This window comes from Hordeum vulgare, chromosome 6H, assembly GCF_904849725.1.
Source record: "Hordeum vulgare subsp. vulgare chromosome 6H, MorexV3_pseudomolecules_assembly, whole genome shotgun sequence".
Classification (NCBI taxonomy): domain Eukaryota; kingdom Viridiplantae; phylum Streptophyta; class Magnoliopsida; order Poales; family Poaceae; genus Hordeum; species Hordeum vulgare.
This window is the reverse complement of record NC_058523.1, coordinates 343,307,960-343,596,317: the sequence shown is the minus strand read 5'-3', so window position 1 is coordinate 343,596,317 and position 288,358 is coordinate 343,307,960. Positions and strand designations below refer to the sequence as shown.

General features: G+C 45.5%; 1 protein-coding gene across 1 annotated transcript; it reads right to left on the bottom strand.

Moving 5' to 3' along the window:
* Positions 1–32,762: 32,762 nt before the first annotated feature.
* LOC123403051 lies at positions 32,763–35,505 on the bottom strand. The gene is made up of 4 exons (XM_045097022.1): positions 35,291–35,505; positions 35,143–35,215; positions 33,151–33,240; positions 32,763–33,027 (listed from the first exon to the last, which is right to left on the bottom strand). Exons 1-4 carry the CDS (start codon positions 35,450–35,452, stop codon positions 32,963–32,965), a joined length of 390 nt encoding a protein of 129 aa, XP_044952957.1. The 5' UTR covers positions 35,453–35,505; the 3' UTR covers positions 32,763–32,962.
* Positions 35,506–288,358: the final 252,853 nt, after the last annotated feature.

Below are 288,358 nucleotides of genomic sequence, written 5' to 3'. Positions count from 1 at the left end.
TGGTGAATGGGAAAAGAATCAAGCATTATATTTCAGGTACACCCATTTAATGAGGAAACTAATGTCATGCAAGTCATGACACCGGAGGAGCCCATAAAGGAAGTCTACCGGAACACTCTAGAAACCTGAAAAAGGGGTAGGTACATTGTACGGTAAGTAAACCGACTCCAAAAATTCCAAAAAAATATATTTTACTCGTTTTGGTATTTTATAAAAAATATAAAAATAAAATGGAGTTGAGGGGACCCACGAGGGAGGAACAAGCTAACATGGCGCCCCCTAAGTCGCGCCATGATGGCTTGTGGTGCCCTCGTGCGCCTCCCAGACTCCAAATTCTTCGTGAGCACGTATTCTTACCTCGAAAAAATCATTATATATACTCCCATGTGTTTTGACCACCGCATCGTGAGATTTTCCTATGTTCTTGTTTCGAGCTGTTTTTCTGGCAGGCGTGAGAATATGTCGTCTCAAGATTCAGATGGAGAGAGCTATGTCTCCCACTATATTTCGGACCCAAAGATCTTTGGGGATATCTATCCCTACCTTTGATCCACAAACGAGGAGCGGGACAATGATTTGGAGGAAATAAAGGAGGCCATCTCAGATGAGGATGAAGTTCCACTACCCCAGCCTAAAGATATGCATGTGGAATTAAAGAAATCAAGTCTTCCAAAGAGGGAAAATAAATCTAACGATCAGTTTATCCCGTCACATTTTCTGCAGGAAAGCAAGATGGGATTATGCAAAAGGATATTGAAGATTAAGCAAGAAAATGATGCCTTGAGGGAGGAGAATTTTATCCTCCGGCGTAAGTTGGAGAAGAAGAACACCCCTACTACACCACCACTATCAACTTAGGAGAACGCTTGAGTACATGGGTATGGGCACCACCCTTGGCTTGTCCCAAGCTTGGGGGAGGTTCCCCGTTATTGTATCACCATCACTTCCATCATTACTATCTATCTTAGTTTGATCCTTAGTTGTTTCATGATTTAGAGAAATAAATTTCAGATTTGCTTTGCTTAGAATTTTTGCTTTGAGTTCCATCTATCCTTGTAATTGAGTATCTGATCTATATAATAAAGATCAGTTGAGTTTTTTTGGTTTACCTGTGGGCACCCATCATTTTAGCATGGCAATAAAAAGAAAGACAAAGATCATATGCTCATCCCATGAGAATTAATGACTTCACACAAAAAGGGTATAAATGATAAAGTTGTTGATAGTAAACAAACATAGTATTGGTCATTGTTGCAATCTAAGCAAGATTATGAGAGAGGAGAGGAGACTCACATACAAATACACTATCTTGGACATCTTTTAGAGCCTTCATAAAATATTATATAATGATCAAGTGTTGATGTTGGACATGGAAGACAACGTAATGATCATGGTAATTTATATTTGGATCCTTCAACATGCGATGCTTGCTTTAGATCCTTTGCTAGCCAAAAAATTCCACACTAAGTAGAGATACTACATGTGCATCCATAACCCTGAAACCCAGTTTCTTGCCATGAGAGTCCACAATAGCTACCTATGGATTGAGTAAGATCCTTCAAGTAAGTTGTCATCGGTGCATCAAGCAATAAAAATTGCTCCTAAATATGTATGATCTTTTATTGCAATGGAAATTAAGCTTTGTACGATCTTGTGATGGCAAAGAAATAAAAGCGACTGAGTGCATAAGAAAGTTTGCTATCATAAGGGGCAATATAAAGTGATGTTCCTTTGCATTAAGACTTCACACCTTTGCTTCCCTCAGTGAAGGGCCTATCTTTTACTTTCAGGAGTTCAACCCTATGCTTCAGTCAATAAAGTTTATCCCTCTTCCAACTTATTAACCCTATAATGGCGCACCATGTGTTGAGGAATGATTCAGATTTATATATCCAAGTGGATGTGAATGATCATGACGTATTATTGTTGATGTTATCCTTGAGGTAAATAAGTTGGGTGGCAAATCATTTAAGCCCCTATCTTCCTATGTGTCCTATGGAAACATGAGCTCCAAAAATATGCCTTGAGCATGAAAAATCATAGAATATTAAATGATACTTGAGTATGTGAACTTGTCAAAAAGAAAGCTCTTACATAGACTCTTGATACGTCTACAACGTATCTATAATTTTTGATTGTTGCATGCTATTATATTATCTGTTTTGGATGTTTTATATGCATTAATATGTTGTTTTATATTATTTTTGGGACTAACCTATTAATCTAGAGCCTAGTTCCAATTTCTGTTTTTCCCACATTTTTGAGTATTGCAGATAAGGAATATTAAACAGAGTCCAAACGGAACAAAATCTCCGGAAAGATTTTTCTTGGACCAGAAGACACCGAGCAGACTTGGAGTAGGGGGGAGGGCATCTGCCGGGAGGCCACAAGCCTGCAAGGCGCGCCCTAGGGGGGTGGCCAAGCCCCTGGCTTGTGGCCCCCCTGCAGGTTCCCTAACCCTATTCTTTGGCCTATAAATTCCCAAATATTCCCGTATCGCCAAAAAGAGCCACGCAAATACTTTTCCGCCATCGGGAGCCTCTGTTCCCGTGAGATCCAATCTGGGAGCCTTTTCCAGCAATCTGTCGGAGAGGGAATTGATTATGGAGGGCATCTACAACAACTCCATTGCCCCTCCGATGAAGCGTGAGTAGTTCACCACAGACCTATGGGTCCATAGCTAGTAGCTAGATGGCTTTTTCTCTCTCTTTGATCTTCAATACCATGTTCTTCATGATCTTCGTGGAGATCTATCTGATGTAATACTCTTTTGCGGTGTGTTTGTCGAGATCCGATGAATTGTGAGTTTATGTTTAGATTATCTATGAATATTACTTGAGTCTCTTCTGAATTTGTATATGCATAATTTCATATCTTAGCAAGTCTCTTCGAGTTATTGGTTTGGTTTGGCCAACTAGATTGGTAATTCTTGCAATGGGAGAAGTGCTTAGTTTTGGGTTCAATCTTGCGGTGTCCTCACCCAGTGACAAAGTAGGGGTAGCAAGGCACGTATTTTATTGTTGCCATCGAGGATAAAAAGATGGGGTTTTCATCATATTGCTTGATTTTATCCCTCGCCATCGATAAATTTACTTGAGACTATATTTTTATTCACCACATGATATGCGCTTGGAGCGTCCTGTATGATATGAGTCTTTAATTTTTAGTTTGGCACAATCATTCTTGCTCGACACATCTTTTGAGAGAAAGACACGTTGAATCGTGAATTTATTAGAATACTCTTTGTGCTTCACTTATATCTTTTGAGATAGGCAATGTTGCTCTAGTACTTCACTTATATCTTTTAGAGCACGGTGTTGTTGTGTTTTATAGAAATTATTAAACTCTCGTACCTCACTTATATTATTTTGAGAGTTATTTAAACGACATGGTAATTGGTTTAGGTTATGAATTTAGTCCTAATATAATAAGCATCCAAGAGGGATATAATAAAAACTTTCATATTAAGTGCACTCAATATGATGAGAAGTTTGATTCCTTGCATGTAGTTCTGAGATGTGAAGATAGTAATATGAGAGTCATGCTAGTAAGTAATTGTGAATTAGAAGAAATACTTGTGCTAAAGCTTGTGATTCCCGTAGCATGCATGATGGTGAACCATTATATGATGAAGTCGGAGCATGATTTGTTTAATGATTGTCAACCTTTGTGTGGAGGTCGGGATTGCGCGATGGTTAACTCGTAGCAACCCTTTCCCTAGGAGCATGTGTCTAATACTTTGCTTCGATAACTAATAGGATTTTGCAATAAGTATGTGAGTTCTTTATGACTAATGTTGAGTTCATGGATTATACGCACTCTCACGCTTCCACCTTTGCTAGCCTCTCTAGTACCGCGCAACTTTCTTTGATACATTAAACCCACCTTCTTCAAAACAGCCACCATATATTTTCCTCAAAACAGCCACCATATCTACCTATTATGGCATTTTCATAGCCATTCCGAGATATATTTCCATGCAACACCATCGTTTTGTTTTTATGAAACACACCATCACTTCCATATTGCTTATAGAGTCATACTTTGTTCTAGATATCGAGTTGTAAGTAAATAAAAGTGTGATGATTTTGCATTATTAGAGCATTGTCCCGAGTGATAAAAGGATGATGGAAGCTATGATTCCCTCAGAAGTTGGGATGAGTCTCCGGACTTTACAAAAAAATAAAAGAGGCCAGCGAAGCCCATAAAATATAAATAGGCCAAATAAGCCCACCAAAAAAAGAAAAAGAAATAAAAGAATGAGAGAAAGAGAGAAGGGACAATGCTACTATCTCTTTTCACACTTGTGCTTCACTTCTTCATAGAGAGTCTCATATTTTGTCACTTTCATATAACTAGTGGAATTACATCTTCTGCACAACCACTTAGTTTCCTTTTTGAGCTTTCATACACTTATAGATCTAGTGCATTTGTTGCATGGCAATCCCTACTCACTCACATTGCTATCTATTGATGGGCATCTCCATAGCCCGTTGATATGCCTAATTGATGTGAGACTATCTTCTCCCTTTTTTTTGCAACCCCCGTCATACTCTATTACACCTATGGTGTTATATCCATGGCTCACGTTCATGTATTGCGTGAGAGTTGAAAAGGTTTGAGAACATAAAAAGTGTGAAACAATTGCTTGATTTTCATCGGGGTTGTGCATGATTTAGATACTTTGTGTGGTGAAGATGGAGCATAGCCATACTATATGATTTTGTAGGGATAACTTTCTAAGACCATGTTATTTTTGAAAGGAAGCAATTGCCTTATTAGTATGCTTGAAATATTATTGTTTTTATGTCAATATTAGACTTTTGTTTTGAGTCTTATGGATCTGAATATTCATGCCACAATAAAGAATATTACATGGATAAATATGTTAGGTAGCATTCCACATCAAAAATTCTGTTTTTATCATTTACCTACTCGAGGACGAGCAGGAATTAAGCTTAGGGATGCTGATACGTCTCCAACATATCTATAATTTTTTTATTGTTCCATGCTATTATATTATCTATTTTGGATGTTTTATATGCATTAATATGTTGTTTTATATTATTTTTGGGACTAACCTATTAATCTAGATCCTAGTGCCAGTTTCTGTTTTTTCCATGTTTTTTAGTATTGCAGATAAGGAATATTAAACGGAGTCCAAACGGAACAAAATCTTCGGAAAGATTTTTCTTGGACCAGCAGACACCGAGCAGACTTGGAGTAGGGGGCAGGGCATCTGCCGGGAGGCCACAAGCCTGCACGGCGCGCCCTAGGGGGGTGGTCGCACACCCTGGCTTGTGGGCCCCCTGCAGGTCTCCTGACCCTATTCTTTGGCCTATAAATTCCCAAATATTCTCGTATCGCCAAAAAGAGCCACGCAAATACTTTTCCGCCACCGGGAGCCTCTATTCCCGTGAGATCCAATCTGGGAGCCTTTTCTGGTAATTTGCCGAAGGGGGAATTGATCACGGAGGGCATCTACAGCAACTCCATTGCTCCTGCGATGAAGCGTGAGTAGTTCACCATAGACCTACGGGCCCATAGCTAGTAGCTAGATGGCTTTTTCTCTCTCTTTGATCTTCAATACCATGTTCTTCGTGATCTTCATGGAGATCTATCTGATGTAATACTCTTTTGCGGTGTGTTTGTCGAGATCCGATGAATTGTGAGTTTATGTTCAGATTATCTATGAATATTATTTGAGTCTCTTCTGAATTCTGATATGCATGATTTCATATCTTAGCAAGTCTCTTAGAGTTATTGCTTTGGTTTGGCCAACTAGATTGGTAATTCTTGCAATGGAAGAAGTGCTTAGTTTTGGGTTCAATCTTGCGGTGTCCTCACCCAATGACAAAGTAGGGGTAGCGAGGTGTTGCCTCTTGAGCTTGCGTTGGTTTTTCCCTTGAAGACGAAAGGGTGATGCAGCACAGGAGTAGTAAGTATTTCCCTCAGTTTGAGAACCGAGGTATCAATCCAGTAGGAGAATCGCGTCAAGTCCAGAGTACCTGCGCAAACACAAAACAGATTGCACGCAACGCTATAAAGGGCTTGTCAATCCCTTCAAGATTGATTGCAAACTGAGATTTGAAGGCGGAAAGTGCAACGAAGTAAAAGAGTAAGGCTAAAAATATGGTGTGAAGTAGACCTAGGGGCCATAGTGTTCACTAGAGGCTTCTCTCAAAATAGCAAATATTATGGTGGGTGAACAAATTACTATCGAGCAATTGATAGAACCGCGCAAAGTCATGACGATATCTAAGGCAATGATCATACATATAGGCATCACGTCCGAGACAAGTAGATCGATACTTTCTGCATCCACTACTATTACTCCACACATCGACCGCTATCCAGCATGCATCTAGTGTATTGAGTTCATGACGAACAGAGTAACGCCTTAAGCAAGATGACATGGTGTAGAGGGATAAACTCAAACCAATGATGAAAACCCCATCTTTTTACAGTTGATGGTAACAACACGATGCGTGCCTCGCTACCCCTTCTGTCACTGGGTGAGGTCACCGCACGGTATAAACCCAAAACAACGCACTTCTCCCACTGCAAGAATCATAGATCAAGTTGGCCAAACAAAACCCACAACTCGAAGATAATTACAAGGATATGAAATCATGCATATAAGAAATCAGAATAAACTCAAATAAGATTCATAGATAATCTAATCATAAATCCATAATTCATCGGATCTCGACAAACACACCGCAAAAGAAGATTACATCGGATAGATCTCCATGAAGATCATGGAGAACTTTGTATTGAAGATCCAAGAGAGAGAAGAAGCCATATAGCTACTAGCTATGGACCCGAAGCTCTATGGTGAACTACTCACGCATCATCAGAGAGGTCATGGTGTTGATGAAGAAGCCATCCGTATCTGAATCCCCCCTCCGGCAGGGCACCCGAACGTGCCCCAGATGGGATCTTGCGGAGACAGAAGCTTGCGGCGGCGGAAAAGTATTTTTGTTGATCTATCGCGCAGTTTTGGAATTTTTCTGGATTTATAGGCGGAAGAGGTAGGACAGACGTGCCACATGGGGCCCACAAGCCTGCTAGGCGCCCCCCTTGGTCGCGCCTAGGGAGCTTGCGGGGTCCCCTGCTGGCCCCTCCCTTGGTTCTCAAGTCATGCGCGTATCTTCTGTTCCGGAAAAAATCTTTTCGGAAGTTTTATTCCGTTTGTACACCGTTTAAAATCCTCCTCTAAAAAGGGTCAAAAACACGGAAAAAACAGGAAGTAGCACTTGGCACTAAGTTAATAAGTTAGTCCCAAAAAGATATAAAAGGCATACAAAACATCCAAAGTTGGACAAGATAATAGCATGGAACCATCAAAAATTATAGATACGTTGGAGACGTATCAAGCATCCCCAAGCTTAACTCCTGCTCGTCCTCGAGTAGGAAAGTGATAAAGACTAAAAAAATTATGTGGAATGCTACCTAGTATAGTTGTCCTTTATAACTTCTTTCATGTGACATGAATGTTTAGATCTGTAAGATCCAAAACAATAGTTTGCTATTAACATGAAAACAATAATACTTCAAGCAAACTATGAAGGTAATCATGAACTTTCGAAATAACAAGGCCAAAGAAAGTTATCCCTACAAAATCATTAGTCTGGCTATGCTCCCTCATCCCCACACAACTAATTTAAATCATGCACAACCCCGGTATTGGCCAAGTAATTGTTTTTGCACCCTTACTTTCTCAAACCTTTTTCAACTCTAATGCAATACATGAGCGTGAGCCATGGATATAACACTATGGTGGAATAGAGTGTGGTGGAGGTTGTGAGACAAAAAGGAGGAGATGGTCACATCGACTCGGCGTATAAAAGGGCTTGGAGATGCCCATTAATAGATATCAATGTGAATGGGTAGGGATTGCCATACAAAGGATGCACTAGAGCTATAAGTATGTGAAAGCTCAAAAGGAGAACTAGTGGGTGTGCATCCAACTTGCTTGCTCACGAAGACCTAGGGAAACTTGAGGAAGCCCATCCTTGGAATATACAAGCCAAGTTATATAATGAAATTTCCCACTAGTATATGGTGGTGACAAAACAAGAGGCTCTCAATCATGAAGAACATGGTGCTATTATGAAGCACAAGTGTGGAAGAAGATAATAGCATTGTCCCTTCTCCCTTTTTCTCTCTTTTTTTATTTGGGCTCTTTGGCCTCTCTTTTTTTCTCTTCTCTTCTTTTTTATTTGGGTTCTTTGGCCTCTCTTTTTTTATTTACTCACATGGGACAATGCTCTAATAATGACGATCATCAGACTTTTATTTACTCACAGCTCAAAGCTTAGAATGATGATGACTCTATAGGAAATGCCTCCGGCAGTGTACCGGGATGTGCAACGATCTAGCTTGGCGTATGACGTTGAAACATCTCGCTAGCTATCTTACGATCATGTGATGGCAATATGAGAGTGACGGCACAAGTCATGAGACGGAATGGTGGGAGTTGCATGGCAATATGAGAGTGACAGCACAAGTCATGAGACGGAACGATGGGAATTGCATGGCAATATATCTCGGAATGGCTATGAAAATACCATAGTAGGTAGGTATGGTGGCTGTTTTGAGGAAGGCATATGGTGGGTTTGTGTACCGGCGAAAATTGCAGGGCACTAGAGAGGCTAGCAATGGTGGAAGGTGAAAGTGCGTCTATACCATGGACTCACATTAGTCATGAAGAACTCACATACTTGTTCCGAAAGTTTTTATTAGTAATCAAAACAAAGTGCTAAACGCATACTCCTAGGGGAAGGGTTGATAGGTGTTAACCATCGCGCGATCCCGACCGCAACACAAAGGATGACAATCAATAGATCAATTATGCTCCGACTTCCTAACATAGCGGTTCACCATACGTGCATGTTACGGGAATCACTAACTTCAACACAAGTATTTCTAGATTCACAACACCCTACTAACATAACTCTTAATATTACCAAATCCACGTCTCAAAACTAATTGAGAGGAATCAAACTTTTCTTTCTACTCAATGCACAAGAAGATGGAAGTTTGTGTATCCTATTTAGGTGCCTATCTCCTTTGGGACTACTTTCATAGCACAAACCAACTACCAAGTCACGCACCGCCGTGCTCTAAAAGATCTAAGTGAAGCACATAGAGCAAAAATTATCTAGCTCAAAAGATATAAGTGAAGCACGATGAGCATTCTAGCAAATCCATGATGAGTGCATGTGTCTCTCAAAAGGTGTGCAGCAAGGATGATTGTGACACAACAAAAAGAAAATACTCCTACGATACAAGACGCTCCAAGCAAAGCACATATCATGTGGTGAATAAAAATATAGCTCCAAGTAATGTTACCGATGGATTGAAGACGAAAGAGGGGATGCCTTCCCGGGGCATCCCCAAGCTTAGGCTTTTTGGTGTCCATGAATTTGGCTTGGGATGCCTTGGGCATACCCAAGCTTGAGCTCTTTCCACTCTTTTTCCATTTGTCCATGAGAACATCACCCAAAACTTGAAAACTTCACAACACAAAACTTAAACAGAACCTCGTGATATCATTAGCACAAGAAAACAAACTACCACCTCTTTAGGTACTGTAGCAATCTTGATTTCTATTAATATTGGTGTTAGATTACTATATTCTCACTTTTCCATGGCTAGTACCCCCCCCCCCCCCCGATACTATCCATAGTTTCATCAAAACAAGCAACCAACTCAACAAAAACAGAATCTGTCAAAAACAGACCAGTCTGTAGCAATCTGTATACTTCGTATACTTCTAGTACCTCAAGAATTCTGAAAAATTACGACTGCCTGGGAAAAGGCATATAAACCAGAAGCAAAAATAATCAACTCAACAGCTCTTTCTCAATAAAAATGAAAAATAATCTCGTGAGCGAAAAGTTTCTCTCTTTTTCCAGCAGGATCAAACAACCATCACCAAGACTAGTCATAAAGGTTTTGCTTGGCTCAAACACAAAAAGAAACACAAAAGACACTATCATAATAGAATTATGATGGCGTGTACGCAACAAAACAGAAAGAAAAATATAAATTCATTGGGTTGCCTCCCAACAAGCGCTATTGTTTAGCGCCCTTAGCTAGGCATAAAGCGATAGAATCACGTATCGTCGTCTTTGGTGCTCAAACCATAAGTAGCCCTCATCATAGATTCATAAGGCAATCTTATTTTATTTCTAGGAAAATGCTCCATGCCCTTATTTAAAGGAAATTGAAATCTAACATTCCCTTCCTTCATATCGATGATAGCACCGATGTTCCTTAGGAAAGGTCTACCAAGAATGATAGGGCATGTAGGATTGCAATCAATGTCAAGTACAATGAAATCCACGGGTACATAGTTCCTATTTGCAATAATAAGAACATCATTGATCCTTTCCATGGTTTTCTTGATAGTAGAATCCGCAAGATGCAAATTAAGAGAACACTCCTCAATCTCATTAAAACCGAGAACATCACATAAACACTTTGGAATCGCGGAAACACTAGCACCCAAATCACACAAAGCATTTCATTCATAGTTTTTGATTTTGATTTTGATAGTAGGTTCCCACTCATCATGAAGCTTTCTAGGGATAGAAACTTCCAATTCAAGTTTCTCTTCAAGGGATTTTATCATAGCTTCGACGATATGATCGATAAAGGCCTTGTTTTGGCTATAGGCGTGTGGAGAGTTTAGCATGGATTGCATCAAGGAAATGCATTCAATCAAGGAGAAAAACTATCATAATTGAATTCTTGAAATCCAAAGTAGTAATTTCATTACTACTCAAGGTTCTAATATCTTCTACTCCACTTTCAATGCTTTTAGCATCAAGATAGATGGACTCCGAATCATTGGGGCGTTTTTCAACCAAAGTGGATTCATATACAGCCCCATCATGATTAGGTTTGACACAAGAAAACAAAGATTCAATGGGAGTCACACCAAGCACTTTAAGATCTTCGTGACTCTTATCACGAGAACACGCCCTTTTAAGCCATTCATGTCTAGCACGAATTTGGGCGGTTCTTTCTTTGCTCTCACTCATGGAAACACGCATAGCTTTCAAGGTTTCATCCATATTAATCTTGGCAGGAGCACATCTAACTTTCGAAGCATCAATATCACTAGACATTCTATCAACGCTCCTAGCCATATCGTCAATTTTGAGTAGATTTTCCTCTGTGGACGCATTGAAAATCTTTTGCGAGTTGATAAACTCTTTGATATTACTCTCTAGATCAGAGGGTAATCTATTGTAATTTTCATGAGTATTGTTGTAGGAGTTGCCAAAGTTATTAGAGTGGTTACTAGGAAAAGGCCTAGGAACATAGTTTCCTCTAAAAGCATTGTTGTTGCCAAAATTATTCCTAGCAATAAAATTAACATCCAAGCTAGCGTTGCTACTCTCAATCAAGGAAGACAAGGGCATGTAATTAGGATCTAAAGGAGCACTTCTACTAGCAACCACATTCATTAACTCATCCATCTTAGCACTTAACGAGTTAATTTCTTCTATAGTGTGTACCTTTTTACTAGTAGGTGACCTTTCAGTGTGCCACTGAGAGTAGTTCGTCATGATATTGTCTAGGAGTTTTGTGGCTTCTCCTAACGTGATTTCCATGAACGTTCCACCTGAGGCGGAGTCCAAGATATTTCTAGAAGCAAAATTCAAGCCAGCGTAGAAGATTTGTATAATCATCCAAAGATTCAAGCCATGAGCGGGACAATTTCTAATCATCAATTTCATTCTCTCCCAAGATTGTGCAACATGTTCATGATCAAGTTCCCTAATATTCATGATATCATTACGGAGAGAGATAATCTTAGCCGGCGGAAAATATTTGGATATATAAGCATCTTTGCACTTGTTCCAAGAATCAATACTATTTTTGGGCAAAGACGAAAACCAAGTTTTTGCTCGATCTCGCAACGAGAACGGAAAAAGATTCAATTTAATCACATCATTATCCACATCTTTCTTCTTTTGCATACCGCAAAGCTCAATGAAGGTATTAAGATGGGATGCGGCATCTTCACTAGGAAGGCCGGAGAATTGCTCTTTCATAACAAGATTCAGCAAAGCAGCATTGATTTCGTATGACTCCACACTAATGGCGGGAGCAATCGGAGTACTAATAAAATCATTATTATTAGTATTCAATAAGTCACAAAGTTTGGTGTTTTCACTCATGGTGACTTCAGCAAGCAAGCAAGCACACAAGCGAACAAAAAGCAACGAGAGAAAAGGGCGAACGAAAAAGACAAAAAAAATGTAAATTTTTTTTTTTCAGAAGTGGGGGAGAGGAAAACGAGAGTCAAAAAAGGTAAATGCAAGAGATGAGTTTGCGACACTTACTTGGATGAGTCCTTGACTTGATCCTCCCCGGCAACGGCGCCAGAAATCCTTCTGCTGCCTCTTGAGCTTGCGTTGGTTTTTCCCTTGAAGAGGAAAGGGTGATGCAGCACAGGAGCAGTAAGTATTTCCCTCAGTTTGAGAACCAAGGTATCAATCCAGTAGGAGAATCGCGTCAAGTCCAGAGTACCTGCACAAACACAAAAGAGCTTGCACCCAACGCTATAAAGGGGTTGTCAATCCCTTCAAGATTGATTGCAAAGTTAGATCTGAAGGCGGAAAGTGCAACGAAGTAAAAGAGTAAGGCTAAAAATATGGTGTGAAGTAGACCGGGGGGGCATAGTGTTCACTAGAGGCTTCTCTCAAAATAGCAAATATTATGGTGGGTGAACAAATTATTGTCGAGCAATTGATAGAACCGCGCAAAGTCATCACGATATCTAAGGCAATGATCATACATATAGGCATCACGTCCGAGACAAGTAGACCGATACTTTCTGCATCTACTACTATTACTCCACACATCAACCGCTATCCAACATGCATCTAGTGTATTGAGTTCATGACGAACAGAGTAACGCCTTAAGAAAGATGACATGATGTAGAGGGATAAACTCAAACCAATGATGAAAACCCCATCTTTTTACCCTTGATGGCAACAACATGATGCGTGCCTCGCTACCCCTTTTGTCACAGGGTTAGGTCACCGCACGGTATGAACCCAAAACCAAGCACTTCTCCCATTGCAAGAATCACAGATCAAGTTGGCCAAACAAAACCCACAACTCGAAGAAAATTACAAGGATATGCAATCATGCATATAAGAGATCAGAAGAAACTCAAATAAGATTCATAGATAATCTGATCATAAATCCACAATTCATCCGATCTCCACAAACACACCGCAAAACAAGATTACATCGGATAGATCTCCATGAAGATCATGGAAAACTTTGTATTGAAGATCCAAAAGAGAGAGAAGAAGCCATCTAGCTACTAGCTATGGACCCGAAGGTCTATGGTGAACTACTCACGCATCATCGGAGAGGTCATGGTGTTGATGAAGAAGCCCTCCGTATCTGAATCCCCCCTCCGGCAGGGCACCAGAACGTGCCCCAGATGGGATCTTGCGAAGACAAAAGCTTGCGGTGGCGGAAAAGTATTTTCGTTGATCTCTCGCGTAGTTTTGGAATTTTTCTGTATTTATAGGCGGAAGATGTAGGGCAGACGTGCCACAGGGGCCCACAAGCCTGCTAGGCGCGGGGCCCCCTGGCCGCGCCTAGGGGGCTTGTGGGGTCCCCTGCTGGCCCCTGGCTTGGTTCTCAAGTCTGGCGCGTATCTTCTGTTCCGAAAAAAATCTTTTCGGAAGTTTTATTCTGTTTGGACACCGTTTAAAATCCTCCTCTGAAAAGGGTCAAAAACACGGAAAAAAAATAGGAACTGGCACTTGGCATTGAGTTAATAAGTTAGTCCCAAAAAATATATAAAAGGCATACAAAACGTCCAAAGTTTGACAAGATAATAGCATGGAACCATCAAAAATTATAGATACGTTGGAGACGTATCACGAGGCACATATTGTATTGTTGCCATCGAGGATAAAAAGATGGGGTTTTCATCATATTTCTTGAGTTTATCCCTCTACATCATGTAATCTTACTTAATGTGGTACTCTGTTCTTCATGAACTTAATACTCTACATGCAGGAAGGAGTTGGTCGATGTGTGGAGTAATAGTAGTAGATGTAGAATCGTTTCGGTCTACTTGTCACGGACGTGATGCCTATATGCATAATCATTGCCTTAGATATCTTCAAATTATTCGCTTTTCTATCAATTGCTCGACAGTAATTTGTTCACCCACCATGTTATTTTCCTTCATGAGAGAACCCTCTAGTGAAACCTATGGCCCTCGGGTCTATTTTCCATATTATACTTTCAGATCTATAAACCAAAAATACCAAAAAATACTTTGTTGAAATTTATTTAATTTTGTTTCCGCAATATTTATATATATCTTTATCAGATCACATCCTAGCAAATAACTCTGAAGGGATTGACACCCCCTTTATAGCGTTGCGTGCAAGTGTTTGATTATTGCGTAGGTACTACTATTAGGGCCTTGCTTGTTCCTCCTACTCGATTGATACCTTGGTTCTCAACAAACTGAGGGAAATACTTATCTACTTTGCTGAATCACACTTTCCTCTTCAAGGGAAAACCAATGCAAGCTCAAGAGGTAGCAACTCTCCTCTAAATTATGATGAATTGTGATTGCCCCAATGGCATATAACATAGTTTGTTGATTATCAACAAGGTTTATGCTTCATACTCCAATAGTTGTGAATGGATTGTTACTTGTTTATGAAAAGATATATGATAAAACACTTGTTGTTATGATAATATTCATGATGCTCTCATGCTCATATTATGTTTTTTAGCGACACCTCTCTCTCAAATCATGTGGTCATCATTTTTGAGCTCGGCTTCCGCTTGACAACAAGCGGGGTCTAAGCTTGGGGGAGTTGATTTGCTCATTTTGCATCATGAATTACTAATGATATTTGTGTTGATCTTGCCCATTATCCCTTATTATCATATAATTCTTATGCTCTTTCTCTCAGAATATGCAAGGTACATCACTGAGAGGGAAATATCTGGAATTCTGGACCTGGAAACCAAGAAAAAGGAAGAAAAAACAACTTGCTCCAAATGACCTGAAACTTTACGGAGAATTTTTATGGAATATTTAAGAATTTCTAGGCCAAAAATATGTCGGAGAGGGGCCACCAGCTGGGCACAAGCCAACAAGGCGCCCCCCTGGTTGCGCCCTCATGGCTTGTGGGCCCCAACTAGCCCTCTGGCAACCATCTTCTCCTATATGGTGTGTTTTACCCTAGAAAAAAATCATAAGTCATAGTTCGGGATGAAGTGTCGCCGTCTCGAGGCGGAAACCTGGGAAGAGGCCCTTTTGGTCTCCAACGGAGAGATTGTGCCGAGGAAACTTCCCTCCGGGAGGGGGAAATCGGAGCCATCATCATCACCAATGCTTCCTCCTACGTGGGAGGACCAATCTTCATCAACATCTTCACCAGCACCATCTCATCTCCAATCCTAGTTCATCTCTTGTACTCAATCTTTGTCTCAAAACCTCATATTGGTAGCTCTGGGTTACTAGTTGTTTGATTATATCTTGTAGTTGATGCTCGTTGGATTACTTGGTGGAAGATATTATGTACAGATCCTTAATTATTATTATTACACATGTGATCTTGAACACGTTGATGATGCGTGAGTAGTAATTATTGTCCCTGAGGACATGGGAGAAGTCTTGTTATAAGTAATCATATAAAGTTGGTATTTCTTCGATATTTTGATGATATGTATGTTGTTACTTATCTTAGTGGTGTCATGTGAACGTCGATTACATTACACTTCACCATACTATGGGCCTAAGGGAAGTCATTGTGGAGTAACAAATGGATGATGGTTGATGGGTTGGGGCAATGATAGAAGCTTAAACCCTAGTTTATGTGTTGCTTCATAAGGGGATGATTTGGATCCACATGTTTCATGCTATGGTTAGATTTATCTTAATTCTTATTTCATAGTTGTGGATGCTTGCGAGAGGGGGTAATCATATGTAGGTTGTTAGTTCAAGTAAGAGCAACACATTAGCACCGGTCTACCCACACATCAAATCATCAAAGTAGCGGACGTGAATTAACTTAATATGATGAACATGACTAGACAGAAATTGCCATGTGTCCTCGGGAGCACTTGCTTTATATAAGAGAACTTTTAGGCCTGTCCTTTTCTATAAAAAGGATTGGGCTACCTTGTTGTACCTTTTCTACTATTGTAACATGTCACTTGTTATGAATAATCTTGCTACAAAACTATCTATCACTGTTACTTACATCACTTGGAGAGAATTCCTTGCTAAAAATTGCTTATCGTTTCCTTCTGCTCCTTGTTGGGTTCGACACTCTTACTTATTAAAAGGACTATAATTGATCCCCTATGCTTGTGGGTCATCAGCGAGCAAATACAACCCCGGAGGCAGTTCCAACGAACTACCCCGGGCATAGGTCAGTCACAGTACCTGTTAGACTATTGCTTGGTTCTCAAGTTACCTAGTCCTAGTCGTATTGTAATAGGTCTAGTTGGCTTGTAACCTATTATATATACAGTTCTATGCAGCTATCAATAATCAATAACAATAGTTTTATCCAATCTTACATGGTATCAGTTTTTCGGTCCTAGGGTATGGATCCGCCGCCCACCCCACCGCCGCTGCCGCCGCCCGGCTACTTTGAGCGTCGTGCCACTACCATCGTACGCGCCGTCGCGGATCCCTCTTTGTCTACCCTTGATCTACCACCACCTATGCCTCCCATGATCTCCTTCATCGATACAATCTCCGATATTAGCCCATATATCCCCATCACCCTCGATCTCAACTCCCACAACTACTACCATTCGCGCCACCTCTTCGTAGTTCACCTCGGGCATTGTAGTCTTCGTTCCCACGTCGACGCCACCGTCGTACCACAGCCCCATGATCCCTAATGGGTCAAGGATGACTTCACCATCATTCAATGGATCTACATGCATGTTTCCACCAAGATCTTTAATCTCCTCTTCCGAGATGCTGCCACCGTCGTAGGACTCTGGGTGGCTCTCCGGCAGCTGTTCCAGGACAACGTCGATGCTCGCACCAACCTCCTCCACACTGACCTCAGGAATACAATGCAAGGCAATTATTTTCTCGCTATCCACTGCCAATGCCTCAAGTCTATCGCCAACGAACTCCATGAACTTGGTGATCCCGTCGTCGACCGGCAGCTCATCAACATCCTCCTCATCAGGCTCAGTGAACAGTTTGACAAGCAGGCCTCCTTCATATCGATGATGCGCCCCCGCCAACTTTTGTCGAGGTGCGATCCATCCCCCAGTGTGACGACTGTGCTCAATCGAATAAGGCGCTCACCCTCAGCTCTTCGCCACCGTTCCACATGCTCCGTCACCCACAGCGCCACCAGCGGCGCCTCCCTCCCCGACAGCGCCCACTCCATAGCCGGGCTGGCGTCCCAACCGTAATTATCGTGGCAAGAACCCTATCTACAGGCCGCCTACGCCGTGCTCGGCGCCACCTCCTCCGCCTTCACCGGCCCGAAGTGCGCCACCAGCAGCTCCGACTTGGTGTCCTCCACATAATCCCTGGACACGGATCGTCCAAGCTTCGCCCATGCCTTGGTCCGCTCCGGCTCCCCACGGCGCTCCACCGGCGTATAACGGTGCCTGGCAGCCCGGCGTTTGGCCCCATACTGGTGCTCCAGGATTACTCACATTTTGACAGCCGACACATGCCTACCATGCTGCTCTAACATATGGCACTCCCTCCTACGCTAACGGAGGCCACTACTACACCCCATCGTCGACTCTACTACCCTGGTCATCATATCTGCCAACTCTCCTGCCGGCGCCATCACCGGCTCTACTGACATCGCCATTGTATCCGTCGGCTCTACTGCCTACACCGACCTCTCCTGCACCGCTGAGATGGGACCAAGCCACCTTCATCGAGGCCATGAACAATTTTGCCTCCCAAGGCAACACACATACGGATTGGATTTTCATTCCGGTGCTTCTAGTCATATGTATGCATCTAGTACGTTTCTCCCCTCTTGCACCCCATCTTCCTTTAAATCCATCACCCTTGGTGATGGTTCTTCTATCCCCATCTATTCTATTGGTCAGGCTCAACTTCCCTCCACCACTACACCCCTTCTTCTTCGTGATGTACTTGTTGATCCTGCTCTCATCATAAATTTAATCTCTGTTCGTCAATTCACATGTGATAATCTTGTTTCTGTTGAGTTTGACCCCTTTGGCTTATCTGTGAAGGATTACCAGACAAAGGTCGAGATCACGCGATTCAATAGCTCCGGCGACTTGTACTCTCTCAATGGTGTTCCTCCCACCGCTTCTCCAACCTCCGTGATGGCATCTACTGATCTCTCGCACCGGCATTTAGGGCACCCCAGCCCTGCAGTTTTAGCACCTGTTCTTAGTGAATTTACCATACCTTGTAGCAGAGATTCCCACGATTCCTCCTTTTGTGAGTCATGTCAATTAGGCAAGCATGTGCATCTTCCTTTTAGTTCGTCTAGTTCTTCTAGCACTTATCCGTTTGAATTAATACATTGTGATCTCTGGACGTCCCCAATTGCTAGTGTCTCTGGTTTTAAATACTTTCTTGTCATATTAGATGATTTTACACACTTTGTCTGCACCTTTCCTCTACGCAAAAGTCCTGTGTTCACGCCCTATTTCTCAATTTTCAATGATATGTTTTTGTCCACTTCTTTCTCCCTATTCGCTGTTGGAAATATGCCCTATAGGCAATAATAAATTAGTTATTATTATATTTCTTTGTTCATGATAATCGTTTATTATCCATGCTATAATTATATTGAATGGAAACATAAATACATGTGCGGATACATAGACAAAACACTGTCCCTAGTAAGCCTCTAGTTGACTAGCTCGTTGATCAAAGATGGTCAAGGTTTCCTGGCCATAAACAAGTGTTGTCACTTGATAACGGGATCACATCATTTGGAGAATCATGTGATGGACAAGACCCAAATTATAAACGTAGCATGTGATCGTGTTATTTTGTTGCTATTGTTTTCTGCGTGTCAAGTCTTCATTCCTATGACCACGAGATCATGTAACTCACTGACACCGGAGGAATGCCTTGTGTCTATCAAACGTCACAACGTTACTGGGTGACTATAAAGGTGCTCTAAAGGTATCTCCGACGGTGTCCGTTGAGTTAGCATGGATCAAGACTGGGATTTGTCACTCCGTGTGACGGAGAGGTATCCCGGGGCCCACTCGGTAATACAACATCACACACAAGCCTCGCAAGCAATGTGACTCGAGTGTGAGTCACGGGATCTTGTATTACGAAACGAGTAAAGAGACTTTCCGGTAACGAGATTGAAATAGGTATAGGGATACCGACGATCAAATCTCGGGCAAGTAACATACCGAAGGACAAAGGGAATGTTATACGGGATTATATGAATCCTTGGCATATAGGTTCAACCGATAAGATCTTCTAGAATATGTAGGATCCAATATGGGCATCCAGGTCCCACTATTGGATATTGACCGAGAAGTGTCTCGGGTCATGTATGCATAGTTCTCGAACCCGCAGGGTCTGCACACTTAAGGTTCGATGATGTTTTAGTATAGTTGAGTTACATGTGTTGGTGACCGAAGGTTGTTCGGAGTCCAGATGAGATCACGGACGTCACGAGGGTTTCCGGAATGGTCCGGAAACAAAGATTGATATATAGAAAGTTGGTGTTTGGATTCCGGAAAGTTTTCGGGCATTACCGGCACTGTACCGGGAGTGACGAATGGGTTCCGGGGGGCCACTGTGTGGGCCCACCACGCCCCAAGGGGTCCACGTGGGTTTATTGGATGTACAATCTCTCCCTAATAATAAAGCAAATACGGTTTCTGGTCGTCCGTCATGAAAATTACCCCTAAAGTTTGCATAAATTACCCACCATGCCACCGGTAAGTAATAGAAAACGTTTCGCAAATCCAAAAATCCTGGACTGGGTCGGCCCATGTAAAAACCTCCTATATTACGCTCTGCATGCTGGAAGAATATCCAGCACACCGTATGGGCCGGTCCATGCACACGCGCCTGCTTTTAGTTCCGTTTATTTATTTATTTTCAGTTCCGTTTTATTTTTTTATTTTACATAATTTAGAACTTCAAATAATCTTTAAATTTTTAATAAACTGAAAATTATAAATCAACATATTTAAAAAATAAAATGTTTGTGACTTCAAAAACTCCTTGGGGTTTTGTAAAAAATGCTCGCATATACAATAAAATGTTTGCAATTTTAGAAAAATGTTTGTACAATAATAAAAGTCCATAATTTCAAATAAAATTCCATGTATTAAAAATTATTAAAGGCATCACAAAATGCTTTCTAATTCAAAATATGTTAATGCATTTAAAAAATGTCCTAAAATTTTAAAAATAACTAATGCCTGTTTTGATAGTTTCTATTTTTTTATTTAAAATTTTCCATTCCATTTTATATTATTTCTAATTTAAATAATTTATAATTACAAAAACTTTCGCATATTAATAAATAGGAATTTTGAATTAAAATGCTCATGAAAACATAAAATGTTTGTGGATTCAAAAAAAGCGCCGGTTTTTTTTTTGCGCAAATTCCAAAACAATGTCCATGAATTTGATAAATATATTACTGATTTATGGCGGTTTTTTATATTTTTTTTGCAAATTTCAAAACAATGTCCATGAATTTAATAAATATATTACTGATTTATAAAAATGTTTGTTTATTTGGAAAAACTTCATGCATTTCAAAAAATGTTTGTGAATTTAAAATAAATCCTCCAATATAAAAAATTATGTTCTTCTTTTCTTTAATTGGTGGCCAATTCAAAATAAATATTTAAACCCGTTCGAAATATAAAAAATATTCACGATTTTTAGTAAATGTTTGTAAATTGTAAAAAATGTTCTCGATTTTAAAATCGTTCCCATATTTGTAAAATTGTTCACGAAAGATCTAATGTATGTAGTTAAACATTAATGCTTCTAAGTCTTTGTGACAATATACCTATGTGAATTTTGAAGAATTAACTGTTGGATGGATCGGATTATTATTTTATGTTTTCTAAAAAAAATTCTTGATATTCTGAATAAATCTTTGAGTTACCAAGATTTTTGACAACCATGATATATATTTTTTGAAAATGTAAAGATTGCTTCAACTTGTGAATAAATTTAAAAGAAGAAACATTTTCTTGCGTTTGTGCACAAAATTTTTAAATCAAGCGATGATATATGAACATAATGTGGTCACCATTATTGGAGATTATGTTTTTTTTCTTCCGTGGCAACGCACGGGCCATTTTGCTAGTAAGGTATAATGGGCTGACAAAGTCATCCAAGGAAAGACCATGAGAAAAAAGTGGAAAATCCAAAAGAGGTGGGAAAATAAGGAAGGAGTCCTAATCCAAGTGGGATTGGAGAAGGACTCCTCCCTCCCACTTCGGCCGACCCAAGGAGGGCCACCTTTGGCCGGTGCCCTAGGGCTTTGCCCCACCCCTTGGCTCCTCCTATATATACTAGAGGTTTAGGGCTATTTGAGACACAACTTTTGCCACGTGCAACTCAAACCTACACCTCTTAGCTCTTCCTCTAGATTAGATTTCTACGGAGCTCGGGAGGAGCACTGCAAGAATAGATCATCACCAACATCGGCGCGCCGTCATGCTGCCGGAGAACTCATCTACTTCTCTGTCTCTCTTGCTGAATCAAGAAGGCCGAGATCGTCATCGAGTTGTACGTGCGCTGAACGCGGAGGTGCCGTCCGTTCGGCGCTAGATCGGAACGGATCGTGGGACGGATCGCGAGACGGTCCGTGGGACGGTTTGAGGGACGGATTGTGAAGACGTACCACTACATCAACCACGTTTATTCACGCTTCTGCTTAGCGATCTACAAGGGTATGTGGACCCTATCTCCCTCTCGTAGATGAACATCCCCATGATAGGTCTTCGTGTGCGTAGGAAAATTTTTGTTTCCCATGCAACGTTCCTCAACATTCGCTTTATACAATGTGATAATGGTCGTGAATTTGATAATATTAAAAATTGCACCTTCTTCCTGCAACATGGCATTCTTCTACATTTTTCTTGTCCCTATACCTCTCCTCATAATGGCAAAGCTCAACGTTCTCTTCGTACTATAAATGATATTATTCTTACCCTTCTTCTTCAATCCTTCATGCCACCCCAGTACTGGGCAGAAGCTCTCCACACCGCTACATATCTTCTCAATATCCGCACTTCCAAAGCCAATCCCAATACAACCCCCTATTTCTCTCTTTTTTTGTGCCATCCAAACTACTCCGATATTCGTGTTCTCGGTTGTCTCTGTTTCCCTAACACTTCCGCTACCACCACTCATAAACTCTCTTCTCGCTCTCTCCCGTGTATTCTCCTCGGTTTTTCGGATGAGCATAAAGGCAATCATTGCCTTGACTTATACACCGGTCGGGTTCTTGTGTCTCGACACGTCACCTTTGTTGAACACATATTTCCATTCGCTCAATGCACTACTCCATCAAATACCACTCCACCCACACCTCGCCGCCCTACTACCCGTTTCCTCCTCTATGGTCCTCTCATGCCATCCCCCTCTACAAGCACTTCTTCTCCACCAACTCAACCCAACGCCACTACTCTTCCTAATACCCCGCCGCCACCCACCCACAACCCAACTCCTTCAACACATGTACCATCGCCCAATACCCAGCCGCCATCCAACCACAACCCGACTCCTTCAACACATGCGCCATCGCCACCCACACCCGCCGATCCGCCACCATCCCCTCCATTGTTTGTATCATCCGCTGCGCCGGACACCAATACCTCTCCTATCCTAATTCATGTTGTTTCCACTATCCCAGCTGCCAATGATCATCCTATGTGCACTCTCTCTAAATCAGGTTTCCGTCAACCAATCAACCGCCTCAACCTTCATGCCACCCGGTCTCTCTCTCTCAAGTTCCCAAATCATACGAAACCGCGCTTCTTGATCCTAATTGGGTTGCTCCTATGCAAGAAGAATATACGGCTCTTACCGAAAATAATACCTAGCAGTTTGTTCCTTGCCCTTCCAACACCAACATTGCCTCTGGCAAGTGGGTTTTTCACCAGAAGTTTCACTCTGATGGTACTCTTTCCCGCTACAAAGTACGTTGGGTATGTCGCGGCTATTCTCAGCAGCATGGCATTGATTACAATGAAACTTTTTCCCCTGTAGTTAAACCCAGTACCATTCGCACCGTTCTCAGCCTTGTTGTCTCCTCCACCTGGCCTATTCACCAATTAGACGTCAAAAATGCCTTTCTTCATGGTTCCCTTCAGGAGACTGTGCATTGTCAACAACCTTTCTGTTTTGAAAACCCTTCTTATCCTAACCATGTTTGTCTTCTTCAAAAATCTCTCTACGGTCTTAAACAAGCTCCAGGTGTGTGGTTTCAACGCTTCTCTTCCTTTATTCCAACCATAGGCTTTATTCCCTCTCTTTCTGACGCCTCTCTCTTCGTCTATCATCACAATTGTGGAATTGCATACTTACTTATTAATGTCGACGATATCATTCTCACTGCTTCTTCTCAATCTTTTCTGGACCGCATCATTACTCATCTACACTCTGAGTTTTCTATGACAGATCTTGGTCTTCATCATTTTTTGGGTATTGCAGTGCTTCGTGATTCTTCAACTGTGTTTCTTTCCCAATGCCAATACATCCTTGACCTTCTCAATCATGTTGGTATGCGAGACTGTCATCCTTCCCATACTCCTGTCGACACTAGTTTCAAACTATCTCCTTATGGTGATCCTTTCTTTGATCCTACTCTTTATCGTAGTTTAGTCGGTGCTCTCCAATATCTTACCATTACTTGTCCTGAAAACTCCTTTCTTGTCCAACAAGACTGTCTCTATATGCATGATCCTCGTATTCCTCACTGTAATCACATCAAACGCATTCTTAGGTATTTGAAAGGTACTCTCAATCATGGTCTCCGCATAAACAATTCTTCTCTCACCGTGTATTCTGATGCAGACTGGGCTGGTTGTCCCAACACTCGATGATCTACATCCAGTTTCTGTTTTTTCTTGGTAACAATTTGATTTCTTGGTCCTCGAAAAGGCAGGTAACAGTCTCTCGCTCGTCTGCTGAAGCTCAGTATTGTGTCGTTGCACATGTTGTTGCTGATACGATTTGTCTCTGTCAGTTGCTCTCGGAGTTGCATCGCCCACTTGACCAGGCTACCATTGTTTATTGTGATAACATTTAAAATGTCTACATGTCTGGGAATCCTGTTCAACATTGTCGGACTAAACATATTGAGATTGACATCCACTTTGTTCGCGAGAAGGTGGCTCTTGGTCAAGTTTGGGTGCTAGATGTTCCTTCTATGGCTCAATTCATCGATATACTTACCAAAGTACTGGCATCTACACCATCTCATAATATTTGATTCAGTCTCAACGTTGTCGAGCCTCTCGTTGATACTGCGGGGGGATGTCAGACTATTGCTTGGTTCTCAAGTTATCTAGTCCTAGTTGTATTGTAATAGGTCTAGTTGGCCTATAACCTCTTATATATACCATTGTATGCAGCTAGCTATTAATAATTAATAACAATAGTTTTATCCAATCTCACAGCACCCGTCTGAGCCCCCTCATATTCCTGTCGCACCATCTTCCCGGTTCCCTTTCACCAGCCCAGTGTCGGGTGATTTCCCCTTGGTGTCCATCAGAGGGGGCAGTGGCCACTCCTTCCCTCCCTTGGTGTTTCCCCAGTTCGATGGGGAAAAATTGATAAATTTGACCCAGGAGTCAAAGTATTTCACAAACTGAACTATGTTTGAAAAAAATTCACCCAACTAACCCTTTTGTGTGGCGCCCGACAGTCAGGCGCCACACTACACTGTGTGACGCCTTTGTCTTAGGCGCCACATAGTGTAGTGTGGCGCCTATGTCTTAGGCGCCACACTAGGTCTCAGGCGTCACACAATGTAGCGTCGCCACATAGTGTAGTGTGACGCCTAAGACAAAGGTGTCACATAAAAGGGTCAGTTGGGTGAAAAAAAATTCAAACGTAGTTTGGTTTGTGAATTAATTTAGTTTTTAGGTCAAATTTGTCAATTTTGCTGTTCGATTGTGAAAACACACGGCTATGGAAAGTTTTGTGTGAGCAGTATTTTGCTATGTATGGGGTGGACCAGTCCTTATGGTTACCCATGGCCACCCTGAACTTTTCCACCACCACCACGATTTGGTTGCAGTCTTTGCAGCACAAAGTGTACGGACTGGATTGGGAGGGTTTCTGTGATTTTTATGTGGGAAATTGGGGAGAGATCAACACTGGCAACTAATTCAACAGTTTTATCACTCTAAGAAAAATGGATCAGTAGGAGAGTACATTGAGCAATTTGATACTTTGATGAATCATTTGTTTTCATATTCAGAAGCAATTCACCCTTTGTACTTTTTGATGAGGTTTGTGGAGGGCTTATGGGACGACATCCGGACGGTGGTGCTCATAAAGCGGCTGACAGACGTGGAAGCGACTGGTTTCTTGGCACTCCTTCAAGAGGAACTGGTCGTGGGTTCTGATGACCCACAAGTATAGGGGATCAATCGTAGTCCTTTCGATAAGTAAGAGTGTCGAACCCAACGAGGAGCAGAAAGCTCTGATAAGCGGATTTCAGCAAGGTAATAACTGCAAGCACTGAAAGTAGCGGTAACAAGTGATGGTGTAGTGAGGTGAAACGTAGCGAGCAAAAAGTAACAAGTAACAAATAGTAGCAATGGTGCAGCAGGTGGCCCAATCCCTTTTGTAGCAAGGTACAAGCCTTAACAAAGTCTTATAGGAGGAAAAACGCTCCTGAGGACACACGGGAATTTCTGTCATGCTAGTTTCATCATGTTCATATGATTCGCATTCGTTACTTTGATAGTTTCATATGTGGGTGGACCGGCGCTTGGGTACTACCCTTACTTGGACAAGCATCCCGCTTATGATTAACCTCTCTCGCAAGCATCCGCAACTACAAAAGAAGAATTAAGACAAAGTCTAACCATAGCATTAAACTAGTGGATCCAAATCAGCCCCTCACGAAGCAACGCATAGACTCGGGTTTAAGCTTCTGTCACTCCAGTAACCCATCATCTACTTACTACTTTCCAATGCCTTCCTCTAGGCCCAAATATGTGAAGTGTTATGTAGTTGACGTTCACATAACACCACTAGAGGAAAAACAACATACATCATATCAAAATACCGAACGAATATCAAATTCACATGACTATTATTAACATGAGTTATCCCATGTCCTCAGTAACAAAAGTAACTACTCACAAAACATAATCATAATCATGATCAGAGGTGTAATGAATAGCATCAAGGATCTGAACATAAACTCTTCCACCAAGTAATCCAACTAGCATCAACTACAAAGAGTAATCAACACTACTAGCAAACTTACAAGTACCAATCGGAGTTGTGAGACGAAGATTGGTTACAAGAGATGAACTAGGGTTTGGATAGGAGATGGTGTTGATGAATATGTTGATGAAGATGCCTCCTCTCCGACGAGAGGAGTGTTGGTGATGACGATGGCGACGATTCCCCCCTCCGAGAGGGAAGTTTCCCCGGTAGGATCGTCCTGCCGGAGCTCTAGATTGGATCTGCTCAAGTTCCGCCTCGTGGCGGCGGCGAAACCACGAAAAAGCTCCCTAGTGATTTTTTATGGACCAAAACCTTCATATAGCAAAAGGGGGGAGCTAGTGGGCCGTCAGGCAGCCCACAAGCTTGCCATGCGCCACCAGGGGGTGGTGGCGGTGGGATGGCTTGTGGAGCCCTGGTGGCCCCCCTCCAGTAGTTCTTTCGCCCAATATTTTTTATATAATCCAGAAAAAATCCACGTAACTTTTCATGGCATTTGGAGATGTGCAGAATAATGGACTAGGATTTGCTCCTTTTCCAGTCCAGAATTCCAGCTGCCTGAATTCTTCCTCTTCAAATAAACCTTGCAAAATAAGAGAGAAAAGGCATAAATATGGTACCACAAGTAATATAACAACCCAAAAAGAAATAAATATCAACATGAAAGCATGATGCAAAATGGACGTATCAGGTTCCCAAAGGGAGCGACCGCATCGTCCGGATCCGCTAGCGACTCGGCCTATCATCAGATGTGCGGCAACCTTGCCAATGGCGGAGTACTTGCCACACGGAGGTGGCATGGAAGGAGGGGAGGACCGTCGTGTATTGGATGTTGCAAGGCCAACGCACAACTCTGACAAAATAGCAGCCCGCGTGCCTACCACCGCGTGAACGGGTTGTGCTTCACATGTGGGGAACATTGGGGGCGACCATTGTTGCCCTGCCTCCGTTCCTCTGCAAGCCATTGAGGAACTACCACATATGTTGGACACGAAGGACAGTTAGACAATCATGGAAGACGAGCGATAGGGCGTCGATGCCGCGAACTGCCCAGCCATCTCTTGCCCCCCTCTGGATGTGATAGAGGCAAAGTTGTCCCTGTGTTTTAATGAGATGGTGGTTATTGTTTTGGTGGAGTAGACTTTGACGACCCGACTACGAATGTGTGAGAACGTCGCGCCTTAGCAATCGCTAAACCAACTCCGAGATGTTATTGATCACGCCAGAGCACGATGAACCTGACCATGAGGGTCTGTTTCGTGCACGCAAGCGAAGAACAAGCAATAAACTAAGATTGCAATCTGGATATTGCGAATATAAGAGGAAAACCTGTTACGCCTTTGTCTGGTCGTGGAACACAAATGAAGAACGCGAAGTTGCAGCTATGGCGAATTTGTAATCTAAACAAAACCCAAGTCTAAATGGCACCCTAAGGGCTGCATATATGGGGGGAAGCGAAGGAATTTCGTGACCACTTGGAGGAGGGGTCCGAAACCGACCCTAACTCGGTTTCCCCACACATATCGACTCGAAAAATAGCCTATAATGTGGTATTTCGAAATTACATGGGTCTGGCCCAAAAATAAGGTGGCGCAGCACCTATAATAGCATATGGACGAAATTTATAAAGTGGTGTCTTGAATATTTCGTTCAAGCCTTCATGCTCTCCTTATGGTGGCTTTGAAGTACGAAAATCACGAGTGGAAGCTCCATTGTTCTTTCTCGCGCGTGCACCTTCTACTTCACGCTTGATCCCGCTCCAACGGATATCCTTCTTGTCCATGCTAGGTCCTTCATTCATAAGCACAACAAAAGTATCTAACTTAGGCAGCATCATATGTTCATGAACATTAGAAGGATTTCCAAGAAACGAAAGTATCTCGTAATTCAATTGGCGTGCGCGAGCTCTAGTAACTGGTCAAGTATGTATAGCAGCTGGGGTTGTGGGTGTAACAATAATGTTGATGTCCTCATTAGGATGGGAGGGCATCACCAAAGGCGCTTCAGTTGTTGCAGGGCTGGGCGGTGAGTACTAGAGTCTTCATGCTCCTCGACTCTAGCACTTCTGTGTCGTTCATCAAGCAAGAACTGATCAAGGGGGGACTCCGGGCATTTCCTCGCGCGCACCGCCTTCGCATGCACGTGGCTTATGGGGCTGAACTAGCTTGTACTCATGAGGTGCCAAATTGTCAATGGTGGGGTCAAGGCCAACAGTTTTCATGTAACGTGAAAATCCTTCCCTTGCACAGCTAAGATATCATTTTGGGAATGGACTCGCGTGAGAGCCACACCCCATGCAAGTTGACTGGGAACGGAAGCAGACCGATTTCCAACACCAGGGCAGCAAGATAAAGCTGCAGGGTCTGCCAAATGGAGAATCCCAATGTTCCTTGGTATGTTCCCTACAACTTCAAGCACTTTGCAAGGACAATGCTAGCCTGCTCATCCTCCAGCTGTATCAAGTGGATCAGCAGTCGTTACAAGAGCATCTACCGAAACTGGCAGCGTTTCTTAGCCAATACAAGAGCCTCTTCGAGGAGCCCACAGGATTTCCACTGGAACGTGCTTGCGATCACCGCATACTGCTGTTGCCTGGTGCCCAGCCGTTCGCCATCAGGCCATACCGATACCCACCAGCTCTAAAAACGAAGATTGAAAAACATGTGGTTGAACTGTTGTAGAAGGGAATTATCCAGCTAAGTCATAGTCCCTTCTTGTCGCCCATGGTGCTGGTGCGTAAGAAGGATCTCACCTAGAGATTGTGTGTGGATTACTGACATCACAATGCACTCACCTGCAAGTCCAAGTTTCCCTTGCCGACCATTGATGAACTTCTCAACGAGCTGTCGGGTGCATGCTGGTTCTCCAAGTTGGACCTCTGTGCGGGCTACCATCAAATCAGATTGGCCGATGGGGAAGCTCCCAAAACTGCTTTCCAGACACACAGTGGACAATATGAGTATAAGGTGATGCCCTTTGGACTTGCGGAAGCACCACACACTTTCCAGGGCGCAATGAACTCCACTCTAGCTCCGATACTGAGGGTGTGTGCTCTCGTTTTCTTTGACGACATTCTGCTCTTCAATACCACATTGGAAGACCACGTGAGAGATTTGGAACACTTGCTTGGACTGTTGAAGAAGGATGAGTGGCAAGTGAAGGAATCAAAGTGCTTGTTTGCACAGCATCATCAACTATCTTACTTGGGGCACCGTATTAGTGCACCACGGGTTGCTACCAAGAAGATAAGATTGATGCAGTTAAGAATTGGCCGACTCCAGGATCAGTCAATGAACTCCGCGGATTTCTTGGGCTTGCGGGGTACTATCACAAATTTGTGCACCACTTCGGCCTGATCTGCCGACTGCTAACTCAGTTATTGCGCAAAGGGACTCTCTTCCTATGGACCGAGGGACATCAGTCCTTGTTCGATGCACTAAAGGAGGCGTTGGTTACGACATCGGTCCTCACTCTGCCCAACTTTGCGAAGACCTTTATGGTGGAGAAGGACGCTGGTGACAAAGGAATAGGGGCAGTGTTGCAACAAGAAGGACATCCAATTGCCTATTTGACCAAGGTTGTGGGTCCCAAGTCTGCCAGATTATCAACCTATGAAAAAGAATGCATGTCAATTTTACAAGTTGTTGACAAATAGCATCTGTATGTGCAGATGGTTGAGTTTGTCATCAAAATAGATCAGAAAAGTCTCATTCACTTGGAGGAACAACGACTTCCAACGGTGTGGCAGCACAAGGCTCTTACCAAGTTGTTGGGCTGCGGTATCGTATCTGCTACAAAAGGGGAGAAGAGAACAAGGTTGCCGATGCCTTGTCCCGCTGTAGCCATGAGAAACCCGAAGAGGTCGCATCCATTAGTGAATGCAGGTGAGCTTGGCTCGAAGAACTACATAAGGGATACACGAACGATGTCCAATGCCAGAAGTTGCTTTCCAGCCTGAGCATGGCCCCACATCCTGGCCCCTTCTCATTACGGCAGGGTCTGTTGCACTACAAGGACCGGGTATGATTGGGACAGAATCACAACCTCCAGCACAAGGTAATGGCAGCTCTGTATGATGCAGCAGCACGACGGCACTCAGGCTACCCCTGTCATCTTTGCTCGCATCAAAAAGTACTTTTGCATGGCCGGGCATGTGTCAAACCATCAAGGAGTTCGTTCGCACTTGTTCAGCGTGTCAGCAAGCGAAGCCGGACCGCGCTCGTTACCCAAGATTGCTTCAGCCTATCCCCATTCCTAGCGAGCCATTAGAATTGGCGACTATGGATTTTATCGACGGATTGCCACCATCCGCTTGATACAATTGCATCATGGTGGTCGTTGATAAGTTGCAAAGTATGCTCACTTCATCCCTCTCGTACATCCCTTCACAACCCACGTGATGGTGCAGCAGTTCATGGACCACGTCTAAAAACATCATGGGATGGCAAGGTACATCATACTAGACCGGGATCCCATCCGCACCAGCCATTTTTGGCAGCATCTCTTCAAGTTGACAGGGAATGATATGTTCCTGAGCACACCAAGACACCCCTAAACGGATGGCCAAACCGAGAGGGTCAATCAGTGCCTCGAGACATTTCTGCGCTACTACTCCGAGGCCTCCCTGAAGCAATGGTCAAAATAGTTGTCTTTAGCCGAGTTCTAGTACAACACGAGCACCCATTTCAGCATGGGTAAGTCCCCATTTTCGGTAATCTATGGCAGGGAACCAAGAGCCCTAGGCTTGGTTACAAATGATGATGATCAACCCCTGGATGTTCGGGCCTCGCTAGAAGAAAGGCAACTCATATTGGAGTTGGTCAAGCAACACCTCCACCGAGCTCAGGAGAGGATGGAAGAGCAAGCAGAAAAAAAGAGATCAGAGCGGTCCTTCGAGACGGGAGACCAAGTATACCTAAAACTGCATTCGTATGTGCAGACGTCAATCGCTCAGCGGGCATGTCATAAGCTAGCGTTCAAGTTCTTCAGCCCTTACCTAACGATGGCCAAGATCGGGGCAGTAGCGTACAAACTGCAGCTGCGAGAAGGGTCTCAGGTGCACCTAGTCTTTCATGTATCGCAGCTCAAGGCAGCCAACCTTCGGCTGGAACGTATTGTCGGTACACTTCCTATTAACATGTGTGACTTTCAGGTTCCATTGGAGGTGCTCGCGTACTGATGGCGCAAGGCTCCCAACAAGATGGTCCGGCAAGGCAAAATTCGTTGGACCGGGGCCTCAAGCGACGCTACTACATGGGAATATTTGGATGATCTCCATCGTCGGTTCCCACGTGCCCCGACGTGGGTGCCCCTCCGCATCCTCAACAAACGCGACAAGCACTTCGGGTGCAAGACCGTCCAACAAGGTCTCCTCCATTGGTCGTTCTCTTCCATGTACAAGGCCAAGTGGGAGGACCTCTTCCATGTACAAGGCCAAGTGGGAGGACCTCGAGCGTCTTCGCCAATCCTTTCCACATGCTCCGGCTTGGAGGGCCTCGACACTCACAAGCAAGCAGTCGAAGGGACAAGCGACCAGCATGAACCAGGACCAGAAGAGGGAATGAGGACCAGGCCCAACCGTGAGAAGAAACCCAACCCATGGGTCACAGGCACAGAGTGGATGGCAGGCCCAGGCGAGCGGGGCTCTTCTACCCCAACCATCCAGGAAGGATCACGCGACGGCGACAGCTCAAGATCTCCCTTCCACATTCATCTTTTCTAGACTTGGCTCACTGAGTCAGTGTGTTTGAGTGAGAGATACTAAGTAGTTCCTATCAACCCGCCACAACATTGTCCTATCAACCCGCCACAACCATGCATGGCTGCATCCGCCATCGATCATGGCGCCGCCGGAGAAGGTCTCAGCCACCACCCCGACGCAGGTCCGCCACCGATCACGCCATCGCCAGAGAAGGTCTCAACCACCACCCCGACGCAAGTTCGCCGCCCAGGCAACAGATCGGCAACGCGCCAACTCTCACCGCCCTAGCAGCTCCAACAGCAGACTCTGTCTTCCACCACCCCAAGTTACCTTCAGCAGTGAGGAGAGCCGCCACCACCGCGACGAGAGCCATGCGGCAGTGGCAGCTAAGGAGGGCCGAGGGCCGGCATCTGACACCTCCTTGGAGAGAGACAAGAGGAGAGGACACTGTCTATTAGCCATATCTGAAATATAGAGTAGAGTATGCAACATTGATCTCCAATTCAGTTGGATTCAACAAACCACAGCAAACACAACCAGGTACGCAACTGAGCTGAGCCAAATTCAAACCAACCCAAACAAGAATCTCGACAAAATGGTACCAGGATGAAAACCTTGCATTCAACTACTTAAAAAAGATTTTCTGAATTCCATACACCCACTCAAAAGGCAGCAGTGACTTGTCCGGACTGAATGTTAAGGCCGCGGAGCAGGAAGTTAATGCGCAAGCTCTAGTACTGCTAGCCCTTGCTTGTGCCCTATAAACGTTCATATTGCGATACTGCTTCACTCTTAACAGTCACTCTACCATGGCATCAGCTTTTGCCTTCGTTGGCTGCTTCACACTTTTGGCTTTCTTTCTACCTGTGGAATGAAAGCTGGAGTGAATCTTTCAACCGGACAAAGCAGAATAGAAGTAAACTTCTCAGTCAATTCAAAGATAGAAAACGGGAGCAACATGTCGGTGCTAACATCAGAATAACTAACCTTTGCCTTTCAATCTTTTGATCTGTATTCTTGAGTTTTTCTTCACATTAAACTTCATCTGAGACTTGTCCTTCGCAGTTTCCGAAGATGCTGTATGTTAAAGTACAAAGGTAAGCAATAGCACTACAATGATGAACAAACACACACGTCGTTTCAGCTTTCTAAAGTATAAAAATAAGTGATAGCAGCACACAGAGGAAAGAAGTGGCAAAATAAATATATGCAGAAATGACATCAAACAACACACTGAAACATTTAACCAGAAATAAATAAATGGAAGACAACGTAGTTCCCTCCATAAGCAGCAGAGCGAATTAGGTCCATCAGATTCATGCTTGGTCATGAACGCGTCCCAGTGCAAAACAAATACATCATTATGTTGCAAAATCAAGGACATAATACAAAATAATAAGGAACACGCCTCTCCTAGCTATTTTCTCAAACTGTACACTGTTTTTTGCTTTTACGGTCATTTATCATAATATACTAGAAACACAACTACACATGTAAATGAAATACTACTGCAGGAATAGCAATACTGGATGTTTTATTACTATTTTTTTCATCTCATGATAATCCCCGGCAATGTCATGGCCTTAGTTTGGTATGGCAATTTTCTAAACACGACTGTTTTTGTTTAAACTACCTCAATGGGTACCAAGCATAGATGCCACCTCTCAAATGGTTACCATGGCTTGGTAACCATAGCATTCAACAGTATAGAGTTATGACACTGATTCTCGTTTCTTGGAGTAGGTAGAGTTATCACTAGACAAACTAGCTAGCTGGACTAAACTAGTTGGAACTTACGTGAGAAGGTTATGCAGCCCTACCATCACAAAAATCTATCAAGAGCAAAATACCAGTCTTTCTTCACAAATGAAGAATACAATCTTTAGCAGAGAAAAGGTACCTAGGAACTACTCCCTCCGTTCCTAAATATAGGTCTTTTTAGAGATTTCACTACGGACTGCATACGGATGTATATAGATATACTTTAGAGTGTAGATTCATTCATTTTGTTCCGTATGTAGTCCATAATGGAATCTCTTTAAAGACTTATATTTAGGAACGGAGGGAGTAGAATAAAGTACAGGATGCCATTGAAGCAGTAAAGAAGAGAGGAAAATGACACTATATAATTACATATTAACTTTATAGCTACCATCTGGGCACCAGCGTAATTGCCTAAATTCAATTAGTATAAACATAGATGGGTGCCATCAATCATCACTAGGTCTTTTTTTGTGGCACTCCACCACTAATTCAGACATCTTCATACTGAAGCATACCTTGCTTTGCTTATAGCTCAGAGAATCAGAACAGATATGCATATATAACGAGCATAAGTCAAGAAGCTGGATATATCAATGTGGCTTGGAAACATATTTCATCATGATAAAATAGAATGCAACCAAGAAAGAAACATTTCAATACCAAGCAAACCTAGGAAGCAAACTCAGAATGTGTTACCCTAAGTCTTAGCATCCTATCTGCAACGCCAAATTTAACTGGTAACTAAATGTTCAACCTACGTGTACCATTAATCACGCTACTAGTAGACTGATAACTAATAGAATCATTTTAGTTATGCTTCGGCCACCATTATATCAGTCCAATCAGTAATCAGAGCTTAAAAATATCAAGATGAACATTACAAACAACATCAAAGCAAGCATCAGCAACATCACGAATATTACGATTAGCATGAATGGTCCAACTGAACCTAACAGAAACGCACAAACACAAGGCTCACCAACAAATTACATATATACGTATAACTTAAATAATGGACGACCATGTGGCAACGCAATGAAAAAGCACTACGGCCAAGGCAATGGAACACATCTAGAGCAAATGGGCAACCTTTCCGAATCACTAGTAAACTAAACTCTGGTGCAAATTACGCAAGTACCTGCCCACAGACAAATAAACAAGCTGTCTAATCTTCTCCATTCGGCTCGAAATACTCAAGCAAACCGAGAGCTGTACCTTCAGCAGACACCATATCGACGTCGCCCATGTTGTTCTCCAGCGCCTTAACCATCGCAGCCTCCTTCTGATCCTGAACCAAACAAGCATCATCAGAGAGCCACCAGGGAAATCAGTAGGAGGGGAGGCGGAAGGAGATAGAACCTACCCGGTTGAGGCGGCGCAGAAGCTTGCGCTTGCGCTTGCCAGATATGGCGATAGGCGCGTTGTGGTGCTTGAGCTTGCCGGAGTTTGGATCCCCATGGGCGCGGCGCTTGCGGTCATGGCTGGACTCGCGCTTGCTCTTCTGCACCACGTTGTACTTGGCCATGGCGGCGGGTGGGTTTCGGCCGCCGCGGAAGAGGAGGAGAGGAGAGGAGAGGAAACTGACGGAACCCTTCCGCCCCGGCCTTTAACCCTTCTCTACTACCTGGAGATTCGTGCAGGCACACGTGTCTGCTCGGCCACTTCAAGATTCGTGCCACTAGGACATGCCTGCCGAGAGCTACTTGTGACATTTTTCTAAGTAAAGTCTATTTTAAACCCTATATTTGTAAACATGGTCGAAATTAAACCCTGGACTCCAAATCCCTAAATTCGACACCCTGTATTTAATGATCCCAGCCATTTTCGACCTTAGGCCTATTTATCGCACTGGAAAATTGACAATCTCGACTTGGATACCTAGCTTATCTCACAAACTATTCAGACCCATATGTCATATTCGTCTTCTTCCCTTTCCTTTCCCCTATCTCAACTGGCAAGATTTATCTAAAAATCTTCCTACATCAGGAACAACGTGTGCTGCCTGCACGCGTGCTCGGGTGTGACACACGCACAATAGCTAGAGAGGTGTGGCTGAGTGAGAGCCGGTGTGCGGCTGTGGCCTTAGAGGAGCGCTGATGGTGTGCGGTTGTGGCTGGAGAGGAAAGACTGGGTGCCGATGAGGTGAGGTTGTGGCCAGAGAGGAACATTGAGATGTATGCCTCGGCCTTTATGGTCAGCATGACGAGGGCACGGGGGGAGCAATGGGCGGACACATGTGTTTGGGTTGACCGTCGGCATCGATGTTGGCACAAGCCCGACCACGACGCTACAAAGTTCAGCTGAGAGACAAACAGACGATACGGCGATACGCACGTACTCTCGCCGCCTTCGCGCACGCACACGCTACGCTAGTGCCTGTAAGCAGCTCGATGAATTTCCTAGCTACGCAACACAGGCACACGTATGTAGCTACCTTTTCACTAGCCAATTACGCATATAAATGTGCACATCAATTGATCACATCGGACATGCGACACATGCTACAGAGTACAGACTACACTGTTGCTACTGAGTACACGACACAGGCTGGACCGCTGATGGGAGAAGATAGGTGACTAGGGGATAACCCCGGGTAGGCCAAAAACAATGACTTCTTCATTCCCCTTTTAAAAATACTAGCTGAACGCACATGTGTGTTGCCAGATAGCATGACAATCTATAAATAAAGGTAATAAAAACAACTTTAACGCGTCGACCCAAACGGACGACGCTTTTGTCTGCTCTTTATCTGTTTGATCGGCCGCCCGTTCGACGTCCGTCCTGATGAGGACATGACTATCTTTGATATTATCACAATCATTGCATATACGTATTTATTTAAGGTAATTTTTGATAAAACTCATGTAATTATTTATTTATGTTATCTAGAACAAAAATAGTTCACATATTTTTATTTTATGACTAAATGCAGAATGACCGAACACTTGTATGAATCACGTGTGATGACAAGGGAAGAGGAAATGGTTGGATATATTCAAGAGGTCCTCACATGTCAAATGAAATAATTAGTCGCAGTTCAAGAAGTTCTCTCACGTCACTTTTAGCCCAAGAGAAGATAGAGTCCAAGTCTTTCACGTTCTGGACTCATATTCGGACCGCACAGACATACCTGTACCAAAACGCCTTCAACTTTTTCATCCGGACTCCGAATTGCGTGATTCGTTTTGGGCTGCAAAGTAGATTTTACTAGCTTTCAGGCCCAATTGGAATCACCTTCAAATTCGTCCGGGGCATGGAGATATCGACCAAACAAAATGATGTTGCACGAGAATCCGAGTCAAACAACAAGTCCAAAGGTGTTGCACCACCTCTACTTGGGCCCATAGGCCTCGTACGACCTAGGGTTAGTTTTAGGCTGCCTTGGGATGTCCTCCCACCTCCTTGGCCGCCACCCCTTGTTCCTATATAAGTAGATCAACCTAGTAGCTTTTTGGTTGGGTTTTGTTTAGATTACAAGTTCGTCATAGTTGCAACTTCGCGTTCTTCGTTTGTGTTCTACGACCAGACAAAGGCGTCACAGAACCCCACCTTCATCAATAAAGCTCTCCTCTTATATTCGCAATATCTTGATTGCATCTTAGTTTCTTGCTTGTTCTTCATTTGCGTGCAGGAAACAGACCTTCGTGGTCAGGTTAATCGTGCTCCGGCGTGATCAATAACCTCTCGGATTGGTTTAGCGATTGCTAAGGCACGACGTCCTCACACGTTCGTAGTTGAATCATCAAAGTCGACTCTACCAAAACGATACCCACGTGTCGGGGGGATAACCCCGGGGTAGGCTCATCGAGCCTGCTCCTTCATCTCGTGCCCAAAAGGAATGACCAAGTATAATTCTCCAAGGCCCAAGTCCTCTGGCCGGCTAGGCTGCACCTACCGGCTGGAGGACGAGACGACCAACTCTTTGGCCGGCCAGGCAACACCTGCCGGCTAGAGGCAAGACGGCTACCTCTTCCTGACCACCTAGGCCAAGCCAGCCGGCTAGGAACGAGGCGGACGTGCCCAAGCCGGCTAGCCAAGCGGGCTAGCCGGACGGGGATCTCAAGTCACATCAGATCGTAGGTCATGACGAGACCCTACGATTAAAGGTGGCTACGCGTCAGCAAAGGTACTGGATTGGAGTGCACGGCTGGTACCGGCGTCGGTGGCCACGCCGCTGACCTACCCCTGCTCTGATCCATCACCCAGCATAGTGTCGGTCGTCAAACTCCCACTCCATTACTACACTCGGCGTGGGAACAGTGGAGGCGACCGTACCGTCTGCCCATGACGAATCTCGCTGGACGAGCCGGACGTACCGCGCATGTCCTGCGTCAACCTTACGTGAGAGCTCCATTGGCTAGCCGGCGGGTCCCACAGCCAGACGGGACCTCGCAGCCGGCGGGCCCCTCAAGCGGCAAGACAAGCCCCTCGTGGGCCCCCTGGTCAGCCGGCGAGGCTGCTAGCCGAGTCCCACTCTTGTACCCTTTATCCATATTGTAGGTCGGTGGGTCCATTTATAAAACCCCTCGGCCCCCCTCCATGCAGAGGGTCAGTCAACAGATTGCACACACACTCACCAACCACATAGGAGAGGAAGTGACAAGCCGGTTGCTCCCCTCTTCCTCCTCCGCAATACAGCTCCAGGAGCAACCTTGTAATCCATCCATATACATCATACACTCCGGCAGGACTAGGGGTATTATCTCTCCGGAGAGCCCTGAACCTGGGTACATCGTGTGTTCCATGCTTGTGCCAACCTCGCCCCCAGCGCCCTCCGTTGTCCCTTCGGTTCTCACTGACTTTAGCCTATCTATGGCATATGTTGTGAGTATTCACCGACATTTGGCGCCCACCGTGGGGCCGATCGCGGCATCGGTTGGCTTTACGCACTGGGCGGGGCCTTGCACCTACATCACCGGATGCATCGCGTCCGGATCGATCTGCATGCCCGTGGAGCCCGCCTTCGATGAGGCAACGCCGATGATGATCGACGTCCCGGTCCGCCATGCGGATTCGGACGAAGATTCCGATGACGAGGCGCCTCCTAGTGTCGCCCTCGCTGCTATGGAGAACCTCAGTGTTCTCTTTAGCGACCTGCGTCTCAACGATGGTCCTCGCTACTTCGGCGAGGACTTCGATGTCGAGGCGCTGTGCACCAGCTTCAGTAGGCTCTCTATCGCTGAGATGCATGCACATGACGTGTACCCCAACAACGTACTCGTCTTCGACGGTCCTCCACCGCCGGTGGGGTTCTTCACCCCATACCATGTCGCCACCGTCTCCAACGTCGTGGAGGTGATGGTCATCGGCGTTGGCACCAGCACGGCTCATGGCAAGGCGTTAGCAGACGCTGGTGAGCCTGCTGCTGTCACCGCTGACACTCTTCAGGACGCACTCGCCGGCCTGAAGACGCCCATCGCCGCCTCCACAAACCCTAACGATGCCCCGAGCCTCGCTGGAGGAGGCTCGCAAGTAGATCTTGGAGGAGGGCATTGCCGTCGCCTCGGCAAAGTGCCGGATGGAGGCCACGCAGCGCGAGTATAACTCCGCATACGGCCTCACTCCAATTTCAGAGGCCCCTAGCCGACTTGGATCGGTCTGCGGCCACGGCCGGTTCATTGCTGAGATACTAGGCGGCAACCAACCCGTCTACGAGACCCCTGCAGCCAACTTGCGGGCGGCGCATGTGGCCATGGAAGAAATGCCGAGCTTGGAGGGCGAGGAGCGCGCCTTCCAGGAGAAGCGGGTCAAGGATCTCCTTGATGCCGCCAACGAGCAACAAACATGGCTTGACCCCGGTCATGCCCAATCAGAGTCTCCGGGACCCAACCCCGGAGCGCGCCGCAACCCTAGCGGTCGTCACCATGCGGAGGGATATTCCTCGCATCGCACCTCCGGCCGGAGGGGCGAGGGAAGTCAAGACATGTGCTCCCTGCGCCAGAGCGAGCATACTTCGAGCAGGCGTCGCGGAGGCGACGAAAGCGACTCGGTGTATGAGGTTCCTCGTTCGGGGAGGACCAATGCCACCGGTTCATAGGGTGCACTTCCGATTGCAACTCGGATCGGCGCTCGCGTTCCCCAGGGCAGCCAGGACGCCCGCAGGCGTCTCAACGCCCTGGCCAGTCAGCCCTCCTGAAGGAGGACGGTCTCATCGGTCCGGCCTGCTTCGGCCCCCGGATCCGAGGGGAGCCGTTTCCCCGAGGCTTCACCTTGCCTCGGGACACTCCCAAGTACAACGGCACCGCCAAGCCAGAGGACTGGCTGGTCGACTACACCATCGCCATTGGCATTGCTAGGGGCAACAAGCGCGTAGCAATCCGCTACGTGCCACTCATGTTGGTCGGCTCGGCTCGGACTTGGCTCAACAGCCTTCCAGCCGGTAGCATCAACTCATGGGTGGATTTCGAGGAGGCATTCGTCCGCAACTTCACCAGCACCTACAAGCGCCCTGGCCGGCCTCGCGAGTTGGCCATGTGCGTCCAGAGGCCCGACCAACCCCTTCGCGACTACGTCACTCATTGGACGGAGCTTCGCAACTCCTGCGAGGGGGTTCATGAGGTACATGCCATCCAGTACTTCATCGACGGTTGCCGAGACGGCATCCTCCTCAAGAACAAGCTCATGTGCTCCGAGCCCAACTCTCTGGCGGTGCTCATGGCCAAGGCGGACAAGTACGCCACGGCTGACTCGGAGATGCGGGTCAAGGTGACCACCTCGGACAAGGCTGTTCCCACGCCGGCTACTCCCAAGCCGGCTGGAGACAGTCGAGGCGGACAGAACAACAACAAGCGCAAGGCGGATCAGCTGGATTCGCGCTCCATCACAAGTTGGTAGCCAGCGTGGAGGGTGAGGCGTCGGCTTCTCAAGCCGGCTCTCAACGGAAGCGGCCCAACAGGGGCAACACGAATTGGTTGCCCAAGCAGACTTTCGAGCAGCTGCTTGACGCCCCCTGCAAGATACATTCTGGGGCATAGCCTTCTACCCACACCCTTCGACAGTGCAGTTTCGCACGACGACTGCCACAAGGGGAGGGCCTGCCGTCTGCCCCAGGTGCACAGGCTGCGCCTCAAGCCTTGGCTCCTGGTCCTGCTCCGGCTCCACCGCCATCGCCTCGTGACGACGACCGCCTCCACGATGACTACCCCCATCAAGACGGATCATTCATTGTCTTCACCAGTGAAGGCGATGACAAGCATAGCCCGCGCCAGTGACGGCGTGAGGTGAATTCCACGGTTCCCCCGGTTCCTCAATACATGCATTGGTCCGACAAACCAATCACATGGAACCGGGTAGACCATCCTGCGGTGATGCCCAACCTGGGCTCATACGCGCTAGTCCTCGACCCCACCTTCGCCTCCAAGAGGCTCACCTGCCGGTTCTCCTGGGTGCTGGTCGATGGCAGCAGCAACATCAACATTCGCTACCTCGACACTCTCCGCAAGCTCGGGCTCAAGGAGACGGATGTCCTGCCGACCAGCACTGTCTTCCACGGCATCGTGCCTGGGCAGTCCTGCTCGCCTATCGGCAAAATCCAGCTGGACGTCCTCTTCGGCGACAAGGCTCACTTCCGCCGCGAGTCCATATGGTTCAAGGTAGTGGACCTCAGCAGCCCGTATCACGCGCTGCTGGGCAGACCGGCTCTGGCCAAGTTCATGGCTATCCGGCACTACACCTACCTGAAGATGAAGATGTCGGGTCTGAAGGGCATCATCACCATTGCTGGCGACTACAAGAAGTCACTCGAGTGCACCCAAGACAGCAGCCGCCTGGGCGACGCCATGGTGATTGCTGAGGAGAATAGACAGATCGACCGGCTCGTGGCCCAGGCTACCGAGCAGCCGGCGATCCCTTCTCCTCCGTCCCAGTCGGCCGGCGAAGGCTCCTTCAAGCCGGCCAAAGAGACCAAGCAGGTGCCACTCGACCCTGCAAACCCCAAGCAGTGCGTCACTATCGGGGATGGCCTCAGCCCCAAATAGGAAGGCGAGCTCATCGACTTCCTCCGTGAGAATCGGGACATCTTCGCATGGTCCCCCAAAGACATGTCGGGTGCTCCGAGGAAGTACGCCGAGCCCAAACTTCATGTGCGACCGGATGCAAAGCCGGTAAAACAGCCTTTGCGCCGCTTCGCCGAGGGGAAGCGACGCACAATTGGAGAAGAGATTACCCGACTCCTTGCAGCCGGCTTCATCATGGAGGTTTTCCACCCGGACTGGTTAGCTAATCCAGTCCTGGTGCTGAAAAAGAACAATACCTGGCGAATGTGTATCGACTACACTAGCTTGAATAAGGCCTGTCCGAAAGACCCTTTCGCGTTGCCTAGGATAGATCAAGTGATCGACTCCATTGCAGGCTGCGAAATGCTGTCATTTCTGGATGCTTATTCAGGCAACCATCAAATCATGCTGGATCCAGCTGATCGCCTGAAGACCTCCTTCATCACGCCCTTCGGGGCCTACTACTACACCACCATGACGTTCGGTCTGAAGAACGCTCGTGCGACGTTCCAACGCTGCATGCAGCAGTGCCTACTGCCACAAATCGGTAGAAACATCCATGTCTATGTGGATGACATCGTCGTCAAGACGAAGCAACACTTCAGCCTCCTCGACGACTTGCGCGAGATGTTCGCCAACCTGCGCGAATACAAGATCCGGCTCAACCCGGAGAAGTTCATCTGTGGGGTTCCAGGCGGAAAACTTTTGGGTTCTTCGTGTCCACTCGTGGCATCGAGGCGAACCCCGAGAAAATCGGCACCATCGAGCGGATGGTGCGACCGGCTCGGATCCTAGACGTCCAGAAGTTCACCGGCTGCCTGGCATCCCTTAGCCGGTTCGTCAGCCGGCTCGGCGAGAAGGCCCTTCCACTCTACCAGCTCATGAAGAAGACGACGAAGTTCGAGTGGAACGACCGGGCGGACGAAGCCTTCTGCGACCTCAAGCGGGTCATCTCGAGCCTGCCAATCTTGGCAGCGCCGGCTGAAAGGGAACTCATACTCATATACATTGCAGCGACCACTCGCGTGGTTAGTGTAGTGCTGGTAGTTCAACACAAGGAGGAGGGCAAGGTACTGTTAGGGCAGCGCCCTGTCTACTACCTCAACGAGGTCTTGTCTGCCTCCAAGCAGAACTATCCCCACTACCAAAAAATGTGTTATGGTGTTTACCTTGCTGCAAAGAAGTTGAAGCAATACTTGCAAGAGCATGTTATCACCATGGTGAGCATTGCTCCGCTTTCAGAAATCATGGGCAACCGTGATGCAACTGGCAGGATCGCCAAGTGGTCCATCGCCATGGCGGACCATGATATCCGCTACGAGCCTCACACCGCCATCAAATCTCAGGTGGTGGCCGACCTCTTGGTCGACTGGGCCGAAACCCAGTTCGAGCCACCACCTCCAGACTCTACGCATTGGCGGATGCACTTCGACGGCTCAAAGATGTGAACTGGTGTGGGAGCCGACATCGTCTTGACTTCTCTGAAAGGAGACCAGCTCAAGTATGCTCTCCAGATCCACTTCACCGCCTCCAACAACGTCGCCGAGTACGAAGCGCTCGCTCATGGCCTCTGGCTCGCCAAGGAGATTGGCATCCGGCGGCTCATCTGCTTCGGCGACTCAGACCTGGTGGTGCAACAAGTTTTTGGCGAATGGGACGCTAGGGACGCCAACATGGCAAGCTACCGCTTCCTCATCCAGCAGCTCATCGGCCCCTTCGACGGTTGCGAGTTCCACCATGTTCCCAGGGCAAACAATGAGGCGGCTGATACACTGGCCAAGATTGGCTCCATGAGACACGCTATCCCAGCCGGCATCTCCCTCGAGCAGCTCCACAAGCCGTCTATCAGGCCGTCTCCAGAGTCGGCATGGATCTTCGTGCCGGCTGATTCTTTGGTGCAAGCGTTGTCGGCTCCACCAGCTACGTCGGTTATAGCTCCTGTGTCGGCTACGCTGGCTCTGCCGACTCCAATTGCGGCACCGGCTGAATCTTCGGTGCAAGCGTCGTCGGCTCCACCAGCTACACCGGCTACAACTCCTGTGCCGGCTACGCTAGCTCTGCCGACTCCAATTGCGGCACCGGTTGAATCTTCGGTGCAAGCGCCATCGGCTCCACCAGCTACGCCGGCTACAGCTCCTGTGCCGGCTACGCTGGCTCTGCCGACTCCAATTGCGGCACCGGCTACAACAACAACTCCGGCTCCGCCCTGCCTTGAATCCTGTCGTCTCGACACCCAGTGGGTGGACGTCATGGAGGTAGACGGTGAGCCAGCCGCCACGACAGCAACAGAAACACCTCGTCTCGAGCCCACGACTACTACTTCATCAAGCGCGGGGGCTGCAGAAGCCCCTGACAGTCAGGTCGAGACGGAGCCAGACCTTGTGTCGGCTCCGTCATGGGTTCAAACCATCTTGGCCTTCCTCCTTCGCGGCGAGCTTCCTCAAGACGAGGCGGAGGCGAGGCAGATCCAGCGCAGATCTGCGCCCTACGCCATCATCAATCGCGAGCTGGTTCGGCTTAGCGTGACTGGCGTGTTCCAGCGCTGCGTCGAATCAGAAAAGGGACAGGAGATCCTCAGAGACATTCAACATGGGGAGTGCGGGCATCATGCCGCCTCTAGAACCTTGGTGGCCAAGGCGTTCCGCCATGGATTCTACTGGCCCGCGGCCCTCGAGGAGGCCGTGGATCTCGTCAACAAATGTGAGGGCTGCCAATTCTTTGGCACACAGAGCCACATGCCGCCTTCGGCCCTCAAAACTATCCCCTTGTCATGGCCTTTCGCCGTCTGGGGGCTAGACATGGTGGGGCCTTTCAAGACGGCTCGTGGTGGCATGATTCACCTCTTGGTAGCCGTTGACAAATTCACCAAGTGGATCGAGGCTAGACCCATCAAGAAGCTTGATGTCCCCACGGCTGTCAAGTTCATCACAGACATCTCTGTTCGATATGGCGTCCCCCACAACATCATCACCAACAACGGCACTAACTTCGCCAAGGGCGCTCTGGCGCTCTACTGCTCCAAGGTATGTATCCGGCTCGACTTGGCGTCAGTGGCACATCCCCAGTCCAATGGCTAGGTGGAGAGGGCCAACGGCCTGATCCTGGCCGGCATCAAGCCAAGACTGGTGGCACCACTTGTCACGTCAGCCGGCTGCTGGATCGAAGAACTGTCGGCTGTACTGTGGAGTCTCCGCACCACACCCAACCGGTCAACCGGCTTCACTCCGTTCTTCCTTGTATACGGGTCCGAGGCCAGTATCCCTACGGATATCGAGTTCGACTCGCCTCGGGTCACCCTGTACACGGAAATGGAGGCAAAGGAGGCAAGTGAAGACGGTGTTGATCTCCTCGAGGAGGCAAGGGACTTGGCCTTAAGCCGGACGGCCATCTATCAACAGAAGCTGAGATACTACCACAACAAGAAGATCAAACCTTTCTCTTTCAGAGAGGGAGACTTGGTGCTCAGAAGAATCTAGCGCACCGCCGGCCATCACAAGCTCTCATCCCCATGGGAGGGACCCTTCATCATCAGTAGGGCATCGCACAACAATGCATACTACTTGATCAATGCCCATAAGCCAAGGAAACGCAAGAGGGACGACTCCGGCTAGGAGACGGAACGTCCATGGAACGCGGCGTTGCTTCGCCCGTTCTATTGCTAGAAGGCAAGTATCAAACATGGAAAGAGCATGCACATATGTATCTTTCTCCCTCTTCAGGGATTTCTAATGAATGCAATGAAAAGAGCATGCCTCATGCTTATTTTTAAGTTCATATCTAGAATGCTCACTCTGCGAAGCCCCTTGCTGGCTCTAATAAGCTCGAGGGCTCGCTAGCCGCCCGAACGCCTTCCGTATGTTGTAGAAAAACACATAGTGTATGCCGGACCGATCCCTGGTCACCTGGTAACAGCTACAGACCGGCTCCCGGCTGTCCGGCTAGCGAGGCGACGCTAGGTAAGGCCGGATGCATGCACAGTTTGACTACAAAAAGGTTGCCGGCTCGGGTTGTCTTGATCTATTTTACAATCTCATTCTAGCCGGCCTCTGCTGGTTTATGTCTGAATCTTTAAGTCTTGATGGCTTCAAAAAATCTAAGTCTTATATTCTCAAAGTCATAAACCTCGATCCAGTCACAGACCGGCTTCCGGCTGTCGGGCTGGCGGGGTGGAAACTTGGGGGGTACAGGAATTAGAGAAAAAGAAGTCAAACAGGAATCAAAAGATAAAGATATAAAACAGCACACATGGCAATACGAATATAATGCTGAATCCATACATTCAAAATGCATTGGCCCGTGGCCAAAGTTCATTACACCCCCAGTGGGTGGAACTGTTGGACTGACAAGACAATTGCACACAACAAAAAGAAAAAATAGGATCCGCTAAGGGGTTGCGGCCTCATCGGTCGCCCCAGCTGCTGCTCCTGAAGTGGTGGCTTCACCATCGCCGGCTGCTCCCGAGGCGGTGGCGCCGTCTCCTCCGTGAGGGCTCCCGGCTCCGTCCACACCGGAGTCGGCGTACGCCGCGCCGCTGGAGGCGGCAGCATTCTCCACCTCATGGGCCGCCTCGTCAGAGTTGCCATCGGCGTCATAGGGCTGAAGGCCATGCACATCCTCAGGGATCACATTGCCGCCTTCGCCCCGCTCCAAGTTGAGTTCATCCTAGGCGGCGTACGAGGCGATATCGCTGGCCCTCACGCACGGCGCCTCCTCCATGGCCTGCAGCTCCACCTCTGAGCCGTCACGCTGAGCGACGAGCTTGCCCAAGTCCAGGTTTCGATACCAGGACTTGGCCAACCGCACGGCCATGTAGGCTCCATCACGCGCAGCCGAAGCGCGCCAGGCGTCAAGACGGTCCTCGCCAGCCGCAAGCCAGTGGGAGAGCCGGCTCATCGACGCCGGCTCCACACCATCAGGCCACAAGGCCACCACCATCGACGAACCCGTGATCTGGAGCCGAGCCACGGACTCGCCTAGGACGCGTAGGCAGGCCCTGAGGCCCACCCCGATCTCCTCCACACTCCAGCCGGAGGTAGCGTCTGCCTCCTGCCCGGCCGCGCGGCGCTCCTCATGGCTCACCTCGACGGCCGTGTCGGCCCCGTCCTGTGTCTCAGGGAAGAGGCATGAGATAGGGGAGGGGGCGCGAAAAAGAGTAAGAAGAGGAGATGACAAAGAAAGTTCAAGACAAAGCAAAAAGAAGACTCACGGTTGAAGTCGCTATCACTCTCATGGGCGCTCTCCAAGGCCTCGAGCTCCCGCACCTTGCTCCCTTGAGTGAGGCGGGCGACTTCGTCCTGGAGGGCAGCCGCCGCGTCCAAGGCCTTGGCCAGCTGCGTCTGCTTCTGGACTAGGGCGTGCTCCTTCTCCTTCAAGCTAGCGCCCTTGAGCTTCATCTCGCCGAGATGAAGCGTCTCAAGACGTTCCACGTCGGCAGTATCGGAGGCGTCCTTCTCCTGTAGAGAGGCGCGCAACTGCTCTAGCTCAGCCCGGCTGGCCGCCTCGTGCTCCTTATTCTCCGTCTGGAGAAGAGTCAGCTGCTCCTGGAGCCGGCCGTCCACGTCATGCAGGGTGTCCCGCTCCATGATAGCCTCGCCCAGCCGGACTTGAAGCTCGGTAACCTGGCCATTAGCCGCCTGGTTCTGAGCCCGCAGCGTGTTGTAGGCTTGCACGTGGGCATCATAAAGATCCTACAAAGCAAGGAAAAAGCAGAAGTAAGATTCGGCCAGGTTAAATCATAACCAACCCGATTCTCGGGGGCTACACCCAGTGGGTGCGCTAGCGCACCCCCACTAAAGAAGCGAAGCAAGAAAAGAAGCTCAAAGAAATTTGGCCCGGCCGATGATCGGTCGACCCGACTCTCGGGGGCTACACCCAGTGGGTGTGCTGGCGCGCCCCCACTGATTCAAGCAGAAGAAAAAATAAACCAAAGACAAAGATAAGGCACTTACCCTGGTGCGCTCCTCCAAGCGCTCCAGATCGCTGCTCACCACGCGGGCTGCCTGGTCCACCTTGAACCGGCTGCTGGCAAACATCGACGCTAGCTCCAGGACACCGTGGAGCGCGGTGCCTGCAGGCAGCTTCGAGCGCTCCAGGTTAGCCGCTTGCCAGGCCTTCATGGGCCGGCTCCCGACTCTGGGACCAGCTCCTGGAGCAGCCGAATCGCGGTTGGAGACGACGATGGTGTCGTCCCCAAGCGCTGGCATGGCGGCCGGCTCCGCCGACGTCCCAGCCGGCGCTGCCTCCTCAGCAGGAGGTGGATGGGCTGCGTCCGGCGCATCCATGTTCACCCCTGGCGCATCTGGAGCCACGTCTGGCGCGTCCAAGATCAGGTCCGGCGCGTTGGGCGCCACTTCGGCCCTAGGTGAATGAGGGATCACCTCAAGATCCACCGGCGCAGAGGCGTCCGACTCGGAGGGATGGGCCTCCTTGGTCCTCGGGGCGCACCTCGGGGCCGCCTCGCTAGCTGGCTCCTCCATGCGAGCACGCGTGGAGGGGTCATGTCTAGCCTTCGTACGCTTCTCCGCCGGCTTCTCGGCCCGGCTGGGGCGAGACTGGCCCTCGGCCGTCTTCCCCGCGGCCGCATCCCACTGGCGTTTGGACTGCACCTCGAGCTCCTTTTGGGCAGCGTCAGCCGCTGTCCAGGCGGCTCGTTCGACTGCGGAGGCGGCATCTTCCTCCACGTCTTCCGCCTCCCTGACGGCCGATGTTTTGAGGAACGAAGCTTCACACAAGACAAAATAAAAAGAGGGGAGGGGAACCCTTACCCCGCGACGATGGGCACCTGCCTCCTACTGCCGCCACGGCGCTTCTTAGCGCCGCCTGCTCGTGATCCGGCTGGAGGACCCATCGTCGGGCGCTTAGGGGACGGCCTAGAAGCTGTGGAAACCTTTCCCTTCTTCCTGGCCGCCTCGTCAGGTCCGACCGCCTCGGACATACGACGTCGTCCGCGCATCAGAGGCGGGCTGGTGACCTCCTCCACCCCGTCGAAGTATTCCTCGAAGGCTGCATCAGATAGGGAGGAAGGAGTCTCGTCATCGTTCGTCCAATCTACGATAGAGGGCCACAGATGCTCACCAGACGGCTTCATCCTTTTCAACTCCAGCACATTCTCCGAGCCTTCAGAGGAGGCAAAGCGGTACTCGATCATGCCCTCGTCCTCGATCTCCAAGGCGTCAGACATCGCCACGTCACGGGCAGGCGGGTTGAGTGCTGCCTGCAGCTTCTCGAACACCTGCGCGAAGGAGTTGACAGGCGGCTCAGGGAGACGGCCGGTCGCGAAACAAACAACAAGAACAAGAGCCACAAAGAACGCTTACCACCGGAGGCAGACGGGACCTGCAGTAAGGGGTCGTCCCCCACGACCAGTTCCCACTGTCGTCCATGCGGGCGGTGGAAATCTGGTTTACCCCCCGCGCCATCGTGCTGGGGGTGAATCTCTTGGTGGATGTCCGGCAGGGGTCGTGTCGGCCGCTCATCTCGCAGACCAGATGGGGCCACCTCTGCAGCGGCAGAATCCTACGGGTAACCATGGTGGTAAGCAGGTCGCGGCCAAGGAGGCCGCGTTTCTCCAAAATGTCGAGGTGGGCGCCGATATGTGCCACCTCGGGAATCGTCTTCCAGAACTTCACCCCCCAGTTCAACTTCGTCGGAGGACTGATGTTGAATGGGGGCATGTTGAGGACGTCGTGTGCACGGTCGGCATTCTTCACGTAGAAGAAGCCCTTCTGCCACTGCTTGATGGACTCCTGCAGCGGCATCTGGGGGAAGAGCGATGATGCACCAGTGCGGCTCCGCACGGCATCATCGGGCATGTCCTGGTGTGCTTCTCCAGCTCGGCCTTGTCCATCACAATGGACTGCTGCTTGAAGAAAAACAGGCTTCGCCAGAGATCGAGGCGGGGCTCGATCCCCAGGAAGCCCTCGCACAAGACCACGAAGGCCGACAGCTGCAACATGGCATTCGGCACCAGGTGGTGCGGCTTGAGGCCGAAGAAGTGGAGCCACTCAGAGAAGAAGGGGCTCGCCGGGAGCCCAAAGCCTCTGTAGAAATGCTCGTCGAAAATGACAATCTCTCCCACTACCGGCGTGGGGGCTGCCTCGGTGCCAGGGATCCGCACCAGCACCTGGGAGGCCGGGGCCAACAGGCGGCGATGGCGGAGCACCTCGATGTGGCCTTCGCAGATCTCACTGCCCAACCAGGCTCCCTGCGACGAATTCTTCTTCGAGGAGGAGCCGCCGGCCATGACTGCGGGCGGCGAATGATCGGGAAGGCTGGTGGCGCAACGGTGTCGGAGAAGAAGAAGGCGAAAACGGACATGCTCTTTCTCTCTGGGCTCAGGGAGGAAGAGGGCGTCGATGCGGGGCGAGAAGGGGCGAGTGGCCTCCTCGGAACCCCCGCATCCCATTTAAACCCCACGAAGCATCGTGGGGAGGGGATCCAGTGCGTGCGGAGCCCCACTAACCCCGTGTATTACGGGCGGTAACGCTTCCCGAAACCCAACCGTCGCGGAGTAAATCCACAGAGGATCTTCCGTGCGGAGGCCGAGGGGGCGTCGTGGCGGGACCCAGGGCCCAGGCCCGGTCCTGTCACCAGTAATAACCATCATTACGTCATGCCGGGCTTGACGCGTGGTGCGTTCTGCGCGGCCTATGACGAAGCCGAGGCGTCGCTTCGAAGCCAGCCGGCTTCGGAGCCGGCGTTCCTTGCCGCAAATGGTGACACGAATACAATGACAAAAAATCAAGCCGGTGAGGCCACCCGCCCGCAGGCGGCGGGCCTCTCCAGCTTCGAGGACTACTGTCGGGGGGATAACCCCGGGGTAGGCTCATCGAGCCTGCTCCTTCATCTCGTGCCCAAAAGGAATGACCAAGTATAATTCTCCAAGGCCCAAGTCCTCTGGCCGTCTAGGCTGCACCTACCGGCTGGAGGACGAGACGACCAACTCTTTGGCCGGCCAGGCAACACCTGCCGGCTAGAGGCAAGACGGCTACCTCTTCCTGACCACCTAGGCCAAGCCAGCCGGCTAGGAACGAGGCAGACGTGCCCAGGCCGGCTAGCCAAGCGGGCTAGCCGGACGGGGATCTCAAGTCACATCAGATCGTAGGTCATGACGAGACCCTACGATTAAAGGTGGCTACGCGTCAGCAAAGGTACTGGATTGGAGTGCACGGCTGGTACCGGCGTCGGTGGCCACGCCGCTGACCTACCCCTGCTCTGATCCATCACCCAGCATAGTGTCGGTCGTCAAACTCCCACTCCATTACTACACTCGGCGTGGGAACAGTGGAGGCGGCCGTACCGTCTGCCCATGACGAACTTTGCTGGACGACGCTGGACGTACCGCGCTGATGACCCTCAAGTATAGGGGATCTATCATAGTCCTTTCGATAAGTAAGAGTGTCGAACCCAACGAGGAGCAGAAAGATCTGACAAGTGGTTTTGAGCAAGGTAATCTCTGCAAGCACTGAAATTATCGGTAACAAGTAGTTGTGTGACAAGAAGATTCGTAGCAAGTAGCAAGTAAGAATAGTAACAACGGTGCAGCAAGGTGGCCCAATCCATTTTGTAGCAAGGGACAAGCCTGGAAAAACTCTTGTAGGAGGTAAAGCGCTCCCGAGGACACATGGGAATTTCTGTCAAGCTAGTTTTCATCATGTTCATATGATTCACGTTCGCTACTTTGATAGTTTGATATGTGGGCGGACCGGTGCTTGGGTAATGCCCTTACTTGTACAAGCATCCCACTTAAGATTAACCCCTCTCGCAAGCATCCGCAACTACGAAAGAAGAATTAAGACAAATTCTAACCATAGCATTAAACTAGTGGATCCAAATCAGCCCCTTACGAAGCAACGCATAAACTAGGGTTTAAGCTTGTGTCACTCTAGCAACCCATCATCTACTTACTACTTCCCAATGCCTTCCTCTAGGCCCAAATAATGGTGAAGTGTTATGTAGTCGACGTTCACATAACACCACTAGAGGAAAAACAACATACAACACATCAAAATATCGAACGAATACCAAATTCACATGACTACTTATAGCATGACGTATCCCATGTCCTCAGGAACAAAAGTGACTACTCACAAAGGATAATCATATTCATGACCAAAGAGGTAATGAGTAGCATCAAAGATCTGAACATATAATCTTCTACCAAGTAATCCAACTAGCATGAACTTCAAAGAGTAATTAACACTACTAGCAACCTTAGAAGTACCAATCGGGGTAGCGAGATGGAGATTGGTTACAAGAGATGAACTAGGGTTTGGAGATGGGATGGTGCTGATGAATATGTTGATGGTGATGAGTCCCCTCCGATGAGAGGAGTGTTGGTGATGATGATGGCGACGATTTCCCCCTCCGGGAGGGAAGTTTCCCCGGCAGGACAACCGTGCCAGAGCTCTAGATTGGTTATGCTGAAGTTCCGCCTTGTGGCGGCGGAGATTCCTCCCGAAAGCCTCCTCTTGATTTTTTCGGAACGAAACCCTTCTTGTAGCAAAAGAGGAGGGCGAGAGGGCCACCATGGTGCCCATAAGCCCCCTAGGCGCGACTTGGGGGGGGGGGGGTAGCAGGCTTGTGGCCTCCTACTGGCTCCCTTCTGGTACTTCTTCAGCCCAGTATTTTTTATAAATTCCAAAATAAATCCTCGTTGATTTTCACGGCTTTTGGAGTTGCGCAGAATAGGTATCTCAAACTTGCTCCTTTTTCAGGCCAGAATTCCAGCTGCCGGCATTCTCCCTCTTCATGTAAACCTTGCAAAATAAGAGAGAAAAGGCATAAGTATTGTACCGTGAAGTGTAATAACAACCCAAAAAGAGATAAATATAAACATGAAAGCATTATGCAAAATGGACGTATCACGCGTGTGTCCTGCGTCAACCTTATGCGAGAGGTCCATTGGCTAGTCGGCGGGTCCCACAGCCAGACGGGACCTCGCAGCCGGCGAGCCCCTCAAGCAACAAGACAAGACCCTCGTGGGCCCCCCTCATCAGCCGACGAGGCTACCAGCCGGGTCCCACTCTTGTACCCTTTATCCATATTGTAGGCTGATACGTCTCCAACGTATCTATAATTTTTGATGGTTTTAATGCTATTATCTTGTCAAACTTTGGATGTTTTGCATGCCTTTTATATATTTTTTGGGACTAACTTATTAACTCAGTGCCAAGTGCCAGTTCCTGTTTTTTCCATGTTTTTGACCCCTTTCACAGGAGATTTTGAAAAGGAGTCCAAAAGGAAGAAAATCCCCGAAAAGATTTTTTCCATAACGGAAGAAGATCGGGAAGCTTGAGAGCCAAGGCAGGGGAGCCTTGATGACCCACAAGTATAGGGGATCAATCATAGTCCTTTCGATAAGTAAGAGTGTGGAACCCAACGAGGAGCAGAAGGCTCTGATAAACGGTTTTCAGCAAGGTAATAACTGCAAGCACTAAAAGTAGCGGTAACAGGTGATGGTGTAGTGAGGTGAAACATAGCAGGTGAAAAGTAACAAGTAACAAGCAGTAGCAATGGTGCAGCAAAGTGGCCCAATCCCTTTTGTAGAAAGGGACAAGCCTGAACAAAGTCTTATAGGAGGAAAAACGCTCCCGAGGACACACGGGAATTTTTGTCATGCTAGTTTTCATCATGTTCATATGATTCACGTTCGTTACTTTGATAGTTTGACATGTGTGTGGACCGGCTCTTGGGTACTGCCCTTACTTGGAAAAACATCCCACTTATGATTAACCGCTCTCGCAAGCATCCGCAACTACGAAAGAAGAATTAAGACAAATTCTAACCGTAGCATTAAACTAGTCGATCCAAATCGGCCCCTTACGAAGCAACGCATAGACTGGGGTTTAAGCTTCTGTCACTCTAGCAACCCATCATCTACTTACTACTCCCCAATGCCTTCCTCTAGGCCCAAATAATGGTGAAGTGTTATGTAGTCGATGTTCACATAACACCACTAGAGGAAAAACAACAAACAACATATCAAATTACCGAACGAATACCAAATTCACTTGACTACTATTAACATGACTTATCCCATGTCCTCAGGAACAAAAGTAACTACTCACAAAGCATAATCATATTCATGACCAGAGAGGTAATGAGTAGGATCAAGGATGTGAACATAAACTCTTCGACCAAGTAATCCAACTAGCATCAACTCCAAAGAGTAATCAACACTACTAGCAACCTTACAAGTACCAATAGGACTCGCGAGACGGATATTGGTTACAAGTGATGAAATAGGGTTTGGAGATAAGATGGTGCTGATGAAGATGTTGATGGAGATGAGTCCCCTCCAATGAGAGGAGTGTTGGTGATGACGATGGCGACGATTTCCCCCTCCGGGAGGGAAGTTTCCCCGGCAGGATCGTCCTGCCGGAGCTCTAGATTGGTTCTGCTCAAGTTCCGCCTCGTGGTGGCGGCGCCTCCTCGAAAAAGCTCTGCCTTGATTTTTTCCGGACGAAACCCTTCATATAGCAGAAGAGGGGGTCCAGTGGGCCACCAGGGTGCCCACAAGCCGTGTAGCCACAGCCAGGGGGGCAGGCCGCGGCTACTAGGCTTGTGGCCCCCTCGCAGCTCCCCTGTGGCACTTCTTTCACCCAGTATTTTTTATATATTCCCAGAAAATTCCACATTGATTTTCACGGCATTTGGAGTTGCGCAGAATAGAGGATTCAGACTTGCTCCTTTTCCAGTCCAAAATTCCAGCAGCCAGTATTCTCCCTCTTCAAATAAACCTTGCAAAATAAGAGAGAAAAGGCATAAGTATGGTACCACAAAGTATAATAACAGTCCATAAAGCGATAAATATCAACATGAAAGCATGATGCAAAATGGACGTATCAACTCCCCCAAGCTTAAACCTCGCTTGTCCTCAAGCGGAAACCAAGATCCATAAACATGTCCTCATGTTTAGGGATGAAGGTTTCGATAAAACATAATACGGACATGAGGGCATCATGATCACACATAGAACAACAATACATCATAAAGATTCTTATGAGAAAGTAACAATTCCTTCACAAAGCAAAGTATGAATCAAAAACCTTACCAAGAAGTAGCCAACAACAGTCCATAGTCATTGAAGATATTGCAATTTATCATAACATCAGAAAGAGTCAAATAAGAGCTTGTAAAGCAAATCCACATACTCAATCATCTTTTTTGTTTTCCACAATTGTTACAACTCACGTGGTACTCATGGTATGAAAGTTTCAGTTGGACACAAAGAAAGATAGGGGCTTATAATTTTGCCTCCCAACCATTTACCTGAAGGGTAAAGTCAACAATAATATAGCATAAGTACTCATCTCCAAGTTGATATATGAATATAGATCTTTCCCTAGCATATGAGTTCACCAAGATGAAGACGGAATAGGGAATTGGTGTTGATCACCATGACCTTCACAAGGACAAAAGTAAAGGTACAAGATAGGCCCTTCGCAGAGGGAAGCATAGGTTGTCATGCGCTTTTAAGGTTTGGATATACGACCTCTTAGTGTAAAGGAACGTCACTTTATATTACCCCGTGTGATAAAGAACTTTATTATGCAGTCTGTCGCTTTTATGTGTTCCTCATCACAGGTTTGTACAAAGCTTATTTTCCACACACTAATAAATCATACATACTTTAGAGAGCAACTTTTTATTGCTTGCACCGATGACAACTTACTTGAAGGATCTTACGCAATCCATAGGTAGGTATGGTGGACTCTCATGGCAAAACTGGGTTGAAGGTTTATGGATGCACAAGTAGTATTTCTACTTAGTACAGAAGTTTTGGCTAATATGAGGTGGAAGCAATCATCACATGCTAAGGGATCTCTAGACATATAACATTGTTTGGAACCAAGCAAACACAATTCATCATGTTGTCTTCCTTGTCCAACATCTACTTCTAAGCATGTAATAGTTTGGTGAGTGCTCACAATTATAGAAAGTGTCTAAGATGATATATTTATATGTGAACCTCTCTTTCCTTATTACTTCTTATTAATTGCAACAATGATTGGGGTCTATGTTGGTCTATTCTCAACAAGTTTCAATCATCATACTTGTTATATGTGAAGCTATCAGTTTCCATAAGATCATCTCATGATCTTTCATGCTATCGTTCTTTTCATACTTTTGTTCACGGCACAAAACATAGACCTTGACTAAGATACTCTTTATTATATAGCTCGCAAGCTCGAATACATCGGGGGAGACACAAGGCAAAAGACTCAAACTAAACACTAAAGACTTATCCCACTAAGAGAAGAAAGTAAAAACTGAAAAAGAAAGAACTAAAACAAAGGTAAAAGCAAAAGATATAAAGGTGATACGATACCACGGCAACTCCCCCAAGCTTGGCACAAGCCAAGGGAGTTGCCCATACCAATGCTTAGTTGTCTTCCTTTGGTGGTGATGGTGGTGGAGTTGCAACATGAGTTTGATCCTCCGTCTTCCAAGGCATAGGTGCTCCATCATGGTTGGATGAACGAGTCGTCGGAATCCTCAAATCTGCAGCCAACTGTATTGATTTAAATCTATACTCATACTCACAGTTTTGGTTCTGCACGTCACAGATCTGGCCCTGGAGTTGATCAACCTTGTCATAGAGCCTGGAGAGGTGCTTCCCAATGTCATTGGCATCCATCGTGTGCTTGTTGGTGAACTCCGTGATCATCATGTGGTTGGCGTTGAGTCCACGCTCAACCCTGTCATAGAGCCTGGAGAGGTGCTTCCCAATGTCATTGGCATCCATCTTGTGCTTGTTGGTGAACTCCGTGATCATCATGTGGTTGGCGTTGAGTCCACGCTCCACCATCCCTTAGCACTTGAAGACTTGTTGATCCATTGCTTCGAGCCTCGTCTCCATGCCTCCGGTCTTCTTAGGCCCCTCAACATCACGGATGTGCAACATCCCCTCACGCATCTCAATAGATTGAGGGTGTTGCAGCACTTCCGTGAGGTAGGGATTGATGACCTTCTCGAAGATCTTGTCCTTAGGAGCTTTTGGGGAAGTCATGACGATCTAGATCTGCAACAGAAACAGGCTCGAAATGAAAAACACAGGAAAACTACGCGATACGGAGATCAAAACCCTCGGGCATATATATAATGATTTTTTCTGGACCAGAAGGAGTGCTCCGCAAGAAAACGGAGTCCGGGAGGCACACGAGGTGCCCACAAGCCCTGTGGCCGCGGCCAGGGGGGAGGCCGCGGCTACCAAGCTTGTGGCCGCCTCGTGCGCTCTCCGGACTGCTTGTTATTTTTCTATTTTTCCATAAATTCCAAAACGGAGAAAATTTCCTACTGGAAAAGTTTTGGAGTCCAATTACTTACCGAAACACATACCTCTTTGTTTTCAGAGTCTGAAACAGGCTGATAAACATCCCTTATGTACTCCTCTAGAGTTATGATATTGATGATATTGCTCTCAACGTTTATGGGAGTACCAGAGAAATAATGCTTGATTCTTTGCCCATTTACCACTCTAGGAAAACTACCTTCCGTGTTATTGATTTTGATGACATCGGAACGATATACTTCCTCGACAACGTAGGGACCTTCCCATTTAGACAGAAGCTTGCCTGCGAAGAATCTTAAGCGAGAATTGTATAGCAGGACATAATCACCTACATTGAACTCACATTTTTGTATTCTTTTATCGTGCCATCTCTTAACCTTTTACTTGAACAACTTGGCATTCTCATATGCCTGGGCCCTCCATTCATCTAATGAGCTGATATCAAACAACCGCTTCTCACCGGCAAGTTTGAAATCGAAGTTGAGATCTTTGATTGCCCAATAAGCTTTGTGTTCTAGCTCAAGAGGTAAATGACATGCCTTACTGTAAACCATTTTATACGGCGACATGCCCATGGGATTCTTATAAGAAGTCCTATAAGCCCATAGTGCATCGTCAAGTTTGGTAGACCAATTCTTTCGAGATCTATTGACAGTCTTTTGTAAGATCAATTTGATCTCCCTATTACTCAACTCCACTTGACCACTAGACTGAGGATGATAAGGAGATGCAACTCTATGGTTGACATCATACTTAGCGAGCATCTTGCGGAAAACACCATGAATGAAGTGTGAACCGCCATCAGTCATCAGATATCTAGGGACTCCAAATCTTGGGAAAATGACTTCTTTAAGCATCTTAATAGAGGTGTGGTGATCAACATTTCTAGTGGGGATAGCTTCTACCGACTTAGTGACATAATCAACAACAACTAAGATGTGAGTATACCCATTGGAACTCGGGAAGGGTCCCATATAATCAAATCCCCAGACATCAAATGGTTCAATGACAAGTGAATAGTTCATAGGCATTTCCTGACGTTTACTGATGTTCCCTATTCTTTGGCATTCGTCACAAGACAAGACAAACTTACATGCATCCTTGAAGAGAGTGGGTCAATAGAAACCTGATTGCAATACCTTATGAGTAGTTCTATCTCCAGCATGGTGTCCTCGGTAGGCTTCAGAATGACACTTCTGCAGGATCTGTCCCTGTTCATGTTCAGGCACACAACATCTAATAACACCATCTAATCCTTCCTTATAAAGGTGAGGATCATCCCAAAAGTAGTGTCTCAAATCAAAGAAGAATTTCTTCTTTTGCTGGTAGGTGAAACTGGGTGGTATGTATTTGGCTACGATATAGTTTGCGTAATCAGCATACCACGGTGCACTATGTAAAGTGCGGATGACATTCAATTGATCATCGGGAAAGCTGTCATCAATAGGTCGTGGGTTATCAAGGACATTCTCTAGCCTGGACAAGTTATCTGCTAGAGGGTTATCAGCACCCTTTCGGTCAAAAACGTGCAAATCAAATTCATGTAGCAGGAGAACCCATCTGATTAGCCTAGGCTTAGCGCCCTTCTTCTCCATAAGGTACTTAATAGCAGCATGATCAGAGTGAATAGTGACTTTGGAGTCAAAAATATAAGATCTGAACTTTTCACATGCAAACAAGACTGCTAAAAATTCCTTCTCTGTAGTGACATAATTTCTTTGGGCACTCTCTAGAGTTTTACTAGCGTAGTGAATGACATTCAACTTCTTGTCAACTCTTTGTCCTAGAACAACACCAACAACATAATCACTAGCAATGCACATGATTTCAAAGGGCAAGTTCCAATCATGTGGTTGAACAATAGGTGCGATTATTGAGGCCTTCTTAAGTATTTCGAAAGCTTCCTCACAATCCTCATCAAAAACAAAAGGAACATCCTTCTACAAGAGGTTGGTAAGAGGCCTAGAAATCTTAGAGAAGTCTTTAATGAACCTTCTATAGAAACCAACATGACCTAGGAAACTTCGTATACCTTTGATATCTGTGGGGCAAGGTATTTTCTCAATTGCATCAACCTTAGCCTTATCAACTTCAATGCCTTTCTCAGAGATTTTGTGTCCTAAGACGATGCCTTCATTAACCATGAAGTGGCACTTCTCCCAGTTCAAGACGAGGTTGGTATCTTTGCATCTCTGTAAGACTCGATCAAGGTTGCTGAGGAAATCGTCAAACGAAGAACCGTAAACGGAGAAATCATCCATGAAAACCTCAACAATCTTTTCACAAAAGTCAGAGAATATTGCCATCATACATCTTTGAAAGGTGGTAGGTGCATTGCATAAGCCAAAAAGCATACGTCTATAAGCAAAGGTACCGAAGGGGCAGGTGAAAGTGGTTTTGTCCTGATCAGATTGTGCAACAGGTATTTGCGAGAAACCTGAATAACCGTCTAGAAAGCAGAAGTGTGTGTGTTTAGATAGCCTTTCTAGCATTTGGTCGATAAAAGGCAAAGGATAATGGTCTTTCCTGGTTTCCTTGTTCAGTTTCCGGAAGTCTATCACCATCCTATAGCCAGTAATAATCCTCTGTGGGATTAGTTCATTCTTATCATTAGGAACGACGGTGATACCTCCCTTCTTAGGTACACAATGTACTGGACTTACCCAATCACTATGAGCAACAGGATAAATGATTCGTGCTTCCAGAAGCTTTAATATTTCTTTTCTCACGACCTCTTTCATCCTAGGATTTAACCTTCGTTGATGATCAGCGACTGGCTTAGAATCAGGATCGGTTTTAATCTTGTGCTAACATAGAGTGGGACTAATACCCTTAAGATCATCAAGAGTATATCCAATAGCAGCACGGTGCTTCCTCAAAGTTTTTAATAACTTCTTCTCTTCGTGATTCGAGAGGTGAGCACTAATAATAACAGGATATATCTCCGTCTCATCAAGATAGGCATACTTAAGTGTATCTAGTAACTGTTTAAGCTCGAACACAGGATCACCCTTTGGTGGGGGAGATCCCCAAGCAGTTAAACAGGCAGATTATTCTTAAGAATAGGATATTGTTCTAAAACAATTTTATCTATCTCATATCTTTCATCCATATGCATATCATTTTCATGCTGAAGCAGATATTGCTCTAAAGGATCCGTAGGAGGCACGACAATAGAGGCAAGAGCAATGATTTCATCCCTACCAGACGACTCTTTTTCATGGGGTTGTCTTCCAAACTTGGAGAGGTTAAATTCATGAGACACACCCTCGAAACTAACAGTGACAGTCTGTTTAATGGAATCAATATGAGCATTGACAGTGTTGAGAAAGGGTCTACCAAATATGATGGGACAAAAGCTATCTTGTGCAGTAGCAAGGACGAGGAAATAAGTAGGATACTTCGTCTCACCACACAGGACTTCTACGTCTCTCACAATTCCCACAGGGCAGATAGTGTCTCTATTAGCTATCGTAATAGTGACATCAATGGGTTCTAACTCAGCAAGTGCAATCTCATCTTTGATTTCATCATATAGGGACCGGGGTATTGCACTAACACTAGCACCCATATCACATAAACCATGATAACAGTGATCTCCTATCTTGACAGAAACAAAGGGAATGCCAACTACAGGTCCGTATTTGTCTTTCGCGTGAGGTTTAGCAATTCTAGCGGAGTCCTCACAGAATTTGATAACATGCTCGTCTATGTCTTCGACTAAGAGATCTTTGATAATAGCAACACTAGGTTCAACTCTAATTTCCTCAGGGGGTGCAAGTGGTCTAATATAACCCCTACGTATCACAGTTGGAGCTTTAGAATAATCCTTTTTCCTAGCAGGGTAAGGTGGTTTCTCAGTGTAGGCACAAGGAACAATAGGATCATTATAGGCAATGACTTTCTCTTCAACTAGATTGGGTTTAACTATGTTGACTTCTACAGGAGGATGATACTTAAACCACTTCTCTTTGGGAAGATCAATATGAGCAGCAAAATATTCACATAGAGAAGCTACTATCTCAGAGTCAAGTCCATACTTAGCGCTAAAATCTCTAGAAGTGTTTGTTTCAACAAAAGATTTAACACAATCAAACTGGAAATTCATACCTGACTCCTTACCTTCTTCAAGCTCCCAATCTTCAGAGTTACATTTGATTCTTTCCAATAAATTCCACTTGTGGTCAATATCCTTCTTCATAAAAGAGTCGGTACAAGAAGTGTCAAGCATGGTACGATCTTCATGAGAAATCCGAGCATAAAAGTTTTGAGTGATAATTTCTCTCGAGAGCTCAGGATTGGGGCATGAATATAGCATTGATTTAAGCCTCCCCAAGCTTGAGTTATGCTTTCCCTGTCACGAGGCCAAAAGTTATAAATATAATTCCGATCACGGTGTACTAAATGCATAGGATAAAACTTTTGATGAAATTCCAATTTCAACCGATTGTAGTCCCATGATCCAGTATCATCACATAGCCTATACCATGTCAACGCCTTATCCTTCAAAGATAAAGGAAATAATTTCTTCTTTACCTCATCCTCGGGCAAACCTGCAAGCTTAAATAAACCACAAACTTCATCTACATAGATTAGATGCAAATCTGGATGTGAAGATCCATCTCGTGTAAAAGGATTAGCCAGCAGTTTCTCAAGCATACCCAAAGGAATTCCATAAAAGATATTTTCAGTAGGTACCTTAGGTTGAGGAGCAACTCCTCGTGCTTCCGTTCGTGGTGAAGATACCTGAACAAATTCCTCAAAGGAACAGTTTCCATAGTGACAAGTGACAATAAATTTCAACACAGTATATAAATGTTTCCCTACCAAATTCCACTTATCAAAGGCGCTTCCCTCCCCGGCAGCGGCGCCAGAAAAGAGTCTTGATGACCCACAAGTATAGGGGATAAATCGTAGTCCTTTCGATAAGTAAGAGTGTCGAACCTAACGAGGAGCAGAAGGCTCTCATAAACGGTTTTCAGCAAGGTAATAACTGCAAGCACTGAAAGTAGCGGTAACAAGTGATGGTGTAGTGAGGTGAAACGTAGCAGGTGAAAAGTAACAAGTAACAAGTAGTAGCAACGGGGCAGCAAAGTGGCCCAATCCCTTTTGTAGCAAGGGACAAGCCTGAACAAAGTCTTATAGGAGGAAAAACGCTCCCGAGGACACACGGGAATTTTTGTCATGCTAGTTTTCATCATGTTCATATGATTCGCGTTCGTTACTTTGATAGTTTGACATGTGGGTGGACCGGCGCTTGGGTACTGCCCTTACTTGGAAAAGCATCCCACTTATGATTAACCCCTCTCACAAGCATCCGCAACTACGAAAGAAGAATTAAGACAAAGTCTAACCATATCATTAAACTAGTGGATCCAAATTAGCCCCTTACGAAGCAACGCATAGACTGGGGTTTAAGATTTCGTCACTCTAGCAACCCATCATCTACTTAGTACTCCCCAATGACTTCCTCTAGGCCCAAATAATGGTGAAGTGTTATGTAGTTGACGTTCACATAACACCACTAGAGGAAAAACAACATACAACATATCAAATTACCGAACGAATACCAAATTCACATGACTACTATTAGCATGACTTATCCCATGTCCCCGGGAACAAAGGAAACTACTCACAAAGCATAATCATATTCATGACCAGAGAGGTAATGAGTAGCATCAAGGATCTCAACATAAACTCTTCCACCAAGTAATCCAACTAGCATCAACTACAAAGAGTAATCAACACTACTAGCAACCTTACAAGTACCAATCGGAGTCACGAGACGGAGATTGGTTACAAGTGATGAACTAGGGTTTGGAGATGAGATGCTGCTGATGAAGATGTTGATGGAGACGAGTCCCCTCCAATGAGAGGAGTGTTGGTGATGACGATGGCGATGATTTCCCCCTCCGGGAGGGAAGTTTCCCCGTCAGGATCGTCCTGCCGGACCTCTAGATTGGTTCTGCTCAGGTTCCGCCTCGTGGCGGCGGCGCCTCCTCGAAAAAGCTCTACCTTGATTTTATTCTGGACGCAACCCTTCATATAGAAGAAGAGGGGGGCCAGTGGGTCACCAGGGTGCCCACAAGCCCTGTAGCCGCGGCCAGGGGGGCAGGTCGCGGCTACCAGGCTTGTGGGCCCCTGGCAGCTCCCCTCTAGCACTTCTTTCACCCAATATTTTTTATATATTCCCAAAAAATTCCACGTTGATTTTCAGGGCATTTGGAGTTGCGCAGAATAGAGTACTCAGACTTGGTCCTTTTCTAGTCCAGAATTCCAGCTCCCGGTATTCTCCCTCTTCAAATAAACCTTTCAAAATAAGAGAGAAAAGGCATAAGTATGGTACCACAAAGTATAATAACAGTCCATAAAGCGATAAATATCAACATGAAAGCATGATGCAAAATGGACGTATCAAGCCTCAGGGGCCCCACAAGCCCCCACCCTGCGGCCAGGGGGGGTAGGTCGCGGCCTACAGGCTTGTGGGCCCCCTGGGCGCCCTCTGCCCTAGGGGTTGCGCCTATATATTCCCTAAAAATCCCAAAAAAATCAGGAGATCATCGAAATCACTTTTCCGCCGCCGCAAGCTTCTGTCTCCGCAAGATCCCATCTGGGGCACGTTCTGGTGCCCTTCCGGAGGGGGGATTCGGACACGGAGGGCTTCTTCATCAACACCATGACCTCTCCGATGATGCGTGAGTAGTTCACCATAGACCTACGGGTCCATAGCTAGTAACTAGATGGCTTCTTCTATCTCTTGGATCTTCAATACAAAGTTCTCCATGATCTTCATGGAGATCTATCCGATGTAATCTTCTTTTGCGGTGTGTTTGTCGAGATCCGATGAATTGTGGATTTATGATCAGATTATCTATGAATCTTATTTGAGTTTCTTCTAATCTCTCTTATGCATGATTTCATATCCTTGTAATTCTCTTCGAGTTGTGGGTTTTGTTTGGCCAACTATATCTACGATTCTTTCAATGGGAGAAGTGTTTGGTTTTAGGTTCATACCGTGCGGTGACCTCACCCAGTGACAGAAGGGGTAGCGAGGCACGCATCATGTTGTTTCCATCAAGGGTAAAAATATGGGGTTTTCATCATTGGTTTGAGATTATCCCTCTACATCATGTCATCTTGCTTAAGGCGTTACTCCGTTCGTCATGAACTCAATACACTAGATGCATGTTGGATAGCGGTCGATGTGTGGAGTAATAGTAGTAGATGCAGAAAGTATCGGTCTACTTGTCTCGATCGTGATGCCTATATGTATGATCATTGCCTTAGATATCATAATATCTTTGCGCGGTTCTATCAATTGCTCGACAGTAATTTGTTCACCCACCGTGATATTTGCTATTTTGAGAGAAGCCTCTAGTGAACACTATGGCCATGGGGTCTACTCCACACCATATTTTCAGCCTTACACTTTTTACTTCGTTGCACTTTCCGCCTTCAGATCTCACTTTTGCAAACAATCTTGAAGGGATTGACAACCCCTTTGAAGCGTTGGGTGCAATCTTGTTTGTGTTTGCGCAGGTACTCTGGACTTGACGAGACCCTCCTTCTGGATCGATACCTTGCTTATCAAACTGAGGGAAATACTTACTGCTCCTGTGCTGCATCACCCTTTCCTCTTCAAGGGAAAAAACCAACGCAAGCCGAGTCTCCGTCAACGTGTCAATTTCCGGCGCTGTTGTTTGAGAAGTAGCAGAAGGATTTCTGGCGCCGTTGCCGGGGAGGAAGATCAAGTCAAGAACTCATCCAAGTAGGTGTCACAAACTCATATCTTGCACTTACTTTGTTTGCCATTTGCCTCTCGTTTTCCTCTCCCCCACTTCACCAATTTTCCTTTTTTGTTTGCTTTTTTCGTTCGCCCTTTTTCTCGCCTGCTCTTTGTTTGCTTGTGTGCGTGCTTGCTTGCTGAAGTCACCATGAACGAAAACACCAAACTTTGTGACTTCTCGAATACTAATAATAATGATTTTATTAGTACTCCGATTGCTCCCGCCACTAGTGTGGCGTCATACGAAATCAATGCCGCTTTGCTGAATCTTGTTATGAAAGAGCAATTCTCTAGCCTTCCTAGTGAAGATGCCGCATCCCATCTCAATACCTTCATTGAACTTTGCGATATGCAAAAGAAGAGAGATGTGGATAATGACGTGAATAAATTGAAACTTTTTTCCTTTCTCGTTGCGAGATCGCGCAAAAACTAGGTTTTCTTCTTTGCCCAAAAAATAGTATCGATTCTTGGGATAAGTGCAAAGATGCTTATATATCCAAGTATTTTCCGCCGGCTAAGATCATCTCTCTCCGTAATGATATCAGGAATTTCAAGCAACTTGATCATGAACATGTTGCACAATCTTGGGAGAGAATGAAATTAATGATTAGAAATTGTCCCGCTCATGGTTTGAGTCTTTGGATGATTATTCAAAACTTTTACGCTCGCTTGAATTTTGCTTCTAGAAATATCTTGGACTCCGCCTCAGGTGGAACGTTCATGGAAATCACGTTAGGAGAAGCCACAAAGCTCTTAGACAACATCATGACGAACTACTCTGAGTGTCACACTGAAAGGTCACCTACTAGTAAGAAGGTACACGCTATAAAGGAAATTAACTCGTTGAGTGCTAAGTTGGACGAGTTAATGAATTTGGTTGCTAGTAGAAGTGCTCCTTCGGATCCTAATGATATGCCTTTGTCTTCTTTGATTGAGAGTAGCAACGCTAGATTGGACGTTTATTTTGTTGGTAGGAATAACTTTGGCAACAACAATGCTTTTAAAGGAAACTATGTTCCTAGGCCTTTTCCTAGTAACTCCTCTAATAATTTTGGCAACTCCTACAACAATACCCATGGAAATTACAAGAGATTACCCTCTGATCTAGAGAGTAATATCAAAGAGTTCATCAACTCTCAAAAGATTTTCAATGCGTCCGTAGAGGAAAAGCTACTCAAAATTGACAATTTGGCTAAGAGCATGATAGAATGTCTAGTGATGTTGATGCTTTGAAAGTTAGATGTGCTCCTCCCAAAATCAACATGGATGAAACTTTGAAAGCTATGCGTGTTTCCATGATTGAAAGCCAAGAAAGAACCGCCCAAATTCGTCCTAGACATGAATGGCTTAAAAAGGCGTGTTCTCGTGATGAGAATCACGGAGATCTTAAAGTGCTTGGTGTGACTCCCATTGAATCTTTGTTTTCTTGTGTCAAACCTAATGATTATGGGGCTGGATATGAATCCACTTTGGTTGAAAAGTGCCCCAATGATTCGGAGTCCATCTATCTTGATGCTAAAATCATTGAAAGTGGAGTAGAAGATGTTAAAACTTTGAGTAGTAATGAAATTACTACCGTGGATTTCAAGGAATTCAATTATGATAGTTGCTCCTTGATTGAATGCATTTCTTTGATGCAATCCATGTTAAACTCTCCACACGCTTATAGCCAAAACAAGGCCTTTACCGATCATATCGTCGAAGCTATGATAAAATCTCTTGAAAAGAAACTTGAATTGGAAGTCTCTATCCCTAGAAAGCTTCATGATGAGTGGGAACCTACCATCAAAATCAAAATCAAAAACTATGAGTGCAATTATTTGTGTGATTTGGGTGCTAGTGTTTCTGCGATTCCAAAGTCTTTATGTGATGTTCTGGGTTTCAATGAGATTGAAGACTGTTCTCTTAATTTGCATCTTGCTGATTCTACTCTCAAGAAACCCATGGGAAGGATCAATGATGTCCTTATTATTGCAAATAGGAACTATGTACCCGTGGATTTCATTGTGCTTGACATTGATTGCAATCCTACATGCCCTATTATTCTTGGTAGACCTTTCCTAAGGACTGTCGGTGCTATCATCGATATGAAGGAATGGAATATTAGATTTCAATTTCCTTTAAGGAAGGGCATGGAACACTTTCCTAGAAAGAAAATAAGATTGCCTTATAATCCATGATGAGGGCCACTTATGGTTTGAGCACCAAAGACGACGATACGTGATTCTATCGCTTTTATGCCTAGCTAAGGGCGTTAAACAATAGAGCTTGTTGGGAGGCAACCCAATGAATTTATTTATTTTCTTTCTGTTTTGTTGCGTCCACACCATCACAATTCTGTCTCCGCAAGCTTTTTTCTCCGCAAGATCCCATCTGGGGCACGTTCTGGTGCCCTGCCGGAGGGGGGATTCGGACACGGAGGGCTTCTTCATCAACACCATTGCCTCTCCGATGATGCGTGAGTAGTTCACCATAGACCTTCGGGTCCATAGCTAGTAGCTAGATGGCTTCTTCTCTCTCTTGGATCTTCAATACAAAGTTCTCCATGATCTTCATGGAGACCTATCCGATGTAATCTTCTTTTGCGGTGTGTTTGTCGAGATCCGATGAATTGTGAATTTATGATCACATTATCTATGAATCTTATTTGAGTTTCTTCTGATCTCTTATATGCATGATTTCATATCCTTGTAATTCTCTTCGAGTTGTGGGTTTTGTTTGGCCAACTTGATCTATGATTCTTGCAATGGGAGAAGTGCTTGGTTTTGGGTTCATACCGTGCGGTGACCTCACCCAGTGACAGAAGGGGTAGCGAGGCACACATCATGTTCTTTCCATCAAGGGTAAACAGATGGGATTTATATCTATTGCATGAATTTATCCCTCTACATCATGTCATCTTGCTTAAGGCGTTACTCTGTTTGTCATGAACTCAATACACTAGATGCATGCTGGATAGCGGTCGATGTGTGGAGTAATGGTAGTAGATGCGGAAAGTATCGGTCTACTTGTCTCGGACGTGATGCCTATATGTATGATCATTGCCTTAGATATCGTCATGACTTTGCGCGGTTCTATCAATTGCTCGACAGTAATTCGTTCACCCACCATAATATTTGCTATCATGAGAGAAGCCTCTAGTGAACACTATGGCCCCTGGGTCTACTTCACATCATATTTGTAGCCTTACACTTTTACTTTGTTGCACTTTCCGCCTTCAGATCTCACTTTGCAATCAATCGTGAAGGGATTGACAACCCCTTTGTAGCGTTGGGTGCAAGTTTGTTGTTTTTGCGTAGGTACGGTGGAGAATTGGCTTGATACTCCTACTGGATTGATACCTTGGTTCTCAAAGTGAGGGAAATACTTACTGCTACTGTGTTACATCACCCTTTCCTTTTCAAGGGAAAAACCACCGCAAGCTCAAGAGGTAGCACTGCCATATACCACCACCACGCCGCCGTCATCCCTTTCGCTGTCGCCCACCACCATCCATCAATATTCACCACGTGCTTCAATTGTTCATTGTCATTATCATACTTGAGGTCATTCGCATGTGTGCTTGATCCAATCTGCATCTTAATTGGTTGGTCGAGAGAAGAGAAAAAAAGTGAGAGCAAAAAAAAGAGAAAAATTGAGAGAACAATAGAGAGAGAAAAATTGGGAGAAAAAAGAGAGAAGAGAAAAAAAAAATACAAATTTCGGATCTATCTACAGTTATCCCCGTATGTGAATTCGCATTGAAAACTCTTTTGTGCACTGTTCAGTAAAACAGGTGTATCTTCCTCATACGATGTCCGTTTTGGCGCCGCGAGTACTCAAATTCGAGATATCGACAAGCCGCATCTAAATAGTTGATCAAGAATGTTCATTATTGTCACCTCCAAATCGGCTTCTAAATAGAACTTTTTGCCCTACGAACGTTAGGAACACAGTTTTTCAATATTTTTCAGGTCCGTTCCCGAATTTTTTGAGTCCTCATACGATCTCGGAATTTAGTGATTCTTTTTGCATTCGAAAGCTTGAGTCAGTAGCATTCTTGAGAAAAAATATCAGAAATTTCACATAACATTTTCAAGAGGGAAGTTCTAGAGATAGTTTTGGTTTATCCTGCTTGGGGTCATTTTTCATCACTATCTTTACTGCCATTGTGATCTTCACTTATATCTTCCTATCGAGAGCTACTTCATATAATCCATTGCTGCTATTTGTGCTTTGACGTGACTCCATTAGTGTTCTAGGCTCGCGTCTCTAGTACGGTCTAGCCTAGGACCAGCATAGTACTGTCGTTGAGCATTTATTCAACATTGCATATCTGTATTGAATATTGGTAATCTTTTTCTACCATACATTAAGCCTTCCTAGCTCCACATATTTCTACACCGTGTATACATACGTTTGCCTAGTAATCGCTTTACTCAATCTTCGGAGATATTGACACCGTCGGTTGCCGGTCACCGCTTGGTGCATGGTATGAATTTGTAAGACGTTGATATTTGCTTTACTGTGAGCGTTTTAGCACGACATCCTCGTAGTTCATAGGAACAATATTCTTGGATTTTTGTTTCTTGTTTCTACTAGTCATGACAGGATCCAGAGTTGTCAGTTCATGGGCTTCTTCGATCGTCGGAGACATGCCACCACAACAACTGTTACGAGAGGTGCAGAAAGATACAAATGCACATCATGAGGTTAATGTTTTTATACCACCATTTAATGACCGTTTTAGACCTGCTTCATACATTGAATGGGAATTTGAAATAAATGATATATTTTCTTCCCATAGTTTTGCTGAACATAAAAAATTTACGGTCGCGGTTGGTTCTTTCACTGGCTATGCTTTAGTTTGGTGGAGTGGATATTGTCGGTTACACCGTGATTATATACCTACTACTTGGGATGGTTTGAAACTTGCCATGAGACATACATTCGTTCCTGCTTATTATACTCGTGATATGATTAAAAAGTTACAATATTTAAAACAAGGTAGTGACACCGTAGCAAAATATTATGATGATTTACAAACAACCTTGTCGCATTCCTCATTAGTAGAAAGTGAAGAATATTTTATGGATAGATTTTGGGGAGGATTAAACCATGATAATCAGGAGATACTAATTCATGAAAAGTGTTATCCTATGGATCGTTTGTTTCGTCTTGCTTGCAAAGCTGAACAGGAAATAAAACGACGTGTTGCCCACAAGGAGAAAGAGTGCAAGGTGTTTATTCAAAGGGTTGATGCGATTGTTCCTTCCACTACTAGGCATACTATGACATCCACATCAATTGTTGTGATGACTACATCACCTTCACCATGTGGCACATCACCATCGAGAGTGCCTACATCAACTGAGTTGATCATAACAGGAAATGACAAAGGTATTGATCTTCCATCTCCACATGAGTATGATGAATGTCTTCACAATTTGAATGCACCCTGTGATGAGCAACATATTACTTTGATCACACCACCTATTTTAGGGAACTACGTTGATGATTTGACTTTACCGTGTGGACAAACAACTATAATATCAACAATTTTGAGTGCACCCATTGAATTAACTATTGCTGAGAAAGAACCATGTGAAGAAGGGAATAAATCAAATTTGGATCAAATATGTTTGAAAATAATTGTGCCAATGTTTAATCATTTTGATATGACCTTCAATTTTGGTGGTGATTCTATGTCAAATGACATGTTGCATGTTTGCTTATTTCAGCCTATTGTAGCATGTAAATCTGAAACAATTCAAGTTTCTTCACCAATGTTGGGATGGTTTAGTGATGAGCATTGTCAACCTTTTGATATAAATAAGAGCTTCACTTATATGTGCAAACCGAGTTGCAATATTTTCATGCGTTCTACTTCTTGTGATAATATTTTGGCTTTATATTTCATAACATATGAAAGTTACTCATGTATACATGTGTAATATGTGCAAAAACCAAGGGAAGTAAAAATGGATGACATATACATATACAACATGTACACCTTGTCTCTTTTGTTAGCCAAATTTCAGATTATGCAGCGCCGAGGACGACTTTATTCGCAAAAAGGAGAGGATGATGAGGACATGACTACCTTTGATATTATCACAATCATTGCATATGCGTATTTATTTAAGGCGATTTCTCATAAAACTCATGCAATAATTTATTTATGTTATCCGGAACAAAAATACTTCACCTGTTTTTATTTTATGCCTAAATGCAGAATGGCCGAACACTTGTATGAATCACGTGTGATGACAAGGGAAGAGAAAATGGTTGGATGCTATTCAATAGGTCCTCTCATGTCAAAGGAAATAATTAGTTGATGTTCAAGAAGTAATCTCACGTCACTTTTAGCCCAAGAGAAGATAGAGTCCAAGTCTTTCACGTTCTGGACTCAGATTCGGACTGCACAGACATACTTGTACCAAAATACCTTCAACTTTTTCATCCGGAATCCGAATTGTGTGATTCGTTTTGGGTTGCAAAGTAGATTTTACTGGATTTCAGGACCAATTGGAATCACCTTTAAATTCTCCCAGAGCATGGAGATATCAACCAAACAAAATGACATTGCACCAGAATCCGAGTCAAACAACAAGTCCAAAGGTGCTGCACCATCTCCACTTGGGCCCATAGGCCTTGTACGACCTAGGGTTAGTTTCAGGCTGCCTTGGCATGTCCTCCCACCTCCTTGGCCGTCACCCCTTGTTCCTATATAAGTAGATCAACCTAGTAGCTTTTTGGTTGGGATTTGTTTAGTTAAAAGTTAGCCATTGCAACTTCGTGTACTTCATTTGTGTCCAACGACCAGACTAAGACCGCTTTCGGATCCCCACCCTTATCAATACTGCATCTATATTCGCAATATTCAGATTGCAATATTATATTCTTGCTTGTTCTTCGATTGCTTGCAGGAATAGACCTTCGTGGTCAGGTTGATCGTGCTCCGTCGTGGTCAATAACCTCTTGGAGATTGGTTTAGCGATTGCTAAGGCGCAATGTCCTGCACGTTCATAGTCGGATCGTCAAAGTCGTATCCACCAAATCAATAGTTGTCATCTCGTAGAAAGATCGAGACCCTCGCCTCTATCAAGTGATATATCACGCCCTGTTTAAGATTTGGGTCGGCAGTGCCCCCAACGCCCGCGACCCATTTTATGTCCGCGCACACATTTGAAAAATAGATCAAGCCAGCGACCATGCCATCTCCCAAAGTTCATGCCGGCAGCATCACCCAGTGTGAGTATTTCTACAATAACACAACTGTTCTCATACATGTTTTTTTTACTATTGTCGCCTTATAGTTACTCGGTGCCTCAAACACCGTAGCCACTCTATCAAATGTTCATACTCTCATTCTTCTTCTTGTTCGATAGGCAGAAAAATACCCGGTCCTCTCGAAGAATTTTGCTTATGAATAATAATCAAAATTATACACAACGAGGGTAGCATGGCTCTTCAGCCAAGTGAGTATCAACCTAGACCAGTTACTGCTAGTCCATGTCGTTCACCTCCGTGCTAACCCCAGTCACATCCATATGTATTTCTATCCACTTGACCCTTTTGGTATCTCTCTTTGGTGAATTGGCTGCTGCATAATTACAGTGTATAAATCAATGTGATGAGAAATGAAAAAAGTAAGACTTTTAAAATTATTGATGATAAGGTAGAGCTGCATATGTAGTTATGCATGGAAGAATAGAGCAGGTAGCATGTCTCATTATTCTATTCAAAATCGACAACACTCAGCGTATAATAAGAGTTCAACCTCTAGAAATACTGCCCCATTAAATATCTTTTGCTCCTTGTTTCCACAGAGGAGCTTCTATAAAGGTGGCCATGGAATGTGTCATTTCAAGTAATATATGTACTTTAGTGCTGCACCACCATCGTTCTTGCATAGCTCACCAACACAGAAAGCTACATTTCTCCTATTAGTAGCCTCACAAGATGCAAGACCTTTCAACGTCGAAAGCATTATATGTTGTAAATGATTCAAATACGAGTAATATTAAGAGGACACTTCTAATGATAAGTTAGCATGTAGCCTTAAGGAAATTATAGGCAAACAAAAATAAGAAGAATCTCGAGCGTCCATTTGTAGGTTGAAACAAACTTAATCATATTGTTTCTACATAGGCGTGAATAAATAATTCACAGCCATAGAAAATCATATGGTCTTAAAATACACTATGACAACAACCAAACAAACAACAAACAATGGGGCAATATTTGTTTTTCATTACCATGAGTCCTTAGCATTTTCCTTGCATTAGACTTCAGCAGCCAAATTGCTATTCATGTGCATGCAAGTTCCAACTACATCCTACAAAAACAAATCACGTTACTCATACAGTCCTCGTATCCCATATAACTATAAATAAAGTTTCATTCTAATAACGGTGAAGTTCAAGTTCTCAAGCTTAGTGACAGAGCAAAAACATCATAATGTAGCATCCTTGAACTGGTTACCTTGTAGTTAAGTAGAGATCATTTCGAAAATAAAAATTGGGATGTGTTGTATCTAGGCCTGACTCAAACACAACTAATTTTTCCCTCTTGCAAAAACGACATATATTCAACAACCTGCAGTAGATAATGGTGTCAAGGAAAACACAACTTAACCAATTAGTCCTCTCTTTTTGTGCCTAAAGATCTCACCTCACCGATTGTTAGAGGTGGGCAGGGATTGCTTGTCCAAGTAGTAGAGAAATCCTAATTCTACTTAGTCAGGTGCTATATAAGCATATATAAATGCACGTAGCTCCTTGTTTCTAATCATTGTGATTTGAGGAAATATAAACATAGCTTGTAACAACCGTGAGTTGAAGAAATATGAATATGAGGCACATTAATTGCCTTCCAGTGGCTATCCAATAAGCTTCCATATACACATATCCTGCTAATCCATCAATCATTCCAGTGATTCGAGCTAGCTTTGGCTACCTACCCTACTATAAGATTCAATCAATCTCAAGGCAACTAACGTTTCCTACATACAAGCATTGGTGTTTGCCAAAGGCACAGCTAGGTGACATATTTGTTTTAGAATTGTATAATACCCTGCCATGACCCTGTCTGTTACTCGGGACAACTGAAACATTGGTTTCAGTATATGCTAGTGATTTATACATCGTGACCAAGGATCATCTCACTATCTGACATGACTATTTGTTAGAGGGACGAATAATCCACCTATTTCTTCATACATGCATGCATAACCGAACATCTTTCGGAAAATTTTGTCAGATACTGAACAAACACAACATGCACGGGCAGGATCATGACGAAAAGGAAGGAGATGATCCAGATCGACGCACCTGTAACATCCCGAAGTCTGGGTTGTGGCCCTCCCCGCCACACGTCCCCTCGCGGGTGGACGGTAGTACGGACCTGTCCGGTCCCTACCGAGCCAACCTTTGGACCGGCGCTTGTGGTCCGGACCGACCGAGCAGCGTTGTTGTTCCATTTGCAAGTACCGGCCCAACGACGGTAAAGCTCCGTCCAAACCATGGGGCAATGGGCGAGGTGGTGATCACTTCGTGCGATGATGATGACGTCGATTCGTCGCAAGGGGACAACCTTGCCTTGGGTGGTTCACCCGTGCTAGAGACTCAAATCGCAGAATATCGCATGGTTGCGTGGAGGACGATGGATACTGCGGGATGAAGTGATCAAGGTGGAGCTAGATACCTCTGCCTATGGCCGTCTCCTTACCGCGGGATGAGTAGTACTGACTCATGACCAAAACCATAAATCTAGCTGGGCTGCCGTAAGCATGTCTTGTGGGTCGGCGACCTTGGTACCCGCCGATGGCTCCCACAACAGTATGCATGCCATCATCCATGGTGAGGTTGCCGCAGAAGTCGATCGTCTCGCGAAATGGGGATGACCATCATAGACGACCTAGGGGTTGATGGTGGGAAAGCGTGAGATGGGAGGCGGAGACGGGGTAGGGGTCGACGGTGAGAAAGTGAGGGGTTGTGGGTGAGAGGAGAGAAGGAGGTGGAGGGAAGGGGGCCGACGGCGTCGATTTTTGTTGAAGGAGACATGGGCTGGAGCGTGGGAGGTGGGAGTTCATGCGTGATGGGTCGTTTCTTTCCTTTTCTTCTACGTTTTGGTTTTCACATCAACGTGGATATACCACGAGATGGGGGAGTAGCGATCGCACGACAGCCAGAGGATGGATAGTAAGCGGGAGTAGCAGGTCGAACCATCACCACGACAATATATTCCCATTAATAGTAGAGATTTTCCTTGCATTAGACTTGAGCATTCAAATTGCTATTCCTCTGCATCCAAGTTCCAACCACATCCTACAAAAACGAATCACGTTACTCATACAGTCCTCGTATCCCAGATAACTATAACTAAAGTTTCATTCTAATGCCGGTGAAGTTCAAGTTCTCAAGCTTAGTGACAGAGAAAAACATCATAATGTAGCATACTTCAACTGATTACCTTGTAGTTAAGTAGAGATCATTTCAAAAATAAAAATTGGGATGTGTTGTATCTGGGCCTGACTCGAACACAACTAATTTTTACCTCTTGCAAAAACGGTATATATTCAACAACCTGCAGTAGATAATGGTGTCAAGGAAAAGACAACTTAACCAATTAGTCCTCTCTTTTTGTGCCTAAAGATCTCACCTCATCGATTGTTAGAGGTGGGCAGGGATTGCTTGTCCAAATAGTAGAGAAATCATAATTCTACTTAGTCAGGTGCTATATAAGCATATATAAATTCATGTAGCTCCTTGTTTCCAATCACTGTGATTTGAGGAAATATAAACATAGCTTGTAACAACCGTGAGTTGAAGAAATATGAATACGAGGCACCTTAATCACCTTCCAGTGGCTATACAGTAAGCTTCCATATACACATATCCTGCTAATCCATCAATCATTCTAGTGATTCGAGCTAGCTTTGGCTACCTACGCTACTATAAGATTCAATCAATATCAAGGCAAGTAAGGTTTCCTACATATAAGTATTGGTGTGTCAAAAGCACGAGTAGGTGACATATTTGTTTTAGAATTGTATACCCTACCATGACCCTGTCTGTTACTCGGGACAACTAAAACATTGGTTTCAGTATCTACTAGTGGTTTATACATCGTGACCAAGGATCATCTCAGTATCTGACATGACTGTTTGTTAGAGGGACAAATAATCCACCTATTTCTTCATACATGTAGGCATAACTGAGCATCTTTCAGAATATTTTGTCAGATACGAAACTAACACAACACGCACGACCAAGATCATGCGCCACAACCCAGACTTCGGGATCCTGCTCGTGCGTCCTGTGTTAGTTTAGCAGGACCCCGAAGTTTGCGCGCTGGCTTCTTACCATGGCGTTCTCAGCCTGCCCATCGTCTTCGCAGTTTAGCAAACTGAATGAGATGTCCGATGCTATGCAAGGTCCAGAAGGCAGTCACTGCTCTAGGACTGCAGCTATCATCATTGTCTCAAGTGCTACAAGATGCAGTAGCCACCACCACCATCACTACCTCCCAAGCCGCCACCACCGTCACTACGCCCCTGAGCTTACCCCCTGCAGTCACCACCACCACCTCTGCTGCCGTCTTCACTGTTCCTCCGAGCATGATCCCTGCTGCAGTCCTCTCCACTACAAAATTGGTGCCCACCAGCTGTTCGACTGAATGCTTGAGCAGTGTTCTGACCTCCGTCACCGCGTCGCCGAGCTGGATTCCTGTTGCAGCAACCAACTTCACTAGTACAGCTGCCCACCTCATAACCATGCCTCCAAACGGCCTTCCAGCTGCAGCATCCGCGACCACGGTTGCCCTCACCACCTCTCCCTCGATCAGTGTTTCTACTACAACAACTACAACTGAAGCCACAACGCTCACCGACTGTTCAATCGAATGTCCGGACATCGATATGAGTCTAATAGAGGTGAACATCAATACCACCACCACTATTGATGTGGCTGTCACCGACCCAATCTACACTCTCAGGTCAACGGCACAGAACACCACCGTTACTGTTGTCCCTATGGAGTCCGTTGCCACAAGTGCTATCTTTGTGGAAGAGCAAACAGACAAGGACAACCATGAGAGGGCAACTAATCGATTTAGTCTGTATACCTTGGGCCTGAAGATGCAACTATAGGCCATCTGTACAAGTCGTGTGTGCAGCCATGTGAGAGCTAGCTCTCTAGTACGGATGGTATCCAATGCAAGGATCCACAATGGCAGGAGGGAGCTGCAGAATGACGTCTATGCAGATCTTATAGTGCCATGGAACCCCGACATACAGTCAACCGTCAGTCTAGGTTACATGTTGTTAGAATAATCCGAAGCACTTCGTCGATCATTCGAAGACCAAACAATCACATGAGCACCACACCGAGATTTGTTAACGAGGTTCACCGATATGGTTACATCCCCGGGGCATGACTATGGGCGCTCCTCCCGTGACACCGTCACAATACCACACCCTAGCCGCCCTGGACGTCGGCACACGCCGCCGGCTCCCGTGCACGCCTGTGCTATTATGTTGGCATAGGTTACATCGTGTGTCTAGCCCCGCTATATATGAGAGGCCTAGGATACAAGTGTCCTACTTGGACACGACTCCATTGTTGGGGAACGTCGCATGGGAAACAAAAAATTTCCTACGCGCACGAAGACCTATCATGGTGATGTCCATCTACGAGAGGGGATATTCGATCTACGTACCCTTGTAGATCGCACAGCAGAAGCGTTAGTGAACGCGGTTGATGTAGTGGAACGTCCTCACGTCCCTCGATCCGCCCCGCGAACCGTCCCGCGATCAGTACCACGATCTAGTGCCGAACAGACGACACCTCCGCGTTCAGCACACGTACAGCTCGACGATGATCTCGGCCTTCTTGATCCAGCAAGAGAGACGGAGAGGTAGATGAGTTCTCCGGCAGCGTGATGGCGCTCCGGAGGTTGGTGATGATCTTATCTCGGCAGGGCTCCGCCCGAGCTCCGCAGAAACGCGATCTAGAGGTAAAACCGTGGAGATATGTGGTCGGGCTGCCGTGGCAAAGTTGTCTCAAATCAGCCCTAAAACCTCCGTATATATAGGGGGAAGAGGGGGAGCCTTGCCTTGGGGCTCAAGAGGCCCCAAGGGGGTCGGCCGAGCCAAGGGGGGGAGTCCTCCCCTTCCAAACCGAATCCAACTAGGTTTGGAAGGAGGATCCTTCCCCTTTTTCCCACCTCCTCTTTTTTTTCTCTTTGATTATATTCCTATGGCGCATAGGGCCTTCTTGGGCTGTCCCACCAGCCCACTAAGGGCTGGTGCGCCACCCCCAAGGCCTATGGGCTTCCCCGGGGTGGGTTGCCCCCCCGGTGAACACCCGGAACCCATTCGTCATTCCCGGTACATTCCCGGTAACTCCGAAAACCTTCCGGTAATCAAATGAGGTCATCCTATACATCAATCTTCGTTTCCGGACCATTCCGGAAACCCTTGTGACGTCCGTGATCTCATCCGGGACTCCGAACAACATTCGGTAACCAACCATATAACTCAAATACGCATAAAACAACGTCGAACCTTAAGTGTGCAGACCCTGCGGGTTCGAGAACTATGTAGACATGACCCGAGTGACTCCTCGGTTAATATCCAATAGCGGGACCTGGATGCCCATATTGAATCCTACATATTCTACGAAGATCTTACCGTTTGAACCTCAGTGCCAAGGATTCATATAATCCCGTATGTCATTCCCTTTGTCCTTCGGTATGTTACTTGCCCGAGATTCGATCGTGAGTATCCGCATACCTATTTCAATCTCGTTTACCGGCAAGTCTCTTTACTCATTCCGTAATATAAGATCCCGCAACTTACACTAAGTCACATTGCTTGCAAGGCTTGTGTGTGATGTTGTATTACCGAGTGGGCCCCGAGATACCTCTCCGTCACACGGAGTGACAAATCCCAGTCTCGATCCATACTAACTCAACGAACACCTTCGGAGACACCTGTAGAGCATCTTTATAGTCACCCAGTTACGTTGCGACGTTTGATACACACAAAGCATTCCTCTAGTGTCAGTGAGTTATATGATCTCATGGTCATAGGAACAAATACTTGACACGCAGAAAACAGTAGCAACAAAATGACACGATCAATATGCTACGTCTATTAGTTTGGGTCTAGTCCATCACGTGATTCTCCTAATGACGTGATCCAGTTATCAAGCAACAACACCTTGTTCATAATCAGAAGACCCTGACTATCTTTGATCAACTGGCTAGCCAACTAGAGGCTTGCTAGGGACAGTGTTTTGTCTATGTATCCACACATGTATATAAGTCTTCATTCAATACAATTATAGCATGGATAATAAATGATTATCTTGATATAGGAATTATAATAATAACTATATTTATTATTGCCTCTAGGGCATAATTCCAATAGTCTCCCACTTGCACTAGAGTCAATAATCTAGCCCTCACATCATCATGCGAATTACATTGTAATAAATCTAACACCCATACAGTTCTGGTGTTGATCATGCTTTGCCCGTGGAAGAGGTTTAGTCAGCGGGTCTGCTACATTCAGATCCGTGTGCACTTTGCATATATTTACGTCCTCCCCTTCGACGTAGTCGCAGATGAGGTTGAAGCGTCGTTTGATGTGTCTGGACTTCTTGTGAAACCGTGGTCCTTTGCTAGGGCAATGACACCCGTGTTGTCACAGAACAAGGTTATTGGATTCAGTGCGCTTGGCACCACTCCAAGATCCGTCATGAACTGCTTCATCCAGACACACTCCTTAGCCGCCTCCGAGGCAGCCATGTACTCCGCTTCACATGTAGAGTCTGCTACGACGCTTTGCTTGGAACTGCACCAGCTTACCGCACCCCCATTAAGAATAAATACGTATCCGGTCTGCGACTTAGAGTCATCCGGATCTGTGTCAAAGCTTGCATCGACGTAACCCTTTACGGCGAGCTCTTCGTCACCTCCATACACGAGAAACATCTCCTTAGTCCTTTTCAGGTACTTCAGGATATTCTTGACCGCCGTCCAGTGATCCACTCCTGGATTACTCTGGAACCTGCCTGCCATACTTATGGCCAAGCTAACATCCGGTCTAGTGCACAGCATTGCATACATGATAGAACCTATGGCTGAAGCATAGGGGACGGTGCTCATATGCTCTCTATCCTCATCAGTTGCTGGGCACTGAGTCTTACTCAATCTCGTACCTTGTAAAACTGGCAAGAACCCTTTCTTGGACTGTTCCATTTTGAACCTCTTCAAAACTTTATCAAGGTATGTGCTTTGTGAAAGTCCTATCAGGCGTTTCGATCTATCCCTGTAGATCTTAATGCCTAGAATGTAAGCAGCTTCTCCTAGGTCCTTCATAGAGAAACTTTTATTCAAGTAATCCTTTATGCTCTCCAAAAACTCTACGTTGTTTCCAATCAGTAATATGTCATCCACATATAATATTAGAAACGCCACAGAGCTCCCACTCACTTTCTTGTAAATACAAGATTCTCCAACCACTTGTATAAACCCAAATGCTTTGATCACCTCATCAAAGCGTTTGTTCCAACTCCGAGATGCTTGCACCAGTCCATAAATGGATCGCTAGAGCTTGCACACCTTGTTAGCATTCTTAGGATCGACAAAACCTTCGGGTTGCATCATATACAACTCTTCCTTAAGGAAACCGTTAAGGAACGCCGTTTTGACATCCATCTGCCAGATTTCATAATAAAAAAATGCAGCTATTGCTAACATGATTCTGACGGTCTTAAGCATCGCTACGGGTGAGAATGTCTCATCGTAGTCAACTCCTTGAACTTGTGAAAAACCCTTTGCCACAAGTCGAGCTTTATAAACGGTCACATTGCCGTCAGCGTCCGTCTTCTTCTTAAAGATCCATTTGTTCTCAATAGCCTTGCGGCCCTCAGGTAGTACTTCCAAAGTCCATACTTTGTTCTCATACATGGATCCTATCTCGGATTTCATGGCCTCTAGCCATTTGTTGGAATCTGGGCCCACCATTGCTTCTTCATAATTTGCAGGTTCATTGTTGTCTAACAACATGATTGACATGACGGGATTACCGTACCACTCTGGAGCAGCACGTGGTCTCGTCAACCTGCGTGGTTCGACAGGAACTTGAACCGGAGTTTCATGATCATCATCATTAACTTCCTCCTCAACCGGCGTCGCAATGACAGAGGTTTCCCCTTGCCCTGCGGCACCATCTAGAGGGATGAGAGGTTCGACAACCTCATCAAGTTCTATCTTCCTCCCACTCAATTCTCTCGAGAGAAACTCCTTCTCGAGAGAAGCTCCATTTTTAGCAACAAACACTTTGCCCTCGGATTTGAGATAGAAGGTGTACCCAACTGTCTCTTTTGGGTAACCTATGAAGATGCACTTTTCCGCTTTGGGTTCCAACTTTTCAGGCTGAAGCTTTTTGACATAAGCATCACATCCCCAAACTTTAAGAAACGACAACTTTGGCCTTTTTCCATACCACAATTCCTACGGTGTCGTCTCAACGGATTTTGATGGTGCCCTATTTAAAGTGAATGCAGCTGTGTCTAATGCATAACCCCAAAACGATAACGCCAAATCGGTAAGAGACATCATAGATCGCACCATCTCTAATAAAGTACGATTACGACGTTCAGACACACCATTACGCTGTGGTGTTCCAGGTGGTGTCAACTGTGAAACAATTCCACATTGTCTTAAGTGAGCACCAAACTCGAAACTCAGATACTCACCCCCACGATCAGACCGTAGGAACTTGATCTTCTTGTTACGATGATTTTCAACTTCACTCTGAAATTGCTTGAACTTTTCAAATGTTTGAGACTTGTGCTTCATTAAGTAGACATAACCATATCTACTCAAATCGTCACTGAAGGTGAGAAAATAATGATATCCACCGCGTGCCTCTACGCTCATTGGACCGCACACATCGGTATGTATGATTTCCAACAAGTCACTTGCACGATCCATTGTTCTAGAGAACGGAGTTTTAGTCATATTGCCCATGAGGCATGGTTCGCACGTGTCAAGTGAATCAAAGTCAAGTGACTCCAAAAGTCCATCGGCATGGAGTTTCTTCATGCGCTTTACACCAATATGACCTAAGCGGCAGTGCCACAAAAATATGGCGCTATCATTGTTAACTCTAACTCTTTTGGTCTCAATGTTATGTATGTGTGTATCACTATCAAAACTCGATATGAACAATCCTCTCACATTGGGTGCATGACCATAAAAGATGTTACTCATAGAAATAGAACAACCATTATTCTCTGACTTAAAAGAGTAACCGTCTCGCAATAAACAAGATCCAGATATAATGTTCATGCTCAACGCATGCACTAAATAACAATGATTCAAGTTCATAACTAATCCTGATGGTAACTGAAGTAAAACTGTGCCAACGGCGATTGCATCAACCTTGGAACCATTTCCTACGCGCATCGTCACTTCATCTTTCGCCAGCCTTCGTCTATTCCGCAGTTCCTGTTTCGAGTTGCAAATATGAGCAACAAAACCGGTATCGAATACCCAGGCACTACTACGAGAGCCGGTTAAGTACACATCTATAACATGTATATCAAATATACCTGATTTTTCTTTGGCCGCCTTCTTATCAGCCAGATACTTGGGGCAGTTGCGCTTCCAGTGACCCATACCCTTGCAATAGTAACACTCTGTTTCAGGCTTAGGTCTAGCTTTGGGTTTCTTCGTCGGATTGGCAACAGGCTTGCCGCTCTTCTTTGAATTACCCTTCTTGCCTTTGCCGTTTCTCTTGAAACTAGTGGTCTTATTCACCATCAACACTTGATGCTCTTTACGGAGTTCAGACTCTGCGTCTTTCAGCATCGCAAACAACTCGCCGGGTGACTTGTTCATCCCTTGCATGTTGTAGTTCAACACAAAGCCTTTATAGCTTGGCGGTAGTGATTGAAGGATTCTGTCAGTGATAGCCTCTTGCGGGAGTTCAATCACCAGCTCAGCTAGATAGTTTGAGTACCCAGACATTTTGAGCACATGTTCACTGACAGACGAGTTCTCCTCCATCTTGCAAGCATAGAATTTATCGGAGGTCTCATACCTCTCGATTCGGGCGTTCTTCTGAAAGATGAACTTCAACTCCTGGAACATCTCAAATGCTCCATGACGCTCAAAGCGACGTTGAAATCCTGGTTCTAAGCCATACAAGACTGCACATTGAACTACTGAGTAGTCCTCCTTACGTGTTAACCAAGCGTTCTTAACATCCTGGTCAGCCGTAGCGGGTGGTTCATCTCCTAGCGCAGCATTAAGGACATAATCCTTCTTCCCAGCTTGTAAGATTAGCTTAAGATTACGAGCCCAGTCTACAAAGTTGCTTCCATCATCTTTCAACTTAGCTTTCTCTAGGAACGTATTAAAATTCAGGGTGACTGTCGCGTGAGCCATGATGTACAACACAAATATATTCAAAGTGGACTTAGACTATGTTCAAGATAATTAGAGTTTAACTTAATCAAATTACTCGCTAAACTCCCACTCAAAAAGTACATCTCTCTAGTCATTTGAGTGGTTCATGATCCACTTACACTAGCTCAAGTCCGATCATCACGTGAGTTGAGTATAGTTTCAGTGGTAAGCATCCCTATGCTAATCATATCATCTATATGATTCATGATCGACCTTTCGGTCTCATGTGTTCCGAGGCCATGTCTGCACATGCTAGGCTCGTCAAGCTTAACCCGAGTGTTCCGCGTGTGCAACTGTTTTGCACCCGTTGTATGTGAACGTTGAGTCTATCACACCCGATCATCACGTGGTGTCTCGAAACGACGAACTGTAGCAACGGTGCACAGTCGGGGAGAACACAATTTCGTCTTGAAATTTTAGTGAGAGATCACCTCATAATGCTACCGTCGTTCTAAGCAAAATAAGGTGCATAAAAGGATTAACATCACATGCAATTCATAAGTGACATGATATGGCCATCATCACGTGCTCCTTGATCTCCATCACCAAAGCACCGACACGATCTTCTTGTCACCGGTGCCACACCATGATCTCCATCAACGTGTCGCCATCGGCGTTGTCGTGCTACTCATGCCATTACTACTAAAGCTACATCCTAGCAAAATAGTAAACGCATCTGCAAGCACAAACGTTAGTTTAAAGACAACCCTATGGCTCCTGCCGGTTGCCGTACCATCGACGTGCAAGTCGATATTATCTATTACAACATGATCATCTCATACATTCAATATATCACATCACATCGTTGGCCATATCACATCACAAGCATACCCTGCAAAAACAAGTTAGACGTCCTCTAATTTTGTTGTTGCATGTTTTACGTGGTGACCATGGGTATCTAGTAGGATCGCATCTTACTTACGCAAACACCACAACGGAGATATATGAATTGCTATTTAACCTTATACAAGGAGCTCCTCGGTCAAATCCGATTCAACTAAAGTTGGAGAAACTGACACTTGCCAGTCATCTTTGAGCAACGGGGTTACTCGTAGCGATGAAACCAGTCTCTCGTAAGCGTACGAGTAATGTCGGTCCAAGCCGCTTCAATCCACAAATACCGCGAAATCAAGAAAAGACTAAGGAGGGCAGAAAAACGCACATCACCGCCCACAAAAACTTTTGTGTTCTACTCGAGAAGACATCTACGCATGAACCTAGCTCATGATGCCACTGGTGGGAACGTCGCATGGGAAACAAAATTTTTCCTACGCGCACGAAGACCTATCATGGTGATGTCCATCTACGAGAGGGGATATTCGATCTACGTACCCTTGTAGATCGCACAGCAAAAGCGTTAGTGAACACGGTTGATGTAGTGGAACGTCCTCACGTCCCTCGATCTGCCCCGCGAACCGTCCCGCGATCAGTCACACGATCTAGTGCCGAACGGACGGCACCTCCTTGTTCAGCACACGTACAGCTCGACGATGATCTCGGCCTTCTTGATCCAGCAAGAGAGACGGAGAGGTAGATGAGTTCTCCGGCAGCGTGACGGCGCTCCGGAGGTTGGTGATGATCTTATCTCGGCAGGGCTCCGCCCGACCTCCGCAAGAACGTGATCTAGAGGTAAAACCGTGGAGATATGTGGTCGGGCTGCCGTGGCAAAGTTGTCTCAAATCAGCCCTAAAACCTCCGTATATATAGGGGGAAGAGGGGGAGCCTTGCCTTGGGGCTCAAGAGGCCCCAAGGGGGTCGGCCGAGCCAAGGGGGGGAGTCCTCCCCTTCCAAACCGAATCCAACTAGGTTTGGAAGGAGGAGTCCTTCCCCTTTTTCCCACCTCCTCTTTTTTTTCTCTTTGATTATATTCCTATGGCGCATAGGGCCTTCTTGGGCTGTCCCACCAGCCCACTAAGGGCTGGTGCGCCACCCCCAAGGCCTATGGGCTTCCCCGGGGTGGGTTGCCCCCCCGGTAAACACCCGGAACCCATTCGTCATTCCCGGTACATTCCCGGTAACTCCGAAAACCTTCCGGTAATCAAATGAGGTCATCCTATACATCAATCTTCGTTTCCGGACCATTCCGGAAACCCTTGTGACGACTGTGATCTCATCCGGGACTCCGAACAACATTCGGTAACCAACCATATAACTCAAATACGCATAAAACAACGTCGAACCTTAAGTGTGCAGACCCTGCGGGTTCGAGAACTATGTAGACATGACCCGAGTGACTCCTCGGTCAATATCCAATAGCGGGACCTGGATGCCCATATTGAATCCTACATATTCTATGAAGATATTATCGTTTGAACCTCAGTGCCAAGGATTCATATAATCCCGTATGTCATTCCCTTTGTCCTTCGGTATGTTACTTGCCCGAGATTCGATCGTGAGTATCCGCATACCTATTTCAATCTCGTTTATCGGCAAGTCTCTTTACTCGTTCCGTAATATAAGATCCCGCAACTTACACTAAGTCACATTGCTTGCAAGGCTTGTGTGTGATGTTGTATTACCGAGTGGGCCCCGAGATACCTCTCCGTCACACGGAGTGACAAATCCCAGTCTCGATCCATACTAACTCAACGAACACCTTCGGAGACACCTGTAGAGCATCTTTATAGTCACCCAGTTACGTTGCGACGTTTGATACACACAAAGCATTCCTCCGGTGTCAGTGAGTTATATGATCTCATGGTCATAGGAACAAATACTTGACACGCAGAAAACAGTAGCAACAAAATGACACGATCAATATGCTACGTCTATTAGTTTGGGTCTAGTCCATCACGTGATTCTCCTAATGAGGTGATCCAGTTATCAAGCAACAACACCTTGTTCATAATCAGAAGACCCTGACTATCTTTGATCAACTGGTTAGCCATCTAGAGGCTTGCTAGGGACAGTGTTTTGTCTATGTATCCACACATGTATATAAGTCTTCATTCAATACAATTATAGCATGGATAATAAACGATTATCTTGATACAGGAATTATAATAATAACTATATTTATTATTGCCTCTAGGGCATAATTCCAACATCCATATCCTATCTAAACACAATACAACTACAAGTCCAACTGTAACCTACCTTGTACAATAATATTCGACACAACTCTAACAAACTCCACTTTGGCGAATATTCTCCACCAACTTGAATTCGCCCGTGCGTCAAACTTCCATGTACATTGGACTCGAGCTTGTCCCATGAGCACCGTAGCTACTCCAAAAACTTCATGTGACTACACCTGCAACTTGTATTTCCTTCTTTTCCTGATCATAGTCAATGCTCGAACGAAATTATGCTCCACATTACTCTAGTTGCGCTCCCAACTTCCAGAGTATCCAACACCATCACACACTGATCGTTGACCCGTGTGAAAGTGAACAACTCATATTGGGTGTCGCACATAAGAATTAACTGAACTCAACATCACCGCTCTTCCTTGACCGCCCGTCTGAATCTTGAACGAATTTCACCATTGCTTGTAGTCATCTCGAGTCAAATTCGCAGTTTGTCTCACCACATGTATGACCACGAGAGCCCTGGCCCATCTCCATGCCCCATGCGTACCGCACGCCTCGCCGCTATTACCGCATCGAGCCTCCAATGTCCCGGTCGAGTCTCAAGGGTCGCGAACCCACACCACTCAACCCCCACTGCAGAGTACCACCGATCATCACCGACCGATGACGAGTATCACGCTTTCATCACACCACCGAGCTACAGTCCGAACCACGTGTCACTTGCTTTTCCCCGAGTGAAGTCCTTCAGACTCCAGCTCCACCTTCAACATGACTCCATGGTAGATAATCAGTCCACCTCTTGCGCCCCGTCGACTTCAAGCTCACATGTGCACCTTCTTGAATCAACCCCGCGCCATAGTCTTGTCGAAGCCACACAAGCACTAGAGCCTGCGTTGCGTGTTTCCATGCCCAAAAGTCGGTCACCATCAGCATCACGCTCCTATGTCATCGTCGCCGATCGTACCACCGTCTTCTGTACCAACCGACTCACGTCGATCCGTCAGACTATCGAGTCCGACCCAGCCGAACTTGTCGACTGTATGACACACTCGAGGCTCCCCAATCATCTTTCGTGAATTTCCATCTATCACATGATAATTCCATCTTAGCTGGCCTAACTTCCCGCAACACCTTCAAGCATTCCTGTTGCGCCAACAATCTTTCATCCATGTTTGTCATAACCCAAGGTTTTCAGTTCCATCGAACTTCTCCACCTCAAACCTGATGCCTGATGACGTCATGATTCTTCATCGGTTGACCTTGCGAAAGATGACATTGGCCTCAACTCGGATACTAGCAATTACCTTGTCAACGCCTCCTGCTAATTCCAATGGATACCAACGTGATGGATTTTTCTTTCCCAGTACGATCAGCTACTGCCTCTTTCCATGTCGGATACGAGGACCCGGTCCTCTCTTTTCCCCAAACAAATCTCTGCATTTTGCACTATAGACCTTTCACGCAGAGCCTGTCCAGCTCCTTTCGTGCCTGGTCCACCAGCTCAACACATGCACGCACCAGCTAGCTCCGAATACACTTCGACCTCAACCGACTGGCCTGCCACACGTGCCTCCGGATTGCACACTTGCGATCGACACGACATGCCGCCGCACACGCCTGATCAATTGATCCGCCGATTGATCCGATCCGCCGATCGATCGCCGCACGTCCCTTGCAACGCTGCTTTCCGATCCCATCAAGAACTCTGCCAGCTTCTAATTGCTTCATCGAAGATTACAACACGACCAATACATCTGCTTTGCATCAAAACTCGTCGTATTACGATTGCTTCCTGCAAACTTTCATCGTGTTTTCTTCCCTCCTCTAGATCAACCTTTTGCAACATCTCGTCAACCTAGCTCTGATACCACTTGTTAGAATAATCCGAGGCACTTTGTCGATCATCCGAGGACCAAACAATCAAACGAGCACAACACCGAGATTTGTTAACGAGGTTCACCGATATGGCTACATCCCCGGGGCATGACTACGGGCGCTCCTCCCGTGACACCGTCACAATACCACACCCTAGCCGCCCTGGGCGCCGGCACACGCCGCCGGCTCCCCAGCACGCCTGTGCTATTATGTTGGCATAGGTTACATCGTGTGTCTAGCCCCGCTATATATGAGAGGCCTAGGATACAAGTGTCCTTGGACACGACTCCATACCCTATCTAAACACAACACAATTACAAGTCCAACTTTAACCTACCTTGTACAATAATATTCGACACAACTCTAACACATGTTGCAAGTGATATCTGAAAATTATCCTCCAGCCTTTGTGTTGTGTGAAGAGGAACCTGGAGGTGTAGCTACTACAGAACGAGATGCAAGCAAACCAACAATGATACTTGATCTATCCTTTGAAGCTGCTTGCACTTTATGGGGCAAAATGTTGTGTAGAAATTCTCTGATGTGGAAGGAATACGTGAAACTGGAATGTCATCCCTTAATTGGTCCAGTGAAGGAATTATTTTCTGCTAGAAAAGTGTCTTGGTGCCATGTTAGTTTTACAAAATGGCTTAACCAGTTCAGCCAGGAAAAAGAGGAAACATTATCCAGATGAGAAAGTGAGAAACCAACGCAATTCACCGCCATGATACTTGATGGAACCGTGGGACAAGTTATCTTTGAACATTTCAGAAGCAGAGTGATCATTGAAATGGCTTGGTGTAGCACAGACAAGAAGCTACCGTAGTCAGATATCTCGCAAATGCCTTCGGCTGTTGAATTCTTGTGTCCAATGGTCAACATCTGTACAAGATATCTGAGCAGCAATATGAGAGCGAGTTCTTCAGTTCAAACGATCATCGTTCATCAATACATGAGGGTGCAGACTAAAGGAATCAATATAGCTCTTGTGTTACCTTGGGACCCTAGTATAAAATCCATTGTATGTACAAATTTTACTACACATACTATTGTTAGTTATTTTCCAGGGAAGCGTACTATAACACAGAACATGAGCATGGAGCAATTTTTACAAAGGGAAGGAACTATGGGGGAGCACAATGATACTAAAGAGACGATTCCCATATCCCCCATAGGTCTGTTGGGCACCGCTTTCTCACACCAATATTGTCTAGATCATGGAGATCTTTTCCGTGTGAAGCACCGAGTGTTCCCCAAATGGCCTACTGATCAAATCTCAATGCACACAATAACTATCATTTTGATAATGACCGTTGTCGTAAGTCAAGCACCACAACCATCAAATTTGTTAGCTGAGAGAATTGTTGCATTTGAGTTACTTGGACAAGAGCAAGTTTTCCTTGAGAAATTTTTGGAATGGAGCTTTAGTACAATTATTTATCTGCAAGTGCAATGGGGTCCATGTATATTCTTATACTGGATGAAACCATCCTTACAATGGGACCCGAGAATTTGTCAAAACACCCATGGGTGTAGCCGGATAAAGGATATTCCTACCATAAATTGGTGCTGCAAATTTTCATTATTTCTTCAGGATTTAAATGGTGAAGTTGTGGAGTACAGATTTCAGTTCATGTCAAATTGTCGGGCCAATAAAACTTACACTTCTATTGAACCAGCACAACAAGAATCTAAGCTCATTGCAGTTTCTAGACAAGAGCTCGAGATCATTGATGTTGCTGTCAAAGGTCCGTATAATACATGTTTTAACCTTACATGTTGTGGACTATTCTGGGAAACAAAACATGCATTTTCAATGTTGCAGCAACCTGTATGACATCTATGTGTGTACAAGCAATTTTACCTAGAAGATCCACCATTGACGTCCTTATTCTCCATAGCAATGCAATCCAGGGAATGCTATGCTCTAGTTAAATAAAGGAAGATTCACAAGCTCAAGCAACTTGATAGGTGCTGGTCCTCTATGATTTGGATCATCTCATTTATGCCTCCTTAAAGTCAACCTTTGCATATAAAGCTCTGCTCAGGATGAACACACTTGGAGACAAGTGTGATTTCAAGAGGGGTGGAATGTCAGGTATTAGAGGTAGAGGATAACTGAGAGGATTCGATGGCTAAGATGAGATAACATCTACGGCTATCAGAGTTTCCATTTTTGCTATTATTATTTTTCCTTTGATTCCAATTTACTCCATGTAATCCCTTATCCTATATAAGGACCCGTAGCCGGATGGATTGTAACATTGAACTATTCTGCCAAATATTGGTTATTATCAATACAACAATCTCTCCCTAATAATAAAGCACCGAAGACTTCTGTCGTTCGTCGTGGCTATTTTGCAGAAAAGTCCTTGTCTTTTTTAATAATTAACCCACAGTTCATCTATTAGTCATGGCCGAACCGTTTTTTTTTCATTTTTCAGAAACCTCCCTGATGTTTCAGGTAATCAACCCGCCCTCCATATGTAAGTCAGCTGGAACGTTTTTTTTTGTTTTAACAAAAAAAACTGACTTTTCAGTTAATCAATCCATATTTTATCTAAAACAAATCTACTCATATGTTTTAAACCGTAACTTCGATTTTAACATGTTATATATGAGATTTGATTAAAAAATGCGTACAATCTAAATAGGATGTTATTTTTAGCTGTTGAATACTTCTTAAATATTATTTTTGGTGCAAACATAATTTGTAGTGCACGGTCCTTTTTTTCTCTCTTTCTGACAATGATACGAATTGCAATAAACATCTATTAAATTAAAATCAAATTAAGAAGAAAGAAAATATCGTTAACCACACACACACACCTTTGGAAAACCTCGTGGGAAGAAACAACATATTTCTCATCTTATTCCGAGTGACTGTACATTCAAACACGTTTTCGTTGTGTGAGCATTGAGGCCATCATCGGCAACACAAATGTGATGCCATGTGAAAATATATTACGTTCAGAACGTGTGTTATTTTCTCTATCGTTGCAACACACGGCTCTTTTGCTAGTATACCTTTACATACATACACCCTATACACATGTTCCTTGCTGTACTTGACGATTTCATGCTTTTCCCATTCTCTTGTTGCGGATCCACCTCAAATCCATGGCTGATACATCAGGGATCTGACACCCTCCCCGTCACACGTGCCCTCACGGGTGGACGATGGTACGGACCTGTCTGGTCCTTGGCCGAGCCAACCTTTGGACCGTAAGTCGGTGGTCCGGATCAACCGAGCAGCGTTGTTGTCCCATTTTCACGCCGATTCCTCGAAAGGGGACAACCTTGCCTTGGTTGGTTCACGCGTGCCACACACTCAAATCGCGGAATATCACATGGTCGTGTGGAGGATGATGGATACTGTGGGATGAAGTGATCAAGGTGGACCTAGCTACCCGTGCCTATGGCCGTCTCTTTACTGCGGGATGAGTAGTACTGATTCGTGACCAAAACTAGAAATCTAGCCGGACTGCCGTAAGAGCATGTCTAGTAGAACCCTCAAACCCTTAAATCTAAAACCAATTTTAAGGGTTGAGAATTGGTCATTTTTGACACTTTTAAGGGTTGAAAAACAGGGGGAAAGACTAGAACCGTCAAACCCAACCCTTATAACGGAATATTCCATTATAAGGGTTGGGTTTGAGGGTTCTAGTCTTTGCCCCAACCCCAACCCTTAAAAATGTCATTTGGCATATCACAATTCTCACTAGAAAAACAGAATAAACCTTCAAACAAACACGGAAATAAAGATCATTGATGCATGATTTAATAGTTTTTAAATCACACAATCATCATCTTCCCCCTCTCATCGGCACCATCACCAAAAAGTTGCACTTGGCGCCATTTGCTAGACCACTTCCACGTCCATCAAGCACCTCCATTGGCGCCGGTGGTGGAGTCTTCCACACCGCCATCGCCACCACCACTCATCGGAGTGTCACCTCAAAGAGTAGAGGACGCATCACGGAATATCCTCTTCCTCTCTGCGATGTCCTCCTTGTAGTCCTTCCACCATTGCAATTGTTCTTGATCCATGTCCTTCTTGGACATCAGCATGTGCTCCTTCTCTTCCACCATGAGTTCTTTCCATACCTTTGCCTCTTTAAGCTTGATCATCCTCTCCTCCAAGTCGGCCTTGCGCTTTGCTTCTTCATGCTTTGCTTCAACTTGTGCAAGCTTGATCTCTTTCTTCTTCTCAGTGATAATAAGCTTCGTCTCCAATGTCTTCATTGTCAATTCCTCTCTTGCCTTCATCATCTGCTCCATCTTCTCCCTTAGGCTTGACGCCTCTCCTTCCATCTTCACCCTTAGCTTGCCCTTCTTGGTTCCCTCGGGCTTGCGCAAGTTCCTCTCCTCCTCCTCATCTTCACTATCATCCGTCCTAAGCATTGCCGACTTCTTGGGTGCGGTCTCTTGATCCCTCAACCTCCACTTGTCAAAGGTTTGAAGAATTGCCCAAACATGCTTAAATGGGAATGGCTTGCCCTTGGAAGCGGCCATCTCCTTGTACCTCATGCCGACAATTGTCTCCTATAAACCACACATAATCACATAAGAACCCACCAATAGCATAGTACACACACATAATCAGAATAGTGAAGAGATATGTACTCACATAGTCACTCTCCACGGTTCCACTAGGTGGTGCATCCCTCACTTGGTCCATGGCCGCACTCCAACGAGCACAAGCGGGCTTCATAACTCCCACCGGCCTTGAAGCGACCGGTAAGTGCGAGAGATGAACCCACTATTCTTCGGCTTGATCCTACAATAGTTGTCCTCGATCCTGTGCCAATACCATTTACCAGTTTGATCGGTGCCGGTGCTTGCATCCATCCCCACAGCTGCCCAAGCATGATCCAAGAGGATATCTTCCGCTTCGGTGTAGTTTGTCGACCGCGCGTGTGGATGGGAAGCGGCGGTGAATGCCTCCTCCCCTATCTCGGCCACCTCCTCCTCGTCATCCCCTTCATCCTCCTCATCTTCCTCCAAGTCGTCACCAACCCTAAAGGGTTCTAGAGGTGGAGCCCCGAGGTCCACCTTCGCGTCTTGGAGGAGGTCCATGAACGAGGATGGGGTTGCCATTTCCTCAAACACCTCGTGCGTGGCGGGAGGAGGTTCGGCGATGGCGGCGGGCGGGGCCGCGGGCTTCTTCCACGCCGCGACCTTCTTCCGCGCCGGGGATGAGCCAACGACCTTGGAGGAAGCCCCTCACGGCCCACGGGAGGACACCTTCAGCCGGCTCTTCTTGGGGGTGGGCGCGGCGGCGGGGGCGGGAGCCGGGGCGGGGAAGGGGGCCGGGGCGGGAGCCAGGGAGGCGGGAGGAGGCGGTGCGAGGCCCGCCCGCCGCTGCTTGGCCCCGACGTGGGTCGCCGCCACCACGTCGGCCATGGTCGTGTGCAGGCCGGGGGCGGGGGCGGTGGGCGCGGTGGCGGGCGGGGCAGGCGGGGCGGCGGGCGGGGGCACGACGGCGGGGGAGGCCTCCATGGCGGCGAGGCGGCGGGAGGAGCTGGGGAGGTGGGGTGGGGGGGAGGGCGGGGATGAATTCCCCCCCCCGCGCGATATGGGAAGAGGAGTGCGGGTTGGGGGGAGTTTTTCCTCCCAACCCTCACTTCTACAGGCTCGGAAGGCGTTTGAGGGTTGGACCTCTAACTTTTTTTACGGGTTTAAGGGTTTAAGGGTTCTAGTCTACGCCGTTTTTTCGACGAAAACTATAAAAAAGAGGTAATTTTTAAGGGTTTGAGGGCTCTACTAGACTTGCTCTAAGCACGTCTTGTGGGTCGGCGACCTTGGTACCCGCCGATGGCTCCGGCAATAGTAGGCGGGCCATCAGCCACATTGAGGTTGCCGCGGAAGTTGGTCGTCTCGTGAAAAGGGGATGGCCATCAGAGACGGACTAGGGGTCGATGGTGGGAAAGCGCAAGATGGCAGGCGGAGACGGGGTACGGGTCGACGGCCAGAAAGTGAGGGGTCGTGGGTGAGAAGGGAGAAGGAGGAGGAGAGCAGGGGGGCGGCGGCTGTGATTTTTTTTGGAGGAGACATGGGATGGAGCGTGGGAGGTGGGAGTTCATGCGTGGTGGGTTGTTTCTTTCCCTTTCTTTTGCGTTTCGGTTTTCACATCAACGTGGATATACCACGAGATGGGGAGTAGCAATCACATGACATCCAAAGGATGGATCATAAGCGGGAGTAGAAGGTCCAACCATCACAATGATGACATATTCCCTTTTAACAATAGAGATATACAGAACGACCGCTTCCCCACAAGGAGTTGGTTCCTCCTGGCCGGCTGCACGGTCGAGCCGTCTCGGACAAGGCCACTCTCCCTTCAGCTGGACTGCACCTCGCTATCCAACAGGTCAGTCCCCGTCAAATCGCCGTGACAAACCACGTAAGAGGCATCATCACCAAGGTTATGGCTACATTGGTTCAGGTACCGCTGACCTGACCGCGCGTGGCTACAGTGGAGGGGTCGTACCATTGACCGTCGCTGACTGCGACCAGGCGAGATGACACAGTGACGAGCACGCCCCTGTCCACTCCATTACCTCCTCCGGCGTGGCAACAGTACATCCGGCCGTACGCTGACCGAAGCCGGCTACACAAGACGACGCGCATAAAGCGGTGCACGCCGTTGCGTAACAAGCGCGCACTAATTACGATGCCCGGCCGGGCGGCCCCAGCTCTGGAGGGACCCAGCAGCCGGCGACCCCCCACTTACGAGAAGACTTCCCCAGCCGGTGGGCCCTCTGGCCGGCTCGAGAGGCTGACAGCCGGGTCCTACCCGGTATCCTTTATATATATTGTAAGCCACGGGGTTGGCACATAAAAGCCCGTGGTACTGCCCCATGGAGGGGGTCGGCAGATCACACACTCACACCATGCATGAGATGCAAAGGGAGCTCCGAGCTCCTCCTTCCTCCTCCAGCATACAGCTGAAGGAGCATATGGTAGCCCAACCGGATTACCAACCAACACAAGCAGGACTAGGGGTGTTACCTCCCACGGAGGGCCCTGAACCTGGGTACATCGTGTGTTTGCACCGCTTGTTCCCAATCCCATTTCCGGAGCCCATCGGGGTTCTTTCGGTCCCAACCACGTACGATTAGACACCCCATGGCATATGTCATGAGAAAATGACAATAGTTGGCGCCCATCATGGGGCCGTCTGCGGCACCGGCCCGAATCACGCTCCGGGTGGGACCCCTCGCCAACTCCGCCGAACGCATCGCGTCCGAACTGATCAACACGCCCATCGAGCTTTCCCTCGCGGAAGCTTCCGCGGCATTGAGCCCCGGCTCCACCTCCTCCGCAGTTCTTGTCGTCACCGCTCCTGACAAATTGTGCCCTAGCCACGCCTCGCCCGACATCGACGACCTCTGCAAGCTCTTCAGCAAGCTGTGGCTCGACGACGCGCGTGCAGTCGACGAGTACCCCAGTGAAGTGTTGGACTACACCGACCCGCCATCATTGGCGGGAGCGGCCGCTTCGAGCAGTGCCTGTGATCTTCGCATCCTCGCGGAGGTGATGGTCACCGGCTACACCATGAGCTCCGGTCACGCCAGGACGCATGAGGACCCGATCGCTGCCGAGGCTCACGCTAGAGCTGAGGCGCGCGCGACCGCCACCGCTGCTCGCCCTGGCCCCTCTGATTCTCTCCGCTCCACACTGCAGGGGCTGAGCACCCCTATTGCACCAACGACAAATCCATCCACAGCCATGGCTGAGCTGGAAATGGCTCGCCAGCAGCTGCTCACAGAGGCCACCGCTCTCGCGTGTCCCAAACGCCGGATGGAGGCTGCACAGCGCGAGTACAACTCCGCCTACAGCCTCACCCTGGCTGGCGACGAGCCCAGCCGGTGCAGTGCGGTTCATAGCCGAGGAAGTGTAGTCGTTGAGATCCTCGACGGCAAGCTCCCCACCTACGATAATCCCACGACCAACATGAAGGCCGCCTAGATGGCTTATGAGGAGTTGTCCACCATGGAGGGCGAGTGTTAGAGCATATTTCTCCATATGTGGTTTTGGTAATTAGTGACAATCCCTATGGACTAATGATTGCCTTAAGTTACATCCAAAGGATTTGTCCATACACACTTCTTGAAGTCCATCTGTTGGTTTCAAGGAGTTTATATGATGACCAAGGTGTTATTCAAGGTATTATCCAAAGAATGGTCATAAAGACACAAGGTTGATCAAGAGTAAGTCAAAGAGTGAATTAAGTTGATCAACACACAAAGTGTACAAGATGTACCGAGAGGGATCAAGTGATCCCATGGTATGGTAAGCATTGTCCATTACACTTTGTGTACTAACCCATGGTCTTCTTGAGAGTTCTATGTGGGGTTAGGTGGGTTTCCATGGGCTTGCGTCAAGAGGAAGATCTCATACAACCCATGGAGGATGACGTCAAGTGGTGATCGTCATCAAGATTGTGGTGTGCAAGTTCAAGTGGAGCATCACGAAGATATCTTGCTTTATGCTTGTCGTCCATTGTGGTGGCAATGGACTTGTGAAGATGTGTTGGAGAGTGGCTCACCCATAGTGAGTATGGGGGAGTGCTACCTCTTGAGCTTGCGTTGGTTTTTCCCTTGAAGAGGAAAGGGTGATGCAACACAGTAGCAGTAAGTATTTCCCTCAGTTTTGAGAACCAAGGCATCAATCTAGTAGGAGTACCAAGCCAAGTTTCCAAAGTACCTGCGCAAAAACAGCAAACTTGCACCCAACGCTATAAAGGGGTTGTCAATCCCTTCATGATTGATTGCAACGTGACATCTAAAGGTGGAAAGTGCAACAAAGTAAAAGTGTAAGGCTGAAAATATGATGTGAAGTAGACCCGGGGGCCATAGTGTTCACTAGAGGCTTCTCTCAAGATAGCAAATATTACGGTGGGTGAACGAATTACTGTCGAGCAATTGATAGAACCGCGCAAAGTCATGACGATATCTAAGGCAATGATCATAGATATAGGCATCACGTCCGAGACAAGTAGACCGATACTGTGTGCATCTACTACTATTACTTCACACATCGACCGCTATCCATCATGCATCTAGTGTATTGAGTTCATGACGAACATAGTAACGCCTTAAGCAAGATGACACGATGTAGAGGCATAAATTAATGCAGTAGATATAAACCCCATCTTTTTACCCTTGATGGCAACAACACGATGCGTGCCTCGCTACCCCTTCTGTCACTGGGTGAGGTCACCGCACGGTATGAACCCAAAACCAAGCACTTCTCCCATTGCAAGAATCATAGATCAAGTTGGCCAAACAAAACCCACAACTTGAAGAGAATTGCAAGGATATGAAATCATGCATATAAGAGATCAGAAGAAACTCAAATAAGATTCATAGATAATCTGATCATAAATCCACAATTCATCGGATCTCGACAAACACACCGCAAAAGAAGATTACATCGTATAGATCTCCATGAAGATCATGGAGAACTTTGTATTGAAGATCCAAGAGAGAGAAGAAGCCATCTAGCTACTAGCTATGGACCACAAGGTCTATGGTGAACTACTCACGCATCATCGGAGAGGCAATAGTGTTGATGAAGAAGCCCTCCGTATCTGAATCCCCCTCCGGCAGGGCACCAGAGCGTGCCCCAGATGGGATTTTGCGGAGACAGAAGCTTGCGGCGGCGGAAAAGTATTTTTGTGGATCTCTCTCGTGGTTTTGGATTTTTTAGGGATTTATAGGCGGAAGAAGTAGGGCAGACGAGCCACAGGGAGCCCACAAGCCTGCTAGGCGCGGGCTCCCATGGCCACGCCTAGGGGGCTTGTGGCCTCCCCTGGTGGCCTGTGCCTTGGTTCTCACACCCCGTGCGTATCTTTTGTTCCGGAAAAAATAATTTCGGAAGTTTTATTCCATTTGGACTCCGTTTAATATTCTCCTTTGAAAAGGGTCAAAAACACAAAAAAACAGGAACTGGCACTTGGCACTAAGCTAATAAGTTAGTCCCAAAAAAGATATAAAAGGCATACAAAACATCCAAACTTTGACAAGATAATAGCATGGAACCAACAAAAATTATAGATACGTTAGAGACGTATCAAGCATCCCCAAGCTTAACTCCTGCTCGTCCTCGAGTAGGGAAGTGATAAAGACATAATTTTTGATGTGGAATACTACCTAGCATATTTGTCCTTTGTAACTTCTTTCATGTGACATGAATGTTTAGATCCTTAAGATTCAAAACAATAGTTTGCTATTGACATGAAAACAATAATACTTTAAGCAAACTAGCAAGGTAATCATGAACTTTCGAAATAACAGGGCCAAAGAAAGTTATCCCTACAAAATCATATAGTCTGGCTATGCTCTATCATCCCCACACAACTAATTTAAATCATGCACAACCCCGGTATTGGCCAAGTAATTGTTTTAGCACTCTTACTTTCTCAAACCTTTTTCAACTCTCACGCAATACATGAGCGTGAGCCATGGATATAGCACTATAGGTGGAATAGAGTGTGGTCGAGGTTGTGAGACAAAAAGGAGGAGATGGTCACATCGACTCGGCGTATCAAAGGGCTATGGAGATTCCCATTAATAGATATCAATGTGAAAGAGTAGGGATTACCATGCAATGGATGCACTTAGAGCTATAAGTATGTGAAAGCTCAAAAGGAGAACTAGTGGGTGTGCATCCAACTTGCTTGCTCATGAAGACCTAGGGCAATTTTGAGGAAGCCCAACATTGGAATATACAAGCCAAGTTATATAATGAAGATTCCCACTAGCATATGGTGGTGACAAAACGACAGACTCTCAATCATGAAGAACATAGTGCTATTATGAAGCACAAGTGTGGAAAAGATAGTAGCATTGTACCTTCTCTCTTTTCTCTTTTTTTTGTTTGGGCTCTTTGGCCTCTTTCCATATCTCTCTTTTTTCTTGTGGGCAACTTTGGCCTCTTTTTTATTTATTTCCTCACATGGGACAATGCTCTAATAATGATGATCATCATACTTTTATTTACTCACAACTCAATACTTAGAGCAATGATGACTCTTAGGAAATGCCTCCGGCAGAGTACCGGGATGTGCAACGATCTAGCTTGGCGGATGAAGTTGAAACATCTCACTAGCTATCTTATGATCATGCAATGGCAATATGTAAGTGACGGCACAAGTCATGAGACGGAAAGGTGGGAGTTGCATGGCAATATATCTCGGAATGGCTATGAAAATGCCATAGTAGGTAGGTATGGTGGCTGTTTTGAGGAAGTCATATGGTGGGTTTGTGTGCCGGCGAAAGTTGCGTGGCACTAGAGAGGCTAGCAATGGTGAAAGGTGAAAGTGCATCTATACCATGGACTCACATTAGTCATGAAGAACTCACATACTTATTGTGAAAGTTTTTATTAGTAATCAAAACAAAGTGCTAAACGCATACTCCTAGGGGAAGGGTTGGTAGGTGTTAACCCTCGCGCGATCCCGACCGCAACACAAATGATGACAATCAATAGATCAATTATGCTCCGACTTCCTAACCTAGCGGTTCACCATACGTGCATGTTACGGGAATCACTAACTTCAACACAAGTATTCCTAGATTCACAACACCCTACTAACATAACTCTTAATATCACCAAATCCATGTCTCAAAACTAATTGAGAGGAATCAAACTTCTCTTTTTAATCAATGCACAAGAAGATGGAAGTTTCATTGTATCCTCTTTGGGTGCCTATCACCTTTGGGACTACTTTCATAGCACAAGACAACTACCAAGTTACTCAGAGAGATCACTCTCAAAAAGATATAAGTGAAGATTGAGAGTTCTTATTTCTCCAAAATATGACACCGCCGTGCTCTAAAAGATCTAAGTGAAGCACATGTGAGCTAAACTGCCTAACTCAAAATATATAAGCGAAGCTCAATGAGTATTCTAGCAAATTCACGATGGGTGCATGTCTCTCTCAAAAGGTGTGCAGCGAGGATGATTGTCACACAACAAAATGAAAAGACTCCTACAATACAATACACTCCAAGCAAAAGACATATCATGTGGTGAATAAAAATATAGCTCCAGGTAATGTTATCGATGGATTGAAGACGAAATAGGGGATGCCTTCCCGGGGTATCCCCAAGCTTAGGCTTTTTGGTGTCCTTGAATTTGGACTGGGATGCCTTGGGAATCCCCAAGCTTGAGCTCTTTCCACTCTTTATCCCTTTGTCCATGAGAACATCACCCAAAACATGAAAACTTCACAACACAAAACTTAAACAGAAACTCGTGATATCATTAGCACAAGAAAACAAACTACCACTTATTGAGGTACTATAGCAAACTTGATTTCTATTTATATTGGTGTTAGATTACTGTATTTTCACTTTTCCATGACAAGTACCCCCTCGATACTGTCACATCCCTGATCCCTATTAGAGTTTAGCAAGTTGTCCTCATGTTTTCTTTCTTTGCATTCAAGAAATGGAAATGAACTCAAAGGAAGTGGTGAAATAAAAGCAAAACCCTAGCCACTCCTTATTCAAAAAACAATTCAACTAGTGCTAAATCAATGAACCCAAAATGGCCATTAGAAAAGTTCATCTTTTCTGATAAATGTTGAAAACAAGATATCATGGGTGAAACATATTTTCAAAATGCTTTTGGCATTTTATTTTAAATTTGAAAGTCACTGAAATCAATTATATATTTGATTTCAAATAATTCAAAGTTTCCAAAAATGTTGAAAACTTTATGTGTGGTTGGAAATATTCCAACTAACACTCTAGTATTTTTCAAACTATTTTTGAAATAGTTCTGAGTCAAAATTAAAATAGAAACAAATGTCACAAGAATGAACACAAACTGGAAAGAAAGAAAAATGGAAAAATCCCTATCTACTGCTCACCTGAGGCCCATCCCACCTCTTCTCCTGTCGTCTACCTTGTGGCAGCGAGCAGCAGGAGGTGGCCACCGCTCGTTCTGGAGCGGCCATGCACCTGTGCGCCTGCGTGGACCTCCCTGATGCGCTAGAGAGGAGGGATAAGTGTTGGGGAACGTCGCATGGGAAACAAAAATTTTCCTACGCGCACGAAGACCTATCATGGTGATGTCCATCTACGAGAGGGGATGAGTGATCTACGTACCCTTGTAGACCGTACAGCAGAAGTGTTAGAGAACGCGGTTGATGTAGTGGAACGTCCTCACGTCCCTCGATCCGCCCCGTGAACAATCCCGCGATCAGTGCCACGATCTAGTACCGAACGGACGGCACCTCCGCGTTCAGCACACGTACAGCTCGACGATGATCTCGGCCTTCTTGATCCAGCAAGAGAGACGGAGAGGTAGAAGAGTTCTCCGGCAGCGTGACGGCGCTCCGGAGGTTGGTGATGACCTTGTCTCAGCAGGGCTCCGCCCGAGCTCCGCAGAAACGCGATCAAGAGGAAAAACCGTGGAGGTATGTGGTCGGGCTGCCGTGGAAAAGTCGTCTGAAATCAGCCCCAAAACCTCCGTATATATAGGTGGGAGGGAGGGGACCTTGCCTTGGGGCTCAAGGAGCCCCAAGGGGGTCGGCCGAGTCCAAGGGGGAGGACTCCCCCCCCCAAACCGAGTTGGACTTGGTTTGGTGGGTGGGAGTCCTTCCCTTCCTTCCCACCTCCCTTTTTTTTTCTTTCTCTTTGATTTTTATCTCTATGGCGCATAGGACCCTTTTGGGCTGTCCCACCAGCCCACTAAGGGCTGGTGAGCCACCCTTATGGCCTATGGGCTTCCCCGGGGTGGGTTGCCCCCCCGGTGAACTCCCGGAACCCATTCGTCATTCCCGGTACATTCCCGGTAACTCCGAAAACCTTCCGGTAATCAAATGAGGTCATCCTATATATCAATCTTCGTTTCCGGACCATTCCGGAAACCCTCGTGACGTCCGTGATCTCATCCGGGACTCCGAACAACATTCGGTAACCAACCATATAACTCAAATACGCATAAAACAACGTCGAACCTTAAGTGTGCAGACCCTGCGGGTTCGAGAAATATGTAGACATGACCCAAGAGACTCCTCGGTCAATATCCAATAGCGGGACCTGGATGCCCATATTGGATCCTACATATTCTACGAAGATCTTATCGTTTGAACCTCAGTGCCAAGGATTCATATAATCCCGTATGCCATTCCCTTTGTCCTTCGGTATGTTACTTGCCCGAGATTCGATCGTCAGTATCCGCATACCTATTTCAATCTCGTTTACCGGCAAGTTTCTTTACCCGTTCCGTAATACAAGATCCCGCAACTTACACTAAGTTACATTGCTTGCAAGGCTTGTGTGTGATGTTGTATTACCGAGTGGGCCCCGAGATACCTCTCCGTCACACGGAGTGACAAATCCCAGTCTTGATCCATACTAACTCAACTAACACCTTTGGAGATACCTGTAGAGCATCTTTATAGTCACCCAGTTACGTTGCGACGTTTGATACACACAAAGCATTCCTCCGGTGTCAGTGAGTTATATGATCTCATGGTCATAGGAATAAATACTTGACACGCAGAAAACAGTAGCAAAAAAATGACACGATCAACATGCTACGTCTATTAGTTTGGGTCTAGTCCATCACGTGATTCTCCTAATGACGTGATCCAGTTATCAAGCAACAACACTCTGTTCATAATCAGAAGACACTGACTATCTTTGATCAACTGGCTAGCCAACTAGAGGCTTTCTAGGGACGGTGTTTTGTCTATGTATCCACACATGTAAATGAGTCTTCATTCAATACAATTATAGCATGGATAATAAACGATTATCTTGATAGAGGAATTATAATAATAACTATATTTATCATTGCCTCTAGGGCATAATTCCAACAGTCTCCCAGTTGCACTAGAGTCAATAATCTAGCCCTCACATCACCATGTGAATTACATTGTAATGAATCTAACACCCATACAGTTCTGGTGTTGATCATGCTTTGGCCGTGGAAGAGGTTTAGTCAGCGGGTCTGCTACATTCAGATCCGTGTGCACTTTGCATATAGTTACGTCCTCTCCCTCGACGTAGTCGCGGATGAGGTTGAAGCGTCGTTTGATGTGTCTGGTCTTCTTGTGAAACCGCGGTTCCTTTGCTAAGGCAATGACACCCGTGTTGTCACAGAACAAGGTTATTGGATTCAGTGCGCTTGGCACCACTCCAAGATCCGTCATGAATTGCTTCATCTAGACACCTTCCTTAGCCGCCTCCGAGGCAGCCATGTACTCTGCTTCACATGTAGAATCTGCTACGACGCTTTGCTTGGAACTGCACCAGCTTACTGCACCCCCATTAAGAATAAATACGTATCCGGTTTGCGACTTAGAGTCGTCCAGATCTGTGTCAAAGCTTGCATCGACGTAACCTTTTACGGCGAGCTCTTCGTCACCTCCATACACGAGAAACATCTCCTTAGTCCTTTTCAGGTACTTCAGGATATTCTTGACCGCTGTCCAGTGATCCACTCCTGGATTACTCTGGAACCTACCTTTCATACTTATGGCCAGGCTAACATCCGGTCTAGTGCACAACATTGCATACATGGTAGAACCTATGGCTGAAGCATAGGGGACGGAGCGCATATGCTCTCTATCTTCATCAGCTGTTGGGCACTGAGTCTTACTCAATCTCGTACCTTGCAGAACTGGCAAGAACCCTTTCTTGGACTGTTCCATTTTGAACCTCTTCAAAACTTTATCAAGGTATGTGCTTTGTGAAAGTCCTATCAGGCGTTTTGATCTATCCCTATAGATCTTAATGCCTAGAATGTAAGCAGCTTCTCCTAGGTCCTTCATAGAGAAACTTTTATTCAAGTAATCCTTTATGCTCTCCAAAAACTCCACGTTGTTTCCAATCAGCAATATGTCATCCACATATAATATTAGAAACGCCACAGAGCTCCCACTCACTTTCTTGTAAATACAAGATTCTCCAACCACTTGTATAAACCCAAATGCTTTGATCACCTCATCAAAACGTTTGTTCCAACTCCGAGATGGTTGCACCAGTCCATAAATGGATTGCTGGAGCTTGCACACCTTGTTAGCATTCTTAGGATCGACAAAACCTTCGGGTTGTATCATATACAACTCTTCCTTAAGGAAACCGTTAAGGAACGCCGTTTTGACATCCATTTGCCAGATTTCATAATCGAAAAATGCAGCTATTGCTAACATGATTCTGACGTACTTTAAGCATCGCTACGGGTGAGAAAGTCTCATCGTAGTCAACTCCTTGAACTTGTGAAAAACCCTTTGCCACAAGTCGAGCTTTATAAACGGTCACATTGCCGTCAGCGTCCGTCTTCCTCTTAAAGATCCATTTGTTCTGAATGGCCTTGCGCCCCTGAGGTAGTGCCTCCAAAGTCCACACTTTGTTCTCATACATGGATCCTATCTCGGATTTCATGGCTTCCAGCCATTTGTTGGAATCTGGGCCCACCATTGCTTCTTCATAATTCGCAGGTTCATTGTTGTCTAACAACATGATTGATAAGACGGGATTACCGTACCACTCTGGAGCAGCACGAGGTCTCGTCGACCTGCGTGGTTCGACAGAAACTTGAACTGGAGTTTCATGATCATCATCATTAACTTCCTCCTCAACCGGCGTCGCAATGACAATGGTTTCCCCTTGCCCTGCGCCACCATCCAGAGGGATGAGAGATTCGACAACCTCGTCAAGTTCTATCTTCCTCGCACTCAATTCTCTCGAGAGAAACTCCTTCTCGAGAAAAGCTCCGTTTTTAGCAACAAACACTTTGCCCTCGGATTTGAGATAGAAGGTGTACCCAACTGTCTCTTTTGGGTAACCTATGAAGACGCACTTTTCCGCTTTGGGTTCCAGCTTTTCAGGCTGAAGCTTTTTGACATAAGCATCACATCCCCAAACTTTAAGAAACGACAACTTTGGCCTTTTGACATACCACAGTTCGTATGGTGTCGTCTCAACGGATTTTGATGGTGCCCTATTTAAAGTGAATGCAGCTGTTTCTAATGCATAACCCCAAAATGATAACGGCAAATCAGTAAGAGACATCATAGATCGCACCATCTCTAATAGAGTACGATTACGACGTTCGGACACACCATTATGCTGTGGTGTTCCAGGCGGTGTTAACTGTGAAACAATTCCACATTTGTCTTAAGTGAGTACCAAACTCGAAACTCAGATATTCACCCCCACGATCAGACCGTAGGAACTTGATCTTCTTGTTACGATGATTTTCCACTTCACTCTGAAATTGCGTGAACTTTTCAAATGTTTCAGACTTGTGCTTCATCAAGTAGACATAACCATATCTACTTAAATCGTCAGTGAAGGTGAGAAAATAACGATATCCGCCGCGTGCCTCCACGCTCATCGGACCACACACATCGGTATGTATGATTTCCAACAAGTCACTTGCACGCTCCATTGTTCCTGAGAACAGAGTCTTAGTCATCTTGCCCATGAGGCATGGTTCGCACGTGTCAAGTGAATCAAAGTCAAGTGACTCCAAAAGTCCATCAGCATGGAGTTTCTTCATGCGTTTTACACCAATATGACCTAAGCGGCAGTGCCACAAAAATATGGCGCTATCATTGTTAACTCTAACTCTTTTGGTCTCAATGTTATGTATATGCGTATCGCTATCAAGTTTCAATATGAACAATCCTCTCATATTCGGTGCATGACCATAAAAGATGTTACTCATAGAAATAGAACAACCATTATTCTCTGACTTAAAAGAGTAACCGTCTCGCAATAAACAAGATCCAGATATAATGTTCATGCTCAACGCAGGAACTAAATAACAATGATTTAAGTTCATCACTAATCTTGACGGTAACTGAAGTGACACTTTGCCGACGGCGATTGCATCAACCTTGGAACCATTTCCTACGCGCATCGTCACTTCATCTTTCGCCAGCCTTCGTCTATTCCGCAGTTCCTGTTTCGAGTTGCAAATATGAGCAACAGAACCGGTATCGAATACCCAGGCACTACTACGAGAGCCGGTTAAGTACACATCAATAACATGTATATCAAATATACCTGATTTTTCTTTGCCCGCCTTCTTATCTGCCAGATACTTGGGACAATTGCGCTTGCAGTGACCCATACCCTTGCAATAGTAACACTCAGTTTCAGGCTTAGGTCCAGCCTTGGGTTTCTTCGTCGGATTGGCAACAGGCTTGCCGCTCTTCTTCGAATTGCCCTTCTTGCCTTTGCCGTTTCTCTTGAAACTAGTGGTCTTATTCACCATCAACACTTGATGCTCTTTACGGAGTTCAGACTCTGCGACTTTCAGCATCGCAAACAACTCGCCGGGAGACTTGTTCATCCCTTGCATGTTGTAGTTCAACACAAAGCCTTTATAGCTTGGCGGCAGTGATTGAAGGATTCTGTCAGTGATAGCTTCATGCGGGAGTTCAATCCCTAGCTCAGCTAGACGGTTTGAGTACCCAGACATTTTGAGCACATGTTCACTGACAGATGAGTTTTCCTCCATCTTGCAAGCATAGAATTTATCGGAGGTCTCATACCTCTCGATCCGGGCGTTCTGCTGAAAGATAAACTCCAACTCTTGGAACATCTCAAATGCTCCATGACGCTCAAAGCGACGTTAAAGTCCCGGTTCGAAGCCATACAAGACTGCACATTGAACTATTGAGTAGTCCTCCTTACGTGCTAACCAAGCGTTCTTAACATCCTGATCAGCCGTAGCGGGTGGTTCATCTCCTAACGCAGCATTAAGGACATAATCCTTCTTCCCAGCTTGTAAGATTAGCTTAAGATTACGAGCCCAGTCTACAAAGTTGCTTCCATCATCTTTCAACTTAGCTATCACACCCGATCATCACGTGGTGTCTCGAAACGACGAACTGTAGCAACGGTGCACAGTCGGGGAGAACACAATTTCGTCTTGAAATTTTAGTGAGAGATCACCTCATAATGCTACCGTCGTTCTCAGCAAAATAAGGTGCATAAAAGGATTAACATCACATGCAATTCATAAGTGACATGATATGGCCATCATCACGTGCTTCTTGATCTTCATCACCAAAGCACCGGCACGATCTTCTTGTCACCGGCGCCACGCCATGATCTCCATCAACGTGTTGCCATCGGGGTTGTCGTGCTACTCATACTATTACTACTAAAGCTACATCCTAGCAAAATAGTAAACGCATCTGCAAGCACAAACGTTAGTATAAAGACAACCCTATGGCTCCTGCCGGTTGCCGTACCATCGACATGCAAGTCGATATTTCTATTACAACATGATCATCTCATACATCCAATATATCACATCACATCGTTGGCCATATCACATCACAAGCATACCCTGCAAAAACAAGTTAGACGTCCTCTAATTTTGTTGTTGCATGTTTTACGTGGTGACCAAGGGTATCTAGTAGGATCACATCTTACTTACGCAAACACCACAACGGAGATATATGAGTTGCTATTTAACCTCATCCAAGGACCTCCTCGGTCAAATCCGATTCAACTAAAGTTGGAGAAACCGACACTTGCCAGTCATCTTTGAGCAACGGAGTTACTCGTAACGATGAAACCAGTCTCTCGTAAGCGTACGAGTAATGTCGGTCCAAGCCGCTTCAATCCAACAATGCCGCGGAATCAAGAAAAGACTAAGGAGGGCAGCAGAACGCACATCACCGCCCACAAAAACTTTTGTGTTCTACTCGAGAAGACATCTACGCATGAACCTAGCTCTAATACCACTGTTGGGGAACGTCGCATGGGAAACAAAAATTTTCCTACGCGCACGAAGACCTATCATGGTGATGTCCATCTACAAGAGGGGATGAGTGATCTACGTACCCTTGTAGACCGTACAGCAGAAGCGTTAGAGAACGCGGTTGATGTAGTGGAATGTCCTCACGTCCCTCGATCCTCCCCGCGAACAATCCCGCGATCAGTCCCACGATCTAGTACCGAACGGACGGCACCTCCGCGTTCAGCACACGTACAACTCGACGATGATCTCGGCCTTCTTGATCCAGCAAGAGAGACTGAGAGGTAGAAGAGTTCTCCGGCAGCGTGACGGCGCTCCGGAGGTTGGTGATGACCTTGTCTCAGCAGGGCTCCGCCCGAGCTCCGTAGAAACGCGATCTAGAGGAAAAACCGTGGAGGTATGCGGTCGGGCTGCCGTGGAAAAGTCGTCTCAAATCAGCCCCAAAACCTCCGTAAATATAGGTGGGAGGGAGGGGACCTTGCCTTGGGGCTCAAGGAGCCCCAAGGTGGTTGGCCGAGTCCAAGGGCGAGGACTCCCCCCCCCAAACCGAGTTGGTCTTGGTTTGGTGGGTGGGAGTCCTTCCCTTCCTTCCCACCTCCCTTTTTTTTCTTTCTCTTTGATTTTTATCTCTATGGCGCATAGGACCCTTTTGGGCTGTCCCACCAGCCCACTAAGGGCTGGTGCGCCACCCTTATGGCCTATGGGCTTCCCCGGGGTGGGTTGCCCCCCCGGTGAACTCCCCGAACCCATTCGTCATTTCCGGTACATTCCCGGTAACTCCGAAAACCTTCCGGTAATCAAATGAGGTCATCCTATATATCAATCTTCGTTTCCGGACCATTCCGGAAGCCCTCGTGACGTCCGTGATCTCATCCGGGACTCCGAACAACATTCGGTAACCAACCATATAACTCAAATACGCATAAAACAACGTCGAACCTTAAGTGTGCAGACCCTGCGGGTTCGAGAACTATGTAGACATGACCCGAGAGACTCCTCGGTCAATATCCAATAGCGGGACCTGGATGCCCATATTGGATCCTACATATTCTACGAAGATCTTATCATTTGAACCTCAGTGCCAAGGATTCATATAATCCCGTATGTCATTCCCTTTGTCCTTCGGTATGTTACTTGCCCGAGATTCGATCGTCAGTATCCGCATACCTATTTCAATCTCGTTTACCGGCAAGTCTCTTTACGCGTTCTGTAATACAAGATCCCGCAACTTACACTAAGTTACATTGCTTGCAAGGCTTGTGTGTGATGTTGTATTACCGAGTGGGCCCCGAGATACCTCTCCGTCACACGGAGTGACAAATCCCAGTCTTGATCCATACTAACTCAACTAACACCTTCAGAGATACCTGTAGAGCATCTTTATAGTCACCCAGTTACGTTGCGACGTTTGATACAGACAAAGCATTCCTCCGGTGTCAGTGAGTTATATGATCTCATGGTCATAGGAATAAATACTTGACACGCAGAAAACAGTAGCAACAAAATGACACGATCAACATGCTACGTCTATTAGTTTGGGTCTAGTCCATCACGTGATTCTCCTAATGACGTGATCGAGTTATCAAGCAACAACACTTTGTTCATAATCAGAAGACACTGACTATCTTTGATCAACTGGCTAGCCAACTAGAGGCTTGCTAGGGACGGTGTTTTGTCTATGTATCCACACATGTAAATGAGTCTTCATTCAATACAATTATAGCATGGATAATAAACGATTATCTTGATACAGGAATTATAATAATAACAACTATATTTATCATTGCCTCTAGGGCATAATTCCAACAATAAGTCCTTCGGGATCCATTCCCGACCTCATCCTCTCCCCATTCGGTCTCACTCCCCTCTTCCTCTCGGCCACCATTAGAGCCCGAGCTCGCAGTCGCTCCAACCCCTCTCCCTCTCTTCTGAGCCGCACAAAAGAACCGCCAAGAACTCCTGAAGCTCTCCAGCAAGTCACGCAAGCTCTCGAGCCCTGCATCACCTCAACGCCGTCGTCTTCTTCCTCGGATCACCGACGTTCACCACCACCGTTCTCCCTCCTCAGGCCATCCCCGAGCCCGCTTTCGACGTCGCTGCACTCCCTGTGAGCTTAGGGTGTTTTCCCCCTTGTTTCCCCTCTCGATTCTGAGCTCTAGGCCTAGTTTCACCGGAGCCCGACGAGGACCGCCGTGGTAGCTCGTCGCCGGTGACTCTACGGTGACCGGTTGGTCCACCCGAGGCCTGCAATGGCTCCAGCTCGTAGCATAGATGCTCTAGGAGCCCAACCCCGCGCGAAATGCCCTCTGTTTCGATGACCTCGACGATGGCCGAGCTTCTGCAGCCGCCGAGCTCGTCGCCGGCGTCGATTCCGGTCATCTCAGCCCGTGTGGCTTGTTCCTTTCTGCTCGTGATTGAATGAGCCCTTGTGCCATGCGTTTGGTCACCGAAATAGGAAACCCGAGCCCCTCCGCCGTCTATGTGGTCGTTGGAGCTCACCGCCGGCGAGTTCCACCTCACCGCCGGTGGATCTGAGCCCCTGAGAGTCACTGACATGTGGGGCCACCTTCAAACTAATTAAGTGTAATAAAAAATAAAAAATAAAAGAATTAATAAACTTAATGACACACTGACAGGTGGGTCCTACCGTGCTAATTAGCTAATTAAATTAAAACTTAACTAAAAACTGGGAAGAGTCACTGACTAGTGGGTCACACTTGTTAGGTTTGACTTTCAACGGCTAGCTGACCTGTTGATGTCATGCTGATGCAATAAATCTAATTATGGATTTAATATAATTCCAGAATAATTGCAAAACTTTAGAAATTCATAGAAAATTGAATATAACTCCAAATCAGACAAATAAATATATGCAAATTGATCAGAAAAATTCAATGAACACAATGGTGCTACTCTTATGCATGAAAAATAAAGTTATGAAACAGCATAAGGTCAAATCAATTAAATGATTAAAATAAATATGCCTTTTCAAATGATATTTGAATTTGGATTTCAAACCAGATGCAAACTAAGGTTTGACCAACCACATTGAAACATATCACCCTTAATTTCATGCCATGTTCATGCATCATGACTGTTGCATATGATTGTTATTGATTGTATGTTGTTATTCAATAGGCACCGCCCCTTCGGATACGACTGATTATCCGACTAATGTATATCACCCCTCTGTTGAGCAACAAGGCAAGCAACCATTTTGATCATCCCGTTAAATCCCATGTTCTCGCTACTGCTCTTACTCACTGCATTAGGTCAAAATGCTTTCAATGCTTCTACCACGTTAGTTGAACCCATTCCTTTGCATGACCTGTCTTTGTCATAGTAAATAGCTAAACCTTGCAACCTAGCATACCTGGTAGATGCTTGAGCCATGATGTGTCTTATCCCGCTATGCATGCTATACTTAGAGTTGTGTATGCTCTGTCATCTGGGTGATGAACATGATCGTGAGAATGTGTTCAGTTAATAAAAGTTGTGTGTTGAACCTAATTTGGTAAAGGTACCAGTGAAAGGCTATGTAGGAGTACATGACGGGTAGTTTCATTGCAACCTTCCTTAGGAACTGAGTTCCGGGTATGTAATCCAAGACTAGATACTACCACACGTTGGATACTTAATTGACCCTCTCGACTTATTAATCGCTTAGTACTCGGTCCATGAGTTACAAGTAGTTTCTGGTGTTTATAGTCATGATGGAGGCCGTGCATGGTGCTGACCTTAGAGGTGGGCTATGATGCGGTAGGCAGTGGCACGGTGTACCAAGTGGCACCCGGATGGTGGGCTTTGGAACCTTGCGCACATCGTTTGGGGCCGTGGCGGAAACCTCGGCCGGACTTCCGTGCGGGTTACCCTCAGATAGGCGATAAACCTGGACTAGGTATTAGCGTGGTTAACGGTCGTGGCTGACTCCCTCGCTGGGCTTCCGCTTGAAGGTTGCCGAGGTGCGTGACGTGCACATAACGATAAGTGGCGAGAGCGTGTGTGAAGAAGTACACCCCTGCAGGGTTATGATCTATTCGAATAGCCGCGTCCATGGATATGGACTACTTGGAAACATATGTTGTTCATAGACAACTATAATGGCTACTCATAAAATTGTCAACATAAGTGTGAGTATCGTGGATGTCATTTCCGTAGGGAGATGAAATGATTCAACGATGGAGTATTGTTGTGGTGCTAGTGGACTCGTGTGTGAGAAAACAAAGTGGTCAAAGCTATTTTGAAAATGTAAGTTTGTTTAGCCAAGAGTCAAATGCTGGCTTTCTGCGTGAAACCCCACAACTCCTTGTTGATACATTGCATGAGTAGATAGATTATCCTAAAGTCTTGCTTAGTACCTTCGTACTCATGTTTGCTTAATAACTTGTTGCAGAGGTTGTTAATGACCCTAATGGTCGGTTCTTTCTAGACGTTGACGATGACGAGTAGCTGGTGTCCCAACTACGATCTCGCCCTAGGTTGGGTCTACAGATAGTCAGGCCATGTGCCTTTATCTTTCCATCTGTTTGTACCCAGATAGTTTTAATCTTCCGCTGGCTTGTAAAACTTGTTTGAATGACTTGTGATGATGGGTCATGAGACCCCTATCTGTGTAATATTATGTGTGAGGCTCTTCCGAGCCCTCTAAGTAAAGTTGTATGATTATGGTTATGTTGTGATGCCATCGATGTATCTATGCATATCGGCATGCCATGCGTACGTGTGTTGTACTTGATATGTATGGGGTTCGAATACCTAGTCGTATGCCTTAGTAGCTCTCCTTACGGGGAAATGCCCCTTTGTGATTCCACCGAGCCATGGTAGTTCGCTACTGCTCCGGACACATTGGTTGACCGACATGTGTCTTTATTAGCTGTTGTGTCTGTTTCGGGAAATGTCACGCGATGTAATGGAGTCCTTGTAGCTTGCTACGACTCGTCTACACTCATTGTTGACCGACACCTGCTTTGCCGGGTCATGTATGCCTGCCCCTGTATGGAGCTGCCACTTGGGTTTATAACTAGACATGTCGATCTTGGTTCTTTGACATCGGAATGCTAGCAACACAATTGCATACGCGAGTCAAAAGGCGCAAACGGTCCCGGCTAAGGTAAGGCTGCAACCGTGGGGATAACCGTGCGTGAGACCGCAAAGAGATGTGATGTGTTACTGGCTGGATTCCTATGGCTTAGGATCTGGGTCCCGACAGCGTTGTTATCAGGGGCTGACTGACTGTAGGATTACTAAGCCAAGCTGGTCGAAGTTGAGTCTAGAATTGCTTTAGTTACATATAAGGGAATTGTTTGTGGAAGGGAACGTGAGACTCTTGCTTCTCTTCTTAAATTATTCTATTCTGGTCATCCTCGTCTTTTCTGTGGGGATTAAGAACTAGGTTACTTATCTTGCTCTTAGGATCATGTATTACTGATCGGTAGATTATAGGACAATGAGTCGAGAGTTACTCCCGGTTTCTTTTATTCCAAGGAAAAGAAAGTAAGTTTTCATGACCATGGAATTGAACTTGATAGTTGAGTGGTTATGCTATCTTGTCTATTGTGGGTTGTCTCAAATTTTTTTTTTGAGCATTTACAGCCGTTATGCTGCCCAATTTTGTCTCCAGAGCTCTAATGCCTTTGCATTACTCTCTATTTTCAGATGCCTGGCCGTCCTTCTCGTCAGGTGGTCCGTCTGACTAGGTGCATTGATGTGTCGGGTCATACGGCCATGCTAGTTAGGATGATGTCAGTATCCGGTTACCGCTGGTACCCAAAGTATACAGTGGAGGAGCAGTACCGGATTTTAATCAGAGTCAGTATCTATGCACTGTTAGGGTATTCCTAGATTACCCTGGAGCCGAGGAGCCGATCCATTGGTCTTATGGATTGGGGGTTACTGTTGACATGGCAGTACAAGATGCTGCCTATTCAATGTTGACCATTATGAGGGCCAGACATGCACTGCTGCAGAATTCAGAGTTCTGCTATGTTCCTACCCTCTCAGCCAGGAGAATAAGGATACCTAAGTGAGGTCTACTTTGATTCCTCTATGGAGGATCTGCTGCTGCAGTCCACCGCTGAGATGTTAGGGAATAGAGACAGGAATGCTCGTGCCCTTCGTATGGAGCTTTATGCTACACGTGCCCGTCTGTGGACGGGTTTGACACAGCTGGCACCTGTAGTCCAGACATGGTATGGAGATATGGAGATGCTGAACCCTGTTAGGACCCATCTTCCGGGTCATGTTGACCGACCTGCTATAGGAGGAGTCACCCCTCTTCGGGGACCTCTACTACCACGAGTCAGGGGACCAAGGCCACACCCGTGCCCTTACGGTTCCCAGGGGTCTCAGGCTCGAGTATTTCCTGATCCGCAGGTTGAGATCCCAGGCCATGGAGGCAACCTTTATGAGATGTTCTATGCGGATGCCTGAATCCGTGAGTGGAAGAGTGGTATGGTAGTAGCTGTACTTCCACAGTCCTGTGTGTCTTGTGGAGTATGCTTGTGTCGTGAGATGAATTTGGTAGGCATAGATAAATAATGTGTAGGAAGCATAGAAAGACTCTGATGAGTAGTATCATCTTTTCAGTAGTTTGCTCTTTGGTTAAGGTTGTACTGAACTATGTAATGGTGTGTATGAACCATGGTGTATATATAGTAGTTGCTTGTTACCATGTTGTTCGGATGTTCATTTCCGCATTCCATGTGTTCAGTGCATTCTTAATCCATAGTTAGTATTGATGTTGATATTGGTCTAAGCTGTGAGTTTGTTTGTCAGGATGGTGTTCACTAGGTTGAACCGTACCCCTGCTCATGAGCAGGGATAGGGTAGTCAAGCATCGCAGGAGGAACTGTCTCACCCGCCTTCCCTGGCGGAAGTTATGCTTGAGGCGGAAAGAAACAAAAGGGAGACCAACCGTCTGCTAGAGCGTATTGAGCAAAATACGGCTCGTGAGCCGAGGAATGATGGAGTGTCCCTCAATGACTTTGTGAAGCTGAATCCTCCAAAGTTCCATCACTCCGTCGACCCCCTCGACTGGTTGTGCAGTATATCGCGTAAGATTCGCTCTGCAAATGTTTCTGAGGCCGGCAAGGTGACCTTTGCGGCGTACTTTCTGGAAGGACCCGCCAATCTTGGGTGGGAGAACTTTGAAGCTATGCGTCCTGCCGGACCAGCAGCCACATGGGCAGACTTTAGTGCAGCCTTCCGTCTACACCATATTCCAGAGGGTCTGATGGACAGAAAGAGAGAGGAGTTCTATGCATTCACCCAGGGAAAATTGACCGTGGATGCCTATAGCCGCGAGTTCGGTAACCTCGCCCGCTATGCAACTGAAGAGGTGTCAACTGATGCCAAGAAACAAGAAATATTCCGCAAGGGTGTGAGCCCTGAACTTCGTCATGATCTGCGCCTCCACGAATGTACAAGCTTTCAATCTCTTGTCAACAAGGCGATCAGTGCCGAGACTGGTCATACCGACTATGAAGCCACAAAGAAGCACTCCCGTGACTCTAGCTCATCATTTGGTTCCGCATTTCCAAAATGCATGCTGTGGGTTCCAAATAGCTCTCTGCCGCCAAGATATACCCCGAGGCCATCCTGTGTGGCGCCTCACGCAAATCAGACCAACCCTCCAGCAAAAACCTATGGTGGTCCAGCTAGCAATGTTGCACCACGTGCCAATCAGGTGATCTGTTACAAGTGTGGACAACCAGGCACTACTCTCGAGAGTGTCCTCAGAATATGGGTGCCAAGCAACCTGGAAAGTCCGTTGGGCAAGGCAAGTCGGGCAAATCTTACTATGTGAAGCCAACTCCTACACGTGGCTGTGTGAACTATGTTTCAGCAGAAGAAGCTGCAGAGGATCCCGACGTCATTTTGGGTACAGTCCTTGTCAATCATCACCCAACGTCTGTTCTTTTCGACACTGGGTCATCTCATTCCTTCATTTCAGAAAGTTATGCACAGTTGCATAACATGTCTTTCTGTGATATGCCAATCCCATTGGTGGTCCAAACCCCTGGTAGTAAGTGGCAAACCTACAGGATAACCTATGACAATGAAATTCTAGTAGACATGCTAGTTTTTCTAGCATCTTTGATAGCCCTGAAATCTTCGGATATCAATATCATCTTGGGTACGGACTAGATGTCAGCTCATTATGCCAAGATTGATACTCATTCTAGAAATGTTCAACTTACCCATCCCTCGGGTGAGATAGTCAATGTCTCTACTCGAGTTGCCAAATGCCAACTCTATTCCCTCAATGCCAATCCTCTTCGAGAACTTGAAGACATTCCAGTAGTCTGTGACTTTCCGGATGTTTTTCCAGAAGAACTACTAGGAATTCCACCTGACACGGATGTAGAGTTTGTGATAGACCTTGTTCCGGGAACTGTTCCAATAGCCAGAAGACCTTATAAGATGGCACCCTTAGAGCTAGCCGAACTTAAGAAGCAACTAGATGAGGTTTTGAATAAAGGTTTCATTCGTCCTAGCTCTTCTCCTTGGGCTTGTCCCGTCCTCTTCGTCAAGAAGAAAGACGGAATGGATCGATGGTTGTAGATTATCGACCAGTTAACCTGGTCACCATAAAGAACAAGTATCCGCTCCCCAGGATCAACGACCTGTATGATCAGCTCGTTGGATCCTCAATCTTCTCCAAAATGGATTTGAGGTTGGGTTACCATCAAATCAAGATCAAGAACGGGGACATTCCAAAAACGGCTTTTGTCACTCGTTATGGCCAATACGAGTACACCGTCATGTCCTTCGGTTTAACCAATGCCCCAGCCACCTTCTCTCGCTTGATGAATTCAATCTTCATGGAGTATTTGGATAAATTCGTCGTAGTATACCTCGATAATATTATCATCTACTCGAAGAACGAACAAGAACATGCCGAGCATCTAAGGCTGGTATTGATGAAACTTCGAGAGCACCGCCCTTATGCCAAGTTTTCGAAATGTGAATTTTGGTTACCGGAAGTGACCTATCTAGGCCACGTAATCTCTGGTAAGGGTATTGCTGTCAATTCCGAGAGAGTTCAAGCCGTCCTTGATTGGACTCAACTTCAATCTGTTAAGCAAGTTAGGAGTTTTCTTGGTGTGGTGAACTATTGTTGCCGCTTTGTCGAGAATTTCTCCAAGGTTGCAAAGCCTCTAACTGAACTCCTCTAGAAAGATAAAAAGTTCGAGTGGACACCACAGTATGAGCATAGTTTTCAGGAACTGAAAAGACGCCTGACTTTCGCACCTGTGTTGCTACCACCAGATTTCTCTAAGGACTTTGTTATCTATTGCGATGCCTCGCAACAAGGATTAGGTTGCATTCTTATGCAGGATCATCATGTGATTGCATACGCATCTCGATAGTTGTGTCCACATGAGGATAATTATCCCACACATCATCTTGAGCTTGCACCTGTAGTCCATGCACTTAAAACCTGGCGACATTACCTTCTTGTTAATCGTTGCGAAATATTCACTGATCACCAAAGTCTGAAATATTTCTTCACCCAACCGGATTTTAATCTCAGGCAAAGACGGTGGGTTGAGTTGATCACGGATTACGATTTAGGGATAACTTACACCCCGGGGAAGGTCAATGATATGGCTGACGCACTAAGTCGTAAATCTTATTGTAACAACCTGATGCTACAACGAGGTCAACCACATCTCTATGAGGAATTTCGAAAGTTAAATCTTCACATTGTTCCTCAAGGATTCCTTTCTAACCTGGTGGCGAAGCCTACTCTTAGGGATCAAATCATAGCCGTACAGGCATATGATAAGGGTATATCCCGGATCAAGGAGAATATTGCTAGCGGAAATGCTAGGGATTTCTCTATTAATGAGCAAGGTGTTGTGTTCTTTCAGAACCGTCTAGTGGTTCCTAAGAGAAAACGTCTGCGGCAGTAGATCCTTGAGAAGGCTCATGATTCTCCTCTCACCATTCATCCTGGTAGTGCGAAGATGTATCAGGACCTACGCCATTGGTTCTGGTGGACTAGGATGAAAAGAGAAATTGCTAAGTTTGTTGCTAACTACGAGGTTTGTCGTCGAGTTAAGGCAGAACATCAAAGGCCTGCTGGCACCCTTCAACCTTTACTATTCCTGAATGGAAATGGGATAAAGTCAGTATGGATTTCATCACTAGATTTCCCAAGACCAAGAAAGGAAATAATGCTATCTTTGTGGTCATTGACCGTCTTTCCAAAGTAGCTCATTTTCTTCCAGTTCGTGAGATTATAACAGCTAGCCAGCTAGCAGAGTTATATCTCTCTCGAATAGTGTCTCTTCATGGTGTTCCTGTGGAGATTAACTCAGACCGTGGAAGTATCTTTACTTCTCGCTTCTGGGAGAGTTTTCAGAATGCCATGGGGACTCACTTATCTTTTAGCACTGCTTTCCATCCTCAATCAAGTGGTCAAGTAGAAAGAGTGAATCAAATCCTAGAAGATATGCTTCGAGATTGTGTTATATCGTTCGGTATGAATTGGGAGAAGGGCCTTCCATTCGCCGAATTTGCTTATAACAAGAGTTATCAATCAAGCTTGGGCAAAGCTCCTTTTGAAGTTCTCTATGGACGAATATGTCAAATACCTCTTAGTTGGTCAGAAACCGGAGAGAGGCAACTCTTTGGTCCGAATATGATCCAGGATGCAGAAGAGCAAATTCGCATTATTCGTGAAAAGTTGAAAACAGCCCAGTCTCGTCAAAAGAGCCAATATGATCGTCATCATAAGGCTGTGACCTATGAAGTTGACGAGAAGGCTTACCTTCGGGTTACACCTTTGAAGGGTACCCATCATTTCGGTATCAAGGGCATGTTGGCTCCTCGTTATATCGGTCCTTTTCGCATTCTTGCCAACCGGGGAGAAGTTGCCTACCAATTGGAACTTCCTCCGCATCTTTCCAAGGTTCATGATGTATTCCACGTCTCGCAACTCAGAAGTTTCTTTTCGGATCCTATCCGTGAAGTGGACCACGAAATGCTTGATCTCCAAGATAACCTTTCATACCGAAATTACCCTGTGCGTATTCTTGATCAAGCTGAGCGTACCACTCGACGTCGAAACCTCAAGTTTCTTAAAGTTCAATGGTCAAATCATTCCGAAAAAGAGGCAACATGGGAAAGAGAGGATCGTCTTCGACTTGAGTATCCCGCGCTATTCCCGACGACTTCTAAATCTCGGGACGAGATTCTTTTGAGTGGGGGTGAGTTGTCACATCCCTGATCCCTATTAGAGTTTAGCAAGTTGTGCTCATGTTTTCTTTCTTTGCATTCAAGAAATGGAAATGAACTCAAAGGATGTGGTGAAATCAAAGCAAAACCGTAGCCACTCCTTATTCAAGAAACAATTCAACTAGTGCTAAATAAATGAACCCAAAATGGCCATTAGAAAAGTTCATCTTTTCTGATAAATGTTGAAAACAAGATATCACGGGTGAAACATATTTTCAACATGCTTTTGGCATTTTATTTTAAATTTGAAAGTCACTGAGATCAATTATATATTTGATTTCAAATAATTCAGTTTCCAAAAATGTTGAAAACTTTATGTGTGGTTGGAAATATTCCAACTAACACTCTAGTATTTTTCAAACTATTTTTGAAATAGTTATGAGTCAAAATTAAAATAGAAAAAAATGTCAGAAGAATAAATAGAAACTGGAAAGAGAGAAAAATGGAAAAAACCCTATCTACTACTCACCTGAGGCCCAGCCCACCTCTTCTCGTGTCGTCTACCTCGTGCCAGCGAGTAGCAGGAGGTGGCCGCCGCTCGTTCTGGCGCGGCCACGCACCTGTGCGCTTGCCTGGACCTCCCTGATGCGCTGGAGAGGAGGGATAAGTCCTCTGGGATCCATTCCTAACCTCATCCTCTCCCCATTCGGTCTCTCTCCCCTCTTCCTCTCGACAACCATTAGAGCCCGAGCCGAGATCGAGCTCGCCATCGCTCCTGCCACTCTCCCTCTCTTCTGAGCCACACAAAAGAACCATCGAGAACTCCTGAAGCTCTCCAGCAAGTCACGCAAGCTCTTGAGCCCTGCATCACCTCAACACCGTCATCTTCTTCCTCAGATCGCTGACGTTCACCACCGCCGTCCTCCCTCCTCAGGCCATCCCCGAGCCCACTTTCGACGTCGCTGCACTCCCTGTGAGCTGAGGGTGCTTTCCCCTTGTTTCCCCTCTCGATTCCGAGCTCTAGGCCTAGTTTCACCGGAGCCCGACAAGGACCGCCGCGGTAGCTTGTCGCCGGTGACCCTACGGTGACCGGTTGGTCCACCCGAGGCCTTCAATGGCTCCAGCTCGTCGCGTAGATGCTCTAGGAGCCCAGCCCCGCGCGAAATACCCTCTGTTTCGATGACCTTGACGATGGCCGAGCTCCGGCAGCCGCCGAGCTCGTCGCCGGCGTCGATTCCGGTCATCTCAGCCCCTGTGGCTTGTTCCTTTCTGCTCGCGATCGAGTGGCCGATCGAATGAGCCCTTCTGCCGTGCGTTTGGTCAGCGGAATAGAAAACCCGAGCCCCTCCGCCGTCTCTGTGGTCGCTGGAGCTCACCACCAGCGAGTTCCACCTCACCGCCGGTGGATCTGAGCCCCTCAGAGTCACTGACATGTGGGGCCACCTTCAAACTAATTTAGTGTAATAAAAATAAAAAATAAAATAATTAATAAACTTAATCAGACACTGACAGGTGGGTCCTACCCTGCTAATTAGCTAATTAAATTAAAACTTAACTAAAAACTAGCTAGAGTCACTAACCAGTGGGTCCCACTGGTCAGGTTTGACGTTCAACGGCCACCTGACGTGCTGATGTCATGCTGATGCAATAAATCTAATTCTGGATTGAATATAATTCCAGAATAATTGCAAAACTTTGGAAATTCATAGAAAATTGAATATACCTCCAAATCAGACAAATAATATATGAAAATTGATTAGAAAAATTCAATGAACACAATGGTGCTACTTTCATGCATGAAAAATAATGTTATGAAACATCATCAGGTCAAATCAATTAAATGATTAAAATAAATATGCCTTTTCAAATGATATTTGAATTTGGGTTTCAAACCAGATGCAAACTAAGGTTTCACCAACCACATTGAAACATATCACCCTTCATTTCATGCCATGTTGATGCATCATGACTATTGCATATGATTATTATTGATTGTATGTTGTTATTCGATAGGCCCCGCCCCTTCGGATACGACTGATTATCTGACTCACGGATATCACCCCTGTGCTGAGCAACAAGACAAGCAACCATTTTGATCATCCCGATAAATCCCATGTTCTCGCTCATGCTCTTACTCATTGCATTAGGTCATAATGCTTTCAATGCTTTTACCACGTTAGTTGAACCCATTCCTTTGCATGACCTGTCTTTGTCATAGTAAATAGCTAAACCTTGCAACCTAGCATACCTGGTAGATGCTTGAGCCATGATGTGTCTTATCCTGCTATGCATGCTATGGTTAGAGTTGTGTATGGTCTGTCATCTGGGTGATGAACATGATCATGGGAATGTGTTCAGTTAATAAAAGTTGTGTGTTGAACCTGATTTGGTAAAGGTACCAGTGAAAGGCTATGTAGGAGTACATGGCGGGTTCTTTCATTGGAACTGTCCTTAGGAACTGAGTTACGGGCATGTAATCGAAGAATAGATACTACCACACGTTGGGATACTTAATTGACCCTCTCGACTTATTAATCTCTTAGTACTCGGTCCAGGAGTTGCAAGTAGTTTCTGGTGTTTATAGTCATGCTAGAGACCGTGCATAGTGCTGACCTTAGAGGTGGGCTATGATGCGGTAGGCAGTGGCATGGTGTACCAAGTGGCACCCGGATGGTGGGCTTGGGAACCCTGCGCACATCATTTGGGTACGTGGCGGAAACCTCGGCCGGACTTCCGTGCGGGTTACCCTCAGATAGGCGATAAACCTGGACTAGGTATTAGCGTGGTTAACGGTCGTGGCTGACTCCCTCGTTGGGCTTCCGCTTGAAGGTTGCCGACGAGCATGACGATAAGTGGAGAGAGCGTGTGTGAAGAAGTACACCCCTGCAGGGTTATGATCTATTCAAATAGCCGCGTCCGCGGATATGGACTACTTGGAAACTTATGTTGTTCATAGACAACTATAATGGCTACTCATAAAATTGTCAAGATAAGTGTGAGTGTCGTGGATGGCATTTCTGTAGGGAGACGGAATGATTCCACGATGGAGTATTGTTGTGGTGTTAGTGGACTCGTGTGCGAGAAAACAAAGTGGTCAAAGCTATTTTGAAAATGTAAGATTGTCTAGCCAAGAGTCAAATGCTGGCTTTCTGCATGAAACCCCACAACTCCTTGTTGATACATTGCATGAGTAGATAGATTATCCTAAAGTCTTGCTGAGTACCTTCGTACTCACGTTTTCTTAATAACTTGTTGCAGAGGTTGTTAATGACCCTAATGGTGGGTTCTTTCTAGAAGTTGGCAACAACGAGTAGCTGGTGTCCCAGCTACGATCTGGCCCTAGGTTGGGTCTGTAGATAGTCACGCCATGTGCCTTTATCTTTCCATCTGTGTGTACCCAAACAGTTTTAATCTTCCGCTGGCTTGTAAAACTTGTTTGAATGACTTGTGATGATGGGTCGTGAGACCCCTATCTGTGTAATATTATGTGTGAGGCTCTTCCGAGCCCTCTAAATAAAGTTGTATGATTATGGTTATGTTGTGATGCCATCGATGTATCTATGCATAACGGTATGCCATGCGTATGTGTGTTGTACTTGATATGTATGGGGTTCGAATACCTAGTCGTATGCCTTAGTAGCACTCCTTACGTGGAAATGCCCCTTTGTGATTCCACCGAGCCATGGTAGTTCGCTACTGCTCCGGACACATTGGTTGACCGACATGTGTCTTTCTTAGCTGCTGTGTCTATCCCTTTGGGGAAATGTCATGCGATGTAATGGAGTCCTTGTAGCTTGGTACGACTCATCTACACTCGTTGTTGACCAACACCTGCTTTGCTGGGTCATGTATGCCTGTCCCTGTACGGAACTGCCACTTGGGTTTATAACTAGACATGTCGATCCGGGTTCTTTGACATCGGAATGCTAGCAACACAATTGCATACGCGAGTCAAAAGGCGCAAACGGTCCCGGCTAAGGTAAGGCTGCAGCCATGGGGATAACCTTGTGTGAGACCGCAAAGAGATGTGATGTGTTACAGGTTGGATTCCTATGGTTTAGAATCGGGGTCCCGACAGATACTATCCATAGTTTCATCAAAACAAGCAACCAACACAACAAAAACAGAATCTGTCAAAAACAGACCAGTCTGTAGCAATTTGTATACTTCGTATACTTCTGATATCTCAAAAATTCTGAAACATTACGACAGTTTGGGAAATTGGTATATCGACCAGAATTAGAAAGAATCAACTCAAAAGCTCTTTCTGGATAAAAATGAAAAATTATTTCGTGAGAGAAAAGTTTCTGTCTTTTTCCAGCAGGATCAAACAACCATCACCAAACTAGTCATAAAGGTTTTACTTGTCTCAAACACAAAAAGAAACAGAAAATCCACAATCATTACATAATTATGATGGCGTGGACGCAACAAAACAGAAAGCAAAAATCAAAGATAAATTCATTGGGTTGCCTCCCAACAAGCGCTATTGTTTAACGCCCTTAGCTAGGCATGAGATGATAGAATCAAGTATCGTCGTCTTTGGTGCTCAAACCATAAGTAGCCCTCATCATGGATTCATAAGGCAATCTTATTTTCTTTCTAGGAAAATGCTCCATGCCCTTCTTTAAAGGAAATCGAAATCTAATATTCCCTTCCTTCATATCGATGATAGCACCAATAGTCCTTAGGAAAGGTCTACCAAGAATGATACGACATGTAGGATTGCAATCAATATCAAGCACAATGAAATCCATGGGTACATAGTTCCTATTTGCAATAATAAGAACATCATTGATCCTTCGCATGGGTTTCTTAACAGTAGAATCCGCAAGATGCAAATTAAGAGAGCATTCATCAATCTCATTAAAGCCTAGAACATCACATAAAGACTTTGGAATCGCGGAAACACTAGCACCCAAATCACACAAAGCATTGCATGCATAGTTTTTGATCTTGATTTTGATAGAAGGTTCCCACTCATCATGAAGCTTTCTAGGAATAGAAACTTCCAACTCAAGTTTCTCTTTAAGAGATTTCATCATAGCATCGACGATATGATCGATAAAGGCCTTGTTTTGGCTATAAGCGTGTGGAGAATTTAGCATGGATTGCATCAAGGAAATGCATTCAATCAAAGAGCAACTATCATAATTGAATTCCTTGAAATCCAAAGTAGTAGTTTCATTACTACTCAAAGTTTTGATATCCTCTACTCCAGTTTCAATGCTTTTAACATCAAGATAGATATATTCCGAATCATTGGGGCGTTTTTCAACCAAGGTGTATTCATATCTAGCCCCATCATCATTAGGTTTGACACTAGAAAACAAGGATTCAATGGGAGTCACACCAAGCAGTTTAAGATCTTTGTAATTCTCATCACGAGAACACGCCTTTTTAAGCCATTCATCTCTAGCACGAATTTGGGCGGTTCTTTCTTTACTCTCATTCATGGAAACACTCATAGCTTTCAAAGTTTCATCCATATTGATCTTGGGAGGAGCACATCTAACTTCCAAAGCATCAATATCAACGGACATTCTATCAACGCTCCTAGCCAAATCATCAATTCTGAGTAGTTTTTCTTCTATGGACGCATTGAAAGTCTTTTGCAAGTTGATAAACTCTTTGATATTACTATCTAGATCAGAGGGTAATTTTCCTTGAGAATTGTTGTAGGAGTTGCCAAAGTTATTAAAGGGATTACTAGGAAAAGGCCTAGGAATATAGTTTCCTCTAAAAGCATTGTTGTTGCCGAAATTCCTAACAACAAAATTAACGTCCAAGCTTTCGTTGCTACTCTCAATCAAGGAAGACAAGGGCATATCATTTGGATCTAAAGGAGCACCTTTACTAGCAAACAATTTCATTAACTCATCCATCTTAGCACTCAACGAGTTAATTTCTTCTATAGCGTGTACCTTTTTACTAGTAGGTGACCTTTCCGTGTGCCAATGAGAATAGTTTGTCATGATATTGTCTAGGAGTTTTATGGCTTCTCCTAATGTGATTTCCATGAACGTTCCACCGGAGGCAGAGTCCAATATATTTCTAGAAGCAAAATTCAAACCAACGTAGAAGATTTGTATAATCATCCAAAGACTCAAGCCATGAGCGGGACAATTTCTAATCATCAATTTCATTCTCTCCCAAAATTGTGCAACATGTTCATGATCAAGTTGCTTAAAATTTATGATATCATTACGGAGAGAGACAATCTTAGCCGACGGAAAATACTTGGATATATAAGCATCTTTGTACTTGTTCCAAGAATCAATACTATTTTTGGGCAAAGATGAAAACCAAGTTTTTGCTCGATCTCGCAACGAGAACGGAAATAACTTCAATTTAATCACATCATTATCCACATCTTTCTTCTTTTGCATATCACAAAGCTCAATGAAGGTATTAAGATGGGATGCGGCATCTTCACTAGGAAGGTCGGAGAATTGCTCTTTCATAACAAGATTCAGCAAAGCAACATTGATTTCGTATGATTCCGCACTAGTGGGGGGAGCAATTGGAGTACTAAGAAAATCATCATTATTAGTATTCGAGAAGTCACAAAGTTTGGTGTTTTCAGTCATGGTGAATTGAGCAAGCACACAAACGAACAGAAAGCAAGCGAGAGAAAAGGGCGAACAAAAAAGGCAAATATTTTTGTAAATTTTTGTTTTTCAGAAGTGGGGGAGAGGAAAATGAGAGGCAAAAAAAGTAAATGCAAGATATGAGTTTGCGACACTTACTTGGATAAGCTTCACTTAGAATAATCCCCGGTGCCAGATATTGACACGTTGGAGGAAGACTATTCTTGACATGATGCTCCCTGGCAACGGTGCCAGAAATTCTTCTTGCTACCTCTTGAGCTTGCGTTGGTTTTTCCCTTGAAGAGGAAAGGGTGATGCAACACAATAGCAGTAAGTATTTCCCTCAGTTTTGAGAACCAAGATATCAATCAAGTAGGAGTACCAAGCCAAGTTTCCAAAGTACGTACGCAAAAACAACAAACTTGCACCCAACGCTGCAAAGGGGTTGTCAATCCCTTCACGATTGATTGCAAGGTGAGATATGAAGGTGTAAACTGAAACAAAGTAAAAGTGTAAGGCTGAAAATATGATGTGAAGTAGTCCCGGGGGCCATAGTGTTCACTAGAGGCTTCTCTCAAGATAGCAAATATTACGGTGGGTGAACGAATTACCGTCGAGCAATTGATAGAACCGTGCAAAGTCATGACGATATCTAAGGCAATGATCATACATATAGGCATCACGTCCGAGACAAGTAGACCGACACTGTCTGCATCTACTACTATTACTCCACACATCGACCGCTATCCAACATGCATCTAGTGTATTGAGTTCATGACGAACATAGTAATGCCTTAAGCAAGATGACATGATGTAGAGGGATAAGTTCATGCAATAGATATAAACCCCATCTTTTTACCCTTGATGGCAACAACACGATGCGTGCCTCGCTACCCCTTCTGTCACTGGGTGAGGTCACCGCATGGTATGAACCTAAAACCAAGCACTTCTCCCATTGCAAGAATCATAGATCAAGTTGGCCAAACAAAACCCACAACTCGAAGAGAATTACAAGGATATGAAATCATGCATATAAGAGATCAAAAGAAACTCAAATAAGATTCATAGATAATCTGATCATAAATCCACAATTCATCGGATCTCGACAAACACACCGCAAAAGAAGATTACATCGGATAGATCTCCATGAAGATCATGGAGAACTTTGTATTGACGATCCAAGAGAGAGAAGAAGCCATCTAGCTACTAGCTATGGACTCGAAGGTATATGGTGAACTACTCACGCATCATCGGAGAGGCAATGGTGTTGATGAAGATGCCCTCTGTATCTGAATCCCCCCTCCGGCAGGGCACCAGAACGTGCCCCAGATGGGATCTTGCGGAGACAGAAGCTTGCGGCGGTGGAAAAGTACTTTTGTGGATCTCTCTCGTGGTTTTGGATTTTTCGAGGATTTATAGGCGGAAGAAGTAGGGCAAACGAGCCACACGGGCCCACAAGCCTGCTAGGCGCGCCCCCCTGGCCGCGCCTAGGGGGCTTGTGGTCTCCCCTGGTGGCCTATGCCTTGGTTCTCACGCCCCGTGCGTATCTTCTGTTCCAGAAAAAAATTCTTTTTGGAAGTTTTATTCTGTTCGGTCTCCGTTTAATATTCTCCTCTGAAAAGGGTAAAAAACACGGAAAAATTAGGAACTGACACTTGGCATCGAGTTAATAAGTTAGTCCCAAAAAAGATATAAAAGGCATACAAAACATCCAAAGTTTGACAAGATAATAGCATTGAACCAACAAAAATTATAGATACGTTGGAGACGTATCAGGGAGCAATCAACTAGTCTTGATCAAGACAACACAATAGAAAAAGTTAGTCCATCCTGAGGAAGTCAAGATCATCATCATCTAGAGCAAGTGGACTATGTGAAAGGTTTAGGTTTGCCCTTGATAGGTTTTTCTATTTTAGGATAGATTGTCGTACTGTCAAGGGGGGCTCTCAAGTGAGTGGCTTGATCGTATCGTTTGTTGAGAGCTCAAACCATTTGCATCCTTGCATCATCTTTCTTGGTTCTTGTTTGGTATTTCTCTTTGTGAGTTTTAGACCTTATGGTCATCTTTATGACACGCTCGAGTTCATCGAAAATGGAGTTCATGTGCATCTTCTATGATGTTTTGATGATTGGAGTTTCTGCTAGTTCTACATTCATAGAGGTTTCACATCTCTATATCATTGACATTTTTCATAACCGTCGTTGTTGGATAGCTCTTGTCGTCTTGAATCCAACAAGCTTGAGTTTGCTCAATTTGGAGCTCATTTGCAGAAGTTATGGCAGTTATGGTATTTCCTGTTTTCTTCGAGGGGTTGTACCATTGCCTATGGCGGTTGTACCGCCTACATCCTGGGCAGTTGAACTGGCCCAGGACCGGTCCACAACCGGCCACAGTTCTGTTGTGCTGCGGTGGTTTGGCGGTGGTGGCCCAATTGTACCGCTATATTAAGTATAGCCGGTACAACCGGTGTTCCTCGCGGTTGTAGTCCTTGGACTTAACCATGCCCAGCAGCCGTGGTGAGTGGAACCGCTGGCCAACCTTCTGTTGTGGTTCGATTGTTGGGCGGTAGCTAGGCAGTTGTACCGCTAAAATATGCAGCCTGCTTGTACCGCCCTGGCAACCGGTTGAATAGCTGCCGTGTAAAAACGGTTGTAACAGTTAGACTTTGTGGGGGCCTATTTAAGGGTGCCTTCTTCCCCGATGGTTCTCTAACCTTCCAGCTAGTGTTTGCCCCCTCATTTTTGACCTTCTTAGAGTTTAATAACTCTCAATCCCTCCAATAATTCTTGCTAGTTCTTAAGGGAAAAGAGAGAGGAGATCTAGAGCCACATCTCCACCAATCACTTTCTCCTCTATGTCAGGGGAACCCCTTGGATCTTGATCTTGGAGTTCTTTGTGAGCTCCTTGTTCTTCCTCTCACATTCCTCCATAGCTTTTTGTGTTGTGGAGGGATTTGAGTGTGAGGGACTTGACCACTTCGTGTGTTCTTGTCATTGCATTAGTTGCATCGATTTGAGTTCTCCACGGTGATACGTGGAAGTGAAGTTTGAGAAGCTTATTACCCTTGGGTACTTGGTACCCTAGAAATTGCTCTTCTGGATGCTTTGGCATCCTAGAAGCTTGGTAGTGCCTCGGAGCTCAGTCATTGCGGTGTAAAGCTCAGGGCAAGCGTTGGGGTCTCCAATTAGGTTGTGGAGACTGCCCCGAGCATTTGAGGTCATCTTGGAGCAACAGTCCATTGTGGTGAAGCTTCGTGGTGTTGTTGGTGTTGGGTAACGTAGCAAAATTCAATTTTTTCCTACGCCATATTCATATCTTCCTATGGAGAGACCAGCAACGAGAGAGAGGTGAGTGCATCTTCATACCTTTGAAGATTGCTAAGCGGAAGCGTTGCTAGAACACGGTTGATGGAGTCGTACTCGCGGCGATTCAGACCGCGGTGTGATTCCGATCTAGTGCCGAACCACGGCACCTCCGCGTTCAACACACGTGCAGCCCGGTAACGTATCCTGCACCTTGATCGAGCAAGGAGGAGGGAGAGGTTGGGGAAGATCTCCCGCAGCACGACGGCGTGGTGTCGATGGAGAGACGAGGTCTCCCGGCAGGGCTTCGCCAAGCACCGTGGGAGAGGAGGAAGAAGAAGAGCAGGGCTGCGCCGAGAGAGAGATGGAATTCCGTGTCTCTAATGGCCAAAACCCTCGCTATATATAGGGGGAAGGGAGGGTGGCACCCCCTTTAGGGTTTCCACCCCTAAGGGGGGCGGCAGCGCTAGATGGGGGGAGAGGTGGTGGCCAGGAGGGGAGGAGGGGGTGGCGCACCCCCTGGTGGGCCTTAGGCCCACCTGTGCTAGGGTTTCCCCCTTCCCCTTCTTAGGCGCCATGGGATGGGTGTGGGGTGCACACCAGCCCACCCAAGGGCTGGTTCCCTCTCACAGTTGGCCCATGTAGCCTCCTGGGGCTGGTGACCTCTCCCGGTGGGCCTCCGAAACCCTTCCGGTGGTCCTCGCACTTTGTCGGTGGTGCCCGAAACACTTCCGGCGTCCAAACCCATCCATCCTATATATCAATCTTTACCTCCGGACCATTCCGGAGCTCCTCATGACATCCGGGATCTCATATGGGACTCCGAACTACCTTCGGTAACCTCGTATAACAATTCCCTATAACCCTAGCGTCATCGAACCTTAAGTGTGTAGACCCTACGGGTTCGGGAGGCATGCACACATGACCGAGACATCTCTCCGCCTAATAACCATCACTGGGGTATGGATACCCATGGTGGCTCCCACATGTTCCACGATGATCTCCTTGGATGAACCACGATGTCAAGGATTCAATCAATCCCGTATACAATTCCGTTTGTCTGTTGGTATAGAACTTGCCCGAGATTCGATCGTCGGTATCCCATACCTTGTTCAATCTCGTTACCGGTAAGTATCTTTACTCGTTCCGTAGCACATCATCCCGTGACTAACTACTTAGTCACACTGAGCTCATTATGATGATGTTCTACCGAGCGGGCCCAGAGATACCTTTCCGTCACACGGAGTGACAAATCCCGATCTTGATTCGTGCCAACCCAACAGACACTTTCGTAGATACCCGTAGTGCACCTTTATAGTCACCCAATTACGTTGTGACGTTTGATACACCCAAAGCAATCCTACGGTATCCGGGAGTTGCACAATCTCACGGTCGAAGGAAAAGACACTTGACATTAGAAAAGCTTTAGCATACGAACAACATGAACTAGTGCTATGCTTAGGATTGGGTCTTGTCCATCACATCATTCTCCTAATGATGTGATCCCGTTATCAGTGACATCCAATGTCCATGATCAGGAAACCACGATCATCCATTGATAAACGAGATAGCCAACTAGAGGCTTGCTAGGGACATATTGTGATCTATTTATTCACACATGTATTACCGTTTCCTGTTAATACAATTATAGCATGAACAATAGACGATTATCATGAAGAAGGAAATATGATAATAACCATTTTATTATTGCCTCTAGGGCATATTTCCAACAGTTGGGAGCCTCCAAGTAAGTTGTCGAGATTGGCCCAACCTTGTTTGTACGGGTTCGGTGACCGCCCTCAAGGGCCCCTGAGTGGAATCAGGACATCTTGCATTGTGCGAGGGTGTGAGGAGATTACTGTGGCCTTAGTGGCATCTTGGGGAGCATTGTGCCTCCACATCGCTCCAAAAGGAGATTAGTATCCGCAAGGGTGTGAACTTCGGAATACATCATCATCTCCACATGCCTCGGTTATCTCTTACCCGAGCCCTTTACTTATGCACTTTATTTTGTGATAACCATATTGTTTCGTGTTATATATCTTGCTATCACTTAGTTGTTTATCTTGCTTAGCATAAGTTGTTGGTGCGCAAAGGTGAGCCTAGTTGTTTTAGGTTTTGTGCTTGACAAATTAAACGTTAGTTTTCTTCCGCATTTGTTAAAGCCTAAACCGTAAATTTTTTAAAGCGCCTATTCACTCCCCCTCTAGGCGGCATCCACGTCCTTTCAGTGAGGAACGTGCACAGCAAAAAAAGCACATCCAAGACCTCATCGCTACGGCCAACTCGCAGCAGGATCGCTTTGATTCGGACTATCCCGGCACCGAGTTTCCTCGGCTAGGAGACGAGGACCCGCGGACGGCCTTTGGCCGCTAGTAGGCCTATCACTCTTCCTCTCAACCACGGTTCCGGTCGACGCACCGACAGGAGCCGCGGCGGGCGCTCCTGACTCAAAGACGAGCAACCGGTGGTCTCTAGCCGGCGCAATGACGCCCCCGAGGGGGCGGCCAATCGGCTCACGTCCACACCTCGCCGCCGAAGCGGGAGAAGGCGCACTCTCGGGCTCCCTATGTTCGGGCCGAGCTCGCTTACAGGCTCGGACCATGCGTCCCTCGAAGCAAGAACGACTCCCGCCTCCAGATCGACCGATTGGCCCAATCTGCCCTCCTCGAGGAGGAGGGGCCGATTGGCTCGGCATGCTTCGCCCCCATGATCCGTGGGGAGCCGTTTCCCACCGGCTTCACTCTTTCTGGAGACACCCAAAGTACAACGGGACGACCAAGCTAGAAGACTGGCTGATCGACTACACCATTGCAGTCGGCATCGTGCATGGCAACAAGCGCATTGCGGTGCGCTACGTCCCGCTAGTGCTGAGCGGCTCGGCACAGACGTGGCTTAACAGCCTGCCAACTGGTAGCATTAACGTGTGGCTGGACTTTGAGGAAGCCTTCATTCGCAACTTCACTGGCACCTACAAGCGTCCCGGTCGTCCTCGCGAGCTCGCCATGTGCGTCCAGCGGAGCAGGGACCTCTCTGTGACTACCTCACGCACTGGACCGAGCTGCACAATTCCTGCGAAAGGGTGCACGAGGTTCACGCCATCCAGTATTTCATCGAGGGGTGCCAAGACAGCAGCCTCCTCAAGCACAAGCTCATGTGCTCGGAGCCGGCCACTCTGGCCGAGCTCACGGCCAAGGCGGACAAGTACGCCACAATACATTCCGCGATGTGGATCAAGGTCACTGCAACTGGCAAGGCTGCCGCGCCACCGGCTGCCGACAACCGGGGGCAGCAGAACAAAAAGTGGAAATCTGACCAGCCGGATCCCTGGTACAGAGCAAGCAGGTCGCCACCACAGAGGAAGAGCAACCGGCTGCCCAGGCTGCCAACCAGCGCCAGCGTGGCGGCAAGGGTGCCTGGTAGCCCAAGCTCACCTTCGAGAAGATGCTCGACGCCCCTTGCAAGATGCACACCGGGGCAAAGCTGGCTACACATCTACTCCCGGAGTGCAGCTTGTCCCAGCGATTGGCCCGGGGCAAGGGCCTTCCGGCTCCTCCACCTTTGCCTCCTCAAGCGCCGCCTCCCGCGCCGACTCAGGCTGTGGCTCCCCCCAACGACGACCGTCTCCACGACCAATTCCTCAACCAGGATGGGGCCTACCTCGTCTTCACCAGCGAAGGCGATAGCAAGCACAAGCAGCGTCAGTGCCGGCATGAGGTGAACTCCATCATGCCCTCGGTCCCACAATACATGCGCTGGTCCGAGAAGCCAGTCACCTCGAGCCAGACTAACCATCCGGCCGTGATGCCAAACCCTGGCAGCTATGCTCTCGTCCTCGACCCCACCATCGGTGTTGGAAATATGCCCTAGAGGCAATAATAAAATAGTTATTATTATATTTCCTTGTTCAAGATATTCGTCTATTATCCATGCTAGAATTGTATTGATTGGAAACTAAAATACATGTGTGGATACATAGACAACACACTATCCCTAGTAAGCCTCTAATGGACTAGCTCGTTGATCAAAGATGGTCAGGATTTCCTGACGGTAGACATGAGTTGTCATTTGACAACGGGATCACATCATTAGAAGAATGATGTGATGGACTAGACCCAAACTATAAATGTAGCATATGATCGTGTCAGTTTACTACTACTGTTCTCTGCATGTCAAGTATATGTTCCTATGACCACGAGGTCATGAAACTCCTGGACATCGGAGGAATGCCTTATGTGTATCAAACGTCACAACGTAACTGGGTAACTACAAAGGTGCTCTATAGTTATCTCCGAGGGTGTTTGTTAGGTTGGTGTGAATTGAGACTCGGATTTGTTACTCTGTATGACCGAGAGGTATCTCTGGGCCCACTCGACAATACAACATCACAATGAGCTTGCAAGCAATGTGACTAAGGAGTTGGTCACGTGATCTTGTATTACGGAACGAGTAAAGAGACTTGCGAGTAACGAGATTGAGCTAGCTATGGAGATACTGACGATCGAATCTCGGGAAGTAACACATCGAAGGACAAAGGGAACACCACGCGTTATTGATTGAATCCTTGACATTGAGGTTCAACCGATGAAAGATCTTCATAGAATATGTAGGTATTAATATGGGCATCCAGGTCCCGCTATTAGTTATTGACCGGAGAGTGTCTCGGTCATGTCTACATAGTTCTCAAACCCGCAGGGTCTACACACTTAAGGTTCGATGATGATATAAGCATAATTGAGTCATAGTGTTGGTGACCGGAGGTTGTTCAGAGTTCCGAATGAGATCCCGGACGTGACGAGGAACTCCGGAATAGTCTGGAGGTGAATATTGATATATAGGATGAAGGTCATCAGAGTCCGGAAGTGTTTCGAGGCGTATCGAGGGATTCACGGAGTGCTGAAAGGGGTTTCGGGAGGCCCCAACAATTGTTGGGGTGCCTCGTGGGCCAAGGAGAGGGGGCACCGCAGCCCATCAGGGGGCTGGGCACAGCCCCTCTCCCATCCCACATCGGCCGAAGGGGGGGGGGCTCCTTGGGGCGTAGCCAACCTAACTTGGGTGGTAACGCACCCAAGTGGGGGGCCACCCTAACCCTAGCCGCAGTCTCCCCCTTCCCTTGGCTGCCGACCCCTAGAGGGTAACCCTAGGGCACCCTCCCCTCTCCCTTCCTCCTATATATAGAGAGGTAGATAAGGGGCAGCCACACGACAATCTTGTTGCGGTGCTGCCCTTCCTCTCCCTCACAGTTTCTCTCCTCATTAACCCTTGGGCGAAGCTCTGCCGGGTTGTCACCACCAGAACCTCACCACGCCGTCGTGCTACCGGAGGACTGAGGCTACTACCTCACCATCGCTCGCTGGATCGAGGAGGTGAAGGTGTCAGCAAGCTGTACGTGTGTTGAACGCGGAGGTGCCATCCGTTCGGCACTCGAACGGGAGATTGGTGTCTACTACACAACCTTCTTCTTGTAGACTCGTATTGTGGGGACCCCGACTTACTAGTCGAGAATCGCCATGCTCAGTGATCCCAGAGATCAATGCTCACCGAACACAGATACTGAATAAAGAGTCTTACATCCAAGTATCGATTATTACATCATATGACCGAAAGGTCAAGTTCACAAGACACGGCCTAAGGCCAAATCACACGGATACACTAATAGCGGAAAACAACGGGGCTAAGTGGGTGCCCATGCCATCAAGCCTACACCGACAAGCATTCTCACTCGGAAGCGTCCTAGTTCGCAGGGATGTCACCGAAGACGTACTCATCTCCAAACTCCGGTCCTTCCATGTCTGGTCAAATAACATAACCAGTGGCAAGCCAATGAGTACTTTGAATGTACTCGCAAACAGCCCATGATATGAACAATGAAAGTGAAGGATAACAATATCATGCATATCTAGTGTAACTCATCTCGGTGGAATTATCATGAATATGCATCAAGTAAAAGAATTACTCTGGAAGAACAGGTTACGGATACCAATATATCCGTTGAGGGCTGAACCATCCGGGTTCACCCTATGTGCCAAGTTACCAAACTTGGTCATAACATTGCTACCATAGCAACACTTTTCTTATCACCACACACACTCACTCACGCACACTTGGTTTATGTAGAAATATCAGGACGTAGTTTAAGTACGATTACGCAATTGTCCTTGACCGTGGACACGACTATTCGAATAGTTTACACTCTACAGAGGTAGTACGCTGGACCCACAAGATCCGGGAAACTTCCGTGTCATCCACGACTCGCGGTATATCACATACCCTAGGTAAGTACCCGATCAATGCCTTTCCCCAGATGATACTAGACAAAGAGATCCACTCGATTGGTACCCTACCCACATGTTGTACGTCTTACGAGCACCAACTCTGGACAGTACCAACCATGCGGGGACCAACGGTGTGACTGGAACTCATAAAAATGGCATAGTCGTCCTACCCGGCACGACACCATCACGAGAGTGACTACAATCACTCCCGCATCTAGTAATGTGGCTCTTTGCTAGTACCGACCAGAGTAATTAACATAGCCCCAACCCATAAGGGGTATCGTAGTCGTACTGGTAAGGTTGGGACGGTAGACACATCATGAATCTAATCCCATTTCCGAAGCCTTACTCACACAAATACCGGGTGCACCACTTCACCAAAAGTGACCACCTAACTCATCATCACCCTCGGGCATTAGTGGCACCCGACGGGGTTTTCATAAACTCTTGCTTTATGACAACATCATGTTCACGAGTAATACTACTTCTATCTTTACTTGTCAACATGGTATTAGCATGACCCTAAGGGGTAGAGTCAATCTCAATGCATGTGCTCCGAAGGAGCCTTCGGTAAAATCACATCAAATGATTATCGGCACTTATGATCGTATGCAACGGGAATACTTGCTATTATAACATGCAAAGTAACATATGCTCAGTCATGGTCAAAGGGCTGCTTGCCTTGGTCAGCTAAGTATCCGGGGTCTTCGAGGTCTTCTGCTCCAATTCCTCGTCACACGGATTTTCTATCGTCGATAAAACAATAAATAAGGAATATCTCACACAGAAACAATCCACAAAGTCATTTTAAAAATGTTCCCTATTACTGATAAATCTAAGATATCATTTTTAAAATACTTTCCTTAATTTTCCCTTGAAGGAATATTAAAAAAAAAAACCAAGCAGAAGCAAAACTATTCCATTTTAGCCCTTTTTAATATTGTAAAATAGATTAGTTGGTGGAAAAATTCATCTAAGCATACTATTAAATTCTACACACTTTTAGAAGAATAAAAGTGGAAGAATTATATTTTTACACTGGTTAAATGTTTTTATAAAAATCTCAGAAATCCAGATTTAAAAATAAAAGAGAAACAGGCCAGCTCTTGGGCTGGCCCATGGCCAGCCGAAGGCCTGCCCAGGCGCGTGCGCCGTCAGGTTTGAACCTGACGCGTGGGGCCGTGCGGTCAGTGGCCAAGGCCAGCGCGGGGGAGGAGGCTGGGCCACCGACAAGTGGGGCACACCTATCGGGGTCGTCTCCTACCTCCAGCCAGAGAGGAGGAGGAGGACGCCGACGTGGCTGCCGACGTGCTCATGCCCTAAGGAACACGGGAATGGGTCCGCCTGACCGTCGCCTACCTGCAGGTGGTCTAAACGATGACGGGGAGGCAGGGGTTCGCCGGCGACGAGGAGGCCGTGGCGGAGGGGTTTCGGGAAGTGGTCGAGGGGGTGGCTAGAGACACGGAAAAGCTCGGGCGAGTTAGGGGAAAGCTTCCTGGGGTCAAGGAGGTCAGTTTGGTGGGTCGAGGGGCACACGGGCCGTCGTGTAGCCGGAGATCTACCGGAGCTCCGAGGCGGAGGGGCCTCGGTCGATCTCGAGCACTAGGGCTCTACAGGGTTGTTGGGGTGGCTAGGGGGATACTAGTGGATGCGGCGAAGCTATCTGAGGGGTGCTGGAGCGAGGGGGAGGGCTATTTATAGGCCCGCGACGGTGAGCAGACTCGGGAGCGCCGGTGGCTCACCGTGGCACGCATGGGGGTGGAGAGAGACGTTGGGGTTGAAACCACGGTCTCAGGACGTGGTATTGGATTGCCCGAACCATGTGCTGCAGAGAGAGAGAGAGAGAGAGAGAGAGAGAGAGAGAGAGAGAGGAGAGCCGTGCATTCGTGGCCGCGCAAGCTTGGCCGAATCTGGAGCGCGCGGGCACGCGACGCGTGAGCTCTAGCGCGAGAGAGGAGGGGCCCTAAGGCTTGCCCGACGCAGAGGGGCTGTCGAGGAGGAGGTTGGACATCTCGGGGGAGGCTGGAACTGGCCGAGGGCGTCGCCCCCACCTCGGTGACTCCCTGTAGTGCGCCCAGAGCGTAGTTTTGGCATGCCATGGCATGCTGGTGTGCTCTGAGGCACTTTGGACGTGTCTAGCATGTCCTGGCACTTGCTGGGGGTGTGGCTAGCCGTTTGGTTTTAGTGGGAGCTTTGGCTGGTCAAAGGAGGCAAGAAATACTGGTGCTGTCAGTCATGAACTGATGTCTAAATTGGGGTTTTTCGCCTTTCCACTTTGAACCAGTGAGGGGCCAGTTAACTGGGGTTAGATACAGGTGCTGGCTGCTTAATCTAAGAGTTTGAAGAAAGGAGTTTGGTTTAGCTGTGGCTAAGGTGACTTTTTCTTATCTGTCAGAAGGTGTTCGACAGTGGTAACAGGGGGTTGCACCCCACCACTGGTGCTGAGACTTAACAGGTTTGGTTTTGGGGATAAACCATGGAGTTCCACCAAATTTGAGCTCCAATGGACAAGTTTAGCTTTGTAAACTTGAAATCACTCCAATATGACTAGATATGTTCCTTCCAAAGGGAGTGTGGGCAAACTAAGTCCCACAAATCCCATTTTGGTGTAGAACCCTCATTTGAGGTATTAGGCACTCCTGCAAAGTTTTAGCAACATTGGACAAACTTTGCTATGTAGAGTTGCTCTAACTTGATTCTGGACACACAGGGTTTTTGGGTTATTTGGGGTCCTTATTCACCTTTTATCAAGGTGAATCTTTATGTGGACACCAAACAAGGCTTTGGGACAATACTGAAATTTTCTAGGAATTTATTGAGAATATTTCCTTCGGAAATATCTCAAAATGCCAAAACAGACAAAAATAGCTTTTATAGTTTTAATCAATAAATATTATATAAAATGGGGTTTAAAATCCTACGTATGGAAAATATATGTCCTTCTGATCATCTCTAAATTAAATCAGATTTTTCCAAAGCAGAAAAGTATTTTTCCATGTTGGAATACCAATTCTGACCTTAGATATGGACATGTTATTTAATTAGGAAAATACTCACAAAAATAATTATTTTTGTGGTTTTGAAATATAAAGATAGGTAAAAATCAGATTACCAAATATGAGTAGTAGCACTGCTTGCTATCAAGGACATGTAGTGCAACTCAAGGTGGTTTTACTATGGTTATCAAAGGTTTTTGGAAATCAGTAAAATACCAAAAAGAATTTAGGATTTTGAAACCTCACATGATCAAGCATACAAGCATACAATGTCCATCATGGCACTCACAACATTTGCTTTGAAAAAGTTTTAACAAGCTCATAATTTTACAACACAGACAAGTGATAGCAAAAACAGGGTGTGACAGACCTATCCGCCTTACAAGAATCTCGTCCCCGAGATTCCTAAGCTAGGTGCTAAAAAGGTATGGAAACTCAGATCGGAGATAGTCTTCACGCTCCCATGTAGCTTCGGCTTCACTGTGGTTGCTCCATTGAACCTTGAAATACTTGATGGTGCGGCTTCGAGTGCATGCTCTGCTTCATCGAGAATGCGGATTGGCCTCTCGCGATAGGTGAGATCAGACTGCAGGTCAATGGCCCGGTGATCAATGTCCTTATAAGGATCGGAACGACTTGGCGTCTGGAGACACTTTCGAAGCTGTGACACGTGGAAAATGTTGTGCACACCCAAAAGTTCTGGAGGTAATTCCAGCTGATAAGCGACCTCTCCACGCCTTGCCGTGATCTTGAATGGCCCAATGAACCTTGGAGCGAGTTTCCCCTTAACGTGGAAACGCTTGGTTCCCTTGAGAGGTGTGACACGGAGGTACACCAGGTCTCCGGTAATGAACTCCACATTCCTGCGGCGAGAGTCCGCATAACTCTTTTGTCGCGACTTGGCTGCCTTTAGATTTTCTTGGACTAGTTACACCTTCTCTTCTGCCTGGTGCAAAACTTCTGGTCCGAAAATCAGCCCGTCTCCGATTTCTGACCAGTTGAGCGGGGTGCGGCATTTCCGTCCATACAACACTTCGAACGGGGCCATCTGGAGACTAGACTGGTAGCTGTTGTTGTATGAAAACTCAGCGAACGACAAAAAGTATTCCCATTTGGCTCCATGCGCTAGGACGCATGCGCGAAACATATCTTCGAGTATCTGATTCACCCTTTCCGTCTGTCCTCCCGTCTGCGGGTGGAAGGCGGTGCTGAAAGAGAGCTTGGTACCGAGGGCTTCCTGAAGTTTCCTTCAAAACCTTGAGGTGAACTACGTGCCTCGATCAGATACAATCTCCTTGGTAACTTTGTAAAGGCTTACTATGCACTCGATATAGAGACTGGCCAACTTGTTCCCGTCATATGTGGTGTTGACAGGGATGAAATGGGCCACCTTGGTCAAATGGTCGCCAACAACCCATATCGAGTTATGTCCCTTGCTAGACCTTGGTAGACCTATAATGAAATCCATCCCTACCTTGTCCCACTTCCATTCTGGCACCTGGAGAGGTTGTAGCAGTCCTGCGGGTCGCTGATGCTCAGCCTTAACTTGCTGACACACATCGCACTTGGCCACATACGACGCGATTTCCCTCTTCATGTCGTGCCACCATAATTTTTCTCGGATATCTTGGTACCATCGGGGTGAATGGAGTAGGGTGTATCATGAGCTTCCCGTAGGATGAGTTCCTTGAGCTCGGCCTTGTTGGGTACGCATAAACGTTTCCCAAACCACACCACTCCTTGATCATCCTCCAAGAATCCTGGAGCCTTGCCTTCTGGAATCTTCTTCTTGATACCCTCGATGCTCTTGTGACCCTTCTGGGCCTCCTTGATGTCGTCTTCTAGCGTTGGTTTGACTTCGAGATTATCTAGGAATCCTGGTTCCACCAGTTCCAATCCGAAGTTCTCCAACTCTTCGTATAAGGCGGGCTGCCTTTCCTTAAGCATGACGTTTAAGGTGCTAGTCTTCCGACTCAAGGCATCGGCCACTATATTTGCCTTACCGGGGTGATATTGAATGTTGAGGTCGTAGTCTTTGATTAACTCCAACCATCTGTTGGAAATATGCCCTAGAGGCAATAATAATATGGTTATTATCATATTTCCTTGTTCATGATAATCGTCTATTGTTCATGCTATAATTGTATTAACAGGAAACAATAATACATGTGTGAATAAATAGATCACAATGTGTCCCTAGCAAGCCTCTAGTTGGCTAGCTCGTTAGTCAATAGATGATCATGGTTTCCTGATCATGGACATTAGATGTCATTGATAACGGGATCACATCATTGGGAGAATGATGTGATGGACAAGACCCAATCCTAAGCCTAGCACTAGATCGTATTGTCCGTATGCTAATGCTTTTCTAATGTCAAGTATCTTTTCCTTCGACCGTGAGATTGTGCAACTCCCGGATACCGTATGAGTGCTTTGGGTGTATCAAACGTCACAACGTAACTGGGTGACTATAAAGGTGCACTACGGGTACCTCCGAAAGTGTTTGCTGGGTTGGCACGAATCAAGATCGGGATTTGTCACTCCGTGTGACGGAGAGGTATCTCTGGACCCACTCGGTAGAACATCATCATGAGCTCAATGTGACTAAGGAGTTAGTCACACGATGACGTGCTACGGAACGAGTAAAGAGACTTACCGGTAACGAGATTGAACAAGGTATAGGTATACCGACGATCGAATCTCGGGCAAGTTCTGTACCGATAGACAAAGGGAATCGTGTACGGGATTGATTGAATCCTTGACATCGTGGTTCATCCGATGAGATCATCGTGGAGCAAGTGGGAGCCACAATGGGTATCCAGACCCCGCTGATGGTTATTGGCCAGAGAGGTGTCTCGGTCATGTCTGCCTGTCTCCCGAACCCGTAGGGTCTACACACTTAAGGTTCGATGACGCTAGGGTTATAGGGAATTGGTATACGAGGTTACCGAAAGTTGTTCGGAGTCCCGGATGAGATCCTAGACGTCACTCGGAGCTCCGGAATGGTCCCGAGCTAAAGATTGATATATAGGATGGATGGTTTTGGACACCGGAAGTGTTTCGGGCGTCACCGGTAATGTACCGGGACCACCGGGACCACCGGAGGTGGCCCCGGGGGACCACCGAAGGGGGGAAACGACCCCGGGAGGCTAGATGGGCTAAGTGGGGAAGGGAACCAGCCCCTAGGTGGGCTGGTGCGCCCCCCACACAGCCCATGGGCACCAGAGAAGGGGGAAGGGGGAAACCCTAGGCGCAAATGAGGCCCAAGGCCCACCTAGGGTGCGCCCCCCCTTTTTCCTGCCCTGGCCGCCCCCCTCCCATCTGGTGGCTGCCGCACCACCTAGGGGGGGAACCCTAGGGGTGGCGCACCCCTCCCCCTCCTCCTATAAATATAGAGGGGTTTTGGCCATTGGAGATTGAACTTTCCCCTCTCCCTCGGCGCAGCCCTGCTCTTATTCCTCCTCCTCTCTGCCGGTGGTTGGCGAAGCCCTGCCGGGAGACCTCGTCTCTCCATCGACACCACGCCATCGTGCTGCTGGAGTTCTTCCCCAACCTCTCCCTCCTCCTTGCTGGTTCAAGGTGCGGGAGACGTCACCGGGCTGCACGTGTGTTGAACGCGGAGGTGCCGTTGTTCGGCACTAGATCGGAATCGCTACGAGTACGACTCCACCAACCGCGTTCTAGCAACGCTTCCGCTTAGCGATCTTCAAAGGTATGAAGATGCTCTTACCCCTCTCTCGTTGCTGGTCTCTCCATAGGAAGATCTGAATATGCATAGGAAAATTTTGAATTTATGCTACGTTACCCAACAGTGGTATCAGAGCCAGGTTTTCTATGCGTAGATTCTATGCACGAGTAGAACACAAAAGTTGTGGGCGATGATTTGTCAATTTGCTTGCCGCTACTAGTCTTATTCTTTTCCAGCGGTATTGTGGGATGAAGCGGCCCGGACCGGCTTTACACGTACGCTTACGTGAGACTGGTTCCACCGACAGACATGCACACCGTGCATAAAGGTGGCTAGCGGGTGTCTGTCTCTCCTACTCTAGTCGGATTGGATTTGATGAAAAGGGTACTTATGAAGGGTAAATAGCTTTGGCATATCATCGTTGTGGCTGTCACGTAGGTAAGAAGGCGTTCTTGCTAGAAACCCAAATCAGCCACGTAAAAACTTGCAACAACAATTAGAGGACGTTTAACTTGTTTTTGCAGGGTTTGACATGTGATGTGATATGGCCAAAGTTGTGATGTTGCATGTATGATGTATGAGATGATCATGTTATTGTAATAGGTTTCACGACTTGCATGTCGATGAGTATGACAACCGGCAGGAGCCATAGGAGTTGTCTTAATTTATTGTATGAGATGCAACGCCATGTGCTTACTACTTTTACTTCATTGCTAACGGTTAGCTATAGTAGTAGTGATAGTAGTAGTTGGCGTGACGACTTCACGGAGACACGATGATGGAGATCATGGTGTCACGCCGGTGACGATGATGATCATGCGATGCCTGAAGATGGAGATCGAAAGAGCAAAGATGATAATGGCCATATCATGTCACTATATGATTGCATTGTGATGTTTATCATGTTTTACATCTTATTGCTTAGGACGACGGTAGCATAATAAGATGATCCCTCTTAAAATTTCGAGAACGTATTCCCCTAAGTGTGCACCGTTGCGAAGGTTCGTTGTCTCGAAGCACCACGTGATGATCGGGTGTGATAGATTCTAACGTTCGCATACAACGGGTGTAAGCCAGATTTACACACGCGAAACACCTAGGTTGACTCGACGAGCTTAGCATGTACAGACATGAGCTCGAATACAAGAGACTGAAAGGTCGAACATGAGTCGTATGGTTGAATACGATCAGCATGGAGATGCTCACCATGGTGACTAGTCTGTCTCACGTGATGATCGGACACGGGTTAGTCAACATGGATCATGTATCACTTAGATGACTAGAGGGATGTCGATTTAAGTAGAATCTCATACTTAATTTGATTGAATGAACTTAATTGTCATGAACTTAGTCTAAAAGTTGTCTTTATAAATATTGTAGATGTCCAACGTCAACCTCAATTTCAACGCATTCCTAGAGAAAAACAAGCTGAAAGATGATGGTAGCAACTATGCGGACTGGGTTCGCAACTTGAAGCTCATCCTTGAAGCAGCTAAAAAGGCTTATGTCCTTGATGCGCCGCTAGGTGACCCTCCCGCTCCCGCAGCAGCCCAGGACATTCTGAACGTCTGGCAAACGCGGAGTGATGACTACTCTCTGGTTAGGTGTGGCATGTTATACAGTTTAGAAACGTGGCTCCAAAGGCGTTTTGAGCAACACGGGGCATATGAGATGTTCCAGGAGCTGAAGCTAGTTTTTCAAGCTCATGCCCGTGTCAAGAGATATGAAGTCTCCGACAAGTTCTTTAGCTATAAGATGGAGGAGAACAGTTCTGTCAGTGAGCACATACTCAAAATGTCTGGGTTACACGGTCGTCTGACTTCACTTGGAGTCGAACTTCCGAATGATGCTATAATTGACAGAATCCTCCAGTCTCTCCCACCAAGCTACAAAGGCTTTGTGCTTAACTACAACATGCAAGGTATGGAGAAGACCATTCCCGAGTTGTACTCGATGCTCAAGTCTGCAGAAGTAGAAATCAAGAAAGAGCATCAAGTGTTGATGGTCAACAAGACCACTAGTTTCAAGAAAGGCAAGGGTAAGAAGAACTTCAAGAAAGACGGCAAAGCTGTTGCCGCGCCCGGTAAGCCAGATGCCGGGAAGAAGAAAAAGAATGGACCCAAGCCTGAGACCGAGTGCTTCTATTGCAAGGGAAAGGGTCACTGGAAGCGGAACTGCCCCAAATACTTAGCGGACAAGAAGGCCGGCAACGTTAAAGGTATATGTGATATACATGTTATTGATGTGTACCTTACCAGTGCTCGTAGTAGCTGGGTATTTGATACCGGTGCTGTTGCTCACATTTGCAACTCAAAGCAGGAACTGCGGAATAAGCGGAGACTGGCCAAGGACGAGGTGACGATGCGCGTCGGGAATGGTTCAAAGGTCGATGTGATCGCCGTCGGCACGCTACCTCTACATCTACCGTTGGGATTAGTTTTAAACTTTAATAATTGTTATTTAGTACCAGATTTAAGCATGAACATTGTATCAGGGCTTTTCTTAATGCGAGACGGCTACTCATTTAAGTCAGAGAATAATGGTTGTTCTATTTATATGAGTGATATGTTTTATGGTCATGCTCCGCTGGTGAATGGTTTATTCTTGATGAAACTCGATCATGATGTTACACATATTCATAGTGTGAGTACCAAAAGATGCAAAGTTGATAATGATAGTCCCACATACTTGTGGCACTGCCGCCTTGGTCATATCGGCTTTAAGCGCATGAAGAAGCTCCATACTGATGGACTATTAGAGTCTCTTGACTTTGAATCATTTGACACATGCGAACCGTGCCTCATGGGCAAGATGACTAAGACTCCATTCTCAGGAATAATGGAGAGAGCAACCGACTTATTTGAAATAATACATACTGATGTGTGTGGTCCAATGAACGTTGAAGCTCGCGGTGGTTATCGTTATGTTCTCACTCTCACCGATGATTTGAGTAGGTATGGGTATATCTACTTGATGAAGCACAAATCTGAGACGTTTGAAAAGTTCAAGGAATTTCAGAGTGAGGTTGAGAATCAACATGACAGAAAAATTAATTGTCTACGATCTAATCGTGGAGGAGAATATTTGAGTCACGAGTTTGGCACACACCTAAGGAAGTGTGGAATCGTTTCACAACTGACGCCGCCTGGCACACCGCAGCGCAACGGAGTGTCTGAACGTCGTAATCGCACTTTATTAGATATGCTACGATCTATGATGTCTCTCACCGACTTACCCCTGTCATTTTGGGGATACACATTAGAAACTGCAGCATTCACATTAAATAGGGCACCGTCTAAATCCGTTGAGACGACACCGTATGAACTATGGTTTGGCAAGAAACCTAAGTTGTCGGTTCTTAAAGTTTGGGGCTGCGATGCTTATGTGAAGAAACTTCAACCAGAAAAGCTCGAACCCAAAGCGGAGAAATGCGTATTCATAGGATACCCTAAGGAAACTATTGGGTATACCTTCTATCTTAGATCCGAAGGTAAAACCTTTGTTGCCAAGAACGGATCCTTTCTAGAGAAAGAGTTTCTCTCGAAAGAAGTAAGTGGGAGGAAGGTAGAACTTGATGAGGTAATTGCACCCCCTCTCGAACAGGATAGTAGCGCAGCGCGGGAAGTTGTTCCTGTGGCGCCTACACCAACTGAAGAGGAAGTTAATGATGACGATCATGAAGCTTCGGATCAAGTTACTACTGAACCGCGAAGGTCCACAAGGGCACGCTCCGCACCAGAGTGGTACGGCAACCCTGTGATGGAAATCATGTTGTTAGACAACGGTGAACCTTCGAACTATGAAGAAGCGATGGCGGGCCCGGATTCCAACAAATGGCTTGAGGCCATGAAATCCGAGATAGGATCCATGTATGAGAACAAAGTATGGACTTTGGTGGACTTGCCCGATGACCGGCGAGCCATAGAAAATAAATGGATCTTCAAGAAGAAGACTGATGCAAACGGTAATGTAACCGTTTACAAAGCTCGACTTGTCGCAAAGGGTTTTCGACAAATTCAAGGAGTTGACTACGAAGAGACTTTCTCTCCCGTAGCAAAGCTGAAATCAGTCCGAATCATGTTAGCAATTGCCGCCTTTTATGATTATGAAATTTGGCAAATGGACGTCAAAACAGCGTTCCTTAACGGGAACCTTAAGGAAGAGTTGTATATGATGCAACCAGAAGGTTTTGTCGACCCTAAGGGTGCTAACAAAGTGTGCAAGCTCCAACGCTCCATCTATGGGCTGGTGCAAGCATCTCGGAGTTGGAACATTCGCTTTAATGAGGTGGTTAAAGCGTTTGGGTTCGTACAGGTTTACGGAGAAGCCTGTCTGTACAAGAAAGTGAGTGGGAGCTCTGTAGCTTTCCTCATACTATATGTGGATGACATATTATTGATGGGGAATAATATAGAGATGTTGGAGAGCATAAAGGCCTATTTGAACAAGAGTTTTTCAATGAAGGACCTTGGAGAAGCTGCATACATATTAGGCATCAAGATCTATAGAGATAGATCAAGACGCCTCATAGGTCTTTCGCAAAGTACATACCTTGACAAGATATTGAAGAAGTTCAATATGGAAAACTCAAAGAAAGGGTTCTTGCCAGTTTTGCAAGGTATGAGATTGAGTAAGACTCAGTCGCCGACAATGGCAGCAGATAGAGAGAAGATGAGTTCTGTCCCCTACGCTTCAGCCGTGGGCTCTCTAATGTATGCCATGCTGTGTACCAGACCTAATATAAACCTTGCCATAAGTTTGGTAGGGAGGTATCAAAGTGATCTAGGTATGGTCGACAGCGGTCAAGAATATCCTTAAGTACCTGAAAAGGACTAAGGAAATATTTCTCGTTTATGGAGGTGACGAAGAGCTCGTCATAAAGGGTTACGTCGACGCTAGCTTCGATACAGATCCGGATGACTCTAAGTCACAGACCGGATACATATATGTGTTGAATGGTGGGGCAGTGAGCTGGTGCAGCAGCAAGCAAGAAGTCGTGGCAGCATCTACATGTGAAGCGGAGTACATAGCTGCTTCAGAAGCGGCTCATGAAGGAATTTGGATGAAGGAGCTCATCACCGACCTTGGAGTGGTTCCAAGCGCGTCGGGTCCTATGACACTCTTCTGTGATAACACTGGTGCCAATGCCATAGCCAAGGAGCCCAGGTTTCACCGGAAGACGAAGCACATCAAGCGCCGCTACAACTCCATCCAGGACCATGTCCAGAGTGGAGTGATAGATATTTGTATACACACGGATCTGAATATTGCAGACCCGTTGACTAAACCTCTTCCACGAGCAAAACATGATCAACACCATGATGCTATGGGTGTTCGATACATCACAATGTAACTGGATTATTGACTCTAGTGCAAGTGGGAGACTGTTGGAAATATGCCCTAGAGGCAATAATAATATGGTTATTATCATATTTCCTTGTTCATGATAATCGTCTAATGTTCATGCTATAATTGTATTAACAGGAAACAGTAATACATGTGTGAATAAATAGATCACAATGTGTCCCTAGAAAGCCTCTAGTTGGCTAGCTCGTTAGTCAATAGATGATCATGGTTTCCTGATCATGGGCATTAGATGTCATTGATAACGGGATCACATCATTGGGAGAATGATGTGATGGACAAGACCCAATCCTAAGCCTAGCACTAGATCGTATTGTTCGTATGCTAATGCTTTTCTAATGTCAAGTATCTATTCCTTCAACCGTGAGATTGTGCAACTCCCGGATATCGTAGGAGTGCTTTGGGTGTATCAAACGTCACAACGTAACTGGGTGACTATAAAGGTGCACTACGGGTACCTCCGAAAGTGTCTGTTGGGTTGGTACGAATCGAGATCGGGATTTGTCACTCCGTGTGACGGAGAGGTATCTCTGGGCCCACTCGGTAGAACATCATCATGAGCTCAATGTGACTAAGGAGTTAGTCACACGATGACGTGCTACGGAACGAGTAAAGAGACTTACCGGTAACGAGATTGAACAAGGTATAGGTATACCGACGATCGAATCTCGGGAAAGTTCTATACCGACAGACAAAGGGAATCGTGTACGGGATTGATTGAATCCTTGACATCGTGGTTCATCCGACGAGATCATTGTGGAGCAAGTGGGAGCCACAATGGGTATCCAGACCCCGCTGATGGTTATTGGCCAGAGAGGTGTCTCGGTCATGTCTGCCTGTCTCCCGAACCCGTAGGGTCTACACACTTAAGGTTCGATGACGCTAGGGTTATAGGGAATTGTTATACGAGGTTACCGAAAGTTGTTCGGAGTCCCGGATGAGATCCTGGACGTCACGAGGATCTCCGGAATGGTCCGGAGGTAAAGATTGATATATAGGATGGATGGTTTTGGACACCGGAAGTGTTTCGGGCGTCACCGGTAATGTACCGGGACCACCGGAGGTGGCCCCGGGGGACCACCGAAGGGGGGCAACGACCCCGGGAGGCTAGATGAGCTAAGTGGGGAAGGGAACCAGCCCCTAGGTGGGCTATTGCGCCCCCCACACAGCCCATGCGCACCAGAGAAGGGGGGAAGGGGGAAACCCTAGGCGCAGATGAGGCCCAAGGCCCACCTAGGGTGCGCCCCCCCTTTTTCCTGCCCTGGCGGCCGCCCCCCTCCCATCTGGTGGCTGCCGCACCACCTAGGGGGGGAACCCTAGGGGTGCCGCACCCCCTCCCCCTCCTCCTGTAAATATAGAGGGGTTTTGGCCATTGGAGATTGAACTTTCCCCTCTCCCTCGGCGCAGCCCTGCTCTTATTCCTCCTCCTCTCTGCCGGTGCTTGGCGAAGCCCTACCGGAGACCTCGTCTCTCCATCGACACCACGCCGTCGTGCTGCTGGAGTTCTTCCCCAACCTCTCCCTCCACCTTGCTGGTTCAAGGTGCGGGAGACGTCACCGGGCTGCACGTGTGTTGAACGCGGAGGTGCCGTTGTTCCGCACTAGATCGGAATCGCTACAAGTACGATTCCACCAACCGCGTTCTAGCAACGCTTCCGCTTAGCGATCTTCAAAGATATGAAGATGCTCTTACCCCTCTCTTGTTGCTGGTCTCTCCATAGGAAGATCTGAATATGCGTAGGAAAATTTTGAATTTATGCTACGTTACCCAACACAATCTTCGTTGCCTCATATTCAATTCCCTATGGGTGAAAATATACTTCAGACTCTTGTGGTCGGTGTTTATTTCACATCGCTTCCCCAGAAGGTAATGTCGCCATGTCTTTAGGGCATGCACTACTGCTGCCAATTCGAGATCATGGGTGGCATAATTCTCCTCATGCGGGCGCAGTTGCCGCGACAAGTATGCCACGACCCTGCCATCCTGCATTAGACCCCCACCTAGCCCGGTCCTTGAGGCATCGCAATATATCACGAACTCCTTGCTGATATCTGGAGTGGCCAATACCGGGGCGGTGGTTAGCCTCTTCTTCAACTCTTGGAAGCTTGCCTCACATTCTGGCGTCCATTCGAACTTCTTGCCTTTCTTCAAGAGCTGAGTCATAGGTCGCACGATGCGGGAAAATCCTTCCACGAACTTGCGGTAGTATCCTGCGAGTCCGAGAAAGCTCCTGACTTCCTTCACGTCGATTGGCGATTCCCAGTTGGTTATCGTGGTAATCTTAGAGGGTCAACTGCCAATCCACTTGCCGTCATGGTATGACTTGGGAATCCAACTTCGTTCAGCCAAAACTGGCATTTGCTAAACTTGGCATACAGTTGGTGCTCTCGAAGCTTTTCCAATACTAACCTCAAGTGTTGCTCATGCTCTTCTTCAGACTTGGAAAAGATTAATATGTCGTCAATGAATACGACGACAACCTTGTCCAAATATTCCATGAAGACCTTATTCATAAGGTACATGAAGTAAGCTGGGGCATTTGTCAATCTGAAGGACATGACAATGCATTCGTACAGATCGTACCGGGTTACAAATGCCGTCTTCGGAATGTCTTCGGGCCGAATCTTTAGTTGGTAATATCCAGATCAGAGGTCGATATTGGAGAATACCTTTGCTCCATTAAGCTGGTCGAACAAGTCTTCAATCTTGGGGAGTGGATACTTGTTCTTGATCGTGACCTCATTGAGTGAACGGTAATCGACTCAAAGCCGGATTGTCCCATCCTTCTTGGACACGAAGAGAACAGGCGATCCCCAAGGTGACGCACTTGGACGAATAAACCCTTTCCTGAGTTGCTCATCCAGTTGCTTCTTCAACTCTGCTAGCTCTTTGGATCCCATCCTGTAAGGCTTCTTATAGATAGGCCTTGATCCGGGCATGAGCTCGATAATGAACTCGATGTCTCGGTCAGGAGGCATCCCTCGTAGCTCATCAGGAAATACATCCGGGGTACTCACAGACTATTGGCACTCGGTCGAGCCCTTCCTTTGATAAGCTGTTAACTCGTGGCACTCAAATGGGTACTCGCTCAGAGACATACTTGACTTTGACCACTTGGTAATGGCCCTGTTAGCACAGTCCAAGATACTCTGATGCTTGGCCAACCAGTCCATACCGAGGATTACTTCTAGGCCTTGCGACTTAAGCACAATGAGATTCGCTGAGAAGCTCGTCCCATTGATAACTATCCCAACCTTTCTACACCCTAGGTTGGTTCTCAAAACTGCTCCCGGGGTCTGAGTTGCCATATGCCCATGAAGCAAGGTAGGTTCTAGTCCACACTTTTACGCAAACTTTTGTGTAACAAAGGAATGTGAAGCAGCACAATCAAACAATACTGTTGCTGGGGTAGAGTTGACGAGGAACATACCAAGAATGCAGTCCGGGTCTTCCTGTGCCTCTTCTGCGGAAATATGATTAATCCGCCCCTTGCTGTGATACTGCTAATTGCGGGGAGCTTGGTTCCTGCCTGGTGCTCCTTGGCCTGGATTTGACGCATTGGGGCACGGAACATCGGGTTTCTTGTTGGGGCACTTCCTGGAATAGTGCCCTGGTTGTCCACACCCGAAACAGGTAACTTGCACTGGAAGATTGGTCTTGCTCCCACCGTTGTTTGGCGGAGTGCTTGCTGGCTTGACGCTGACTTGCTGAGGTTGGTAATTCTGGTGAAATGTTGGATGCTTGTACTGCTGCTGCTGGTAGTTGGGTCTTGCTGGGGCTGACAGCCATGGTCGTGGTTTTGAGTTGATTGGTCCTCCACTACTTATTAGCTTGCGCTTACGGGTGTTGTCCATTGCATGACGCTTGTCTTCCAACATAAGAGCCTGATTAGCCAGGTCACTGAAGGTTCGACATTCACAAACAACCAGTTGATACAGGAGTGATTGCTGTAGTCCTTCCATAAAGCACTCCAATTTGGTAGCCTCAATGCTGACATCCTCAGGTGCATACCTTGATAGAAGGTTGAACTTCTGCAAATACTCCTTGACTGATCCACTGCCTTGCCTTAAGGCTCAGAATTCCCACTTCTTAATGGTCATCATCCCCGGAGGAATGTGAGCGGCACGGAATCCATCCTTGAACACGGCCCAGGTGATCACTTTCCCAACTCGCATGATCTGAAATCCATCCCGCCAAGCTCTGGTTGTGCCTCCGAGATAGTGGGTTGCATAGAGAACTTTCTCATCGTCGTCAGTGCACTTGACCAACGCGAGAAGGTCTACGATAGTGCGGATCCAGTCATCGGCATTCAAGGGCTCAGTCGTCTCTATGAATATGGGCGGCGTAGTCTGCATAAACTCAGAGAGAGTTGAGCGACCATTGCCATTCCTGTTCTGCGGCGGGTGGTTCACCAAAGTTTGAGCCAGCTGCCGTATAGCGGCATTGTTGGCTTGACGCTCCTCCCGAAGAGCTTGAAGGAACTGAGCCATCGTCAAGCTTTTAGGGGGAGGCGGCGGCGGAGGAACATCGTCTTGCTGCACATGGTGATCTCCAGCTTGAGCTTCCCCTCCGGTTCCCTGCTGCTGCCCTGAAGAGGCAGAGCCGGGGTTGCCGAAAGTGTTGTTGCGAGTTGCATTCACCATCCTGTCAGGGGAGTAGACAGGTCAAATTCTGCCGAACCGGTTGCACTTGAGAGGGATGACGTTCTAGTAAAGAGGGGGGTCTGGTGCGTGCTAGTGTGCAAGGTTTTATGACAAGGTTTTTGAAAGGAACTACTGCATTAATTTAAAAGCAAGCGATGCAGTCGCTCACACACTGCTCAAGGCAGAATGCGACTGGCATCCAACAGGTTCACACAACATCCGGGTCATAAAATCCTGATACAAGAACTCCTACGTTCGGTACATCCTACGCTGCTACGCGATCGACTGCGCGGTCTCATAAGCCGGCTCTGTGGGATCTTCGTCTTCATCTTCATCTCTGTCTTCATCTTCATTAGTGCTTCCTTTCCTCAAAGGGGTAGGGGAAGGAAGTAGACCATCTCGACGTCTCTTGGTTGGTGAGGTAGCGAAAAGCTCGGTGTACTCTTCTGCGGTTAAGCGTCGACTATGAAGAGGAACCTCCTGAAGCGGGGGTATTCCTCCTCGGAACGCAAAGCCAGGTGATATCACATGTGCTCCTTCTTTCTTCACCTTGTTGTTTTTCATCTTCTCCATACAAAGTAGGTCCTTAACCTGGTGCAACTCTTGGCGAATCCTAGTTGACTCCTTGATCAAAAGATGCGTCAAGGTGTCTGAGGAGAGGCTGAAGTAGGTCTGAAACCTCAATGGCATCCCGTCCTCAGATGAGGGGTTGAGTGTCCAGCTTCCGTCTATCTTATCCTTAACAAAAGGTAAGTGACGAGTAGCAGGTTTGTTCGCCATCTCATGAAGGATGTCGCGGAGTCGCACGAGTGCCTCTCGTGCTGCAGTCTCCACAGCCAACATCGGATCCTCCATTTGTGGCCCTTCAAAGAACCAACTAGTTGGGGAGTCATTAGCCTTTACTATCACGTCCACGTGATACTCCTTGGTGTCGGCGTTGACCCAGTGTTTGTGGTAGAGAAAGACGGGCGTGCGACGCACTTGACACTTCTCGAGGCTATCACTCAAAAGCAGAGGAAAGCCTGTTTCTAGAAGCATTTCGGGTACAGCGGCCATCTACAAGGTGTAGAGGAGAGGGTTAGAATATATAGTGGGTGCGGTTCTCGGGTCAATCTATGTGCACTAATTGTCCGGCTACCACCCATGCTACCTAAGGCTTCCTATAGTCAGGATGGCTCTGATACCAGCTCTATGGGGACCCCGACTTACTAGTCGAGAATCGCCGTGCTCAGTGATCCCAGAGATCAATGCTCACCGAACACAGATACTGAATAAAGAGTCTTACATCCAAGTACCGATTATTACATCATATGATCGAAAGGTCAAGTTCACAAGACAGGGCCTAAGGACAAATCACATGGATACACTAATAGCGGAAAACAACGGGGCTAAGCAGGTGCCCATGCCATCAAGCCTACACCGACAAGCATTCTGACTCGGAAGCGTCCTAGCTCGCAGGGGTGTCGCCGAAGACATACTCATCTCCAAACTCCGGTCCTTCCATGTCTGGTCAAATAACATAACCATTGGCAAGCCAATGAGTACTTTGAATGTACTCGCAAACAGCCCATGATATGAACAATGAAAGTGAAGGATAACAATATCATGCATATTTAGTGTAACTCATCTGGGTGGAATGATCATGAATATGCATCAAGTTAAAGAATTACTCTTGAAGAACAGGTTACGGATACCAATATATCCGTTGTGGGTTGAACCATCCGGGTTCACCCTATGTGCCAAGTCACCAAACTTGGTCATAACACTGCTACCATAGCAACACTTTTCTTATCACCACACACACTCACTCACGCACACTTGGTTTATGCGGAAATATCAGGACGTAGTTTAAGCAGGATTACCCAACTGTCCTTGACCGTGGACACGGCTATTCGAATAGTTTACACTCTGCAGAGGTAGTACGCTGGACCCACGAGATCCGGGAAACTTTTGTGTGATCCACGACTTGTGGTATATCACATACCCGAGGTAAGTACCCGATCAATGCCTTTCACCTGACAATACTAGACTAAGAGATCCACTCGATTGGTACCCAGCCCACATGTTGTACGTATTACGAGCACCAACTCTAGACAGTACCAACCATGCGGGGACCAACGGTGTGACTGGAACTCATAAAAATGGCATAGTCGTCCTACCCGGAACGACCCCATCACGAGAGTGACTACAATCACTCCCGCCACTAGTAATGTGGCTTTTTGCTAGTACCGACCAGAGTAATTAACATAGCCCCGTCCCATAAGGGGTATCGTGGTCGTACTGGTAAGGTTGGGACGGTCGACACTTCATAAATCTAATCCCATTTCCTAAACCTTACTCACACAAATACCGGGTGGATCACTTCACCAAAAGTAACCACCTAACTCATCATCACCCTCGGGCATTAGTGGCACCCGACAGGGTTTTCATAAACTCTTGTTTTATGACAACATCATGTTCATGCGTAATACTACTTCTATCTTTACTTGTCAACATGGTATTAGCATGACCCTAAGGGGTAGAGTCAAGCTCAATGCATGTGCTCCGATGGAGCCTTCGGTAAAATCACATCAAATGATTACCGACACTTATGATAGTGTGCAACGGGAATACTTTCTATTCTAACATGCAAAGTAAGATATGCTCAGTCATGGTCAAAGGGCTGCTTGCCTTGGTCAGCTAAGTATCCGGGGTCTTCGAGGTCTTCCGCTCCGATTCCCTTGTCACACGGATTTTCTATCGTCGATAAAACAATAAATAAGGAATAGCTCACACAGAGACAGTCCACAAAGTCATTTTAAAAATGTTCCCTATTTCTGATAAATCTAAGATATCATTTTAAAAATACTTGCCTTAATTTTCCCTTGAAGGAATATTAAAAAAAACAACCAAGCAGAAGCAAAACTATTCCATTTTAGCCCTTTTTAATATTGTAAAATAGATTAGTTGCTGGAAAAATTCATCTAAGCATACCATTAAATTCTACACACTTTTAGAAGAATAACAGTGGAAGAATTATATTTTTACACTCGTTAAATGTTTTTATAAAAATCTTAGAAATCCAGATTTAAAAATAAAAGGGATACATGCCAGCTCCTGGCCTGGCTCGGCCCAGAGCTGGGCTGGCCCATGGCCAGCCGACGGCCTGCACAGGCGCGCGCGCCGTCAGGTTTGAACCTGACGCGCGGGGCACTGCGGTCTGTGGCCGAGGCCAGCGCGGGGGAGGAGGCTGGGCCACTGACAGGTGGGGCACACCTGTCGGGGTCGTCTCCTACCTCCAGCCAGAGAGGAGGAGGAGGACGCCAACCTGGCTGCCGACATGGTCATGCCCTAAGGAACACGGGAATGGGTCTGCCTGACCATCGCCTACATGCACGTGGTCGAAACGACAACAGGGAGGTAGGGGTTCACCGACGACGAGGAGGCCGTGGCGGAGGGGTTTCAGGAAGTGGTCGAGGGGGTGGCTAGAGACATGGAAAAGCTCGGACGAGTTAGGGGAAAGCTTCCTGGGTCAAGGGGGTCAGTTTGGTGGGTCGAGGGGCACATGAGCCGTCGTGTAGTCGGGGATCGACCGGAGCTCCGAGGCGGAGGGGCCTCGGTCCATCTCGAGCACCGGGGCTCTACTGGGTTGCTGGGGTGGCTAGGGGGATGCTAGTGGATGCGGCGAAGCTATGTGAGGGGTGCTGGAGCGAGGGGAGGGCTATTTATAGGCCCGCGATGGTGAGCACACTCGGGAGCGCCGGTGGATCACCTGGCGCGCATGGGGGTGCAGAGAGACGTTGGGTTGAAACCACGGTCTCAGGACGTGGTATTGGACTACCCGAATCGTCAGCTGGAGAGAGAGAGAGAGAGGAGAGCCGTGCATTCGAGGCCGCGCAAGCTTGGCCGAATCTGGAGCGCGTGGGCACGCGTCGCGCGAGCTCTAGCGCGAGAGAGGAGGGCCCCTGAGGCTTTCCCGACGCAGATGGGCTGTCGGGGAGGAGGTTGGACATCTCGGGGGAGGCTGGAACTGGCCGAGGGCGTCGCCCCCACCTCGGTGACTCCCTGTAGTGCGCCTAGAGCGCAGTTTTGGCATGCCATCGTATGCTGGTGCACCCTGAGGCACTTTGGACGTGTCTAGCATGTCCTGGCACTTGCTCGGGGTGTGGCTAGCCGTTTGGCTTTAGTGCGAGCTTTGGCTGGTCAAAGGAGGCAAGAAATACTGGTGCTGTCAGTCATGAACTGAGGTCTAAATTGGGGTTTTTGGCCTTTCCACTTTGAACCAGTGAGGGGCCAGTTGACTGGGGTTAGAAACAGGTGTTGGCTGCTTAATCTAAGAGTTTGAAGCAAAGGAGTTTGGTTTAGCTGTGGCTAAGGTGGCTTTTTCCTATCTGTCAGAAGGTGTTCGACAGTGGTCACAGGGGGTTGCACCCCACCATTGGTGCTGAGACTTAACAGGTTTCCTTTTGGGGATAAACCATGGAGTTCCACCAAATTTGAGCTCCAATGGACAAGTTTAGCTTTGTAAACTTGAAATCACTCCAATATGACCAGATATGTTCCTTCGAAAGGGAGTGTGGGCAAACTAAGTCCCACAAATCCCATTTTTGGTGTAGAACCCTCATTTGAGGTATTAGGCACTCCTGCAAAGTTTTAGCCTCATTGTACAAACTTTGCTATGTAGAGTTGCTCTAACTTGATTCTGGACAGACAGGGTTTTTGGGTTATTTGGGGTCCTTATTCACCTTTGATCAAGGTGAATCTTTATGTGGACACCAAACAAGGCTTTGTGACAATACTAACATTTTCTAGGAATTTATTGAGAATATTTCCTTTGGAAATATCTCAAAATGCCAAAACAGACAAAAATAGCTTTTATAGTTTTAATCAATAAATATTATATAAAATGGGGTTTAAAATCCTATGTATGGAAACTATGTGTCCATATGATCATCTCTAAATTAAATCATATTTTTCCAAAGCACAAAAGTATTTTTCCATGTTGGAATACCAATTCTGACCTTAGAAATGGACATGTTATTTAATTAGGAAAATACTCACAAAAATAATTATTTTTGTGGTTTTGAAATATAAAGATAGGTAAAAATCAGATTACCAAATATGAGTAGTAGCACTGCTTGCTATCAAGGACATGTGGTGCAACTCAAGGTGGTTTTACTATGGTTATCAAAGGTTAAAATACCAAAAATAATTTAGGGTTTTGAAACCTCACATGATCAAGCATACAAGCATAGAATGTCAATCATGGCACTCACAACATTAGCTTTGAAAAAGTATTAACAAGCTCAAAATTTTACAACACACACAGGTGATAGCAAAAATAGGGTGTGACACGTATTAGCCTCCAAGCACAGAGTTTTGTAGGACAATAGCAAGTTTACCTCAAGTGGATGAGCTGAGGTTTATAATTCCGTGGAAAGCGTAGGATGAAGATGGTCTCTCTCAAGCAACCCCGCAATCAAATAACATAGAGTCACTTGTGCCCCCAACACACCCAATACAATGGTAAATTGTATAGGTGCACAAGTTCGGCGAAGAGATGGTGATACAAGTGTAATATGGATGGTAGATATAGGTTTTTGTAATCCGAAAATATAAATACATCAAGGTAACTATTGATAAAAGTGAGCACAAACGGTATTGCAATGCTTAGAAACAAGGCCTAGAGTTCATACTTTCACTAGTGCAAGTTCTCTCAACAATACTAACATAGTTGAATCATATGTAAATACCTTCCGTGCGACAGAGAGTTCACTCCAAAGTCACAAATAGCGGAGAACTAATGAAGAAATTATTGTAGGGTATGAAACCACCTGAAAGTTATCTTTTCCGATCAATCTTATGAGCTATCCCTATAAGTGTCACGAACAGCCCTAGAGTTCGTACTAAAGTAACACCTTAAGACACACATCAACCAAAACCCTAATGTCACCTAGATACTCCAATGTCACCACAAGTACCCATGGGCTTGATTATACGATATGCATCACACAGTTTCAGATTCATCATGTTCAATCCAACACAAAGAACTTCAAAGAGTGCCCCAAAGTTTCTACCGGAGAGTCAAGACAAAAACGTGTGCCAACCCCTATCCATAGATTCCTGATACGTCTCCAACGTATCTATAATTTTTGATGGTTTCAAGCTATTATCTAATCAAACTTTGGACGTTTTGTATGCCTTTTATATTTTTTTTGGGACTAACTTATTAACTCAGTGCCAAGTGACAGTTCCTATTTTTTCCGTGTTTTTGACCCTTTTTAGAGGAGAATTTTGAACGGAGTCCAAACGGAATAAAACTTCCGAAAAGATTTTTTTTGAAACAGAAGACGAACGGGAGACTTGAGAACCAAGGCAGGGGGTCACCAGGGACCCCACAATCCCTCATGGTGCGGCCAGGGGGGCCCGCGCCTCCCGGGCTTGTGGGCTCCCTGGGCCTCCTCTGTCCTAGGTCTTTCGCATATATATTCCCTAACATCACAGAAAAAATCAGGAGATGATTGAAAGTACTTTTCCGTTGCCGCAAGCTTCTGTCTCCGCAAGATCCCATATGGGGCAAGTTCTGGTGCCCTGCCGGAGGGGGATTCGGATACGGAGGGCTTCTTCATCAACAGCATGACCTCTCCGATGATGCGTGAGTAGTTCACAATAGACCTACGGGTCCATAGCTAGTAGCTAGATGGCTTCTTCTCTCTCTTGGATCTTCAATACAAAGTTCTCCATGATCTTAATGGAGATCTATCAGATGTAATCTACTTTTGCGGTGTGTTTGTCGAGATCCGATGAATTATGGATTTATGATCAGATTATCTATGAATCTTATTTGAGTTTCTTCTGATCTCTTATATGCATGATTTCATATCCTTGTAATTCTCTTCGAGTTGTGGGTTTTGTTTGGCCAACTTGATCTATGATTCTTGCAATGGGAGAAGTGCTTGGTTTTGGGTTCATACCGTGCGGTGACCTCACCCAGTGACAGAAGGGGTAGCGAGGCACACATCGTGTTGTTGCCACCAAGGGTAAAAAGATGGGGTTTTCATCATTGGTTTGAGTTTATCCCTCTCCATCAGGTCATCTTGCTTAAGCCGTTACTCTGTTCGTCATGAACTCAATACACTAGATGCATGCTGGATAGTGGTCGATGTGTGGAGTAATAGTAGTAGATGCAGAAAGTATCGGTCTACTTGTCTCGGACGTGATGCCTATATGTATGATCATTGCCTTAGATATCGTCATGACTTTGCACGGTTCTATCAATTGCTCGACAGTAATTTGTTCACCCATCGTAATATTTGCTATTTTGAGAGAAGCCTCTAGTGAACACTATGGCCCCCGGGTCTACTTCACACCATATTTTCAGCCTTACTCTTTTACTTCGTTGCACTTTCCGCCTTCAGATCTCACTTTGCAATCAATCTTGAAGGGATTGACAACCCCTTTATAGCGTTGGGTGCAAGCTCTTTTGTGTTTGCGTAGGTACTCTGGACTTGACGAGATTCTTCTACTGGATTGATACCTTGGTTCTCAAACTGAGGGAAATAATTACTGCTCCTGTGCTGCATCACCCTTTCCTCTTCAAGGGAAAAACCAACGCAAGAAAGTCTCCGTCAACGTGTCAATTTTTGGCGCTGTTGTTTGAGAAGTAGCAATTCCCAAGGTCACGGAACCCACAAGTTGATCACCAAAACATACATCAAATGGATCAATAGAACATCCCATTGTCACCACGGATATTGAATCGCAAGACATACATCAAGTGTTCTCGAATCCTTAAATACTCAATCCGATAAGAAAACTTCAAAGGGAAGACTCAATTCATCACACGAAGATAGAGAGGGGGAAACTCCATATGATTCATCTATATTAATAAAGCTCGTGATACATCAAAATCGAGCCATCTCAAGAACACACACGAGAGAGAGAGAGAGAGATCAAACAGATAGCTACTGGTACATACCCTCAGCCCCGAGGGTGAACTACGCCCTCGTCTTCATGGAGACCGCCGGGATGATGAAGATGGCCTCCGGTGATGGTTTCCCCCTCCGGCTGGGTGCCGGAACGGGCTCCCGATTGGTTTTCTATGGCTCTAGAGGCTTGCGACAGCGGAACTCCCAATCTTGGTTTATTTTCGGAGGTATGGGTATTTATAGGAGCACTTAGCGTTGGAATCACGTAAGGAAGGTTCCCGAGGAGGTCACTAGCGAGAGGGCCGCGGCCGGGGTGGGGGGAGGTGTGGCCACTATAGGCTTGTGACGTCCTGGTTCACTTCCTGGCCCAGCTCTTTACTCCAGTATTTTTTATATTTTCCAAAAATATTCTTCGTCCATTTTCAGCCCATTCCGAGAACTTTTATTTCTACACAAAAACGACACCATGGTAGTTGTGCTGAAAACAACGTCAGTCCAGTTTAGTTCTAATAAGATCATATAAAATTATTGTAAACATGGCATGAATACTTCAGATATTATAGATACGTTGGAGACGTATCACAGATCACGGGACGGTTCATGATTGGATCGTGAAGACGTGCCACTACATCAACCGCGTTCTTGAATGCTTCTGCTTAGCGTTCTACAAAGGTATGTAGATCCAAACTCTCCACTCATATATGGTCATCACCATGGATAGATCTATTTGCACGTAGGAATTTTTTGTTTCCCATGCAACATTCCCCAACAATGGTATAAGAGCTAGGTCTATGTGTAGATGGCATCTCGAGTAGAACACAAAGGAGTTTGTGGGCGTTGACATTCAGATTGCTTCCCTCCGTTGTCTTTTCTTGATTCTGTGGTATTGTTGGATGAAGCGGACTGTACCAACTTTACTCGTCCATGTACGAGAAACAGGTTCCATCGACAGACATGCAACCTGTTGCATAAAGATGGCTGGCGGGTGTCTATCTCTCCTACTCTAGTTGAATCGGATTTGACAAAAGGCGGTCCTTATAGAAGGTTAAATAGCAACTTGCATATCATTGTTGTGGTTTTGCGTAGGTAAGAAACATTCTTGCTAGATACCCATAGCAACCACATAAAATTTGCAACAACAAATTAGAGGACATCTAACTTGTTTTTGCAGGGTATGCATGTGATGTGATATGGCCAATGACATGATGTGATATATTTGATGTATGAGATGATCATGATGTAATAGTTAATATCAACTTGCATGTCAATGCTACGACAACCGACAGGAGCCATGTAATGCTTTACTTTATCGCTAAACTATAGAAATAGTAGTACAAGCATGGTTGGCACGACAACCTCGATGGCAGCACAATGATGGAGATCATGGTGTGGCGCCAGTGACGATGCAGATCATGCCGGTGCTTTTGAGATGGAGATCAAAAGAACAAGAACATGGCCATATCATGTCACTTATGATTTGCATGTGATGTTAATCCTTTTATGCACCTTGTTTTGCTTAGGACAACGGTAGCATTTAAGGTGATCCCTCACTAAATTTCAAGATAAAATTGTGTTCTCCCCGAGTGTGCACCATTGCGAAAGTTCGTCATTTTGAGACACCACATGATGATCGGGTGTGATATACTCTACATTCACAAAGAACGGGTGCAAGACAGTTTTGCACACGCGGAACACTCGGGTTAAACTTGACGAGCCTAGCATGTACAGACATGGCCTCGGAACACAAGAGACCGAAAGATCGAACATGAGTCATATAGTTGATTTGATCAACATGAAGATGTTCACCACTGAAACCAGCTCATCTCACGTGATGATCGGACTTGGGCTGATGGATTTGGATTATGTGTCACTTGAATGACTACAGGGATGCCAATTTGAGTGGAAGTTTTTAGTAATATGATTAACTAAACTCATTATCTTGAATAATAGTCTAAGTAATATTTGCAAATTTATGTTGTAGATCAATGGCTCGCGTAGTAGCACCACTCAATTTTAATGCGTTCCTAGAGAAAGCTAAGCTGAAAGTTGATGGGAGCTACTTTCTTGACTGGGCCCGTAATCTTAGGCGTTTCCTCATGGTTTCCCAAAAGAACTATGTCCTTCATGCACCGCTAGGTGACATGCCACCCCAACTGGCGACCAAAGATGATATGAACATCTCGCAGTCGTATCTGGATGATTACTTAGTAGTTCAGTGTGTGATCTTGTATGGCTTAGAACCAGGAATTCAAAGACGTTTTGAACATCAAGGAGCATATGGGATGTTCCAGGAATTGAAGGTTATCTTTGAGAAGAATGCCTAGATCGAGAGGTATGAGACCTCCGATAAATTCCATGCTTGCAGGATGGAGGAGAACGGGTCTGTGAGTAAGCATGTACTCAGAATGTCTGGGTATGCCAACCGTCTGGCTGAATTAGGAATTGCTCTCCCGCGAGAGGTGATAACTGAGAAAATTCTGCAATCACTTCCACCTAGCTACAAAAGCTTTGTGCTGAACTACAACAGGGAAGAGAAGAATAAATCAGCCGCCGATCTGTTTGCGATGTTGAAAGTCGCCGAGTCAGAAATCTAGAAGGAACATCAAGTGTTGATGGTCAATAAGACCACCAGTTTCAAGAAAAATGGCAAGGGCTAGAAAGGGAACTTCATGAAGAGTGGCAAAGCTGTTGCCACTCCTGGGAAGAAACCCAAGGCTGGGCCCAAGCCGGAAACTGAGTGCTATCATTGCAAGGGAACTGGTCACTGGATGTGGAACTACCCTAAGTATCTGGCAGACAAGAAGGCGGCCAACATCAAACAAGGTATATATGATATACATGTTATTGATGTGCACCTCATCAACTCTCGTTGTAGTACCTGGGTATTTGATACCGGTTCGGTTGCTCACGTTTGCAACTCAAAACAGGAAATGTGGAATAGACGGAGGTTGACGAAGGATGAAGTGACGATGCGGATGGGAAATGGTTCCAAGGTTGATGTGATCGCCGTAGGCACGCTCTTACTTCAGTTACCATCAGGAGTAGTGATGAACGTGAATAATTGTTATTTTGTGCCTGCGTTAATCATGAACATTATATCTGGATCTTGTTTATTGCGAGATGGTTACTCATTTAAATAAGAGAATAATGGTTGTTCTATTTATATGAGTAATATCTTTTATGGTCATGCACTTATTCAATCTCGATAGTAATGACACACATGTTCATAACATTGATGCCAAAATATGTAGAGTTAATAATGTTAGTACCACTTTCTTGTGGCACTGCCGCTTACGTCATATTGGTATAAAGCGCATGAAGAAACTCCATGCTGATGGAATTTTGGAGTCACTTGATTTTGAATCACTTGACACATGTGAACCATGCCTCAGGGGCAAGATGACCAAAACTTCGTTCTCCGGAACAATGGAGGGAGCAAGTGACTTATTGGAAATCATACATACTAATGAGTGCAGTCCAATGAGCATTGAGGCACACGGTGGATATCATTATTCTCTCACCTTCACCGATGACTTGAGTAGATATTGTTATATTTACTTAATGAAACACAAGTATGAAATGTTTGAAAAGTTCAAGAAATTCCAGAGTGAAGTGGACAATCATCGTAACAAGAAGATCAAATTCCTATGATCTGACCGAGGAGGAGAATATCTGAGTTATGACTTTGGCGCTCACTTAAGACAATGTGGAACTGTTTCAGAGTTGACTCCGCTTGGAACACCAGAACACAATGGTGTGTCCGAACGTCGTAATCATACTTTATTGGATATGGTGCGTTCTATGATGTCTCTTACCGATCCGTCGTTATCATTTTTGGGCTATGCATTAGAAACAACTGCATTCACTTTAAATAGGGCGCCATTAAAATCCGTTGAGACGACACCATAGGAACTTTAATTTGGTAAGAAACCAAAGTTGTCGTTTCTTAAAGTTTGTGGATGTGATGCTTATGTCAAAAAGCTTCAGCCTGAAAAGCTGGAACCCAAAGCGGAGAAATGCATCTTCATAGGATACCCAAAAGAGACAGTTGGGTACACCTTCTATCTCAGATCCAAAGGCAAAGTGTTTGTCGCTAAAACTAGTACATTTCTTGAGAAAGAGTTTCTCTCAAAATAATTGAGTGGGAGGAAGATAGAACTCGATGAGGTTGTTGAACCTTTAATTCAACCACAGAGTAGCACAGCGCAGAAAGATGTTTTTGTGGAGCATACCATAGTTGAAGAGGAATCCAATGATGATGTTCATGTAGCTTCGAATCAAGTTGCTATCGATCTTCGTAGGTCGACAAGGGCACACACCGCTCCTGAGTGGTACGGTAACCCTGTCTTGACGGTCATGTTGTTGGACAACGACGAGCCTACGAGCTATGGAGAAGTGAAGGTGGCCCCTGATTTCAACAAATGGTTAGAGACCATGAAATCCGAGATATGATCCATGTATGAAAACAATGTGTGGACTTTGGAAGAATTACCTGAAGGGAGAAAGGCCATTCAGAATAAATGGATCTTTAAGAATAAGACGGATGCCGACGGTAATATCACCTCTATAAAGCTCGACTTGTGGAAAAGGGTTTTTCACAAATTCAAGGAGTTGACTATGATGAGACTTTCTCATCCGTAGCGATGCTTAAGTCTGTTAGAATCAAGTTAGCAATAGCTGCAATTTTCGATTATGAAATTTGGCAGATGGATGTCAAAATACCTTAACGGTTTCCTTAAGGAAGAGTTGTATATGACGTAACCGGAAGGTTTTGTCGATCCAGAGAATGATAACAAAGTATGCAAGCTCCAGTGATCCATTTATGGACTGGTGCAAGCATCTCGGAGTTGGAATCAGCGTTTTGATGAGGTTATCAAGGTGTTTGGGTTTATACAAGTCTATGGAGAAGCTTGTATTTACAAGAAAGTGAGTGGGAGATCTATAGCGTTTCTAATATTATATGTGGATGACATATTGCTGATTGGAAACAATATATAATTTTTGGGAAGCGTAAAGGACTACTTGAACAAGAGTTTTTCAATGAAGGACCTAGGAGAAGCTGCTTATATATTAGGCATCAAGATCTATAAAGATAGATCAAGACGCTTAATAGGACTTTCACAAAGCACATACCTCAACAAAGTTTTGAAGAAGTTCAATATGGATCAGTCCAAGAAAGGGTTCTTGCTTGCATTGCAAGGTGTGAAGTTGAGTAAGACTCAATGCCCAGTGACTGCAGAAGATAGAGAAAAGATGAGTGTCGTCCCCTATGCTTTAGCCATAGGTAGTATCATGTATGCAATGTTGTGCACAAGACCTGACGTGAGCCTTGCCATAAGTATGGCGAGATGGTTTCAAAGTGATCCAGGAATGGAACACTCGACAACGGTCAGGAATATTCTAAAGTACCTAAAAAGGACTAAGGAAATGTTTCTCGTAAAGGGTTATGTCGATGCAAGCTTCGACACTGATCCGGATGACTCTAAGTCGCAAACCGGATATGTATATATTCTTAATGGGGGTGCGGTAAGCTGGTGCAGTTCCAAGCAAAGCGTGGTAGCTGATTCTACATGTGAAGCGGAGTATATAGCTGCTAGGGAGGCAGCTAAAGAAGGTGTCTAGATGAAGAAGTTCATGATAGATCTTGGAGTTGTGCCTAGTGCACTGGATACAATGACTCATCTCTGTGGCAACACTGGTGCCATTGCTCTAGCCAAGGAACCAAGGTTTCATGAGACGACCAGACACATAAAGTGATGCTTCAATTCCATCCGCAATTACATCAAGGAGGAGGCCATAAATATTGCAAAGTGCAAACGAATCAGAATGTTGCAGACCCATTGACTAAACCTCTTCCACGAGCGAAACATGATCGACACCAGAACCATATGGGTGTTAGATCCATTACAATGTAAAATCACATAGTGATGTGAGCTAGATTATTGACTCTAGTGCAAGTGGGAGGCTGTTGGAAATATGCCCAAGAGGCAATAATAAAATATAGTTATTATCATATTTCCTTGTTCAAGATAATCGTCTATTATCCATGCTAGAATTCCACTGATTGCAAACAAAAATACATGTGTGGATACATAGACAACACACTGTCCCTAGTAAGCCTCTTATGGACTAGCTCGTTGATAAAAAATGGTCAAGATTTCCTAACCATAGACATGAGTTTCCATTTCATGATGGGGACACATCATTAGGAGAATGATGTGATGGACAAGACCTAAACTATAAACGTAGCATATGCTCGTGTCAGTTTACTGCTACAGTTTTCTGCATGTGAAGTATCTATTCTTATGACCACGAGATCATGCAACTCCCGGACACCAGAGGAATGCCTTGTGTGTATCAAATGTCACAACGTAACTGGGTGAGTATAAAGGTGCTCTACATGTATCTCCGAGGGTGTCTGTTGGGTTGGCGTTAATCGAGACTAGGATTTGTAACTCCATGTGACGGAGAGGTATCTCTGGGTCCACTTGGTAATACTGTTGGAAATATGGCCTAGAGGCAATAATAAATTAGTTATTATTATATTTCCTTGTTCATGATAATAGTATATTATCCATGCTAGAATTTTATTGATTGGAAGCTCAAATATATGTGTGGATACATAGACAACACCCCATCCCTAGTAAGCCTCTAGTTGACTAGCTCATTGATCAAAGATGGTCAAGGTTTCCTCGCCATAGACATGAGATGTCGTTTGATAATGGGATCACATCTTTAGGAGAATGATGTGATGGACAAGACCCAAACTATGAACATAACATATGATCGTGTGAGTTTATTGCTAATGTTTTCTCCATGTCAATGTATCTATTCCAATGACCATGAGATCATGCAACTCCCGGACACTTGAGGAATACCTTGTGTGTATCAAATGTCACAACATAAGTGGGTGACTATAAAGGTGCTCTATAGGTATCTCCGAAGGTGCGTGAATCAAGACTGAGATTTGTCACTTCGTGTGACGGAGAGGTACCTCAGGGCCCACTCGGTAATACAACATCACAACAAGCCTTGCAAGCAATGTGACTAAGGAGTTAGTCATGGGATCTTGTATTATTGAATGAGTAAAGAGACTTGTCGGTGACGAGATTGAACTAGGTATAGAGATATCGACGATCGAATCTCGGGCAAGTAATATACCGAAGGACAAAGGGAACAACATATGGGATTAACTGAATCCTTGACATAGAGGTTCAACCAATAAAGATCTTAGTAGAACATGTAGGAGCCAATATGGGCATCCAGGTCCCGCTATTGGTTATTGACCGAAGAGTGTCTCGGGACAGGTCTGCATAGTTCTCAAACCCGCAGGGTCTGCACACTTAAGGTCTGGTGATGATTTGGTATTAATGAGTTATGTGTCGTAGTAACCGAAAGTTGTTCGGAGTCCCGTATGAGATTCCGGACGTCACGAGGAGCTCTGGAATGGTCCAGAGGTAAAGATTTATATATGGAAAGTTATATTTTGGCTATCAGAAAAGTTTCGGGTTTTTCCGGTATTGTACCGAGAAGCTTCTAGAAGGTTCCGGAAATTTCCGGAGGATTTCGGAAGTCCACCAAGGGTTCCACCATGTCCCAAGGGTTTGCACGGTGAGGGGAGACGTCGTGGCCTTATTGGGACAAGCGCAGAAGTCCCTCAAGGCCTATGCAGTTGGGAAAGATGGAAAGTCCACCTTTGTATGGAATGGAAGGAAGGGGACTAGGATTCCACCTCCTCCCCCCTTAGATGTGCGTGAGGGCTTGGATAGGCTGTTTGATACGTCTCCATCGTATCTACTTTTCCAAACTCTTTTCCCTTGTTTTGGACTCTAATTTGCATGATTTGAATGGAACTAACCCGGACTCACGCTGTTTTCAGCAGAATTGCCATGGTGTTGTTTTTGTGCAGAATTTTTTTTTTCTCAGAATGACCTGGAAACTTACGAGGAATTTTTGTGGAATATATAAAAAATATTGGGCGGAAGAAATACTAAAGGGGGGCCACCAGGAGGTCACGAGCCTGCCAGGCGCGACCTACCCCCTGGCCACGCCTGGGTGGCTCGTGGGCCCCCTGTTAGCCCTCCGTCTCCCCCCTTGTGCTATAAGGAGGGTTTCGTCGCAGAAAAAAAATCAAGAGAGAGCTTTTGGGAAGAAACGCCGCTGCCATGAGGCAGAACTTGAGCAGAACCAATCTAGAGCTCCGGTAGGACCGTCCTGCCGGGGACACTTCCCTCCCGGAGGGGGAACTCGTCGCCATCGTCATCACCAACACTCCTCTCATCGGAGGGGACTCATCTCCATCAACATCTTCATCAGCACCATCTCATATCCAAACCCTAGTTCATCTCTTGTACCCAATCTCCGTCTCGTGACTCCGATTGGTACTTGTAAGGTTGCTAGTAGTGTTAATTACTCCTTGTAGTTGATGCTAGTTGGTTTACTCGGTAGAAGATCATGTGTTCAGATCCTTAATGCTATTAAATACCTTTCTGATCATGAAAATAATTATGCTTTGCGAGTACTTACGTTTGTTCCTGAGGACATGGGATAAGTCTTGCTATAAGTAGTCATGTGAATCTCGTATTCGTTCAATATTTTGATGCGTTGTATGTTGTCTTTCCTCTAGTGGTGTTATGTGAACGTCGACTACATAACACTTCACCATTATTTGGGCCTAGAGGAAGGCATTGGGAAGTAATAAGTAGATGATGGGTTGCTAGAGTGATAGGAGCTTAAACCCTAGTTTATGCATTCCTTCGCAAGGGGCTGATTTGGATCCACTAGTTTAATGCTATGGTTAGACTTTGTCTTAATTCTTCTTCGTAGTTGCGGATGCTTGCGAGAGGGGTTAATCATAAGTGGGATGTCTGTCCAAGTAAGGACAGCACCCAAGCACCGGTCCACCCACATATCAAATTATCAAAGTAGCGAACGCGGATCATATGAACATGAGGAAAACTAGCTTGACATAAATTCCCATGTGTCCTCGGGAGCGCTTTACTCTATATAAGAGTTCGTCTAGGCTTGTTCGTTGCTACAAAAGGGATTGGGCCATCTTGCTAAATCTTTGTTACTATTTTTACTTGCTACCCGTTAAGAATTATCTTATCACACAACTATCCGTTACCGATAATTTCAGTGCGTGCAAAGAATACCTTGCTGAAAACCACTTGTCATTTCCTTCTGCTCCTCGTTGGGTTCGACACTCTTACTTATCGAAAGGACTACGATAGATCCCCTACACTTGTGGGTCATCAAGACACTTTTCTGGCGCCGTTGCCGTGGAGTGAAGCGCCTTTCGTAAGTGGAATTTGGTAAGGAAACATTTATATAGTGTGCTGAAATTTATTGTCACTTGTCACTATGAAAACTAATTCTTTGAGGAGCTTGTTCGGGGTATCTTCACCTTGACTGGAAACACAAATAGTTTCACCTCAACCTACTGCACCTACTGAAAATATTTACTATGAAATTCCTTCGGGTATGCTAGAGAAACTATTGGCTAATCCTTTTACAGGAGATGGAACATCACATTCCGACTGGCATCTAATCTATGAAGATGAAGTTTGTGGTTTATTTAAGCTTGCAGGTTTGCCCAAGGATGAGGTCAAGAAGAATGTCTTTCCCTTATCTTTGAGGGATAAAGCATTGACATGGTATAGGTTATGTGATGATACTAGATCATGGAACTACAACCGATTGAAATTGGAATTTCATCAAAAGTTTTATCCTATGCATTTCGTACATCGTGATCGGAATTATATCTATAATTTTTGGCCTCGTGATAGAGAAAGTATCGTTCAAGCTTGGGGAGGCTTAAGTCAATGTTATATTCATGCCACAACCATGAGCTCCCTAGAGAAATTATTATTATGAACTTTTATGCTCGGCTTTCTCATGACAATCACACCATGCTTGACACTTCTTGTACTGGTTCTGTTATGAAGAGAGATATTGATTTCAAATGGGATTTATTGGAAAGAATTAAACGCAACTCTGAAGATTGGGAGTTTGATGAAGGTAAGTAGTCATGTATGAATCTTAAGTTCGATTGTGTTAAATCCTTCGTTGAAACAAATACTTTCGTGATTTTAGCGCTAAACATGGACTTGACTCTGAGATAGTAGCTTCTTTATGTGAATCATTTGCTTCTCATATTAATCTCCCTAAGGAGAAGTGGTATAAATATCATCCTACCATAGAAGTAAATGCAGTAAAACCCAATCCAGTTGAAGAGAAAGTCATTGTTTATAATGATTCTATTGTTCCTAGTGCTTACATTGAGAAACCACCTTTCCCTGTTAGAATAAAGGATCATGCTAAAGCTTCAATTGTGATATGTAAGGGCTACATTAGAACACCTACACCCGCTGAGCAAATTAAAGTTGAACCTAGCATTGCTATTATTAAAGATCTCTTGGCCGATAATGTTGATGGGCATGTTATTCACTTCTATGAAGATGCTGCTAGAATTGCTAAACCTCATGCTAGAGACAAACATAAGCCTGTTGTTGGCATGCCTGTTGTTTCTGTTAAGATAGGAGATCATTGTTATCATGGTTTATGTGACATGGGTGCTAGTGTTAGTGCAATACCTCGATCTTTATATGATGAAATTAAAGATGAGATTGCACCTGTCGAGATGGAATTTATTGATGTTACTATTAAACTTGCTAATAGAGATACTATCTGCCCTCTGGGAATTGTTAGAGATGTTGAAGTCTTGTGTGGTAAAACTAAGTATCCTACTGATTTTCTCATTCTTGCTACCACACAAGATAGCTTTTGTCCCATCATATTTTGTAGACCTTTCCTCAATACTGTTATTGCTCAAATTGATTGTGAGAAACAAACTGTTACTGTTGGCTTTGGAGGTGTGTCACATGAATTTATTTTTTCTAAGTTTGGTAGACAACCTCATGAAAACGAATTGTCCAGTAAGGATGAAATTATTGCTCTTGCTTCTATTGCTATGCCTCCTACTTATCCTTTAGAGCAATACTTGCTTGAGCATGAAAATGATATGCCTATGGACGAAAGGAATGAGATAGATAGAGTTATCTTTGAACAACATCATATCCTTAAGAATATTTTGCATGTTGAATTACTTGGAGATCCACCTCCACCAAAGAGTGATCCAGTGTTTGAGCTTAAACAATTACCTGATACTCTTAAGTATGCTTATCTTGATGAAAAAGACATATATCCTGTTATTATTAATGCTAACCTTTCAGAGCATGAAGAAAAGAAATTATTGAAAACTCTGAGGAAGCACCGTGCTGCTATTGGATATACTCTTGATGATCTTAAGGGCATTAGTCCAAGTCTATGCCAGCATAAAATTAAAGCTGATCCTGATTCCAAACCAGTTGCCGATCATCAACGAAGATTGAATCCTAAGATGAAAGAGGTGGTAAGAAGAGAAATACTAAAGCTCCTGGAAGCAGGTATTATCTATCCCGATGCTCATAGTGATTGGGTAAGTCCGGTGCATTGTGTCCCTAAGAAGGGAGGTATTACCGTTGTCCCTAATGATGAAGATGAATTGACCCCACAGAGAATTGTTACTGGCTATAGGATGGTGATTGATTTTAGGAAATTAAATAAAGCTACTAAGAAAGATCATTACCCTTTGCCTTTTATTGATCAAATGATAGAAAGATTGTCTAAACATACACACTTTTGCTTTTTAGACGGTTATTCTGGTTTCTCCCAAATACATGTTGCACAATCTGATGAGAAGAAAACCACTTTTACTTGCCCTTTCGGTACCTTTGCTTATAGACGTATGCCTTTTGGTTTATGCAATGCACCTGCTACCTTTCAAAGATGTATGATGGCTATATTCTCTGACTTTTGTGAAAAGATTGTTGAGGTTTTAATGGATGATTTCTCCGTTTACGGATCTTCTTTTGATGATTGCTTGAGCAACCTTGATCGAGTTTTGCAGAGATGTAAAGATACTAACCTTGTCTTGAATGGGGAGAAGTGCCACTTTATGGTTAATGAAGGCATCGTCTTAGGACAAAAAAATTCTGAAAGAGGTATTGAAGTCGATAAGGCTAAAGTTGATGCGATCGAGAAAATGCCATGCCCTACAGACATTAAAGGTATCAGAAGTTCCTTGGTCATGCTGGTTTCTATAGAAGGTTCATTAAAGACTTCTCTAAGATTTATAGGCCTCTCACCAATCTCTTGCAAAAAAATATTCCATTTGTTTTTGATGAGGATTGTGAAGAAGCATTTGAAGTACTTAAGAAGGCCTTGATAACTGCACCTATTGTTCAACCACCTGATTGGAACCTACCTTTTGAAATTATGTGTGATGCTAGTGATTATGCTGTTGGTGCTATTCTAGGACAAAGAGTTGATAAGAAATTAAATGTTATTCACTATGCTAATAAAACTCTAGACAGTGCCCAAAGAAACTATGCTACTAGTGAAAAGAATTTTTAGCAGTTGTGTTTGCATGTGATAAGTTCAGATCTTATATTGTTGATTCCAAAGTTACTATTCACACTGATCACGCTGCTATTAAATATCTCATGGAAAATAAAGATGCTAAACCTAGACTTATTAGATGGGTTCTCTTGCTACAAGAATTTGATTTACATGTTGTTGGTAGGAAGGGTGGTGAGAACCCCGTAATAGATAACTTGTCTAGGTTAGAGAATGTTCTTGATGACCCACTGTAATGGCCAAGAGTGTAACTTGCCTTATTTGGAACCTTTTGTATATGGGTCCATCTTGTCATTGCAATGAGAGTATATTCCATGTGGTATTTCATGTGCTCATGTCTTGTTTTCCTTTGCATGCATGCATCCTTATCATTCCATGTCTCTTGTGTTTGTTGTTCATGTGATCAATGTATGTGGTGTGACATGTGATGATGATATGTGAAGTGATGTGGGGTGTGGTTTGAAGTAGAGAGCAACTATGTTGGGTTGCAACTAGGTTTCAAAACTTCTTCCTCTCTATTTATCTCAAGCTCAAATTTCACTTGCTCCATCTGTGTTTCATAAATGCTCATGTTTTAGTATGAATTGAGGTGGATGTGATGCTATGCTTTTAGTGTTTTGAAACTTTGTTTTATTGGTGCAAATATTTACAAAACAGATCAATTAATTCTGTTTTGTAAATATTTAAAGGCTCCAAAAATTCCTTTTATATTTTATTTAAATAGGTCATAATTCCTTATGACCAGGGGCATTTTTGTTTTATTTTTAGCTTCAACAGTGATGCCTGTGCTTTATTTTTTGTCTCTGTTTGTTTTGTAAATAGAAAACCCCAATGGGTTTTCTTTTCTCTATCTGGCGCCTTTGAGTGGGCTTTCTCCCTCTGGCTGGCCCAACTCCTCCTCGCGCGCAACCCCTCCCTGTAGACGCCGTCTTCCTCCCTCCTTCTCCGTCAGTTTCGTCAGAGAGGAGTCGAGACAGAGAGCGACGCCGTCACGGACGTCGAGGCTACGCGTCCCTCGCCTCCTCCTCCTCCTATAAAGAACCCTTGGCGTCCGTGTAGGGCCTAGGGTTCCTCCAAGCCGCCGCCACTTCTTTCCCCATCTCCTCCTCCCTCTCCCTCGTCGGCAGCAGGTAAGCGCGCGCCTCCTCCGCCATGGCCGAGCCGTGAGAAGCTCCTCGCCATGGCTGCAGTGCCGCTGCGTCCTCTCCAAGCCTTCGGCGAGCACGCGGGACCTCAAGGAGACCCGTTCCCACAGCTAGGAGGAACAGATCGGGTCTGCTTCCCCTACCTCGACGACGGCCTGCTTCCTCTCCGTCGATCCCCTCTGCCACGACTTCTTCCTCTACTTCCTCTCCGGCAGGCACAGCGTCCTCGTCCAGTGGGTGAGCACGAGTCTTCCTCCCCCTTCCTGTCGATAGATCTAGCGCTCAGGGCCGTGTCTTCACCGCCGAGCATCCTCTATCGCCGGCGCCACCGCACGTAGTGGAGTCGTAGCAGTAGACCTTCTCGTGGCGATCTTAGTGTAGAAATGGAACCCTGGGAGCCCCTTCTCCCTTCCATCGACAAGTCGTTTCCCAATTTGATGTAGATCGCCGGCGGTGACATCCCCTGTTCCGGCCACCGTCGGGCACAGGAAGGACCAGAGGGGTTGCCCAATAGAGTTTCCTCCTCTACTCTGTTAAGATCAGTAGCAGCAGCGTAGTGGTAGGGATGTTTTGGGTCAACGTTTGGTCCTAGGTTCGAAACCCATCGGAGCCCTTTTGTTTTTCTGTTTTGTGAGCACAATAGCAGCAGGAGCAGAGCATATCCTGTATTACCCCTCTCTTCTGTCGAGCCAGAGAGATGTAGTGTAGTGGTGCTAGTTGCTGGTGGTGAACGAGGGGGTCTTGGGATCGAATCCCAGGCCAACCCCTTTTATTTTTTTGCCATTCCTTTTACTGTTTTGCTTTTGTTTGCTAGAATAGTTGTGTGGTACGCTTGGTCTCCTTGTGTGGTATTGTTTTACCTCACAACCAGTAGGTAGCACCTTGATTATGTTGCTAGAGATCATGTGTCGGTATATCTATGTATGTGTGTGAGTAGGAATAGTGTTTGAGGAGTGTATGTGAAGGTGATGCCGGTGATTGTGTGAGCAAGCAACTATGTGCATGTGTGCATGTGTGGTGCAAGCACCCCAAGGTATGTGTAGATGTATATCACCATGTGCATGTGTGTGTGTTACTCGTGTGCATGATGATCAGCTTATGCACTAGGTTGTGCAAGTTGTGAGTGAGTATGTGTGTGGTCCCCCCACATACTTTGTGGTAGTTGTAGGTGTTCATGTGGTGTGATGTGTGTGTGCATGTGTGTGTGTGACACCCACATGCCCAAGGCATGGCATAGCCTTGGTGATCAGTTGTGTGCAAGCTTGTAAGTGTGTGAGTTAGTAACATGTATGTGATTGTATGTATGTGAGTGTGTGTATGCTTGAGGAATGTGTGTGTGAATGGTGATGTGCTATGGCACACATACATGAAGTCTAAACCCTCATGTCACCATTGGAGTTGTGGGTGTGTGCAAATGCATGTGTTGGTGATGATCTAGTGGGAAGCACATGTGATAAAGCACTATTTACTTCTTTGTGATTCCATGTATATTTTACTTCTTAGCTTTGTGCCCATTTGTCCTATGCAAGTACCTACGTATTGTATATGTTTTTGGGGTAGAATCATCCCAGGAATCCAATGGTGGAATCAGATTCCACTTTAGAACACTATCTGGGAATGTCATATTTCTGTTTTGTTCAATGTTTAGAGCTTGGTTCCATGTGATGTGATGAGCCCAAGAGGATGGTTCCTTGTTGTGGCAGTAGAGGGTGAACCCCTCTACAACATGGTGGTTTTGTTTCATGCTTAGAAGTTTATATGTGCATGTTGTGCTTAGTCAAAGTAGGCATGTGACTGAAAAATTTCAGCTTAGTGAAAATCTGTGATTTTCACCAAGTCTCACAAACTGCTGATATTTTCTTCCCTTGTAGTTGTGCTTGCAAAAGTTCATTTGTTGGGAATCAACCCTTGCAATCAATTGGAAAGTTGGAGCTTTTGTGTTTGTCTAGCTCTCTGTCAATTTTTATTCCATTTGGCTTCCTGTAGGTATTGTTTTGGGTGCTGTCAAAATGCTTCAGAGCATAAACAGCTAGTGAGAATCTAAGAATTTCACTAAGTCCCTGAAAACTGATATTTTTGTCCAAGTTAGCAGATGTAGATCTTTCTGTGTGTAACTCCTTTGTATTATCTTTTTGCTCATGCTTTTAGAGCTTTTGAATAGCTTCAGCCACATATCTTATTTGGCACATTTGGGTGATTGTAGGTGCTTTGCATGTAGCTCTCAAACTGCTATGTTGTTGTTTAGGACAGAATGTATAGTTTTGTTGTTTTGATGCTTGTGAGTGCATAGTTGATGGTGTGGTGAGTTTCTTGCACCACCCCATCTATACTTGGTTGTTTTGTGATTTGGCAACCTGGGAATACCAGAAGTATGCCATTGGAGTGTGTTTGTGATGTATTTGATCCGTAGGACTCCATTTCTTGTTTCGTTGTTTCCGGTTGATCCGTAGCTCCGTTCGTAACGTTCTTTATATATTTTTACATCATTTTCGCGTGATGCATCTTTTCATGTCATCTTCATGCATGTCAAGATAGCTTAGGGTGAAGTTCGGTCTAGAAGTTTGTAGTTTCTTCTCATGCTTGTGCAAGTGACTAGAATAGAGATGCTTGTTCATTCCATTCTCATGCATCATGTGTTTGTTGCATCATGTGGTGCTATTCTTCATTGGATGCTATTTTTATGTTGTATAGCACCGGGTTCGGAGAGCGAGTACGTGGATCCGGGAGAGTACGTGCAGGACGAACAAGAGCAGTTCCAAGCTGAAGACATCACAGGCAAGATGATATGACCTTGATACCATTTCTAGTCTTGTTGTGCCTAGATTCATGTTTCCTTTGTCATATGCTCGCTGCCTACCGCCGAAATAATTGCCTCCTGATATTGCCATCAAACCCAAACACTTTCCCCTCCTAGCTAACATTGAATGGCTAAGTAGGATTGCTCAGCTAGTAATGTTAGCGTTGCTAGTTGCAGGTGCAATTGTCTCATGTGATAACATGAGTTTGATATCAATATGTTAAATCTGTTTTAATTAATGCATCTATATACTTGGTACATGACGGGAGGCCTAGCCTTTTGCCGGGTGTTTTGTTTCGTTATTGCCGCCATAGTTTCCGACTACCGGTGTTTGATTCCATAACTGATCGCTCCTAACACGTTCGGGGTTGTTATGGGGACCCCCTTGATAAATCATGTAGTGTTAAGACTTGTCTGGCAGGACCCAACATTGGTGTTAATTTGCTAATCACTTAATAATAAACTTCATGGGGAATAGCTACCCCGAGGAATTAATCAACAACCCGGGCCAGTGCTCCTCATGAGTGTTGGTCCAAACTAGAGCACCGCGCGGGGCCATCCCAGGGCAACTCGGGAGATTTCTCTGGCCACTGTACGCTTCGCTTATCCGCTGTGTCCTGAGACTGAGATACGCGGCTCTTATCAGTGTCGTCGACACGTCGGGAGGTCCTACTAGTCTTGTCTTACCTTAGCGATATATCTTGTGTATAGGAATCCCGGTGAAGCTTTGGTTCTCCCCAGAGTTGAGGTTTTCCTCTAAGGAAACCGACGAGATCACGAGATTCGTGATAGAGGATTACTTTGCGGCCCGTGACCGTTTGTGATGGGCTAGTTGGAGCACCCATGCGGGGTTTAATCTTTCAGAAAGTCGTGCCCGCAGTTATGTGGCAACTTGGAATATTTGTTAACATCCGGTTATAGATAACTTGAACTTAATCTAATAAAACTTGTCAACGGTGTGCGTAACCATGACTGTCCCTTCAAAGACCTCTCTTCGATTGGCAACACGGTGGGGTTATGATTGACATAAGTAGGTGCTCAGGATCACTTAGTGATCAGCTAGTCTTCGCCCGCTAGCGTAGACCATCATCAATATCTTGTTCCACGTAAGTTAGCCACCATAAAAGCTTAGGATGCTGCAACCTAAACACTGAACCTTCCTTACCTAATAACTTGATTAGTTCTGGCACCGAGGTCATAGATTGTTGAATCCCTGTGGCTCACAGATTACTTCAACACCCCAACAGGTACAAGTACGCCCGACACAGGTGATCCCGATGGCACGCAGCTGGCGTGGCAGTACGATGAGGAGAACGACCGCATGTACGTGAACTATCCAGAAGACTGAGGCATGGTCGTGATCGTGGGCAAGCATGCAGGGTAGCATAGCCTTTTTCTCATGTTATGTAGTCCGTAGCGGAACTACTTTGTCTGAATAAATGTGTGATGTAAACTCTGATATTATCTACGAGATGGCAAACGATTCCCTATTTGTCATTCTGTTATTATGTATGTGCTATGTTATCGTGCTTGCGAAACGCTTAGATGCGCTTCTTTCCATTTTGGGGCCTCGTTCCCTAAATCGGAAAGGACAACATCTTAGTCGTTACACCCACAACCTATTGATGATAGCTTTCCTGATGAACAATTGAATGTCATCAATGCTTCATGTAGTACACCTTGGTATGCTGATTATGCTAATTATATTGTTGCTAAATATATACCACCTAGTTTCACATACCAGGAAAAGAAAAAGTTCTTTTATGATTTGAGACATTACTTTTGGGATGATCCTCACCTTTATAAAGAAGGAGTAGATGGTGTTATTAGACGTTGTGTACCTGAGCAGGAACAGGGACATATCCTACATAAGTCTCACTCCGAGGCTTACGGGGGACACCATGCAGGAGATAGAACTGCACACAAGGTATTGCAATCCGGTTTTATTGGCCTACTCTCTTCAAGGATGCTCGTAAGTTTGTCTTGTTTTGTGATGAATGTCAAAGAATAGGTAATATCTGTAAACGTCAGGAAATGCCTTTGAATTATTCACTTGTTATTGAACCATTTGATGTTTGGGGTTTTGATTATATGGAACCTTTTCCAAAGTCTAACGGGTATACTCATATTCTAGTTGCTGTTGATTATGTTACTAAGTGGGTAGAAGCTATTCCAACTAGTAGTGCTGATCATAACACCTCTATTAAGATGCTTAAAGAAGTTGTTTTTCCTAGATTTGGAGTCCCTAGATATTTAATGACTGATGGTGATTCACATTTTATTCATGGTGATTTCCTTAAAATGCTTGCTAAGTATGATGTCAATCATAGAATTGCATCTCCTTATCATCCTCAGTCTAGTTGTCAAGTAGAGTTAAGTAATAGAGAAATTAAATTAATTCTACAAAAGACTGTCAATAGGTCTAGAAAGAATTGGTCTAATAAACTTGATGATGCACTGTGGGCTTATAGAACTGCTTATAAGAATCCTATGGGCATGTCACCGTATAAAATGGTTTACGGTAAAGCATGTCATTTACCTCTTGAGCTAGAGCATAAAGCTTATTGGGCAATCAAAGTGCTCAACATTAATTTCAAACTTGCTAGTGAGAAGAGGTTATTTGACATTAGCTCACTTGATGAATGGAGAACTCAGGCATATGAAAATGCCAAGTTGTTTAAAGAAAAAGTTAAGAGGTGGCATGATAAAAGGATACAAAAACATGAGTTCAATGTAGGTGATTATGCCTTGCTATACAATTCCCGTTTAAGATTTTTTGTAGGAAAGCTTCTCTCTAAATGGAAAGGTCCTTACATTGTCAAAGAAGTGTATCGTTCCGGTGCCTTCAAAATCACCAACGCGGAAGGCACTTTTCCGAGAGTTGTGAATGGGCAAAGAATCAAGCATTATGTCTCAGGTACTCCCATAAATGTTGAAAGCAACATTATTAATACCATAACTCCGGAGGAGTATATAAGGGATATTTACCAACTTGTTTCAGACTCCAAGAATGAAGAGGTATGTGATACGGTAAGTAAACCGACTCCAAAACTTTCCAGCATGCTTAGTGGTAATTAAAAAGAAAACCCAAAAAGATTTCTCGTTCTTATTTTGCTTGTTGGGAGCTTTCCCTTGTAAATAGTTTTCTTTTTCTTTGGGTCGAGGTAGAAGACCATGATTAAAATGATTAGTGGATCTCATATGCATTATTGTTTATCCGTCAAAGAGCCATATTACTTTGTCTTCTCCTCTGAATTTGCTTGCAGATTCCAGCTTAGTCCAATGCACGAACACTCTTATTATTATTCACATCATTCGGTCGTGCAAGTGAAAGGCAATAATGACGATATATGATGAAGTGACTGAGCCTAGAAAAGCTATTATGAACTCGACCTATTTTTTATTGTAAATATGACTAGCTCATCGTTCCTAATTCAGCATTGTTATGAGAGAAACATGTTTGCAATGACAACTTAGAGATCATAGTTTCTGATGCCATGCTTAATTAGCTAGGAGCTTATAATGGTTTGTCTTGGCTGCCAACATGAATTTCAAGATGATTATGATGTAGTATGATAGGATGATATCCCCCTTTGAATGATTCAAGTGGCTTGACTTGGCACATGTTCACGCATGTAGTTGAAACAAAATCAACATAGCCTCTACGATATTCATGTTTATGGTGATTTATATCCTACTCATGCTTGCACTCAACATTGGTTAATTTCAATGCATATTGATGACTGTTGTCGCTCTCTAGTTGGTGGCTTCCCAGTCTTTTGCTAGCCTTCACTTGTACTAAGCGGGAATTCTGCTTGTGCATCCACTTCCATAAACCCAAAGTTGTTACGTATGAGTCCACCATACCTACCTATATGCGGTATCTACCTGCCGTTCCAAGTAAATTTGCATGAGAAACTCTCTAAATCTTCAAATAATAATCTGTTTTGTATGCCCGAATCGCTCATGTGGTGACAAGGGGCGGTCAGTATCTTCCATGCTAGGCGTGTTATCCTTGATACGTGTTTATTCACTATCACTCACGAGAAAGGGGCCGGTAATCGAAATGCCCAGTTCCATGCTCAAATCAAATCAAAAAATATAATTGCAAACAAAAATCCCCCTGGATTGTTGTTGGTATGGACGGCACCTGAGGATTCGACTAGTCGTGGAGTGTGATTGATCGGTGGTGGGGGAGTCAAAACTTTTCTTTTCTGTTTGGGACCGCCTATAATATGTGTAGCATGGAAGATGGTGAAAACTCTTGGTCATCACGTTGACAATGAAAGCATGCCACCCAAAATTATTTATCTCTATTCTAAAAAGCTTGAGCTCTGGCACCTCTGCAAATCAATGCTTCCCTCTGTGAAGGGCCTATCTATCTACATTACTGTTGAGTCATTCTTTTCCTATAAAAGGCACCAATTAGAGAGCACCTCCGTCATTTTTATGCTTTGCTATAAATTGATATTGAGTATGACTGTGACTGGATCTTCTTTGCCATGAATTACAATGTTCAGTCAACCCTTGGTCTTTGAAGGTGCTCTGCATTTATGTTTTGCGGTCTCAGAAAGGGCTAGCGAGATACCATCTGTTCATATTGTATCATGATTGTTTTGATTGAAGTTTTGACGTTTGAAACTTATTATTATTGCTCGCTAGTTTATTATGCCATTGATATGAGTACACCATGAGACCTAAATGTTATTGCTTATGTGGTTAGCTTATGATCTTGCTGACTATCCGAATATGAGTTAGACATAATTACAACAACAAGATCAAACAGAGTTCGTAATTTATTTTCTTTTGTCTCTTTCAGTTTGTCAACTGAATTGATTGAGGACAAGCAAGGCTTTAAGCTTGGGGGAGTTGATACGTCTCCGTCGTATTTACTTTTCCAAACTCTTTTGCCCTTGTTTTGGACTCTAATTTGCATGATTTGAATGGAATTAACCCGGACTAACGCTATTTTTAGCAGAATTGCCATGGTGTTGTTTTTGTGCAGAAATAAAAGTTCTCGGAATGACCTAGAAAATTACGAGGAATTTTTGTGGAACATATAAAAAATATTGGGTTGAAGAAATACTGGAGGGGGGCCACCAGGAGGTTACGAGCCTGCGAGGCGCAGCCTACCCCCTCGCCGCGCCTGGGTGACTAATGGCCCCCCTGTTACCCGTCGGGCTCCCGTCTTCTGCTATAAGGAGGGTTCGTCCCAGAAAAAAAAATCAAGAGAGAGCTTTCGGGAAGAAACGCCGCCGCCACGAGGCGGAACTTGAGCAGAACCAATCTAGAGCTCCGGGAGGGCCGTCGTGCCGGGGAAACTTCCCTCCCGGAGGGGGAAATCATCGCCATCGTCATCACCAACACTCCTCTCATCGGAGGGGACTCATCTCCATCAACATCTTCATCAGCACCATCTCATCTCCAAACCCTAGTTCATCTCTTGTACCCAATCTCCGTCTCGCGACTCCGATTGATACTTGTAAGGTTGCTAGTAGTGTCAATTACTTCTTTTAGTTGGTGCTAGTTGGTTTACTCGGTGGAAGATCATATGTTCAGATCCTTAATGCTATTCAATACATTTCTGATCATGAACATAATTATGCTTTGTGAGTAGTTACGTTTGTTCCCGAGGACATGGATAAGTCTTGCTATAAGTAGTCATGTGAATCTGGTATTCATTCGATATTTTGATGCGTTGTACGTTATCTTTCCTCTAGTGGTGTTATGTGAACGTCGACTACATAACACTTCACCATTATTTGGGCCTAGAGGAAGGCATTAGGAAGTAATAAGTAGATGATGGGTTGCTAGAGTGACATAAGCTTAAACCCTAGTTTATGCGTTCCTTCGAAAGGGGCTGATTTGGATCCACTAGTTTAATGCTATGGTTAGACTTTCTCTTAATTCTTCTTTCATAGTTGCGGATGCTTGCGAGAGGGGTTAATCATTAGTGAGATGTTTGTCCAAGTAAGGACAACAACCAAGCACCGGTCCACTCACATATCAAATTATCAAAGTAGCAAACACGAATCATAGGAACATGATGAAAACTAGCTTGACAGAAATTCCCATGTGTCCTCGGGAGCGCTTTACCTTATATAAGAGTTCGTCCAGGCTTGTCCCTTGCTACAAAAGGGATTGGGCCATATTGCTTCACCTTTGTTATTATTGTTACTTGCTACCCGTTACGAATTATCTTATCACACAACTATGTGTTACCGATAATTCAGTGACTGCAGAGAATACCTTGCTGAAAACCACTTATCATTTCCTTCTGCTGCTTGTTGGGTTCGACACTCTTACTTATAGAAAGGACTATGATAAACCCCCTACACTTGTGGGTCATCACTGTTCCCCACACCCCTCCACATATATATATAGAGGAGGGGCGCCCCAAGAGCACACACGAAGCCCTTGGTGCCCCTCTCTCTACCTAGATCGTTTTCTCCTCTAGATTAGTTCCGCAGCGCTTGGCGAAGCCCTGCCGGATTGTCCACCACCACCACCACCACACCGTCATGCTGGAGAGCTCATCTACCTCTCTGCCCCTCTTGCTGGATCGAGAAGGAGGAGATCTCATCATGCTGTATGTGTGCTGAGATCGCGGGACGGATCATGATGAGATCACGGGACTGATCATGATGGGATCGCGGGACGGATCGTGATTGAATCGCGAAGACGTACGACTACATCAACCGAGTTATATACACTTCTGCTTAGCGATCTAAAAGGGTATATAGATGCACTCTCCCCTCTCATAGATGGTCATCACCATGGATAGATCTTGTGTGCGTGTAGGAAAATGTTTGTTTACCATGCGATGTTCCCCAACAAAGACAACATCACAATGAGCTTGCAAGCAATGTGACTAAGGAGTTGGTCACGGGATCTTGTATTAATGAACGAGTAAAGAGACTTGCCAGTAACGAGATTGAGCTAGGTATTGAGATACCAACGATCGAATCTCGGGCAAGTAACATACCAAAGGACAAAGGGAACAACATATGTGATTGATTTAATCGTTGACTTTGAGGTTCAACCGATGAAAGATCTTCATGGAATATGTAGGAACTAATATGGGCATCCAGGTTCCGCTATTGGTTATTGACCAGAGAGTGTCTCGGTCATGTCTATATAGTTCTCGAACCCGCGGGGTCTACACACTTAAGGTTCAGTGACGATATAAGCATAATTGAGTCATAGTGTTGGTGACCGGAGGTTGTTCGGAGTCCCAGATGAGATCCCGGACGTGACGAGGAACACCGAAATAGTCCGGAGGTTAAGATTGATATATAGGATGAAGTTCATCGGAGTCCGGAAGTGTTCCGAGCCGTACTAAGGGATTCATGGAGTGCCAAAAGGGGTTTCGGGAGGCCCCGACAATTGTTGGGGGGGGGGCTCGTGGGCCAAGGAGAGGGGGCACCGCAGCCCACTAGGGGGCTGGGCACAGACTCTCTCCCCATCCCACTTCGGCCAAAGGTGGGGTGGGCCTCCTTGGGGCGTAGTCAGCCCAACTTGGGTGGCAAGGCACCCAAGTGGGGGGGCACACTAACCCTAGCCGCCGGCCCCTAGGGGGTAACCCGAGGGTGCCCTCCCCTCTCCCTTCCTCCTATATATAGAGAGGTAGAGAGTGGGCAGCCACACAACAGTCTTGCCGCGGTGCTGCCCCTCCTCTCCACCGCAGTTTCTCTCCTCCATAACCCCTCGGCGAAGCCCTACCGGGCTATCACCACCAACACCTCACCACGTCGTTGTGCCGCCGGAGGACTCGGGCTGCTACCTCACCATCGCTCACTGGATCGAGGACGTGAAGGCGTCACCAACCTGTACGTGTGTTGAACATGGAGGTGACGTCCGTTCGGCACTTGAACGGGAGATAGCGGGACAGTTCGTGATTGGATCGAGAAGACGCAACACTACATCAACCGTGTTCCTGAATGCTTTCGCTTAGCAATCTACAAAGGTATGTAGATCCAAACTCTCCACTCGTAGATGGTCATCACCATGGATAGATATGCTTAAACATAGGAAATTTTTGTTTCCCATGCAATGTTCCCCAACAGTCGCCTCCAAGAGGCTCACGTGCCGGTTCTCACGGGTGTTGGTCGATGGCGGCAGCAGCATCAACATCTGCTACCGCGACACGCTGCTCCAGCTAGGGCTCACAGAGAAAGACCTGCAGCTGACCCGAACGGTGTTCCACGGCATGGTGCCATGGCAATCCTGCTCCCCCATCGGCCAGATCCAACTCGACGTCCTCTTCGGCGACAAGGCTCACTTCCATCGCGATCGGGTGTGGTTTGAGGTGGTGGACCTCGATAGCCCCTATCACGCGCTCCTGGGCACGCCGGCGCTCACCAAGTTCATGGAAATCCCTCACTACGCTTACCTCAAGATGAAGATGCCGAGTCCCAAAGGCATCATCACCATATCCGACGACTACAAGAAGTCAATCGAGTGCGCGCGTGACGACAGCCGGCTGACCAAGGCACTGGTGATCGCGAAGGAAAAACGTCACCTCAGCCGGCTCGTGGCCCAAGCCACCGAGCATCCGGCCGCGCCGAGTCCCCCGTCCAAGCCGGCCAGCGAGGCGACTTTACAACCGTCCAAACACAGCAAGCAGGTGTCGCTCGATCCGGCTAACCCAAAGTAGTGCATCACCATCAGCGCCACCCTCAACCACAAATAGGAACGCGAGCTTGTCGACTTCCTCCGTGAGAATTAGGACATCTTTGCATGGTCCCCCAAGGACATGTCGGGTGTTCCAAGGAAGTACGTTGAGCACAAGGTTCATGTGCGACCGGATGCGAAGCCGGTCAACCAACCCCTATGCCGTTTCTCCGAGGAGAAGCGGCGTACCATAGGAGAAGACATTGCCCGGCTGCTCGCACCCGGGTTCATCATGGAAGTTTTCCACCTGGGCTAGTTGTCCAACCAGTCCTGGTGGTGAAGAAAAACAAAACCTGGCGCATGTGTATCGACTACATGAGCCTGAACATGGCTTGTCCAAAGGATCCATTCGCCGTGCCACGGATCGATCAAGTGATCGACTCCACGGCCAGCTGCAACTTGCTATCCTTCCTGGACGCCTATTCTGGCTACCACCAGATCAAGCTGGATCCGGCAATTAGCTGAAGACCTCCTTCAACACCCCATTCGAAGCCTACTGCTATATCACCATGTCGTTTGGCGTGAAGGATGCAGGCAACACCTTCCAGCGCTGCATGCAGAAGTGTCTCCTACCCCAAATCCGCAGGAACGTGCATGTCCACGTCGATGACATCGTCGTCAAATCCAAGAAGCACTTCAGTCTCCTTGATAATCTCCGGGAGATTTTCGCCAACTTCCGCAAGTACAGGATCTGGTTCAACCCAGAGAAGTGCATCTTCGGTGTGCCAGCCGGTCGTCTCCTCGGTTACTTCGTGTCCGCACGCGGCATCGAAGCTAACCCAAAGAAGATCAAGGCCATCGAGCGCATGCGCAAGCCGATGCAGCTCCACGACGTCCAGAAGTTTGCCGGCGGGCTCGCCTCGTTCAGCCGGTTCGTTAGCCGACTCGGCGAGAAGGCGTTGTCCCTTTACAAGCTCATGAAGAAGACGACCAAATTCGAGTGGACCGACCAGGACAATGACGCCTTTCATGAACTCAAGCGCGCCCTCTCCGGCATGCCCGTCTTGGCCGCACCAACCGAGAAAGAGCCCATAAACGCATACATCGCGGCAACCTCAAAGTGCATTATATCGACTAGAGGGGGCGTGAATAGGTGATTTTTACAATTTCATCACTGAGGAAATTCCTAGTGAGGAAAGTCCTCAGTCATGAACTAAGTGGAGCGGAAGTAAAACCAAATCAGGGGCGCAAAAATGTCTACAGGAAAGTACTCAACGAGATTTTAGAGATTCGGTTTGCACAGGTCACAAGTACAGGATAAGCAAGCGAAGATTAACTCAGGTGAAGAATTTGAGGTTGAGGAAATTCAGAGAAAGTGTTCAGACAAATTGTTCAAACAGTTCAGATGAGAGTCTTCACCATACAATTGAGGAAATGAGAGAGTTGAAGAAATAGAACCCATAGCTTGATGAAGACACTTGTTGATGACCCAGTTCCAACTGCTGTCAGAGTTGTACGTCTCGTTCAGAGCGGCTTGGTATTGAAACGAGAGGACACAAAGTCCCGGGACACACAGTCCCTACCGTACTCCCCTTGAGCTAAGGACACACAGTCCTCTCACAACACTCGTGGTAAGTCTTCATCGCAGACTTCCAAACCCTCACAAACTTAGTCACCGGGAGATTCACAATTGACTGCTGGATGCTCTAGACCATGACGCCTAGCCGTCTAGAGGATACACAGTCCTCAAGGGTAACAAGCGTCGGTTCCACACAGGAACAACTTCTTCAGTGATGCTCAATCACTTGGGTTTTTGGTATGGGTTTGGTATTTCGGGTATTTCCTCACTTGTTGATTTTCTCTTGAAGATTCTGAGGAGTTTGGGCTGCTCTAAATGACAAGTGTCAGTTTCTCTCGGAGCAGTCAACCAACAAGTGGTTGTGGGGGCGACTATTTATAGCCTGTGAGAATCCCGACATGATTTGACATAAATGCCCTTTAATAATATGACCGTTGGGTGGATAAGATCTATGACAGGTGGCGTGTGGCGCGGCAATGGTCAGAACTTTCAGCTGTGAAAGTCCTCATGTCTCTCATATTCCTCACTTTGAGGCTTTCGTAGATTTAGGCTTGGGTTAAGCATCATGAGTAAATTCATTCCATAGTTTTAACTCGACCCCCTTTAACAGTACGGTGTTCCTATGACTCAAGTGTAAAGAAAATGAAACAGAAAGAGTTAATCTTCACGCTCCAAAATCTTCAGAGTGTTTTCTACTGAGCACACCAGATTCCTCATCTTCAATATCTTCATGAGGAATACCAACTTGTTCACAATTTCTTCGCGATCAAAGTCTTCACCCAAAGACATTCATTTTTAGGGGTCGATATTCATCGAATAACTCAAACTCCTCAGCGACTTATAGAGACTGTGTACACTCACAAATATATCAGTCTCTTAACCTATAAGTCTTCAAACCACCAAAATCACTAAGGGGAACTAGATGCATTTACAATCTCCCCCTTTTTGGTGGTTGATGACGAATAGGTTAAGTTTTCAACACGGATAATACTATGAGATATAAGTACTGAGTTTGAGGAATTTTAAGTCAAGATATAGAGAAACTCCCCGTGAAGATGTGCATCTTTTGAGGAATTTGCTTTGAACAGAAGATGCACATTGATGATTTATATCATGGAGTTCTCCCCTTGTATCTTTCAATTCATGCATGCATTTGACATATAGTATGAGGAATTAGAGATGCATGATGAAAAATTGTGTCTGACGAATTTCAGCACACCTGCATTAATTAACTTTGAGGAAAAAGCATGCGACGAAAAATGTTCAAAAGTATCAGAACACCATCAGGGTTAAGTTACAACTCATTACATCAAAAACTTTAGAAGAACCAAGAGTTTGTAACTTAATAAAGTTTATAAGCCCACAAATAAATCCTACTTGAAGACTAACTCTCAGATTTCTCCCCCTTTGTCATCAAGTGACGAAAAGGGATCAAACTGAGGACTAACGTCCATGAAGAATTTCACTTGTGTGTTGAGGAAGAGGCACGAGCAGTCTTCGAGTCAGACTTCGTTGTTGGGCCTATTGCAGTATCCTCGGGTTCTTCATCAGAATCGGCAGTGCGGAATGTAGAAAATGAGTTGTCCACCAAGTGAGGAACTGGAATAGACTTGAATTTCTTCTTAGGTGGCCATGACCAGTCAAAGTCGTGAGAGAACTCCAATTCTTCAAGTTCCTATGGAGTCTTTATGTGAGACATAATGGCCCAAGTGCGATCAAAGACCTCATGAAGATAATAGTGATTTTGCTTCACAACATTTTGAGTTTCATTGAGGGTTTTCACAATGGAGCCAAACTGGCGTTTTACCCACTTGTGATTGTGATTGACTTTTTGGTGAAGACTGGGGAGAAGCTCTCTGTTAGTCATCACCCTTGGGATAGTTGGGCTTGAAGGTTCTTGAGTGGCAATGTCATCATATGAGGAATAAGAGTCAGCCTTGTGAAATTGACCATCCAGTGGACGATTTCCTTCATCAATCACTGACTTGCCTTTGCCTTCAACTGGTTCAAAAGATTTCTTGATGACTTTGATAGGCGGCAAATAACCGAGGTGATTCTGAAAGTCAGCTTGGTAGTTGATGGCGGATCTATTCCTGATGAATCTCATGATCCAAGGCGCATAAATCTTCAACTCAAATGGTGACAACCCAAGTCCTCAAGAAGAAATCATGAAGGTTCATAGGGATGCCATGAATGACATTGAATAGGATATTCTTCATGATGCCTACAACATCTTCTTCATTGTCATGCCCTTTGATAGGTGCGAAGGAATATGACAAGATTCTGTAGACAGTTCTGGGCTCATACTTCAAGTCGTTCACTAGGAATCTAGTCCTTGGAGGTTGGCCCTGAGCTAAAGGTTTCATGAGGACTTCCATGAGCATATTTGGCAGTTCCCTTTCATCATACATTCTGACTGCATCTTCTGAAGGAATTGATATTGGAAGATCTCAAAGCAATTATGTGGCTGGAGCTTTGTAGTGAGTGTGTTGAGTCATCTAGTCCAAGACCCATGTGTTGACGTCTTTGGGATCACCTGAGATAAGCAGTGTGGATAGAATTGAAGAATTATGTTGGTATTCCAGTCACCGATATCTTTACAGAATGGCAATAGCCCTGCTTTGTGAAGAACATTCAGTACTGGGGTGAAGCAAGGAATTTCCTCCATGTCACAGTGGGGAATGTGGGCGTGAAGAAATATCTTCTTTCTTCCACAAAGCATAGAAGCATAGTAGTTGAGTTGAGCTCTGGTCCAGAACTTTCTGTGCCTTATGCGAAGCCTATCATAGGGATTTTCTCCTGTGAAGTAGTGACGTTCATCATAGAATCCTTGCTTCAGAAACTTTGGCCTCTTTGAGAAGGGCTGATGAGGCTTTGGTTGAAGATTATGCTGCTGTTCATTTTCAGGAGTTGTGGCCATCACAATTGCAGTTTCAGGATTTTTACCACTACAATTGCAGTTTCATCACTTTGAGCTGGAGCTTGTTCTTCAGCATGAGGAATTTGTTGATCCGAGGGAGCAGATGCAATTTTTGGTGCTTCAGTTTCTTCAGCTGATGCAGCTCATTCTTGGTCTTGTGTTGATTCCTCATGTGAGCTCTTTTCTTCAGAGCCAGTCAGAATCTGAGTGGCTACAAGAGTTTGAGGAATTGGACCTATTATTGGCGAGTTTGGTGAGATTTTTCCGAGAACTCATCATGGATAACAGGTGTGCTGCATCCAGTGTCTTTATCACCCTCCATTTCTTCAGAAGTCATTGGAGGTGTTGTGACTTGAGGAATTTCGTCTCCTTGAATTTCCTCATCCATTGGCGTGGACGCAGCAGAGCGATTATCGTCAATTTCATCATCCTGTTCTGGAATACTTATTCTGCACCAAATGGAACAATCATATATGATGGTGCTACATTGAAGGGAGTAGCATCCACTAGAGCTGATGATGAGGTAGGCATAGTCTTCATGCATTTCGCCTCTAAAGACTCTGAAGTAGTTGAAGCCTTTCTCTTCTTGGTTTCTTTTCCAGCAGCTTTTGTTTTCTTCACGTCTACTGCACACGGAAGAGTCACTTTCTTCACCTTTGAAGACTCAGGTGAAGGAGCATTTTCATTAGGCATTGCTTTGGCAGTGTCTGGCCTGGTAGATTCTCCAGCTGAAATATTCTGAGTAACTGCATCAGCAGCTGGTTCTTCATTTTCATGAGCCTCAACCATTTGCACAGTATAGCTTGGCTAAGGTTTTGTTGGCTGTTTTGCAGCGGCAACCCTGCTGTTGTATTCATCAATTGCAGCAGTTGCGGCTTTGACAAATTGCACTTTGACACCCTTTTCATCAACATGAAGACTTGTATATCTGTCAGTGAGGGTCTTCAGCTCTGCCTGAGTAGAAACAAGGTTCTGAGGCCACAGGTTTAGGATGTTTTGCTTTAGAAATTTCTCCTTTTTAACCTCTCAAGCCTAGCTTATTTGGCTTACCGATCCTTCCATTTTGCTTCATTGATGAATGAAACAACCGTATGACTGACTCCAGGAGGAAGCTTCAAATCATCATTTGGAGTGTTTGGATCCTCATGCCAAAGATCGATGAAGCTCAACAGTTCTTTCACATCCAGTGTAAGGGGAATGGTGCTACCAGTAGCTTGTGCAACTCTTTCTTGATTGTTTCTAATGATGGCTTGCAGAGTTTCATCATCATAATCTTCACTTCCTTCTGATGCAGAAGGAATGTTGACAACTTTCCCTGGACTTGGCCTTGTACCTCTAGCAGCAGCCATCTTTGTCTTCAGCACACCAGGTGGGGATTTTGGAGCTGAGCCCGTGGCACATGGCACAGAGGAACTTGGGTTTTCTGGTTGAAGCTTACTGAGATGTTTCTGCGGAGGAGGTGAAGACTTCGATCCAGTTGAGGATTTGGTAGTTGTTGCTTCTTGCTGAGGAAGTTGCTCTTTTGATACTGCTGATGAGGCATTTGGCTTGAGACTTAGTTTCTTCAACAGAACCTTCTTCCGAGGTTTTTCTGTAGCAGAAGCGTCAACAACACAAGAAGTGGCAAAGTCCTCATTAAACTTTGTGACAACAACTTTAGCCTTTTTCTACAGCTTAGACAAATATTTGTTTTTTCCATCAGGGTAATCCTCAGTTGTGGCTACGCTTGAGGGATGCTTCTTGTTGATCTCCGTGGGAAAACCTTTTGCAAGGAGGTTTGAAGGCAAACTTCTTGGCATATTTTTGAGTGACATACCTATATTCCTTCCATTCCTATTCCCATCTGCGTTCAATCTTTTGAAGTCGTATCTTGCATTTTGCCATGGTCTCTTTACCATGAATTTCCTCATCAGGCGTGCAGTACTCAGCATATATCTCCTCAGGGATCTCAAAGGCAATGTTCTGTTCCAGCTTCCTGCCACCCTTCTGTTTTCTATCTTCCTCCATTTTCTTCAGCTGAGGTTTATGCCGAGGAATCTATATTCTTGAGGAATCTGAGGACACAGGTAATGTTTCTTCAAGAAATGCTACAAATGAGTTAAGTTGATGAGAACCTAAAGATTCATCAGCTGACATTTTGTACCTTTGAACAGAGTATAGGTGCGAAGAATTTGGATAGGTCGTATGCGTTCTCAGATTTGAGGAAATTGAAATTTTTCTTAAGTTGAGGAATTTGACCACTGAGTTGAGGAATTTGACTAAGCATTCTGATCTTGGGTTCGAGAGTTGTGCATATCCGAAAATTTACACAATTGAAGAATCTCGTGAAGGATTTAGTGGCTTAGTGAAATTCATCAAGTGTTCTATACATGGGTGTGCACAACTGAGAGATTTTTTGAGGAAAAACTGATTTCACAAATCTTAAGAGAATAAAGAGATCAACAGGGGCATTAAAATAGGATTTTAATTACCCTGTGTGATGAACACGATGAACAGAGGAAGTAACAGTAGAAGTTCTTCGGTTCGGATCTTCAGTGCCCTAACTTGGCGACCAAAGACAGCTACGACAAAAGCGGAGGAAGATGTTCTGCTGTTGGCGCGAGTCCGACGATGGCGACGGTGAGGCAGTGAAGGTTTTCCTCACCAGCGAAGAAGATGCTAGCGGCGGCGCTAGGTTTTGAGCTCCAGCGGAGAAGGCGAGAGGGAGGAAGAGTTTTTGACTGAGGGGGGTAAGGGGCTATTTATAGCTCAGGTGAAAATGGTCTAAAGCAAAAACTTCGGACGGAACTGCCCTTGCCCCTTCGTCTTGGTATGACACGTGCTACCCATGATCAAAGCGCTGGAGATCGTGGTTATCCGTTCGTGAGTAGTGGGTGCATTTACTTTGGTAACGTCAAAATAAATTTTTGAGTTTTTAGGATTTTGTTTCAAACTCCTCAGCTGATAAGGACTCAGTGAGGATTTCGAACAAGTGTAAAAAAAACGCATATCAAGAATTGAGAATGGACTGGGTTGAGCTTAGCATAGAGGGGAGTTGGGTCCGATCACATTCACTTTGAAGAAATTCCAAATTGAAGACTGAGAAATAAGTGAATGTTGTTGAGGACATTGAAAGCTCATTAATATATATATATATATATATATATATATATATAGTCAAATGAAGATCATCACAGAAAGTTTTGAAGAATTTGAAGAATTCGAAAATTTTGAGGAATTTTTAAAAAAGTATGAGATTGAAGAATTTCAACTTTGAAGAATTTCAAAGTTGGGTGCTGGCGTGACCCACCGTATAAGAATGATGATTTCAGGCGCCACGAACAATTGTCATAGGTCTGTGAGAACCAAATTCTTCATTGATTTATTCACACTTAGAGTGATATTCTTCATTGGTTGAAGAAAATCGTTACTTTGTGTGTTGCTCATCTAAGTCATCAATTTTGCATAAGTGTTGGGATGTGCGCACGTTTACAAGACATAGGAAGATTCTAGGATATTTAGCTCACACTGCAACTTGCAAACCTTCTCTCACCCAAGGGCTTTGTGAAGATATACGTTAGCTGGTCATCAGTTTTCACATGGTCGATGATGATATTGCCCTTGAGTACATGATCATGAAGAAAATGATGACGAATCTCGATGTGCTTAGTCTTCGAGTGTTGTACTAGGTTGTAGGCAATCTTGATTGCACTCTCATTGTCACAATAGAGGGGCACATTTTTCATGTTGATGTCATAGTCTTTGAGGGTTTGCTTCATCCATAGAAATTGAGCACAACAAGATCCAGCACCAAAGTCTTCAGCTAAGGAAGTGGAGAGTGATACACAATTCTGCTTCTTTGAGGACCAGCAGACTAATGATCTTCCGAGGAAATGACATGTGCCTGACGTTGACTTGTGATCCACACGATCACCAGCATAATTAGAATCAGAATATCTAACGAGGTGAAGATTTGAGCCCTTGGGGTACCATAATCCTAGTGTTGGTGTGTGAGCTAGATATCGAAGAATATGTTTCACAACCTTATGGTGTGATTCCTTCGTTTTGCTTGCAAACGTGCACATATGCAAACACTAAGCATAATATCTGGCCTAGATGCACATAGGTACAATAAAGAGCCAATCATAGAACGATATACCTGCTCATCAAAATCTTTACCATTTTCGTCAATGCAAAGGTGGCCGTTGGTAGGCATTGGAATCTTGACACCTTTGCATTCATGCATGCTGAATTTCCTCAAAACATCCTTGAGGTATTTCTCCCGAGATATGAAGATGCGATTGCGTTGTTGTAGAATTTGCAGACCTAAGAAGAATTTCAGCTCCCCCATCATGGACATTTGATATTCTTCACCCATCATGTAGGCAAATTCATCATTGTAATGTTTGTTAGTACAACCAAAAATAATGTCGTCGACGTATATTTGGCACACAAATAGTTCATTGTCATAGGATTTTGTGAAAAGAGTAGGATCAAGTGAACCGGGTTTGAAGCCTTTCTTCATGAGGAATTCCTTTAATGTATCATACCACGCTTGAGGGGCTCGCTTGAGGCCAAAGAGTGCCTTTTTGAGTGTGGAGACTTTGTCAGGATGCTTTCGGTCTTCAAAACCTGGGGGCTGAGCAACATATACTTCTTCCTCAAGCTTACCATTGAGGAATGCACTTTTCACATCCATTTGATATAGAGTAATATTATGATGGTTACCATAAGCAAGTAATATTCGAATAGCTTCTAGTCTAGAAACATGTGCAAAGGTTTCATCAAAGTCAATTCCTCCAACATGTGTGTAGCCTTGGGCTACAAGTCGTGCCTTGTTCCTCACAACCTGACCATCCTCATCTTGCTTGTTTCGGTAGATCCACTTGGTGTCGATGATATTGTGCTTGCGAGGATCTGGTCTTTTGACGAGTTCCCATACATCATTTAACTTGAAGTGAAGAAGTTCATCTTGCATGCCTTGAATCCACTAAGGTTCCATTAAGGCTTCAGCAACTTTTGAGGGTTATGTGATAGACACAAAAGAGGAATGCCCACAAAAGTTAACTAAATGTGAAACTTTTGAGCGAGTGAGAGGACCTAGCGCATTGATGTCATTGACGATTTTTGTCAAGTTCTACTTCATTTGCAATCCTTGGATAAGCTGGTTGAAGACTTTGGTTGGCTTGAGGAATTTGATCTGTAGCATTTTCCTCAGGTGCACTTGTTGGGGAACGCCGCAAGGGAAACAAAAATTTTCCTACGCGCACGAAGACCTATCATGGTGATGTCCATCTACGAGAGGGGATGAGTGATCTACGTACCCTTGTAGATCGTACAGCAGAAGCGTTAGTGAACGCGGTTGATGTAGTGGAACGTCCTCACGTCCCTCGATCCGCCCCGCGAACAATCCCGCGATCAGTCCCACGATCTAGTACCGAACGGACGGCACCTCCGCGTTCAGCACACGTACAGCTCGACGATGATCTCGGCCTTCTTGATCCAGCAAGAGAGACGGAGAGGTAGAAGAGTTCTCCGGCAGCGTGACGGCGCTCCGGAGGTTGGTGATGATCTTGTCTCAGCAGGGCTCCGCCCGAGCTCCGCAGAAACACGATCTAGAGGAAAAACTATGGAGGTATGTGGTCGGGCAGCCGTGAGAAAGTCGTCTCAAATCAGCCCTAAAACCTCCGTATATATAGGTGGGAGGGAGGGGAGGAGGCAGCCTCAAAACCTAAAGGTTTGGCCGAAATTGGAGGTGGAGGAGTCCTACTCCAATCCTACTTGGAGTAGGATTCCACCTTCCCACTTGGAAACTCTTTCCACCTTGTGTTTTTTCCTTCTCAAACCTTATGGGCCTTAGTGGGAACTTATTCCAGCCCACTAGGGGCTGGTTTATCTCTTCCCATAGCCCATGAGACCCCTTGGGGCGTGACACCCCTCCCGATGGTCCCCGGCACCCCTCCCGGCACTCCCAGTACACTACCGATGAGCCCGAAACTTTTCCGGTAATGCACGAAAACCTTCCGGTAACCAAATGAGGTCATCCTATATATCAATCGTCGTTTCCGGACCATTCCGGAAACCCTCGTGACGTCCGTGATCTCATCCGGGACTCCGAACAACATTCGGTAACCAACCATATAACTCAAATACGCATAAAACAACGTCGAACCTTAAGTGTGCAGACCCTGCGGGTTCGAGAACTATGTAGACATGACCCGAGAGACTCCTCGGTCAATATCCAATAGCGGGACCTGGATGCCCTATTGGATCCTACATATTCTACGAAGATCTTATCGTTTGAACCTCAGTGCCAAGGATTCATATAATCCCGTATGTCATTCCCTTTGTCCTTCGGTATGTTACTTGCCCGAGATTCGATCGTTAGTATCCGCATACCTATTTCAATCTCGTTTACCGGCAAGTCTCTTTACTCGTTCCGTAATACAAGATCCCGCAACTTACATTAAGTTACATTGCTTGCAAGGCTTGTGTGTGATGTTGTATTACCGAGTGGGCCCCGAGATACCTCTCCGTCACACGGAGTGACAAATCCCAGTCTCGATCTATACTAACTCAACGAACACCTTCGGAGATACCTGTAGAGCATCTTTATAGTCACCCAGTTACGTTGCGACGTTTGATACACACAAAGCATTCCTCCGGTGTCCGTGAGTTATATGATCTCATGGTCATAGGAACAAATACTTGACACGCAGAAAACAGTAGCAACAAAATGACACGATCAACATGCTACGTCTATTAGTTTGGGTCTAGTCCATCACATGATTCTCCTAATGATGTGATCCCGTTATCAAGTGACAACACTTGCCTATGGCCAGGAAACCTTGACCATCTTTGATCAACGAGCTAGTCAACTAGAGGCTTACTAGGGACAGTGTTTTGTCTATGTATCCACACAAGTATTGTGTTTCCAATCAATACAATTATAGCATGGATAATAAACGATTATCATGAACTAAGAAATATAATAATAACTAATTTATTATTGCCTCTAGGGCATATTTCCAACAGTCTCCCACTTGCACTAGAGTCAATAATCTAGTTCACATCACCATGTGATTCCAACGAATCCAACACCCATATAGTTATGGGGTCTGATCACGTCTTGCTCGTGAGAGAGGTTTTAGTCAACGGTTCTGAAACTTTCAGATCCGTGCATTCTTTACAAATCTTTATGTCATCTTATAGATGCTGCTACTACATGCTATTCGGAAAAGCTCCAAATATCTACTCTACTATACGAATCCGTTTCACTACTCATAGTTATCCGGATTAGTGTCAAAGCTTGCATTGACGTAACCCTTTACGACAAACTCTTTAACCACCTCCATAATCGAGAAAAATTCCTTAGTCCATTAGTTACTAAGGATAAATTTCGACCGCTGCTAGTGATTCAATCATGGATCACTCTTTGTACCTCTCAACATACTTTGAGTCAAGGCACACTTCAGGTGCGGTACACAGCATGGCATAATTTAGATTCTACGGCTAAGGCATAGAAGACGACCTTCGTCTATTCTCTTTATTCTGCCGTGGTCGGGTTTTGAGTCTTACTCAAATTCACACCTCACAACGCAACCAAGAACTCCTTCTTTGCTGGTCTATTTTGAACTCTTTCAAAAACTTGTCAAGGCATGCATCTTGTTGAAACTTCTATTAAGCGCTTTCGATCTATCTCCATAGATCTTTGATGCTCAACGTTCAAGTAGCGTAATCCAGGTACTCCTTTGAAAACTTCTTTCAAACAACCTTGTATGCTTTACAGAAATTCTACATTACTTCTGATCCACAATATGTCAACCACATATACCTATCAGAAATTCTATAGTGCTCCCACTCACTTCTTTGGAAATACAAGTTTCTCATAAACCTTGTACACACCCAAAATCTTTGATCATCTCATCAAAGTGTATATTCCAACTCCGAGATGCTTGCACCAGTCCATTGAAGGATCACTGGAGCTTGCATACTTGCTAGTATCTTTAGGATCGACAAAACCTTCTCGTTGTATCACATACAATGTTTGCTCAAGGAAACCGTCGAGAAAACAATGTTTTGACATCCTACGTGCAATATTTCATAAATAATGCATCAACAACTAACATAATTCTAACAGACCTTTAGCATCGCTACGAGTGAGAAAGTCTCATCATAGTCAACTGTTTGATCTTGTCGAAAACATCTTTGCGACAAGTCGAGCTTTTCTTAATAGTGACTTATGACCATCATCGTCTGTCTTCTTTTAAAGATCCATTTTACCCAATAGTCCCATGACCATCAAGTAGTTCTACCAAAGTCTACACTTTGGTTTCACACATGGATCCTCTGTCGGATTTCATGGCTTCCAGCCATTTGTCGGAATCTGGGCCCACCATCGCTTTCTCCATAACTCGTAGGTTCATTGTTGCTCAACAACATGACCTCCAAGACAGGGTTACCGTACTACTCTGCAGCAGTACGCAACCTTGTCGACCTACGAGGTTTTTAGTAACTTGATTCGAAGCTCAATGATCATCATCATCAGCTTCCACTTCAATTGGTGTAGGCGCCACATGAACAACTTCCTGCGCCCTGCTACACGCTGGTTGAAGTGATGGTTCAATAACCTCATCAAGTTCTACTACCCTCCCACTCAATTCTTTCGAGAGAAACCTTTCCTCGAGAAAGGATCCGTTTCTAGAAACAAACACTTTGCTTTCGGATCTGAGATAGGAGATGTACCCAACTGTTTTGGATATCCTATGAAGATGCATTTATCCGCTTTGGGTTCGAGCTTATCAGACTGAAACTTTTTCACATAAGTGTCGAAACCCCAAACATTCAAGAAACGACAGTTTAGATTTCTCTAAACCTCAGTCTATACTGTGTCATCTCAACGGAAATACGCGGTGCCCTATTTAAAGTGAGTGCAGTTGTCTCTAATGCATAACCCATAAACGATAGTGGTAATTCGATAAGAGACACCATAGTATGCACCATACCAAATAGTGCGTGGCTATGACGTTCAGACACATCATCACACTATGATGTTCCAGGTGGCATGAACTGCGAAACAATTTCCACATTGTCTTAACTGCGTACCAAAACTCGTAACTCAGATATTCATTTCTATGATCATATCGTAGACAGTTTATCCTCTTGTTACGATGAACTTCACTCTGAAACGTATTTGAACTTTTCAACATTTCAGACTTGTGATTCATTAAGTAAATACTCATGTATCTACTCAAATCGTCAGTGAAGTAAGAACATAATGATATCCACTGCGTGCCTCAGTACCCATTGGACTGCATACATCAAAATGTATCACTTCCAACAAGTTACTATCTTATTTCATCTCAATGAAAACAAGGCCTTGCTCATGTGGTATGATTTGCATGTCACTAGTGATTCGAAATCAGGTGAGTACAAAGATCCATCAGCATGGAGCCTCTTCATGCAATTTATACTAACATGACTCAAGCGGCAGTGCCACAAGTAAGTGGTACTATCATCATCAACTCGTATCTTTTGGCACCAATATCATGAACATGTGTAACACTACGATCGAGATTCAATAAACCATTGAAGGTGATTATTCAAGAAAATAGAGTAACCATTATTCTCTTTAAATGAATAATCGTATTGCAATAAACATGATCCAATCATGTTCATGCTTAACGCAAGCACCAAATAACAATTATTTAGGTTTAACATCAATCCCGATGGTAGAGGGAGCGTGCGACGTTTGATCATATCAACCTTGGATACACTTCCAACACGTATCGTCACCTCGCCTTTAGCTAGTCTCCGTTTATGCCGTAGCTTATATTTCGTGTTACTAATCACTTAGCAACCGAACCGGTATCCAATACCCTCATGCTACTAGGAGTACTAGTAAAGTACACATCAACATCATGTATATCTAATATACTTCTCTTGACTTTTGCCAGCCTTCTTATCTACCAAGTATCTAGAGTTTCTCCGCCTCAGTGACTGTTCCCCTCATTACAGAAGCACTTAGTCTCGGGTTTGGGTTTAATCTTGGGTCTCTTCATTAGTGTAGCAACTGTTTTGCCATTTCACGAAGTATCCCTTCTAGCCCTTGCCTTTCTTGAAACTTAGTGGTTTTACAAACCATCAACTATTGATGCTCCTTCTTGATTTCTACTTTCGCAGTGTTAAACATCGCGAATCGCTCAAGGATCATTGTATCTATCCTTGATATGTTATAGTTCATCACGAAGCTCTCACAGCTTGGTGGCAGTGACTTTGGAGAACTATCACTATCTCATCTGGAAGATTAACTCCCACTTGATTCAAGCGATTGTCGTACTCGGACAATCCGAGCACATGCTCAACATTTGAGCCTTTCTCCTTTACTTTGTGGACAAAGAATCTTGTTGGAGGTCTCGTACCTCTTAACAAGGGCACAAGCATGAAATCACAATTTCATCTCTTTAGAACATCACTTATGTTCCGTGACGTTTTACAACGTTTTCGGCGTCTTGCTTCTAAGCCATTAAGTATTTTGCACTGAACTATCGTGTAGTCATCAGAAACGTGTATGTCGGATGTTCATAGCATCCATAGACGACACTCAAGGTGCAGCACACCGAGTGGTGCATTAAGGACATAAGCCTTCTGTGTAGCAACGAGGACAATCCTCGGTTTTACAGACTTAGTCTGCAAAGTTTGCTACTATCAACTTTCAACTAAATTTTCTCTAGGAACATATAAAAACAGTAGAGCTATAGCGCAAGCTACATCGCAATTCGCAAAGACCATTAGACTATGTTCATGACAATTTGTTCAATTAATCATATTACTTAAGAACTCCCACTCAAAAAGTACATCTCTCTAGTCATTTGAGTGGTACATGATCCAAATCCACTATCTCAAGTCCGATCATCACGTGAGTCGAGAATAGTTTCAGTGGTAAGCATCTCTATGCTAATCATATCAACTATACAATTCATGCTCGACCTTTCGGTCTCATGTGTTCCGAGGCCATGTCTGCACATGCTAGGCTCGTCAAGCTTAACCCGAGTGTTCCGCGTGTGCAACTGTTTTGCACCCGTTGTATGTGAACGTTGAGTCTATCACACCCGATCATCACGTGGTGTCTCGAAACGAAGAACTGTCGCAACGGTGCACAGTCGGGGAGAACACAATTTCGTCTTGAAATTTTAGTGAGAGATCACCTCATAATGCTACCGTCGTTCTAAGCAAAATAAGGTGCATAAAAGGATTAACATCACATGCAATTCATAAGTGACATGATATGGCCATCATCACGTGCTTCTTGATCTCCATCACCAAAGCACCGGCACGATCTTCTTGTCACCGGCGCCACACCATGATCATCCATCAACGTGTTGCCATCGTGGTTGTCGTGCTACTTATGCTATCACTACTAAAGCTACAGCCTAGCAAAATAGTAAACGCATCTGCAAGCACATATGTTAGTATAAAGACAACCCTATGGCTCCTGCCGGTTGCCGTACCATCGACGTGCAAGTCGATATTTCTATTACAACATGATCATCTCATACATCCAATATATCACATCACATCGTTGGCCACATCATATCACAATCATACCCTGCAAAAACAAGTTAGACGTCCTCTAATTTTGTTGTTGCATGTTTTACGTGGTGACCAAGGGTATCTAGTAGGATCGCATCTTACTTACGCAAACACCACAACGGAGATATATGAGTTGCTATTTAACCTCATCCAAGGACCTCCTCGGTCAAATCCGATTCAACTAAAGTTGGAGAAACCGACACTTGCCAGTCATCTTTGAGAAAAGGGGGTTACTCGTAACGATGAAACCAGTCTCTCGTAAGCGTACGAGTAATGTCGGTCCAAGCCGCTTCAATCCAACAATACCGCGGAATCAAGAAAAGACTAAGGAGGGCAGCAAAACGCACATCACCGCCCACAAAAACTTTTGTGTTCTACTCGAGAAGACATCTACGCATGAACCTAGCTCATGATGCCACTGTTGGGGAACGCCGCAAGGGAAACAAAAATTTTCCTACGCGCACGAAGACCTATCATGGTGATGTCCATCTACGAGAGGGGATGAGTGATCTACGTACCCTTGTAGATCGTACAGAAGAAGCGTTAGTGAACGCGGTTGATGTAGTGGAACGTCCTCACGTCCCTCGATCCGCCCCGCGAACAATCCCGCGATCAGTCCCACGATCTAGTACCGAACGGACGGCACCTCCGCGTTCAGCACACGTACAGCTCGACGATGATCTCGGCCTTCTTGATCCAGCAAGAGAGACGAAGAGGTAGAAGAGTTCTCCGGCAGCGTGACGGCGCTCCGGAGGTTGGTGATGATCTTGTCTCAGCAGGGCTCCGCCCGAGCTCCGCAGAAACACGATCTAGAGGAAAAACTATGGAGGTATGTGGTCGGGCAGCCGTGAGAAAGTCGTCTCAAATCAGCCCTAAAACCTCCGTATATATAGGTGGGAGGGAGGGGAGGAGGCAGCCTCAAAACCTAAAGGTTTGGCCGAAATTGGAGGTGGAGGAGTCCTACTCCAATCCTACTTGGAGTAGGATTCCACCTTCCCACTTGGAAACTCTTTCCACCTTGTGTTTTTTCCTTCTCAAACCTTATGGGCCTTAGTGGGAACTTATTCCAGCCCACTAGGGGCTGGTTTATCTCTTCCCATAGCCCATGAGACCCCTTGGGGCGTGACACCCCTCCCGATGGTCCCCGGCACCCCTCCCGGCACTCCCGGTACACTACCGATGAGCCCGAAACTTTTCCGGTAATGCACGAAAACCTTCCGGTAACCAAATGAGGTCATCCTATATATCAATCTTCGTTTCCGGACCATTCCGGAAACCCTCGTGACGTCCGTGATCTCATCCGGGACTCCGAACAACATTCGGTAACCAACCATATAACTCAAATACGCATAAAACAACGTCGAACCTTAAGTGTGCAGACCCTGCGGGTTCGAGAACTATGTAGACATGACCCGAGAGACTCCTCGGTCAATATCCAATAGCGGGACCTGGATGCCCTATTGGATCCTACATATTCTACGAAGATCTTATCGTTTGAACCTCAGTGCCAAGGATTCATATAATCCCGTATGTCATTCCCTTTGTCCTTCGGTATGTTACTTGCCCGAGATTCGATCGTTAGTATCCGCATACCTATTTCAATCTCGTTTACCGGCAAGTCTCTTTACTCGTTCCGTAATACAAGATCCCGCAACTTACATTAAGTTACATTGCTTGCAAGGCTTGTGTGTGATGTTGTATTACCGAGTGGGCCCCGAGATACCTCTCCGTCACACGGAGTGACAAATCCCAGTCTCGATCTATACTAACTCAACGAACACCTTCGGAGATACCTGTAGAGCATCTTTATAGTCACCCAGTTACGTTGCGACGTTTGATACACACAAAGCATTCCTCCGGTGTCCGTGAGTTATATGATCTCATGGTCATAGGAACAAATACTTGACACGCAGAAAACAGTAGCAACAAAATGACACGATCAACATGCTACGTCTATTAGTTTGGGTCTAGTCCATCACATGATTCTCCTAATGATGTGATCCCGTTATCAAGTGACAACACTTGCCTATGGCCAGGAAACCTTGACCATCTTTGATCAACGAGCTAGTCAACTAGAGGCTTACTAGGGACAGTGTTTTGTCTATGTATCCACACAAGTATTGTGTTTCCAATCAATACAATTATAGCATGGATAATAAACGATTATCATGAACTAAGAAATATAATAATAACTAATTTATTATTGCCTCTAGGGCATATTTCCAACAGTCTCCCACTTGCACTAGAGTCAATAATCTAGTTCACATCACCATGTGATTCCAACGAATCCAACACCCATATAGTTATGGGGTCTGATCACGTCTTGCTCGTGAGAGAGGTTTTAGTCAACGGTTCTGAAACTTTCAGATCCGTGCGTTCTTTACAAATCTTTATGTCATCTTATAGATGCTGCTACTACATGCTATTCGGAAAAGCTCCAAATATCTACTCTACTATACGAATCCGTTTCACTACTCATAGTTATCCGGATTAGTGTCAAAGCTTGCATTGACGTAACCCTTTACGACAAACTCTTTAACCACCTCCATAATCGAGAAAAATTCCTTAGTCCATTAGTTACTAAGGATAAATTTCGACCGCTGCTAGTGATTCAATCATGGATCACTCTTTGTACCTCTCAACATACTTTGAGTCAAGGCACACTTCAGGTGCGGTACACAGCATGGCATAATTTAGATTCTACGGCTAAGGCATAGAAGACGACCTTCGTCTATTCTCTTTATTCTGCCGTGGTCGGGTTTTGAGTCTTACTCAAATTCACACCTCACAACGCAACCAAGAACTCCTTCTTTGCTGGTCTATTTTGAACTCTTTCAAAAACTTGTCAAGGCATGCATCTTGTTGAAACTTCTATTAAGCGCTTTCGATCTATCTCCATAGATCTTTGATGCTCAACGTTCAAGTAGCGTAATCCAGGTACTCCTTTGAAAACTTCTTTCAAACAACCTTGTATGCTTTACAGAAATTCTACATTACTTCTGATCCACAATATGTCAACCACATATACCTATCAGAAATTCTATAGTGCTCCCACTCACTTCTTTGGAAATACAAGTTTCTCATAAACCTTGTACACACCCAAAATCTTTGATCATCTCATCAAAGTGTATATTCCAACTCCGAGATGCTTGCACCAGTCCATTGAAGGATCACTGGAGCTTGCATACTTGCTAGTATCTTTAGGATCGACAAAACCTTCTCGTTGTATCACATACAATGTTTGCTCAAGGAAACCGTCGAGAAAACAATGTTTTGACATCCTACGTGCAATATTTCATAAATAATGCATCAACAACTAACATAATTCTAACAGACCTTTAGCATCGCTACGAGTGAGAAAGTCTCATCATAGTCAACTGTTTGATCTTGTCGAAAACATCTTTGCGACAAGTCGAGCTTTTCTTAATAGTGACTTATGACCATCATCGTCTGTCTTCTTTTAAAGATCCATTTTACCCAATAGTCCCATGACCATCAAGTAGTTCTACCAAAGTCTACACTTTGGTTTCACACATGGATCCTCTGTCGGATTTCATGGCTTCCAGCCATTTGTCGGAATCTGGGCCCACCATCGCTTTCTCCATAACTCGTAGGTTCATTGTTGCTCAACAACATGACCTCCAAGACAGGGTTACCGTACTACTCTGCAGCAGTACGCAACCTTGTCGACCTACGAGGTTTTTAGTAACTTGATTCGAAGCTCAATGATCATCATCATCAGCTTCCACTTCAATTGGTGTAGGCGCCACATGAACAACTTCCTGCGCCCTGCTACACGCTGGTTGAAGTGATGGTTCAATAACCTCATCAAGTTCTACTACCCTCCCACTCAATTCTTTCGAGAGAAACCTTTCCTCGAGAAAGGATCCGTTTCTAGAAACAAACACTTTGCTTTCGGATCTGAGATAGGAGATGTACCCAACTGTTTTGGATATCCTATGAAGATGCATTTATCCGCTTTGGGTTCGAGCTTATCAGACTGAAACTTTTTCACATAAGTGTCGAAACCCCAAACATTCAAGAAACGACAGTTTAGATTTCTCTAAACCTCAGTCTATACTGTGTCATCTCAACGGAAATACGCGGTGCCCTATTTAAAGTGAGTGCAGTTGTCTCTAATGCATAACCCATAAACGATAGTGGTAATTCGATAAGAGACACCATAGTATGCACCATACCAAATAGTGCGTGGCTATGACGTTCAGACACATCATCACACTATGATGTTCCAGGTGGCATGAACTACGAAACAATTTCCACATTGTCTTAACTGCGTACCAAAACTCGTAACTCAGATATTCATTTCTATGATCATATCGTAGACAGTTTATCCTCTTATTACGATGAACTTCACTCTGAAACGTATTTGAACTTTTCAACATTTCAGACTTGTGATTCATTAAGTAAATACTCATGTATCTACTCAAATCGTCAGTGAAGTAAGAACATAATGATATCCACTGCGTGCCTCAGTACCCATTGGACTGCATACATCAAAATGTATCACTTCCAACAAGTTACTATCTTATTTCATCTCAATGAAAACAAGGCCTTGCTCATGTGGTATGATTTGCATGTCACTAGTGATTCGAAATCAGGTGAGTACAAAGATCCATCAGCATGGAGCCTCTTCATGCAATTTATACTAACATGACTCAAGCGGCAGTGCCACAAGTAAGTGGTACTATCATCATCAACTCGTATCTTTTGGCACCAATATCATGAACATGTGTAACACTACGATCGAGATTCAATAAACCATTGAAGGTGATTATTCAAGAAAATAGAGTAACCATTATTCTCTTTAAATGAATAATCGTATTGCAATAAACACGATCCAATCATGTTCATGCTTAACGCAAGCACCAAATAACAATTATTTAGGTTTAACATCAATCCCGATGGTAGAGGGAGCGTGCGACGTTTGATCATATCAACCTTGGATACACTTCCAACACGTATCGTCACCTCGCCTTTAGCTAGTCTCCGTTTATGCCGTAGCTTATATTTCGTGTTACTAATCACTTAGCAACCGAACCGGTATCCAATACCCTCATGCTACTAGGAGTACTAGTAAAGTACACATCAACATCATGTATATCTAATATACTTCTCTTGACTTTTGCCAGCCTTCTTATCTACCAAGTATCTAGAGTTTCTCTGCCTCAGTGACTGTTCCCCTCATTACAGAAGCACTTAGTCTCGGGTTTGGGTTTAATCTTGGGTCTCTTCATTAGTGTAGCAACTGTTTTGCCATTTCACGAAGTATCCCTTCTAGCCCTTGCCTTTCTTGAAACTTAGTGGTTTTACAAACCATCAACTATTGATGCTCCTTCTTGATTTCTACTTTCGCAGTGTTAAACATCGCGAATCGCTCAAGGATCATTGTATCTATCCTTGATATGTTATAGTTCATCACGAAGCTCTCACAGCTTGGTGGCAGTGACTTTGGAGAACTATCACTATCTCATCTGGAAGATTAACTCCCACTTGATTCAAGCGATTGTCGTACTCGGACAATCCGAGCACATGCTCAACAATTGAGCCTTTCTCCTTTACTTTGTGGACAAAGAATCTTGTTGGAGGTCTCGTACCTCTTAACAAGGGCACAAGCATGAAATCACAATTTCATCTCTTTAGAACATCACTTATGTTCCGTGACGTTTTACAACGTTTTCGGCGTCTTGCTTCTAAGCCATTAAGTATTTTGCACTGAACTATCGTGTAGTCATCAGAAACGTGTATGTCGGATGTTCATAGCATCCATAGACGACACTCGAGGTGCAGCACACCGAGTGGTGCATTAAGGACATAAGCCTTCTGTGTAGCAACGAGGACAATCCTCGGTTTTACAGACTTAGTCTGCAAAGTTTGCTACTATCAACTTTCAACTAAATTTTCTCTAGGAACATATAAAAACAGTAGAGCTATAGCGCAAGCGACATCGCAATTTGCAAAGACCATTAGTCTATGTTCATGACAATTTGTTCAATTAATCATATTACTTAAGAACTCCCACTCAAAAAGTACATCTCTCTAGTCATTTGAGTGGTACATGATCCAAATCCACTATCTCAAGTCCGATCATCACGTGAGTCGAGAATAGTTTCAGTGGTAAGCATCTCTATGCTAATCATATCAACTATACAATTCATGCTCGACCTTTCGGTCTCATGTGTTCCGAGGCCATGTCTGCACATGCTAGGCTCGTCAAGCTTAACCCGAGTGTTCCGCGTGTGCAACTGTTTTGCACCCGTTGTATGTGAACGTTGAGTCTATCACACCCGATCATCACGTGGTGTCTCGAAACGAAGAACTGTCGCAACGGTGCACAGTCGGGGAGAACACAATTTCGTCTTGAAATTTTAGTGAGAGATCACCTCATAATGCTACCGTCGTTCTAAGCAAAATAAGGTGCATAAAAGGATTAACATCACATGCAATTCATAAGTGACATGATATGGCCATCATCACGTGCTTCTTGATCTCCATCACCAAAGCACCGGCACGATCTTCTTGTCACCGGCGCCACACCATGATCATCCATCAACGTGTTGCCATCGTGGTTGTCGTGCTACTTATGCTATCACTACTAAAGCTACAGCCTAGCAAAATAGTAAACGCATCTGCAAGCACATATGTTAGTATAAAGACAACCCTATGGCTCCTGCCGGTTGCCGTACCATCGACGTGCAAGTCGATATTTCTATTACAACATGATCATCTCATACATCCAATATATCACATCACATCGTTGGCCACATCATATCACAATCATACCCTGCAAAAACAAGTTAGACGTCCTCTAATTTTGTTGTTGCATGTTTTACGTGGTGACCAAGGGTATCTAGTAGGATCGCATCTTACTTACGCAAACACCACAACGGAGATATATGAGTTGCTATTTAACCTCATCCAAGGACCTCCTCGGTCAAATCCGATTCAACTAAAGTTGGAGAAACCGACACTTGCCAGTCATCTTTGAGAAAAGGGGGTTACTCGTAACGATGAAACCAGTCTCTCGTAAGCGTACGAGTAATGTCGGTCCAAGCCGCTTCAATCCAACAATACCGCGGAATCAAGAAAAGACTAAGGAGGGCAGCAAAACGCACATCACCTCCCACAAAAACTTTTGTGTTCTACTCGAGAAGACATCTACGCATGAACCTAGCTCATGATGCCACTGTTGGGGAACGCCGCAAGGGAAACAAAAATTTTCCTACGCGCACGAAGACCTATCATGGTGATGTCCATCTACGAGAGGGGATGAGTGATCTACGTACCCTTGTAGATCGTACAGCAGAAGCGTTAGTGAACGCGGTTGATGTAGTGGAACGTCCTCACGTCCCTCGATCCGCCCCGCGAACAATCCCGCGATCAGTCCCACGATCTAGTACCGAACGGACGGCACCTCCGCGTTCAGCACACGTACAACTCGACGATGATCTCGGCCTTCTTGATCCAGCAAGAGAGACGGAGAGGTAGAAGAGTTCTCCGGCAGCGTGACGGCGCTCCGGAGGTTGGTGATGATCTTGTCTCAGCAGGGCTCCGCCCGAGCTCCGCAGAAACACGATCTAGAGGAAAAACTATGGAGGTATGTGGTCGGGCAGCCGTGAGAAAGTCGTCTCAAATCAGCCCTAAAACCTCCGTATATATAGGTGGGAGGGAGGGGAGGAGGCAGCCTCAAAACCTAAAGGTTTGGCCGAAATTGGAGGTGGAGGAGTCCTACTCCAATCCTACTTGGAGTAGGATTCCACCTTCCCACTTGGAAACTCTTTCCACCTTGTGTTTTTTCCTTCTCAAACCTTATGGGCCATAGTGGGAACTTATTCCAGCCCACTAGGGGCTGGTTTATCTCTTCCCATAGCCCATGAGACCCCTTGGGGCGTGACACCCCTCCCGATGGTCCCCGGCACCCCTCCCGGCACTCCCGGTACACTACCGATGAGCCCGAAACTTTTCCGGTAATGCACGAAAACCTTCCGGTAACCAAATGAGGTCATCCTATATATCAATCTTCGTTTCCGGACCATTCCGGAAACCCTCGTGACGTCCGTGATCTCATCCGGGACTCCGAACAACATTCGGTAACCAACCATATAACTCAAATACGCATAAAACAACGTCGAACCTTAAGTGTGCAGACCCTGCGGGTTCGAGAACTATGTAGACATGACCCGAGAGACTCCTCGGTCAATATCCAATAGCGGGACCTGGATGCCCATATTGGATCCTACATATTCTACGAAGATCTTATCGTTTGAACCTCAGTGCCAAGGATTCATATAATCCCGTATGTCATTCCCTTTGTCCTTCGGTATGTTACTTGCCCGAGATTCGATCGTTAGTATCCGCATACCTATTTCAATCTCGTTTACCGGCAAGTCTCTTTACTCGTTCCGTAATACAAGATCCCGCAACTTACATTAAGTTACATTGCTTGCAAGGCTTGTGTGTGATGTTGTATTACCGAGTGGGCCCCGAGATACCTCTCCGTCACACGGAGTGACAAATCCCAGTCTCGATCTATACTAACTCAACGAACACCTTCGGAGATACCTGTAGAGCATCTTTATAGTCACCCAGTTACGTTGCGACGTTTGATACACACAAAGCATTCCTCCGGTGTCCGTGAGTTATATGATCTCATGGTCATAGGAACAAATACTTGACACGCAGAAAACAGTAGCAACAAAATGACACGATCAACATGCTACGTCTATTAGTTTGGGTCTAGTCCATCACATGATTCTCCTAATGATGTGATCCCGTTATCAAGTGACAACACTTGCCTATGGCCAGGAAACCTTGACCATCTTTGATCAACGAGCTAGTCAACTAGAGGCTTACTAGGGACAGTGTTTTGTCTATGTATCCACACAAGTATTGTGTTTCCAATCAATACAATTATAGCATGGATAATAAACGATTATCATGAACTAAGAAATATAATAATAACTAATTTATTATTGCCTCTAGGGCATATTTCCAACAGCACTTGCTTGTATTTCATCAGTGTTGGGGACGAATTCTTCAACAAGTTGTTATTCCTCAGTAGGAATGATATCTTCAGTAGCTTTGAGACTGATGGCTTCCTCAAGAGTCAATTTATCTGGCACACGAGGCAGTTGCTCTCTTTGCGAGCCGTTAGGTTCATCGAACAACACATCTATAGTTTCAACAACCTTGTTGTGATAGGTGTTGAAGACTCTGTAGGTGTGCGAGTCCTTTCTGTAACCAAGTATAACACCCTCTTGTTCTTTACGTGCAAACTTTGAGCTATGGTGAGGATCTCTAATCCAACATCTTGCACCTAAGACTTTGAAATAACTTACATTGGGTTTCTTGTTAGTGAGGAGTTCATATGAGGTTTTCTTAAGGAATTTCTGAAGATATACCCTCTTGATGATGTGGTAAGCAGTGATGATTGCTTCAGGCCAGAAGCGGCGAGGAGTCTGATATTCTTCAAGCATTGTCCGTGCCATTTCAAACAGAGTCCTGTTCTTGCGTTCAACGACGCCATTCTGTTGAGGAGTATAAGGAGAAGACAGTTCATGAGTAATACCAAGTTCATCAAGATAATCATCAAGACCAGTATTTTTGAATTCTGTCCTATTGTCACTCCTGATGCTTTTGATATTGATGCCGAAGTTCGTCGAGGCCCTTGAGGAAAATCATTTGAAGACTTCCTGCACTTCACTTTTATACAGAACGGTGTCTACCCAAGTATAGCGAGAATAGTCATCAACGATGACAAAGCCATATAAAGATGTTGCATTGGTTAGAGTGGCATAATGAGTAGGTCCTAATAGATCCATGTGAAGCAATTAAAACGGATGAGTAGTAGTCATCATAGTCTTCGAGGGGTGTTTCGATCTGGTTATTTTTCCATACTCACAAGCACCGCAGAGATGGTCCTTGAGCAATTTGACGAATTCAATGCCAATGACATGCTTCTTCTTCACCAGTGTGTGCAAATTCCTCATGCATGCATGACCAAGTCGTCGATGCCATAGCCAGCCTTCTGAGGTTTTTGCTAGTAAGCATGTGGCTGGTTGAGGACCTGTGCAAAAATCAACAATATACAAATCTCCTCTCTTGAAGCCTTCGAAGACTTTGGATTTGTCAGATTCCATGATGACTACACATGTATATTTTCCAAAGATGACAATCATATCAAGATCACAAAGCATGGAGACTGACATGAGGTTAAACCCAAGGAATTCGACACGCATGACTTTGTCCATGTGCCCCTCCTTGGAGATAGCCACTTTACCAAGTCCCAATAACTTTCTTTCACCTTTATCAATGTAAGTGATTTGCTTTAGTGGTGATGGTGTTAGTGGCATATTCATCAATAAGCTTTTATCACCAGTCATGTGATTGGTGCAACCAGTGTCAAGAACCCACTCTGTATTCTTGGGTTTGTCATCGTGCAGATGAAGTAGATGAGTTCTCCGGCAGCGTGACGGTGCGTCGGCAATGGTGATGATCTATTCCTGCACGGCTCCGCCCGAGCTCCGCAGAAAACCGATCTAGAGGAAGAACTACGATCTAGAGGAGAGGGTAGCACGTGGCAAAGTTGTGTCTCAAAAGCCCTAAACCCTAGTATATATAGGAGGAGGGGAGAGGCAGCCTTGGTGCGCCAAGGAAGGCCTCCTTGGGTCGGCCGAATTGGGGAAGGGAGGAGTCCTCCTCCAATCAAACTTGGATTAGGACTCCTTCCTTATTTTCCCACCTCTTTTGGATTTTCCACTTTTTCCTCATGGGCTTTCCTTGGATGACTTTTTCAGCCCATCATACCTTATTGAGCATCCAATAAACCCATGTGGACCCCTTGGGGCGTTGTGGGCCCACCCAGTGGCCCCCCGAAACCCATTCGTCACTCCCGGTACACTACCGGCAAAGCCCGAAAACCTTCCGGAATCCAAATACCAACTTCCAATATATCAATCTTCATTTCCGGACCATTGCCGAACTCCTCGTGACTTCCGGGATCTCATCCGGGATTCCAAACAAAACTTCGGTCACCAAGACATATAACTCAACTATACCGAAACGTCACCGAACCTTAACTGTGCAAACCCTGCGGGTTCGAGAACTATGCAGACATGACCTGAGACACTCTCTGGTCAATAACCAACTGCGGGACCTGGATGTCCATAATGGTTCCTACATATTCAACGAAGATCTCTATCGGTTGAACCTCTATGTCAAGGAATCATATAATCCCGTATACTATTCCCTTTGTCCTTCGGTATGTTACTTGCCCGAGATTCGATCGTCGGTATCACCATACCTAGTTCAATCTCGTTACCGGCAAGTCTCTTTACTCGTTCCGTAATACAAGACCTCGTAACTAACTCCTTAGTCACATTACTTGCAAGGCTTCTTGTGATGTTGTATTACCGAGTGGGCCCCGAGATACCTCTCTGTCACACAGAGTGACAAATCCCAGTCTTGATCCATGCCAACCCAACGGAAACCTTTGGAAATACCTATAGAGCACCTTTATAGTCACACAGTTACGTTACGACGTTTGATACCCCACAAGGTATTCCTCCGGTGTCCGGGAGTTGCATGATCTCATGGTCCTAGGAACAGATTCATTAACATGCAGAAAACAATAACAATAAACTGACACAATCATATGCTACGTTTATAGTTTGGGTCTTGTCCATCACATCATCCTCCCAATGATGTGATCCCATTATCAAGTGACAACACTTGCCTATGGCCAGGAAACCTTGACCATATTTGATCAACGAACTAGTCAACTAGAGGCTCACTAGGGACAGTGTGTTGTCTATGTATCCACACATGTATTTGAGTTTCCAATCAATACAATTCTAGCATGGATAATAAACGATTATTATGAACAAGGAAATATAAAAATAACTAATTTATTATTGCCTCTATGGCATATTTCCAACAGTCTCCCACTTGCACTAGAGTCAATAATCTAGTTCACATCACTATGTGATTCTAATGAATCTAACGCCCATACAGCTCTGGGTTCGATCATGTCTTGCTTGTGAGAGAGGTTTTAGTCAACGGCTTTGATCCTTTCAGATCTGTGTGTGCTTTACAAATCTTTATGTCGTCCTATAGATGTTGCTACTACGTGCTATTTGGAAATATTCCAAATGGCTGCTCTACTATACGAATCCGGTTTACTACTCAGAGTTAGTAGGATTAGTGTCAAAGCTTGCATCGACGTAGCCCTTTACGATGAACTCTTTAATCACCTCCATAATTGAGAAAAATTCCTTAGTCCATTAGTTACTAAGGATAACTTTGACCGTTGTTCAGTGATTCAATCCTGGATCACTCTTTGTAACCCTTGACAGACTCATGGCAAGGCACACATGAGCTGCGGTACACAGCATGGCATACTTTAGAGTCTACGACTAAAGCATAGGGGACAACCTTCGTCCTTTCTCTTTCTTCTGTCGTGGTCGGGCTTTGAGTCTTACTCAAATCCACACCTTAAAACACAGCCAAGAACTCCTTCTTTGCTGATCTATTTTTAACTCCTTCAAAAAACTATCGAGGCATGCATTTCATTGAAAGTTCTATTTAGAGTTTTGATCTATCTCTATAGATCTTGATGCTTCAATGTTCAAGTAGCTCTATCCAGGTCTTCCTTTGAAGAACTCCTTTCAAACAACCCTTTATGCTTTACAGAAATTCTACATTACTTCTGATCAACAATATGTCAACCACATATATATATCAGAAATTCTATAGTGCTCCCAATCACTTCTTTGGAAATACAAGTTTCTCATAAACCTTGTATAAACCCACAAGCTTGGATCTTCTCGTCAAAGCGTATATTCCAACTCCGAGATGCTTGCAACAATCCATAGAAGGATCGCTGGAGCTTGCATACTTGTTAGCATCCTTAGGATCGACAAAACCTTTTGGTTGTATCACATACAACCTTTTCTCAAGGAAACCGTCGAGGAAACAATGTTTTGACATTCTATGTGCAATATTTCATAAACAATGCAACAACTACTAACATAATTCCAACGGACTTTTAGCATCGCTATGAGTGAGAAAGTCTCATCATAGTCAACTCTTTGGATTTGTCTGAAACATCTTTGCGACAAGTCGAGCTTTTATTAATGGTGACTTTCATCATCATCGTCTGTCTTCCTTTAAAAGATCAATATAGTCTTACGACCATCAAGTAGTTCTTCCAAATTCTACCTTTGTTTTCATACATAGATCCTTTCTCGGATTTCATGGCCTCCAGCCATTTGACAGAATCCGGGCCCACCATCGCTTCTGCATAGCTCGTAGGTTCATTGTGGTTCAACAAAATGACCTCCAAGACAAGGTTACCGTACCACTCTATAACAGTACGCGACCTTCTCGACCTACGAGGTTTGTAGTAACTTGATCCGAAGCTTAATGATCACTATCATTAGTTTCCACTTCTATTGGTGTAGGCGCCACAGGAACAACTTCCTGTGCCCTGCTACACACTGGTTGAAGTGATGGTTCAATAACCTCATCAAGTTCCACCACCCTCCCACTCAATTCCTTCGAGAGAAACTTTTCCTCGAGAATGGACCGTTTCTAGAAACAAACACTTGCTTCCGGATCTGAGATAGGAGATGTACCCAACTATTTTGGATACCCTATGAAGATGCATTTATCCGCTTTGGGTTCGAGCTTATCAAGATGAAACTTTTTCACGTAAGCTACGTAGCCCCTAACTTTCAAGAAATGACAGCTCAGGTTTCTCCAAACCATAGTTCATATTGTGTCATCTCAACGGAAATACGTGGTGCCCTATTTAAAGTGAATGCGGTTATCTCTAATGCATAACCCATAAACGATAGTGGTAATTCGATAAGAGACATCATAGTATGCGCTATATCCAATAGGGCACGGCTATGACGTTCGGACACACCATCACACTATGGTGTTCTAGGTGGCATGAATTGTAAAACTATTTCCACATTGTCTTAACTGTGTACCAAAACTCGCAACTGAGATATTCATCTCTATGATCATATCGTAGACAGTTTATCCTCTTGTCATGACGATCTTCACTCTGAAATAGCTTTGAACTTTTCAATATTTCAGACTTGTAATTCATCAAGTAAATACTCTTGTATCTACTCAAATCAGCAATGAAGTAAGAACATAACTATATCCACTGCGTGCCTCAGCACTCATTGGACTGCACACTTCAAAAAATGTATTACTTCTAACAAGTTACTTCCTTGTTCCATCTCACTGGAAAACGAGGCCTTCAGTCATCTTGCCCATGTGGTATGATTTGCATGTCTCAAGTGATTCAAAATCAAGTGAGTCCAAACAATCTATTTGCATGGAGTTTCTTCATGCGTTTATACCAATAGTTATGGTTTGCATGTCTCAAACATTTCAAAGTGAGTGAGTACCAAGATCCATCAGCATGGAGCTTCTTCATGCATTTTACATTAACATGACTCAAGTGGCAGTGCCACAAGTAAGTGGTACTATCATTACTACTTTGTATCATTTGGCATCAATATTATGAACATGTGTATCACTACAATCGAGATTTAATAAACCACTGAAGGTATTTATTCAAGCAAATAGAATAACCACTATTATCTTCAAATGAATAAGCGTATTGCAATATACACGATCTAATCATGTGCATGCTCAACGCAAACACCAAATAAAAATTATTTCGGTTGAACACTAATCCCGATGGTAGAGGGAGTGTGCGATGTTTGATCACATCAACCTTGGAAACACTTCCAACACATATCGTCACCTCGCCTTTAGCTAGTCTCCGTTTATTCGGTAGCTTTTATTTCGAGTTACCAACACTCAGCAACTGAACCGGTATCTAATTTCTTCGTGCTACTAGGAGAACTAGTAAAGTACACATCAATATCATGTATATCAAATATAATTCTGTCGACTTCGCTAGCCTTCTCATCTACCAAGTATCTAGGGTAGCTCTGCTTTAGTGACCGTTCCCCTCATAACAGAAGCACTTAGTTTCGGGTTCGGGTTCAATCTTGGGTTTCTTCATTAAAGCAGCAACTGGTTTGCCGTTTCATGAAGTATCCCTTCTATCCCTTGCCCTTCTTGAAACTAGTGGTTTTACTAACCATCAACAATTGATGCTCCTACTTGATTTATACTTTCGCGGTGTCAAACATTGTGAATCGCTCAAGGATCATCATATCTATCCTTGATATGTTATAGTTCATCACTAAGCTCTAGTAGCTTGGTGGCAGTGGCTTTGGAGAACCATCACTATCTCATCTGCAAGATTAACTCCCACTTGATTCAAGCGATTGTTGCACTCAGACAATCTGAGAACATGCTCAACGATTGATCTTTTCTCCTTTTACTTTGTAGATAAAGAATCTTGTCGGAGGTCTCATACCTCTCAACAAGGGCACGAGCATGAAATCCTATTTACATCTCTTAGAACATCTCATATGTTCCGTGACGTTAAAAACGTCTTCAGCGTCTCAATTCTAAGCCGTTAAGTATTATGCACTGAATTATCACGTAGTCATCAAAAACATGTATGTCAGATGTTCGTAACATCCACAGACGATGCTCGAGGTGCAGCACACAGAGCGGTGCATTAAGGACATAAGCCTTGTGCGCAGCAATGAGGAAAATCCTTAGTTTACGAACTGAGCTCGCAAAATTGCTACTATCATCTTTTAACTAAATTTTCTCTAGGTACATAAAAAAACAGTAGAGCTACAACGCAAGCTACAACATAATTTGCAAAGACACTTTTGACTATGTTCAAGATAATTAGTTCAATTAATCATATTACTTAAGAACTCCCACTCAAATAGACTTCCCTCTAGTCATTCGAGTGGCGCATGATCCAAATCCACTAACTCAAATCCGATCATCACGTGAGTTGAGTGTAGTTTCAGTGGTGAACATCTCCATGTTGATCATATCAACTATATGATTCATGATCGACATTTCGGTCTCCTGTGTTCCGAGGCCATGTCTGTACATGCTAGGCTCGTCAAGTTTAACCCGAGTGTTCCGCGTGTGCAACTATTTTGCACCCGTTGTATGTGAACGTTGAGTCTATCACACCCAATCATCACGTGGTGTCTCGTAACGACGAACTGTCGCACCGGTGCAAAGACAGGGAGAACACAATTTTATCTTGAAATTTTAGCGAGGGGTCACCTTATAATGCTACCGTCGTCCTAAGCAAGATAAGGTGCAGAAAAGGATTAACATCACATGCAATTCATAAGTGACATGATATGGCCATGATCTTGTGCTTCTTGATCTTCATCACCAAAGCACCGGCATGATCTTCATCGTCACTGGAGCCACACCATGATCTCCATCATCATGATCTCCATCATCGTGCCGCCATCGAGGTTGTCGTGCTATCTATGCTATTACTACTAACGCTACAACCTAGCAACATAGTAAACGCATCTGCAAGCACCAAAGTTTGTTTTAAAGACAACCCTATGGCTCCTGCCGGTTGCCGTAGCATCGACGTGCAAGTCGATATTTAACTATTACAACATGATCATCTCATACATCGAATATATCACATCATGTCTTTGGCCATATCACATCACACGCATGCCCTGCAAAAACAAGTTAGACGTCCTCTAATTTGTCGTTGCATGTTTTACGTGGCTGCTATGGGTATCTAGTATGATCGCATCTTACTTACGCAAAACCACAACGGTGATGTGAAAATTGCTATTTGACCTCTCTCCAAGGACCGCCTCGATCAAATCCAATTCAACTAAAGTTGAAGAAACAGACACGCGCTAGTCAGATTTATGCAACAAGTTGCATGTTAGTCGATGAAACAGGTCTCTCGTAAGCGTACGAGTAAGGTTGGTCCGGGCCGCTTCAATCCAACAACCGCCGAATCGAGAAATGACTAAGGAGGGAAGAAACTGAAACATCAACACCCACAAAAACTTTTGTGTTCTACTCGAGATTACATCTACGCATGAACCTAGTTCATGATCCCACTGTTGGATAACGTTGCATGAGAAACAAAAAATTTCCTACGCACATAAAGACCTATCATGGTGATGTTCATCTACGAGAGGGAGATCGGATCCACATACCCTTGTAGATCACTAAGCGGAAGCGTTAATAAATGCAGTTGATGTAGTGGTACGTCTTCATGATCCGTCCCATGAATCGTCCCATGATCTGTCCCACGAACCATCTCGTGATCCGTCCCAATCAAGTGCCGAAAGGACGTCATCTCCGTGTTCCGCACATGCATAGCTCGATGATGATCTCTGCCTTCTTGATCCAGCAAGAGAGACGGGGAAGTAGATGAGTTCTTCGGCAGCGTGACGGCGCGCCAGTGATGGTGATGATCTATTCCTGCAGAGCTTCGCCCGAGGTCCGTAGAAAACCGATCTAAAGGAAGAACTACGATCTAGAGGAGAGGGCATCACGTGGCAAAATTGTGTCTCAAAAGCCCTAAACTTCTAGTATATATAGGAGGATGGGAGAGGCAATCTTGGTGCGCCAAGGAAGGCCTCCTTGGGTCGGCCGAAGTGGGGAAGGGAGGAGTCCTCCTCCAATCCCACTTGGATTAGCACTCCTTCCTTATTTTCCCACCTCTTTTGGATTTTCCACTTTTTCCTCATGGGATTTCCTTGGATGACTTTGTCAGACCATTATACCTTATTGCGCATCCAATAAACCCATGTGGCCCCTTGGGGCGTGGTGGGCCCACCCAGTGGCCCCCCGGAACCCATTCGTCACTCCCGGTACACTACCGGCAATGCCAGAAAACCTTCCAGAATCCAAATACCAACTTCCTATATATCATTCTTCGTTTCCGGACCATTTCGGAACTCCTCGTTACTTTCGGGATCTCATCCGGGACTCCGAACAAAACTTCGGTCACCAACACATATAACTCAATTATACCAAAACATCACCAAACCTTAAGTGTGCAGACCCTGCGGGTTCGAGAACTATTAAGACATGACCCGAGACACTCTCTGGTCAATAACCAACAGTGGGCCTTGGATGTCCATATTGGTTCCTACATAATCTACAAAGATCTCTATCGATTGAACCTCTATGTCAAGGATTTATATAATCCCGTATACTATTCCCATTGTCCTTCGGTATGTTACTTGCTCGAGATTCGATCGTCGGTAACACCATACCTAGTTCAATCTCGTTACCGGCAAGTCTCTTTACTCTTCCGTAATACAAGATCCCGTAACTAACTCCTTAGTCACATTGCTTGCAAGGCTTGTTGTGATGTTGTATTACCGAGTCGGCCCCGAGATACCTCTCCGTCACACGGAGTTACAAATCCAGTCTTGATCCATGCCAACCCAAGAGACACCTTTGGAAATACCTGTAGAGCACCTTTATAGTCACCCAGTTACGTTGCGACGTTTGATAACCCACAAGGTATTCCTCCGATGTCCAGGAGTTGCATGATCTCATGGTCATAGGAACACATACATTGACATGCAGAAAAGAGTAACAATAAACTGACACGATCATATGCTACATTTATAGTTTGGGTCTTTTCCATCACATTATTCTCCCAATGATGTGATCCCGTTATCAAGTGACAACACTTGCCTATGGCCAGGAAACCTTGACCATCTTTGACCAACGAACTAGTCAACTAGAGGGTCACTAGGGACGATGTGTTGTCTATGTATCCACACATCTATTTGAGTTTCCAATCAATACAATTCTAGCATGGATAATAAATGATTATTATGAACAAGAAAATATAATAATAACTAATTTATTATTGCCTCTAGGGCATATTTCCAACAAGCTTAGCATCTCATATGCTTCAGACTTGAAGAATTTCATATCAATTTCATGAGATAGGAATTTCATCACAAACACTAAATTTGAGGACGACTGAAATGTTATCATTTCATCATCTTTAGCTTGCGTACAATCAAGCAATTTCCTCAGGACTCCAGCAAATTTTTCAGATGATGACTTTCATCTAGAGACGTGACCTGCAGAAGTGATTAGTTCAATTTCTTCACCACCCACATATGAAGGGGTGGCAAAGAGTTCATCATCCCGCGAGCACCATATGAGAATGGAGGCATTGAAGCTAGTGCACTTCTTTTCATAGTAAGGGGGTTAGAATACTCAAATGAATAGGCAGAGAAATTCTTTGAGGACTTATGAACATAATGATTTGAGGAATAAAGCTCATATTCATGTCCCTTGTAATTTCCTTGCATATTAGAAGGATTAGGGCGAGTACGAGCATAATTTGGACTATTTGAGGAATTTGATCCTCGTGAAGACTTTGGTCCACCTAAGGAATTTGTTCTGGGGTTCTGGTTCTTCACTGGTGGTGTCATGAGGACATTCACCTGAAGATTTGCCAAGCAACTTTTGGGAACCCAGGTTTTCCTCAGGGGTGGTCCATTCCTGCAGTTACTTCCAACATATCAAGCAAATACTTCACCAGATTAATTTTAAACACTTTCTAGTTGGAATCAAATGACTCATTAGAGGAATAGGACATTTCACATGCAAATCATGTTAGAGTAGATGGATCAATGGAAGGGCCTTTAGCAGCAACCCACAAAGTTTTGGGATTTTGCTCAGGTTTCCAGTATGATCCATCAGCATTCAATTTCCTATCAAAGGCAATGCCCTCTTTCCTCGGGTTCTTGTTCAGAATCTGCTTTTTTAGCACACCGCCAAGGGTTTTATGTCCTTTGAGACTTTTGTATATGACAGTCACATACAATTCCTTCAACCCTGCATTTTCGTTAGTAGCATTTGTGGTTTCCTCAAGTGAAGAATTTGATGCCATAGGAAGAGTTGAAGAATTTGTAGCAATAGAAGCATTTGATGATTTTGGTGAAGAATTAGCAGTTTCACGCTCGATGCATTTCAGACATGGTTGAATGAATTCAACCTGAGCAGTATTGATCTTTTGTGAAAGCAATGAATCATTTTCCACTCGGAGATCATCATGACACATTCTTAACTTCTCAAGATCTAGCTTCCTTTTATAAAAATACATAGGAAAGTTTCTCATGACCAGCCAAGAGTGTGCCATAGCGATCTTGAAGACTATCAAATCTAGACTGAAGACTTCTCACATCTTCAGTGAGGACTTGAGTACGATTCATTTCATCGTTCAACACATCATCGCTTTTGTCTAGCCGTTTCTGAAGCTTTTCAATGGCACTTTGTTGCTTAGTCGCAATGCTGGCAAGTTTATAGTAACTGGTGAAAAGACCACGATGACGCCTAGAGGGGGGGGGGGTGAATAGACTATTTAAAAACTTCTTCGGATTTGGCTTAATCCTAATGATGAAATAAACTAAGATGATACTTTTCAAGCACAAATCCTAAGTGCAATAGGCACCGCAACGTGCACCAACAACACGATCTATGAAGATGGACACAACACGGTTACTAACAAGCACAAGTAAGTTACACAAGCTTACTTGAGCTATATCACACGACGAGTAGGTGGAAGACACAAGATACTAGATCACACTATAGCACAAGATATATCAATAGGTGCAAGTGTGAACGTGTGGATATAGAGGGTATGCTTGAATGATTAATCTTGCACAAATAAATAGCCAACATAATATAATGAGCACAAACAATATGCAATGTATGGATGCTCAATTAACACAAGTAAACCACAAGTAAGGAGTTAGGGTTGGGGATAACCAAGATCACTGAGACAAAGATGTATCCCGATGTTCACTTCCTTGGAGGGAAGCTAGTCACCGTTAGAGAGGAGGATGTTACCATGAAGGCACACCAACGCCACGAAGGCTCACCCTATTCTCCCTTTGAGATAACACCACGAAGGCTTTTCTCAACCACTAGTGGTAAGCCTTCGAGGTGGCTTCCAAACCCTCACAAACTTTTCCACAGGTAATCACACGGATTGATTCCTCTCCGAAGAAATCCTACCGCCTAGGAGTCTCCAACCTCCAAGAGTAACAAGATCACGGGGAATGCTCAAAACTTTCTCAAATCTCAAATAGCTTGGGTTGAGAGGAGGAGAGGGAGACGATCTATCTTTTGATTGGAACAACTCTCAAAGGGGCTCACAAATGCTCTTGGGATCTAAGATTTGGTGTGAGCAAATGTGTGTGAGGTAGAAATGTGTTCTTATGAAGATATGGTTGTGTTGGACCCCGTCTCACGAAGTGGGAGGGAGGTATATATAGATAAAGAATCTTGTCGGAGGTCTCATACCTCTCAACAAGGGCACGAGCATGAAATCCTATTTACATCTCTTAGAACATCTCATATGTTCCGTGACGTTAAAAACGTCTTCAGCGTCTCAATTCTAAGCCGTTAAGTATTATGCACTGAATTATCACGTAGTCATCAAAAACATGTATGTCAGATGTTCGTAACATCCACAGACGATGCTCGAGGTGCAGCACACAGAGCGGTGCATTAAGGACATAAGCCTTGTGCGCAGCAATGAGGAAAATCCTTAGTTTACGAACTGAGCTCGCAAAATTGCTACTATCATCTTTTAACTAAATTTTCTCTAGGTACATAAAAAAACAGTAGAGCTACAACGCAAGCTACAACATAATTTGCAAAGACACTTTTGACTATGTTCAAGATAATTAGTTCAATTAATCATATTACTTAAGAACTCCCACTCAAATAGACTTCCCTCTAGTCATTCGAGTGGCGCATGATCCAAATCCACTAACTCAAATCCGATCATCACGTGAGTTGAGTGTAGTTTCAGTGGTGAACATCTCCATGTTGATCATATCAACTATATGATTCATGATCGACATTTCGGTCTCCTGTGTTCCGAGGCCATGTCTGTACATGCTAGGCTCGTCAAGTTTAACCCGAGTGTTCCGCGTGTGCAACTATTTTGCACCCGTTGTATGTGAACGTTGAGTCTATCACACCCAATCATCACGTGGTGTCTCGTAACGACGAACTGTCGCACCGGTGCAAAGACAGGGAGAACACAATTTTATCTTGAAATTTTAGCGAGGGGTCACCTTATAATGCTACCGTCGTCCTAAGCAAGATAAGGTGCAGAAAAGGATTAACATCACATGCAATTCATAAGTGACATGATATGGCCATGATCTTGTGCTTCTTGATCTTCATCACCAAAGCACCGGCATGATCTTCATCGTCACTGGAGCCACACCATGATCTCCATCATCATGATCTCCATCATCGTGCCGCCATCGAGGTTGTCGTGCTATCTATGCTATTACTACTAACGCTACAACCTAGCAACATAGTAAACGCATCTGCAAGCACCAAAGTTTGTTTTAAAGACAACCCTATGGCTCCTGCCGGTTGCCGTAGCATCGACGTGCAAGTCGATATTTAACTATTACAACATGATCATCTCATACATCGAATATATCACATCATGTCTTTGGCCATATCACATCACACGCATGCCCTGCAAAAACAAGTTAGACGTCCTCTAATTTGTCGTTGCATGTTTTACGTGGCTGCTATGGGTATCTAGTATGATCGCATCTTACTTACGCAAAACCACAACGGTGATGTGAAAATTGCTATTTGACCTCTCTCCAAGGACCGCCTCGATCAAATCCAATTCAACTAAAGTTGAAGAAACAGACACGCGCTAGTCAGATTTATGCAACAAGTTGCATGTTAGTCGATGAAACAGGTCTCTCGTAAGCGTACGAGTAAGGTTGGTCCGGGCCGCTTCAATCCAACAACCGCCGAATCGAGAAATGACTAAGGAGGGAAGAAACTGAAACATCAACACCCACAAAAACTTTTGTGTTCTACTCGAGATTACATCTACGCATGAACCTAGTTCATGATCCCACTGTTGGATAACGTTGCATGAGAAACAAAAAATTTCCTACGCACATAAAGACCTATCATGGTGATGTTCATCTACGAGAGGGAGATCGGATCCACATACCCTTGTAGATCACTAAGCGGAAGCGTTAATAAATGCAGTTGATGTAGTGGTACGTCTTCATGATCCGTCCCATGAATCGTCCCATGATCTGTCCCACGAACCATCTCGTGATCCGTCCCAATCAAGTGCCGAAAGGACGTCATCTCCGTGTTCCGCACATGCATAGCTCGATGATGATCTCTGCCTTCTTGATCCAGCAAGAGAGACGGGGAAGTAGATGAGTTCTTCGGCAGCGTGACGGCGCGCCAGTGATGGTGATGATCTATTCCTGCAGAGCTTCGCCCGAGGTCCGTAGAAAACCGATCTAAAGGAAGAACTACGATCTAGAGGAGAGGGCATCACGTGGCAAAATTGTGTCTCAAAAGCCCTAAACTTCTAGTATATATAGGAGGATGGGAGAGGCAATCTTGGTGCGCCAAGGAAGGCCTCCTTGGGTCGGCCGAAGTGGGGAAGGGAGGAGTCCTCCTCCAATCCCACTTGGATTAGCACTCCTTCCTTATTTTCCCACCTCTTTTGGATTTTCCACTTTTTCCTCATGGGATTTCCTTGGATGACTTTGTCAGACCATTATACCTTATTGCGCATCCAATAAACCCATGTGGCCCCTTGGGGCGTGGTGGGCCCACCCAGTGGCCCCCCGGAACCCATTCGTCACTCCCGGTACACTACCGGCAATGCCAGAAAACCTTCCAGAATCCAAATACCAACTTCCTATATATCATTCTTCGTTTCCGGACCATTTCGGAACTCCTCGTTACTTTCGGGATCTCATCCGGGACTCCGAACAAAACTTCGGTCACCAACACATATAACTCAATTATACCAAAACATCACCAAACCTTAAGTGTGCAGACCCTGCGGGTTCGAGAACTATTAAGACATGACCCGAGACACTCTCTGGTCAATAACCAACAGTGGGCCTTGGATGTCCATATTGGTTCCTACATAATCTACAAAGATCTCTATCGATTGAACCTCTATGTCAAGGATTTATATAATCCCGTATACTATTCCCATTGTCCTTCGGTATGTTACTTGCTCGAGATTCGATCGTCGGTAACACCATACCTAGTTCAATCTCGTTACCGGCAAGTCTCTTTACTCTTCCGTAATACAAGATCCCGTAACTAACTCCTTAGTCACATTGCTTGCAAGGCTTGTTGTGATGTTGTATTACCGAGTCGGCCCCGAGATACCTCTCCGTCACACGGAGTTACAAATCCAGTCTTGATCCATGCCAACCCAAGAGACACCTTTGGAAATACCTGTAGAGCACCTTTATAGTCACCCAGTTACGTTGCGACGTTTGATAACCCACAAGGTATTCCTCCGATGTCCAGGAGTTGCATGATCTCATGGTCATAGGAACACATACATTGACATGCAGAAAAGAGTAACAATAAACTGACACGATCATATGCTACATTTATAGTTTGGGTCTTTTCCATCACATTATTCTCCCAATGATGTGATCCCGTTATCAAGTGACAACACTTGCCTATGGCCAGGAAACCTTGACCATCTTTGACCAACGAACTAGTCAACTAGAGGGTCACTAGGGACGATGTGTTGTCTATGTATCCACACATCTATTTGAGTTTCCAATCAATACAATTCTAGCATGGATAATAAATGATTATTATGAACAAGGAAATATAATAATAACTAATTTATTATTGCCTCTAGGGCATATTTCCAACAAGCTTAGCATCTCATATGCTTCAGACTTGAAGAATTTCATATCAATTTCATGAGATAGGAATTTCATCACAAACACTAAATTTGAGGACGACTGAAATGTTATCATTTCATCATCTTTAGCTTGCGTACAATCAAGCAATTTCCTCAGGACTCCAGCAAATTTTTCAGATGATGACTTTCATCTAGAGACGTGACCTGCAGAAGTGATTAGTTCAATTTCTTCACCACCCACATATGAAGGGGTGGCAAAGAGTTCATCATCCCGCGAGCACCATATGAGAATGGAGGCATTGAAGCTAGTGCACTTCTTTTCATAGTAAGGGGGTTAGAATACTCAAATGAATAGGCAGAGAAATTCTTTGAGGACTTATGAACATAATGATTTGAGGAATAAAGCTCATATTCATGTCCCTTGTAATTTCCTTGCATATTAGAAGGATTAGGGCGAGTACGAGCATAATTTGGACTATTTGAGGAATTTGATCCTCGTGAAGACTTTGGTCCACCTAAGGAATTTGTTCTGGGGTTCTGGTTCTTCACTGGTGGTGTCATGAGGACATTCACCTGAAGATTTGCCAAGCAACTTTTGGGAACCCAGGTTTTCCTCAGGGGTGGTCCATTCCTGCAGTTACTTCCAACATATCAAGCAAATACTTCACCAGATTAATTTTAAACACTTTCTAGTTGGAATCAAATGACTCATTAGAGGAATAGGACATTTCACATGCAAATCATGTTAGAGTAGATGGATCAATGGAAGGGCCTTTAGCAGCAACCCACAAAGTTTTGGGATTTTGCTCAGGTTTCCAGTATGATCCATCAGCATTCAATTTCCTATCAAAGGCAATGCCCTCTTTCCTCGGGTTCTTGTTCAGAATCTGCTTTTTTAGCACACCGCCAAGGGTTTTATGTCCTTTGAGACTTTTGTATATGACAGTCACATACAATTCCTTCAACCCTGCATTTTCGTTAGTAGCATTTGTGGTTTCCTCAAGTGAAGAATTTGATGCCATAGGAAGAGTTGAAGAATTTGTAGCAATAGAAGCATTTGATGATTTTGGTGAAGAATTAGCAGTTTCACGCTCGATGCATTTCAGACATGGTTGAATGAATTCAACCTGAGCAGTATTGATCTTTTGTGAAAGCAATGAATCATTTTCCACTCGGAGATCATCATGACACATTCTTAACTTCTCAAGATCTAGCTTCCTTTTATAAAAATACATAGGAAAGTTTCTCATGACCAGCCAAGAGTGTGCCATAGCGATCTTGAAGACTATCAAATCTAGACTGAAGACTTCTCACATCTTCAGTGAGGACTTGAGTACGATTCATTTCATCGTTCAACACATCATCGCTTTTGTCTAGCCGTTTCTGAAGCTTTTCAATGGCACTTTGTTGCTTAGTCGCAATGCTGGCAAGTTTATAGTAACTGGTGAAAAGACCACGATGACGCCTAGAGGGGGGGGGGTGAATAGACTATTTAAAAACTTCTTCGGATTTGGCTTAATCCTAATGATGAAATAAACTAAGATGATACTTTTCAAGCACAAATCCTAAGTGCAATAGGCACCGCAACGTGCACCAACAACACGATCTATGAAGATGGACACAACACGGTTACTAACAAGCACAAGTAAGTTACACAAGCTTACTTGAGCTATATCACACGACGAGTAGGTGGAAGACACAAGATACTAGATCACACTATAGCACAAGATATATCAATAGGTGCAAGTGTGAACGTGTGGATATAGAGGGTATGCTTGAATGATTAATCTTGCACAAATAAATAGCCAACATAATATAATGAGCACAAACAATATGCAATGTATGGATGCTCAATTAACACAAGTAAACCACAAGTAAGGAGTTAGGGTTGGGGATAACCAAGATCACTGAGACAAAGATGTATCCCGATGTTCACTTCCTTGGAGGGAAGCTAGTCACCGTTAGAGAGGAGGATGTTACCATGAAGGCACACCAACGCCACGAAGGCTCACCCTATTCTCCCTTTGAGATAACACCACGAAGGCTTTTCTCAACCACTAGTGGTAAGCCTTCGAGGTGGCTTCCAAACCCTCACAAACTTTTCCACAGGTAATCACACGGATTGATTCCTCTCCGAAGAAATCCTACCGCCTAGGAGTCTCCAACCTCCAAGAGTAACAAGATCACGGGGAATGCTCAAAACTTTCTCAAATCTCAAATAGCTTGGGTTGAGAGGAGGAGAGGGAGACGATCTATCTTTTGATTGGAACAACTCTCAAAGGGGCTCACAAATGCTCTTGGGATCTAAGATTTGGTGTGAGCAAATGTGTGTGAGGTAGAAATGTGTTCTTATGAAGATATGGTTGTGTTGGACCCCGTCTCACGAAGTGGGAGGGAGGTATATATAGTGGGGAGACTAAAGTAACCGTTGGAGTTCAGCTCTGTTAAAGGGCACCGGATTTCCGAAAGTGGTCGGGCGTCCGGCCCTCGGATGACAGGTGGAGGCCGGAAGTCCGAGTTATTTGATTCTGGTGCAAGGTTCCTGTTTTCCGAACTGGTCGGGCGTCCGACCCTTGGACGTCCGGAGGGAGCCGGATGTCCGAGACTTTGGCTCTGGTATAAGGTCCCGAATTTCCGAAGTGGTCGGGCGTCCGGCCCTCGGACGTCCGGAGGAAGCCGGATGTCCGAGGCATTGGTTCTGTTTTGGGATCAAAGTAGAGCAGTCGAGATGTGCCATGAGCACAAAAGTAAAGATGTAGTTTGAGCAAATTTATCGCAATACCCAGTGATCCCCTCTTAATAGAGTGGGTTCCCTAAAGACTCAAGAATCATAAATAAAGGGGTACCGATGATCTATACTTGCGTGTATACTTTTATTCGCTGATCATCACTCCGCACCACTAACGTCAAAGGAACTGATACCTTTGAGTTAGCCCTTTCACTTGAGCTTGATGTTGTTGTTCCTTCTTGACTCAAGATGAAAGCAATACATGATGAAGTCTTCAAGAAGCTCTCCCATACTCAATGTGGAAGGCCTAGCTTGTGTATTCATCTTTATCTGTCCACCATGTGAGCATCCACAAGATTCAAGCATGTAGTACTCAGGAATGCTTATCTTGATCTTGTCCTTGTTAGCACATGAGCTTGTCCTTATCAACACATGATCATTAACAACAACTTAAAAGAGGATTGGTGATTAGTTATCTATATGTGTGTTGTCAGCAATACCGAAACACGATTAAGGGCATGACTGCACTTTCAATCTCCCCCTTTTTGGTAGTTGATGACAACATACATATAGCTCTCAAAAATAGTAATAAACATGTGTGGCTTAGGAGAGATTTGTTACGAGGCTCCCCCTGATTATATGCATGGTAAGAATGAATGGGAGAGTTTTGTCGAAACTCCCCCTGATTATATGCATGGTAAAATAGGTGAATGCGGGAGCTTCCCCTTCATATGTGTATCGAAGAAATCATATGGCAGCAGATCATCACATGGAGTAATAGAACAAAACATAATAGCATACGATGATGCACGACATTCATAGATAGCAATACATAGTACATCACAGTCGTTTATCCATTACATTATCGTAGTTCCACCATGCAAATTGAGTTCAAATGCTACAACTCCAAAGACTAAAACTAGGATACATTTCTCCCCCTTTGGCATCAAGTACCGAAAAGGGAGGCATCAGAAACATCCACAATGCTCAGAGATCATCAGCACCATCATCCTCATCATCCTCATCCTCAGGCAAGCCACTGCCACCAGCCTCGTCAAGAAAATCAGCCCACTCAGGACCAGATGGGAAACCAAAATCAGAAGGAGGAATAGCAGGAAGAGCCTCATCGTCACTAACCCGAGTCTCTCAGACGAGCCTTGAGGGCATTCTTGGAGGTGATCAGGCGCGAAACCACATCGTGGTTCTGAGCGCACTGGAAGGAGAACGCCTTCATCATGGCAGAATGGGCTTTCCCAATGAATTTGGCAAAGCGACTGATAGGAGCAGAGCTGGATGAAGGAGCGTCTGACCGGGAAGCAACACGACGAGTGGAGGTGGATGGGGTTTTCCTAGGAGCATAGTCATCCGCCATATGAGTGGGGATGACCCACTTGTGGTGCATGTGAGTAGGAGCAAGTGGGAAAGCAGCAATAAAGTTGATGAAGGCCTGGATGAAGGGGGCATGAGGGAAGGCTCGATTGTATTGAAGACTAGCGAGCCGAATCTCATGCCACAAAAAATGAGGCACATTTAGCTTGCGCTTGGGAAAATCATGCAAGTGTGACATGATATCAATGCAGTAGCCGTTGCAGGTTCCCCTGTCACCCATCTTTGGGTAGATGGTGCGGATAAGGCATTGAAAAATGATAAAGTATGGAGACCTCCAGATAGACACTTGGTTAAGATCTTTCTGTTTTTCATCAGCATCAAGTTCATGGCGTGGTTTGAGAAGAGAACCACATGCCGCAATGTATTTGGGAGCATGGTTAGGGTCACTTTTGTGAATTTTGAAACCGGTGTCGGGAAAACCCAAAGCGGCAACAAACTCCACATAAGTGGCCCTAAACTTCGTATCCGAGGTCATCCAGCTAACGGAGTCATCAAAATGAAAGTAACAAGTGGCATAGAATTGGTGGATGGCGCCAGTGTTAAAATCGCACTTAAAGGCAACGGGAGCACCTAGCCCCGAGGACTCAAGGAGCTCAATGGCACCCGGGTATTTCGCCGGTGAGTGCGGATGTGCTCAAGGTCAATGCAATGATGAACTAATATACCTTTAGGAACTATGACTGTAGGGAAAATGTCCGCTTGGACATTTGTGCGAAACCGTGAATCCAGAGAATCACGTTCATCATCGAATTGGTTGACATCTCTACGGAAAGTAAAATAGGCGGATTTGGGTTTTTTGGTGAAGTCCGTGACTTCATGACCCAAGGAGGGAGGAGGCTCTAAGGAGATATGTTGAGCAACACCTGCTGGCTGTTCAGGAGGAGGCGGTGCCATATACGTGGGCCTGCGAGTCCCCGGCTTCGGCATAGTCTTCCGAAGGGCAACGTATTCAGCATGTTCCTCCGCTGCAAGCTCATCCTCGAAGTCAGAGCCATCATAAGAGGAGCTGGGCTGTGGAGGAGGACGCCGGACAAGACGTTTGAAGGGACGGCATGCTACCTCGGTGTCATCCGACCCCGTGCGAGGAGCGGCACGAGCGGATGAGCCAGCAGAGTTCTTCTGGGCACTGTGCTTAATCTTGGGCATGATTGGAAAGCCTACATGATGGGAATCCCAATGGGGAACGTCGGTCAAGAACTTATGAACGAACACATGAACTAGTGAGAAGGGAACCAATCACGAGGGAAACCAAGAGGATACCTGCAGATCAAGAGAAGAGAGGGATGGAAGAAGGATCCCGCGGAGGAGGACAGCCAGATTGCGGGGCAGGGCCCCTGTGGCGGCGAGATCGCAGGGCAGAGCTCCTCAGGCGGCTGGCGGCGGGTGTGGAGGGAGAGGGAGAGGGCGCGTGGTGGCTAGGGCAAGGCCCAACCTACGCCCCTATATTTATATAGGCTCCCGATGCATCGGACGTCTGGAGGGCATCAGCCGTCGGACGGCCGACAGGTGCCGGACGTCCGGAGTGTGTCAGCCGTCGGACGTTCGAGATGCGTCGGACGTCCGAGAGGGAAGTAGTCAGAGGCAATTTCTGGAATCTTGATGATGAGGTGATTTGAGTGAATCGAGCGGAGGTAGCATCCAACAGTTATTTCATATAGTAACTATACCTTCCCATCGCTCTAACAGTGGAGTATGAGGTGGGTTTAACCACCAAGTTCAAATGCTACATCGAGACATGGACACTTAAGCATTTTCTTTCATGCTCATGGTGGTGAAGTGATAAGGAGCATTTTCGTGTGTGTAGCAACCGAGAGCCTCACAACTAACATATTTTGGACATGGTATGCTATAAATCTTCTAACTCGATTACTATGATAAGTGTGGGTCCAAAATATGGTCAGACGCATGAATGCATAGTGTTATGCACATGTTAAACTATTATAAGAGCAGGGCACATGACACAAGGGCCATGGCACAAATTTGTCTCATACATATGACCATGAAGAGCTAAGAGAGCACCAACATTAAGCATTTCATCAGTGTGATTGACAAGGACATGCAGGAAATTACACATTGGAAAAAGTATTATGTTCATGCGATGATGCAATCTACACAGGGTTGACTCTAATATTAGACATTCATGAAGTAAATACTTGTTACCGAAAAGCATTGATATGGCATAGAAGTAGCGGAGTCCTGCCTTGACTCTAATTTCTTCGTGACTAGCACCACCAACTTGTTCTGAGAATAAGTCAAGATAGCAATGCTTCTCCAAAGTACCTAAACCACCACTCAAGTACAATATGGTCCCCAAACTCATTGGGTCCGAAGTAGTTAGTCCAACTACCATATATATATATAGGGTAAAATCACTTAATTATGTGCTCATAGATATAACTTTTACTTTCATGCACACCTTAACCTTTTAATGTATATGTCAGATTTACCATATACATATATTGGATCAAGGATACAATTGACAAGGCATGTGAATCTACACATAGTAGATATGCCTACACAAGCCTAACAAAAACCAAGAATATACAAATTGGACAAATGAACACATAACTGTCAATTACGGAACATTCATGTTGTCCAAGATGGATCATGGTGACAAATCAACATATGATAGCACCCCAAGTTCAACACATGAACCAGTAAAAGCATCACACCATGTAAGGTATGCATTTTGCATAAACTTACATGCATGTCTCCCTCCAGTAGATATATCAGTGTAGGTAATACGATTATACCTCCCACAACATTATAAAGTAAGTAATACAACCTCAAACACATGCGTGGGAGATTACCGGAAGACACATTAATTTCTCGGCAAGTTATGTAGGTCAAATGGAGGAAATGCCGAAATAGGATGACCATGAAGACACTACCAAGCAAGAGATACCATGTGTGAGTGAACACAATGGTATTTGGAATTATCAGTGGTGGTAGATGCCAAACGAGCACACAGATTGTTTTATACTCACATAAGTGTGATATGGGAGTTTAGCCATAAGCATAATTAATGTTTAGATACCATACGTTAAAATCCCAATTAGCTAGATCATAGTGTAGAGAAATAATTTGAAAGGCTTGCATCATATATGCCCTTCCTTCAAGTATGATCTAGCGACTAAGCCATGAGTATAGGTGTAGTAGAATGTCATACTTACGCGCATCTAAGGGATTTAAACACCAAAAAGGGCTATTATGCAAATTAAGTGACGTGGAGCACGACAAACCACACAGTTATAGGATAACCCCATGTGGTAGATTCTGAGTGGCATACATCGGATGTTTATCTTACCAAGGGTTGTGACGTGCACAAAGCATACCACACTCCCTTAATGTGATAATCCATGTATTTATCATACAAGGCAATCAATCATCCAACTAAGCTGATAAGTGGATGCCAATTTGAACTTCGGATGGCTTTGACATCCAACGAAATGATTGGATAATCTTGCACCGTGGATACTAGATGGAGTCCAATACATATATACAAATTTTGGGTTAGTGATGTGCGCAGAGAAGAACACTCCCCCTTAGTGTGATGAGCTAGTAACGTCTCAAAAGACCCACACAACGGTGCAACTAGGATGCAAGTAATGATCAGGACTACACACAACTATATGACATACATGACGACCTACGCATGATAGATAACACATAACAATCATACTAGTAGACGCAACATGTCAAAGTACATGCTAGGTACCAAACCTAGACATGAGAAGGAGTGGGGCAGGCAACTTTCAATGTAAACAATTTAAGTACAAGTTACCGCAAAGAGGCACATTGGATATGGGATATGATCTCGATAATCCAAATGGCTTGGCTCGAGATAATACAAATGATTAAGAGTCCTCAAATCTTCATTGTGTATCCAAGTCTCCATTGTCCTCCAAAGTCACCTATTAATCAAGTTTGAGCTTGTTGGTTCCCAACTACGTTGGGTCCTCAGAGGTTACTCACAATAGGCTTGCCAACCCAAATGGTTCTTTTCTTGACACCATTTTGAGTACCAACAAACTTGGCAAACACATTGCCAACCTTATCCTTCCCAAGGGAATAGATATCATCTATAGTGATTGGGTTGGATAAGTTACCTCTCGTGCAAGACGAAGCGACGTGACCCTTCTCACGACATAAGTAGCAACATCTACCCTTTGCTTTCTTCCCAGTTGACTTGTCACCTCGGGGAGTGTTTGCTTGGGTCTTATTGGGAAGAGACCTTCCTTCATCTTGTAGTTGAGTATGTGATTGAGTTTGTGGCCGCTTCCCTTGTTGCTTGTGACTTTGAGACTTCGTCTTTAGAGGGAAAGATCTAACATGGTGCCCTTTAACTTTGAACTTGAAGCAAATAATTTTGGCCGAATTCTTGACTTGTTCTAGGCCCCTCTTGTTCTTGTTTGAGTTTACTCCAACATCATTTTTGTCATTCAGAGATGTTTGCTCACACAGGACGTTGTTGAGTGTGGACATCCCTTCATGACACTGTTCCAAGTCTTTCTTCAAAGAAGTGACTTGGGCCTTGAGCTCTTCGATTTCCTCTGCACAGTTAGTATCAACGCAAGTACTAGAGGAAGTGTAAGCTTCAATGTTAGAGCAACAAGGCAAGGAAAGTAATTCATCACACGAGGTAGCAACATTATGAGTAGACGAATTATGAGGACTAACACATGGAAATATAGTACTTTGACTAGAAGTAGTGCCATTGTCCACTTGAGGCTCACTTGATGTTACCTTGGTGATGATAGCCTCATGAGCTAACTTTTGCACATTATGGGATGTTAGAAGATCGGCATGAGAGCTTGTGAGCATTACATGGCTTTCTTCCAACTTCCCATAAGTGCTAGTTAGTAAATCAAGTTGAGCACGTAGCTCAACATTCTCCTTCAATGTTGATGCTTCAAATGAGGTAGAGTTAGATGTACAAGTATCATCAACAATTTGAGAGGAGTAAGTAGCAAATAGAGACTTCTCATGAGTGGATTGAAGCTCCTCATAGATCTTAGAGGTTTTGATGAGCTCTCCCTTGACATTATCGCATTCAAGGAGAAGGACCTCAAAATCCTTTTTAAGTTTATCATGAGCAACTTCAATCTCTCCTTTTGAAGATCTTAAGTCTCTACATGTTTGATGACTTTTCTCAAGTTCATGTTCAAGTTATTCACTTTTAGCTTGTTCATGATTAAGTGAATCATTACAATTTTCAAAGTAAGCATGAACATCTTGGAATCTTTGAAGAGCGTTATTTTTAGCTTTATGAAGAATTTTACTGATCACATAGATATTTCCAGTCAAGTCATCATCATCATCCTCATCGCAAATATCATCGTTATTGCACAGGGAAGATGATACCTCATTATTACCTCTTGCCATGAGGCACATGTGAACTGGAGGAGTTAATGATGATTCTTTTGGTGAATCAGATTCTTCATTTGTCAAAAGTACTTCATATTTCTTGATTTCCCCTAAATGATTAGTCATAGAGCAACTAGGGAGAAACAAGATATTTTGATCAAGAGGACACGGAAAAGCAGGCATATCACCACAGACATTTGTCGAGGGATCTTTAGGTGAAATGCATGACCTATCAGCACAATAATTTACACTATGTGTGGTGCTAGATATGCTCGTGTCCATAGAGGCTATGAAATTTTCATCAACATATATTTCTTCACTCACCATGTCATTACCTTGTGAGATTGAACATGCTGAGGTGTGCAAGCAATCGGATATGGAAGTAGTGGTGGACTCTTTATGATCGAAAAGAGTGAAGAGCTCATGCAGCAACTCCTTCATCATAATATCGTCTTCATCAAGATTGGACCCACCATATATATCTTCAAGTTTAGTCCAAACTTCATGAGCTGACTTGCTAGTCGAGATAGACTTAAACACTTGAGGACTTATGGTTCGATGAATGGCAAGAAAAGCCTCACAATCAAGATACATTTCATTAGTAGATGAAGATGCATCATCCTTTTTGTCGACAATCCCTGCAAGAACAATTCATAAAGTATTTGGGCCCATGGCCCGAAAGTGATGGAGTATACGAATTCTCCATAGGGTATAATTTGTGCCATCAAAGTCAAAGGTGTCATTGTGCACTAGTCCAATAGTCGACATCGATACTCTCTAATTAAAGAGAGACCTTGCTCTCACACCAATTGAAAATACCACGATGACGCCTAGAGGGGGGTGAATAGGCTATTTAAAAACTTCTTCGGATTTAGCTTAATCCTAATGCGGAAATAAACTAAGAGGATACTTTTCAAGCACAAATCCTAAGTGCAATAGGCACCACAACGTGGACCAACAACACGATCTATGAAGATGGACACAACACGGTTACTAACAAGCACAAGTAAGTTACACAAGCTTACTTGAGCTATATCACACAACGAGTAGGTGGAAGACACAAGATACTAGATCACACTATAGCACAAGATATATCAATAGTTGCAAGTGTGAACGTGTGGATATAGAGGGTATGCTTGAATGATTACACTTGTACAAAGAAATAGCTAACACAATATAATGAGCACAAACAATATGCAATGTATGTATGCTCAAGTAACACAAGTAAACCACAAGTAAGGAGTTAGGGTTAGGGATAACCAAGGTCACTGAGACAAAGATGTATCCCGATGTTAACTTCCTTGGAGGGAAGCTAGTCACTGTTAGAGAGGTGGATGTTACCACGAAGGCACACCAACGCCACAAAGGCTCACCCTATTCTCCCTTTGAGGTAACACCACGAAGGTGTTTCTCAACCACTAGTGGTAAGCCTTTGAGGTGGCTTCCAAACCCTCACAAACTTTTCCGGGGGTAATCCCACGGATTGATTCCTCTCCGAAGAACTCCTACCTCCTAGGAGTATCCAACCTCCAAGAGTAACAAGATCACAGGGAATACTCAAAACTTGCTCAAATCTCAAATAGCTTGGGTTGAGAGGAGGAGAGGGAAACGATCTATCTTTTGATTGGAACAACTCTCAAAGGGGATCACAAATGCTCTTGGGATCTAAGATTTGGTGTGAGAAAATGTGTTCTTATGAGGATATGACTGTGTTGGACCCCGTCTCACGAAGTGGGAGGGAGGTATATATAGTGGGGAGACTAAAGTAACCGTTGGAGTCACTTAAGTCTGACAGTGGTCGGACGTCCGACGGTTTCCGGACGTTCGACACGCGTGGACGACCGAAGGAGTGTTTATATCAGTTTGCCACTGTGTAGTCGAACACGGACCAGACGTCCGAAGAGAAGGTCGGATGTCTGATAATTCAGCTCTGTTAAAGGGCACCGGATTTCTGAAAGTGGTCGGACGTCCGGCCCTCAGACGACAAGTGGAGGACGGAAGTCCGAGTTATTTGATTCTCGTGCAAGGTTCCGGTTTTCTGAAGTGGTCGGGCGCCCGGCCCTCGGACGTCCGGAGGGAGCCGGATGTCCGAGACTTTGGCTCTGGTATAAGGTTCCGAATTTCCGAAGTGGTCGGGCGTCCGGCCCTCAGACGTCCGGCCCTCGGACGTCCGGAGGAAGCCGGATGTCCGAGGCATTGGTTCTATTTTGGGATCAAAGAAGAGCAGTGGAGATGTGGCATGAGCAGAAAAGTAAAGATGTAGTTTGAGCAAATTTATCGCAATACCTAGTGATCCCCTCTTAATAGTGCGGGATCCCTAAAGACTCAAGAATCATAAATAAAGGGGTACCGATGATCTATACTTCCTTGTATACTTTTATTCGCTGATCATCACTCCGCACCACTAACGTCAAAGGAACTGATACCTTTGAGTTAGCCCTTTCACTTGAGCTTGGTGTTGTTGTTCCTTCTTGACTCGAGATGAAAGCAAGACATGATGAAGTCTTCAAGAAGCTCTCCCATACTCAATGTGGAAGGCCTAGCTTGTGTATTCATCTTCATCTGTCCACCATGTGAGCATCCACAAGATTCAAGCATGTAGTACTCAGGAATGCTTATCTTGATCCTGTCCTTGTTAGCACATGAGCTTGTCCTTATCAACACATGATCATTAACAACAACTTAAAAGAGGATTAGTGATTACATATCTATATGTGTGTTGTGAGCAACACCAAAACACGATTAAGGGCATGACTGCACTTTCAACTGGGTTTTCGATAATCATCAGGTTCATAGTCACTGGAATTAGAGGAGGAAGTGTGGTTTGGTACCTTTGAACCTTTTGCCATAAAGCAATAGGCTGGAGCAAAGTCATCTACATTTTCATCAGTGTATATAGCGTTGTCAGTTTCTTCAAGGTTGAAAATTGACTTTTGACGAATGTGGTGGCCAGTACAAGACTTGCCACACCAGACACTGACTCCACTTGAGAACCTTCCTCTTCATCACATTCCTCAGATTATTCTTCAGAATACATTTCCTTGCCAATGAGTGCCTGAGCCTTTGTGAAACTGGTCTTCTTGTGCGATGAGTACTTTGAAGATGAGGATTTTGAAGATTTCTTCTTTTTCTTCGAGTCATGAGAACTTTCATCCTTGTATTTCTTCTTCCTTGACTCTTTCGCCCAGCGAGGACAATCAGCAATGTAGTGACCAATTTTTTTGCATTTGTGTCAGGTTCTTTTCTTGTAGTCTTCAGATGAACATTCTCATTTCCTCATATCTTTTCTTGAAGATTTTCCAAAATGACCACGCTTTATGAACTTCTGGAATTTCCTCACGAGCATTGCAAGTTCCTGTCCAAGTTCTTCAGGGTCACCAAGACTGCAATCCGAGTCTTCTTCTTTAGATGAGGAAGCAACCTTAGCCTTCAGTGCACGAGGTCTTGAGTAGCTTGGTCCATACATATCTCTCTTTTCTTCTTGTTGGAATTCATGAGTACTGAGTCTCTCAAGTATATTAGCAAGATCAAGCATCTTGTAGTCTCTTTGTTCTTATCATCAGAACGTGTGTGTCAAATGATGGATCAAGAGATCGTAGCAGTTTCTTCATAACTTCATGGTCAGCGATATCTGTAGCTCCGAGTGCTTGTAGTTCATTTGAGATGTCCGTGAGGCGATCAAAGGTATCTTGGCAGCTTTCATTGTCAAGCCTCTTGAAGCGATTGAAGAGATTGCGAAGAACATCGACACAAGAGTCACGCTGTGTTGAGACTCCCGCATTGACTTTGGACGACCTATCCCAGATAAGCTTAGCTGTGCCCAAGGCACTCATTCTGTCATACCGACCTTTGCTCAGATGACCACAGATGATATTCTGCGCTTGCGAGTCAAGTTGCTTGAACTTCTTCACATCAGCGGCAGAGATAGTAGCAGTGATGGAGGGAATACCATTTTCCACAATATACCAGAGATCATTGTCAATTGCGTGAAGATGCATTTGCATCTTGGTCTTCCAGTAGGGGAAGTCCTTTCCTTCGAAGGTAGGACATCCTGCAGTAACCTTGATCATACCTGTGGTCGACATAACTAAAACTCCACGCGGTTAAACCAAAATCACACAGAACAAGGGAGTACCTTGTTGTGATACCAATTGAAAGTGTGTTATATAGACTATAGGTGGGGTGAATAGGCGATTTTTACAATTTCATCACTGAGGAAATTCCTAGTGAGGAATGTCCTCAGTCATGAACAAAGTGCAGCGGAAGTAAAACCAAATTAGGGGTGGAGAAACGTCTACAACAAAGTACTCAAGATATTTCAGAGATTTGGTTTGCACACGTCACAAGCACAGGATAAGTAGGTAAAGATTAATTCACGTGAACAATTTGAGGTTGAGGAAATTCGGAGAAAGTCTTGAGACAAATTCTTCAAACAGTCCACATGAGAGAATTCAACATACAATTGAGGAAATGAGAGAGTTGAAGAAATAGAACCCGTAGCTTGATGAAGACGATTGTTGATGACCCAGTTCCAACTATTGTGACAGTTCTACGTCTTGTTTGGAGTGGCTTGGTATTGAAACGAGAGGACACACAGTCCCTACCGTATTCTCCTTGAGCTAAGGACACACAGTCCTCGCCCAACACTCATGGTAAGTTTTCAGGACAAACTTCCAAACCCTCACAAACTTGCTCACCCGACGATCCACAATTAGTTGTTGGATGCTCTAGACCATGATGCCTAGCTGTCTAGAGGATGCACAGTCCTCAAAGGTAACAAGCACCGGTTCCACACAGGAACAACTTATTCAGTGATTCTCAATCACTTGGGTTTTTTGGTTTGGGTTTGGTGATTGGGGTATTTCCTCACAAGATGATTTTCTCTCGAAGATTCTAAGGAGTTTGGGTTGCTCTAAATGACAAGTGTCAGTTTCTCTCGGAGCAGCCAACCAGCAAGTGGTTGTCGGGGCGTCATATTATAGCCTGGGAGCATCCCGACATGATTTGACATAAATGCCCTTTAATAATATGACCGTTGGGTGGATAAGATATGTGACAGGTGGCACGTGGTCCGGCAACGGTCGTAACTTTCAACTGTGAAAGTCCTCATGTCCCTCATATTCCTCACTTTGAGGCTTTAGTAGATTTAGGCTTGGGTTGAGCATCACGAGAAAATTTGTTCCGTAGTTTTACCTTGACCCCCTTTAACATTACGGTATTCCTATGACGCAAATTTAAAGAAAATGAAACAAAGAGAGCAAATCTTCACGCTCCAAAATCTTCAGAGTGTTTTCTTCACAGCACACCGGATTCCTCATCTTCAATATCTTCATGAGGAATATCAACTTCTTCGCAATTTCTTCGCGATCAAAGTCTTCAAGGAATGACCAAAGTCTTCACCCGAAGACATTCATTTTTAGGGGTCGATATTCATCGAATAACTCAAACTCCTCAGTGACTTATAGAGCGTGTGTAAACTGACAACCGTATCAGTCTATTATCCTATAAGTCTTCAAACCACCAAAATCACTAAGGGGCACTAGATGCATTTCACAACCATGCAAGTGGTCCGCATTGTTCTAGTAGTGGAACGTCCTGGAGAGGGCAAGGCGCTGCTGGTTCAGCACCCCGCCTACTACGTGAGCGAGGTCCTCTCCGTGTCCAAGCAAAACTACCCCCACTACCAAAAGATGTTCTACGACATATACTTCGCTACCAAGAAGCTGAAGCAATACTTCCAAGAGCACACCATCACCATGGTGAGAACTGACTCCGTGACAACACACCTTCCCCTGCAACGGCACCATAAGAATGCTGCTAGCACTCCCCGGCAACGAAACTAGAAGAATATTGTTGACGGACTACCAGCGCGTGGGATCGCAGTAGTTTTCGAGGGTAGAGTATTCGACCCAAATTTGTTGATTCACCAACAGGAGGTGAGAGGATACTCTCGAGTATTAGTAGCTGAATTTATCAGATGCAACCACACCTGAAAGATTAGTATCTGCAAGCAAAGAGTCAGCAGCAAAGTAGTATGATAACAACGGTGTCAGAAATGATCTGTTGACGACAGACTATTCCTAACTGTCATATCAATGGCGCCAAGTTGCCCGTTGACGGAAATTGTCTTTTCCCTTCAACGACCAACGAATCAGAATTCTAGCAGGTAGTAGAAGTGTAACGAGTAGCACAAGTGTCAAGGAACATCAGTAGTGGTAGCAGTAGCAAGTATCAACAGTAGGAAGTAACAGAAGCAGGAACAGTAGTAACAGCAGTAGATCAAAGCAGGTAACAGCAGCAAAGCAAGACAAGTAACAGCAGCTGTGGGACAAACTCGTAGGCAATGGGTCGGTGATTTTTTTTGGATGATATTCATCATGCAACAGTTATAACACGCAGAGATATGTGGCTAGCTCCCGTTCGTCAATATGATGTAGGCATGCATTCCGTGTGTCGTCATACGTGCTTAGGGAACAGAACTTGCATGACATCTATTGTCCATCCCTCCCGTGGTAGCGGGGTCATGGCACTCGGGCCCTAGTGACAAGCATTAAGCATGGCAAAGTAATAGCAACATCAATCTCAGAACATAGTGGATACTAGGGATCAATCCCCGTCAAAACTAACTCGATTACATGATAGATCTCATCCTACTCATCACCGCCCAGCGAGCCTACGAATAGATTACTTACGAACGATGAAGAGCTTCATGGAATTGGAGAGGGAAGAAGGTTGATGATGACGATGGCGACGATTTCCCCTCTCCGGAGCCCAAAACGGACTCCAGATCTTCCCTCCGGATGAAGAACAGGATGTGGCGGCGCCTCCGTATCATAAACGCGACGAAATCTTCTCTCTTGATTTTTTCTGGGACGGAAGTGAATTTATAGAGCTGAGATTGGGGGCGGCAGAGCCACGTGGGCCCCACAAGCTTGCTAGCCGCCACCAGGGGGGTGGCGGCTACAGGGCTTGTGGCCCACTGGCCAATCCCCTCTGGTGGATCTTTGTGTAGGTATTTTTCATATTTTCCAGAAATATTCTCCGTAAATTTTCAGGACGTTCTGAGAACTTTCATTTGTGCACAAAAACAACACCAAGGCAATTCTGCTGAAAACAGCGTCAGTCTAGGTTAGTTCCATTCAAATCATGCAAATTAGAGTCCAAAACAAGGGCAAAAGAGTTTGGAAAAGTAGATACGATGCAGACGTATCAAGCATCGATCCACTTTCAGAGATCATGGGCAACCGAGACACAACCGACCGGATCAGCAAGTATACCATTGCCATGGCCGACCACGACGTCCAGTATGAGCCGCGCACAACCATCAAGTCCCAGCTTGTGGCTGACTTCCTTGTCGACTGGGCCGAGACCGAGTTCATGTCACCGCCTCCGAACACCATGCATTGGCGCATGCATTTCGACGGCTCCGAGATGCGAAACGGTTGGGAGCCTGCATTGTTCTGTCTTCCCCGAAAGAGCATCAACTCAAGTATGCCTTGTAAATCTACTTTGCCGCCTCCAACAATGTGGCCGAGTACGACGCGCTCGCCCACGGCCACCGGCTTGCCAAGGAGATCGAGATCCGGCGGATCCCCTGCTTTGGCGACTTGGAACTCGTGGTGCTATAGGTCTCTGGAGAATGGGATGCCAGGGACGCCAACATGGCCAGGTACCGCTTCCTCATACAATAGCTCACCGACTCATTTGAGGGTTGTGAGTTCCATCATGCCCCCCGAGCGGACAACGAGGAGGCGGATGCACCAACAAAAATCGGGTCCACCCGACAGGCGCTCCCGGCCAGTGTCTCCCTCAATAAACTGCATCATTACCCACAAGTATAGGGGATCAATCATAGTGCTTTCGATAAGGAATTGTGTCGAACCCAACGAGGAGCAGAAGGAAATGACCAATGTTTTTCAGCAAGGTAATTTCTGCAAGCACTAAAATAGCGGTAACAAGTTGTTTGATAGCAATAAAGTTGTAACAAGTAACAAGTAGCAAGAGAAACAATAAGTGCAGCAAGGTAGCCCAATCCTGTTGTGGCAAAGGATAGGCCAAAGTGGTTTCTTATAATAGGCAAAGTGTTCTTGAGGGCACACGGGAATTTCATCTAGTCACTTTCACCATGATAGCTTAATTCGTGTTCTATACTTTGATAGTTTGATATGTGTGTGGACCGGTGCTTAGGTGTTGTTCTTACTTAAGCAAACCTCCTACTTATGATTAACTCCCTTGCAATCATCCGCAACTACGAGAAAAGTATTAAGAGAAATATCTAACCATAGCATTAAACTTTTGGATCCAAATCGGTCCCTTACGAAGTAGCGCATAAAATAGGGTTTAAGATTCGGTCACTCTAGCAACCCATCATCTAATAACTACTCCACAATTCATTCCCTTAGGCCGAAATATGGTGAAGTGTCATGTAGTCGACGTTCACATGGCACCATTAAGGGAATCACAACATACATATCATCAAAATATTGAACACATATCAAGTTCACATGATTACTTGCAACATGACTTCTCCCGTGACCTCAAGAACAAAAGTAACTACTCACAAATGATAAACATGCTCAATATCAGAGGAGTATTAATTTTCATGAAGGATATGAACATTTTGCCTTCCACCAAATAAACCATATAGTAATCAACTACAAGATGTAATCAACACTACTAGCCCTTCACAAGCAACAATCTAAAGTTCTAGTGCAAAGATTGAACACAAGCGATGACCTAGGGTTTGATAGGAGATTGTGTTGTTAAATATGTTGATGAAGATTGGCCTCCCCAAGATGACAGGGTTGTTGGTGATGACGATGACGATGATTTTCCCCTTCCCACAGGGAAGTTCCCCTGGTGGAATCGCTCCGCTGGAGGGCAAAAGTGCTCCTGCCCAAGTTATGCCTCGAGACGGCGGCGCTTCGTCCCGAAAGTCCTCCTCTATTTTTTGGGTCAAAACCAAATACATACCAGAAGGGGGGCACCGGAGGTGGGCCGGGCTGAGCACCACCCACCAGGGAGCACCTGGGGGGCCTGGCGCGCCCTGGTGTCTAGTGCTCACCACGTGGCCCCTTCTGGTAGCTCTTTGCTCTAGTATTTTTTATATATTCCACAAAAATCTCCGTGAAGTTTCATCTCATTTGGAGTTGTGCAGAATAGGTAACTTGACGTAGCTTTTTTAGGTCCAGATTTCCAATTGCCGATATTCCTCCCTTTTGTGCAAACCTTGCATATTATGAGAGAAAATGCATTAGAAATACTCTCAAAAGCATTATTATGCATAAAAACATTATAAATAAGAGTAGGAAAACATGATGCAAAATGGACGTATCAACTCCCCCAAGCTTAGACCTCGTTTGTCCTCGAACGAACAACTAAAATCGAAAAACATGTCCACAAGCTTAGAGAGAGAGGTGTCGATAAAAACAAAAATACGGACATAGAAGCATCATGCATATTATCGTAACAGCAACAAACTTATTCATAATAGAACTTTATCATATGACTTCTCATGAACAAGTAACAATTCATCACAATATTGAAGTAGAAGCATATTTTTTGTTGAAAACCAACAAACTATGTCCTCAGTCAACTTTGCAACTACAATTCAGCATCTTTTCAGGAAGGATCTCATGTCGGAGCCTTTGGCAAGTCCACGTGTTCAACTATCATATAATCTTATATGATTTCTAACACATCGCATACACATGGGCAAAAAGTTTGAATCGGACACATAGAAAGATAAGGGCTTTTAGTTTCGCCTCCCAACGTATTCACCTCAAGGGCGATGTCAACAATAATAACTCATGCTCACCCATATTCAACTGGATATATGTGCCGAGATATTTACTCACCACATGATGCTTGCAAAAAGACAAAATAGAAAAGGAATAGAAGAAAATACTTTGACTCCTTGCATGAAAATAAAAGATAGGCCCTTCGCATAGGGAAGTAGAGGTTGTCATGCGCTTATTTGTTTGTATGCTAAATCCCTTAATGCAAAAGAGCATCACGTTATATTTCCCCTTATGATAGCAACCTTTATTATGCAGTCCGTCGCTTTTATTACTTTGCCATCACAAGTTCATACAACGCTCAATTTTCTCTTACACTAAATGATTCAACATATTTAGAACAATTTGTATTGCCTTATTGCACCGATGAGAACTTACTTGAAGGATCTTACTCAATCCATAGGTAGGTATGGTGGACTCTTTGGAATAATATTTGGGTTTAAGGGTTTTTGGATGCACAAGTAGTATATCTACTTAGTGCTTAATTTTGGCTAGAAATGATATTGAGGAAGCACCACATGTTAAATGATCCATGACAATATAACTTCTATGTGAATATAAGCAGGCATAAATCATTACGTTGTCTTCCTTGTCCAACGTCAACCGTTCTAGCATATAATATTTTGATGGGGGCTCACAATCATAAAAGTTGTCCAAGATAGTATATTTGCATGTGAATCTTCTCTTCCCTTATTAACTTTTTCATGAGCTGCATTATTGACCAATGTTATGTTTGTCACTCTCCAACAGATTTTACTACTTATACTCTTTCTTATGTAATGTCATTACTCGAAATAAGATTATCATATGATCTTATTCATTTATTTCCTTTCCTTTATTTTGATTCCAACATAGAACTAAAGAAAGCAAAACTTGAACTAACTTTATTATATCTCGCACACGATTACAAAGATAGATCACTAAGCAAACACTCTAAAAGAAAGGATCGAACTAAACTTTTTACTCAACTAAATCAGAAAACTAAGGGTTGTACTAAAGTAGATAAAAATAAAGATAGTGGTGTGATACGATACAGGGGCACCTCCCCCAAGCTTGGCTCAAGCCAAAGGGAGTGCCCATACCCGATACTCAATCCTCCTTGGGTGGTGAAGATGATGAAGGTGGTGGTGATGAGTAGTAGGCTTGTCCTCTAGTTTCCATGGAAGTGGTGTTGCTGGTGATTTAAGCATGTCCATCTTGAACTTGAGAAGGAAATTATCCTCCCTCAAATCATCGAATTCCAGCTCCTCTTTTGGATCCTATTACATAACGCTTCCTTGCTTTCCTGCAGAAAACCAGAGGGGATAGATAGGGTCTTAAGCTTGTTTGCTCTCTTAGGGAGACTTGATTTCTTGAACTCCACGTGCATATCCCGAGGTTGTGGGAGAGGGACATCTTCTTCATCCGAGGTCGAGTCATCCATCCGCATCAGGTAAGCATCTTCCTCCTCGTCCGTAGTCCAACCATAGGGGGATATATCCCCATAGGCCCTTGGGTTTGCGACGAGGAGTGAGACGTAGCTCTCTCCATCAGAGTCGTGAGAAGACGTATTTTAGATCTATGTAGAAATAGCAAGAAAGAAGAACACGAGATTTCTCTGCGGTACGGTGGTCAATACAATTGGGGAGTATATATAGATTTTTATCTTGAGAAACAAGCAGAACGAGGGGAAAATGAGACGGGAAGGTGTCCGAGGTGGGAACCACCCACCTGGGCGCACCTGGGTGCCTTGTGTGCCCTAGTGTCTTCTGCCCTCGTCGCGTACCTTCCGGGTTGTTTCTTATTTTCCTAATTTTTGATAAATTCCAAAACTGATAAAAAATATTTTTGCGGATTTTTCGGAGTCCATTTACTTACCGTACCACGTACCTCCTATTTTTCACAATTCTCGAGTGTTTGAGAAGATTTCCCTTATGTGTTCCTCCAATGTCATGGTTTGAATAATATTGCTTTCTACATTAATGGGCGTACCTGAAATGTAGTGTTTAATTCTCTGACCATTGACGAACTTCAGGTTAGTACCTTCGACATTATTTATTTTGATAGCTCCAGAACAATAAACTTATTTGATGCTATAAGGTCCTTCCCATTTATAGAGAAGTTCTCTTGCAAAGAATCTTAAACGAGACTTGTACAAAAGAACATATTATCCCGCTTTAAATTCCCGCTTTTGAATTCTTTTATCATGACATGTCTTAACTTTTTCATTAAATAATTTGGCATTTTCATAAGCTTGGGTTCTCCATTCATCTAGTGAGCTAGTATCAAATAACCTCTTTTCACCTGCAAGTTTGAAATCATAGTTGAGTTCTTTGATTGCCCAAAATGCTTTGTGTTCAAACTCAAGAGGCAAATGACAAGCTTTTCCTTAGACCATTTTATAGGGTGACGTACCCATAGGATTTTTATAAGCCGTTCTATAGGCCCAAAGTGCGTCATCTAATTTCTAAGACCAATTCTTTCGAGACCTATTGGCAGTTTTTTGTAATATCAATTTTATTTCTCTATAGCTAAGTTCAAATTGACCACTAGATTGAGGATGACAGGGTGATGCAATTCTATGGATAACATCATATTTAGCAAGCAATTTATGGAAGGCACCATGAATAAAGTGTGAACCACCATTAGTCATTACATTTCTAGGGACTCCAAACCTAGGGAAAATAACTTCTTTAAGCATTTTAATAGAAGTTTTATGATCAACACTACTAGTTGGAATAGCCTCTACCCACTTAGTGACGTAATCAACAGCAACAAAAATATGAGTATACCCATTAGAGAAAGTAAACGGTCTCATATAACAAGTGAATAATTCATAGGCATTTCTTGACGCTTACTGATATTACCAAGTCTCTCACATTCGCCACATGATAAAACAATCTTATGGACATCCTTGAAGAGAGTAGGCCAATAAAAACAAGATTGCAATACCTTGTGAGCAGTCCTATCTCCCGCATGATGTCCTCCATAAGCTTCAGAGTGGCATTTCTGTAGGATTTGTTCTTGTTCATGCTCGGGTACACGATGTCTAATAATACCATCTACTCCTGCTTTATAAAGATGTGGGTCGTCCCAAAAGTAATTTCTAAAATCATAGAAGAATTTTTTTTCTTTTGTTGGTATGTGAAACTAGGTGGTATATATTTGGCAACAATAAAATTAGCATAGTGAGCATACCAAGGTGTGTTGTGAGCGACATTTATTGTAGCTAATTGTCCATCACGGAAACTATCATCAATAGGTAGTGGGTCATCAAGAACATTTTCTAAACTAGACAAGTTATCAGCAATGCGGTTCTCAACTCCTTTCCTATCAGTGATGTGTAAATCAAATTATTGTAGCAAGAGAACCCACCTAATGAGTCTAGGTTTAGAATCTTTCTTTTCCATCAGATATTTTATAGCACCATGATCGGTGCGAATAATTACATGGGAATCAACAATATAAGATCTGAATTTATCACAAGCAAATACAACTGCTAAAAAATCCTTTTAACTCGTAACATAATTCCTTTGAGCATTGTCTAGAGTTTTACTAGCATAATGGATGACATTTAGTTTTTCATCAACTCTTTGTCCTAGAACATCACCAACAGAATAATCACTAGCATCACACATCATTTCAAAAGGGCAGTTCCAATGGGTGTAGTGGTCAAGGCTTTCTTAAGTGTTTCAAAGGCTTCTACACAATCGTAATCAAAAACAAATTGAACATCCTTTTGTAAAATATTTTTAAGGGCAAAGAAATTTTAGAGAAGTCTTTAGTAAACCTGCTACAGAAACCAGCATGACAAAGGAAACTACGAATACCTTAGACGTCTTTATGGCACAAAATTTTCACAATAGCATAAACTTTAGCTTTATCCACCTCAATGCCTCGTTCAGAAATTTTATGACCGAAGACAATACCTTCATTAACCATAAAGTGGCACTTCTCCCAATTCAAGACAAGATTAGTTTGCTCACATATCTGCAAAACTCAATCAAGGTTGCTCAAGCAATCATCAAAAGAAGTTCCATAAATAGAAAAATCATCTGTGAAAACCACAACAATATTTTCACAAAAATCACAAAATATAGCAGTCATACATTTTTTAAAGGTAGCAGGTGCATTCCATTAACCAAAAGACATACGTCTATAAGCATAAGTTCGAAAAGGACAAGTAAAAGTGGTTTTCTCTTGATCAGATTGTGAAACAAGTATTTGAGAGAAACGTGAATATCCATCTAAGAAGCAAATAATGTGTGTGCTTAGGGAGTCTTTCTAGCATTTTATCAATAAAAGGTAGAAGGTAATGATCCTTTCTAGTTGCTTTGTTTAATTTTCTGAAATTAGTTACCATTCTATAGCAAGTGACAATTCTTCGTGGAATAAGTTCACTCTTATCATTAGGAACAATAGTAATACCTCCTTTCTTAGGGACACAGTGAAAGGGGCTTACCATCTACTATTAGCTATGGGATATATTATACCTGGTTCCAGAATCTTTAATATTTCAGTTATCACTTCTTCTTTCATTTTAGGATTCAACCGATGATGATGATCAACTACGGGTTTAGCATCAGGTTCCATATTAATCTTGTGCTGACATAGAGTGGGACTAATTCCCTTAAGGTCATCAAGAGTATATCCAATAGCAGCTTGGTTCTTCTTCAGAAGTTTCAACAATCTTTCTTCTTCATGTTCTGAAAGGCTAGCACTAATAATAAGAGGATATATCTGATTTTCATTAAGATAAGCATATTTGAAAGTATCAAGCAATTGTTTCAATTCGAACACATGATCACCTTTAGGTGGAAGAGGACCTCCTAGAGTTTCAATATGCAAATTGTGCTTAAGCAAAGGTTGTTGTTCAAAGAAGATGTTATCTATTTCATTTCTTTCATGCATATGCATATCATTTTCATGGTCTAGCAAATATTGTTTTAAAGGATCAGTAGGAGGCATGCCAATAGAAGCAAGACCAATTATCTCATCTTTATTAGGCAAGTCTTTCTTATGATGTTTTCTATTAAACTTGGAAAAATTAAACTCATGAGAATCACCACCAAAATTAACACCAACACTTTGTTTATGACAATCTACAGTAGCATTAACACTGTTCAAGAAAGGTCTACCGAAGATAATGGGACAAAAGTCATCTTGTGGGGAACCAAGAACAAGAAAATCACTAGGATATTTTATTTTCTCACACAAGACTTCAACATCTCTAACAATCCCAAGTGGTGTGATGGTGTCTCTATTAGCAAGTTTAATAGTAACATCTATGTCTTCTATTTCAGTGGGAGCTTTTTCATCCATAATTTATTGATATAAAATAAATGGAATAGCACTTACGCTACACCTATATCACATAAACCATGGTAACAAGGATCTCCTATTTTAACTGAAATGGAGGCATGCCAACAAGTGGTCTATGTTTATCTTTCCCATCAGAGTTAGCAATTCTAGCAATTTCACCACGTAAGTAGATAACATGCCCATAAATATTTTCTTCCAAGATATCTTTAAGCATAGAAACATTAGGTTCTACCTTAAGTTGTTCATAAGGTTTAGGTGCTATAATTTCACTTTTGTGAACCATATTTGAAATCTTAGCATGCTCTTTTATCTTAATCGGAAAAGGTGGTTTTTCAATGTAAGTGGTAGGGACAACTCGGTAAACATTATAAATGATAGTTTGTTGTTTCCATATTATTTGTTCTTTAATTTCTTCTTTAAAAGGGGATTATATTTAAATCACTTCTCCTTTGGGAGATCAACATGAGTAGAAAATGATTCACAAAAGAGGCTACTATCTAAGAGTCAAGTCCATATTTAGTGCTAAAATTTTGAAAAGCATCGGTATTCATAAATGATTGAGCACAATCATACTTAAGATTAATACCTGACTCTTTACCTTTGTCGAGTTCCCAATCTTCAGAGTTGTGTTTAATTCTTTCTAAGAGATCCCACCTGAATCAATAGTCTTCTTCATCAAAGAACCAATACAAGAAGGATCGAGCATGGTTTGATTATTATGAGAAAGCCGAGCATAAAAGTTTTGAATAATAATTTCTCTCGAGATCTCATGATTGGGGCATCAATATAACATTGACTTAAGCCTCCCCCAAGCTAGAGCGATACTTTCTCCTTCATGACGCCAAAAATTATATATATAATTCCCATCACGATGAACTAGATGCATAGGATAATTCTTTTGATGAAACTCCATTTGCAATCGATTCCAATTCCATGATCGAATATCATCACATAGCCTATACCATGCCAATGCTTTTCCCTTCAAAGATAAAGGGAAAATCTTCCTCTTAAAATCATCTCCGTGTAGACCTGCAAGCTTAAATAATCCCCAAAATTCATCCACATACCTCAAGTGCTTATCACGATGTTCAGTTCCATTTCTTGCATAAGGACTAGCTAGCAGTTGTTCTATCATACCCGAAGGAATTTCATAACAAATATTTTTAGTAAGTGCAGTAGGTTGAGGGGCAACTAATTGTGCTTCCGATAGAGGTGAAGATACCCCGAACAAATCCCTCAAAGGATTGTTTTCAATAGTATCAAGTGACAATAAATTTCAGCATGTAGCAATAAATTGTGCTTACCAATTTCCACTTACCAAGAGCGCTTCACTCCCCAGCAACGGTGCCAGAAAAGAGTCTTGTTGACCCGCAAGTATAGGGGATCAATTGTAGTCCTTCCGAGAAGTAAGAATCTCGAACCCAACGAGGAGCAGAAGGAAATGACAAGTGGTTTTCAGCAAGGTAATTTGTGCAAGCACTGAAATAGTTGTAACAAGTTGTTTGATAGCAAGATAGTTGTAACAAGTAAGAAGTAGCAAGAGTAATAGTAAGTGCAGAAAGGTAGCACAATCCTTTTGTGGCAAAGGGAAGGCCAAAGTAGTTTTTCATAATAGGCAAAGCATTCTTGAGGGCACACGGGAATTTCATCTAGTCACTTTCACCACGATAGCTTAATTCGTGTTTGATACTTCGATAGTTTGATATGTGGGTGGACCGGTGCTTAGGTTCTGTTCTTACTTGAGAAAACCTCGTACTTATGATTAACTCCCTCACAAGCATCCGCAACTACGAAAAAAGTATTAAGATAAATATCTAACTATAACATTAAACTTTTGGATCCAAATTGGTCCCTTACGAAGTAGCACATAAACTAGGGTTTAAGCTTCTGTCACTCTAGCAACCCATCATCTAATAACTACTCCACAATGCATTCCCTTAGGGCCAAATATGGTGAAGTGTGATCTAGTCGACATTCACATGACACCACTAAGGGAATGACAACATAAATACCATCAAAATATTAACACATATCAAGTTCACATGATTACTTGCAACATGACTTCTCCCGTCGCCTCAAGAACAAAAGTAACTACTCAAAAATCATGAACATGCTCAATATAGAAGGAGTATTAATCTTCATAAAGAATTTGAACATTTTGTCTTCCACCAAATAAACCATATAGTAATCAACTACAAGATGTAATCAACACTACTAGCCCTTCACAAGCAACAATCTATGGTTCCGGTGCAAAGATTGAACACAAGAGATGAACTAGGGTCTGAGAGGAGAAGGTGCTATTAAAGATGTTGATGAAAATTGGCCTCCCCAATATAAGAGGGTTGTTGGTGATGACGATGACGATGATTTCCCCCTCCCGGAGGGAAGTTCCCCTGGCGAAATCGCTCTGTCGGAGGGCAAAAGTGCTCGTGCCCAAGTTCCGCCTGGAGAAGGCGATGGTTCGTCCCTGAAGTCCTTCTCTATATTTTTAGGTAAAAACCAAATATATACCAGAAGGGGTGCACCTTAGGTGGGCAGGGCTGAGCACCACCCACCAGGGCGCACCTGGGGGGCCTGGCGCACCCTGGTGTCTAGTGCTCACCAAGTGCCCCCCTGTGATAGCTCTTTTCTCTAGTATTTTTTTATATATTCCACAAAAAAATCTTTGTGAAGTTTCACCTCATTTGGAGTTGTGCAGAATAGGCAACTTGACATAGCTTTTTTAGGTCCAGATTTCCAGTTGTCCGTATTCCTCCCTTTTGTGCAAACCTTCCATATTATGAGAGAAAACGCATTAGAAATACTCCCAAAAGCATTATTATGTAAAAAATTATAAATAAGAGTAGGAAAACATGATGCAAAATGGACGTATAACTACACAAGCCGTCAATCAAGGCATTTCTGGAGTCGGCGTCCATTTTCGTGCCCGCGGACCGGTTCGGTAACGCCTCTGTCTCTGGGGCTCCTCCGGCTTCGTACATGGTGCTAGCTCCGGACTGGCTTGCGACGGCCGGTTCCGGATCCGTGACCGTCATGACGACGAAAGATGCCTCCGCTTCCGCCATGGTTTGAGGGCTGACGGTTCCGTCTCGGGGACTCCGATCGGCGACCTAGAGGTTCCGACTCCATCAGTTCCTCAACTCGAGCCGGCGTCGGCTCCCATCTCAGCCCTGACTTGGGCCCAGCCCATCCTCGCTTACCTCGTACGCGGCGAGCTTCCTTTGGATGAAGCCGAAGCCCGGCAGATCCAACGTCAATCCACCGCTTACGCCATCGTCAACCACGAGCTGGTTCGCCGCAACGCAACCAGCGTCTTTCAGCGTTGCGTCGAATCAGAGTAGGGACCAGAGATCCTCAGAGATATCCACCAGGGCGAGTGTGGACACCACACCGCCTCGAGAACCCTGTTGGCCAAGGCCTTTCGCCAAGGTTTCTACTGGCCAATGGCCTTCGAAGAAGCGAAACAGCTCGTCGACGAATGTGAGGGCTGCCAGTACTTCAACATGTAGAGCCACCTGCTGGCTACGCCCTCAAGACTATCCCCCTCTCATGGCGTTTCACCGTCTCGGAGATCAACATGCTGGGGCCATTCAAGACCGCTAGAGGCGGCATGACACACTTCCTCGTAGCTGTCGACAAGTTCACAAAGTGGATCAAGCCAAGACCCATCAAGAAGCTGGACGGCCCCACGGTCGTCTGATTCATCAAAGATATTACCATCCGATATGGCGTCCCCCACATCATCATCACCGACAACGGCGCCAACTTCGCTAAAGGTGTGATGACACTTTTGTGCTCCAAGGAAGGCATCAGTCTCGACCTCGCATCGGTGGCTCACCCACAGTCGAACGGCCAGGTGGAAAGAGCAAATGGCTTGATCCTAGCAGGCATAAAGTCGCGGCTAGTGACACCACTAGTACGGTCGGCTATGTGCTAGATCGAAGAGCTGCCAGCCATTTTGTGGAGCCTTCGCACCACGCCCAACCGGTTAACCGGTTTCACTCCATTCTTCCTTGTGTACGGGTCCGAGGCGGTTATCCCCACAGTCGACTTCCACTCTCCTTGTGTCACCCTATACACGGAGACGAACACAAGAGAAGAAAGAGAAGACGGTGTCTACCTGCTCGAAGAGGCAAGCGAGCTGGCTTTAAGACGGACGGCCATCTCCTAGCATAAGCTTCGCCAATACCACAACAAGCGTATCCGACCCCTGTATTTCCGTGAAGGGTACCTCGTACTCAGGTGAATCCAATGAACCGTCGGTCACCACAAGCTGTCCTCCCCATGGGAGGGGCCTTTCATCATCAGCAAGGCATTGCACTACAATGCTTACTACCTGATAGACACCCAGAAGCCGCAGAAGCGCAAGAGAGACGCCTCCAGTGAGGAGTCAGAGCGTCTATGGAACACGACACTCCTTCGCCCGTTCTACTGCTAAGAAAGAAAGAACAAACGTACGTGTGTATCCCCTACCCTCTTGGGCTTAACGAATGTAGAGGGTGCCCCAAGCCGACGTTTGGGGCATACCTTTTCGATTCCCTCAATCATGTTGCTTCTTGAGCAAGCACCCCGGTCCGACTCCTCGAACCCGGGGGCTCGCTGGCCGGCACGAGCCCTCTCTCTATTTCGTAGCTGGTCAAGTAGTGTGGGCCAAGCAAAAACCCTTACAACCCTGCCTAGCTACAGACCGACTCCCGGTTGTCCGGCTAGCGGGACTTTCGGACGGAAACGCTTGTCGCACGCCAACGCCGACTACGAAGGAGCGGCTGGCTCGGGCTAGTCAAACCCTCCGCGGTTATTTTCAGCTGGCGTCTACCGCACTCGCCCTAAGTTTAAATGTTCCCACGGCTCTAGAAATCCACGGCCAACCCCCCCAAAGGCAGATGCCCTGTCCCAGTCACAGACTGGATCCCGGCTGTCGGGCTAGGAGGGCGGAAGCCGGAGGACAACAAGGTTTTGCATAGATGAAAACCAAAGGAACAGAAAACTGAAACGAGTCGGCAAGCACAAATTTTTTCGAACAGACATTCGAAACATGCATATATTACATAAAAGCATAAAAAGCCCATGACCACAAGTTCAGTACATTACACACCTAGTGGGTGGAATTACGAACTAACCATCATGCAGGAAAAGGGAAAAACTCTAGTCGGTGGCGGATCCACCCTTGGCTCCGGCGTCGCCCACGGCAGTCGAGGAGGATGCCCCATCGTCAGCTTCGGCACGTCCCGCAGCAGCCGAGGTGGACGCTCTATCTCCGGCTCCGACGCCTCCCGCGTCAGCCATCGCGCCCGTCTCCTCCTCCATCGCGGGGTCAGAATATGCGTCATCGCTGGAGGCGGTGCCCTCGAGCTCCGTCTCATCGGCGCCACCTTCGGGGTCAGAAAGGCCCAACCGGTACAAGGCCTCCTGTCCGATTTCTGGCTCTGCAAAACCCTAAAGATTCGAACTCAGTGGCGTGTACGAAGATCTCTCTCAGGCTCGTCTCACCTAGCTCGCTACTCGCAGGCGATGGGAAAGAACTCACTTGATGGTGAGGAAGACACAGAACACGGCAGTTTACCTAGGTTCGGGCCGCTGAGAAGCGTAATACCCTACTCCTGCTTTAGTGGATTGCCTCTCGTCGAGGTTGGTTGATGAACTAGTACAGTGTTTGAGGGTCTCCGGAGGCTGGGTAGCCTTCGTGTGGTGTGGATGTGCGAATGAATGGATTGGATCGGGGCGGATGGGATTGGATCCCCCTCTACGAAGTAACCTATCCTCTATATATAGCGGCAGCCCGGGTCCTCTTCCCTTATTGTTTCGGTGGGAAGGGATTCCACAACAGCCAATTTTAAAGGGGAATAGGGGAACATGCTTCCCGTGTCCAAAAGTAGTCTTCGCGTGCAAAGTGGTTGTCAGCGCAGCACGAACGGGTCCAGGGATGACGTCCGTCGTGCTGGCGGGCGGTGTGGCCTTGTTGCACTAGAATGGAAACCTTTAGGGATGCCTAGGAAACCTGCGTGCGTCGGTGCCCCCTTTGCAGAAAAGGGGGAACTGCACTATCCTACTATCTAGTGCTCGCATGTCCTTCCCCTGCGTCATCCTCGACTCTTGAGGTCACCTCTCGCCTCGGAATGTCCACCACTCCAAAGGGGTCCTAAGGAGCCCCCATGCGGGTATTGGTGTTGTTCCTCCTCGTGACGCTTGGCCCCTCGCGAGGGCCTTACCTTGGGTGGTGTCAGGCCTGTTGGTTTCGGTCGATGAAGTGGGCCAGCCCTGGGCCACACACAGGTAGGTCTGGGTACCCCCCATTCCCAGAACGCCGACAATAGTCCACGGGCCCAAGGCGCGCCTGGGCTGACTTCTTGGCGAAGCCTTGAGGGTGGTCTGAAATGTCGCGGGACCTGAAAGTTTGTGGACCAGGCTTCACGTGCGCCACGCAGCCAAGTGGTAACACTCCCAGTTCCCGAGGCGCTCGGAGACGCGCCGGGTCAAATCGACGCGATGTCCGGGCGCCACGCCAGCCATAATTGCTCCTTGGGGACGTCAGCTCTGTGCACGCCACGCGGGCATGCTTCCTCATGAGCCGCGTGGGCCGAGGAACGCGGAGGGACGTCGGTCTGCCCTCGGCCATATATTAGACCCGGTGAGGGCGATAAGGTCCACATTGCCTCCGTCTTCTTCATCTTCCACTTCGAGCCCTCCACACCCTCAGCATGGCGTCGGTGAGGAGGTATCCCGCTGCCGACAAGGGGAAGGCTTCCGGGGAAGGTTTCGCCGCCCTGCCACCCAAGAGGGGTTGTGGCCGCCCTCGGAAGTACGCAGTGGTGTCCACAGCGATCTCCGGTGAGCGTGGTTGTGGTTTTGCCCGCCCTGGAATCACCAACGGCGGTGTCGGTGGGGCGTCGGTCGGCGCCGGCGTCCATAGTGGCCGGGGCGGAAGGTTGACGGTGGCCCCCGGGCCGCCACGCCTACGGCTCCATTAAGTTGATACAGCGATGGAGTTCGTGATGTGGGTGGATAGGCTGGAAGTTGCATGGTTCCAACTCCCAAACTTCTTTGGGACGGTCATGCCGACCAGCGGGTTCCCACGCCTCTGGTTGTAGGCCGACGGCTGCTATGGTGGGGTGTCCTGGTTGAAGGTTGAGGTCACCCCCACGGCTACGTGTATCTGAGCCACGGGTGGCAGACATTCGCCCGCGCTCGAGGCCTCAACGGGGGGCGCTACCTCCACTTCAAGTATGACAGGGAGGTGACGCTCTTCGTCCAGATCTTCGGGAACGAGGGCGAGCGTCTAGGTTGCTGCCCTAAAGACGCCGGCCGCGGCGATCTTGTGGATGAGCCCGCCTCCGGCGGTGGGCGCCTCACCTCCGGCAGCAGCGACACCTCCTCTAGAGGGAGCCCGGGCGACAGCAGTGACAACTGCTACGACGAGCCACCTCAACGCCGCGCCCGGACCATGGTGGGAGGCCCCCACGCGCCTCCGCTCGTCTGATCTTGTGGCGCCCGTGAAGGACGAGGAGGGCAAGGACTAAGTTTTGGCGCGCGGGCGTCGGACGCCTGCGGCTGCAGCCCCCTTGGGACCTCCATCGCTAGCTCTCTCCTCCTTACTCCTGAGCCTACGTCCACAAAAACGAGGAAGGGCCCTTCGGGCATGTAATGGATTTGGGCGATCGCCCTTTTTCTTAGTACTGTTGCATTTGATCGGTTTAGATATTTAGCTCGGTGTGCTTGCAGCGAGCTCCTTTGGTTGTGAGGCGTGGTTGTGGAGTTCGTCGGGCTTGTTGCTCGGTTGGCTTGTCCTCGTTGCTGATGGAGTGGGTCGATGCTCTATGCCAGCGGGCCCTAGTGGGGCACGGCCCGTTACCAAGGTCGTTCTCATGGGGCGGGGCCCTAGCACCCGTGATACCGACCGAATGTGCCTCGACGGCACCAGGGTAGCCAAGTGGTTTTGCGACCAGTAAGGTTCCAAAGGCGCAATGCTCAGGAGCCCCCTTAGACATTCAAGCGGCTCTACGTTGACAGGTCCCAGTCCCGCACATTTCCCCGCCGTCGTGAGGCGCGACCCATTACCAAGATTGTTCCTCACGGAGAAAGTCCCTAACCCCCCTGACACCGACCGAATGTGCCTGGACGGCACCAGGGTGGCCAAGTGGCTTTATGAGCGGTAAGGCTCTGATACGTCTCCGTCGTATCTACTTTTCCAAACTCTTTTGCCCTTGCTTTGGACTCTACTTTTCCAAACTAACGCTGTTTTCAGCAGAATTGCCATGGTGTTGTTCTTGCGTGGAAATAAAAGTTCTCGGTATGACCTGGAAATTTACGAGGATTTTTTGTGGAATATATAAAAAATACTGGCGCAAGAATCAACTGGAGAAGTGGAGCGTGGAGCCCACAAGCCCACCAAGCGCACCCCCCCTGGCCGCGCCTAGCAGGCTTGTGGGGCCCACGTTGCTCTCGCCTCCAATTCCAGCTCAACTTAGTCCGTTTCGTCCGAAAAAAATTGAGGAGAAGAGTTCATCGCGTTTTATGATACAGAGGCACCGCCACCTCCTGTTCTTCCTTTGGAGGACTGATCTGGAGTCCGTTCTGGGCTCCGGAGAGGGTAGATCGTTGCCATCGTCATCAGCAACCTTCCTTCATCGCCAATTCCATGATGCTCTTCACCGTTCGTGAGTAATCTCATAGTAGGCTTGCTGGACGGTGATGGGTTGATGTGATCTATCATGTAATCGAGTTAGTTTTGACAGGGATTGATCCCTAGTATCCACTATGTTCTGAGATTGATGTTGCTACTACTTTGCCATGCTTAATGCTTGTCACTAGGGCCCGAGTGCCATGATTTCAGATCTGAACCTATTATGTTGTCATCAATATATGTGTGTTATTGATCCTATCTTGCAAGTTGTAGTCACCTACTATGTGTTATGACCCGGCACCATCGGAGTGACAATAGTCGGAACCACTCCCGGAGATGACCATAGTATGAGGAGTTCATGTATTCACTAAGTGTTAATGTGTTGGTCCGGTTCTTTACAAAAAGGGGAACCTTAATATCCTGTAGTTTCCATTAGGACCCCGCTGCCATGGGAGGGATGCACAATAGATGTCTAATACGTCTCCGTCGTATCTACTTTTCCAAACTCTTTTGCCCTTGTTTTGGACTCTAATTTGCATGATTTGAATGGAACTAACCCGGACTAACGTTGTTTTCAGCACAATTGCCATGGTGTTGTTTTTGCACACAAATAAAAGTTCTCGGAATGACCTGAAAATTTACGGAGAATTTTTCTCGGATTTATGAAAAATACTGGCGCAAGAATCAGCGGAGGGAGTGGATCCGTGAGCCCACAAGCCCACTAGGCACGGGCCCCCTAGCCACGCCTGGCAGGCTTGTGGGTCCCACAAAGCTCCACCGACTCTCAATCCAGCTCTTAGTCCGTTTCGTCCGGAAAAAATCAAGGAGAAGAGTTCATCGCGTTTTACGATACGGAGGCGCCGCCACCTGCTGTTCTTCATCTGGAGGGCAGATCTGGAATCCGTTCTGAGCTCCGGAGAGAGGAAATCATCGCCATTGTCATCATCAACCTTCCTTCATTGCCAATTCCATGATGCTCTTCACCGTTCGTGAGTAATCTCATCGTAGGCTTGCTGGACGGTGATGGGTTGGATGAGATCTATCATGTAATCGAGTTAGTTTTGACGGGGATTGATCCCTAGTATCCACTATGTTCTGAGATTGATGTTGCTACTACTTTGCCATGCTTAATACTTGTCACTAGGGCCCGAGTGCCATGATTTCAGATCTGAACCTATTATGTTGTCGCCAATATATGTGTGTTCTTGATCCTATCTTGCAAGTTGTAATCACCTACTATGTGTTATGACCCGGCAACCCCGGAGTGACAATAGCCGAAACCACTCCCGAAGATGACCATAGTATGAGGAGTTCATGTATTCACCAAGTGTTAATGCATTGGTCCGGTTCTTTATTAAAAGGAGAACCTGAATATCCCGTAGTTTCCATTAGGACCCCGCTGCCACGGGAGGGATGGACAATAGATGTCATGCAAGTTCTTTTCCCTAAGCACGTATGACTACATACGGAATACATGCCTACATTAGATTGACGAACAGGAGCTAGTTACATATCTCTCCGTGTTATAGCTATTAAATGATGAATCACATCCGGCATACTCATGCATCACCGATCCAATGCCTACGAGTATTTTACTACTGGTCCTTGCTACGTTACTTTGCCGCCACTGCTGTTACTTTGCTGCTATTGGTTACTGTTGCTACTGCTGCTATCACCCTACTTTGCTACTGAAACTTTGCTGCAGATATTAAATCTTTCAGGTGTGGTTGAATTGACAACTCAACTGCTAATACTTGATAATATTCTTTCGCTTCCCCTTGAGTCGAATCAATAAATTTGGGTTGAATACTCTACCCTTGAAAACTGTTGCGATCCCCTATACTTGTGGGTTATCAAGACCTTTTTCTGGCGTCGTTTCCGGGGAAGCACAGCTATATTCTCTGAGTCACTTGGGTTTTACGTCTGCTGATCACTATGAGGAATCTGAAAGATCCAAGAACTAAAGTCATGCCCTCAACTACGAGGACAGGTAAGGAACTGCCATCTAGCTCTGAACTTGATTCACCTTCCATTATGAGTAAGTTTGCGACATCACCTCGTGCTAGAAATCTTGATATGTCGTCTGTGCTTGATGATGCTACTTCTGCTGCCCATGATGCTTATGATGATGATATGCTTGATACTGCTTTGCCTCATGATGCTATGCTTGATACTGCTTTGCCTGATGATGCCATGCTTGATACTGCTTTGCCACTAGGTGCATTAATTGATGCAGAAATTGCTAGAGTTGCTGCTAGATGTGATGATACTTCTGAAATTGTTGATACTATTAAAGTAGAACCTGCTATTTTGCCTGCTAGAACTAGCTCTCCTATGCCTGAATTGCCTGATATGCCTGAGCATTATGTTATGGAGGGAGAGATAGCTGAGGACTTTCTTGCGTGTAAGGATAGCTATGATGTTGAGAAATTACTGTGCAAGTGGAAAGAAAAATCTTTGAACGCTAGGATGAAATACGACCCGAAGTTTGCTACTTCGCCTATCTTTGTGACCGATAAGGATTATGAATACTCTATCGACCCTGAGTTAATCACTCTGGTCGAATCTGATCCTTTTCATGGTTATGAGTCTGAAACGGTTGTAGTCCATCTTACCAAACTGCACGATATAGCCACCCTATTCACTAGTGAGGAAAAGATCCGCCACTACAATATCCTCAAGTTGTTTCCTTTCTCGCTGAAGGATGATGCTAAGACCTGGTTCACTTCTCTTGCTCCTGGTTGTGTGCGTAGCCCCCAAGATATGGTCTACTACTTCTCTAAAAAATATTTCCTTGCCCATAAGAAGCAAGCTGCCTTGCAGGAAATATACAACTTTGCTCAAGCTGAAGAAGAGAGTCTCCCACAAGCTTGGGGGAGGTTCGTCTAGCTACTGAATGATTTGCCTGATCACCCTCTTGAGAAGAATGAAATACTTGATATCTTCTATAATGGACTTACCGATGCTTCTAGAGACCACCTAGATAGTTGTGTCGGTTGGGTTTTTAGGGAACGAACCGTAGAACAAGATGAGATCCTATTGAATAACATCTTGTGCAATGAGGATGCTTGGGCTATTCCCGAACCACCTCCAAACTCAACTCCGGAGAAAAGAGGTATTCTATTCCTCAATCCTGAAGATATGCAAGAAGCTAAGAAATCTATGAAAGAGAAAGGCAATAAATCTGAAGACGTCAAAAATCTACCACCTATCGAAGAGATCCACGGTCTTGATAACCCGATACAGGTAGTAGAAGTAAATTCTCTTTGTAGGTTTGATGATAGTGATATTCCTTTTGATAAACCTGCTAGCTTATGCCTGGATGAATTTGATAACTTTTTTGCCAAACAACAAAGCTTCAATGATTATGTTAGCAGATAATTGGAACAGAATGCTCGTATGCTTAGTCATTTAAGTGCTTGTGTGGACAGAAATATCAATGATCTTAACCTCTTGAGGAAACATGCCTCTATGGTTACTACTCAAGTAGAACAAGTACTTAAGGCTCAAAATGACTTTCTCAATGAGTTGAATCAAAATTCTGTCAGAGTCGTTACTAGAGGCGGTAGAATGACCCAGGAACCATTGTATCCTGAGGGTGATCCTAAGAGAATTGAACAAGATTCTCAAGGAGTTAGCACTGATGCACCTAGTCATCCTAGGAAGAAGAAGAAAGATGATAGGAACTTGCACGCTAGCAACCCTGTTGTTGCTACACCTGAGAGTCCAAACGATGTCTCTTTCTCTGATGTCGAAACACAATCTGGTGATGAACATGAGTCTAATGAAAATATCAATAGTGATGTTCATGTTGATGCTCAACCTAGCAATGATAAGATGTGGAGATTGAACCTGTTGATCTTGATAACCCACAGCCTAAGGCTAGGAGATACGATAAGAATGACTTCACTGCTAGGAAGCATGGTAAAGAAAGGGAACCATGGGTTCAGAAACCCATGCCCTTTCCTCCCAAACCATCCAAGAAAAAGGATGATGAGGATTTTGAGCGATTTTTTGAAATGATTAGACCTGTCTTTCTGCAAATGCGTTTGACAGATATGCTCAAAATGTCTCCATATGCTAAGTACATGAAGGATATTGTGACTAATAAGAGGAGGATACCTGAGGTTGAGATTTCCACCATGCTCGCTAATTATACCTTCAAGGGTGGAACTCCTCAGAAACTAGGTGATCCTGGTGTGCCCACTATACCTTGCTCCATTAAAGGAAACTACATTAGAACTGCTTTATGCGACCTTGGAGCCGGTGTTAGTGTTATGCATCTCTCTCTTTATCGTATAATTGAACTGGATAAGTTGACACCCACTAAATTGACTCTGCAAATGGCCCACAAATCAACTGCTTTCCCTATCAGCATTTGCGAGGATGTGCCTGTTGTGGTTGCTAATGTCACTATCTTAATAGACTTTGTTATTTTGGATATTCCCGAGGACGATGCCATGGCGGTCATCCTCGGAAGACCCTTTTTAAGCACTGCAGGGGCTATTATAGATTGCAACAAAGGCAATGTCACTTTCCATGTCAACGGTAATGAGCATACGATGCACTTTCCGAAGAAACAATATCGAGTACATTGCATCAATGCCATCGAAAAAACTTCATCGATTCTTATTGGGAGCTTTGAATGTACTATTCCTCCTGTCAAGATGAAGTATGATTTGCTTGTTGGGGAGATATACATCCCCATTGAGGTAACCTAGTGACTATTCGAAAATTCTCCGTCTTCCTGTGCGATTCGAAAAGTTTGTCAAGAAGACTTGATCAACCTCATTGACGGATTTGTTTCGATGACCATGAGATGGATGAATCGAGGAGTCACAAACCTCTGTTCCAAGCTTTCACCTTCGGTTGCTTAGAAGAAAAATGATATATTAGTTTAGTTTTCCCTGTTTTCTATCTTAGCGTCCCATAGAAAAGTACCCTGCAAATAAAAGTTCTCCGACCTGAAAATCGAGTATGATTTTTTCTGGAATTTTTGAAAAATACTGAGACGAAGAGCTAGTCTGGGGACTGCACGAGTGGGCCACAAGCCGTGGAGGCGCGGGTACCTCCCTGGCCGCGCCTACCTGGCTTGTGGGGGCCACGTGCACCCCCTCCACTCATTCTTGCTCCCATCTGGTTCTCCTACCTCCAGAAAAAATCGTTTCGCAGCTCAAACCCGTGTTCTTGCTCCTCTTGCTGGGATTTTTGATCTCTTTGATCAAAGCACCATTATCCGAACTGTTTTGGGGAAATTACTCCTTGGTAAGTGACAACTCCATTGGTCCAATTAGTTTTTGCTCTAGTGCCTTATATTCGCGTATTTTTGCTGCCTTGGTGACCATGTTCTTGAGCTTTGCATGCTAATTTTAGCTGGTCCCAAGTAGTTTTGATGCGTAATATGGCCTCTAGGAACTTGTGGGAGTAGTTGCTACGAGTTTCGTTGAGCCTTGTTCACTTTTCCTTAGAATCACTAAAAATTTCAAAAAATTTAAGAGATAGAAAAGGGAAAAGATGAGGAGGTTCTTAAGAGGCTCTTCAAGCCGTGACCCCAAGGATGATGGAAGTGAGAAGAAGCCCAAGTATCTGGTCCCTCAAGTCGCAGAAGTTCGAGCGTGTGAGTGGCCAAGCGACGTGTTCTTACGCGCCGCTGGACTTTATGAGGACTTTTATCACTTGGTGGAAAACGCGGGCCTTACCGGCTTCGTTGAAGATAAGTGTCCGCAATACCTCCTCCTTACTAATATCTTAGTACAAAGCTTTATCTTCTATCTGAGGAAGAATCCTCCTATGGTTGAGTTCAAACTTTATGATATCCCCCAACGCATGTCACTCCAGGATTTTTGCAATGTTTGCAAATTACCCTACGTTGGGGATATTCATGAACCTCGTCCACGGGACTTGGAAGCTTTCATCGATACTATTGTTGTAGGAGAGGAGAGAGGAGTGTCTTGTGCTAGAGCTGCTAGCATTCATTTTCCCGTGCTTCGGTACTTCTCATTATTTGTGGGAAAATGTTTGATTGGCCATGGGAAGGCTGGGTCGCTTAGTTCCCCAGATCTTTCGATCTTGCGCGAAGCCCTTTATAATGATAAAACTTATAGCTTGGGCGCTATAGTAGCTGAACGGTTGAACACGAACCGTTCTAAGGGCATTGTCTATGGAGGTATATATGCTACTCGTCTTGCTAGACACTTTGAGATACCTATTATACTGGAAGAGGAAGAAGAGATTCTTCTTCCCGAGAGATATCTAGATTACGATAGCATGGTTCGCCATGACTTTCTCGATAGAGATATAAATAGAAGGATGATTTATAACCTGGTGTTTAGTCAGGGTACTCGTGAGACTATTACTTTTCCTGCTCCTTCTTTCTTCAATCTTCATGCAGGCAGGTACATTATTATGGCCTCGGACATCTACGCATATTGGGGCTTAGCCCAACCACAAGTGCCCGTGCCCAAGCCACCAGTCGAGTACCAGACGCCAGTTTATCAGTGGGAGCCGGAGGAGCTCACACAGCAGTGGCACCCTCAGTCCACTCCGGAGTATCCCGGGGCTAGTTATTTCCCTCCATGGGAGTAGACCAACTTAGTCCAAAAGCCTAAGCTTGGGGGAGTACGTGTTTCTCACCGACTTTACATTCTCGCTTATGCTTTCACTTTGTTCGTCGGTCTTCACACTTTGCCACTGTATCATCCATGCTAATTTATTTTATTTTTCTCGTTTTCTTTTTCGTGTGTCTGTTTAGTTTGAAAAAAAATATTTTTCTTCCTTTTGCTTGTTGGGAGCTTTCCCGTGTAAATAGTTTTATTTTTCTTTGGGTCAAGGTAGAAGATAATGGTTACAATGTTTAGTAGCTCGCGCATGCATACCTGTTTAGCTGTGAAAGAGCCATATAACTTTGTCTTCTCCTTTGTTTTTGCCTGCAGATTCCAGCTTTAGTCCATTGCACGAGCACTCTTATTATTGTTCACATCATTCGGTCGTGCAAGTGAAAGGCAATAATGACGATATATGATGAAGTGACTTAGCCTGGAAAAGCTGGTATGAACTCGATCTATTTTGTTTTTTATAAATATGACTAGCTCATCATGCCTGATTCAGCTTTGTTGTGAGGGAAACATGTTTGCAATGACAACTTATTGATCATAGTTGCTTATGCCATGCTTACTTAGCTAGGAGGTTATAATGGTTTGCCTTGGATGCCAACATGAATTTTGAGATGACTATGATGTAGTATGATAGGATGGTATCCTCCTTTGAATTATTCAAGTGGCTTGACTTGGAGCATGTTCACGCATGTAGTTAAAACAAAATCAACATAGCCTCTATGATATTCATGTTCATGGTGATTTATGTCCTACTCATGCTTGCACTCAATGATTAGTTAATCTCATTGCATTTTGATGACTGTTGTCGCTCTCTAGTTAGTCGCTTCCCAGTCTTTTGCTAGCCTTCACTTGCACTAAGTGGGAATACTGCTTGTGCATCCACTTCCATAAACCTAAAGTTGTTCCATATGAGTCCAGCATACCTACCTATATGCGGTATCTACCTGCCGTTCCAAGTAAATTTGCATGTGCCACTCTCTAAACCGTCAAAAAATAATCTGCTTTGCATGCCCGAACCGCTCATGTGGTGACAAGGGTCTATCAGTATCTTCCATGCTAGGCATGTTATCCTTGATATGTGTTTATTTACTATCATTCACGAGAAAGGGGTCGGTAATTGGAATTCCCAGTTCCATGCTCAAATCGATAAGATAATTACAAACAAAACTCCCCCAGGATTGATGTTGGTATGGACGGCACCCAAGGATTCGGCTAGTCGTGGAGTGTGATTGATCGGTGGTGGGGGAGTCAAAACTTTACTTTCTGTTTGGGAACTGCCTATAGCATGTGTAGCGTGGAAGATGATGAGAACTCTTAGTCATTGCGTTGACAATGAAAGCATGCCACCCAAAATTATTATCTCTGTTTTCAAAGCTTGAGCTCTGGCACCTCTGCAAATCAATGCTTCCCTCTGCGAAGGGCATGTCTATTTATGTTCCTGTTGAGTCATCCTCCTCTTATAAAATCACCAATTAGAGAGCACCTGTGTCATTTTTATGCTTTGCTTTTAATTGTATTGAGTATGACTATGACTGGATCTTCTGTGCCTTGAATTACAATGTTCAGTCAGCCCTTGGTATTCGAAGGTGCTCTGCATTTATGTTTTGCGGTCTCAGAAAGAGCTAGCAAGATAACATCTGTTCGTACTGCTTCATGATTGTTTTGTTTGAAGTGTTGACGTTTGAGACTTATTATTGTTTGCTTGCTAGTTGATTATGCCATTGATATGAGTTTACCGTGAGACCTATATGTCATTTGCTTATGTGGTTTGCTTGTGATCTTGCTGAAATTCTGGTTATGAGTTAGACATAGTTGCAACAACAAGATCAAACAGAGTTCGTCAAAGTTTTTCTTTTGTCTCTTTCAGTTTGTCAACTGAATTGCTTGAGGACAAGCAAGGCTTTAAGCTTGGGGGAGTTGATACGTCTCCATCGTATCTACTTTTCCGAACTCTTTTCCCCTTGTTTTGGACTCTAATTTGATTTGAATGGAACTAACCCGGACTAACGCCGTTTTCAGTAGAATTGCCATGGTGTTGTTTTTGTGCAGAAATAAAAGTTCTCGGAATGACCTGAAAATTTACGGAGAATTTTTCTCGGATTTATGAAAAATACTGGCGCAAGAATCAGTGGAGGGAATGGAGCTGTGATCCCACAAGCACACCAGGCGCGGGCCCCCTGGTCGCGCCTGGTAGGCTTGTGGGGCCCACAACGCTCCACCGCCTCTCAATCCAGCTCTATATAGTCCGTTTCGTCCAGAAAAAAATCAAGGAGAAGAGTTCATCGCGTTTTAATATACGGCGGCGCCGCCACCTCCTGTTCTTCATTTGGAGGGCAGATCTGGAGTCCGTTCTGGGCTCCGGAGAGAGGAAATCATCGCCATCGTCATCATCAACCTTCCTTCGTCGCCGATTCCATGATGCTCTTCACTGTTCGTGAGTAATCTCATCGTAGGCTTGCTGGACGGTGATGGGTTGGATGAGATCTATCATGTAATCGAGTTAGTTTTGACAGGGATTGATCCCTAGTATCCACTATGTTCTGAGATTGATGTTGCTACTACTTTGCCATGCTTAATGCTTGTCACTAGGGCCCGAGTGCCATGATTTCAGATCTGAACCTATTATGTTGTCGCCAATATATGTGTGTTCTTGATCCTATCTTGCAAGTTGTAGTCACCTACTATGTGTTATGACCCAGCAACCTCGGAGTGACAATAGCCGGAAGGACTCCCGGAGAGGACCATAGTATGAGGAGTTCATGTATTCACCAAGTGTTAATGCGTTGGTCCGGTTCTTTATGAAAAGGAGAACCTTAATATCCCATAGTTTCCATTAGGACCCCGCTTCCACGGGAGGGATGGACAATAGATGTCATGTAGGTTCTTTTCCCTAAGCACGCATGACTACATACGAAATACATGCCTACATTAGATTGACGAACGAGAGCTAGTTACATATCTCTCCGTGTTATAGCTGTTACATGATGAATCACATCCGACATAATCATCCATCACCGATCCAATGCCTACGAGTCTTTTACTACTGGTCCTTGCTACGTTACTTTGCCGCTACTGCTGTTACTTCGCTACTACTAGTTACTGTTGCTACTACTGCTATCACCCTACTTTGCTACTGATACTTTGCTGCAGATATTAAATCTTTCAGGTGTGGTTGAACTGACAACTCAACTGCTAATACTAGAGAATATTCTTTCGCTTCCCCTTGAGTCGAATCAATAAATTTGGGTTCAATGCTCCACCCTCGAAAACTGTTGCGATCCCCTATACTTGTGGGTTATCAATGTCATGCAAGTTCTTTTCCCTAAGCACATATGACTACATATGGAATACATGCCTACATTACATTGACGAACTGGAGCTAGTTACTTATCTCTCCGTGCTATAACTGTTGCATGATGAATACCATCCGGCATAATTATCCATCACCGATCCAATGCCTACTAGTTTTTCCAAATGGTCCTTGCTACGTTACTTTGCTGCTACTGGTGTCACTGTTGCTAGTGTTACTCTGTCACTACTGTTTGTCACTGCTGCTACTGTTACTCTGTCGCTACTACTATTGCTAATGTTGCTACTGCTGCTTTCACACTATGTTGCTACAGATACTTTGCTGCAGATACTAAGTCTTTCAGGTGTGGTTGAATTGACAACTCAACTGCTAATACTTGAGAATATTCTTTGGCTTCCCCTTGTGTCGAATCAACAAATTTGGGTTGAATACTCTACCCTCGAAAACTGTCGCGATCCCCTATACTTGTGGGTTATCAGGCTCCTGAGGCGCGATGCTCAGGAGCCCCCTTAAACGCTCAAGAGGCCGTCGGGGATTCCTCTTTCTGTTGTTGGAGGGTCTAGTCTCTGGAGATCCATAGTCTGCATTCAGGAAGCTCTGCATCGACAGGTCCCGATCTTGCACATTTCCCTGCCGTTGTGAGGCGTGACCCGTGACCAAGGTTATTACTCACGAGACAAAGCACTCACACCCCCGATACTGACTGAATGTGCCCGGACGGCACCAGGGTGGCCAAGTGGCCTTGTGACCAGTGAGGCCCCTGACGCGCGATGCTCAGGAGCCCCCTTAGATGCTCAAGCTGTCCCAAGAGAAACAACTGTTGTAAGAAAAGACCAAATTTTGTTTCTTCTCCAGGATGGCGCGCCGAGCCGTGAATGGGACTCTTGAGCGGGTATCAGATGGCATGAGTATGCTGACTCGTTCTTGAGTGACACGCGAGGGTCCGGGCGCCAAGGCCTTGGCGAGGTGTCGGTACCGTGCCCCGAGCCCCCACTCGTGTGGTACGAGTGGAAGGGAGCAGGTGAATGCTCGACTCGGAGGAAGAACGGCCAAGAAAGCAAGCTTTCGCAAAGACATCATTTGGAAAAGCCCCGAGTTTGATTTCGTCAGCAAATCCAAGCCAGAATAAAGCAAATGAAAGCCGCATCCGACGCGTAATCTATTCTCCGCCTCCGTCTCCCCCCAGCGCGGAGCATGGGGCTTCCACTAGGCGTGGGATGGACCCCTTCCGCGTCCTCGGCGGGGCCTGGGCGTATACAGCCTCGGCTCGTTATTACGTGAGAGTGTCATGCTGGGGGTGTATGTGGGAGGTCGCGAGGACGCTTTGGCCTCGCGAGTGTCCCTACCCCTGAGGCATAGGCGCTTGATTCCTTTTGAGTCATTGGTGGACTGTGTTGATTGCCTCCATCTTTACCCAACGCGGAGCATAGGTCATCCACTCGGCGTGGGATGGGCCCCGTCTGCGTCCTCGGGGGGCCTGGCCATATACAACCTCGGCTCGTTATTACATGAGAGTGTAACGGGATGAAGTAGGTTCTGTAAGGATTGAAGGACGATGCAGAGGTGTCGCGAGTTGATGAAGGTCCAGCGGGGGCTGTAGGGTGAACGCGAGGGTGCTGTGGCCTCACGATATCTCCTCCTTGGGGGCGGTTTGCTCCTTCTCCTGAGACTGGTTGAGGGATTTTCTACTGCTCCATGTCGGCAGGTCCCAGTCCCGCACATTTCCCTGTCGTCGTGAGGCGCCTCACGGGGCGAGGCCCTGACACCCCTGATACCGACCGAATGTGCTTGGACGGCACTAGGGTGGCCAAGTGGCTTTGTGACCGGTAAGGCTACTGAGGCGCGATGCTCAGGAACCCCTTTGACGTTTGAGTGGCTCTGCGTCACCAAGACCCGGTCCCGCACATTTCCCAACCATCGTTGCTTCCGACCGAATGGACGAACGCAACTACGGGGTCAACCCTGCCACCCCTGATAACGATCGAAAGTTCGTGGATGCGATCAAGGGTGGCAGGTGGCCTTATGACCGGTAAGGCCCCTGAGGCTCGATGCTCAGGAGCCCCCCTTTGACGCTCAAGTGGCAGGTGGCCTCATGACCGAAAGTCCATGAACGGCATCAAGGGGGGTAGATCGCCCAAAGATGCAAGCAAGGCAAGATATCAGATCACCGAATGGAAGGCGTAGAAGTTATGGAAGCATGCGTAAATGATATTATGGGTAGAGGCATTCCCTGAACACTTGAAGTTCATGCGAACAGCAGACGCACCCTAGAGTAGTGAACCAAAAATACCTTGCATCGCTTCTTCGCGCATGAGGGGCGCCTCGTGAGGCTCGACCCTCGGCGCCCGCACCAGCACCATGGTCGCCTCGGGTGACCCATGCCACTTGTGTCTCGTCGCTTTCTCTGACTCATCCTCCTAAGGCCGGGGACCCGGTTCTTCGCAGTTCCTCCGTGGGGGCGGCGACTGGCGTCATGCCCCGCAGCTTGGGGGCGCCTCCTTGCCCGTGCCTCTAGGGCCCAGTGTTCCACCATTGGGAGCCCAAGGGTGCGTCTCAAGGGGGGCCCATAGCATTCCTTACTCCTGAGGGGGACCGGCGCCTGGGGTGGACACGTGAGGCTCTTCTCATCGGGAGGGTCGGGTGGTGTTACATAGCATGGTACGTAAGGCTCCGCATAGTTGTTCGATCGAGCTCCAAAGCCGTTCAGCAGCGCGACGGTGGCGGTCCCTCTCGAGGGCGGGGGGAGGTACCCTCGGTTGCGTTGCTCGGAGTTCTTCTTGCGACGGGCCTCTCCACAAAGTCGCTTGTTCCTGTTGCCGCCGTTGGGCGGTCCTAGCATTGCTCGTTGCAGACTCCTCCCTTGGTACAATGGCATGTCTCCATTGTCGTTTTTCACCCGCGCCGTCGCCTCCGTCGCCCTCGCAGCTACTGAGGGAGCGCTCCTGCCGTTCTCATCACGCCTCTGGTGGTTGCCGGCATGCTACGCCTCGAGGCCGGCCACCAGAATCTGGAGGAGGAGGAGGGAAGCATGCGACACGTCTCTCTCGGCCTCGTCCAGCAACGGAGGGGTCCTGCCGCTTACAGGCCCAAGGGTTGGTAGGGGGTGCGAGCCCCCGGTGCCTGGTGCCTGTGGCCTTTAAGAAGAGTGGGATTGGATGGCCTTCTGGGCGATGGCGATCAGCTCCATGATGTGGCCCGCACAAGCGTCGAAGCCCCCTTGCATTGGTCGCTGGTGTAGCATCTCGCTCGCCATCTGCAGCACGTCATGCGCGCTGCGGTCCCCCAAGTTGATGTGGCGCGTCATGTATGCTGGGGGCGTCTTCCAGCCGTCCTGCACCTGGGTGGCACTGGTGGTTGTGGTGGTGGAGATGATGTTGACGATCTAGTACGAGCCGCATGGTACCACAACGCTCATACACCTACTTCCGGCCGCTATGGTATGACGGTTGGAAGCCAGCTCGACGAGGCTCGAAGAAGCTTCTTGGGCGCCGGCCATCGGAGAAGCGGGGCTTAGGGAAGATGAATCTCGGAGAAGACCTTGACACGTCCCCTACCTGGCGCGCCAAATGCCAGATTTCGGGCTCTGCAAAACCCTAAAGATTCAAACTCAGGGGCGTCTACGAAGATCTCTCTCGGGCTCGTCTCACCTAGCTCGCTACTCGCACGGGATGGCAAAGAACTCACTCGATGGTGAGAAAGACACAAAACACGATAGTTTACCCGGGTTCGGGCCGCTGAGAAGCGTAATACCCTACTCCTGCTTTGGTGGATTGCCTCTCGTGGAGGTTGCTGGACGAACTAGTACAATGATCGAGGTCCTTCGGAGGCTGGGTGGCCTTCGCGTGGTGTGGGTGTGCGAATGAATGGATTGGATCACGGCGGATGGGATGGGATCCCCCTCTACGAAGTAACCTATCCTCTATATATAGTGGCGGTCCGGGTCCTCTTCCCTTATCGTTTCGACGGGAAGGGATTCCAAAACAACCAATTTTAAAGGGGAACAGGGGAACATGCTTCTCCTCTCCAAAAGTAGTCTTCTCGTGCAAAGTGGATGTGAGCGCAGCAGGGACGGGTCCAGGGATGACATCCATCCTGCTAGCGGGCGGTGGTGGCCTTGTTGCACCAGAATGGAAACCTTTGGGGATGCCTTGGAGACCTGCGTGCGTCTGCGCCCCCTTTGTACAAAAGGGGGAACTGCACTGTCATGCTGTCTGCTGCTCGCGTGTCGTTGCCCTGCATCATCCTCGACTCGTGAGGCCGGGTCTCGCCTCGGAATGTTCGCCGCTCCGGAGGGGTCCTGTGGAGCCCCCCTGTGGGTCTTGGTGTTGTTCCTCCTCGTGAGGCTTGGCCCCTCGCGAGGGCCTTGCCTTGAGTGGTGCCAGGCCTGTTGGTTTTGGTCGATGAAGTTGGCCAGCCCTGGCCCATAGACAGGCAAGTATGGGTACCCCCATTCCTAGAACGCCGACACCTCCAGAACCACACTACGAGCGGCTCTCCGCTTGGGGACATACTCGTCCCACATGGCAAACGATGCAAGGTCACTCGCCCGCAGGAGCAGCTCGCCCTCGACCGCCGCGAGCACTGCCTTTGCGCCGGCATGCTGAGCCGCAAGCAGGCCCAAGTCAAGGTCTGAGTACCATGACTTGGCAACTCGGAGCGCCATGTATGCTTCGGTTTGGGCCGCCGAGGCACGCTAGTCGCCCATCCGGGCGCTCCCAGCCTCTAGCCACCTCGACAGCCGGCTCATGGAATCCGGCTCCACCGCACCCGGCTAGAGTATACGGACCACGGCCAACCCATCCTCCTGGAGCCTCGCGAGAGCTCGCTCTAGCTCCTTCAGGTCGGCTTTGGCGGCGATCTGCAGCTCCTCCACAGTCCAGCCGGCGAACACCGCAATTTGGACGCCCACATCCCCCTGCTCCTCGTGATGGATCACTACGGCCGCATCCGCTGCATCGTGTGTCCCTGGGGAGAGGTCTGGGTAGGAAAGCGGGTGCATGGCGTAAGAAAGGAGGAGAAGAGGGGCTAGGCCCAAATCGACACTAGAAATACAAACCAAGATGAAGAAGACTTCCTAGAGAGGAGCATGTCCACCTTATCCGCTTCCTCCTCCAGCCACGCTCCCTGGTCGCAAACGCCTTAATCTAGCTAGCGAGCTCGGCATGCACAACCCGCGTCGCCTCGACCTCCTCCGCCAGCCGCTCGTCCTTGGCCTTCAGTGCCACACCATGAGCCATCTCCAGCTGCTTCAACTCCTCGCGGTGGACCTTTTCCAGCAGCTCCAGCTCTGCGCTATGGGTCGCGTCCCGCTGATCTAGGGCCTCGTGGTGAGCCACGTCTTGCTGCTCCTCCTCTGCTCGTTGGACTGCCTCGTGGTCCTTCTTCTCCGCCTGGAGAAGGTCCGCCTCCTCGCGCAGCCGAACGCACTCCTCCTGTAGGGTGTCGCGCTGCTGGACGACTTGGTCGAGCTGGCTCCGGAGGTCGGCCAACTGGCCCTCCACCTCCTTGTATCGCCCCAGCAGCATGTTACGGGCGATCACCCGGCTGTTCTGATAATCCTGCAAAGAAAAAAGAAAAAATTTAGTGCGAGTAATACTCGACCCGGCTGATTCCCAGGCGGCCTAGCTTTGTGGGCTACACCCAGTGGGTGCGCTTGCGCATAGCCACTAAAACAAAAAGAGAAAGACTCGCCACGAGTAGGACTCGACCCGGCTGATTCCCAACTGACCCGAGTCCCCGGGGCTACATCCAGTGGGTGTGCTGGCGCCCTCCCACTAGAGGAAGAAGAGAAATTCCAAAGAAGAAAAAAAGAGGCACAAAACGTACCGCGACTGACTGCTCGAGGTGAAGCAACCGATCTCGCGTTGCCTAGGCCACCTGCGCCACATGGTTGAGGCACTAGGGGGAAAACGCGATCAGCGCGGGGACCCCGCTCACTGGTGGACCAGGGGCTCCTCTTCCAAGGCTCCTGCTGGCTGCGACCCAGGTCTGCATCGGCATGTTCCCCGCGCTGGAGCCGGCTCCGGGTGCGGCCGAGCCGCGAGCCGACACGACCATGGTGCCGGCTCCCAAAGATGTACTCGTGGCCGCCCCCTTCCACGAGTCGGGCTGGCAGGGCTCCTTCGCGACAGGGACCTCAACTCCTGGGGCCCCGCCTCTCGCCTTCGCCGTCGGATCACCGGCGACATCCGCCTTGCCGCCCAAGGCCTCTGTCTTTGACGGTAGAACCTCGATCTCCGGTGCGGCTTCGGGCGCCTCCGGTGTGACTTCCGGCGTGACCTAGGGCGCCTCCGGCCGGCCTCGGACCCCTGTGGCGCAACCTCAGGCCCTTGCGGGGCCACCTCGGGCTCCTCCGGTGCATTGTCACGCCCATGCTGAGGCTCCTTGTGGCCTCCGTCGAGCTCGCGTCCGGGCGCTCCACCTCGTCGGCCCGCGCGTCCACCTCCCACTGCCGCGCAGGGTCGTGCGACCGCTTGGACCGCTCCTCCCTAGCCGGCGGCTCCACGGTGGAGTTTTCCGGCTGCGGCTCCATGCAGCTCCCCCCGACTGCCATCTTTCGGGCCGCCTCCTCCACAGACGACGCTCCTCCTCAAACAATGCCCGCTCGCCGATTCCATCTCGGCCTAGCCGGCGCGCTCCTTCTCGGAGCTCCCTCCGCCCTTCGTCGTCGCTGTTTGAGTCGACTTTGCCAGGGTACGTGGGGCCCTACTCTTCATCCGCCGATGAGCACTAACCCTCACAAAGGAAAACAAAGAAAGGGGAAAAGGCCGGTTGGACAGCTTACCCGATGCTGACGAGAACTGACCTCCACGAGGGCCCAGCCGGCACGACCCGCCGCTTCTTCGTGCCGCCTCCGTGGCCCCAGTCGAAGGTCCACCGGCTGCTCGCTTGGGAGTCGGGCGGGTACCCACCGGTAACTTTCCCGCTTCTTCACCTCCGCCTCGTCTCCGGCGGAGCCGTGGCTGGCTCGGCGCACCCGTCTCCTCGGCACGCTGGTGGCGTCTTTTGACGCCTCCAAATCCTTCGTGGTGGTTACATTGCATGACTCTGGTGACTCAGTAGCGTCATCCGGCCAACCCAGCAACACGGACTTAAGAGACTCACCACCTGGCTCGGATCCATACGAGTCCGCCCGTGTCGTCTCCTGACATCTCGTCTCCGGCGCGGGCCATCACTCTCGGCTCCACCTCGTCGGCGTCCTCAATCTCCTCGGGTCCGACTCTAGCACTCATCTGCCGGCAGGTCATAAATCTGTAGCCGGGAAAACAACTGCCATCGCGACTGGCATCTGGCGTCAAACACAAGAGCGAAACATGGACAATAAAGGAAAGGAAATACGGTGCATCGCTTACCATAGGGACCGGATGGTCCCGGTAGTAGGGGGCCTTGCCCCAGCTCCACTCGTCTTCGTCCATCGTGGTGGCGAAGATCAGGTTGAAACGCCGCACCACATGGTGCGCCCACAGCTCCTTCATCGAGAGCCGACATGGGTCGTGTCGGCCGCTTATCTGGCAGATGAGGTGCGGGCGGCACTGCAGCTGCTGGACCCGGTGTGACACCATGGTGGCCAGGAGATCCACGATCGTGAGGCCTTCCACCTCGACCATCTGCGCCAGCCGGGTGCAAATCGGTTCCACTTCCGCGACCGGCTGCGGCAGCTCCGACTTCCAGTTCAGCTTCTCAATCGGTGGCACGTCTAAGAAGGCGGAGAGGTTGATGCGGTCAATCGCCGGGTTGACATTCTTCACGTAGAAGAACCCCCCGTGCTTGTTCTTCACCGAGTCTTGCATGGGAAGCTACGGGAAGCCGGATCTGAAGCGTTGATAAACGAGCGCCGCTCTGTAGGGTGTCATCCTCTTCATGCTGGTGGCCTTGTCCGCCACCGATGACTGCTTGAAGAAGAACAGGCGGCGCCAGAGATACAGGCGGGCTCGATCCCCAGAAAACCCTCGCATAGGGTGACAAACGCGACCAGCTGAAGGGCGGCGTTGGCGGCGAGATGATGCGGCTGCAGGCCGTAATGTGTGAGGAAGCAGAAGAAGAAATGGCTTGTAGGCAGCCCAATCCCTCGGGCGAAATGCTCGGCGAACACCACCACCTCGCCATCCTGCGGGGCCGAAGAGCTCTCCACCATCGGGACACGTCCGGCGACTAGCTCGGTCATCAGCAGCTTGCGACAAAAGTGGAGGACCTCGATATGCACCCCATCGATGTCGCTACCGTCCTAGGTGTCGCGGGTCGATGACATGCTCGGCAGCGGCTTGGGATGCGGGGCTGAAGACCATGAGGGATGGCAAGGCACGTCGGGCAAAGGCGGTGAACGACGACAACGGGCTCGCTGCCAGCGTCTCACTCCCTCTCTAGTGGGTAGGGGAGGCGTCAGAGAAGGTAGGGGATGAGGATGGGAGATCAAATGGCTCCCTTGGCCTCTCATCCTGTCCATTTAAACCCCATGCGGGGTACTAAGGAAGGGGATCCGACGTGCACATCCCTCACTACCTCCGTGCCACGCGGGCAACATAATTGCGCATCGGGAGTGCCAACCATCTCCCAAATCCGCAGAAGATCTGCGCGTGGGATGAGGCTGTCGTCGAGTGGTCCCGCCTCATGGTCCGGTCTTCTCTTGCGCGTGGCGTGTCAGCCTCGGCCTGCAGGATGCCACACGTGGCGCATTGCTACCTCTTGAGCTTGCATTGGTTTTTCCCTTGAAGAGGAAAGGGTGATGCATCACAGTAGCAGTAAGTATTTCCCTTAGTTTGAGAACCAAGGTATCAATCCAGTACGAGTATCAAGATGAGGCACCAATGTACCTGCGCAAAAACAAACAAACTTGCACCCAACGCTATAAAGGGGCTGTCAATCCATTCATGATTATTTGCAAGGTGAGATCTGAAGGTGAAAAGTGCAACAAAGTAATTTTATGGATCTAAAAATATGAGGTGAAGTAGACCCGGGGGCCATAGTGTTCACTAGAGGCTTCTCTCATGATAGCAAATATTACGGTGGGTGAAAGAATTACTGTCGAGCAATTGACAGAATTGCGCAAAGTCATGATGATATCTAAGGCAATGATCATACATATAGGCATCACATCCGAGACAAGTAGACTGATACTTTCTGCATCTACTACTATTACTCCACACATCGACCACTATCCAGCGTGCGTCTAGTGTATTGAGTTCATCACAAACAGAGTAACGCCTTAAGCAAGATGACATGATGTAGATGGATAGATTCATGCAATAGATATAAACCCCATCTTTTTACCCTTGATGGCAACAACACGATGCGTGCCTCTCTACCCCTTCTGTCGCTAGGTGAGGACATCGCACTGTATGAACCCAAAACCAAGCACTTCTCCCATTGCAAGAATTATAGCTCAAGTTGCCCAAACGAAACCCACAACTCGAAGAGAATTACAAGGATACGAAATCATGCATATAAGAGATCAGAGGAGACTCAAATAATATTCATAGATAATCTGATCATAAATCCCCAATTCATCGGATCTCGACAAACATACTACAAAAGAAGGTTACATTGGATAGGTCTCCATGAAGATCATGGAGAACTTTGTATTGAAGATCCAAGAGAGAGAAGAAGCCATCTAGCTACTAGCTATGGACCCGAAGGTCTGTGGTGAACTACTCACACATCATCGGAGAGGCAATGGTGTTGATGACGAAGCCCTCCGTGTCCGAATCCCCCTCCGACAGGGCACCAGAACGATCAAAGGAAGTAATCCCTACAAAAGCTTGCGGAGACAGAAGCTTGCGGCGGCGGAAAATTATTTTCGTGCTCTCTCTCGTGGTTCTGGATTTTTAGGGAATTTATAGGGGAAAGAAGTAGGGCAAAGGAGCCACGTGAGGCCCACAAGCCTGCTAGGCACGCCCCCCCCCCAGGCCGCGGCTAGGGGGCTTGTAACCTTCCCTGAGGTCCTTTGCCTTGGTTCTCAAGTTCCCTGCGTATCTTCTGTTATGGAAAAAATCATCCCGCAGGTTTTATTCCGTTTGGACTCCGTTTAATATTCTTCTCTGAAAAAGGTCAAAAACACGGAAAAAAACGGAAACTGGCACTTGGGACTGAGTTAATAGGTTAGTCCCAAAAAAGATATAAAATAGCATAATCATGCATATAAAATATCCAAAGTTGACAAGATAATAGCATGGAACCATCAAAAATTATAGATACGTTGGAGCCGTATCAAGCATCCCCAAGCTTAACTCCTGCTCGTCCTCGAGTAGGGAAGTGATAAAGACTGAATCTTTGATTTGGAATGCTACCTAACATATTTGTAACTTCTATCTTGTGGCATGAATGTTCAGATCCGTAAGATTCAAAAACAATAGGTTACTATTGACATGAAAACAATAGTACTTCAAGCATACTAGAAAAGTGATCATGAACTTTTGAAATAACAAGATCAAAGGAAGTTATCCCTACAAAATCATATAGTGTGGCTATGCTCCATCATCCCCACACAACAAATTTAAATCATGCACAACCCTGGTATTGGCCAAGTAATAGTTTTCGCACTCTTACTTTCTCAAACTTTTTCAACTCTCACGCAATACATGAGCGTGAGCCATGGATATAGCACTATAGGTGAAATAGAGTGTGGTGGAGGTTGTGAGGCAAAAAGGAGGAGATGGTCACATCGACTCGGCATATCAACGGGCTATGGAGATGTGACAGCCCGATGCCGACGTTCCAGAAGATTCCCCTCTCTTTCCGTTTTCGTCGTGTGGCTTATTTTATTTGTCGCATCATCATCACATCCTGCGCATCATCTGCATTGCATCGGCATCTCCGTTGCCGCCAGTTTTCAAACTTGCATCCGTTGTTAGTTGCCGGTTCGCGTCGTCGTCCGTTCTGAGTCCGACCGCACTCGCACGCGCGTGCGGCACCGTCAAAACCCTGTTTTTAAAGTGCGTTTAAAACTTTCTCTGATTGTGTCGAAGCTTGACGTGCGTCTTAATTAGTTTTCGCTAGACCGCCTGTCGAATTTCGTCGCGATCGGAGACCGTCTGGTACCCGAACGGTCGCCCGTAACGGCACCGTATTCGGTCTACCGTCGGACGTCTGTCGGTGTTTTAAAGTTCATGCCGCGCCGCCTGTGCCCCTCTCGTCTCCGGATGTCTACACAACACGGCCACGTAGCACGTCCCGCGTTCGGAATCGTCTGAATCCGACCCCGCGGTTGGATCCGGATCGCGATTCCGGTTAACCGAGCCCCCCGTTTGTGTATATATAGCCCCCATACCTTAATTAGAGAGTCCTCCCTAATTCCTCCTCGGGATCCGCGCCGTCCCGAAACCCTAGCGCTCTCTCTCTCCTCCCTCCCTCCACTGCGCAGCCGCCGGCCCGCCCCAGCCCGGATTGGGCCCTCCCGGGCCCATCTGGCCGGCCGCCGCCGTTTGTCGGGCTGCAGCAGCCAGAGCCCCGCTCCTCCCGAGAGTTGTGCCTCCCCGGCGCCTGTGCGTGCCGCTAGCAGCCGCCGGTACCTCGTCGGGGCCCCGCGCCTCCCTCCGGCCGCCAGGCGAAGCCTCGCGTCGTCGTCGGCCGCCGCCTCCGCGTCGCTGGTCGCCGGCCTTCCCTTGCAGCACCGCCAGCAGCCGCTGGCGCCCAGCCCCGAGCGCCTCGCGCCGTTCCCCGCAGATCCTCGCCGGCCGCCGCCTCGAGCGCTCGCCGGAGCACCGGCCGCTCCTTCCCCCCTCCAGATCCGGTGGATCCCGGCCGGATCCACTCGTCCCCATGGCCCCTCCGTGCCGCCGGTCCTCGCCGTCGAGGTGGCTCTGTGCCAGCCGGCCGCCGCGAGGGCTCATGCGTGGGGCGAGCAGGAGCGCTCGATCCCCTCCACGTCGGGTGCCTGGGCCTCCTAGCGCCAGCACTTGGGCCGCAGCGCCCCGGCCCGCGAGGAGCAGAGCAGCCTGGCCAGCGCCCTGGTCCAGCAGCTCCCCCCTTCGGCCCAAGCGCCTCCCTGGCCCGGCTGTGCAGGCCGACAGCACTCTCCACCGACCTGGCCCATGGCCCCATGGTAAGCCACGCCCCAACACCTTTTTAGTTATGTTGCGATACAGTCCGGCCCATTAGACAAATAGGAATTTTTCGGATTTATTAATAATTCGAGTAAATAGTCGGATATTAAAACGCCCGTAAATTTTTTTCCGTTAGTCGGATCGAGGTGATCTTTATATCGTTTTGGTGTAGAATTTCGTGTAGTATCCGTTTTGGCAACTTGCATAATTATTTGACGTAGTTTTACGTGTCAAACGCCTAGTCTAACGTGCTGTCCTGTATTGTTTCGTCCCGTATTTATTTTTTCTTCCGGTCCGGACTGCCCGTATACCGAAGATTAAATGCCCATGTTTTAGGAACTATTTTTCCGTGTACTTTAGAGCGGTCACTCGTATTTTTGCGTGTAGGAATTTCCGGTAGTTTATTTTCCCGTGTATAGGTTATTTTCCCGCATTAATGTGTGGCTTTATTTTGTGTTGCAAACCCCACATATTTTATATGTTTCCGGGGTAGAAAAATCCCATGGATTTTTCTGTGCAATTAGTTTTAGCTTTTGAGGAAGTTAGTTCACGAGATATTTGCCGTGATGCCCTTTTGTTTAATTCGTAGGATTTATTCCGTGCCTCGTTTGAATTAGTTGACAACTAGAGAGTTGATCTTGGATGTTTTGTTTAGCCCCTGGTATTTTTAGTTGCAATAGAAATGCATGTTTAGGTGTTGTTTGCTTGCTCTCAAGTTGCTAGAAATAGTGTTGTTTTAGAGGTGCTGAAATATTTCTAGGTCTGGAATCTGTTATTATTTTGTGGCTGTCTTGTCTTGCTTGCATCTTGTGATATGTAGCTCTTTTGACGTTGGTTCAATTGAGTTAGTTGTCCCCCTTATGTTTCTCTAGCCTGCTGTTAAGTTTCATGTCACTTGGAGTCCTATAGCTATAGGTTTTGCGGCTTTCAATATAGCTTCAGGCTGAAAACTGCACTTTCATGAGGTGTAATTTTCTCTAAGTCTGAAATAGTGAGTGGGATGCCTTTTTGAGACTTCTTTCCCTAGTGATCCATGATGCCATGCTAGTTGTTGTTAGTTGTTTGTAGTAATGCTTCTTGCCCTCTTTCGTGCCATGCCTTGCTTGAGCTTATCGGAGTTGTGTAGCCGAAGTTGTGAGGCGTAGAATATGGTATGTGGCTGTTTTTGGCAGTTTGTAGTGTTTTCTTGTTTTGCTCGTAGTTTTTGAACCGTAGCTCCGATTTGATCGTGCCCTACATGAAACTTGCTTAGAATCTCGTGTAGTTTCATTTTCTCTTTCTGGTTGTATGTGTTGAAGTGCCCGTAGCCGTCGTTGCACACATATTGCATTCATGCCATCATATCTTGCGGTGCTTGTATCTTTTGAACCGTAGCTCCGTTGGAGATGTTCTTTATGTGTAGATTGCTTGCTTGACGCATAGAATCACGTGAACCTATTTGTTTTGCTGTTTAACCACTAATTAAAGGTGTTAATTCAGATCTGGACAGAATTGTAAATTAACATGTGAGGTCGTTTCGGAGGTGCTATATGTCATTTCCGACCTCACTTAAAATGTCTAGATAGGTAGTTTAATTTCCGCTTCACGTCTTACATGTTTAACCACATTTAATATTGCCGTGTAGTTAACCGGGAGTGAACTAAATAATTAACTTGGAGTTTCGTCAATATGCAACTCGTTGCATATTGAACTTCACTTAATGTGTAGTGTTTGATTGTGTGAATTGTCAATCCGTGACTTGCATGTTTTCAGCTGCTCATGCATCATTTGTGTTGTGCATCGTGTGGTGAATTCGGTGTGATGATTTGTGTTTCCGGTTTGCTTCGTCTCGATAGAGCTCCGCACGCGTGCCGGATTGTGAGGAACCGTTCGACTACGTCGGTTCGTCTGCTTCACGGAGGCATCCTTCTTCCAAGCGGGATCTCAGGCAAGATGATCATTTCCCCAGATACTATTACTATCATTGCCATGCTAGTTTTATCGCTTATGTCGATTATGTCTCATTGCCTACCACCTGTTAAATATCAACCTCTCAGCAATGCCATGTAAACCTTCAACCTGTTCAACCTAGCAAACCACTGATTGGCCATGTTACTGCTTGCTTAACCCTGTTGTTAGCGTTGCTAGTTGCAGGTGCAGTTGCTTCCATGTGAAACATGGGTTCCTTGTTATATCACCATATTAATGCTATTTAATTTAATGGACCTATATACTTGGTAAAAGGTGGAAGGCTCGGCCTTTCTAGCCTGGTGTTTTGTTCCACCTTTGCCCCCTTTACTTACCGGCTACCGGTGTTATGTTCCATAATTGAGCGCTCCTAACACGATCGGGGTTGTTATGGGGACCCCCTTGATAATTCGTTTTAGATTAAAGCTGGTCTGGCAAGGCCCAACATTGGTACTACATTTGCCTAATCACCTAATAAAATTGCATAGGGACCCGCCGGCACCCGTGGACTATTTTAATCAACCCTCGGGCCAGTGCTCCTCATGAGTGTTGGTCCAAAACAGAGCAGCTTATTAACGCTACCCGGGGCAACTCGGCGTTTGGCGTGGTAACCATCGCTCATCCGTCGTGTCCTAAGAACGAGGTACGCGACTCCTATCGGGATCGTCGACACGTCGGGCGGCTTTGCTGGATTAGTTTTACCTTTGACGAGATATCTTGTGCATCGGGATTCCGGTGATGCTTTGGGTAATCTCAGAGTTGAGGTTTTCCACTAGGGAATCCGACGAGATCGCGAGCTTCGTGATTGAGGATTTCTATGCGGCTTGTGGTAATTTGTGATGGACTAGTTCGAGCACCCCTGCAGGGTTAAATCTTTCGGAAAGCCGTGCCCGCGGTTATGTGGCAACATGGATACTTTGTTTAACCCTGGTTCTAGATAACTTGAAGTTAACTTAATTAAAATATGCCAACTGCGTGTGTAACCATGACTGTCTCTTTCGTGAGTTCTTTCTCCGATCGAGGACACGGTGGGGTTGTGTCTGACGTAGGTAGGTGTCAGGATCATTCATTTGATCATCAGTAGTTCACGTCCGTAATGCGTAGATCTTCCCCCTCTTATTTCTGGTACTCGTAAGTTTAGCCACCAAATATATGCTTAGCCGCTGCTGCAACCTCACCACTTAACCATGCCTCACCCATTAAGCTTTGCTAGTCTTGATACCTTTGGAAATGAGATTGCTGAGTCCCGCATGGCTCACAGATTACTACAACACCAGTTGCAGGTACAGGTAAAGGTTACGTGACGCGAGCGCGTTGATTGTTCATTTGGAGTTGCTTCTTCTTCTTCTTCTTCATCGATCTAGGATGGGTTCCAGGCCGGCAACTAGGGATAGCAAGGATGGACGTCGTTCTTCTTTTGTCGTTTGTTTTCATCCGTAGTCGGACCCTGCTCTTACTCTTGATGATTATGTAATGTACTGATGTGACTATGATGTAGCTTGTGGCGAGTGTAAGCCAACTCTTTATATATCTCTTCTTTTCAGTACATGTACTTGTAACGATATCCATTCTTGCGACACGACGAGATGCGCTTCTATCCCTGACGAGGCCCTCGTGCCAAATTGAGGATAGGGTCGCATCTTGGGCGTGACAAGTTGGTATCAGAGCGAGGACCGACCTAGGAGCCCCCTTGATTGATCGAACTTGGCCGAGTCGAGTCTAGTGAAAAACTATTTGAGTCTAGTTATATATCAGAGAGTAGGATTCTTTTTTCTCCTCTTCTATGCTCTGGTGAGGAATCTTGACGTAATAATTTACTCTACTCCTCTTCCCACTCAATAATTTTTAGGATCACGCGGATATTCTTGGAATCTATATGATGCCGATGTGACGGAGTTCTGTCTTGGTGCCTCCTGTCTGACTTGATTTTCTTCCGAGGAGTTGAGCTCCAGGGGATTCTTGAGCACATCGTTATCATTCAGATTTCTTAGTATCTAAGAACGAAGGATGTTCGTAATTGCTTCAGTACTAGTAGTGGCGAGATAACCCCGATGTCCCCAGTACTGGTGCAGATTGTTCGGGAGTACTGCCATACCTTGTATCGTTGTGATCATGAGGGTCTGTTGTAGATGAAGGTCCGAGATTCTGGTTGTGTGTTGACGGATGTGATACAGGTGTCGGGTTAGTATAGGAGTTGTGTGTTATTACTCCTTGTATCCGTGTACCAGATTGCATGACCAGATATTTCGGGAATTCATAGGTGGGAATTCAAGTAGTTGCTTATAGGACAATCTTCCAACAAATGCATGATGTTAGGTTGGGGTTCGACATCTAGTGGATTCGTTTGTTCATGGTCGACTTATAGCGGTACACGTTGTGTCTTAAAGAGTCCTTGTAGCTTGCTACGACTCGGGGACGCTTCGTATGTCAGGTGCACTGCCTTGCACTTGATGGCTTTTGTAAATCGTGCCCGTGCGATCCTGTCCACGAAAATATCGAACGGAAATCTTTCTCATGAGTTTGTTCTGGCTTGTTTCATAAGCCTCATCCTTTGTTTTGTTGTATATGGTAATTCAAGTTGCTTCGATGTCAAGTGGTGTTTTCAGATCTTTCTTAATTTGTGTTCTCATATTTTTATGTGAGCGCTAATTCTTTTGTTCAATCAGTTGTCTTATCAATTGTTGTCAACCGGAGTCATCGTATCAATTCTTTCCAACCGGTGTGCTTCTCTTCAGTGAATTCAATCCTCTTAAATGTTGCAGATCATTCTCTCAATTTTTACCGGAGTTTGTCTCATCTGTTCCGAGTTGTCTTTGTTTTTCCCCACCCTCCTGCCCTTTTTTTCTCAGTGATTCAATTTTCATCCAAGAGTTTTCTTTTCATTGTGCTTCCGATGTCTGTTCTTTCTCTCTTACCCGGTGAATTTAATTCAGTTGTCCGTGTTCATCATATCCTTTTCGTCCTTGTAATTCTTTCCCATGTTGGAAATTCTTTCCAGACTATCTCGTTATTCATTCTTCTCTTTTCTATCCGGTGCGTTGAAGATATTTCAGAAGTTCTGCTTTTCAATCCTTCAGTAATTTCAAGGGTCACATCTCATCTAGTTTTCATTGTACCGGTGCAATATCTCTCTTTCTAGCATTCCTTTCAACGGTGATTTCTTTGAGTGGGCCCATAACCCACAGGTTCTTTCCCAGGATCTTTCCTGGCTCTTTTAATCTTTTTCCGGAGATCTCTAATTCTTTTCAACTATGACGTAAGTATGAATTTCATCAGTCATATCCCTTCTTCAAGATCTATTTCAATTAATTCTCATATTGGCTCAACCTTGCATTTTTCTTTATTCCGGAGTGTCTCAGTATTCTTGGTGATGTTCTCCTCGTCATTCTCTCCTTTGAAGATTCGAAGGAGTGTTCCTCGTAAATCTTGCTCCGTTCTTGTGAAGATTGTCATCTCAGCTTCGTGTTACCCTCTCATTATTTCCAATAATGAGTAATCCCTTTCGTGCTATCCGGTGCTTCTATGAGTTGTTTTTACTTCTCTTTCCTCCGAAGGCCATCATTTCAGAAGATTCTTTGTTCTCAGCTTTCATCTTTCATCCTCAATTCTTCTCCATTGTTGTCTCTTCGTTCATCTCTCAATTATTCCGGTGCCTTATTCAAGTTTTCTCTCAGGTGGCTCATGAGCTCTTAATTCTCATGTTTCTCCATTAATTCTTGGTTTTCCCATTCAATTGTGAGTTCTTACCGGTGTTGCCTTCAATTATGCTTCAAGTGGGGTTTTTCTCTCTGTTTCTCCAAGATTCATTTCTACAAGAATAAGTGGTATGCTAAATCCGCTGCTTGTCATCAATTAAACTTGATGAAGGATGATCATAATATAATTCTTATTCTTGTTCATAGTAATCTGAATTCTTCTTCCGGAGGACTCATGATATCAATTCTTTTCTCAAGTATTCGTTCTCTTGCATTCCCAAGTGCATTTGTTCTTCCTTTCCCCTCTGAGGTGGTATTATAGCCTTCTTGTTAGTGTAGGAGCCTCAGAGAGTTTTCCTTTCAAGAATGAGATAATTAAACCCACCAATTCTATGATCATGAGATATTTCAACCCATGATTTCTTCATTGAGCTATCTTGGTTTGGATTTCACCTAAAGATTTTCCTATGGATTGTTGCTATCATGGTGCTTGCCATTCATCCAAGTTCTCAATGTACCCTCTTGGTGTAAGATTTTGTTCATATCATGTTTCTCCCAATCTATCGTTGTTTCTTTTAGTGGTTGTTTGTCACCTCATATTTGTTGAGTTGATTTTCATAAGCCCACTACTATCTTATTCTTTTCGTTGTAGGTTTTCCAACTACTACGTAAATTATATGACCGGAGGCTATTCAATTCTATTGTGATGATAGTTGTCATTCTTTTCTTCATTCTCTTCTTCTGCTTGAGCTAGTTCATATTCTATTGTTCCGGAGGCATTGTGATGTTGCTCTTTTGGGTCAATCTTGTTGTTCTATCAAGTTCATGGTGTTCCCTTGCTCTATTTAGTTGTTTGTTATGTATATTGTCTATTTCTTCCACCTTTTCGAATTTTCTGTCCCATTTTCCTACCGAAGTGCTGCCGAAATTTTCCGTGAATTCTTGCTTCTTTCTCATATCTTTTCTCATTGCCTTGCAACCTTCAAGGATCGTTGGTTTCACTCGTTGTCAAGAAGCGACTAAGTTTTACCTCTTGTTCTTTCTCATCCTCTCCCCCTTTCATTCTTGGATCTCGGGGCGAGATCCTCTTGTAGTGTAGGAGAGTTGTGACAGCCCGATGCCGACGTTCCAGAAGATTCCCCTCTCTTTCCGTTTTCGTCGTGTGGCTTATTTTATTTGTCGCATCATCATCACATCCTACGCATCATCTGCATTGCATCGGCATCTCCGTTGCCGCCAGTTTTCAAACTTGCATCCGTTGTTAGTTGCCAGTTCGCGTCGTCGTCCGTTCTGAGCCCGACCGCACTCGCACGCGCGTGCGGCACCGTCGAAACCCTGTTTTTAAAGTGCGTTTAAAACTTTCTATGATTGTGTCGAAGCTTGACGTGTGTTCTTAATTAGTTTTCGCTAGACCGCGTATCAAATTTCGTCGCGATCGGAGACCGTCTGGTACCCGAACGGTCGGCCGTAGCGGCACCGTATTCGGTCTACCGTCGGACGTCTATCGATGTTTTAAAGTTCATGCCGCGCCGCCTGTGCCCCTCTCATCTCCGGATGTCTACACAACACGGCCACGTAGCACGTCCCGCGTTCGGAATCGTCTGAATCCGAACCCGCGGTTGGATCCGGATCGCGATTCCGGTTAACCGAGCCCCCCGTTTGTGTATATATAGCCCCCATGCCTTAATTAGAGAGTCCTCCCTAATTCCTCCTCGGGATCCGCGCCGTCCCGAAACCCTAGCGCTC

What these genes read in the sequence shown, in the direction of transcription:
- LOC123403051 (XM_045097022.1), bottom strand. Translation starts at nt 35,452, where the DNA reads ATGGCCAAGTACAACGTGGTGCAGAAGAGCAAGCGCGAGTCCAGCCAT. An exon ending in CGATATGGTGTCTGCTGAAG is followed by an intron (nt 33,241 to 35,142) that starts GTACAGCTCTCG and finishes TTTAACATACAG; the next exon opens with CATCTTCGGAAACTGCGAAG. An exon ending in CAAAAGATTGAAAGGCAAAG is followed by an intron (nt 33,028 to 33,150) that starts GTTAGTTATTCT and finishes TTCATTCCACAG; the next exon opens with GTAGAAAGAAAGCCAAAAGT.